Source organism: Mustela erminea, chromosome 13 (assembly GCF_009829155.1).
Source record: "Mustela erminea isolate mMusErm1 chromosome 13, mMusErm1.Pri, whole genome shotgun sequence".
In the NCBI taxonomy this organism is placed as follows: domain Eukaryota; kingdom Metazoa; phylum Chordata; class Mammalia; order Carnivora; family Mustelidae; genus Mustela; species Mustela erminea.
In genome coordinates, this window is record NC_045626.1 from 47,561,284 (window position 1) to 47,849,641 (window position 288,358).

Consider the following 288,358-nt stretch of genomic DNA (forward strand, 5'->3'; position numbering starts at 1 on the left):
GGTTTCGGCTCAGGTCACGATCTCAGCATTGTCGTTGTGGACTCTGCACTCAGCTGGGAGTCTGCTGGAGATTATCTCCCTCCTCTTCTTCTTCTCCTCTGTTCCTCTCCCCTGCATGTGCTCTCTCTCCCTCTGTCTCTCAAATAAATTAGTAAGATCTTTCAAAAAGAAAGAAGGAAAGAAGGATGATTAAGAGTGATGGACACTCATCCTAGTGGTGGTGTCGACTGGAACGACCTTTCTGGAAAGTCTGGCAGCAATGTGTATGAAGAGCTTTAAAAAGTTCATGATAGGGCACCTGGGTGGCACAGTGGGTTAAGCCTCTGCCTTCAGCTCAGGTCATGATCTTGCGGTCCTTGGATGGAGCCCCGCTTCAGGCTTTCTTCTCCATGGGGGGCCTACTTACTTCCCCCTACCTCTCTCTGCCTACTTGTCATTACTCTCTCTGTCAAATAAATAAATAAAATCTTAAAACAAAACAAAACAAACAAACAAACAAAAAAAACAAGTTTGGGGCACCTGGATGGCTCAGTCATTAAGTGTCCGCCTTTGGCTCGGGTCATGATCCCAGGGTCCTGGGATTGAGCCCCATACTGGGCTCCCTGCTCAGCAGGAAGCCAGCTTCTCCCTCTCCCACTCTCCTCTCTCATTGTGTCTCTCTCTGTCAAATAAATAAATAAAATCTTAAAGAAAAAAAAAGTTCATGATTGAGAACATGAGCTTTGGGGTCATACCAGTTAGATTAAATTTTGGCTCAAAGTCATGAGCATATAGAGCCTGTAACTGATGTACTTCAGTTACATGTCATCTGTGAAATGGGAATAATATCTACTTTATAACATTGTTATGAGGATTCAGTGCATTAACAGTGCAGTAAATGCTGGGTTTCTCCCAGGTAGCTCAGTCAGTTAAGTATCTGCCTTCAGCTCAGATCATGATCCCAGGGTCGTGGGATTGAGCCCAGCACTCCCCGCTCAGAGGGGAGTTGACTTCTCCCTCTGCCTGTCACTCCATTCATGCTGTCTTTCTCTCTAATAAATAAATGAAATCTTTATTTATTTTTTAAAGATTTTATTTATTCATTTGAGAGAGAGAGAGAGCACAAGCAGTAGGGAGGGTTAGAGGGAGAGGGAGAAGCAGACTCCCTGCGGAACAGGGAGCCTAACAACATGAGGCTCCATCCCAGGACTCCCAGATCATGACCTGAGCGAAAGGCAGATGCTTAACTGACTGAGTCACCCAGGTGCCCCTAAAATCTTTAAAAAACAAAGAGTACAGTGAATGTTTGGTAAGCACTCCCAAAATATGGTTGTTGTTTTTTGTTTTCTTATTTTTTTTAAGTAGTCTCCTCCATACCAAAGTGGGGCTTGAACTTAGGACCCTGAGATGGAGAGTTGAAAGCTCTACCAACTAAGGCAGGCAGGTGCCCCAGAAATATAATTATTGTAATAATCCTAAGAAGCTATTGAGAAACAAGGTCAAAGATGTATGCACAAAAATATTCTTTGAAGCACTATTTTAAATAAAGAACACTTGAAAAAAGTAGCCCTAAATGTGAACGTTGGAAAAACTAAGTAAATTATGGTTTATGCAAACAATGGGATATTGTGCTTCTGTTTTTGAAAAAAAGCGTCTTTACCGAACTTCCTTAATGACATGAAAAATGTTTTTTGAAACAATGCTAACCAAATAAAGCAGAACAGAAACCAGATAGATCATAGTATCTCAACTTTGTAAACATTGAATTGTTGTTTTAAATGCTAATATGTATCTAAAGGCTGCATTGTGACCAGAAGTTAAATCACTGGCTAGCAGGATTATGGTGATTTTTATTTGCTTATCTAAGTATAAATAAGCATGTGGTCATTATAGGAACTGTTTTTCAACTATCAATTTTTATTTTATTTTTGTTTTTTAAGATTTTATTTATTTATCAGAGAGAGTGAGAGAGAGGGCATAAGCAGGGGGAGCAGCAGGTAGAGGGAGAAGCAGGCTCCCTGCTGAGCAGGACTGTGTCCCAGGACCCTGGGATCAGCCAAAGACAGATGCTTACCTGACTGAACCACCCAGGAGTCCCTCAACTAACAATTTTTTTTTTTAAAGATTTTATTTATTTACTTGACAGACAGAGACAAGGCGAGAGAGGAGAGCGGAAGAGGGAGAAGCAGGCTTCCCACACAGCAGGGAGCCCAATGTGGGGCTTGTCCCAGGACCCCAGGATCATGACCTGAGCCGAAGGCAGAGGCTTAACCCACTGAGCCACCCAGGTGCCCCTCAACTAACAATTTTTAAAAATATTTTTCAGGGGCTCCTCCTGGGTGGCTCGGTGGGTTGGGGCCTCTGGCTTCAGCTCGGGTCATGATTGTGGGGTCCTGGGATTGAGTCCCGCATCGGGACTCTGCTTGACAGGGAGCCTGCTTCCCCGTCTCCCTCTGCCTGCCTCTCTGCCTACTGGTGATCTCTGTTTGTCAAATAAATTTTTAAAAATATTAAAAAAAAATTTTTCAATGCATGGAAAAAAGTTCTAGAATAAAATCTGCCCAAACAAATGGTGGAATTATTAGGGAGTTTTTTCAGTTTCTTTGGGGATATTAGGTGGCATCTAGCTTTCTCTGCCATTGTTGGGTAGGAGGTGGTTGAAGGAAATGCCTCTTGGGGAAGGGGTTGAGTATGAATGAAGGATGAGAAAGGAAAGGACCTTTTGGAAGTGACTGGCAATGAGGAAATCCACCAGAACAGCTGCATTAAAAGATTTGTACCAGTGAATAATGGGATATAAGATTGAAAAACAGCATAAAGGGCCAGATCATGAAAACCTGGAATGTAAAATAAGGAATTTGAGGAACGCCTGGCTGGCTCAGTGGGTAGAGCCTGCGACTCTTAATTTCAGGACTGTGAGATCAAGTCCGAATTGGGTATAGAGATTACTTAAAAGTAAAATCTTAAAAAGAAATAAATAAGATAAAATAAGGAATTTGAACCTATAGGTAGGAGAGAGCCATAGATTATTTTTTTTAAGATTTTCTTTATTTATTTGACTGAGAGAGAGAGAGAGATCACAAGTAGGCAGAGAGGCAGGCAGAGAGAAGGGGGGGATGCAGGCTCCCTGCTGAGCAGAGAGCCCGATGTGGGGCTTGATCGCAGGCCCTTGAGATCATGACCTGAGCCAAAGGCAGAGGCTTTAACCCACTGAGCCACCCAGGTGCTCTGCCATAGATGATTTTTAAACAAGAAGTAATGCATGTGAAGAACCAAACGAACGGAGTATTAATTTGGCGAATGTGCATTTGGGGTTGAACAGAGAGCCTAAAGGAGAAGAGAGGGTTTTTTATTCATTTTTCCATGTATATGCTTATCTGTTCAGCATGGACTGAGCTCCTGCTCTTTGCCGTGCTCTCTGCTAGGCCCTCAGAGTAAGGCAAGGTCCCTAGCCTCAAGGAGCTAACAACCTGCTGAGAAAATTGGGGAGCCAGAGCAAAGGGAACGGGGTGGGTTCGCTTTTATGTGCAAGCGCCGAAAGAATTCTTTCTACATATTAGTTTATTGAATTCTCACCACGGCCTTGCTATTCAGCCTGTCTGATGGATAAAGAAACAGGCTCAGAAAAGCTGAGCCCAGTGATGTGCCTCTGGTCACACAGCTGATCCCCAGATTGTTCCTTCTGTAATATCTTAGGGTGCAGGTCTGCGTCAGCAGGGAACTGCCAAATCCTAGAGGTCAAAGAGGCCCCACAGAGAAGGTGATATTTGACTTGGACTCTAGAGTACATGTGAGAAGGGACATTTCGTGTCATGCAGAGGCATCGGGGCAATAATGTTAGGACTCTATTACAACAGGCAATAAAACTTGGAGTTGGCAGAGAGAATGGAAAAGTAGGGTCAAGTGCAAGAGACATTAAGGAGAAACTGGCTTCCAGATTTCCAGTGGGGGGTGGGGGTGGGGGTGGGGCACAACTGTAATTCCTGAAAGAATCAAGAATACTCTAGGGAGAAGAGGACACGTGAGAGGGAGAAATGTGGGCTAAATTTTGGCCTGAGTTCTTGTCCTCCATCATCACACAGTGGCCTCGTGGAAAGGCCAAGGTCTCATGTTTCTAAATCACAACTTCATTTGTCTGTATCATATTGAAAGAGAAGTAGGCTTTGAGTTTGTCCTGGCATGGTCTTTAGTGTGGTTACAGCTGGGCTTACAGGGTGCAGGGCTGAGGACACTGGCCACTGGAGGCCCCACGCTGGCCACCGGCCACCATCGCACACTGCGTTTGCCCTTTGAGACACAATTCAAAGTCCGAACAGCCTTCTGGTCCCTATTCATGATACACCCAAGTGAACACTTGGGAAAGAAACTCTTCCGGGATCAGACCCTGTTCAGCCATTTCCACCTGAGTGCAGGTGACAGAAACCTGTCAGGGGCGCCTGGGTGGCTCAGTGGTTTAAAGCCTTTGCCTTCACCTCAGGCTGTGATCCCAGGGTCCTGGGATGGAGCCCCACATCAGGCTCTCTGCTCAGCGGGGAGCCTGCTCCCGCACCCTCACCCCCCGCCTGCCTCTCTGCCTTTGTGATCTCTGTCTGTCAAATAAATAAATAAAATCTTAAAAAAAAAAAAAAAAGAGAAACCTGTCAAAGTGTTAAAGCAGCTTATGGAGAATTTGTTAGAAAGATATAGAAAAGTCTAGAGGAACACCAACACAGGGAAGCAGCTAACACCCAGCCAGCCACACAGAGACCCATGGACAGGAATGTCCGGGGACTCGCCCTTTCTTCCCCACTAACCTTCCTTAGTGCCTTATTCGGCTCATCTCCCTCTACAGATTAGGTTCCTCTGCCTTTCTCTGTGGGCAAGAAATGTGACCTTTATAACTTTGGCCCCTCTAGGTTTCCATTTCAAATTTACAGAGAAAGACTAACTGGCTGCTGGAGGTGGATGGATGGCATTGGGGTAGGGTGGGGGTGGGGGGTGAGGGCAGCCTATTCCCAGAAGGGAAGTGTGGGGCAGATAAAATAATAGGGGCTTAAACTATTGAAGCACCTTATTAATTTCTCTAGGCTTAATTTTCTTGCTTGGAAAATATAAATACCCTACCTACCTTGGAGGTTCTTAGTGAAGATCAAGGAGGATGAAAAGACATCGGTGATACTCAGATTTCCCAGCAAGTGCTCCCACAGGCAGAAGAGAGAGTTCCTAAAGACTCCTAACCGCCTGAGGGGTCTGCTGGGGACGCCTGAAGCAGGCTGTTTCTTTGAAGTCCTCTTTTCAGCTTAAAAATGTATGAGCCATGGGAATCTGGCATATGATAACACTGACAGATCAGTAAAGAAAAGATAAATTATTTAGTGAGTGGTGTTGGGACAACTGGGTTGCTAGTGGGGAAGGAAAAAAAAAAAAGGATCCCTTAGAGTTTATACCAAATTTAATTCCCAACAGAACAAAGATTTAATTGCAAAAAAAACTGAAACCATGAAAGTTCTTAGGAAAAGCGCTAAAAACTTGGAAGCTGCGGCTTCGGTTTGTTTAGTTCGGCACCTAACTTCCACACCTGATGCGGTGCTTGGCACAGTCAGACCTCAGAACATCTTCGGAGGCAGGCATTTTCTCAATGAGAAAATAATTTTTAATCCCCTCAGGTAGGGGAGAAGCCTCTCTAAGAACAGGAAAACCCCAGAAGCTATGAAAGCAAAGGTAAAGGGGCACTTGGGTGGCTCAGTTGGTTAAGCGACTGCCTTTGGCTCAGGTCATGCTCTCAGGGTCCTGGGATCAAGTTCCACACTGGGCTTCCTGCTCAGCGGGGAGCTTGCTTCTCCTTCTGCCACTCTCCCTGCTTATGCACTCTCTCTCTCTTTCTCTGTCAAATAAATAAAGCAAAGGTAAATTCAGCTACCAAAAAACCAAAAAAAACAAAAAAATTTACAAATGACTCTATGGTGGGGGTTGGGGTGGGGGTAGGACCAAACTAAATCAAAAGACAAACACACTGAAGGGAAATATTTGTAATTCAAATCACAAAAGTTTGTTGGAGGCCACGGCGTGGTTGGAGTCGTGGATCAAACCAGGCCCTGACTTGTGTCTCCTTTAAAGTCCAGACGCCTTGATAAGGGGTTAAGGACAGGAAAGTTGAGTAACACTGAGAAAGGGTCTGTGCTGTGTGTCGTGCATGCGCCTACGTGACTTGCCACGCATTCTCCCCACAGAAGGGAACAAATGTGGTCAGGGTCCTGAATTCTTAGTTGGTCCTTGTCATTCTATACTTCCCATAATACACTCCCTGGTTGATTGTAACTTTTTGTAGCTAATGGCATTAGCCGTGATTACCTGGCATCACGAGATTTGTTTGTAGTTAATGTAAGACTTGTTATAGGAACTTGCGGTTGTCTGACTAGATACTGATGTATTACTCCTTCTATTGTGATCTGCCTTATAAATGCTTGTAAGATGTGGAATAAAATCAGCACTGTTGGACATCTTCCTCAGTGCCCCTCCTGCCCCCATCTCTCGGCTTCTCGAGTTCTTTTTCTTCATCCTCTTACCCTCACGTTCCTGGTCGATCTGTTGCACTGGCGGCGACAAAAGTTACCTTTCCTAAATATTTAAAAATATCCTAAGTATTGATAACAAAAAAGGAAAAAATCCAATAGAAAAATGGGTAAAGTGTATGAAAAAAAAAACAAAAAACCGTTCCCAGAATAAGAAATACCAATGGATTCCAAACATTAAAAAAACGGGGGAAAGGGCTACCTGGTTGGCTCACATGGTGGTGTATGGGACTCTTGATCTCAGGGTCACGAGTCCCACATTAGGCATAGAGATTATTTATTTATTTATTTATTTTAAAGATTTCATTTATTTATTTGACAGAGAAAGACACAGAGAGAAAGGGAACACAAGAAGGGGGTGTGGGAGAGGGAGAAGCAGGCTTCCGGTCAAGCAGAGAGCCCCATGTGGGACTCGATCCCAGGACTCTGGGATCGTGACCTGAGCCGAAGGCAGACGCTTAATGACTGAGCCACCCAGGCACTCCTGGCTGTGGGCATTACTTAAAAAAAAAAAAAAAAAAGATACTCAAACTTTAACGTGATTTAAGAAAAGCAAATAAGAATTCTAATGAAATACACGTCTCTAGATATCAGATTGGCCAAGGTCAGAAAGTTTGAGAACACATTATTGTCTATTGTGTATTGGCTAAGGGATGAGGAAACAAGATACTCTGATGTAGTGTAGACTGGGAAAGCTCTTCTGGGGCCAGCTGGACCCTACAGCATTCCCTACAATCCACTCTAGGAATTCTTCCTACAGACATACTAACACATGCACAGATGAAGAATATTCAGGTTCGTATTTGTTGCAGTGTTGTTTATACTTGGGAACTATTGGAAATAACCATCATAGGGTTGGTTAACAAATTCCGGCCCACCCATAAAATGAGATACTGTGCAGCTGTTAAAATAATGACATAATTCTTTATGAACATGTTCTGAAAAGTTCTCCAAGATGTAGTGTTATCTGAAAAAAAAGCTAGCTGCAGAGCAGTGTGTATTTCGTGCTAGCATATGTACTAAACAAAACAACAACCCTATACATAGATACTTACCTGTACTATGTATAGATTATTTCCGGGAGGCTTCCCAGGAACCTAGGAATACTGGTTGCCTCCTGGGAGTAAAACCAAGTGGTTGGAGAACAGAGGGCCACATTTTCATTCTAAACTCTTTTTTATATTTTTCAAATTTTGTCTTATGCCTGTATTACCTCTTCAAATAGTAAATTAAATTAAATTAAATGTGCTAAGAAGTGCTGTGAATTTTGTAATACTGATTAATCACAGACCTGTACCCCTGAAACGAAAAATACATTCTATGTTAATAAAAAATAAATAAAAAATAAATTTATGAATTAAATTAAGAAAAATGTGTTCATTTGACACTCTGCTCCACAGCATCTCCACAACTGATGTAATGTAAAAATGTCTTAAATTACTTACCTTACACTAATTAACTCTTCCTCTCGAATCTTTGAGTGAAATTAACATTCTGGAAAGATGAGGCATTTATCCTGGGACTCTGTCTCCTGGGCACACCAGCAAGTGTCCCCTTTCTGAAGAGAAGAGAACTTTGCAGAGTGTTTGGCACATCAAGTAGCTGCCCTACAAATGCGAGTTCTTGGCTCTGTGGGAACGGAACTGTTCCTGGGAGGGGAGCCTTGGAAGGAACCCCTGCTCTGCTGGCAAGAACAGACAGCTGATGAGTGTCTTATGCCATAAGCATGGTCATGGGAGATGTTATCTGGTGAAATCCAAGGTTATACAGGACCCACATTCTTCAGCCTCGCCCAGGGTCTGGCACATAGTAGATACTCAAAAAAACATGTTTTTGTAATGAATGAACATACCAAGAGTTATGGGCTTTTGCCAGAGGGAATGACAGAGGCTGTTGGCTGTTCAGAGGCACCCAGAGGGTTAGAGGGAGAAAGCAAGCATTTCAGACAGAGAGAAGAACTTACCTTTGGAATGAGAGTGGACGGGGAGGCGGCCAGCTGGAAAGGCCAGGGGTGCTGAGCGCGCACAGGGCTCCTACCTACCCTGCTGGGAGAGCAATCCAATATGGTTAGACACCTCAGAGCCAACACCTGTGATGACGGTGACCTGACAAAGTTATTTTATTGAGTTCCAGGAGCTGACAGGAAAGAAGGTTCGAGGTGTGCATTCACTTGAAACTAGATGGGGCTGTGGATAGGGAGAAGCTCAAGCATAGGAGGGAACCCCCAAACCCTGGGGGGAACTGACACTGAATGGAGGTTGGAGTCATGGTCTCAGCCTATCAGATCCAATGCTGCTGCCTTATAATTCCCCTTCATCACGGCCAAGTGGGAGCGCCATGTAATGGAAGGTTGTAATCCCTTATCCAGAATCCAAAAAGCTTTTGAAAATCCAAAATTTTTTTTTTTTAATTTTGTCAACAAAATCTGCCCTGAGCTCATCAGAAGCTACATATAGACTTTATTCATCCCACGCTGCCTATTTGTATTTTACTGTAGAAATAGTGTGTTTGGGGCACCTGGGTGACTCAGTCGTTAAGCGTCCGCCTTCGGCTCAGGTCATGATCTCAGGCTCCTGGGATCGAGCCCCGCATCATCACACCATCCATTGCATCGTGGGGCTCTCTGCTCAGGGGGGAGTCTGCTTCCCTCCTCTCCCACTCTCCTGCTTGTGTTCCCTCTCCTGCTTGCTGTGTCTCTCTCTGTCAAATAAATAAATAAAATATTTTTAAAAAATATTAGTGCATTTGATTATAAGATGCTGTTCCAGACCCAGTTGAGGGGTTATGTAATATATCATATGTGCACCATACGACTTTCCTAAAATCTGGAAAATTCTGAAATACATCTGGCCCCAAGAGTTTTGGATGAAGAGTTGTGGTCGTATAATCAACTGACACTCATAATGTTTAAAAATAAAAATGATATAATGGACTTGGGTGTAAAATAAAGAAGAAATAAGACTAGGAACTTTTAATAATACAGTGTATATTTCAATATGTAAACGCTGGGGCAGGACTGTACTGGAAAGACATAAGAAATGAGTTGGATACTTGCCCCTTAAACGTAGACTCTTCTGAATGTGGCAATTCAAATGTAACTGATAGGGAAGCAAACCATCAGAGACTCTTAACTATAGAGAACAAACTGAGGGTTGCTGGAGGGGAGGTGGGTGGGAAATGGGCCAGAAAGGTGATGAGGAGGGCATTCACTGTGATGAGCCCTGAGTGTTGTAGGTAACTGATGAATCACTGAATTCTATACCTGAAACCAATTTTTAAACCAATGTTAACCACCTAGAATTTAAATAAAAACTTGAAATAAAACAACTGTAACTGATGAAGTTGCATATATTTTATTTGCAACTCAATCACTAGGAATGGCATTGGCTTTTCCAGAATGGTGCTCAACTCTGGGTAAATTTCCAAGTATAAAAAAAATCACCGTGTCTCTCAATTTACTCAATAGTTGCATTCCTGGAAAATCTGGTGCGTGTAAAAACCATGCAAAATTACTGTGTGTTCGTTTGTAAAACATAATTAGGTTTTAGGTTCAGATAATTATAATGGGGTTCTCACAAGATATATTTTAACGAGACATTTGAAAGTAATTCAGGACACGGAACAATTCTTTGTGGTGGGCCACTGCCTTACACATGGCAGGGAGCCAATGTATGTCTCCAGCCCCACACATTAGGTATCAGCAGTGCCCCCAAACCAGACCATAAGACAACCAGGAGTGCCCTTCCCATTTCCACAAAGCCCCTGTGGTAGTGCCCCCTAGGAGGGGAACCCCACTCACCCCCGGCACCCCTGGGAGCCTCCAGGTGGAAGAAATCAGCACGGGCTGGCAGATGAACCCATGGAGTCCCAAGACAGGCTCTGGTCCAACTGGGGAATCCTGCAATAGAAGCTGGATTGAGAAATTTGGATTTGAAGGACCTTATCTTCCCACTGGACGCCTAAATTCCTCATCAGAGGTACTAGCATGGACCATGGAACTCATGTGGTGAACCTACAGGTGTTGGCCTCAGGTATCTTTCTCTCCTGCCAGCGAGGTGGCGCCTTCTGGAATGGGCTGATGGGCCACACGGTCCCTGGCAGATCGACGGGGTGGGGTGTGGGGCAGCCTGTGGGCTGTGTGCCCCCCTCTAAGACTTGTTCAAAGTCTCCATGTACCTTAGTGGTTAAGAGTTAAACACAGCAGCATTATGGACAACGGCCAAGAAGGAAAGGCAACCCGAGTGTGCACCCGTGGGTGACTGGCGACCAAATGTGTTGCAGACGTATAATGGGGTATTATTCGGCCTTAGAAAGGAAGGGAATGCTGACACCTGCTACAAGGCAGATGAGCCTTGAGGACAGTCTGCTAAGTGAAATAAGCCAGTCATAGAAGGACAAATGCTGTATAAACCCACTTCCTAGAGTAGTCAATTTCAGAGAGACAGAACTTAGAATGGTGGTTGCCAAGGGCTGCTGGAGGAGGGAAAGGGAATAGGGAGTTGTTTTCTGAATGGGAATGGAGGTTCAGTTCTGCAAGATGGAGAGAATTCTGGGGGTGGAGGGTGATGATGGCCACCCAACAGTGCAAAGATACGGTGACGATAGTAAATTGTATTACCTATGTTTTTCCTAATATGTAAATTCCTAATTTCCTACCTAAAATGTAGGTAATAAGTTAGAGGAAATGTAGATAATAACATTTAGAAAAAAATTAACAGCTAAGGCTCTGGATAGCTCAGTCATTAAACAAGCCTTCAGCTCAGGTCATGATCCCAGGGTCCTGGGATTGAGCCCCTCATCCGGCTCCCTGCTCAGTGGGAAGCCTGCTTCTCCCTCTCCCACTTCCCCTGCTTATGTTCCCTTTCTCACTGTGTCTCTCTCTGTCAAATAAATACATAAAATCTTTAAAAAAAAAAAAAAAAGGCTCTGATGAGAGATTGGGGATCAAGTTCTGGGTCTGCTCCTAACTAGAGTGTGGTGGATCTTGGCCAACCTCATCTCTCTGAACCTCAGTTTCCCCATCTGTGAAACAGGAACAGTGATTGCGTTCTCCTCCTGGGGGCCTGATGGAGCTCATTAGAGATGGTGTGGGTAAACCACAGGACGCAGCACCTGCCGGGGACATAGTCCGTACTCAGGAAGTGTGATTATTATCATGTGTGTGGGTTTTCCCTATTCACTGCTCATGGGAGCAATCTTTTCCCCCTCAAGCCACCCCCTACCCTTTGCCCCCCACTCCCCCCGCCAAACACTGAGGACATTTGGCTTCACAGCAAGGATAGAAGGACACTGACAAAGAATGACTGGGACTCAGGGGGTGTCCGTGTAACCTTCCTGAGTCTTCCTGCCTGTGGTCAGCATCCTCCCAACCCACAGCCAATGGTCCTCAAGGGCACTCAGGGCAACTTTGCTGTATTTAGAGAAAGCCCTTCATTACTGACCCCCAGAGGGACACTTCTTAAATTTAAAACCTCCGCTGTTCCCACGTAGGCTCAGAAGGAGAGTTGATCCTTGCTGTCGGCAGCAATAAAAGTGCATTTTCTTTTATTTTGGTTAAACAATAATTTGATTGGAAAATGCTTCTGGGAGTAGTCATTAATGACTGGTTGGAGGTAAAGCCAAAAGCATTTAACCCAGAAAGTGGTGAGCTATCGGGAAACGTTAGACCTAGAGGGGCTTCACTGCTGGTACCAACTCTGATGTTGGTAGGATGAATGAAAGAAAAAGAAACACATAAGCGGTTTCTTTTTATGCAATGAGAAGTTTAAAAATGGAGCGTTGTGTTGCCATAGACACCATTTCTGGCTCCGGGCGGCTCTGGGCTGTCCTCCACGCCTGCACCCAGCCTCACAGCAATTAGACACGGTTTTCAGCGGGGCAGCTGTGCCTCCGGAGTACCTATAATGAATATCTGCAGCTCCAGGCTCCTGCGGAAATCCTCAAGCCTTCACTTGTCACCGTAATTTCCTTGGGAAGTGTTTCTAATTACACATTTCTTGCTGCCTGCCTCAGGTCAAGTCTTCTTGTATACAATACACGAATTGCAGAAAACCACAGAGCAGCCAAGGGGACCTACTCCACCCCCTGGAGTGGTCCCAGTTGCTATGTGGTTGTTTTTAACTTGGTAGTTAAGCACTGCTGGGTGTAATAGGGCATCATTTGCGTGAGCGGAAGGACATGAAAGGAACAGCACGTGCCTCATTCTTTCTAACTCTGTAGAGGTTAGAACCCATTTCAGCAAGACAGCTCTGTAATCATAGAACTCCCAACTCTTGAACACACGGACTGTTTATTTTAACTATTCTCGCGGGGTCCTTGGGATGAGGGACGTAACTATTTTGTGTGGTTCCCTGGGACCTGCCACTTAGGGAACTTCGGGCAGTTTTGTTTCCTGGAGGTGAAAACATCATCACCTTTGGACTCACTTAGTTTAGGAAGCTCTCCAAGACCTAAGACAACATTTTTATCAAATACTCTTTTTTTAAAAGATATTATTCATTTATTTATTTGACACAGAGAGAGATCACAAGTAGGCAGAGAGGCAGGCAGAGAGGGAGAGAAGAAGGCTCCCTGCTGAGCAGAGAGCCCGATGCGGGGCTCGATGCGGGGCTCGATCCCAGGACCCTGAGATCATGACCTGAGCCAAAGGCAGAGGCTTTAACCCACTGAGCCACCCAGGTGCCCCTTATCAAATACTCTTAAAGGAAACCAGAGTCAAGTTAAATCTAAATCCAGATGCTACAGTTTAGATGTTAAGTTTTCTTTGAAGTCGAGCAAAATGGAGGCTCCATTAGCTCTAAAAGAAGGGGCACAAATGGTTTTCTAGAAGGAGGGTTTTCTGGGCTGGGGTCACCCCCTCTCCACAGGAGGGGTCTATGGTCACCACCCTCCCGCCCTGCCTTGTGTTATGCAAGATGAGCACTTGAGGGTCTGAGGTATTGATGGACTGATCATCTTGATGGGCCTGAGGAGCTGGGCTCCCTTGAGCCTCCAGGCAGTGTCCACTGAAGATGGCTGGTTCTGGACCCAGGGGGCAGCTGGTGGCCAACACAAGAACCTGCCCTGACCTCACTTCCTAAAGGAATTTCATAAGGAAGGAGCAGTTGCTGCAAAAAAAAATAATGGCATTTGCTCTAGGTTTCCTTCCACCCACTGGCTCTTCTGCCTCCCGTCCTCTAAATTTTAGTGCCCAGGGCTCAGTCCTGGACCTCTTCAGTCTACATTTGCTTCCTGTGGGATCTCATTGAATTACAAGGCCCTAAATCAATACCCTCTGTAGCAAACTGTATTTTCCAAAGTTGGCCACAACAAATGTTTCCATTCTACATGCTCTTCTGTAAAGTGACCTTCACGTGCCTTTGATCAAGAGGAGGGATCTATATCTACCACCCCCTCAACCTCACCTTGAATCCAGGCAGGCTGTGACTCTCTCGTAGCCCATAAAATGAAATGGAAATGATGCTGCATAACTTTCAAGGCTAAGTTAGGAAAGATGATGCAGCTTCTGCCTCGTTGGTTCTTATACTCACTTTAGAACCCCGAACTGCCATATAAGCGGTCCAACCATCCCAAGGCTTGTGTGCTATAAGGAAGCTCAAGCTACACGGAGAAGCTACTCTAAGTATTCTGGTTGACAACTTCTGCTAGGTCCCAGTAAACAGACAGCCTGAATTGTCAGATTTTTAAGTCAAGATGCTTCCATGGGATTCCAGCCCCACCTATCATGTTGCCTCCAGCCCTTGAGATTTCCAAGTTGAGATCCCAGAAATCATGGTGTAGAGATTAAGCATTCCTGTTGTGTCTGTCCTAAATTCTTAACCCATAAATTGGTGGGCAAATGGAACAGCTGTTTTAATCTAAGTTTGGGGGTCGTTTCTTACACAGCATTATCCGGAATGCCATTTATATGTTATGATTCTTACATTTGTATCTTTAGCCTCTCTAAGCCCTAGACTCACATTTCCCACTGTTTATTTCGCTCTTCTACTTGGATGTGTAACAGGCATTGAACATGCCCAGGATCAAATTATTGATTAACCTGCCTTAAAAAGCTGCTTTTCCCTCAAGTGTCCTCATCTGAATAAATGGCACCATACAATACCCACCTGCTCAGGCTAACAATCTCGGCATCTTCCCTGACTCCTCTCCTTCCCTCCCAACTCCCATCCGTCCATTAGCAAATCCCACCATCTCTGTCCTGGGTTATGGCTATTGCCTCTGATCTGTTCTCCCTGCCTCCATGCCTGATCTGTTGTCCCTTTCCCCCCAACCACATCTCCAGGAGCCACAATCATTGTCTCAAGATGTAAATGACATTATGAGTCTCAACTCCCATTCACTTGTCTGGCTGTTGACCAGGAATCTGATGGGGGAGCTGTTGGTGAGACCGGTATGGCCTTCACGTGGCCTAGACTTCCTCACAATATGGTGGCTGTGTTCAGAGAGCAAGCGTCCCTAGAGAGAGAAGGAGAGCCAGCTAGGAGTGCTTCTTAGGACATAGCCTTGGATGTCAGGCAGCCATGCTTTTGCCACATTCTACTGGTTGAAGCAAATATGGAGGCCCATCCAGGCTCCACAACAGAGAACAGAGACTCCACCTCTCAATGAAACCTGTTACTGTCCTATCCTGAGAGCATGTGGGATGAGATGTATAGTAGTGCAGCCATCTTTGGAAAATACAATCTGCCACATTGTCTGAGAAGACTGAACAACATAACAGAGAAAATGATCTACACCCCGAAAAACACCACACGCACATCGTAAATGCAAAAGGCAGTGTAGAGAAATGCTGACTCTTTTTGCTGAGCCCCTCCTGTGGCCATCGTGGGTTGATGACAAGCATATCTGACTGGTAACCTTTCTTTTATAGTACCACGGAAAGAAGTGCCTGCTTTCTCTGGGCTTTGAGGGCAGGAGGGAGAGAGGGCTCTCTCTGTCGCTTCCACCTTGAAACTTCACCTCAGAAGCCGCATTCTCTGCAGACCCTCCCTGATGCCCATGTGGGAGCATGGACAGGATTCACCCCCCTCACACGCTATTTATACTTTCCTGTACCGTAGTTATTCACGTGCTTCTTATAAATCCTGCCTCTTGAAAACCTCGAGTGTCTTGAACTGTACATTTTCGAGGGGCAGGGACTTTTTAAAAATTCATCCAGTTCCCTTCCTGCCCTGGTCTGTGCACTGTTCACACATGCTGATTATTCAGCAATGCTGGTCGAATTCAAAAAGCAGCAGTTGTGCACAGGTGTCTCTGTCATCTACATCTGATAATCCTGGAACACAGGAGGTCCTCGATTAAAACATGCTTTCAGTGAATGGATTGTATCTGACTAAACAGAGGACACGTAAGGTGGAAGTAAGCATAAAGAGCTCTTCCTGGCCTTCAGCCTCTTTGACCTTGCACAACAACAGAAGACCGATGACAAGATGTGTAGTACACAACTATGATTTATTGACAAAAGTCTATAGGACTTAGAGAAAGCTTTTTTTTTTTTTAAAGGATTTTTATTTACTTGAGAGATAGAGATAACGAGAGAGAGCACAAGTGGGGGAGAGGTGGGGAGAGGGAGAAGCAGGCTTCCCGCTGAGTGGGGGTCCTGAATGCGGGGCTTGATCCCAGGACACCAGGGATCATGAAGGCAGATGCCTAACTGACTTAGCCACCAGGCATCCCTAGGGAAAGCTTTTGAAGACTATACATGCCAAGTCAGAAAACGTAAAGAAGATTAATAGTTTCTACTGCATAAAACCTAAAAATAAAATACTTCTGTACATTAAAAAAAAAATCATAAATACAATTAATGCAAACAGCAAGCTGGGAAAAGCTTGCCAATATATTAACAAAGTGTTCCTATCCTCAGTGTTTGAAGAGGTCTTCTATAACAGCGAGAAAAAGACAAGTGCTGCAAAAAAATTAAAGAAAGGATATAGTCAAAACAGGAAGAAAAATATAAATGGTTAATGAACAGTGAAGAAAGCCCTTCACTCTCATGAGGAATCATATATATTCATAGTAAAAACACAGTGAAATCATCTTTTTTTAAAAATCAAATTGGCAAAGTATTTTTATCGAAATAATTTGCGATGTTGGCAAGACTAGAAAGACTGAAAATTGATGTTTAAAGTTGCATGTCAGGATGCCTGGGTGGCTCAGTAGTTTAAGCATCTGCCTTCTGCTCAGGTCATGATCCCAGGGTCCTAGGATCCAGTCCTGTAGGGGGCTCCTTGCTCAGCAGGGAGCCTGCTTCTGCCTCTCCCACTCCCTCTGCTTGTGCTCTCTCTCTCTCACACACACAAATAAATAAATAAATAAAATATTTAAAAAAAAAATAAAGTTACATGTCAAAAACTAAAATGGGCATGCTCTGTGACCTGGCATTTCAACATCCCCTAACTTCTACCCCAGAACGTATTGCTGAGGTTTATACAAAGATGCCTCAGAAGTATTGATTTTAATAGCAGAAAATTGGGATTAATGTCCAGCAATGCGGATTAATTTAAATTAGTCAAATAGGTCATAGCACCCCCTTAATGCAACCATTTCAAATAGCCATTTCAAATGCTCATATGAAATAATACTGAATAAAGTGGGAACATATTCATGACACATAGTTAATTAAAAAAATCAATTTATTTAGCAAATAAAGAGTTATTTTTTCCTCTTCCCATATATATTCCATAAACATAAACATCCATAAAAGCAGCCTCGAAGGATTTACCACCAAAAATTTTAGGATTCTTGGGTTTTTCTTTTTTGGATCTCTATTTTGTGTCTTTAAATCTTTATTTACTTATTTATGTTTTAAGATTTTATTTATTTAACAGACAGAGATCACAAGTAGGCAGACTGGCAAGCAGAGAGAGAGAGAGAGAGAGAGGAGGAAGCAGGCTCCCTGCTGAGCAAGGAGCCTGATGTGGGGCTAGATCCCAGGACCCTGGGATCATGACCTGAGCTGAAGGCAGAGGCTTTAACCCACTGAGCCACCCAGGTTCCCCTATTTTGTGTCTTTAAAACTTTGGGGCGCCTGGGTGGCTCAGTGGGTTAAGCCGCTGCCTTCGGCTCAGGTCATGATCTCAGGGTCCTGGGATCGAGTCCCGCATCGGGCTCTCTGCTCCACAGGGAGCCTGCTTTCTCCTCTCTCTTTCTCTGCCTGCCTCTGCCTACTTGTGATCTCTCTCTGTCAAATAAATAAATAAAATCTTAAAAAAAACAAAAAACAAAAAAACTTCTACATGAACATTATTTTCCACTGAGGGCAAAAAAATAAAAAGAGAGAGAGAGAGAAAATGCCATTATTTCTTGTAAGGGGTGTGGAAGTTGCCCCTGAAATATAGATGGGAATGCGAGTTCTAGCTGTTTCCCTTGAAAACATCTCCAGGCCCCACAGGCACACATTTACAACGGCCTGTTCTCTCCTGAGAATCGAGTGGGGGTGGGAGGAATTTGGGTGAATGTTTGTACTTGCAACTCGCCCTGCAGTAAATCTTGAAGACTATGGGAATAGGTGCTACCCTCCAGTTGATTGCAAACAGACTTCAGGTTCTCTGATGGAAATGTTCCTCGGTTTCCATCACACAGAGAGATCCGGGAGTTGGGGGCTTCAGGATGGGAAAGTCATTCCAACCCTGTTGGATCACCTCAGTTTCCTAGGCAAGTGATTTGCATTATCTGCTTTGTTTTATCCCCGCAGAAATAAGGGGTTCTGTGCACAGCACGTGGCGGTGGAGGTTAAGTGAATTAGAGCGTCCTGCCGCAGAGAACAAATGAGATGGGTGTGAGAGTCCCAGAAGAAGAGGGAAGCAAAGTTAATTTCTTCTCTCCTTTATTTAGCTCCTGGTTTTATGAGGATACACAAAGAAATCTGATGGGAATCGTCTCTAAAACTAAAAAGTAACATAAGCCGATGGTTCAGCCGGCATGAATTCCTCAGACTCTATTTCCAAATATAATTTCTATATAAAACTATCCCATGCCACTTTGGGGACCATTAAAAGCAGTGATTATTATAGGACCCCTCTCCCCCCCAAAAGGAAAAGTTTTAAAATATATGGGTGTACAGATGCTTGCATCAAATATCAAAACCTGTCAGTTCACAGCAGAGGGTACCCACCTGGCCAAAGTTATAAGCAAAAACATTTCCTTTGACCGCAAAGTATTTTTTTTTCCATTTTATTATTCCTAGTGTCAAAAACCTATGAAGTGTCTTAAAATGCACTAGTGGTTTTAGCTGACTTTTTATGAGGTTTCTTTTGGATACAGGAAGCTTGGAATGACATAAATGAACTCTGCATGAATGCTTCTGGAAAGTTTATGACTCATCTAGAGGCTCCCAGCGTGGTCCTCTCCACATCACACCTCCTGGGACCTGTGACCCATGATGATGAAGTCAAAGGAGGCTGTAATTCTCTGTCAGCCTTCTTCAGGCTTCACACTTAGAAGTGCCACAGAAAACAATAAATTCAGTGACACATCGGATGGGTGGCTTCCGTGTGTCGGCAGCCACACCTGCTAGGGACCAGGGCTGTTCCAGCCCTGGACCTGCTGCAGTTTATAGCTGGGGGTAAGCAGGAAGCCAAGGAGGGGACATTTATTTAATAGGTTTCTGGGCATTTGGGTCCTTATTTCACTCCCAGACAAGCTGATGAAGGGAATGGTTTTCAACGGCCTATCTGACCAAACCGCTTGCGTATTTCACTGAATTACCTCTAGAAACGCTAAAGGACAGTTTAATAATCATGCAAAGCCTCATAGTTCTCCTCCCTCTCTCTCTCTCTAAACCTGGGTCACATGCCCTGCCTGTCCTCCTCAGCCTCCTGAGTCTCTGTCCTTTTTCCTCCTCACACTCCCCAGATTTTCCCTAGCTCAGCCAATTCTGACCTTTCTCTCTCTCCTTTTACTCATTCTTTCCTGTGGATTTTTCCTTCTTCCCACTTCCTCTCTCTTTTCTTCCCTGTATAAATCAGATCAGCCTAGGCTGGCCCTTCTCATTTTCCTCTCGTACCCTAACCCCACAACAAAAGGCCCAGAATCTCCCAGGAAAGACAGAATTCTCCCTCTTGGATGTGAAAACAGAGTATTAGACACAGTTGACTCCCTTGACAGATGAGACCCTGGAGACAGGTTAAATAACTCCCCCACAAGGCCACACCACCCTCAAGCAGGAGAACCGATCTTCAGAATTCCTCAACCCAAAGTTTGGGCTGTTTCCCAAGAACAAGGGGAGGCCCTTGGGAAGGACTCTGGGTGGGTGAGGAACAGAATTACATCACAGTACCAACAGCCACATCCTCTCGGGGTGGTGGGAGTGCTTCAAGGCCCAGGACAGGAAACAGCCCTCTCCCAGGATGCTCCCTGTGGCGTGTGTCTCCAGAGAATGTCGCCATTCTCATTCTCAGAGGTTCGTTCTGCACAGCGCTGGGGCTGGGGTGGGGTGGGGGCTGTGACATCTGCTCTTGGAGTGTTTCCCAGCCCTGCTGAGGTTCAAAGGTCTCATCTGTTCCGGGGATTTTGGCTTCTGGTTCCTCCCGCCACTTCTCACTGATGCTTTCAGGAGGGGACTGATAACCTAAGCTTAAGACTCAGGTTGTTATACACTTGGAAGTGTCAACAGCTCTGGCAGATGGAAGTATTTCCAAGCCTCTGAGAAAAGGGTATCCCAAAATGTATTTGTAAATATGTGGTCATCTACTCTGGAAATAACTGTTATATGAAATTCAGAAACAGCCACTTTTAGATAAGAATCTATGAGACATTTCGAGAGTGTGGAGTGGGGGTTGGGGCAGAGCAGGAAGGAAGAAGACTTCAGGGTTTCTGCAGAAACAGTTTGAGGGTATGGGGGGCTTCTCCCCCTTGCTCCCTCTTGGGTAGGTCTCCACAAGTCAGAACTCCATTTTCCCATGGCCGAAGCTCCCCACGGGTTCCTACCTGACTCCCGACTCCCGCTCCCCACGCCGGGGAGCTAGCGACCAATTCAGAGACCAAGAACAGGGAGAAAAGCTGTCTTCATCTGTGGATCAAGGGTCACTTTTTTTTTTTTTTAATATTTTATTTATTTATTTGACAGACAGAGCTCACAGTAGGCGGGGGTGGGGGTGGGGGTGGAGCAGGCTACCTGCTGAGCAGAGAACCTGATGTGGGGCTTGATCCCAGGACCCTGTGATCATGACCTGAGCCAAAGGCAGAGCCTTTAACCCACTGAGCCACCCAGGTGCCCCCAAGGGTCACTTTAAATGCGTGAAACTCTGTGTGCTTGGGGCTTGAAAAAGCCTGAACTCCTAACTTATTTTTAGTACCCATCTTTGATCTGTTTTTAGCACAGTGACCAACCAACAGACAATTGACTCACAAGAGCCAGAATGGAACGTAAAAGCCGAAGGAGGCTTCTGGAAAGCAATGCTACTTAAACCGTTTTGTGCGGCTGTGAAGGCTGTCATGTGCCGACAAGCTTCCCAGGTGAAATTGGTGGCTTTGAAGCAACAAGAAGGGAGCTATAGGGTTTGTTCCCCTCCGTACTGAATCAATAAAAGTAACAAACCCTGAGATGCCTGGGTGGCTCAGTTGGTTAAGCGTCTGCCTTTGGCTCGAGTCATGATCCCAGGGTCCTGGGCTCAAGTCCTGCATCGGGCTCCTTGCTCAGTGGGGAGCCTGCTTCTCCCTCTGCATCTCCCCCGGCTTCTGCTCTCTCTCTCTCTGTCAAATAAATAAATAAAATCTTCAGGAAAAAAAGGTAATGAACCTTGTGTGATTACAATAAAAATATATGTTTGGTCTTTGTTACCAGTTCCTGACACAGAGCTCCTAAATCCCTTAGAATATCCTGGAGGCTCTTCTGTTCTAATTAGGCTTCATGTGGCTGCTGGTTAGGTCGCTTCAAGGTGGGGGCTTATCTCCAGAAAGACTAAGCCATGATTAGAGGGTTGGACCTCCACAGAAGAAGGGCTAGAGATTGTGTTCAACCACCAGTGACCAATGGCTTAATCAATCATGCCTGTCCAATGACATCTCCTTAAAACCCCTAAACAATGGGTTTGGACAGCTGCTGGGTTGGTGAATGCATCACGGTGCCAGGAGAGTGGGGTGCCATGAAAGCAGGGTGCTGAGAGAGAGCATGGAAGGAAGGTCCTCATCCCTCCCCTATACCCTGCCCTTGTGCATCTCTTCCATTGGGTTGTTCCTGAGTTGAATCCTTTAAGATAAACCAGAAACAGTAGGTAAAGTCTTTTCCTGAGTTCTGTGAACCTTTCTAGTGAATTATCAACCCTGAGGAAGGGGTTGTGAGAAGCCCAAGTTTATAGCTAGTCAGTCAGAAGTACTAACGACCAACGGGGACTTGTGGCTGGCATCTGAAGTGGGGACAGTCTCATGGGACCGAGCCTTTAGACCCGTGGGGTCTGCGCCAGTTCTGGGGAGTGTCAGAACTGAACTGAATTGTACGACATCCAGTCAGGGGCCCAGAGAGTTGGAGAATTGGTTGATGGGGAGGGAAAAAAACAAAAACAAAAACAAAACGCCTTCACTTGGTGTCAGAAGTGGTATGAGTGAAAACTTGTTACAAGTGTTCTTTTTTAAGGACCAAGAATTCCGAAACACTGAAAAAGCACCAGAGGCGAGACTGGAACAAAGGAGGGACAGTTAATAAACTTGTGGCTGTTTTCTGTTCTTTCACTCTTGGGCAAGCTGATAAGGAAGATGGCTTTAAGCAGCCTCTCTGATGAAACCATTTGTTGATTTGAGTTTGAAGGGTGTTGTTTCATTTCGTTAAGATAAATGGAAGCTAGCTGATATGCAGAGTTGGGGACCCTCCTTGAAGCGCTGTGCCTGACCCGCCAACAGCCGAAGGACTCCAGGGATCCAGGATCCAGGAGCGGCCTGCTGGCCTTTTTGGTGCCGCTGGACAAACAGCGAGGCCGGAGACAACACGCTGAAAGAATGTTCTCTCAGCCTGGCCCAGGGAGGCCACGCATCTGTCCTGGCTTGTTGACCTACTTTTTGCGGCCAACGTAGGAGCCAGGTCCGGCAGGGACAGAGACCACCAGTCAATGATATGTGTATAATGTTCAACATTCTTCACATATTTCACACTACATAAAATTAACATTACATTTACAATTTGTTTCTTAGATTCTAATTGTGTTCACTAAGCAAAGATGAGCCGATGACCTATTCTCTAAACATAGTTGAAGAATTTTAAGAGACCAAAATGGGAATTTAGACAGAAGCACCCTTGCATTCAATGAATAAGGCTCTACGTGTCTGGGGAATTGAAGAAGCCTGAACTTCATGGTTCATGTCGGTTTCTGTCTTTGATCTGTTTTTAGCTAATGATCCATCAGTAGACATTTGAATGACTACCTGAAAGAAAATCTTTATGTACAGTACGCTGTGCTGTACTGTCATTATCGCACGTCCTATTCAGACTCTGTGGGAAAGAAAAGTGCTTCTTCTTGCTTCATGGTCACAGGAAATCCCTTCATCAGTGTATGTTGATATTAGCAATTTTCAATCTATTAAAATATGGAACAGAATGAGATCGAAAGTTCAGAGTATAGAGCGGAGTACAGTCTTTTTAAAAACTCAGTTGCCGGGGCACCTGGGTGGCTCAGCGGGTTCAGCATCTGCCTTTGGCTCAGGTCCTGATCCCGGGGTCCTGGGATCAAGCCCCGAGTTGGGCTCCCTGCCCAGGGGGGAGTTTGCGTCTCCCTCTGCCTTTGCTACTCCCTATGCTTATGCTCTCTTTCTCACTGTCTCTCTCAAATAAATAAAATCTTCAAAAAAAAAAAACCAAAACCAACTCAACTGCCAATACACTAATGTGCTGTGTCCAAGCTGTGATCTTCCCAGAAACTGTCTACAAAACTCTGTCTACATAGAAACTCTCTAGTGTCCCCTCCTCCCTGAGGAGTACAAGAACAGTACGAACTACTTCAAGGTTCCAGTTGTTTTTCCCAAGGAATACATGCTGTTGTTATCAAATGTCTGCGTGTTGTGAAATTTTTACAGCTTCTCAAAAGCTGTTCATTCAGAGAAATGTGCTCCAGCAAGCAAAACAACAACAGCCACACACACACATACACACACACACTTTAAAAATTCAGAACATTCATGCCTGTGTCAACATGATTTCAGATAAGCACCAACCCAAGAACCCAAACATGCTGTTGGCAGAGCCAGTAAATAAAGAAAAACATAGTGTTCCGCTGGCACTCACCTCAGCCACCCCCAAGAGGAGTGTATTTTAATGCATTTTGATTATATTGCTAACCCCATCCTATTTGTGTACCTGGGCATTTTACTAGGAAGTATGGTTTCTAATTTTTAGAAGCAAAAATATCTTTCCTTAATTACAAGACTGCGGATGTCAGAAATGTAATGAAGGTATTAAATACTAGAATATGTAATTTAAAAAAAAATCACATTGAGGGTCACCTGGGTGGCTCAGTGGGTTAAAGCCTCTGCCTTTGGCTCAGGTCATGATCGCAGGGTCCTGGGATCAAGCCCCACATCGGGCTCTCTGCTCAGCAGGGAACCAGCTCCCCCCCCCCCCCGCCCGTCTGCCTCTCTGCCTACTTGTGATCTCTGTCTGTCAAATAAATAGATAAAATATTTTTTAAAAAATCACATTGAGAAGGACCGTGAGGATCTGTTTCCAGCCTCATGAGCCCTACACCCAACTCACGCAGGAATTATAAAGCAAGTGCTTCAGCCACAATTGGTATCACCACTCACCTAGATGTATCAGCTCTTGGTGGAGCTGATGGATCAAAGCTTTCAAGCTGATTCTGGATACCAGGCTGCCACAGTTCAGCTACCAGCATTTTAGTAAATATTATTTGAAAACTTTCCAGTCTATCATTCATGATGCATCTAAAGTGAATTGCTTTGTCAGGTCTGGTACCAGTTTTTAGAAAATAGAAAAAGTGAATACATCAAAAGGAATCTATTCCTAGAGAGAAAGAGAACGTTTTTAGACAAACTTTTCCCTTGGATTTGATTCCATGAGAGCACCCAAAAACTATGAATTTGGGGGCACCTGGGTGGATCAGTGGGTTAAGCTTCTGCCTTCAGCTCAGGTCATGATTTCAGGGTCCTGGGATCGAGCCCCACATCGGGCTCTCTGCTCAGCATGGAGCCTGCTTCCCTCTCTCTCTCTTCCTGCATCTCTGCCTACCTGTGATCTCTCTCCATCAAATAAATTAAAAAAAAAAAAAGACTATGAATTTGTTTCAGAGTGAAACACCGTGCTCATTTCCTTTCTTGGGAACTTGTCTCAGCTGTTTGTCCAAGGGTGGCCAGGGGATACCTCCTTGTATGAGGCCGAGGCAAGGGAACATTTGGCCAAGAGCTGTGAGAGGTGTGGGGCCAGAGCACACAGCAACTTGAGGGCCTGAACGCAATGAGTCAGAGGCAGGTGTGCCATGGAAGCTGAGAGTCCAGGAAAACCAAGGGCTGAGCGAGACAAGAAGGCTGCATGCCAGAGAGGAAAGTGGGTAGAGGTGAAGTCCTAAATTATGACACCATCAAAAGGATGAGGCCTCTGTTCATTTTCTTTCCTTCTCCCAAATGTGAACTTTCCATGAATACGTCCTCTCTTGTTTCCTATGGTTCTTCAAAAGCTGCCCCTCTTTTAAGATCGGGGTTACATCCCTTTTCCACGAAGGGCTTCCTGTAGACTCGGGCCACAGGTCTTCCTTTCTTGGACTTAATGCCATTAACCTCTGTGCGGCTCATTGAGGACTTCATCTCCTGGTGTCTTTGACATTTCGAGTTGTTGTTTCAACATGTCTGGAGCTCTATGAGCTCCTTGACATGAGGGTCTGATCCACAGTGTACATGGCTAGAGCAGGCATGCCTTTTTCAGAGGTCAGGCCTGTTCACCCCCTGATGGAACCACTGGCCTGTGGTTTATTCGATTTTTCCTTATAAGGACAGGATCACTTGCAGAGCCTGAGGCAAGTGTTGAGTCTTCCAGGGCAAGTGACCCAAGTGCAGCCTTGTTGGGATATGGGCGTAAGTTCCCGGTGATATGTTCTCACTACTTCTCCTCTTAACATTTTGCTTTCCAGTTCTCTTCTGACCATGTTTGTGCTACCTTTTCTAGATTAGAGGAAACTATCCCCTCTTTCTGAAAGCTGCAAATATTATATTCTTATTATACCTGAATATACTGTTGGCCATTCAATCTTTGGCTTTCTTGACCCACTTCTTAAATTTCATGTGGGCCTTTGTTATTCAACCTTTACTATTTATTCTTCCCCTTCACGGATCATGTGATTTTAAGATCAGATTAATAGAAGAGCATGTCGGTGGCCACTTTGGCACTTTGGTCTCCTCACATCAGTGCTATACAGTGGGGGGGCACTACCCGCATTGAGGGAACAGTTCTAGGCTCCTCGGATGAAAGGAGTTTTAACATTCCTAGCCTTCCACCACGGAGAACCAGCATTGCCAGGGATTTCAATAAGCAAAAATGTCCCCACAAATTTCCAAATGGCTCCTAGTCAAGTCACACTGCTTTAGATACTGCCTTCCCAACCCTCACTCCAAAAAGACACATTTTCTCCCTAAATGGGATTGTGTGTGTCTCTATCCATACACTGTTTCTTTTTTGAAAGCTTGTCATATTTTAAAGCCATTCTTCTTTTCACAGGGTTTTTTTTTTTTTTAAGCCTTGGAATGAGCCATATATAATTTTATTTTGTTTTACTTATTATTTGGGAAATGTCAAACACACACAAATACAGAGAGTAGCTGAATGAACCCCTACGGATCTATCACCTTCCTGCAGTAATTATCAGTCCATGGACATTCCCGTTTTTTTCTATACCCCCACCTACCAGGGAGACCTACTCCCTGCTGCCATTAGATAATTTTGAAGTAAATCATTCAAAAGTCATCATCATTCATTGTACATATCTTTTTGATATCTTTATGCTTTTTTTTCTTTATGAGTCGACAAAGTTAAGGTGGAATGTTCGCTTAATTCTCCAGGCCCCACCTTTCCCCTATCACCCATACATCCCTTCTGCCTCACCAAACATAAAGCCAGTCCTGTATCTACTTTCCTGGCTTCCTCTCTTCTCTGAGACAAGAATGCCAAGACAAGTCAAGAATTGGTCACACTCCCGTTTTTAGCAGCTGTTCGTCTCATTCAAGGCTTACTGTTGCCTGTTTTATCTGTGTTAGTTTGGTGATCAGTAGCAGAGGCAATTCACATCCACTTCTCTCGGGTAAAGCGAAATATAGTTTAACAGCATCCAAATACCGCTTCTATTTCTGACTCTCTTTTTATTCCCTAGAAAGTTCTCTGCCAGGCTGGGAACTCTGAGCCCAGATTCAACCAACCCTCCTGTTCCGTTGGTTAATGGTAGAGTGCTACTGTTCAACAGAATGATCTATCTGCTCTGTCATGACTGGTTCTTAAATGGTTAGGACAGTATGTCCAGCTTTCTTCCTTCTTCCCCTGTGGGATGTGTTTGCTGGCTATTTCATTGCTTACGGCTTAGAATGGATTAACCTTGCTGACTCTGGGGGCAGCTCTTTGAAAACAAATTGATAAACCTTAATCTGGAGCAATCCTAAGTGCCAAACCATTGACACCAAGGCCTCTGGCCTCTTCAGTTTATGTGGGGAGCCATGACCTTGACCTGGATGCAACTTTTCAGTCAGTCTCTCACTGAATCAAGGCTAGCCCCTTGGGGTTTTTTCCCCAGAGGTAACTCCCTTCTTGCCTCTAGATGGGTGCTAAAAGAAGTATAGGTCTGTGTTAGGAACAGTTTGAAGGATTACTACACACCTGGACTGCAAGCAGATCGAGCGGAAGGAAGGGAAGGTTAAGAGCTAGCTCATATCAATCACTCAATATGAGTGCTTCGATATTTAATTTGCAAATACACTACTGTTTAGAATAGTCTCATCAAAATACTTTCTTAAGTTCCACTCCTAAAGACATAATTTTGGGGTGCCTGAGTGGCTCAGTGGTTAAGCCTCTGCCTTCAGCTCAGGGCATGGTCTCAGGGTCCTGGGATCAAGCCCCACATAGAGCTCCGCATCGAACCCCACATCGGGCTCTCTGCTCAGCAGGGAGCCTGCTTCCCTCTCTCTCTGCCTGCCTCTCTGCCTGCTTGTGATTTCTCTCTGTAAAATAAATAAAATCTTAAAAAAAAAAAGACATAATTTTGACTCCTTTATCTTCTTTTGTGCTTTATCATTAACCCTAGGGCAGAGGGCACGGTGGTATTACTATTTTTGTTATTATTGGCATTGGCCAAACACTGGGAGGGATTTCAGTAACTTGCCTAAAATCAAACCATTCATGAGCAAGGAGTCTGGAGCCCTGGCCTGCTAGAGTGAAGAGTACTTTGCCAACCTTGTCCACTCAGTCTATCTGCTTTTGCCAAAATCAGAGTCTGTAATAATTCAGGCCAGAATGACCATTTAAATGCCATCAGCAAGTGAGCAAGTTATCATTGGGAGCCACAGCGTGGAAGTACCTGGAGGTAAAAAGGATCCTCATCCTTGCCCTCGTCCCTGAGTTACTGTGACAACTCACAGTGTAAATGTGTGTGAAAGTTCTTCGTAAGCTATTCAGTCCTACTCAGATGAAGATACTGCTGAGGATACTAATGGCACTTCACATCTGTGGAATATTTTCAGCAACCTAGTCACTGAGCTGAATTCTTTACACATCATCTCGTTTACTCCTCTTTTTAGACTATAAAGACTACTCTGGACCAGTCCCCCTCCAAATCATTGTTTACTAGAAAAATACAAAGGGAGGGGTGCCTGGGTGGCTCAGTGGGTTAAATCTCTGCCTTTGGTTCAGGTCACAGTCTCAGGGTCCTGGGATCAAGCCCCGCATCCAACTCTCTGCTCAGGAGGGAGCCTGCTTCTTCCCTCCCCCATCTCTGCCTGCCTCTGCCTATCTCTGTCTGTCAAATAAATAAATAAAATCTTAAAAAAAGAAAAAGAAAAAAGAAAAATACAGGGGTGCCTGGGTGGCTCAGTGGGTTAAAGCTTCTGCCTTTGGCTCAGGTCATGATCCCAGGGTCCTGGGATTGAGCACCACATCGGGCTCTCTGCTCAGCAGGGAGCCTGCTTCCTCCCCTTTCTCTGCCTGCCTCTCTGCCTACTTGTGACCTCTGTCAGATAAATAAAGAAAATCTTTAAAAAAAAAAAAAAAAGAAAGAAAGAAAGCTACAAAAGGAACAAGAAAATCCAATGGAGGCCCCAAATAAATCAAATCAGGTGCTTACTATAACTTTCTCTGGCATTCATAATTCATCACTCACTTAACAGGAGTTTCTAAGCATCTAAAAAATATATATATGTGTATATATATATATTAAATTTTATATTATTTATATTATATATTATATATACATAATATATATATTTTAAGGATATATATATATTTTAAATATATATATATTTTTAAGGAGATATATATATCCTTAAGTATGTCAGTAACAACCTGCAATTTTTGAACAAGAACAAGGCTTACCTTCTTCACAATCATCACTTGAATAATTATCCAGGGACGTTCCTTGGGTCCAAGAGCCTTAGCTGGTGGCCTCTTCTCACTCCTACTCTTCAAAGTAAGAGAAGGAGAAGCCTTTGAAAGCACTTAATGTGAATCAAAGCTAAGAGAGACAATCAGCCTGAGAAAAGGAAATGCCAGCTTCTTTCAAGATGTTACTTCCTTTTTATAGACTAAAAACCACTTTCCGTGTTATCTTGTCAAGACATCGGTGGCAAAGTGGTTCTTAAACGTCTAACAAAAGGGAAAATACCTTAATAAATCATAGCACAGACAGCCATACAATGGAATATTCTGAAAAGATTAAAAGGATTTTTGGGTGCCTGGGTGGCTCATTGGGTTAAAGCCTCTGCCTTCAGCTCAGGTCATGATCCCAGGGTCCTGGGATGGAGCCCCACATCGGGCTCTCTGCTCAGCAGGGAGCCTGCTTCCTCCCTCTCTCTCTCTCTGCCTGCCTCTCTGCCTACTTGTGATCGCTCTCTGTAAAAAAAATAAATAAAATCTTTAAAAAAAAATGATTTTTCACTGAGGAAAATTACAGTCTGAGGAAATCCTCAAAATAAAATGATAAACGATGCAAATCAGGGTATATAACTTTACATGGTAGGTCCACAGGCTGTTTTACACACACACACACACACACACACACACACCCCATGCATGTAACACCAGTGTTAATAGAGGTTAACTTCCCAGGTTGAAGTTATCTGTTTTCAAAAATTTTAACTAGTATACTTCCTCTTATTTTCTAAATATTCTATAATGAACATTTATTATTTTTAGAATAAAAAAGATGGATGACAAGAGTAGAGGAGTTCTATATTGTGGCTTACATGTAGACAAGAGTTTCTGAAGACTATAGTTCCCAAAAGTAAATATGTGGTTTTAATAGCCCAGTTTAATTGTGAACAGAAATATGGTCTTTCTAAGTTGCTTCCCTTTATTCTAGGTGCTTTTTAGCAGATTCCTACTTGCACTCCATGGTTCTGAGCTTCCCAGCACGTACAGAATTTCCCAGGAGTACACGCTGAATGTTTGGGCAAATGACTTTCAGATGACGGGCTCAGCCCAGCTGAAGGGATCCTACAGTGCACTGAGAGTTTCCCTCTAATTTAAAGGAGATTATTTAAATTCGCCTAAAGCTCTCAATGTGCTACTTGAAAGTTCTACTAAACATAGAACCAAACCAAGAAAAACCTCTAGGGACTAAATTTGGCAAAAATAGGAGTAAGATGCATTTTTATAAGCAGGTATTTGAATATTAAATGTCGAAAAGAAAGACATTTATTAATTGGAAATAAACTCCTGAAAACCATTTAAAATGGAAATATGGGACATGATTATAATGCAGAGGTATTCATTTCTCCCTTAGAAAAGGCTTTTTTTAAACTTAAACAGAAAAACACTTGGTGTGACAGAGCCGCATCTCTGGCGCTCAGGGCACGGATTGGGTTCCTGTTTGCTGCCAGATCCTTTCCCTGCCTCTCCCCAGCTCCTTTCCTGCCTTTCCTTCTCTGCTATTTCAGGAAACAACATTTCTCAGGTTCCTTACCCTCTGGCTGATGTAGCTTCCATCTGACCGACAGAAGCTCCTGGAAGATTGGAGTGGAGAGAAAGCGAGCAGCCATGGTGCTTTCCTCCCTCTCTCTCTACCTCGGGCGGTGTCTTTGGTTATAGCTTTTCTCCTCTGTGAGACGGGCTCCTGCCAGGTGATGCCAAATCCTGGGCTCCGTGAACCCTTTCTCCCTCTCAGCTTGAGTAGCTTCCAGCTGTTGCCACTCTGTTTGGCTTCTCTACTCTTTCATCACTTACATATTGAATTCCTTCTAATAGAGTCCCTCCGGGACGCCTGGGTGGCTCAGTGGGTTAAGCCGCTGCCTTCAGCTCAGGTCATGATCTCAGGGTCCTGGGATCGAGTCCCGCATCGGGCTCTCTGTTCAGCAGGGAGCCTGCTTCCCTCTCTCTCTCTGCCTGCCTCTCTGTCTACTTGTGATTTCTCTCTATCAAATAAATAAATAAAATTAAAAAAAAAAAAGAGTCCCTCCAAAACACTCCAGTTGGCTTCTGCTTTTCGTACTAGACTCTGGCAATACAAGTTGTTGTAATTTAGGATCATGCTGGGAAATGCACCCTGGCTCCAGGAAACATGAATGGGGGGTGGGGAGTGAGGACCTTTCAAAGACCCACTGCCCCCTCAGACATGTTGTCACAATGATGTGGGCAAAATGCAGGGCGGTATGGAGTGGGGTTCGCTTGGGCAAAGAAATTTAGAGAGAATTTTAAGCATGCGTCAAAAGAAAAACAAAAGTTGGCTATTTTACTCATCCTGGTTTGATGGCTGATAACGGGTGAATTGTTTATGTATCATGGGGAGAAGCCATTTCTTTCCTTCAGAGTGAGCTAGGGAGCATCAAACAATACCTGTTCTCTTAAGGAGAAGCATTCTGGGAACATCCACATTTAAGAAAACCAGAACAATGACTCTTAATCACAGAAAACAAACTGAGGGTTGCTGGGGGGAGGGGTGTTGGGGGGGGGGGTATGGACGTTGGGGAGGGTATATGCTCTGGTGAGTGCCGTGAAGTGTATAAACCTGGCGATTCACAGACCTGTACCCCTGGGGATAAAAATACATTATATTTTTATTAAAATTAATTAATTAAGGAGGGGAAAATAAAACGAACAAAGCCTCGTTGTAGGAGGAAGTCTCCCAGGGCTGTGCTAAGCATGATTGGGTAACAGAGTGTATTTAATTTTTTAAAAACTACCCTGGGATAATTACTAGCTGCTTTTTAAATTTTAAAATTCTCAACTCTGTATTTATTAAGCCAGGACCATAATTTGCGAAATCAAAGAATTACCAGTTGCTATAGTTTTGTCACTACTGGGAAATTCTTATGATAGAGGAAAGAATAGAACCGTTACCAACTGTGCCCTATAAAGAAAGAAGGCAAACAAGGTGCACTCAGTCTGTACTGAGCACCTAGGAGAGAAAATCTTTCTTAAATGAATGCGTGCACGCCCTGAAACCCTCAGTGAACAGGAACAAGCAATTCATTCTGTTCGGACTTAATAGTGTTTTTATTTTTATTATTTTTATTTTTTTCTAAAGATTTTATTTATTTATTTGACAGAAGGAGAGAGATCACAAGTAGGCAGAGAGGCAGGCAGAGAGAGAGGAGGAAGCAGGCTCCCCGCCGAGCAGAGAGCCCGATGTGGGGCTCGATCCCAGGACCCTGGGATCATGACCTGAGCTGAAGGCAGAGAGGCTTAACCCACTGAGCCACCCAGGTGCTCCAGGACTTAATAGTATTTTTAAAGCAACGTTCTGAAGAGTTAAGAGTCATTGTGGAGGCACGAGCAGGACGGGATTTCAGGAAGACCCACAAGATACAATGGAGAGAGCGAGCAGAGACCAGGTCGGGCAGGAGTAGGGGGTGTGGTGGGGCAAAGCTAGCTTTATGGGTCAGTTTTGACTTCCTTTTGTGAATGGAAGGGCATGGAAGGGTTTTGAGTTGAGGAATGATGCGATCGGATCTGGGCTTTGCAAGTTCCTTGCATGTAAAATTCCATACATATTTGTGAAATTAAATTTCTGAAAGATGATAATGAAACAGTGGCTAAAAATTCTCATGGAGATAATTCCTCTTCAGGTTAGGAGCATTTTCTTGCCAGGTGTGGTTAACACCTACTGTTGGTTTCCTAGCAACCATACATCCTTTCAGTGGAGAAGACAGAAGGGTCAATTGAACATCTCCATTTGGAATCACTCAAAGGACAGTGTATCTCCAAGGAGACATTTGCCTCATTTGTTCCCTCATCTTTTAGAGGATTCAAGTTGGTGAGAGGGATGGCTGAGGTGTGGGGTGGGGTGGGGTTTTGCCTCTGCAGGAGGGTTGGGGAGTTCAGGATGAGGGAAGAAGTCAGCTCTCTCCCACCACGCATGCTTGCATCAGAGTAAGGTTTTCACAGAAAGCTTAAGCACAGAGGAATTTGCCGAGAGAAGCTCAGATGATATGGGAGGTATGAAGCTATCCGATGGGCTCCAAGAGGGAGATTTGGGTGAGAAGGACAAAGTTAGAAGGAGTGAAGGATAGAGATATTACCAAGACACTGAGCATCTTTTTATTAATCCTTAGAACAGTGCTGAAGGGAATTGTTGTGATCTCGTCCAGTTGATAGATGAGCAAACAGAGACCCACAGAAGTTAAGTGGCTTGACCAAACTAGCCCAACTGGGGCTTCATCATTCCAAGGACAAGGGGCAAGAGCAAAGAACTCATCCACCCACCATGGTCACCCAGGGCGACCTTGCACTAAGTCCACTCTCTGCTGATATTCCTTGACTTCTCTTTGGCATCTGCCCCTTTCCCACTTCCTCTCAAAAACTTTGCATGGTTCCTGTCCCCTCCCTTACCCCCCTCCACCTCCTACTCCTCCAGCTCCTCCTCGAAGGCATCCTTGACAGGCATGTCTTCCTGGCCATGCCTTCCTTCCTCTAAGAGGTGGTATTCCGAGCTCCATGCCCAGCATCTTCTCTTCTCACAGTACCCGTCCTCTGTGATCATTTGTCTACTGCCCGCCTTCAACCTCCCCTCACACTGAATTGATGACCTGTCAATGTAAGTTTCTTCAAACTATTCAGCTGCCTCCAGTCCTGTGCTTCTCAGTACGCAGGTGGATATTCCACATTCATTTCAAATACCAAAGCAGAACTCGTCGTTCCTACCCTGAAGTCCCCATCTGACTCAACATTCTGTTATGAGTTCCTCATCAGGGGACAATTTGCTTCAGAAACAGGACCACTGTATCTCTAGGGTTCCTTTCAGATCTCAACAATCCAAGTCTCTAATCACAAAACCCTATGTCACAATATGAACTTAATGACAACATACCTTCTCCAAAAGGGAAAATAAATCTCTGTCTGTAATGTTCTTGACTCTGCCAAGAGAGAAGAGGAGGGGATGAGAAAGAGGAGGGAGGGAAAGGAGACCCTCGTAGAACTGGGTCAGCACCTGTCTGGAATGAAGGTGGTTGCCTAGCAACAGTGCCCTCTCCTCACCTCCCCCTAGATATCAATTTGTGATATTCCATTCTTCCCTCTTTTCTTTCAGGGTTGCTCTCAATATTTATTTCAAGCAGATTTCACCTGTATATAATTGGAAGGGAGGGGATGCATATATCATATTCTCAATGCTTACATAGCTGAATATGGAATTTGCTGATCATAGAGAAATGCACAATTCCTCAAATGACAATGCCTTCTTTTGACCATTACTTATTGAACAAATATTTATTGAATGTGTCTGCAATGTGCCCGACATTCTGCATAGTACTGAGTTGGAAAATGTGCCATGGGAAGGTTTGAAAACTGAAATGAGTCCCTTGTGTCCAAGAAGCACTAAGAATTGGTGGAGAGCTCATACATTAAAATTCTAAGGTTAAGAACAATTGTGGGTTGCTGGACATAATAACAATATATCAAAAATCCAATTGCATTACTATGTGCCGGCAATAAACATCTAAAAAATATTGTTTATGACAGCAGCAAAACCACAAATTACCTAGGAATTAAACTAACAAATAATGTGCTAGACTTGGTGTGGAGAAAAAGAAAAAAGACTTGGTGTAGAGAAAACTATAAAACTCCATGAAGAAAATATTTTAAGAAATCTAAACAAATGGAAGACAGACACCGTATTTGTGGTTGGGAAGACATAAAATTCTAAGGCAAGCAATTCTCTCTAAAGTAATTTGTTGAATCCAATAGAATTTAGATGAAAAATCCCAGTTGATATTTTGTGGATCTTCATAAGCTGATTCTTAATACAGGTAAGTAAAGGGTCAAAAACAGCCATAGTAATTTTAAATACAAAGAACATGGCAAGAGATGTTAGGATTTTTTATAATGCTCCCGAAATTATGGAAGTGTGCCACTGGTGCAGAAATGGAAAAAACAGACCAGTAAAACAGAATGGGGACCCCAAAACAGACTTATGCATGAAGGAGTTTTCATATCCAACAGAGATAGAATTACCAATTAGTGGGGCAAGGTGAAGGGTTTAGTAAATGGCACTGGGAAAACTGGCCCTCCACAGGGAAACAAAATGAATTATATCACCATCTTACATCGTAAGTAAAAATCTATTGCAGAGAGCTTAAATAATAAGGTAACACTTTAATAGCCTAAAGGAATATAGGTGAAAATATCTTTATAAGGTTGGAAGAGGGAATGACTTCTTAAGACTCAAAACCTCTGGGGTAGAATGAGAGTGGGACCTGGGAAGGCTACAGAGGGCTTCAGTTGAGGCTGTGCTGCTTTATTTCTTAGGCTAAGGGACTGGATATACAGTGTTGGCTATATATGTCTTAAGTAGGTGATAGTTTTTTTCTCTATGTACTTGGATTATACGTGGTATATGTAGATTTCAGCCCCTTAGCCAAGTCAAAGTTCCTTTTCCCCTTTTCTGTTCACTTCTCTCAGAAACGGACTCCCCGCTCCCCCCAGGCCAGTTTTGGGTCCTTGGGAAACCCCAGAAGTGGGCTGTAGGTAGATTCTTTCCCTTTAAGGAACTCTGGCCCTGGCAAGAGCTGGTATACTCATTGTCAGAAGTGTCTGTCCTAGGAGATAGACTGGATTGCCTACCAGCAGCCAGGTGCAGGAAGTCTAGAAAGAAACAAAAAAGTACTCTTCCCTGAAGGAAAACCCTTTCCCCTGGTCCTATTAGGCTTGAAAAGAATGAAGATCCAGGCCATCCAGGGAGGGATTTTAGGATGGGGGCTCCTGTCCAATACTGTGAAAGCCAGATCTATTCTTTCCCTGGCCAATGTTAGTCCTGCAGGGCACATGAAAAAAGACAGGTCAGGAAGGTAATATCTCACAGCAAAAATATGCAAGTCAAGGACCAACCAAACATATCAAGAAGATAGACAAATCAGGCATTTATATACGTAGCTGGAATAGACATTTATTTTGCCCAGAATCCTCACCCACTTCTCATTTTGAGTGATTCTCTACCTTCTCTTATAAAAGCTCAAAATACCTCACTGTCCTTTCCCAGGGCCGTGGTCCTCAAGGCAAGTCATGTGATCTAGGCTCTGCCAATGGACATACCTTTGCCTCCCTCCATTTAAGGGGCTAGTGACGTGGAAAAGCAAAGACCACGGAATTTCTCCAGCAGGCTGGGGTCTCTAGCAAGACGGAGTTCCTGGGGCAGCATTTTAGCTCCGTTGGTCACATTCCAGTGCCTGGGAGCTGCTCAGGGTGCTGGACAGCTGCATAGGTAACTTTGCAGAGATGCTGTGATAATTTGCAAGTTTGCCATGTGGCTTTTTCTGTGGCTTGCGGTGCAGCTGGGTAGCACCGAGCCCAGTGTTTCAGGTCTCGCAATGGGCCAAAGTCAATTCCTGTCTCTGGTAGTTGAGAATCCCGATGCCTATGCCCAGCAACACAGCCTTGAAATCGATGAAGGAAAAAAGGATCAGAATTACAAGAGCAAACCGACTATTACTATGGTCCAAACGGGAGATTTAAAAGTCATTCTTTCAGAAACTGTTGGATCAGGGAGACAAAACATCAACAAAGATTCAGTAGGTTTGAACAAGAAGATTTTATTTATTTACTTACTTACTTAATTACTTACTTATTTATCTGAGAGGGAGAGAAAGTGAGTGAGAGTGATCAAGAGAGAAGGAGTGGGGGGAAAGGGGAGAGAGAAGCAGACTCCCTGCTGAGCAGGAAACCCAGATGTGGGCCCCGGGCTCAATTCCAGAACTCTGGGAACATGACCCAAGCCAAAGGCAGACATTTAAACAACTGAGTCACTCAGGCACCCCTGAACAAGGTGATTTTAAAGGGTGGGGTAGGGGTGCCTGGCTGGCTCAGTCCGTGGAACATGTGGTTTTTGATCTCGGAATTATGAGTTCAAGCCCTATGTTGAGGGTAGGAATTACTTTTAAAAAAAAATCTTAAAAATAAAATAAAATAAAATAAATAAAATAAAATAAAATAAAATAAAATAAGACGTGATCTAATAGACATGGATATAAACAGAGCCTGATATCTAATAAACATAGAATTAAACCAGGCAACATACATGTAATGAGCAAATGCTAGGTACCAGGCACTGTTCCAGACATCTGGAACAGGTAGCTAAACAAAACCTCTGCTCCAGCACGGTCCTTTCTCCCTGCCCGTCAGGCCCCTGCTCCCAGGAGGCCACAGTGAGTCCCTCCTCTGTCATGCAGTCACATTCTGTCCGCTTGCTCTGCAGCTTGGCCTTATCAACGCATCTCCTGAGCAAAAACAAGCTTCTTACTGTAAGGAATTCTAATATCACCGCTAAGAGGTCAAAATTATCTTTATCTTGTTATATAGAAAATTCATCGTATAATACTTTTATCTACTGGGCATGACGAAAATATTCTGGAATGAGATAGTGGTGATGGTCACAACCTTGTGCATATACTAAAACCTATTGAACTGTGCAATTTTAGAGGGTGACCTTTATGATATGTGAATTACATCTCAATTAAAACAAAAAAAAGACTCAGCAATTGGCCCAGTACCTATCAGGCAATAACAGGGCTCAGTCAATGATAGGTGCTATCTATCGTCTAACCATCTATCATCTCTTTCTATCATTTATCCTTAAAAACAAGAAAGACCCTTGGGAGATTGTATGATTTTCTAGAATCTTCTCTCATTCACCATTATCATGAAAGTCTGTGGGGACTCTAGAGCTGACAGCATTCTGTGGTTCTCCTATTCACCATTCTGATTTTGTTTTGGATGGTATGTATCGGGAAGCAGAGGAGCCTGCTTCTTTCCCATAAAGACTCGCAGGGGTTGATGGCCACCTCCCAGACTATCCAGGCTGTTTTAGTAAGAGACAGGACAGTTTCATTTTACATTGTCAACCTCTCCTAATACACAATGCCCAAATTAGGGTTAAAATTCAGAACTCCTCCTGTAGTTAAAAGGGTTATTTGTGATTCCGATACAGAGGTAAATTTAAAAGATCTGGTATTAGACCTTTCATTAGGCGCCCTTATAGCTTTCCCCCTCCCCGTATGCTTATATACAGTGTTCATCTTCTAAAGATTAATGAAAAGAAAGTTTTAAAGAAGTTACCAAGGGGCACCTGGCTGGCTCAGTCGGTTCAGCATCCAGCTCTTGGCTTTGACTTAGGTCATGATCTCGGGGCCATAAGATCAAGCCCTGATTTGGGCTCCATGCTCAACGTGGGGTCTGCTGGAGATTCTTTCTCCCTCTCCTTTCCCTCTGCTCCTCTCCCTGTTTGCGTGCTCTCTCTCAAAAATAAGTAAAATTGCTTTTAAAAAGTTACCAAAACACTATAAAAAAAAACAAACCAGATTGATATACGAGAGACACAGTGCACTTAAAATATGCACTTAATTTTTACCTGAATGGTGATCTGAAATACAAATAAGTTAATGGTTGATGCATATTTTTAAAATTGGAAGACTTATAAAGTTACTTTCTCTCTTTGCAAAATAACCAAGAGGGGACAAAAGCTAAATTATAAGCCCATATAATTTACATCTCTCCAGGTTTGCCACTAGATGAGTAGCAATAAAATAACTTGATAATAGTGAGAGAACTCAAGAACACAAGAGGATAGTTGATATGACACTACTTATAGAAAACAAACCACCATTATAAATTTAGAAACACTTTATAAAATAGCCAACTGGTAAAGCCACTGCAAAAGTCACCTTTGACTATAGATTTCAATAGATTATATAGATTAAATAGATTTCATAAAAAGAGTGAGGCTTAAAAAAAAAAAAAAGAATAAGAAATCTCAGGGTGCCTGGGTGGTTCAATCATTGTCTGCCTTCAGCTCAGGTCATGATGCCAGGGTCCTGGGATTGAGCCCCACATCAGGCTCCCTGCTCAGTACGAAGCTTGCTTCTCCCTCTCCCACTCCTCCTGCTGTGCTCCCTCTTTCACTGTCTCTGTGTCAAATAAATAAATAAAATCTTGATGGAAAAAAAAAAAAAGTGAGGCTTTCTGTTTATCCTGAAGTTTGATACACAAGGTATTATAAAGAAGACAAATGCAGGGGATTCTTTATTTTTTTTTTAAATATAATATTGTCCAATCTACCTTCTTAAAGAAAAACAGAGAGAAATTATTTATTTCATTTGGCAACAATGCAGCCTCTCTCTTCCAAAGAACTCAAAGTATTTGTACAAATATTCACTGATAGCCTTGTGGAGATGGTGGGAAAGGGGAGGGGCGGTGAAGAAGGAGGGAGGGTGGAGAAAAGGGGAGGGTGGAGAAGTAGGGGAGGGTAGAGAAGAGAGGAGAGTGGAGCAGGGAGAGAGTGGAAAAGAGGGAAGGGCGGAGGAGGAGGAGGGGGGAGAAAGGGGGAGGGTGGAGAAGGGGGGGAGGGTGGGGAAGGGGGGGAGGGTGGGGAAGAGGGACGGTAGGGAAGGGGGAGGGCGGAGAGAGGAGATGAAGAAGAGAGAAAGAGAAGAAGGAAGTACCTGCAGGGGTAAGTGGTAAAAATGAGAAAATAATTTTCCTATTTTTCTTAATAATTCCCAGGATGTCCGTAGCTAAGTCAACTCACCACTAAGTCAGTTGCAAATTCTGTTCTCCACCTAATATCTGCTGTACAATGAGACCACTGTGCTCTATCAAACTGTTCTTGCACGGTTGCATCTGTCTCAGCAGAGAAAACGTATAAATATTTGCACAAGCCGGCCTGTTACCTCCGGGAGCCCAGGATTGTTTCAAAGTAGCTTCAATTCAGTTTACTGAGTAATTCTTGAGCATCACCTAAGTTCTGGGCTTTCTAGGGATTTGATGGTGGGTATTTTCAGGCAAGGCTTCTCAAACTGTGTTCCTAGTGCTGGCGACACGTGCAGTACCTGAGAGTTTTTAAGAAATGCAAATTCCAGCGCCTGTCCATTGCTATACCATTCCACACCCGAAGCTCTGGGATTCTGGGGCCACTTCTGCATTTGGTAAGTCTTGGGGTGATTGAAGCACGAAGGTCTAAGAACTATTACCATTGTTAGTAGGTGACTTTCTTTCTTTCTTTGTTTCTTTCTTTTTGGTAAGGATTTTATTTATTTATTTGACAGAGATCACAAGTAGGCAGAGAGGCAGGCGGTGGGGGTGGGCAAGAGGGGAAGTGGGCTTCCTGCTGAGCAGAGAGCCCAATGCCAGTCGATCCCAGATCCCAGAACCCTGAGATCATGACCTGAGGCCAAGGCAGAGGCTTAACCCACCGAGCCACCCAGGCGCCCCCGTAGTTGACTTCCCATGCAATGTCAGATGGACGCATGGATGACAAAACAAATGACAACAATACAATGAACAGCCGTTGCAGAGTTCATGACGGCACAAATCATGAGCCTATTTGTAAGAACCGAAGAAAACAAGCTCCACCTCAACCTCTCACTGCTTGCTGGCTCAAGCCCATGCCTGTGCCCCCACCCCAACCCTCCCACCCCCCCTACCCCAGCCTGGCCATTGACTTCTTTTTCTCAGTTCATTTGTTCATTGACGACTGTTCACCTCCGTTGGCCGGAAAAACAAAACAGCAACAAATAAAGACATGAACACGATCAGACAAAACCAGAAGCACTGAGAATTGGTGATGCCCTGAGGGGCATCTCTGTTTTGCTGGATTCCCTGGGGTGCTGTGTTGTTTCTGAGGCGGACAGAACCCCCCCTGGGTCCGTTCCTTGGGCCCTGGCACGCGGGGAAGACAGCCCCTCTCTTCTCCCTCCTTCTGGAAGAGGCGGGCTGAGCTTAGCTCAGCTCTTCTGGTGCAGTCGGAACTTGCCTGGGGAAACAAAACTTCCTCCACAAAACTTTCTGTTTTTGTTTTTTCAATAAAGGAAACACTTTTGTGTCTTCTAAGCTGCCGCTGGCCTCCCGCCTGGCTCCCTGCAGCCCCTTCTTCCCACGACCTGACTCAGCGTCTACAGGGGCTTGCTTTGGTATTCAAAACCCTCAGCCCGCTTTGCCTGGCAGCGGGTGAAATAGATGCGGTGAGAGCCTCTTTCAGTGAATTTCAAGGGAGTCTTGACTGCGGGAGTCCCGGAAAGTCACGCTGCCCTGGGCGCGGGAGCCACCTAACAGATGAGGACGCTTGGGTTTCGTAATGTGACTTTTGTCACAGTGGAGCACCCTTGAGAATTTCACTTCCTGTTTTAATTGTTTGGAAATGAAATCTGCTGAGATTTCATTTCCAAAGAGCAGCGCAAACCTCGTCAAGAAACTTTCTGGGCAAACTGGAAAAGCGAATGAGAGCCAAATCGTAGTCAGCGCCTTCCCACACCCGGTTAAATACAAATTTGTGTCGCCGGTGAATCCTGGCAGTTGGGTGGTGACGGTGTGCGCACTTCCCTTGGCGTTCTGAGCACCTGCGGGGGTGGAGGGTCCGGGGAGAAGCTTTGCACTGGAGGGGGTTGTAAATGAACTCTCAGACAGCCAAGGTTTTGCACAGGGGGCGGGGAGCCCGGGAAGAACAGGGAGTGACTTGTTGGAGAAGGGGGGTTGGATGCTGAGGGATGGAGGCAAGGAGGTGTGTTTGGGCAGCCGAGGGATGTCAAAGACTTAAAAGGCTGTGGGGAGGGACCCTGGCTGGCTCAGGTCTTGAACCGGGGGTCCTGGGATGGAGTCCCCCACCGGCCTCTGTGCTCAGCGGGGAGCCTGCTGTTCCCTCTCCCAACGCCTGCTGCTCCCCCCTCCCCCGCAAGTGCTCTCTCTGTTAAATGAAAGAATGAATGAATGAATGGGTGTAGGGAGTCAGGCTTCAGGGCATCGTGGCAAATTAAAGAAACATGGACTTCACTCCAGCAGCCCAAGGGAGGTGTGGAAGGTGTTTCCTCTGGAGGAGAGGCTGAGCCTGTCCCATCTGACAGAGATCACTCTGCGGGAAAGCGGGAGGCTGCTGGGGTAGCAAGGCCAGTGGCGAGGTTGCCTCTCCTTCCGGTGCTAGTCTGTCCCCCTGCCCCAGAGTTCCCTGGCAGAGCCCAGGTCGCAGCCCCTGTGGAACTGGAGGCGCAGCCAGAACCAGAACATGGCATGCCAGAAAGTTCTTTCAGGTATTAGACATTGCCTTACAATTCGTGTAGATCTTTGCCTTTTGCTTCGTAAAATTGGTGCTCTGGGAAGCTGGGCCATGTTGGTGCCCTGTGGCCTAGGGTGCGTCCTCTGCATCCTCCAGGGTCACCCGTTCTTCAAGTTGGGGACGCGTCCCACACCATGCCAGCCTCTCTGCTGCCATTGCTTTGCACAATACTGGAGCAACGGTGCCAGGCTCACTGCGTGGAGCTGCAAAGCACATTTACATAAATAATACCTTTCAGTGTCATGTAGACAATGGCTTCGCTTGTCCTGAGTGAAAGGATTTCCTGAATGGGACTTCATTAAATTAATTCTATTCATTCTCTTTGAACACTTTTCCTCCCCTCACTCTGATTCTCTGTTAATTGGCTTTACAGTTCCGTAGATAGCTAATTGGCAGGCGTGGAGGAGTGGGGTGGACGCTCTAATGGGAGGTCTGGAGCTTTAGCTCCATTGCACGGGTTTTTTTTTTTTGTTTTTTTTTTTTTTTATCCTGGGTCTGACTTTTCTGAGATGGAGAGTAATAAGTTAACATTAACTGGGCCCTCACTGGGTGCCAGACACTACCCTGGGCTACGTTATTTTGTTTCTTTACAACAGGTGGAAGCTGGAGGCTGTTAGGATTATTGCTCCTGTTTCACAGATAAGACTGGCATTTGGAGATTTCTCAAGTTTCTCGAGAGTTCCATAGCCAAGCAACGAGAAGACCATGCTATGACCTCCGGTGGTCAGAATCCAACGTGTGAGTTTCCAGTCTGTCCACTAAGGGAATGAAATGGTAACGTGGGTGCACGACTAGACCCCATAACACGTACGATCCTTGGCTATCCTGGCATTCCCGATTTTGTGAACTTTTTAATGTTTTGGTTTTTTTTTTAAATTTTTACCTAAGTAAAAATTACTTAATTTTACTTAAGTCCTCTCTAATCCCAATGTGAAGCTTGAATTCATGACCCCGAGATCAAGAGCCCCATGCTCTTCCAACTGAGCCAGCCAGGTGCCCCTGATTTTGTGAACTTTTAAAAAAAGTAGACTGGTTCTGAGAAGAATTGGGTGGGCAGAGTACTATGCTCTTCTCTAGGAGATCACCTTGAGACAAAAGGTTACCCCGTAAGACTTTTCCACTGGAATTGTGTTTTATTGTTTTTTTTTTTTTCCCTCATTTTTATTGAGTATATGGGTAGAAATTGGAGAGGTCAATGTATTTTAAATTTTTCTTAAGATTTGTTTATTTATTTGAGAAAGCAAGAGCATGAGTAGGGGAAGGGGCAAAGGGAGAGGGAGAAGCAGACTCCCTACTGGGCAGGGAGCCTTACAGGAGACTTGATCCAGGGACCCCAGGACCAAGACCCAAGCCAAAGGCAGACGCTCAACTGACTGAGCCACCCGGGCACCCTGAGATTAGTGCATTTTAAAGAAAAACTTGATTTTCTTTTTAGTTTTAAAAGAATAATGAAGACATTGCCAACGCCCCAGTCTTCTGGGGCTGCCATATCGAAACATCACAGATGGGTGAAATTTATTTTCTTACCGTTGGGGAGGCTGGAAGTCAGATGAAAGTTCCAGCAGGGTTTGGGTTCTGGTGACAGCTCTCTTCTTTATTTGCAGATGTCTGCTTTGTCCTCATGTGGCCTTTTTTCTTGGTGGGGGGAGCGGGGGGGGGGGGGGGGAGAGGAGCAGGAGAGCTCTTCTTTTTCTAAAGCCGCCAGTCCTAGTGGATTAGGACTCCATCCTCATGCCCTCATTTAACCTTAATTACCTCCCAAAGACCTTATGTCCAAGTGTTGCCACACTGTGGGGTTGGGACTTCAATATACACACATGCGGGACACAAGTTAGTCCGCAGCATGCTCTAACATTGCCTGAACATTGAGCTCCCCTTACCCTAGGGCAGGAGCCCCAGTGACTGAGTCTGATCCCACCTTGTGCACACAGAGGAGTTGGCTCTTCCTTGGTGCACATTTCATTGGCCTCCCCCTCCTCGTGTGTCTGGAGCACTTCGGGATGGTGTCTATGGGAAGTCCCCTCCACCCATCACTACCTTGCTATGTTTTGTTGTTCTGTTATTATGTTTGCCAAGCTGTCTCTCTTTCCCTAGGTTTGAAAATGCAAATAGATGTTTCTCATAAGAATTGTATCATTTCTTTTTCTGGCGCATTTTAGTGGAAATCTCTGTTATACACAATAAATGCTGTTCTGGGGAAATGCCACTTCCTTTATTATAAACATTACAGAATAATGATAACATAATTGATCACATTTCCAGAGCACTTTACAGTTTGCACTTTACAGTTGATCGATTTGGTCACTTTACAGTTGATCGATTTGATCGCTGGGGGAAAAGCAAGACAAGTATTCTTATTCCCATTTTATAGAAGAGGAAATCAAAACAAAGAATTTACCGACTTATACAGGGGAGCTGGGAAATTTTCTATCTGCTAAGTTTTCTTCCTGTGAGGTCCCATCACCCACACCACACTCTGTAAACTCATGCTCCAATTTCTCCAGGCCACCTACTGACTTATCTTGTGGCACGTGGACCCCCTTAAGACAAGAAAGCGTTCTTCCCTAGACTTCTGTTCTGCGTTGTGGGAACCTCAGTCAATTCAAGAGCGAAGTTCACGAAGATTCAGTGATGGGTTTGTTCCTGCTGTTCCTCCTTGGAATGGCTGCCCCTGGGTGTCTTCAGCTTCAGGGTCACCCTGCTGCTGAGACACAGCACTGCGGAGCTCACGGGGCTCACCCCAGGCTTGTTTTGACTGTACATGGATGTCATCTCGGAGCTGTGGCTACTGCGGTTTGGATGCAAAGCTCTGAAGATGACTGTAAACACTCTACCCCCCCGTCCCATCGGAAAAACCCAGTCCAAGGAAAACAGCAAAAGCTCATTGAAACTAAGACAACAGCACAAATATTTATGGGGGCAGAAATTGAAACACTAGCAAAAACAAAGAATGCTTTTCAGATCGGTATTAATTACATGAAAACAAACATCATGGTATCTAATGGAATTTTTTTTTTTTTTAACCATTAGATCAGGTACCTTCTAATGATTGTTACAACTAGAAGGATAAAGTCATAGAAATGGCTTACTCAATAAGGTGACTAGTTTCAGCCATTTGCCTTTGAGTGTCCGGTGTTGCCCAGATCAGAGGAAGGGCACAGGAATGGGGCTCAGGACAAATGCCATAAGTAGTTGGGAAACTCTGAGCCTGGCCCCTAACCCTGCCCAAAGTGACCTTGAGTTTCTTCAGTTGAGAAGAAGAGAGAAAAGAAGGGACTGCGGAGAGAGCTATGCGGACATGGTATCCTCCAGATGGACTGAACTCTAGGCCCTCTGGCTCCCACGAGGGGCTGGAACTGGGATGCTCAGGTTCAAATCCCAGCTTCATTATCTGCTAGCCGCCTGACCTTGACAGGTCCCTCCTCTCTCCGTACCTCCCTTACCTCGCTTGTAAACTCCCAATCTCTTTGTGTTAGGAGCATTAAACTAGTAAATATATGTAAGTCCTTCAGAGAGTGCCTAGCACGTAGTAAGTACATGACAAGTGTTAGGTGTTACTATTATTATTATTAGATGACCTTCCTTGGAGGAAATATAATGGGCACCAGAGGAAAGAAAGAATGAAGGGGATTTCTTGAAGGATTCTGGGCTTGGCTTAGGGAATAAATAGAAGAAAGAAAAGAAACTAATATTTAAAGACTTGTCTATTCCTATTGACTAGTGAAGAGATGATACAGACGAGGACTCAAAAAACATTTTCTCTAGGAATAAAAAATCCTGTGAAATACGTTTTTTGTTTTTTAAATTTCTATTTTTTTTTTTTTTTTTGGAAGAGGAGTCTGAAGATCAGAGAGGTTAAGTAACTTGCTTGAGATCGCACAGCCAGCAGTGGCTGAGCTGGGATTTGGTCCCGGGTCTCCGCAGCTCTGAAGCCCATCTCTTCTGTTATACCATAATGCTTCCCAGAAGGTGTTGGCCAGGAAGGGGAGACTAACGTGTCCTGCCAGAATAAGCCTGGGCTCCTGCTCGGTGACAGCCGCCCAGCAGCTGAGCAGGGCCAGGAGTGTGGTAATTCTGCCAAGTCCTGCCCGCCCCTTCCTCACCAGCTGTTGCCCTCCCTTCCCGCCCAGCTGCTACTGTCACCCAGACTTCCCCGCTCAGCCCTCCCGGCTAACAGGACCAATGCCCAAGCTGAATGGGCTTAATATGCGGATGTTTGGCACGCACAATTAGCAGATACATAGCTGACCATGTTTGTGTTTGACTTCCAACCAAGAAGAACACGCAGCTCGGCTCCTGTCCCGCCCCTTAGCTCCCTTAACCCCCACAGTAGTAATGCCTGCTTCAGGAAGACCCAAAGACCCAGTTGGCTTAGACATCCATGGAAAAGGCAATTCTCTTGCTCATCGGTGTGTTAGCTGTCAGGGCTCCAGAGGTGAGTAAAGCCGGCCCCCCCTCACCCCCCCACCCAGATCTCTTGCAACTGGGGAGAAGTCAAGGGGGCGGGACTAGAGGCTGGCAGAGGTGCTGCCAGATGGCAGACTGTGGGCGGGGGGGCGGTTACTCAGCCTGGGAAGACTGGGGAAAGCTTCACAGAGAAGGCATAATTGGAGCTGCAGGGGGAGTCTGAAGGGGCTCAAGGAAGGGCAAAACAGCGACAACCACAGATAGGAGGCCCAGAGTCAGGAAAGAGGACTTCCGGTGGCAGGTGGCATCAGGCGTCCGGGAAGGACCTTGGCTATGGAAGGGGGGGGTGGGGGGACTGCAGACCCTTGGGGCCTGGGACCCAGGGAGAGTTTAAGGAGAGAGCCATGTGGCTGTCTGGAGTTACATTCAGACACTATGGAAGAGCCCCATCCCCTCTGCTACAGGTGACAGAGGGAGAATGGAAGAGAAGTTATTGAGGTGACTATGAAAACTCAGCCCAAGGGGCGCCTGAGTGGCGCAGTCATTAAGTGGCTGCCTTCAGCTCAAGTCATGATCCCAGGGTCCTGGATAAAAGCCTGCCCTCTTCCAAAGAGCACCCATGAGGGAAGTCGCCTCCCAGAGCCTCCACAGGGAGGATGCTCAGAGGGAGCGGCAGACACCCCACGATCACTCTTTCCTCATCTCCTCCGTCATCGAGAGCCTGCTGCAAGTCGCTAGGGAACTAAACACAATGGAGGCAGGGGTAGAAGAGCCAGTGCCTACCCTCCAGAGATTTGCTGACTCGCTAGGAAGGAGGATAAGTAAACATGAAAGCATGTTAGGGTATGGGCCATGCTGTGGTAAAAGTGAGATGGAGAAACCATGAGGTCAGGGAAGACTTCCTGGAGGAGGTGGTATGGGACTTGAATCTTGAGGCATTTGTAGAAGTTGGTGGAAATCTAGAACTGGTGCCTTCCAGCAGAGAAGACAGAGTGTGCAGAAGTGTGGTGTGGAAGCAGGGTGGGAGCAGCAAGAGATTCAGGGCGCATAGAATAGGGAGCCTGTGGCCTTGGATTTTAAAAATGAAGTCTGAAAAAAAGAAGGGTAACTATTTGAGGTGTGGATATATTCTTTAACTTCATTGTGGTAATCCCTTCACAGTGGAGACATATATTAAACCACATTGTACACATTAAAATAATCGTGTTAGGGATGCCTGGATAGCGCAGTGGGCTGATCCTCTGCCTTTGGCTGGGTCATGATCCTGGAGACCTGGGATCAGGCCCCGCATCAGGTTCTCTGCTCAGTGGGGAGCCTGCTTCCCCCTCTCTCTCTGCCACCTCTCTGCCCACTTGAGATCTCTGCCAAATAAATAAATAAAATCTTTTTTAAAAAATCATGTTATATGACCTAAATATATATACAATTTTTGTCAATCATACCTCAGTAGAGCTGGGGGAAAAAATGAACTTTGAGCAATTTCAGAGCTAGAGGTTGTTTCACAATAATAGCAAGAGTTTCACATCAAGTAGCAGTCACCCCAATTCTAGCACAGGCGGGACCCCAGGGGATGCACAGGCGGGCCTTCCTGATATCAGGAAGTTGGTTCAACTGAGTCCTACCAGGCTGAGTTGGGACACCAGCGGTGCTGGGCCAAGAACACCTGGTTCCTTGGGTGGAGGGTTGGACACACATCTTCTGAGCCCTCCCTCTCCAGAGGGTTTCTAGTTTGCTCCCCAACTTCATGACAGCTTGTTGAGGAGTAAACCTTAACACAGTGCTCCATTCACGGTGAGGCTTCATGCAAACCGTCTTAGAGACCCAAAGGTAAGAATTACTTAGGAATATTTTACAGTTCTCTGGGGACCAGGCTGGTCTTTCCTGACCACAGCAGGCAACATTGATTCCGGGGTCAGCAGGGTCTGACCAGCAGAACATCCCCCTTACTCCCCAGCTGCTCGACACATTTCATCCCATGAGTTACAAAACATCCGCTTTTCCGTCGGCGTGTGTACCTCTTTTCCCTGGACTGGAGTTGGGGCACGCGGGACTTACCCGTGTTCTGCAGCCAGTTCCCCCAGGGAATAGGAGCCAGGTGGTGCATTTCTTTTTCTTCCTTTTGAAACCGAGCGGCTGGGCTACAGTATTTCCTGGGGTCTCGTCCACACCCAGCTCCTGGTAGATCGAGGTGCCTGCCAAGTATCTTGATCACCCTTCCAGTCTTCTAAGGGGGTAAGTAGGTTATTAATGCAAGGCGTCCAACAGAAGCATTCCTTGACCATGCATTTCACATGCCATGAACTAGTCTGTTCTCTCCTTTGCTCCATCTCTCTCTTTTTTTTTTTTTAAAGATTTTATTTATTTATTTGACAGAGAGAGAGATCACAGGTAGGCAGAGAGGCAGGCAGAGAGAGGGGGAGGCAGGCTCCCCGCTGAGCAGAGAGCCCGACGCGGGGCTCGATCCCAGGACCCCGAGATCATGACCCGAAGGCAGAGGCTTAACTCACTGAGCCACCCAGGCACCCCTGCTCCATCTCTTTTCATTTTCATTTTCTTCTTGGCTCCCCATGCCAGGTGGAGAAGCCAGAGAAAGAAGGCTTGGTCTTAAACTGGGCACAGCTGTGTGTTTAAGAAACCATGAATGATGCCATTTGGTTTTGACAGGGTTTCTTTTCTCCTTGCTAGAGGAGCCAGGGATTTTCACTTGCTCCTGTGTCTTTACCCTCCTAGACAATCCCACCAAATTACTGGAGCTTCTTACAGAGAAAGAACAACATGAGCTGGGAACTGGCTACTGTCCTATGCTTGTGTGATGAATAGATCAAAGAGAATTATGAGGAAACCATTAACTTAAGCCAGAAGAAAGCCTAGCAAGTTACAGACTACAGAAAGTATAAACTGCAAATTAATCACCCATCTTGGAAATATCATAGTTTTTCCGAGTATTATAAAGTTCCAAAAGGGAACCTGGAAATCAACAAGTCCTACTGTATCTTTTTGCAGATAAGGGAATTTAAGACTAAAAATAAGCTAACTCATCCAAGGTCACAATACTATTTGGTATCATTTTGGGGAGCTGTCAAATAAAATGACAAATTAAAAAGAAGGCCTAATTGTCCAAAGTAGAATACAGAAAACTTTTTCTTAAAGGGCCACATAGTAAATATTTTAGGTTTATGAGCCATACAGTCTCTGCCGTGGTTGCAAAAGCATCATAGACACGTAAAGGAAGGGACATGGCTATATTCCAATAAAACTTTATTTAGAAAAATAGGCAACGACTCTAGGATAGCTATAACAATTATTTTTTTATATTATGTTTAAGAAGATTTCATTTTTAAGTAATCTCTACACTCAGTGTGGGGCTCAAATTCACCAGCCCAAGATGAAATGTCACGTGCTCCTCTGACGGAGCCGGCCAGGCCCCCCACATAACAATAATTAGAAAAAAGAAAAGAAAAGAAAAAGTGTTGGCAAGCATGTTGGAAAATTGGAACCCTCAAACGTTGCTACTGGGGATGTAAAATGGTACAGCCACTGTGGAAGGCAGTTGGCAGTTCTTCAACAAGTTAAACATAGAATTACCATATGACCCAGCGATTTTACTTTTAGGGATATACGCAAAATGATTGAAACAGGCACTTGAACAAGCACCTGTACCAACATGCTTATAGCAAGACTCTTCATAATAGCTAAAAGGTAGGATGAGCCTGAGTATCCATCGATGGATAAACAAACGGATACATGCACATAATATACAAAACTACTCAGCCATAAACTGGAAGGAAGCTCTGACATAAGCTTCACGGTGTGTGAGCCTCCAAACCAGGGCGCTAAGCAAAACACGCCAGACAAAAGACTACATATTGTATGGTTTCATTTACATTAAAGATCCAGAACACATAAGCGCATAGCGACAGAACTCAGATGGCTGGCGGGGGTGGGGAGGGTGGGAGGCATGGAAGGGTGGGAGGAATGAGGGGGGTGCCAGGAGCTGGGGGAAGGAGGCAACCGGGAGAAATTGCTTCATGCGCCCAGGGTTTTGCTTTGCAATGCTGGAAATGTTTTGGAACGGGATAGAAACGGTGGTTGCGTAACACTGAATGGAGTAAATGCCTCTGAATTGTTCACTTTGAAATAGTTTCCTTGAAAACACTTTAATTTTATAAGAATTTCACCTCGGGGTGCCTGGATGGCTCAGTGGGTTAAAGCCTTTGCCTTCAGCTCAGGTCATGATCCCAGGGTCCTGGAATCGAGCCCCGCTTAGGGCTCAGCCGGGAGCCTGCTTCCCTTCCTCTCTCTCTGCCTGCCTCTCTGCCTACTTGTGATCTCTGTCAAATAAATAAATAAAATCTTTAAAAAAAAAAAAAGGATTTCTCCTCAATAAATTATTAAAAGCAAACAGGCAACACGGTGGATAGGACCCATAGATGAGCTAATACAGCAATTCCTGTTATAAAAGAGAGAATACAATGGTTCAGTGAAAGGCATATTACCATCGTCAACGATGTTTGTTGTTGTTACACTCATTTTATCCTGTCCAGGAATGGAAATAGAGCCATTTTCCAGGTGTAGTATTTTCAGAGCCAAGAATATTTGTGAGCATAAAGATGCCTCCAAACCCAACCAGGTGGGTCGTGGATAAATTTCAGACTAAATTTAAATCTGTTAAACCTTTTGGTAAAGACAAAATCCAATGTTGGAGGGCTTTTCCTATTTTTAGAACCCGCGGGACATCCATCCCAATTTTGGGAACTAAAATAAATGTTTGGGACTTTCTGTCAACTTCCTGTTTCTATGGAAGAAGAAGCTAGAAAAATCTCATGTAAAATGTGCCAGAAGCTTTTTGGAATATCAAAGAATTCCCAGGAAACAAGGGAACAAGTTCATTGTAAAAGAATCTGAAAGACACCAGATAATTTTCTGTAATAAATCCACAGGACCGCTCTTTCTCTGAGCCAACGCGAGGGATTTAATCAATCGGAGGTTCAGCGACCTCAGAGCCGTGTCTAATTTGGACCCGGAGACAAGCGATGAAACATTGTGTGCTGGGGAACGATGAGAAATTCTCCTGTGGAACAGGACACTTTGGCCCAATAGGCTTCCTGCTATTCTGAGTGAATGTTAACAGTCAGGAGATGTGAAAGAAAGAGGTTGTTTTCAAAAAGGGAAGGAGGGAGACGCAGAAGGGTGTCTGCGATGGGACTCTGCTGGGCGGGACCCGCTTTCCCACTTGACAGAGGTTTCTAGAGCGCCATTGCTGGGGGGCGGGGGGGCTGAGGGGGAGACAAACACCACTTAGGTGGCTTTTGCTCAGAGAATAGCCGTGTTTAAAGTGAAACAGGACCCATTTAGACTTTAAAAGAGTCACAACAAGTGGGGCTGCCTGGCTTCAGAAGGGCTCATTCCTGGATAGCGGTCTGGTCTTTCTCCTTCGTGGGGCTGGGCATCCCTCCTCCTCCCCGCAGACACATCAAACAGTCCTTATTCTCATCTTAGCGGGAATGAGCTTCAGGCGATGGGCATTTACATTTAGCCTCCTTTTGCCGTGAAATCACACCTGCTGTTTCCCGAGTTCTGATTTGGGGGAGCAGATTGGATGGAACAGAGTATATCTGGGCAGAAGCCCCCTGAACATTCACTTTATAGGGGCTCCCAATTCTGTCCAAGACTAAAGCTGCCCTAGGAAGTGTCACTGGCTTTGGGAGCACGGATGACGAGCTCTTGGAATGAGGGGCGGACTCCAGAATACTGGAGGACATTTGTTGTTCCTGGAAGATTTCACTCAGCTCCACCTCTTAGGCTGAAACAGCTGTTCATAGCCACGGTGGAGGAAGGGTTATAGAAGATGTTCCCCCCACCCTTTCTGCTTTGTTATATTTTCCACAAACTACTAGATTCCTTTACTAGTCGGTAAAAAAAAAAAAAAAAAATTGTAAAATTTAAAAAAACATTTTCAGCCTATAAATTCCTTTCAGGCCTGAAAAGGACAATGGGTGGGGCTCCTGGGTGGCTCAGTGGGTTAGGCGTCTGCCTTCTGCTCAGGTTATGATCCCAGAGTCCTGGGATCTGGCCCTGCATCAGGCTCCCTGCTCACTGGGGAGTCTGCTTCTCCCTCTGCCTCTCCCCTCCCCACCCTCCAGGTACCTTTTCTCACTCTCTCTCTCTCAAATAAATAAATAAATAAAATTTATAAGAAAAAGAAGAAGACAAGTGGAGGGTCACCTGGCTGGCTCAGTCAGTAGAGCATGCAATTCTTGATGTCCAAGTTATGAGTTCAAGGCCCACATTGGGGGTAAGGTTTATTTAAAATTTTTTTTATTGTTTTAATTTAAAAAAAAAAAAAAGGAAGGAAGAAAGAGACAGTCAGAATCATTGGAACTGTTCTGTTCCTATGTGTGGAGACACAGTCTTGGCAATAGCTACCCTTTTGTACCACTCCCCACATCCTCAAATTGAAAAACCACAAATAAGGGGTGCCTGGGTGGCTCGGTCAGTTAAGCGTCTGCCTTGGGCTCGGGTCATGATCCCAGGGGTCCTGTGAGCCTGCTTCTCTCTCTCCCTCCGCCCGCTGCTCTGTCTGCTTGTGCCCTTTCTCTCTCTCTATGTCAAATAAATAAATAAAATCATAAAAACAAACAAACCAACAAACCCACAAATACTATGCTATTGTTTGCAATCTTATCTCTCTTGTCTGATTGTATAAGAATAGGAGAAAGTGGGGGAATGAGTGAATGGGGACCCAGGATATTGCATCATGATGACTTTAAGGAGACATGGATAGGAAGAAAAAGGAGTATTAAAATATATATTTATAAATAAAATGTGAACATATTATATATAGCATACATATAAACATGCAAATTGCATATAATATACATATATATTATAAAATGTAAAATCATTTAAAAAGTAATTGAAATATGTATAAATAAAATACAAACATATATTTAATATTTACAAAATATTCCTTTTCCTTTCTTTTTTTTAAATTTATTTATTTGATGGGGATTAAAACCTCTGCCTTTGGCTCAGGTCATGATCCCAAGGTCCTGGGATCAAGACCCGCATCAGGCTCTCTGCTCAGCAGGGAGCCTGCTTCCTCCTCTCTCTCTCTGCCTGCCTCTCTGCCTACTTGTGATGTCTGTCAAAGAAATAAATAAATCTTTAAAAAAATATTTTATATTTTTTATATTTATTATATAAATATTCTCTTTATTTGAGAGAGAGAGAGAGAGCAAGGGGAGGAGCAAAGGAAGAGGGAGAGAACCGTGTTTTTTTTTTTTTTTAAGTTCCAGGTGTCCTTGAGTGTTACCTGCCTTTATTTTTAAAAATTTTTTTTATTTTTTATTAACATATAATATACTATTAGCTTCCGGGTACAGGTCTGTGAATCATCAGGCTTAAACACTTCACAGCACTCACCATAGCACACACCCTCCCCAATGTCCATAACCCCACCCACTCTTCCTACCACTCCCCCGCCTCCAACCCTCAGTATGTTTTGTGAGATTAAGAGTCTCTTATGGTTTGTCTCCCTCCCGATCCCATCTTGTTTCATTTTCCCTTCCCCCGAACCCCCCAACTTTGCCTCTCAACTTTCTCATATCAGGGAGATCATATGATAATTGTCTTTCTCTGATTGGCTTATTTCACTCAGCATAATATAGACGGAGAGAATCTTAAGTAGACTCTGCACTGAGCAAAGAGTATGACACGGGGCTCAATCCCACCACCCCTAGATCTAGATCATGACCCAAGTTGAAACCAAGAGTTGGACGCTCAACCAACTGAGCCACCCAGGCGCCCCTCCTTTTCCTTTCTGCCCACATCTGCATGGAGTCCATATTGATGCACCGGGTCCCCATTCATTCATCCATAGGTACATAATTGAGGCTGTCTGACTGTCTTTCAGATCATAGGATATTCTGTTTCCTAAGTTTCCTCTGATCTTCAATACATTACTTTCTACATATTCTATACATATACATGTGTATATTTTATACTTTTATTACTATCAACAATACACTGCTTAGATCGGTATCCACGCCTGGAAGAGGGTAGGAATATTTTACTGTCAAAGAAAGTTGCTGGGTCTGGCTTTACTTTTGAGAGCTGTAATGAGGGGGTCTAATTACCAAACCAGACACACTTTGCCAGCCACTTTCATCTTGGTATAGTAACAGCATACCAGTCCTCCCCAGCCTTGCTGGTTTCGATTATGTGGGGGCAGCGGGTGGGTGTTCCCCAAGCCACAGGATAATCGCTTGTCTTAGAGTGATCAGCTCAGATTGACATGAGGCTGGAAGCTGCATAAGGTCAGAATAATGACAATCTCCACCTTTTAGATATTTACATGTTGTAGTAAGACCATAATGTCAATGATTCCAGTTTTAAATCTTCTATCAAGATGCCTTTTTGGGAACAGGGGTTCCTCTCCTTTGCAGCAGTTAGAATCCTTGCCAATGCATTCCCCCTCTGTGCCCACTTTTGTCCCCTAAAAGCCATTCCAGACATGTCACCCATCTTTAGTGGAATACATTCTTGTTTCTGTTGATGAGTCCTCGAAGTAAAGCATGTATGATGAAAACAGTTCCAGTTTCTGCAGAGACTGGCTCATTTGAACTCCATGTCTCACGTCTGTTCCAATCTGGGTTTTGCATATTTGGAGTCCAGCATCTTTTTTTTTTTTTTTTAAGATATTTATTTATTTATTTGATAGACAGAGAGAGATCACAAGTAGGCAGAGAGGCAGGCAGAGAGAGAGCGGGAAGCAGGCTCCCCACTGAGCAGAGAGCCCGACGTGGGGCTCGATCCCAGGACCCTGAGATCATGACCCAAGCCGAAAGCAGAAGCTTAAACCACTGAGCCACCCAGGTGCCCCTGGAGTCCAGCATCTTGCAACAAAAACATGACTTTGATAAGCTGCCTGGGTCAACCGACAGCTGGAACAGATGATCTCTTTTGTAATCAAGACAACTGAAGACAGTCCAGCCATCTGTTTCAGCCTGGCACCCTCAGGGTAATTGTATGTTGGCGGGGTTCACTATGTTCCAGACTCTTCGCTTTGCAAGTCCAGATATTCAGTTATCCTCACACCCCTTGGAGCAAATCTGTCCCAAAGGAGACTGATTCCCAGTAATCAAACTCACAAAAGACTGATGGATAAACCTACCTCATTATGTATTTGTCAGGATTAACTGAGAGGGAATTTTAAGCTAACCTCTGGCCTGGCACAGACAGCAAGTGCCCTGTAAATGTTGGCTTCTATTTTATGCAGTGACCTGTCAACATACAGTCTTTGCAGCACAGGAAAAACACTGGCAAATATTTACTCTTAGGCTTCTTCTCCTAGATTCTAGGATCCATACAGAGCACCCCACACTTCTGTCAGGCTGCCAGTCACAATGTGATCAAATAGGTTGTTTTTTCTTTTTTTTTAAGTACACTTCATGTCCAATGTGGAGCATGATGCAGGGCTTAAACACATGAACCTGAAATCAAGACCTGAGCCTAGATCAGGAGTCGAACGCTTAACTGACTTAGCCACCCAGGCACCTTTAAAAAAGGTTTCAGTCCTAAGGACGCGACGGCCCACATGCTACAGACCCTCTGGTCTCTTTCTTGATGGGCTTGACGGGCACTCTTGGCTCCTGATTCTATTTGGCAGAGGGGCTGGCTCCTGTTTACAGCCCTGTTTGAAGTGCTTTGCTTCTGCGGATGGCTGGTCTTGTCCCTTCTATGCTGATTCTTGTGAGCTCCCGTTGGGATTAATAGTGCCTACAGGGGACCGGCTTCCCTGAATGTCTACCACCAACGACAGAGACAGGCGTACCGTCTGTGCTCAGGGAGTAATCAGTCTCAGTCTTGGCTTGTCCTGGGGGTTTGTAGGGGTGAGAAAGCTTTCCTTCTTCCCTTCTAGGCTCTTTGGCTGGTCTAATAATTAAATTGACCCGAGAGGGGCATCTGGGTGGCTCAGTGGGTTAAAGCCTCTGCCTTCGGCTCAGGTCATGAGCCCAGGGTCCAGGGATTGAGCCCTGCATCAGGCTCCTTGCTCAGTGAGGAGCCTGCTTCTCCCGCTGCCTCTGCTGCTCCCCCTGCTTGTGCTCTCTCTCTCTCTCTCTCTCTCTGTCAAGTAAATAAATAAACAAAATCTTAAAAAAAAAAAAAACCGATTTTCCCCTTGGAGGGACTGGGTTGGTGAGGTAGTTCTCGTTGCTGGACAGGAATGCGGTCTCAAACGATTATAAAATCAGTTATAAGAAAAATAAAGCAAGTAAAATATTTTCCCCAGGCAACCTTTAATACTGTAAAATTAAGTACCAAATATGTTTATGAACTATGTGGTGAATATGATCTCCTTGCTTTGTTTATCAATGGTGACAAGTGTGGGAAAATATAAGAGAGAAGGAAACATTACTTATATGAGAGATAGATAGTACTTTCACTCCCTGATGTTCATGTAGCAGTGAAGAGCCCGGTGATGCTCGGAAGATCAGTGATGCCATAGTTTTTGCCTGCTGCTGGCACCGATGATGTCAAGATTTACTCACTGATTGATTAATTAATTTTTTTCAACAAACCAATTAAACCCCAACAGTGGCAACTTATTTACAAGAATATCGTTCATCACATTAAATTAATGTTGTTCGTTGTAGTGGTGTTCATTAAAATATGGTTGATTTTTGTGGTTTTGTTTGTATTTTAATACATTTACTTTTACAATTATAGGAGGGTTATAAGCATACAAGCTTCATGCCTAGTTTATGTTTATACTTTAAAAAAATAAAAATCATTTAAGGCGATATTAAAGGTCCATGAGAATTATTTTTCTTTTAAAATAAGTCTGTAACATTTTTTTTTCCTCTTTAAAAGGGTCCATGAGTTACATAATATTTGATGACCAGCTGTCACTGAGTTTTTTGTTTTTGTTTTTAAATATTTTTCTGGGGCACCTGGCTGGCTCAGTCAGTAGAACATATGACTCTTAATCTCGGTTTGTGAGTACCAGCCCCACCTTGGGTGTAGAGTTTACTTTAAAAAATAAACACATAAAAATAAAAATATTTTCTTAGGCCTCTACAAATTTGCACTATTTTTATTGCCTCATTTTATCATAGGGCTTGTGAAGTTTTCCCACCTGTTCTTTCTGTGGTATGCTTGTCTCACCAATGAAATCCCATTTAATGGGCAGCCACCCCAAGATTCCCACTTAAGATACATTCTGTAGAGTTCTTCCTTCTTTTCTTTTCTTTCTTTCTTTTTTTTAAGATTTTATTTATTTATTTGACAGACGGAGATCACAAGTAGGCAGAGAGGCAAGCAGAGAGAGAGGGGGAAGCTGGCTCCCCGCTGAGCAGAGAGCCCTATGCGGGGCTCGATTCCAGGACCCTGAGATCCTGACCTGAGCTGAAGGCAGAGGCTTCAACCCACTGAGCCACCCAGGCGCCCCAGAGTTCTTCCTTCTTTTCTGATTGCTGCGTTCACTAAATTGCTGTACTGAGCATCGGAAAACTAGAAAGAAAACGCCCAGAAGGCCAAGCCTGCGGTAAATTTCCCCATACTTCTTTGATAGACATGGATTTCTATGACCCCTTTTTAAGCACAAGTTCCTGCCATGCTAGATCAAGAGGGGAGGGAGGGGGTGCCTGGCTGGCTCAACTCGTACAGTGCGACTCTCCATCCCAGGGTTCAAACCCCACATAGGGCATGGAACCTACTTAAAAAGCAAACAAAAAACACAGTACAAAAACTATCATCCAATGCATCACAGAAAAATTGCTTACATCATTCATGAGTGATGTTCTTTTTTTTTTTTTTTTTAAAGATTTTATTTATTTATTTGACAGAGAGAGATCACAAGTAGGCAGAGAGGCAGGCAGAGAGAGAGGAGGAAGCAGGCTCCCTGCTGAGCAGAGAGTCCGATGCGGGGCTCGATCCCAGGACCCTGAGATCATGACCTGAGCCGAAGGCAGTGGCCCAACCCACTGAGCCACCCAGGCGCCCCATGAGTGATGTTTTTATCTATGTCTTTTTTTTTTTTTTTTTTTTTTTTTAAATTTTTTATTTATTCATTTTATAGAGAGACAGTGAGAGAGAACATGAGCGAGGAGAAGGTCAGAGAGCGAAGCAGACTCCCCGTGGAGCTGGGAGCCTGATGCGGGACTCGATCCCGGGACTCCAGGATCATGACCTGAGCCGAAGGCAGCCGTCCAACCAACTGAGCCACCCAGGCGCCCTTTATCTATGTCTTTATTGTTTCATTTTTATCTTACTCATTAAAGTAAATTAAAACATCAACCAATATTCATGTCAGAAGGATATTTGTTCATCAGCTGCAACCACAGTTGGCAGTGGATACAAGAGTTCAGCGAAAGTCAAAGAAATAATTTCGTGAAATCAGCTTTATTGAGGAATCATTGACATGCAAGAGTTTGTATATTTTATTATTTGTAAATCATGTGATTCACATCTTTTATATCAGTGAAATTTCTAACCAACTTCTGTACACATATTTGCATACAGGTATTTTGTTGTTGTTAGAAAGCCGGTTGATAAGTATTTACCAGCTCACCACTGGCTAGTTTGGTCACTAACCATTGCCTCCCTGAGCAATGATACCAAGAGGCCTTTCTTTTAAAAAGGATCTGGGCCAGTGAAGAGCACAAACATATTTCCTTCCTTTTTTAAAAAAATTGTGACAAAACATACAAAACATAAAACTTACCATTTTAACCATTTCTAAGTGTACAGTTCAGTGGCAGAAAATCCATCACGTTATTGTCTCCAGTACTTTTCATCATCCCAAAGTGAAAGTGTATACCCACTAAACAATTCCCTATTTCCCGCTTCCTCAGCCCCCGGTAAGCTCTCATCTACTTTCTGCTGCTGTCAGTTTGACTATTCTAGGGACCTTAGGTGAGTAGAATCATATCATATTTGTTCTTTTGTGTCTGGCATATTTCACTTAGCACGATCTCTTCCAGGTTTATCCATGTTGTAACATATGTCTGAATTGCCTTCCTTTTTCTGGCTGAATGATAATACATTGTACATATAGACCACATTTTGTTTATTGTCTCATCAATCCACAGACATTCGGGTTGTTTCACATTTGGCTATCGTGAAAAACGCTGCTATGAATATGAGTGTACCAGTAACTGTTCTTTCCTTTCTTTTTATGAATGCTTTTAGTTTTAGAGCTCCCACAGGGCCGATGAGAGAGAGTTGGATGGATCCAAATGGGACTCCAAGATGATCTTTTCCCTTGCTTTCCCTAAATGCTTAATGGCTCTTTCTGTTTCCTCCTCTTAAGTAAGAGGATGGTTTGCTGTGGGACCAACACCCAGAGACGCCAAGTTCAGCGGCTGGTATGTGACACCATCTAATGCCTTCGCCAATGGGTGGGTTAAGTTCGGTGTGAACTCCCACCGCAGTGTGAACCATAAATGCCCCTGGCAACCACCTGAAACCGGCTGACAGAAACCCTGGAGGGGCGTGAGTGTGGTGAGCAAAATCTGTAATATTGTGAGAGGCCAGTGCTTCAGGGATGAGAGAAGCAGCCAAGGACTTAGCCCCGCTTCAGGATCAGGAAATGCCAAGACAGTGACCGACCAGTATGATGTGGATCTAAATACGCTTAAAAAAAAAATGCTGGAAATAATCCATCTTGATTTGTGCCTGGTTGCTGAAAATGCCATCAGCCTTTTCCCAGATGGAACAAATTATTTGCCATTAAAAATTCACTTAAAAATAACATAACCAATTAGTGTGCTTCAATGTCAGCTTATCATCTAAAAGGAACTGAAAATATAAAATGAAATGGGGAAAGTTTTCTTTCTTTTTTTTTTTTTGAAGGAGAAAGCAGACATCTTAGGTTTCTCTCAGCAAACGGTAGAACCATGTTCAAAAGGGCAAGGTCGACGGGACGTTAAGTTTTGTTGTGACATCAAAGGATGTGCAGACAGTGGAATCAAAGCTTGAAATGAGCACTTTCAGATATATTTTTTTAAAATCTTTCTTCAGGCTTAGAGCAGCTTACCAAATTGTGGAGTGCTGGCCTGTGCTGATACGTTAAGAGCTTTGATAAGGTAGGTTGGCGCTGAGCAGTGAAAGCCTGAGATTGCTGACTAAGGCTGGACAGTACTTCTGGGCAGCCGCCTGCCTCCGCGGCCTGCTCTCTAATCCCTCTCCTCCACTTCCGCCCTCCCCTCCACAGCCACCCCCCTCCCGTCCTGTCTAGAGGCCTTTGTCTTTCCCCACCTTTTCCACTCTTAAGCACACCTACTGGCCGTTGGACACTCTGAAGGTGGAAAGTCTACAGACGGAACCAGTAATCCTGTCTGAGTCACCCTCTCACTGTGCCCAGGGGATCCTTAAGGTCCTCACCACGAAGCAGGGGCAGAGAGATGCTCTGGATTGAAACAAGCCACTTCAGTCTGTGTCCTCACCTGAGGTGGTTCATACTGGCTGGATACCCGCTTGGTGAAAGAAATGGATATGAACCAGCAGACCTGTGGAAAAGGTGTGTGTGTGTGTGTGTGTGTGTGTGTGCACGTGTGTGCGCACGCGTTTGTGAAGCATGAGACCCAGAAGGGAGTAAAATCCGAATGATCTAGTCTACCTGCTTTATTTTTTTCTGATCCTACCTTAAAAACTGGTACTCAGCACGTAGCCATTAACAACCCTTAGCACCTCTGAAATTGCTATAAGGTAAAATTGATTCTCTTTTTTCTTTTTTCCTTTTTTTTTTTTTTTAAGATTTTATTTATTTATTTATTTATTTGACAGAAAGAGGGCACAGCAGGGGGATCAGCAGTCAGCAGGCAGAGGGAGAGGGAGAAGCAGACTCCCTGCAGAGCAGGGGGAGCCCAATGCCTGATCCCAGGACCCTGGGATCATGACCTGAGCCTGATGCTTAAGGGCTGAGCCACCACTCGGCGCCCCTACAGCTGACTTCCATTTAAATACATTTTGCAAGAGGGACTTCCTATTGACACAAGTAAGCAGATTTCCACTTCAATCTAAACCATTTTCAACAGTTAAAAAATCCTGTTAGAAAATGGGCAAAATGTTTGGAGAGACAGTTCACTGAGGAGTTTATACAGATGAAAATAAACACGTGGAAAGATGTTCAGCATCATTAGCCTTCAGAGGAATGCAAATTAAAGTCTCGATGTGATATCACTACACACCTATCAGAGTGATGAAAATAAAACATAGTGACTATTATTACAATAGGCAGTAACACTAAATGCCAACAAGGATGTGGAGAGATGGATTCCTCATACACTGCTGGAATGTAAAGTGGCACAGCCGCTTTGGAAGACAGTCTGGCAGTTTCTTCAAATACTAGATCTGCTATTACCATATGATCCAGTAATGACACTCGGGCAATTTCCCAGAGAAATGAGAATGTGTGTTCACACAGAAACCACTACATGAATGCTCACAGCCGCTTTTATTTGTAATAGCCCCAAACTGGGAAGAGCCCAGATGTCCTCCAACAGTTTAAACAAACTGTGGTGGATCCGCACCATAGAACCCCGGTCAGCAATAAAAAGAGAGGGAGTACTGAGATGTGCAACAATTTGGATAAATTACACTGAGTGAAAAAGGCAATCCCAAAGTTAGATACGATACGCTTCCATTCATCTAACATTTTTGAAATGACAAAATTTTAGAAATGGAAGACAGATGAACGGTTGGCATGGTGACTGCTGTGGATGCCCAAAGATCTGATAAAATTGTATAGAATTCTATGCACACACACAAGTGGGTTCAGATAAGACTAGAGAAATCTAAGATGGGTGGGTGGTATCAAAGGTAATATCCTGGTTGTGATAATGTGCTACAGTTTTGTAAGATGTTACCACTGGGGGCAACTGGGTGAGGGGTACAGGACATTTCTCTGTATTATTTCTCACAACTGCATGTGAATCTACAATTATCTCATTAAAAAACATGAATCAAAAGCACAACACTTTTCCTTACAGAGCATTAAGTCTGGGAAAACCCCAGGTCAGACTCTTAAGGTTTTTGTTTTGTTTTAAGATTTTATTTTGAAGTCATCTCTACATCCAACGTGGGGCTTGGATTCACAACCCTGAGATCAAGAATCTCCTGTTCTACTGACTGAGCCAGCCAGGTGCCCCAAGGGGCAATGTTAATTAATCAACTAATTAATTAATTTATTTTATTTTTAAAAGATTTTATTTTTAAGTAATTTCTACTTTCAGTGTGGGGCTCAGACTCACAACCCTGAGATCAAGAGTCGTATGCTCTACAGACTGAGCCAGCCAGGTGCCCCAAGGGGAGATATTTTAAAAATTTACTTATTAATCCCTCCAACAATAACAAAAATAATCTCATTACATTTTAATAAAATATGTTTTTTGAGGGATTTATTCATTTAGTTTAGAGAGGGAGTGTGTGTGCTCATGTGTGTAGTTTGGGGGAGGGGCAGAGGGCGAAGTCTCCAAAAGACTCCCTGCTGAGCAGGAAGCAGGACACAGGGCTCCATCCCAGGACCCTGAGATTATGAGCCGAAATAAATTCAGCTGCTTAATGGACTGAGCCACCCAGGTGCCCCAAATAGAAAATATTTATGAAAAATAACTATATATTATCTCCAAATAATAAACCTTATTTATTTAAATATTTTATTTATTTATTTGACAAAGAGAGATCACAAGTAAGCAGAGAGGCAGGCAGAAGGCAGAGAGAGGGGGAAGCAGAGGCAGAAGGCAGAGAGAGGGGGAAGCAGGCTCCCCGCTGAGCAGAGAGCCCGATGCAGAGCTCAATCTCAGGACCCTGAGACCATGAACCTGAGCTGAAGGCAGACACTTAACCCACTGAGCCACCCAGGTGTCCCTCCAAACAATAAACTTTATTTTATTTATTTATTTTTAAAGATTTTATTTATTTATTTGACAGAGATCACAAGTAGGCAGAGAGGCAGGCAGAGAGAGAGGGGGAAGCAGGCTTCCTGCTGAGCAGAGAGGCCTCTGCGGGGCTTGATCCAGGACCCGGGGATCATGACCAGAGCCAAAGGCAGAGGCTTTAACCCACTAAGCCACCCAGGTGCCCCCAAACAATAGACTTTAAAGAGATGTTTCAAATCTCTTTAATATCTGGCTCAACAGAAGATAGTTGGATTTTCGTGTTTGGTTCTGCATTCAGTTTGTTTGTAATTGTTGTTTTGGTTGAGTTACAGGAAGAAAATCAGGTGTCACACAGTTTTTTATAGCTTTTTATAGCTTTTTCAGGTAATTCTGGGTATTAGTCTTTGATTCTCTATCAAACCTATTCAGCAAGTGGTAGTTTCTTTCTTTTTTTTTTTTTTTTTAAAGATTTTATTTATTTATCAGAAAGAGAGAGGGGGAGAGAGTGAGCACAGGCAGACAGAGTGGCAGGCTAGAGGCAGAGGGAGAAGCAGGCTCCCTGCTGAGCAAGGAGCCCGATGTGGGACTCGATCCCAGGACGCTGGGATCATGACCTGAGACGAAGGCAGCTGCCCAACCAACTGAGCCACCCAGGCGTCCCCCAAGTGGTAGTTTCTTAAAGGTTAGTTGCCATGTAGAATCTGAAACCATATCAATGAAAATTGATATGGAATGAAAATCCATAGGTCTAGGGGTGCCTGGGTGGCTCAGTTGGTTAAGCATCTGCCTTTATTCTAGGGTCCTGGGATTGAGCCTGGCTTGGGCTCCCTGCTCTGTGGGGAGCCTGCTCCTCCCTCTCTCTCTGCCTTCTGCCATTCCTACTTGTGCTGTCTCACTCTCTGTCAAACAAGAAAAATCTTAAAAAAAAAAAAAAAAAAGATATTGAAATTTAGGGATACCTGGGTGGCACAGTTGGTTAAGCAATGGACTCTTGGTTTCAGCCCAGGTCATGATCTCAGTGTTGTAAGATCGAGCCTGTGTTGGGCTCCACACTCAGCATGGAGTCTGCTTGTGACTCTCTATCTCCCTTTCTCTCTACCACTCCTGTCCCTGGACCCCCACCCCCACTCTCAAATAAATAAAAAGTTGAAAAAAAATAAAAAGTTGAAATTTAATAAAATTAAGGTTTTTTTTTAACTGGTTCAGCAAAGACAGTCTTTTTCAAAAAGATTTATGTATTGAGAGAGAGAGAGAGAGAGAGAGTGTATGCATACACTACATGTGTGTGAGCCGGGGTGGGGGAGGGGCAGAGGGAGAGACTCTCAGGTAGCTTCCCACTGAGCAGAGGCCCAACATGGGGCTCAATCTCATGACCCATGAGATCATGACCTGAGCTGAAACCAAGAGTCTCACCATGCCTCCCCACTGCATGGTTCCCCTGCATGATTAGGGAGGTGCTCACGAGTTTTCTATGCCGAGTAAAGAAGGGGTGTGCCAGGCAACATTTTTGGATAATTCAGCAGCTGTGTCAGGTTAACTTGTCTGGAACAAATTGGGTACCAGGGAGTGAGCTGGGAGGACGGGTGATACTGCCAAGCAGATGCCTTGTACCCAACATGCATTCCCACCAGCTGAGTTATGGGCCGTCTGTGTGCTGCACCTGTAGATGCAGTCAGTAGACTGACTTCTCTTTCACGTCCTGGAATACTAATCCAGGTTGCTCACATTTTGGAAAATACCTCTGTGGGTGTTCTAGAATGTTCTAGAAGTACTGATGTGGTCTTTTAGTTTTCATCTGGGCCTGGGAAGACTATTCTATGTCTTCTCTAGTGTCTGCTGAACTCACTGTGAGCAAATAAGTAGTGGTCAATTAATAACTGTAAAATAAAATGTATGGAGATACTTCACCTTAAAAAATGTCAGGGGCGTCTGGGTGGCTCAGTCCGTTAAGCATCTGCCTTCAGCTTGGGTCGTGATCTCAGGGTCCTGGGATGGAGTCCCACATCAGGCTCTCTGCTCAGCGGGGAGCCTGTTTTCCCCCCTCTCTCTCTGTCTGCCTCTCTGCCTACTTGTGATCTCTCTGTCTCGGTCAAATAAATAAATAAATAAAATCTTTAAAAAATAAATGACAGTGTAGGGGTGCCTGGGTGGCTCAGTCGTTAAGCATCTGCCTTCAGCTCAGGTCACCATCCCAGGGGCGTGGGATCGAGCCTCACATTGGGCTCCCTGCTCGGAGGGAAGCCTGCTTCTCCCTCTCCTGCTTCCCCTCCTTGTGTTCCCTCTCTCACTTTCTCTCTCTCTCTCTCTCTCAAATAAATAAATAAAATCTTTTTTAAAAAATGACAGTGTAGGGCGCCTGGGTGGCTCAGCGGGTTAAGCCGCTGCCTTCGGCTCAGGTCATGATCTCAGGGTCCTGGGATCGAGTCCCATATCGGGCTCTCTGCTCGGCGGGGAGCCTGCTTCCCTCTCTCTCTCTCTCTCTGCCTGCCTCTCTCTCTGTCAAATAAATAAATAAAATCTTTAAAAAAAAAAAAAAAATTTCTAAGTCACCAAAACAAAGAGCCCACATATCCATTACATATATTTAAAAAAAAAAAAAAAAAAAATGACAGTGTATAACTCATTGGTCCTTGAGACTCCAACAGTAATGTCAGCACTTACTAGATCAGAATAAAGACAGACTCGAACACTGATGTCATGGAGAAAGAAGGGCTACCAGCTCAGTAGGATTTGACTTGCAGCTTACCACAAGCCACCCAGACGAGGGCGTCTGACCCCGCTGCACACAGACAGGCCTTTCGCAGGTGTGTCTAGCAGGGAACTCACAGGCACAGAAGTGGTAGCTGACGTACTGCGTCCCTGCTGTCCATCACGTTCTGGTGCAGTCTGTGGTGATCTAGAAAGGCCAGACTTCAACCTGTAGGACAGTGACCCTGACCCTTGGACCGGTGAGGCTTTCAGCCCTCCTTGTGGGGAAGTTCAGTCCACCCCAGGTAGGCACACTCTACTTCCAACATCCCACAGTGCCCACCATCCCCCGCCCTGGCAAATATAAATTTCCTGACAGGTAAGGGATAAGAAGTAGGCTATACTTACAACCAATTATCCACCTGCCCTAAGGGACCATCAGGATTCCTGCCATCAGGCCCTGTAATCTAGTGTCTCTGTTACCAGAAGAAGCATTTGCAGGTAACGCTCCCCACCCAGACTCTTCCGTGGGCATGGTTTGACACGTCCCTAATCGAACTCAAGCTTCCCAGTGCCTTCTCTTTTCTACCTTCAACCAAACCCTGGTGACCTTCTGCAGGCAGGAGGTAGATGACTCCCAAACTGGCGTCTCCCACCTTTGCCTCTTCCCTGAACTTCAAAGCCAGATATCCAGTTGGCTACCCCGTGCCTCTGTTTGGACGCCTGATGCGCATCTCCATGTTAACCTGTCCAAGACATGTCCCTGTCATGCCATCCCAAACCCGCCTCGTCTCCAGTTCCACCTAGCTGTGTAAATTAGGAACTTTAGAGCCACCCTTGACTCTGCATTTCCCTTCCACCTTTTAAGTCACCTAGTGACTCCTCTGGATGCTCAGCTACCCTGCTAAGCCTCATAAACCACCATGTCTCACCACGACCTACAGCATTCTAAGACCTCCCACTTCCACTTTTGCCCCCCCCCCCCCATTATTTCATCCTCTCCCTGCATCAGCTTGATAATCCTTTTAAACAGGTCCGGTCCAATCACCTCCCCTCCCCTAATGGTTCCTCATCTCACTTAGACTCAAAGTCTCGTCCTTTCTGAGCACAAAGCACTATGTTATCTTGTCATTATCTTCCTTTGTGACCATGTTTCCTACCAGATACCCTCAGATATCTGCTCTGCTCCAGATAACGAGGACTCTGCCTACTACACGGTCCTACCCTCAAGTCTTTCAGCCGCTGTTTTGGTCGGAAAACTGCGCTCTCAGATAGGGCTCAGCTCCTCACTTCATTCTGATCTCCTTCCTGAGGCCTTTCCTGACGCCTCCTATCAAGATAGTCTCTGCCGCCTGTTAGAATGTAATTCGGAGAGGGTGGGGAATTGTTTTCTTTTGTTCTCTGCTGCATCATCAGCCCCTGCGATAATGACAAGGACATTGACCCTTACTAAATATTTGTTAAATGGAGATTTCGGAGTAGAAGAGGTGATACGCTGTGATTTTCCTCACCATTTTGGTAATAAGTTCTTCAGTGTGAATTTCTGCTTTCAGATATTCTTTTCTGATCAATTAAATTAATATTTTATCTATTTTTGGAAATATTTTATTTTTAAGTAATCTCTACATCTAACATAGGGCTTGAACTTACAACTCTGAGGTCAAGAGTCGTATGTTCCACCGACTGAGCCAACCAGGTGCCCCTAATATTTTATTTATTTATTTAGGTACACTCCATGCCCAGCGCGGGACTTGAACTCACGACCCTGAGAGCAAGAGTCACACAGTCTCCAGACTGAGCCAGCCAGGCGCCTTTAATTAATTAGTATTTTTTAAACTGTTATTAAAATATTTTTCAAAAAGAATACAGGTATTTTAGGATCCTGAAGTGTTTAATTGTGTTTTTATTTTTAAAAAACACATTTAAGGGTGCCTGGAATTGAGCCCCACATTGGACTCCCTGCTCAGCCAGGTGCCCGCTTCTCCCTCTCCCTCTGCCTGCTGCGCTCCCTGCCTGTGCTGTCTCTCTCACTATCTCTCCTGTCAAATAAATAAATAATGTCTTTTAAAAAATTATTAAAAGCCTGTAATTAAAGAAGTGCCATGAAAACCTGTTATATGTGTAAAATTTTAATAAATTAGATAGCATGGAGTTAACTTGCACTAGATTAACTCAAATTTTGTGACAACTCAGAATAAAGCTTTCCCCACTATCTCTGTGAATATATTATAGGTTCTTTAAAAAATATGGAATCAATTAGAAAGTTTATACAAGACTTTAAAAAAAATCGGGCTGGTTATGTCTGCTCACAGAATACTGCCCAACTAAGATACTGCACATCACACCTGTACGACACATGCTGAAACATAGCAAGCAAGGCTGTTTTCCAACAGCTTACTTGACCCAACTGTGTGGATCAAGATAATCTTGACCCTGAGCCATCAAAATACAAAAATCACTTTTATACTATGTAAAGTTGGCATGACATTGCAGCGGTCATCTAAAACTCCAAATTTCAAATTTATCTCTTCATCTGTAGAAAAGAAAGACAACTAATCATGTACCCCCAATTTATTTATGATAAGAAGTTGCATTAGATTATTTCTAGCATTCACTTATCTTACCCTGTGATACTTTTTTTAAGACTTTATTTTAAAGATTTTATTTATTTATTTGTCAGAGAGAGAGAGAGAGAGAGAATGTATGAGCAGGGGGAGTGGTAGGCAAAGGAAGAAGCAGGCTCCCCACTGAGCAGGGAGCTGGACACAGGACTGGAGCACAGGCAGATACTTAACTGACTGAGCCATGCAGGTGTCCCCTAAAGATTTTACCTTTAAAATCTCTACACCCACCATGGGACTTATAGCCCTGAGATCAAGAGTTGTACGTTTCACCAACTGAGCCAGCCAGGTGCCCCTGTTTTGCTTCTGTTTGGATATTTTCTACTAACCTATATTCCAATTTACTGATTTTTGTCTTCTGTTGTATCTAAAGCCATGAATTGAGTTCTTAATTTCAGGTAGTATGTTTCAGCTCTAGAATTTCCTTCAGATTTTTAAAACAGATTTTAATTTTCTGGTGAAATTCTCTATTTTTAAAAAGTGATTTTCTCAAAATTTCCTCTTTTCTTAAGCATATTAATCAGTGATCTTCAAGTCTTCGTCTGCTAACTCTAGTCTCGGATTGCCTGTGAGTCTGTCTTCTCCCCCTGAGTTTTGGTTATAGGGTCCTGTCTTTTGGTTTGACTAGACTTTTAAATTTTTTTTTTTTTGGTAGGTTCCAGGCCCAATTTGGGGCTTGAACTTAGAACTCTGAGATAGAGAATTGCATGCTCTCCTGACTGAGCTAGGCAGGTACCCACCTAGAATTTTTTCTTTTGTTTGCTAGATACTGTACAGCTCCAGATATGAGGTAATCTTCCTCCAGAAGAGGACTCACACTTTTCCTCTGCCAGGCAGGGTGGGGACGGAGCCCCTGCAGGCAAACAGGGACTAAGCAGAGGGCAGGTGGGGTTGCAGTGCTGGTGAGACAAAGCCCGCCATTGTCAGCCCATTCTGAAGTCATGGTTCCAGGTCTTTCAACTAAGACTTTATTGCTGGCTTCCTTAGCACAGTGAGTCTGTTCAAAACTGTTTTTAAAATTTTTCATTGTGGTAAAATATAAATAAAACATACCATTTTAATCATTTTCCCTAGAAGAGCTTTACAGCTTTTTAGTCTCCCATCCTGCATGACTTCAACATTTGACAAACATCTTGAGGGGGAAGTTGTAATGAGGCCCAAGCTTCCGTGTCCAGTTATCAATCTACCAGCAGTTCCGCCGGGTTCTCGGCTTCGCAGTGGAAACCCTCTGACAGGCGAAGCCTGGACCGCTCAACCTCCCGTCCCACGGAAACACTGTCAGCACAGTCCAGCTCCCCTCTTCAAGGTTCTCCCCTCCCTTGAAACTTAGAATCTCTATTTGGTGTTGCTTCAGCAGATCTCTACTGCATTTAAAGAATGATTTTGATGCAAATGATTTATTTATCCTACCAGGAAACCTAAATAATTTTCTCTAAGTTAGAGGCCTCCTCTAGCTTGTCCATATCTCTGTTATTCAAGAATTATCGACTTAAGTTTTTCGGCCACCTCCTAGATCACTGGAAATCCAAACCATCCTTCTTATTCTGAGGGCAACTTTTCTGCTAAATATCTTGTCAAACTGCTACAGCCTTATAAAGTATTCCTATATTTTGTGGGTTTTTTTAAGCTATGTTTTAATGAATTATTTTTGGGGGGTTAAATATCTATGTAATTGTTGATGATTTTTTTAAGATTTTATTTATTTATTTGACAGAGAGAGAAAACACAAGCAGGGAGAGTGGGAGAAGGAGAAGCATGCTTCCCTGCCGAGCAGGGAGCAGGGCTCTGGGCTACATCCCAGGACCCTGGGGTCGTGACCTGAGCCAAAGGCAGGTCTGGGCCACCCAGGTGTCCCAAATTCTTTCATGTGCGTAAAAAAGAAGTTTATTTCAGAATTACAGATTAATTCATCCCTGTTTTTTTTTTTTTTAATTTTTACAATTATAAATATCATGTGGAGGTCTGTTCTCATTTCCAGTGGGAGACTTCATCTAATGGATTCTTATTTCGTAATGTCCCTTATAACCACGGAGTTGGTGATAGGTATCACATTCATCTTTATCAGGTGTTCATTCTAGCCTAGCTGCTCTTTGTGCTTAGAATATTATAACGGATTATTGAAATTTTTTCCCGTACACTTGACTCAATACCTGACTACCCCTGCCCCCCCAACCAAAATTATCTATATTGCTAACCTGATAATTCTACCAGAATTAATGCATTACTACTCAGTTCAAAGTATTTTTAGTCAAGGGGACACGGGAAGCTTAAAATTTTACCACTTAATTTTCCCTGTTGTTCTAAGCAAAATTTCTTAAGGTTTGTCCTATCCTAATGGAACTTTTTTTAAAATAAGATTTTATTTATTTATTTTAGAGAGCACGCACACAAGAGTACCTGTGTGAGTGGGAGGACGGTCAGAGGGAGAGACTCTTCAGCACACTCCTCTCAAAGCTCCAAGCCCGACACAGGGCTGGATCTTACAATCCCAAGATCATGACTGAGCCATGACCCGACTGTAAACCAACTGAACCACCTCAGTGCCTCTGGAACTTTTTAAGCTTATAAATCCTCAGGCTATACCTGAATCAAAGTCCCCACAGGAAGTACCTAAGAATCTCCATTTACCAAGCATCTGGGTGACTTTTATGATTCGGTTCTTGTGGTCCTTGCACCAGCATCAATTAGCCTCCCCTGGGAGCATGTAAACAAACTAGATTTTGGGCCCCTCCCTTCTCTGAGGTGGGGCTGATAGTTGGGCGTAAGAGCCTTTCAGGTGATTCTGATCTATACTAAAGTTTGAATAATATCAAACTAACCTCTAACAGTGAACTAAGTCAGTGGTTCTTAAATTTGGCTGCGCACTAGAATCACCTAAGGACCTTTTAGAAAAAATACTGATGCCTGGACTTTACCCCCAGATAGTCTGATTGAACTGGTTTGGAGTACAGTAAACATTGGACTGGAACGTCATGGGTCGTGAGGCTGATGTTCCCTGCCATCCATAATCACATCATAATTTTGTATTTAGTCAATCTTGCTGATTGGATTTATGAGCAAAGGCTTATTAAATTTGAATGCTTGAAATAAATGACTTTAAAATATTGTTTATTGGGGTTCTTTGTAAGATTTAATTTAATCTTACATTTTTAGAAAAGATTTTATTTGTCAGAGAGAGAGGAGAGAGAACGCACAAGCAGCGGGGAGAAGCAGGCTCTCCACCGAGCAAGGAGCCCAATGCTGATGCAGGGCTTGATCCCAGGACTCTGGGATCATGACCTGAGCTGGAGGCAGACACTTAACCGGCTGTGCCACCCAGGCATCTCGACTCAATCTTAATAAAGGGATGTTGGTAATGGTTTGAAAACCACAGGACTATAGACTCGAGTCCAAACTTTAGTCTTGCTTTTAGGACAGACAGAGTATACTGCCTCTCTTATTAATATCCCCTAGCTCTGCTCTCTAGTGGTGACACAAGTCTAGGAAATATGCCTCCAGCACTGAGGAAGGAGAAAGAACACCACACAGAACCCAGGCTACATTCTAGTTCTACCCCATTTGGAATCTTGCCAAGTCACTATTTCTCTTTGGGCTTCTGTTTCCTTATTATAAAGGGAGGGGATTCAATTAAATTCTCTCTAGGGCCCCTTCTGATTTGGTATGTTAACATTTACACATTCAGGTGAATTTCCCGACTTAGAGTACATTATCTTTTCCTTTCTCCTTCTCTAGGTTAATTTATCCTAAGGCACAGTTTGAATTCTAATTATCCTTACTGTTGTGTGTGTTTGTTTCATGGCACTCATTCTAAGGTTCCTCAACCTCTCAGGCATCTATCTATGTTTATATCTGGTCTCCCACGGGGTAATAACAGGATTTCACATATCTCTTTGTATGTGGTGAATATACAAGGCTTGGTATTTTTAAGACCATGAATTACTGCCTCTGCCATTTGTTTTATTCCAACAATAGCTATGTCAAAAGCTCATTTTTTCCCACCGAGCCTTCCTTACTATACCAAAGGTTCCCAATTCATATCCTATTCATCCTAGAAACTTTCTTTTATCATAGGCCTTGCTAGTCATCACCTCCTTTCCAGGCAGTAGTCTCTAAAAAACAGCTCTCTTCTGGCCTCTGCTGGTCTGATAGGAGACAACTGTTTTGTAAATTCTTTTTCTTTCTTTCTTTTTTTTTTTTTTTAAGATTTTATTTATTTATTTGACAGAGATCACAAGCAGGCAGAGGCAGTCAGAGAGAGAGGAGGAAGCAGGCTCCCTGCTTAGCAGAGAGCCCGATGTGGGGCTCGATCCCAGGACTCTGAAATCACGACCTGAGCTGAAGGCAGCGGCTTAACCCACTGAACCACCCAGGCGCCCGTTTTGTAAATTCTTTAAGCGCACTCAGGTGTGAGCACTCTGGAGTTTTGTAAGTAACCATTCTGACAGCATCAACTCAGCAAAGAGAAAGATTTTGAGATGTCTCTTAAACTGCCAGGCTTGCTGAGAACAGACAGCAGGATGGTAAAACTTGAGATGTATTTCAAATGCTCATTTCTAAAGTGGTATTTTTTAAAAATTAAATTCCACAGTTACGTTAATATGTCAAGATTAACAAAATGAGATTTTTAGGGGTAGGTTTCTTTAAAAGCTTGCTACTTTGGAGGAAATTTGTAAAATTTTCCTAATTCTGATACATCATTTAGTATTGTGCCTGGTACAGATAAATGTTTGTTAAATAAATTTGTAAATGCTATTTGGTTTATGTAAAACTATTCCTTTTTCGGCTTGTATAAAACTATTCCTAACTGAATTAAGAAATGAAGGTAATCTGAGGAAGGTTTTTCAGTTATTTCTTTTAGAGGGCCCAAGAATGTGCTCTATACATTTTTATTTAAAAAAAAATTTAAGTAAACACTACTTCCAACGTGGGGCTTGAACTCATGACCCCAAGATCAAAACTTGCATGCTCTACAGACTAAGCCAGCCAGGCGCCCTCTATGCATTTTTTAACACATGCTAGACACAGTTTATCATGTGTTACTAATACACTGAGCCTACAAAACCAGCCTTTCTAGTTGGACCTTGGGAAATTTTTCACTACATGAAAGGTGTTGGAGAATAATCTCCTTCATTTTGTGCTTTTCTCAAGACATTTTACATCTTCCGTATACATTTAGGTAGCCATGATTAACTCACTGAGACTACAGCCTCTGATAATCTTTGGTTTCACGTGCTTTCATCAGGATACTTGCTTATCAAGGGCAGGAAAGCTGTTACTTATACGTTAAGTGCTAGCCTATAAGTTTTACACGTTTCCAAAGCTTAAAATCAGAGGTCTTTGGGGCACCTGGCTGGCTTAGTCAGTAGAAAGTGCGACTCTTGATCTCGTTTGTGAGTTCAAGCCCCATGTTGGCTGTGGAGATTACTTAAAAAAAAATTTAAGAAGATTATAGGCAGGAGTGCCTGGGTGGTTTAGTCCGTCAATCCTCCGACTCTTGATTTTTGGCTCAGGTCATGATCTCAGAGAGTCTGCTTGAGATTCTCATACCAGCCTTGACCCTCCCCCTCCCATCTCTCAAATAAATACATAAATCAAAAAAAAAGCTTATAGGCAACCTGAAATTATATAAACTACGCATAAATAGGATTGACATATTTATATTGAATATCTAATATGTCTAATGCTTTATAAATAAAGCCCTCTTATGCACATTTTAAAAAACAAGATTTTAAAAATTATTTTTAAGTAACCTCTATATCCTACATAGGGCTCAAATTCACCACCCCAAGATCAAGAGTTGTATGGTTCACTGACCAAGCCAGCCAGGCGCCCCTACATTATCTTTTTAAGTTTGAGAATGTAATATGTGTCATGTAATAGTTTTGCATTTAAATGTATCCTTCTAACTCATGTTCTTAAGAAAGTGTTTTTTTTAACTTCATTTATTTTATTTATTTTAATATTTTACATGTTTGAGAAAGAGAGTGAGCACTAGAAAGCACAACCAGGGGGAGTGGCAGGCAGAGGGAAAAGCAGGCTCCTCACTGAGCAGGGAGCCCAATGCAGGGCTAGATCCCAGAACCCTGATATTAGGATCTGGATATTTAGCCAACTGAGCCACTCAGGTGCCCTTGACCATTTCTACCTTTAAATGAAGTAACAAGGGGAACCTGGGTGGTTCAGTCAGTTAAGTGTCTGCTTTTGGCTCAGGTTATGATCGCAGGGTCTTGAAATCGAGCTCAGAGGGGAGCCTGCTTCTCCCTCTCCCCACCCCACTCGTGTTCTATTTGTTCTGCACGTTAACAAATAATCTTAAAAAAAAGGTAGAGATGGTCAATAACTCAGATAAAAGGGGAGGGGGGAAAAAAGGGAAGAGGGACCTCAGTTTACCTAACCTCACAGGTTGACCTTTAGAGAAAATGAAAAATGCTAGTTACGAATGGTTGGATTACTGTCAAGCTACCAGGAGGACAATCACTTGCTTCCTGTCTGTTTAAGGTACCTATTACTCTTTTCTATATATGTTTTTTAAAAGAGAGAGAGATATTTTTCTTTGAGAAAGCATGGGAGCAAATGTAGTGGGGAGGGTCAGAGAGAGTCTTTCGAGCAGGCTCCACACTCACACAGAGCTCGTTCCCAGGACCCCTAGATCACCACATGAGCAGAAACCAAGTCGGTCACTCAACTCACTCAGCCAACAAGGCACCCCTTAGGCTTCCTTTTAAAAAGGAAAACCCATTGGAGGTATAAAGCTCTAACAGCACATCCTGTGGTGCCCTGTTCAAATCCAGGTGTCTCTCAGATTTCTGGCCACCATACTCCAGTGGATATAAACTCTGGTTCTGTAACTAGGCAGTCCTGGGCTCTAATTTCAACTCAGTTATCAGAGGTAGCCAAGAGATTAATTCTGGCCCTTGAGAAACAGGGAAAGTTATTGGGTGGGGCCTTCCGGAAAACCTCTTTTTTTAAAGGATTTTATTTATTTGACAGAGGTAGCACAAACAGGGAGAACAGCAGGCAGAGAGAGAAGCAGACTCCTCACTGAGCAAGGAGCCCAAATCAGGACTTGATCCCAGAACCCTGGGATTATGCCCTGAGTTGAAGGCAGATGTTTAACCAACTGAGCCACCCAGCTCTCCCTTTCTGGAAAACTTTTCAAGTTTATTTATTTAAGTGTAGAATTCTCTACACCCAATGTGGGGCTTGAACTCACTACCCTGAGATCAAGAGTTGCACGCTCTTCTTTTTTTTTTTTTAAAGATTTTATTTATTTATTTGACAGAGAGAGATCACAAGTAGGCAGAGAGGCAGGCAGAGAGAGAGGAGGAAGCAGACTCCCTGCTGAGCAGAGAGCCCGATGCAGGACTCGACCCCAGGACCCTGAGATCATGACCTGAGCCGAAGGCAGCGGCTTAACCCACTGAGCCACCCAGGTGCCCAAGAGTTGCACGCTCTTCTGATTGAGCCAGCCTGGTGCCAAGCCCCCGATCCCCATCCCCAAGTTTATTTAAAGTGGAAAACTTTAAAAGGGACAGAAGCAAATGACATGTATTTTTCTTTTCCCTTCCTTCTGTCTAGAACATGGACATGATGACGGAGGTGGCATAACTGCTTGATAGCGACAAGGTTGAAGGCCACATGCAAAGTATGAAAGAGCAGAAAGATGGAGGAATCTGGGTCTATGAGGGCGTCATGGGGTTGCACTGATGAGCCTTAAACTGCTGACCTCCAGACTTTTTAATGTGAGAAAAATAAAACCAGTCATTTGTTGTTTAATCTGTTTTTTGGGTCCATTTTTTTTGCAGCTTAAATGTTAAGCTGACAAATGAATTCACAAGATTATTCAAGGATTAAAAGAGAAAAATCTATGTGAAGAGTATAACACAGTTCCTGGCCTATAGCAAGTTACCACTGAATGGTTGCTATTATTTTGGAGAGGTTGGTTGACTGCCAACAGGGAACAAAAATCAAACATAGGATAAACAATTTGGGAAGTGAAGAAAAGTGCTGAATAGATGCTATGATAGGGTTGTAAAAAAATTCAGAACACATTCAGAGCCCAGCCGTGCATGCTCATAAGGGGTCTGAATTATAGTAGATACTCATTGTATGTGATTTCTTTTGCGATCCTCTCTGAGAACACAAACTGATGTCATTTATTCATATGAGAACCTTGATCAATGAAGATGAGACTAAGCAGAGATTTTTAGGACTCTGAGAAGGGCTTTATGTAAACAGATTTCAGTGAGGCATTCCATTCCATGTTTCATGTTCTCCTGCTTAAGCAGTACTGTCAAGATATGGATTAAAGAAATACTCAAAAAAGGCACCGATAAAGAAAATGCCACCGGAAATGGTGACACAGATGTGGTCTGCCATCTTGATGACTCAGATACTAGGTCCTAGAGGAACAGAAATTTGCTGAATGGAGAAATCTATTTTGTTGCCAAATTGGAAGTTAATGTCAGTCATTCCAGAGAAACAATACTACTGAACTTGAACACATGAGCAGAGAAGAACTTCACAAATTCAGCTTGAAAACTACACCAGCAAAGTATAATGAAAAAAGCCATGTGAAGACCTGGAATATTATGATCAGATCAGAGAACTATGTTAATTTGTAACATAGTTATATGTGGTTGTGATTGAGCCTCCAAAGCAATGCACTGCAGAATAGTAACACATTTCAAGTAAACAAAAGAAAGAAGCTGGAAAGTTTAAAGGACTATTAAAATTTAGCTTTTTTTTTTTTTAAGATATAAATATCTGACACTAGAATGACCCATAGAAGCACAACTGTTCAAGAGAATGAAAAACACAAAGCCACTGCTGAAAGTAAATACCAAGGGGAGGCTGAGTAAAAAGAAAAGATAGGAAAGACAATAAATCACAGACTACAACTATCATATTTTCAAAATTGTAATTAGGTATTACCAAATAAAGTAAATAAACAACTCTTAAGTTAGAGTGCAAAATGAAAGCACCTTATTGTTTTAAAGGCGCAAAAACAAGACAATACAACATAAGCATATCCACATTTTAAATAGTTGTGTGGTGGGTAAATGCCATTTAAAAACACTTTCAATAGAAAAATGATTTATAAGTCAGTTTACAGGAGATCAAAAAAAAATCAATGTTTAATACCAACTTTAACTATAAATAACTAAAAAGAAACAAACTGCCCCCTATTGGGCTTTTGCTTCAACATCTATGTCTTCTGCTCTTTGCTTTTTGGAGAAAACATTGCATTGTAAGGCTGCCGTCTTTTGGGACGAGGACAAGGATCATGATCTTCCTTAATGTAACCTTAAAAACAAATGACAAATTTAGAAGATTGTACTTGCAACATGTATTTCTTTCAGTATATACCAGTAACATCTGTCTTATTTAATGCACTCTAGTTTACATGATCCTCTGATTATTAGCTGTGCAATGTTAATGAATGACTTCACTACTTAGCATCAGTTTCCTCGTTTATACTAACAATAGCAGCAAACATTTATCAAATGTGTTGTATACATTATCTCAGCTAATGCTCACATTCCTTTGAAGTAGCTTCCACTATATCTCCTTCACAGATGAGGTGACGGAGGCCCAAGAGATCAAAGAACTTGCTCAAGTTCACAAAGCTATGTTAGTGGAAGAGGGGGGACTTTGCCCAAGATCGGTCTAACCTCCGGAACCAGAGCTCATGAGTACTTTCCTAGTCTGCCTCCTACAGGTTGCAAATGGAGACAAACCGCTAAACAAGAACTCTTCACTATTAGAATTCCGGGTGCTTATCAAAGGCTTTCTGTGGCAGATACTTCTTTAAACGACGTGCCCCTATACTCTTCATCCACCTGATTCTCCTAAGGCAACTCGAATCACGTGGTCTGCATTCTGTCATATCCCCTTAAGGTCATGGTAGGTGTAAAAACACAGGCTCTATCTAGATTGTTTAATTCTATTTGATGACCAGGCAGCATCATTATGTCAAAGAGAATGTAATTTGGCTTGTTAATGGGGAAAATGAAAATATGGGAATAGTCACAAGAGACTTCGCACCTTTTGGAAAAACTATCTTACTACTTGATATCCTCAGCTTCAAAGCTGTATACATTCTCAAATCATATTAAATGTCAGTGCCATATTTGAATGAGCTACTTCCAACAGTCCTCTAAACAAAGGTTCTTTTTACTCAGATGTGGTTTATAAATACCCGGCATTCTAAGTGAGGTTTTAAAAGCTAAAATTCAGACTAGTTGCTTTAAGAAGATGCTCTCTTTTTAACAATATAGCTTTGCTAGCAACTTTTGTAATGTTATTATTTTACTAAAAGTCATTTTGATTGTAAGAGAAATTAACTTTCTGAAATTTGAATGATAAGGATATTGAATGCACAATCATATTAAAGTGATTATACACAATCTCTGATTTCAATGGCATGACTCAGAGTTAAAGATGAGCCTTTTAACTTTAGGAATTTGTTTTTATGTCAAAGAACTAGCCCTTGAGCAGAAGGTAAGAGGAACCATGGGGGAAAAGTCTAATGGTTAGACTTGGGTATATACAGTATTTTAAAAAAAGTAATTACAAAATGTTATAATCTTTCACCTCTTTCCATACACGTCTGAGTGGAAGGAAAACCAACTTCCCAGAAATTCTCTGGTGTGTTTGGTGGAATGTAGCGGAAGCGATGTCTTGAACAGGAAGCCAATTTCTTTTCTCTTTCTTCTGCTGGAATATCTGCATAATACTAATAATAAAAACTGCTAAGTTTTTCACTTAGAAATAATAAAGGGACTGTTAGGCTTATTGATTATAAACTAGAAGCTACTAAAGAAAGCAGTTAAAGTATTCAGCACATTAAGGAAAACACTCACTGAAGATAATATTAGTAATTAATACTAACAGTAACTAGTGCTGGTCTGTGAAATGTTTGCTCCACAAATGAGAAAAGGAGCTTGGAGTTTGTATCACAATGTAAACCAATATGCTGCTTTTCTCATCAATAAGGTCTTATAATTAATAAAAAACCAAACCCAAAAAACAGCCCCCTCCCCCCGCAAAATGCCAGCTTAGCTTTACGGCACGCTGAGTAATGAGCTGATTTATATACTTGTGCAAATTCAACTATCAGACCAGTAACAAAACTATACTTTGAACAGTACTTTTTTTAGTTGTTATTTGGATATAACATGCGTGTTTTGAAGTAATTTTCTTATCCAAGTTTTTACAAATGGAAGTTTAGCTTTGAATGTTGAAGCCTTCATGATTTCCCCCTTTAAACTATTTTTTTTTCCAATTAGGATCAAAGACATATGATTTTTTGCAATTGCAACCCAAAGAATTTGAACATCATTAAAAACAAGGTTAAAATTTGTATGTAAAAAATGTACAAGTCCTTCAAGCTCTAGCCCTAAGAAAACAAAGCAGCAGTATAAAGCTTAATAGAACATATGACAGGATCACACAGTCCAGCTAATTCCACCTCATACTTGAGAAACTGAAAATCAAACTGATGATTTATTGACAGTATCTTCTATGGAAAGTGGCAGACTGGGGCGCCTGGGTGGCTCAGTGGGTTAAAGCCTCTGCCTTCGGCTCAGGTCATGATCCCAGCATCCTGGGATAGAGCCCCGCATCGGGCTCTCTGCTCTGCGGAGAGCCTGCTTCCTCCTCTTTCTTCCTGCCTGCTTCTCTGCCTACTTGTGATCTGTCTGTCAAATAAATAAATAAAATCTTAAAAAAAAAAAAAAAGTGGCAGACTAAGGGCTAAAACTTAAGTTTGAAGGAAAGGTGTTTTGAATACCTCTGAAACAACTTTTTTGGGGGTTATCTTTTTCATCTTTCTCATTGCTGTGAGTACAAGTCTTGGTTACCTTAGCCTGGACATGGGACGGGATAACCCTAATTAGAGGATCATGATTATAATCAATTCAGAGAAACACTGCCACCACATTACAACACATACAAGAGCAACAGTGGGCTGGTGTAGCTGTAACACAGTGAGCAACCGGGACAGTGGCAGAAGATAAAATCAGAGAGAAGTGGGGTGTCGTCCTTGATAAGGGTTTTGGGTTTTATTTCTGAGCGCAATGGGAAGACATGTAGGGGTTTCGGGCAAAGAAATGACATGATTTAATTTTTATTCTAAAAAGATCATTAGACAACAAAAGATCATTGTGTTAAAAAGCACACAGTGAAGACAGAAATCAAGTAGATGTCAGTCCTAGCCAAGCCACTCGGTGCTGCTGCTCTCAGGCCCTGTCCTGCCCCTTGATACCCAGGATCCTGGACTCCCAATCCTCTGGCAGGGAGACCAGGAATTGAAGCACTTAGTGCCGACAGAAGGACCTTTAATCCTAACTTCCCCACTGGGGGCAAAAAAAACCCATTAACATCTCAGAAATATCTTTCTTTAAAAAGAAAGAACATTAAAAAACAAACAAAAACATACACTGTGAGGAGACAAGTATAAAAAAGAAAAGAAAAACGAGGACAGAGGTATATGGGAATTCTCTGTACTTTCTGCTCAGTTTTGCTGTGATCTAACACGACTTTCCAAAAACAGTTGATTAAAATAAACCAACAGAAGGAAAGCACTTAGAAGCCAATTATTTCAATAGCCCAGACAAGATGAAATGGAGCTTTGGTCCAGGCGGATAGTGGTGGTGATATCAAGTGCATGGAAATGGGATAACTATGAAGACAGAACTGGTGGGATTTGCTGATAGATCCATTACTGAGATATGAAAGAAGAAAAGATAACTATAAGAACGTTGGTTTAAACAGCCAGAAGAATGGGGATAGAGGAGAATCAGGTGATGTTTGGGAATCAGCGGCAGAAACTGTTTGCTTTTGGATATGCTGAAATGTGAGATGATTATTACACTTCCACATGGGTATGACATATTCCACAGGAAGAAAACATTGGGATACATTTAAGAACTGTAAGCATTGGGGTGCCTGGGTGGCTCAGTGGGTTAGGGCCACTGCTTTCGGCTTTTATTTAGTTTTATTTATTTATTTAGTTTTGAAGATTTTATTTATTTGAGGGGAGGGGAAGCACAGAGGGAGAATGAGAGGGAGAAGCAGATTCCCCACTGAGCAGGGAGCTTGATTCAGGCTTGATGCCAGGACCCTGGGATCATGACTGGAGCTTGCAAGGCAGACACTTAATTGACCGAGCCACCCAGGCGCCCTGAGACAATGGTTTTTAGAGCCTGAATAATAATATAGGAAATGATTCCTGAGAGAAGGAAGGAATCTGTGTTTTCAAGAACTTTTTTCTAACTGGTAGTGTTAGTTCCAGATTGTAAAGAATTACAGTTTTAACTCAAAACTGGAGGCTTGACCATGGTCTTTAGTTAAGAAATCATCACATATTCAAATTTGTGTTACGAAAACTCATGATACAGATTTTGCTTGTACTGTCAAACTGCTTTCCAAAATTGCGATCTCTATACTCCCACTGTTAGTTAAGAGCCTATTTCTCACCAAATGCTTACTCACCTGCACTACAAGCTATCCATAAATAACTTTAATCTGCTGGTTATAAAATTTTCTAGCCCACAGCTGTTAAAAGGAAAATTTAAAGGAAACTAAATCACTAGAGGCAAGCGCCTAAAAGCCAACAGACAGCAAGGGAAGAAATTAAAAAACATGTTTCAAGAAAACACAGAGCCTGCCTGAGATATTTAGTGATGGTTGGTTAGTACTACTTCTACTTCAATAGTCCAAGATAACCAATGTATAAAAGGAAAATATAATTGTGTTCTAAGGATGACATAGAGCTTGCTCATTGCATTGTGTTTAGGAAAGAGTGGGGAGAAAGTTAAGAGATTATAGTTATACCAGTTATTTAGAAAAAAAAAATTATGAATATATCTCATTTCCTGAGAGTGCTGGGATAAAAAATAAATGTTAAAGTTTCCTACTAAAATATCAGAATTTTCCCCAAATAGTATATGAATAAGGAAGGGCCTCTGCTGTAATATAACACTAGGGGAAAAAAATTAAACAAATACAAATAAACACAGAAAAGAAAAATGGCACAAATGTTTTTAAGTTGGTAAAAAGACGAGGGCTTAGGTTCCAGATTCACTTAATGAAAATCTGACAGATTGAGGGCTTTCATTTCCAAGTATTTAGATCTTCCAAGTCACAGCCAGTGTGCTCTTTACTTACCCATCCTGCTATTCCTGGGTCAAATGAGGTTTCTACATAAAAATATAGTTCTATGATTTTTAAATCATGCATTTCTAATCTATAAAGCCGTATTTTAAAAAACCCACCAGATAGGATTCACATTCGTACTTACAATTTCACATTCCTTACATGTGTGTCCAAGCAATTTTCTTCTCTCTTCTTTTTTCCGAACTACCTCAATATGAGGAAAATTTTGTAAGCCAGTCTCTCTGGAAGAAAAATGAATTAAATTTAAAAATTAATCCATTTGTTACTACAAAGACCTTTGGCTTAGATTTTTAATTAATGAAGGTGAGGGCCCAGAGGAGAAATAATCCCCAAACATTCATTCATTTAATTTGAAATGTTTACTAAGTATATTAGAAAAACACATTTTTTCATGCATTCTTCCTTAAATCCTTATTAGGTGCTTACTGTATGTCAGGTATTTTTATGTATATTGTTCTCTAACTGGAAAAGATAACTATTACTTTCTATTTTGCCTCTGATTGGCTGAATATAATATACAAGATAACCTAGTTTATCTTAAATATTTAAATATTTTAAATATTTTAGGGCGCCTGGGTGGCTCAGTTGGTTAAGCAACTGTCTTCGGCTCAGGTCACGGTCCTGGAGTCCCAGGATGGAGTCCTGCATCAGGCTCCCACCTCCATGGGGAGTCTGCTTCTCCCTCTGACCTTCCTGCCTCTCATGCTCTCTCTCACTGTCTCTCTCTCAAATAAATAAATAAATAATAAAATCTTTAAAAAAAAAATTTATGTATTTACTTAGAGAGAGAGACAGAGAGAGAGAGTGAGGGGCTGTGGGGAGAGGCAGAAAGAAAACTCCAAGCAGGCTCTGAGCTGAGCATGGAGCCTGATGGGGCTCGATCTCACAGCTCTGAGATCATGACCTCAGGTGAAGCCAAGAGTCAGATGCTTTTAAAAAATAATTAATTAATTAATTAAAAAAAAAGATTTTATTTTATTTATTTTACAGAGAGACACAGTGAGAGAGAGGTAATACAAGCTGGTGGAAAGGGAGAAGGAAATGCAGGCTACCCACTGAGCAGGGAGACTGATGCAGGGCTCGATCCCCGCTCAGTCCTGGGACCATGACCTGAGCAGAGGCAGTTGCTTAACAACTGAGCCACCCAGGTGTCCCAAGAGTCAGATGCTTAACTGAGGAGTCACCCAGGTGCCCCTAAAATAACCTAATTTAGAAAGAAATACTGTACTATTAAAGCCAGGAATTGGTGTTCTATAACATAACCAAGGAAGAGAGTAACTATCTATTAACTCAGTTTTCTTTAAGAACTTGTATTTCCGGACGCCTGGGTGGCTCAGTTGGTTAAGCAGCTGCCTTCAGCTGGTCATGATCCCAGCGTCCTGGGATCGAGTCCCACATCAGGCTCCTTGCTTGGCAGGGAGCCTGCTTCTCCCTCTGCCTCTGCCTGCCATTCTGTCTGCTGTGCTTGCTCTCTCCCCATCTCTCTCTCTGATAAATAAATAAAATCTTAAAAAAAAAAAAAAAAAAAAAAAGAACTTGTATTTCTGGGCTAACCCACTCCTCCACCCCCCAAAAAGAGATTTTTCTGTGTACATTATGTGTCATTTTCTCTAAAAATTTTTGTTTTCATTTTTCTTTTTTCAAGATTTTATTTATTTATTTGACACAGAGAGAGAGGTCACAAGCAGGCAGAGAGGCAGGCAGAGAAGGGGAAGCAGGCTCCCTGATGAGCAGAGAGCCCGATGCGGGCCTCGATCCCAGGACCCTGAGATCATGGCCCGAGCTGAAGGCAGAGGCTTAACCCACTGAGCCACCCAGGCACACTCTAAAAATTTCTTTTTCTGCCTCCATGCCCCCTGGATTCTTCAAAATGTTAGGAATAATTATTTGCGTTTGTCCTTAAATGGATCAGATCCTACTGAGAACTACTGGGAATCTAGGAGGGTCAAAGGCACTGAGCTATGGGTTAATGAGGTATATATAGAGGGCTTTGGGAAGAAAAAGCAAGCAGAAGTACAGATGTTTTTAATATACTGTATCGTGCTTTAAGTTTTATTTTTTATTTTATTTTATTTTATTTTTAAGATTTTATTTATTTATTTGACAGAGAGATCACAAGTAGGCAGAGAGGCAGGCAGAGAGAGAGAGAGGAGGAAACAGACTCCCTGCTGAGCAGAGAGCCCGATGTGGGACTCGATCCCAGGACCCTGAGATCATGACCTGAGCCGAAGGCAGTGGCTTTACCCACTGAGCCACCTAGGCGCCCTCGTGCTTTAAGTTTTAAAGCTCAATATAGAAAAGTCCCAAACTTACAAAATAGGTAAATGAAGACTTGTGATGGTATACATATCTGTTTATATTAGAAACATCCCCAGAGAGCTTCAAGAGCCCGACTCACAAAAACCGATTTGTAAAACAACTTGTTGGGACAGTATCTACTCCTCTGAAGCATTCTGATCCCATGCCCCTCTAGTTGGCAAGCACTTTCTCTCAAAGGGAAGCTTTAATTGCTCTATGTCAAGTATACGAGGTTATAGATCCTGTGGGGGCTTAAGCCCAAGAACTCTCAACTTTAGAGCAATCTATAAGTTAAAAAGACAGATAAAAAATGCTTTCTTTCAAATGGTTTATGGACTCTTAAAAGCTTATATAGGGTACATTTTGGCTGTACCCTCTCCTCTGAGTATTGTTTATTCTGCTACTGTTGTTCTAATGCTGCAGGGAATCTCCTACGACTGGCATCTGTACTAGACCTTAAAGCATCACCTAAGAGATTACTAAGCTTCTTGTCGCTCATACAAAACAAAAACCAGTATTGTCTGTGGGGAAAGGAACAGTGCTAATTTTAAGATTTTTGCCATCCTCATGCCTTATACCCACCTCCTATGTCTCCAGCTATGTAGTGGTTTCAGAATAATATAAAATTACTCATATTTTTAAGAAGTTAGTGTACTTTCAATATCAAACACTTGAAATGACAGTTCTTACTCTGCAGTCTCTAAGGACTCTATCGCAAAGATACACAAAAATATAAAAAGAAAACGTACAACATTATTCACTGCAGCGTTCAGTGTTAGCATAACTGTAAATACTCCAAATACCCATTACTAAGGAATAGACTATGGTACAAACAATAAAGTACTGTGCAACTAAAAAGAGAAATGCGGAATACTACTATACGCTATTATGAGTGATTTTCTAGGATATATGCTTAAATGAAAAAAGCAAAAGCAAAACACGAAAAGTATACATAGTATTCTACCATTTGTTTAAGGGGAGAGAGAATGACCATATATTTCTGTATAGATATTGGCTTTTATTTTTTAAAATGGATTGACAACCCTATTTTTAAACAAATGGTAGGGAGCTAATATGGTAGAGGGGGCAATGAAGGAAACCAGCTATATTGGAATATACCCTGTTTTGTATCTTCTAGTACCATGTATATATTTTACATAATTTAGGAAAAGAATTAAAGATAAAAGAAACTACAAAATTCAAAGGCAAAACAAACCAAACCCAGGGACTGAGTCACAGTGACACATCTACATAAAAAGTAATTATTCCAAACAGCTTTAAAACACAATGCCTGGACTGTACATTCAGAATATACCTTTTCTTTTCGCTTTCAGAATTTTTATTTTATGAAAAGATGTAGATATCATGGTTGTTCCAATAGAATATATCTTAAGAACAAAAAACCCCAAAAGACATCTTAAACCATTTTCATAAGTCATACTATTGGTGATAGTTTATATTATTCTGAGACTGCTCTATATATTAAAAAATAAGTTAAATGAGAAATTATGTTGTAGCACTGAGAAGTGGGATTCTCATTAGGCGGAAGTAGGTAAGATGTGAGACAGAAGAGGTTATTACATAAAAAGTTCGAACTGGTGCTATCAATGTGAAAAAGTGTAGTTATCTTAAAAAACGAAACAAAAACCTTAATCCTAACTGTCCACCTAAAAGATCTAGAAACAATGACTAACTGTGGCAATGAGCAACCGTAGCAGTTAGACTAAAACACATGAATCCATTAGTTCATAATGACCTGAAAAATAAAAACTCCCTAGTCACATTTGGGATGCTAGGGTACTGTTTCTTTGGAGAATTGGTAAATAAAGGAATTAAGCATTTAGCAACAAAACAACAGCTCTTATCTATTAGAGTCTTACAGGCATCAATAAAAATTTGTCTTGGCCTGTCAGATCTCTAAAATTCTCAAAAGAAATAAGTAGAAAATAAACTTCGCTTCTTAAGTGACTCAATTTGCTAGCATCATAACTTGAAAAAAAGACATAAAATTTTTTTTGAATTGAATTGCTATGCCTAAATTCACTTCTAGAATGATTAGTATATGATTAAAAGTTATAGAATTTGCCATCTATGGGGAAGCTGGAGGCTCAGTCAGTTAAGCATATGACTTCAGCACAGGTCATGATTTCAGGGTCCTGGGATGGATGGAGCCCCATGTTGAGTTTTCCCACTCAATAGGGACGCTGCTTCTCCCTCTACCTCTGCCCCTCCTCCTGCTTGTCCTTTTTGTCTCAAATAAGTAAAATCTTAAAAAAAAAAAAAAAAAAGGAATTGCCATCTTTGAATAAAAGGCACAAAGCAGCATTATCGTTCAAAATATAAGATGCGCAGTTTTTCTTTTAAGGTTTAAAAAATCCTCACACAACAATTCTCAAGCTTGCCACCGAAAATCTGATACTATATAATGGTTACAATAAATAATACAACAAATTCCTAAAGTTCATATAAAGTCCCTACTAAAACAGAACAAGAATAAAATCATTTGTTATAAAAAAGAGAGAAAATAACTATTACCACTGTCAAAAAAAGAGTAGTGGTGATATAATTTCCTTATTTGTAAATTTGTCATTTTTATGCTTCAGTCCCTCTGTTGTTAAATCATAAGGTAATGACACAAACTTGATTTTAACCAAAGTAGCAATTTAACAGTTCAGAGGTACTCTGACAAAGATAGTTCCGTTGTACTTCCAATCACATCGCTGGTATTAATCAAGACCAACTTACCTTCCATCATCTTTAAAATATGGCTCCACAAATGCTTTCTGTTTGACTTTATCTTGTTTATCACCAGGAACTGTAAACAAAACACACATACCACGAACTGAATGCAGAACTGAGAAACAGCTTTTTTGGAACAAGAATGACCTATATCAGAACTTCCATTCTTTCCAGATTTCATACTCTAGGCTCCTGGGCAACTTGTTTAAGTTTTCTGTAACTAATTTTCTCTTTCTTTTTCATCTGCACAATGAGATGGGTGCTGATTATCTTGTGTACCTCAGAAATACTAGAGATAAAAATCTTACCTATAAAACCATTTTAGATTTAAAAACTATATATAAAAAGCATATCTACGTATGTATATATTGTATATAAAATTATTTTAGAATTCAAAAGAGTTATTCTGATGCCCATTACCATTTGGCACCAAACAACAATAAGCAGCTTTTAATATGTTTCACTTACTAGTCCTGCTGATTTTTTTAAAGTAAGCTCTATGCCCAGTGTAGGGCTCAAACTCACGACCCTGAGATCAAGAGTCACATGCTCTATGGACTCAGCCAGTCAGGCATCCCAGTCCTGCAGATGTTTATAATGTGTCTTTGAAGTAGCTTAACTAGGAAATAGAGGTTAAAAAATTTTACCAGAAAATTGGTGACAAAGTAAGAACAAAAGCTTATGGACCCAAATCCCAAGTTGTCTAGACCCAAATAGGCAACTGCTATTGTGTATTCAAATAGGCAACTGCTATTGTGTAACCCAAGGTCCTGGGATCAAGCCCCGCACTGGGCTCTCTGCTCAGTGATCTCTCTCTCTCTCGGTCAAATAAGTAAATAAAATCTTAAAAAAAAAAAAATAATCATGCATGGTACTAAGTTCTGGACAAGCAACATTCAAGAAGAGAAACCAGGTCTCCTATCCTCATGGAGTCTACACCACAGTGAGGGAAACAGACATTAAGTAAGTCGACAGCTAAGGCTTTTCTAAGGAAGGATATGAAAGGTGGTAACTGATGAATAAAAAGAAGTCAGCCACAAGAAGCAGGAGTGGAGAATGTTCTAGGTGAAGGTCCTGAAATGGGAAAAAGTTTGGTATGTTATAAGAACTAAGAGAAGGCCAGTGTGGTCAAGATTGAGTGAAGAAAGGTGTTAGGAAAGATGAGATCAGATATGTGGGCAAGCACCAGATTTTGATGGGCCCTGGAAGCTGAAAGGAGCTTGAATACAAAGCAAACCACTGAAGACTTCTGAAAAGACTACTTTACTGAGGGATAATTTATATAAGAAACACACTGATTTTAAGATACTCTGATTAATTTTGACAAATGTTTACTGCTGTGCAACTACCATCCGAATCAAGAGAGAGAATTTCCATTGCCCATCAAGATGGTTACTCCTATTCCTCTGCTTCTCAAACAGATGACTGTTCTCTGATGTCTCTCTCCTCTCTCTATGGAGCGATAATTTCTGCCACCACAGTTATGCCTGTTTTAGAACTTTGTATTAATGGAATTATATAATATATAATTTTCCATCTTTTGGATCTTTCTAGCTCAATGGACTTTTAGAGATTCATTGCTGAGTCTAGTACCCTCCTTTTTGTTGACAAGTAGTATTCCACTATATGAGTTTATCACAATTCATATTTAGTCACCTGTCGATGGACATTTGGGTTGTTTTTAGAGTTAAGTTACTACAAATAGCTATGTTATGAACATTCTTGAACACAATGCTCTGTGAACTCGTCTTTCGTTTCTTTTCTTTATATACCTAGGAGTGGAATTGCTGGGTACTACGGTGGGTGTATACATAACTTTAAAAAAACCTCAAGAATCTCAATAAAACTGTTAAAAACCTTGCTGAACTCCTTTCCACAGTACAATTTTATATCCCTAACAGCAAAATGTGAGGGTTCCAGATACTCTTCACTCTTGCTAATGTTAGATAGCGCCAATCTTTTTAACCATTTCAGTGGTGTGAAGTGGTTATCTCAGTCCCTCTTGTCCAATAATGTTGAGCATATTTACATGTGTTTACTGGCCATTCAAATACCTTCTCATTGAGGGTTTTTAAATAAGAAGATAATACAATCTAGTTTACATTTAAAATAAGTGAGTTTTGAGTCTGCAGAGAATGGACTGGAGTGGAGGAACAACTGTCATAAAAGACCAGTCAGGAGGCCTGCAGTAGAGCCGTAGAGAGAAGAGAGGTTTAGACTAGGGCAGTGGCTATAGAGATGGAGCGAAGTGATATGAAACATAGTTTGGAGATGGTACTGCCAGGGTATCAGACTGGGCATGAAAAGGTAAAGAAGAAGTCAAATATGACTTTCAAATTTCTATCTTTATTAACTGGGAGAATAGTTACTGAGGTTTAATGAGACCACGAAAGGCAGGGAAAGCCCAAATTATGGTAAGAAAATAAAGATTTCTGATTTGAATGTACTAAGTTCAAGGTTCTCATAACATGTCCAATAGGTAGCCGGATTCGAGTCCAGGGTTCAGAAGAGAGAGGACAAAGCTAGGAGTGATGAATATATAGAAACATCTTCACTTGGTATCCATAATAGCACATACTCTTGATTCCGTCCTACTTCACTGGCTCTAGCTCCTTTTCAATTTCCTTTGCTCGTTCCTCTTTCTCCAACATTTCAAAGTTGCCATACCCCAGAGGTCAAAACTTGAAATGCTTCTTTTCTCTATACTTGGGTGATCTCATTCAGTTTCACGGTCTTAAGAACCATCATGTACTTGCTGTTGACCTCCTGCCCCCTAAATTATTTCTTTATTCTGGATGTCTTGTCTAAACTCAACACATATCAATTATCTACTAATATTTCCACTTGAATGTCTACTAAGTATTAACATGTCTAGAATCACGCTTTTGATATCCTCCCTGAAATTTGTTCTTTCCTGTGAGGAAAGACTACGTAGAACTTTGTGAAACGAGGGTCAAGAACATGAAATACATGTTCTTGTTCTCAAATACATATATGAACAATAAAATCCTAAACTATATGCCTAGGTGACTGGGAAAAATGAAAAAGCCTAAAAGGTCATTTGGTAAGAAATAAAGAGAACCTGGTTTGGATATTCTAAGTTTAAGTTGTTGAAAAGACACAAAAGTAGCATTTGCATTTACATTATATTTCCTTTAAGAAATGCAGGACTGGGATTTATCAGAGAAGACAAATTAGAGATGCAGAGGTAGTTAATAGAAGCACGAGAGAAAAGTATATGTGAGGAAGAAAACAGACTTGGGATACTCTAGGAAGCAGAACTTTCCAGAGAGCAAAACAACAGTGTGGAACTGCCACAAAAGATAAGTGAGAAGAAATTTGGGGATGGTCAATGTGAGAAGTAACTTTGAAAAAAAAAAGGACAGAAATTAATTATATCTTGTAAAAAAATACCCCCCCCCCTTAACTGAAAACAATTAGCAAAAGGCTCTTCTTGGGGAGAAAAAAGTGAACTGAACAGTTGTAAACTTTCATCACAAAAGTTGGCTTGGATTAAGTTTTTGCTACGGACTAAGCCACCATGCTGTTCTGTACCTTTGGTTAGGGTCTCAATTACTTTGAGCTAATAAGGGCTGTATTTTTTTATTAAACCCAATGGGAAGTATAAGGAAAACATAATCAAGATGGACTATTCCATAGCAGAAGGTATGCTCATATATATAACCTTTGCACTAGACTTTTTTACTCACAAAAAGGAAATGAGACATTTAGCAAGTATTTTAACTTTCAATTCAGATTATTTAGTTGAGAGATTCACTTAGAGTATTCTTCTTTTCATTCCCACCCTGCACTATAAACTACTGCTTCTTTTTTTTTTAAATTTTTATTTTAATTTTAATTTTTTTATTTTATTTTATTTTATTTTTTTTAAAGATTTTATTTATTGATTTGACAGAGAGAGATCACAAGTAGGCAGAGAGGCAGGCAGAGAGAGAGAGAGGAGGAAGCAGGCTCCCCGCTGAGCAGAGAGCCCGATGTGGGACTCGATCCCGTGACGCGAGATCATGACCCGAGCCGAACGCATCGGCTCAACCCACTGAGCCACCCAGGTGCCCCTTAATTTTTATTTTTTAAATTTCATTTTTTTAAAAGATTTTATTTATTTATTTGACAGAGATCACAAGTAGGCAGAGAGGTAGGCAGAGAGAGAGAGAGAGAGAGAGAGAGAGAGAGAGGAAGAAGCAGGCTCCCGGCTAAGCAGAGAGCTTGATGTGGGGCTCGACCCAGAACCCTGAGATCATGACCTGAGCTGAAGGCAGAGGCTTTAACCCACTGAGCCACCCAGGCACCCCTAAACTACTGCTTCTAATTGAAAGAAATTTTATTATTTATTTTTTAATTAAAAAAATATTTTATTTCTTTATTTGAGAGAGTGAGAGAGAGCTGAGTGGGGGCAGAGGGAGAGGGAAAAACAGGCTCCCCACGGAGCAGAGAGCCCAGGTGGGGCTCAGTCCCAGGACCCTGGAATCCTGACCTAAGCCAAAGGCACACTTAAGTGACTGAGCCACCGAGGCACCTTGAAAAGAATTTAAAAAAAGACTGATACATAGAGTTACATTATTTTGTCTGGGAAGGTAAAGCATTCAAACAGAGAATTAGTCTGAATTTTTTGTAAAACACTTTCCTTCCAACTCTATTGCAATGATAATTACTAAACAAAGAACCCTGCCAAAACTTTTTTATGAACTTTATGCACAAGTTACAAAGAAATCTGTGTATTCGATCAAGAGTAATTTCTTAGGTTTGATGAATATTTTATGGTCATATAGTAATGTAAGGGGAAGCTTAATAAAAGGGACTAATTTTTTTTTCTCTCTGAGCTATCTTCTTAACCCACTGAGCCACCCAGGCGCCCACTGAGCTATCTTCTTGTAATTCTTTAACTGGCCTGAAATTATCTCATTATCTATAAGAAATTTATATAAGAAATACAAAATTTTAGTTATTAATATACACCTCATCAAGTCTTTGTTAACTAGCTCATTGACTTAGTGTACTGATATAAGTGTAACTGAGAAGCCATAATGAAAAAGAAAATAGCCTTACTGTTTGGTTTCTTTGTGGTAGTTGACAATCCCTCTTTTTCATCTGCCACCTGGGGGAAGCTGTCTGCCAGACAGGATTCATATTCTTCATGTGTTGTCCGATCGAACATATCTTCCAAGCTATCATTCATTTTTCTTTCTCCATCTATGTAAAAGAGCACTGGCTTAAGGCAACAAGCAAGCTTTTTGCTTTCTATGCAGACCAATGTGAAACTTGTAGTAACTGCCACACAATACACTTGCCTAGGATGTACACGAGGCAACAGTAAACCCCCAAGCATAGTTACTGTATTTACAAAGATTTTACGGTAGGGCTTTAACTGTACTTTATTCATGTGCAGAGAAAGCTACTTTTTGTTGTCATTACATACATAAAAATCTTTTCCTCCTTATTAGCTCATGTATAATTCACACTACACTAAAATGAGTTCTACCAAAAAACTGCGAGGAACAGAAAATGCATCATAATGAATGATGAAAAATACTAAGTTTAAATAAAATGTGCATAAATAACTGACATTAAAATCTATAGAATCTTGCTCATCTGCTTATTTTTCTAAAGTGGTAGCAAAAGAAGTATTTTCTTACATATATACATATATATATATAGACATATATACATATACACTATTATTATCATCAGTAACACTTGGTAGTTCAGTATTGATAGAAATTATGAATTCAATTCCTCATTTGCTATGTTAAGTGCTAAATTCATCCTCAGAGTACTAACTACATTTCCCAATATATAATCACACTTTGAAAAATGGCAGTTTATTAAAAAACAGAAATAGGTCCAGTTGACAACACACACAATAGAGCAGAAGTCTGCTGGGATTCTTCTCTATAAAGTAACTACCACCTCCCCCAGTCTATGGTGCTCTAGCACCCTTACTCTGTTTCATCTTTCTCCAGAACTCGCCATCATCTACCATACCACATATTTGATTGTTTCTCCCCTTAAATCAGAAGGTAAGTTCCATGAAGTAGGTACTTTTATTCTGTTTACTCATTATTTCCAGTTACTGAAACACTTCCCTTTATAGAACTGAAGCTCAATATTTACTCAATGATTATAAGTACTAATTTTTTTCACATTGAGGATCAAATTTGTAAATAATATACAACTTCTACATGCTAGGCAGTGTGCTGGGTATTCCCAAAATATTCTGTATATGCTGTTAGTAAATCACAATGTTAAATCATCAGTTTCTTATTCTTAAATAAAAATTTAAAAAATTTTTAAAAAATTTTAATTGTTTAGAGAGAGCGTGTGAGTAGGGAGGGAGGAGTAGGAGGGAGAGGGAGAGAGAGAGACTCTTACGGAGACTCCATGCCCAGCATGGAGCCCAATGCGGGGCTAAATCCCACCATCTTGAGATCATGATTTGATGCTTAACCAACTAAGTCACCCAGGTGCCCCACTAGTTTATGTTTTTGTTGGTGTGACGTCTGACTGAAATATCTGACAATGGAGACGATATCCTTATTAATCTACCATATCATCTGGGAAGTCTAATACACAGTAGAAATATAAAACACATTTTTAAACTGAAATACTAGGGACGCCTGGATAGCTCAGTTGGTTGAGCAGCTACCTTCGGCTGAGGTCATCATCCCCAGGGTCCTGGAATCGAGTCCCACATTGGGCTCCTTGCTCGGCAGGGAGCCTGCTTCTCCCTCTGCCTGTGCTCGCTCACTCTCTCTCTGTCTCTGACAAATAAATAAAAATCTTAATAAATAAATAAATAAATAAATAAATAAACTGAAATACTAGCAGTATTTGGGGAATTTTATTGGTATGATTCATTTTTAACCAATTCTAAGTATAAAAAAGATCTACCTCATGGGTAAAATGCACGGACTGTCTTTTTCCACGCATGGCTTTAAGAATATCTTCTCCCCCAGGTGCTGGTCTTACACTCCTCCACTGCATGGGAAGGGCTGCTTGTTTTGAATTTGGGTAGGTCTTTGTGACACTATACAGCTTCTAAGGCCAGATCATAAAAATACCATGCACTTCTGCCTTACTCTTTTTGGGATGCGGACTCTGGGCACCTAGTCTCCACATGACAAGGAAGCTCAAACTAGCCCACGTGGAAAGTCTGTATGGAGAAGCCCTGAAACTGAGTGGAGGCAGATGCCACGCCACCCTCATTCTACCCTATGCTTGTCTACCCTCTGCTGTTCCAGCTCTAGCTACCACTGGCCTACAAATGCGGAAGAGGCCCTGGGACAGAACTGTCCAGCCAAACTCTTCTGGAATTCCTGAACCACAGAAACTATGAAGGTTGAGAAAATGACTGTTGTTGTTTTAATCCTTTAAGTTATCAGAGTGATTTATTATATAGCAACAGTATTCACAGTATCTTATGTAGCCAAAACTGTCTCCACTCATTAGTTCAATTCTAACCTCATTTCCACATGATAATGCCTTCAAACATATTTGGGAAACCATCATATTTTTCAAATTAAATAGATAAACTTGAAGCCAAAGTAGTCATGCTTTAGTTTTGCTCGCTTTCTTTCTTCCTTCCTTCCTTCCTTTCTTTTTTGACAGAAATAAGGAAAATATTATCAGGAACTGGTACCAGACAAAACAATCTTAAAAGCAAATTACCTTCTTAAGAAGAAAGTTACTTAAGTATCATTCACTATAAAAGGACAACAAATCACTGTTGGTTTTTATTTTTTTTTTAATAGGCAGTCCTTTCAACGTGGGTAGCCAACTACTTGATTGTATGGTTACTCATTCCTAAAGAACAAAGAATTAAGGCAAAGGCTACTACAATTTTCCCTCACTTACTGCAGTTAGGGCAGCAAGAGAGAAAAGCGTTTCTTTAAAAGATTTATTTATTTGAGAGAAGGGGAGTCAGAGAGAAAAACAGAGAGCGTGAGCGCATGAGTGGGTGGAGGGGCAGAGGGAAGGAGAGAGGGGAAGCAGGCTCCTGGCTGAGGAGGGAAGCCCGATATGGGTCTCAGTCCCATGACCCTAAGATCATGACCTGAGCTGAAACCAAAAGTCAGATGCTTAATCGACTAAGCTACCCAGGTGCCCCGAGATAAAGTTTTTTAAAAGAAGTGGGGACATGACTGGCTCCAGCCCTGGGCAAATAGATTACAGAATATTCAGAACAAAAACAGGGAATGTACATACAGAGTATCCTTAGTTTCTAACAGACTGATCACTGGAAAATGTCCTTGCTTTTGGCATTGCATCCCCTGTTGCAGGTCCTAACTCTTCAACATAAGAGTGTTAAGTGACAGTATTCCTGGGCTACTTGATCTCATGGGATGTTGCTGACATGGTACCAACCAAAATCCTTCCACTGTTCCTGCCTCTTTTGGAAAATCAAGGCTTTAGATGAAGAATTAATAGTCTGTTACCAGAAAAGGCCAGACCTGTTTTCTGTAGAAGCAGAATATGGCAGAGTAACTCAGCATATACACTATTATTCTTGGTTTACTGCTAACTTACAAGTCTATAAGGTAGAATTTCTCCTTTTCACCTTAACAAAGTGCAAATTCCTATTTCTAAAACAGGACTCTCAAGATTCCCTTTTACAGAAAATTATCTAGCGATAATACCAGGCATCAGCAAACTGTTTCTTAAAGGGTGAGTTAGGAAATATTTTTGGCCTATGGGCCCAGTAAGATCAGTCGCTACTACTCAGCTCTGCTGTGGTACCATGCAAGCAGCCATAGGCCATAGAGAGACAAATGTGAGGCTGTGTTCCAATAAACCTTTATTTATAAAACTGGCAGCAGGCTGTGGTTTGGTGAATCCTGCAGACAATTTTAAGTTTTCCTGGAAAAAAGATTTGGCTAAAGATTTTTTTCCCTTGAAATACTGAAACTGAGCTTTATTAAGAGAAACCTATTTCTCAGAAGACGAAAAAAAACCCTGGTTTATGATGAAGTGGTCACTTTTGGTCATCAGTGCAATGGTACGACTATAAACGTCTCTCCACATTTTTATTAAATTAAAAAAAATCAAATCTTACTTGGACTTTTCTCTCCCTTCTGCTCCTGATTCTTCATTTTTAAAAGCACAGTTTCACTAACCAATGTGCAGTCCATGTCCACTGTCTCTCCTCCTGCTAATCTTGACTGACTGCCATCCTAAATATTTAAAAATTCAAAAGTTTTAACAATTATCCTGCATGGCCTTATATATTACTTATAAAAAATTCTGGTAAAATATACATAGCATGACATTTATCATTTTTACCAAATTTTAAATGTACCCTTCAGTAGCATTAAGTTATATTTATTTTTACCTTAGGAATATATATAAATTAAAGTTTTATGTCTGTAAAACATTTTAGCTTCAACATACAAGCATCCTCTCTCAAGCCCATGAAAGGAAGGACTGCTGCCAAGGAAGGGAGAGTTGTGCACCACTGAATTCCCTGGGCTTCTCCTCCCTTTCTTCTCAGTTGGCTTCATGATAATGAATGTCCGTGTACACACAAAGAACAAATTTCCTACTATAGCAAGTTAAATACTTCATTAATATCCCCCCAACTGAAAGAGAACTTCTCAAACTATATAGAACCCAAATATAATCCAAAAGGGTTATTTCCACTAGGAATTTTAATTATTATTTTTTAAGAGGTAGGGAGGAGAGAGGGGGAGAGGGAGACAGAGAATCTTAAGCGGGTTCCACGCTGAACGAGAGCCTCGATCTCACAACTCTGAGATCATGACCAGAGCCAGAATCTAGAGTTGGATATTTAACTGACTGAGCCACCCAGGTGCCCCGAATTTTAATTTTTAAAAAAACATACAGTATTTAAAAAATAGCCAACTAGGAAAAAAAATTTTTTTCTTGATGGTAACATTAATTTAATCAAATCATATAATGAATCACTTCGCTAAAATATAAAATTATCAAGGGGTGCCAGCCGTGTGGCTTATTCAATAAAGTGTGCCTTCAGCTCAGGTTATGATACCAGAGTCCTGGGATCGAGCCCTGTGTCAGGGTCCTTGCTCAGCAAGAAGTCTGCTTCTCCCTCTGCCTAACCCCCTGGTTGTACTTGCTCTTTCTCTCTCAAATAAATAAATAAAATCTTTAAAAAATATCTATCTATATATGTAAGTTATTAAAATATATAACTAGAATTTTTCATTATTTTAAAACTATAATAATATTTTCTAGAAAAGTCCTTTTTAAAAAAATTTTTAATTTTTTTTTTTAGAGAGGGAAAGAGAGAGGAGGGGCGGGGGAAAGGGAGAGAGAGAATCTTAAGTAGGCTCCATGCCCAGTGCAGAGCCCAACATGGGGCTTGATCTCATGACCCTGACATCATGATCTGAACTGAAATCAAGAGTCAGATGCTTAACTGAGTGAGCCCCCCAGGTGTCCCAGCAAAGGCCTTTAAAGTCAGAAGGTATTATTATCCTTTCAAAAATATCATGAAGTTAGAAGAATAAACATTTTTATTTCTTTTTTTCTGAATAAATAAATCAGGTTTTAAGAGGTATTTGATTATCTTAAGGTCACAGAGTGAGTTAGGGGAGGAGGGTGACTAACAACTTACTAGAATAACTACATGGAGCTTGGTTTTACTTTCTAACTTACCTTTGTATCTATTACAGTAATATCCATTTTATATTGAGAAAGGTCTGCTCCTGGATCAATGCTCCACTGGATATTTTCAAAGGATACATCTTCAATAAGGAGAAAAAAATACAATTAAAAATGGATTTTTAAACATTCTTATTACTTTAAAACATTATGGGATCCACAGAATAGGAAAAAGGATTTACAGATCATATAGCTGCTAACAGGGTTATATAACAGGGTTATATAAAGAGTTCTTATATAAAGAACTCTCACAACTCAATAATTAGACAAATACTCCAATTGAAAATGAGCAAAGAATCTGAATAGACAGTCCTTCAAAGAAGGGAACTGGCCAATAAAGCACACGCTAAGATGTTCAATAGCATCAACCATCAGGAAAAGGCAAATCAAACCACAATGAGATAACACTTCACACCCAGTAGGATGGCTAAAATCAAAAAGACAGATAATAACAAGTATTGGTGAGAATGTGGAGAAATGGGAACCTCATGTGCTGCAGGGGAGAATGTGAAATGACATTGACACTTTGGAAAACACAAAGTTCCTCAAAAGGTTAGAGAGTTAGCATACGGTCCAATAATCCTACTCCTATTTGTAACTCAAGAGAAATGAAAATATACATCTACATAAAATTGTACATCAATGTTTATAGCAAGCATGATTTACAATAGTGAAAAAACTGAAAGTAAAAGAAGTCACAAAAGATCATATATTGTATGATTCCGTTTATATGAAAAGAATAGGAAAATCAATAGAGACAGAGGACAGAGGACAGATCAGTGGTTGCCTAGGATTGGAGAAGTGGGGAGAGGAATGCAGAACGACTGCTAATGGTATTGCTCTTAGAAAAAATATTTTTACTCAAGTATAATTAACATACAGTGTTACATTAGTTTCAGATATATAATATGATTCAACATTTCTATACACTTCTCAGTGCTAATCAAGAAAGTGTACTCTTAACCCCCTTTATCTATTTCTTATTTTTATTTATTTAATTAACATGTAATGTACTATTTGTTTCAGGGGTACACGTCTGTGAATCATCAATCTTACACAATTCACAGAGCTTACTATAGCATATACCCAGTGTTTATCACCCGGCCACCCCATCTCTCCCACCTCTGTCCCCTCCAGCAACCCTTAGTTTGTTTCCTGAGGTTAAGAGTCTCTTATGGTTTGTCTCCCTCTCTGGTTTCATCTTGTTTCATTTTCCCCTCCCTTCTCCTATGATTCTCTGTCTTGTTTCTCAAATTCCTCATATCAGTTAGATTATATGATAACTGTCATTCTCTGGTTGACTTATCTCGCTTAGCCTAACCCTTTATCTTTTTCACTCATTCCCACCCCCTTACCTCCCCTTTGGCAATTATCAGTTTATTCCCTATATTAAGATTCTGTTTTGGTTTTGCCTCTTCTATTTGTTTGTTTCTTAAATTCCACATGTAAGTGAAATCATATGGTATCTGTCTTTCTCTAACTTATTTCACTTAGGATTATACCCTCTAGGTCCACCCATGTTGTTGCAAAATGGCAAGATTTTTCTTTTTTATGGCTGAGTAATATTCCACATCTCTTTTAAATCCGTTCATTTATCAATGGGCACTTGGGTTGCTTTCGTATCTTGGCTATTGTAAATAATGCTGCTATAAACATAGGGGTCCATATATCTTTTAGAATTAGTATTTTCATTTCCTTTGGGTAAATATCCAGTAGTGGAGTTATTGGATCATATGGTAATTTTATTTTTAACTTTTTGAGGAACCTCTATACTGTTTTAACAGTAGCTATGCCAATTTGCATTCCTACCAATGGTGCATGAGCTCTCCTTTTTCTCTACATCTCTGTTAACATTTGTTATTTCTTGTGTTTTTGCTTTCAGCCATTCTGACAGGTATAAAGTGATATCTCATTATAGTTTTAATTTCTATCTCCCTGATGATTAGTGATGTGGAACATCTTTTCATGTGTCTTGGCAATAGGATGCCTTCTTTGAAAAAATGTTCAGGTCCTCTGACCATTATTAAATTGAATTATTTTTGTTTTTGGTATTGAGTTGTGTAAGTTCTTCACATATGTTAGACATTAACTTAATGGGTACTGTTCTTTTTGAGGTGATAACAATGTTCTAAACTTAGACTACAGTGATGCTTGCACAACTCTGCGAGTATACAAAACAACCGACTTGTACACTGTAATGAGTGATTTTTATATCAAAAATAGTTTTAAAAAGTTAGAATTATAACACTGTTTGGGGGGTGCCTGTGTGGCACAGTGGGTCAAAGCCTCTGCCTTCGGCTCAGGTCATGATCTCAGGGTCTTGGGATTGAGCCCCACATCGGGCTCTCTGCTCAGTTGGGAGCCTGCTTTCCCCTCTCTCTTCCTGCCTCTCTGCTTGCTTGTGATCTCTCTGTCTGTCAAATAAATAAAATCTTAAAAAAAAATTGTAACACCGTTTGGAGGAGTTTTCAATGTATGTGGACATGAATGACAACTACATAAAGCACAGTCACAAAACACAAAGTGGCATAATATTAACTTTAAGTAGATTGTGGAAGGTTAAATGGAGCAATCATGAGAAAAAAAAACCCAAATCAAAAATGTAAAAAAAAAAAAAAAAAAAAAAATCAGAAATGAGAGTGAAAAAAGTGTTTTCATACAGAGACTGAAACTATTGCTAGCAGAACAACTGAAGAATGTGCTTCAGGAAAAAGGGAAATTAAACCTTGAATAAAGGAAAAATTTTGAATGAAGAATAAAAGCAAAAATACTACATAGGAAGTATAGAAATATTTCATGGCCGAAAACCAAAAAGACTCATTTTAAACACAGCAAAATTATGAAAAGATTAACATACCTATTAAGAGTAAAAAAGGTTTTCAAGTAAGAGGTTTAAAAACCCACATAAATGTGTGTGTATATGTGTGTGTGTGTGTGTGTGTGTGTATACATACATACATATGTTTACACATATACATGTAAATGCAAAGAAAAAGGACAGGCTACCTGTGGGGTAAGGAACAAGGTTTAGATGATAAATATTTTACTTTATGTATTTTAAAATTCCACATAGTTTAAAATTTGTAAAGCTTCTGTAAAGAAAATAAGAAATTACATAAAATAGGTAAGTCCACAAAATCATCTATAAAAGTAGGTTTTAAAGACCTCAGTTCATTTTTTCAAAAAGCATGAGAGCAGGAATATCATATGTAAAAGGAAACCAGGGAGAATCATCCTGTAAACACAGAAATATGTAGGAAGAAATGTTTTTCCTAAAACAATTCAATATATTCAAAGAACGTATATTATATAACACTCAAGATCATTAAAAAGGAGTAGAAATGCTATTTTCTTTTTTGGAAATACTATTTATAGAAAACATACCTTGACTGTTTTGTACAGACTTTGTTTTAGCAACTCTACATGGATTTAACTGAAGGACGGATGTAAGTTCACATGGTCCACGGACTGACCTGGCTATTTTTACTGGTTCATGAGAATCAGCTCCCTTAAACAGAAAGAATTATTAGCATCTAGATGAAATCATGAACAACCATTTTAATAAAAATACTTGAACATTTAACACAAACCTTCACATCATCGAAAAGATTCTCGGTCTCCAAACTTTCACGTGGACGTAGAGGGATTTTAAAGATGGGATTTTCTTCCTTGATTTGTAATGGTGTTTTATTATCTGGAGATGATTTACCTAAGGACTGGAGGATGCACTCCTGTAAACAGGGTTCCTCTGGGGCATCTCTGGTTAACACACAGCTCCCGCTCAAGGCTTTGCGGCTCGAGGAAGAGCCCTTCGGAATGGGCTTCAAGGCCTCATAGAGAGTCACTTGCCTAAATCTGATTTTAGAGGTCTCACTTCCCTGGCTTTTCTCTTGACGCTGAATAGCCGAAAATCGGTCAGACAGATCTAGAGGTTTATCCATCACATAGTCTCCATTCATGGAAGAATGACTATCCAGTAACAAGGGAAAGGCGTTCTCTTTATCAAAAGAGGCTGGGGGGCTGCTTACTTCATCTTCACTTTCTTCCTCAATTTTCTTCCTTTTGGATGTTCTCCCTCCCAGTGATTTCAGGGGTATCACAAGTTTGTCTTTATCAGTGATAGCATTTTTAATATGATCAAAACCATCCTGTTCATTTTTGGATTCACTTACGTTTTTATTGATAAGCATCTGCTTACTGGAAGATGACTGGTTAATGATCTTGTTCCCTTCAGACCCAAGATTATGATGTGTGAAAAGGACACTATCTTCAGATTTTGATCTAGTTTTCTCTGATTTAGAAGTAGAAGTGTTGTTGATGGGTGCTGTTTTCAGAAGGTTTTTTTTCCCAGTCTCTAAGAGAGAAGGGGATAAACTTGTATTCAAACCTAAACTACGTTTCATATTAGAAGTAGCTCCAAATACAGGAGAAGATACCCGAGTAGTTAATTCTTCTTGAGGAGGAGTCTTTGACTTAGAATCTGAAAATCTAAAAAAAATAAGAAGTGGTAAAACTTTTTTTCTACTAAAGAAATAGGGTAAGAATTTTAAGACAAGCATCTGAGAAAACTTACACTAATACAGAATTATTAATATTAAGGGTCTTAGACTCAGTACGGTATTACACTCAGATGATTAACCAACATTTTTTTGAAATAGGGTAGAGCTGTCAGCTTTTTTCATTTGGCTGACAAAAAACAGAGGAAAATGATACAGTAAATCTATCTTAATACCTTGATATCCCTATCCATAAATATTTTTCCTAAGTAATTCAGAAAACTTCACTGTATAAGAAAATTATATTTTATTAAATTCTACTGGAGACCCAAACTCTTTTTTTAGTATGAAATCTTGTCATAAGTGACTTTAAGAAACAAACTCCTCCTACAGAATTGAACATAACTTAGGAGCCAGTCTGCCTGTAGCAGAGCAGACAGCTGTGACAGCAGGAGTATTAAGGTGAAGTCTGAAGATGTGGAATGGGTAAGAGCTCTGGCTCTAGTCATTAACAGTCATGTGGTGTTAAATCAGGCATTTAATTTCTGTGGAGCTGCGTTTCTGTTGACTAAAAAACAGGAGCAATAAAACCCACTTTAATGAGTTACTTTGGTGACAAATTAAATATGATAGATGCATCTAAAACCAAAAGCACTTTTAAAAAGCAAAACAATACACAAATATAGTTATTATTAGTGGATGTTCTAAAATTCATAAATGAGATATAATGCAATCTTGAAAATTCATCAAAGCTTATAGGAGCATTTTATACAACATTTTTCTTTCGGAAATACAAACACAGAAGGGATGACTGGGTCTTGATAGAGGCAGAGGAAAAAGGCTGGAAACTTAAATAATGCTTCACAGAAGTACAGAAAGAATATAAAAAATAATATCCATCTCTCTATAGTAATGCAAAAGGCCCTCAATTCATCATAAAGTGGGGAAAAGATGTATTTTTAATTAATTATTTGTTTGAGAGAGAGAGAGAGAGAGAGAATCTCCAGCAGATCCCCTCTGAGCATGGAGCCTGACTTGGGGCTCAATCCCATGATCCTGACTGAGATCATGACATGAGTTGAAATCAAGAGTAGTACAATTAACCGATTTTGTCACCCTGGTACCTCATGGGGAAAATATTTTTTAAAATAAAAATTAATAGAGGTTCCTTGTTGGCTCAGTCAGTAAAGCACACAACTCCTGATCTCAGGGTCCTGAGTTTAAGCCCCTGTTGGGCATGGAGCCTGCTTAAAAATAAATAATAAATAAATACAACCAGAATGACAAACTATATGCTGACAGAAACAGTTTGATTACACAGAACTCACTGTAATGAGATCTCACCAACAGTCCATAAATTTTTTTAACCAAAGTGCCCCAAATTACCTTGAGCTATCTTCATTAATTCTTATAGATTCCTCAAAAGGTTGTTTCTTGTGATCTTCTAAACATTGATAGAGTTCATCACCAAGAGGGCTCATGGGACCCTGAGATTCCTTCAATAATAAAATATAAATACATAAATACAATGGAAGATTACTCATTCTTAAAGAGGAATGAAATGTTGATACATGCTGTGATGTGGATGAACCCCCAAAATGGGGTAGAAGAAGCCAGACTCAAAAGCCACATAATGTAGGATTCCATTTATATGAATTTTCCAGAATAGGCAACCCTTAAGAATAAAAAGCAGACTGGTAATTGCCAGGGGCTGTGGGTACTGAGGAATGAGGAGCGAATGTTTAACAGATACAAGTATTATTCTGGGGTGATGAGAATGCTTTGGAACCAGAGACGGGGTAGCTGCAAAATACTGTGAATAAATGTGAATAAATGAATAAATACTGTGAATAAATGTCACTGAACTGTAGATTTTAAAATGGTTAATTTTATGTCATGTGCTTTTCACCACAATAAAAAAAATAAGACATACTTTTAAGTTTAAAGAGAGAAAGCCATCAATTTATTTTACTATTTGAAGTAAGTACATTCTACTACTGGTATGTAACACTCCATCAACTCCAATTCCAAAACACATTAAGACGAGGCAAAAGGAATAAAGATAATTATTTATGTTGATAGTAAACAAATTTAAAAGAATCCTTTAGAGAGCGGTGCTTCTCAAACTTTTACATGCATTCAAGTCAACCAGGGACCTTGTGAAAACACAAGTTCTCTTGCTGTAGGTCTGGCGTGGGGTCTGAGATTGTCTGTCGCTAACAGAACTTCAAGGTAATGAAGATGCTGTTGGCCTATGGATCACACCTGGAATAGCATGTTTTTAGAGATCAGCTCCCTTAATATATTTGGTGTTTAAACTACTTATTTGTCAGATTTATGGGTAGGAGGGAATTAGAAACCATTAAGACACATTTAAAGTTCAAAGGTTAAAAACTACCCACTACCACTGGAAGAGTGGTTTAAAACTAGAAAGAGCAAAAACAAGATCCAAATGTAATGAAAAATCAATTCAATTTTTAAAAATTTAACAGTAAGACAATTTTATAAGAGCAAATATACATTTACGGACTAAAGCAAAGGAACAGTATTTTAAAGTTGTATAAAAATAAAACTTAAAATTGAAGAGTTAAGTTTTTTGTTTTTAGGGATCACTTAAGGAAAAAAAGTGAATGTGCCTGATGTAAGTAAGGAAGTACTAAAACAATGAAAAGAAATTCATTAGATCAATTTCTAACTCAATTCCTAAGAATTAGATTGCACATATAAAGACAAAAAGCTAAAGCATCCTTAGCAGTCCCAAGAACTCAGCCTGTTTTCCAAAACAAACCCCAGTTTAAAGGATACTGAAAAGTTCCAATAAATTCTGACACCAACCTTAAGGTTTAAATCTTCATTGAGACAAAACAAGGTAGGAGTAGGGAGGACAGAGGAAGCAAGGAAGGGTTGGCCAAACCCTCCAAGCCATCAGCACTCTCCCTAAATTTTTACTCAACCCACAACCTATGATATAAAGAATTCTAGACTCTAGGTTTTTCGGACGCTGGAGTAGATAATATAAATGGGCCTTTCTAACCATATCAATTTTGTTCTAGGCCTTTATCCCATGATCCTTGGATAAAATAACTTTTCTCTTGCTCAATTCTCTAAAAATCGACCTAAAAGGACACCAATTAATTCATATTATCACCAAACTAAACAATTACTTACAGATTCTTCTTGAACACTAAATCCAAGTGTTTCAGCAACAACTGTAGCTAAGTTAAAAGATGACTTATCAGTAGGACAATTGCTTGTTCCACGTGTTTCTAAGTAAGAAAAAAAAAACCTGCAATTACACAATTGTAGAAATGAGATATACTGAAAAATACAAAAAAGGAAAAAACGAAGCTCAAAGAACCACTCTATAGATAGCACTGGACAATTGTAAAATTCTGTGCAAATAAGTCCAAAATATCTATTATAATAATAATAAATTAAATTGCAGGTACCTAGCATTTACATTTGCCAAGTTTTTTTTAGCTAAGGTTTTCTATTTTTCCTAAATGAACAGAATGCAATGAGCAGATTATTTTTCTTATTGCCACTGAAAAAAACCCCAAAATTCATATATAATTGTGCTGGATTTCTTGCAGTCTGAGATACAGCATGAATATAAAACTGTATTTGTAGTATCTTTCATGAAAACATACTTTGTGGGAGAGATTTTCAGCACTGCATAATTTAAGATTTAGGCTAACACATATTTACAGAAATCGTCTGTGTTCAAGTATTTAACAAAGTTTTATGTGTACAGAGTTTCAACAAATCAACAGGTATTGATGGGACACATACTATGTTATAGGCATTGTGCCAGGCACTAGACGACAAGAAAGAAGGTTCTTGTCCTCAAGGAGTTTAAGGACTGATACAGATGAAACAGAAAGGTGAAAAGAATTGCAATAAAATGTGATAAAAATTAAAGGTACAAAACGAGGGACTTAAACATAGAGGAAGGACTCCTAAATCTGTCTTGGGTTATCAGGGAGAGTTATAACAAGTGATACCTAAGGTGATCCCTTGGTCACCTTAGCAAGAGGATCTGGAGAGGTCACCTGGGCCCAGGCACAGAGGGAAGGACTCTAAGTTAATGTGAAAGGGTTCAGAAACGTGAAATAAAACTGCATGTTTAGAGAACTAGAGGTGTTTTAATTGCTGGAAATCAAAATGCAGAAGATATAACTATAGCAGGACATAAGCCCAGAGACGCCATCGAGGAACCTCTCTCACTTTCTCTCTCTCTCTCTCTCAGGGGTGTGGAGAGGTGAAGAATGGAATCCTTCCCCTACTGGATTCAACTGGAATGAATGGGAGATAATACAGACGAGCTACAGAACACAGATCACTTTTTCAGCTTCGAAGAGAAGCTATAGCTAAGGACAGAGAAAATTAAAAGAGGGGTTATTTTTAAAAAGATGGAAGGTAACATATGCGTATATTGAAAAGAAAAAACCTGAAGAGAAGCTGGAGATATAAGAAAAGAGGACAACTGAGGGAGCAAAGTCCTGGCAACAGGAGACGAGCAGCAGACAAGAATGGGCTCCAGAGTGTAGACAAGTAAGGATCTGCCACACTCAGTGTTATGTCTCCAGCACCCTTCGCCAGACAGTCTGTCTATACACATGTATTCACACACACACACACACATACACAGTAATATGAAATGACTTGTTAGCTTTTAGAGAATAAGTTTTGTACTCACATTAAGTGAATGTGATTAACCTTGACCAACCCTTTCAACTGAGCTCTGGATTTCATCTCCTCTCACCTTTTCACGGATGTAGCAACTCTTCCCTCTTTCCTTAGAATTATTCATCTCTCTCTATTTGATCATTCCATCAACATAAAAATATGCTGCACAGGGGCGCCTGGGTGGCTCAGTTGGTTGACCAACCACCTCTTCGTTTTTGGCTCAGGTTGTATTCTTAAAGTCCTCCGATCGAGCCGGGTGTCTGGCCCCTCACTGAGTGGAGTCTGCTTGTCCCTTTCCCTCTGCTCCTTCCCCCACCCCGCAGCTTGCTTTCTCTCTCTCAAATAAATTAATTAATTAAAAAAATATGCTGCATATGCTATAATATCCCATCTTTTAACATCCTCACTTGACCCATTTTCTAGCTACTGTCCCATTCTCCTTTCCCCTTTACCATAAAACACCTTGAAGGACCAGTTTGCAAGTGTTCTCTCTGCTTACTCTCCTAGCTTCTTTTGACATGCAACAGTCTGGCTGAATACCATTACATTTTAACAATTTGTGTTACGAGTTTTAATACTCCATGATCTGCATGAGACCACATCCAATAGTCAATTTTCAGTCTTCATATTCCCTGACTTATTAATAAGCACTGTCTGCCACAGCTGGCCACCTCTTTCTCTCTCCACATGGCTTAAAGGACACTACTTTATCTTAGTTCTTTTTAAAAAGAATATGTATTTATTTATTTGAAAGAGAGAGAGAGCAGAGGGAGAGGGAGAGAAGGAGACTCCTTGCCGAGCACAGAGTCTGATGCAGAGCTTGATCCCAAGACCACAAGATCATGACCTGAGCAGAAATCAAGAGTTAGATGCTTAACCAACTGAGCCACCTAGGAGCCCCTATCTAAGTTTTATCTTACTGGCAGCTTCTTCTCTGGCTACCTACTTTGTTGGTTCCTCCTCATTTTCACAACCTCTAAATCACCATCTAGTCAGCTGTAATATTGCCTTTAAGGAGGTGAAAAATGGTTCTGAAAGCAAAGGTGTCTTTTTATGCATAAAGCACTTATACATACACTCGTAGCGTAGGTTGGTAGTACTGAATTTCCATGGAAAATTGGTTAGGGGAAAAAGTGTCTAAAAAGGCTAGGGTGGTGGTAAGAAAAATAGCTGAGAATCGCTACTTTATATAATGAAGCACCCCAGAGCTAAGTACTTTAACTTCCTCTCTTCTCTATCTACATTCACTTGCTTGGTAATCTCATCTAGTTTTCTAACTTTAATACCACCTACACGCTAACAATTCCCATTCCTCTCTCTTAGACCTTTCTAAACTCACATCCAATTACTTACCTTACTTGAATGTCTATCTAGCATCTCAGAATATTCTCAAAAAACAAACTTCTGATTTCTAGCCACCCCATCCCCACCCCCACTTTATAAACCTGATGTTCCTGGTCTCTTTCTTCTTAGTAAACAGCAGCTCTAAAGAAGAGAGTTGCCCAGACCAGTCTCCCCTCACTCACTTGGCCCCAGACACAGAGGCTTCCTTAATGTTCTTCCTAAAGAACCAAACACCACCCTGATCCCAGGGCCTTTGTGCTCTGACTTCTCTATCTGGGGTGTCCCTTCCCCCAAATCTACATAACTCCCTTGCTTCCTTACATCTCTCCTCAAGTATCACTTTCTAAAGTGAGGCTTCCTAATATATTTTTAAATATTTTATTTATTTATTTGCAAGAGAGAGAGAGTGAGAGAGAGATCTCGAGCAGGGGGGTAAAAGTAGAGGGAGAAGCAGACTCCTTACTGAGCAGGGAGCCCGATGCAAGACTCAATTCTAGGACCCTGGGGTCATGACCTGAGCCTAAAGCAGATGCTTAACTGAATGAGCCACCTAGGAGCCCCCTAATATCTCTTCTTATCCAGCTTTATTCTTTAGAACACATGCTTCTACCTAATATGTATTTATTTTCTTTTTCCCTCATCTAGATTGTACACTCTATGAGGTTTAGGGCTTTGTTTTGTTCAGTGCCTGGTATACAGTAGGCACTCAAGTATTTGTTGGATGAATGAATAAAGCACAGAAAAGCCTGTTTACTTAAAATTATTAGCTATTTGTATTAAAATGGATGGGATACTACTATGAATTAATAATAGGATAACATGACTTTCCAATATGAAAAAGACTGCTATTCAACCAATAATACAAGCAAAATCATATGGAAAATACTGTCTAATTCAGACTTTTGGCCACTCTTGCCCACCAGTAATCACAAACTTTAAACTTATAAAGTAAATCTCAGTATGTTGCTTACTAGCCACGGGGGACTGACTCTGATCACAAGTGTCAGCCACTAGAATTTCACTTTCATTAGGTTTATGTTGTGGATGAGCTGAAGACTTTGGAACTTTTCTCAGTTCTAAAGGGAGAAAAAAGATTACATATAAATAAATAATTATGATACAAAATACCAAAATATATTATAAGCCAAAACAAACTTGTCTTTAAGTGCATTAGAAGTATTATTTTACTGAAAAAAATTTTCATATTCCTATGAAGAGTTCTTTCTTTCAGTTTCACTAAGAAACAAAGAAGTTAGGAATGTGAGAGAAAAGGAATAGAATAGATAAGCTTCTTCTGACCTAACCATCCTAGAGTTCTAATATTTTAATACATCTTTTCCTTATATATTTGTTGCAAATCAGTAGGCTCATTTAAAATGAATACTGCATCATATATCTCAATAATCTTTGTTTTTAGAGTTTTTACTTATTGGAAGGAAATCCCAAAATATGCTTTATTAGAAACCATTCCAATGTTTAAGGATTTAATTTAATGAAAACCAAAAAAAGGACAAAGCAAGGGAAAGAGACTTTTATTAACTATAACTAGAAAATAATATAACACCCTATAAACTTTAAAATAAGGAAGGGTAGTAATGAGGGAAGAAAACCATGTAAACAAGTTTTAAAACAATTTGCATGGCTCAAAAACGATCTTGTATTTTATAACCAAAATTTTAGATTATCAGTAAAAAGGGATCAGAGCAAGATTAAAACAGAAAACTTAAGTTTTTTTAAAAAAGATTTTATTTATTTATTTGACAGACAGAGATCGCAAGTAGGCAGAAAGGCAGGCAAAGAGAGAGCTGGGGAAACAGGCTCCCTGCTGAGCAGAGAGCCCGACACGGGGCTCGATCCCAGGACCCTGGGATCAAGACCTGAGCTGAAGGCAGAGGCTTTAACCGACTGGAAAAATTAAGTTTTAAAATAGTTAAAGGTTATTTTCATATGATGAAGAAATAAACCCAAAGCATTATACAAGATATAAAAAAATACTTTCCTAATAAAGAAAACTGCTGTAATTTGTTTTTTTTTAGGTATTCTTACAGATGGATTTAAACATGATCTAATATGTAGAGGCTTATCTGTAGTGATTCTGTCAGATAGCAGACTAAAAGGCCAAAGAACGTTCACTTTAGAGTCAAGACCTTACATTTTACTTTATTTAGTTCCTAATTAAATGTAAGATTTGTAGCAGTTCTTTTGTTTTCCACTAGATGGTGATGCAAGCTCATATAAAATGGAAAAAAGAAATGGTGCCACTTTTCCAATATCAAAGAATAAGATCTACTTTTTATTTTAAAGGCATAGCTACTCTTAGTTTATTTGTATTACGAAATTATCTCTAGAAATATGTACAATCCTTCCTCCAAATGCTTTCTTTGTTACTATTTAGGTAGAATGAAAGTCTTTACTTCATATCAGTATTAAAAGAAATAATCATTGTATCATATCACGTGATAAATTTCAGGGCTATATGCAAAGGCAGTTTCAAAGTATTTAGCAGAGGTGGTAAGTAGGCCTGGAGTTAGAAATATGTCACTGATTAAGCCGCAAAGTAGATACTTTATAAAGCCATTTCTTGGTTACCATCAATTGCTACATATTATAACAAAAACAGCCAATTAAAGCTACTGGTAGGAGGAGCTATGGGTCAGACATGGAAAGTACAAAAATTTAGCTCCAGGGTGATCTGTATTTGAATTCTGACTCATCTACGTACTTGACAAGTGACCCAGAGTCAATTATCTAATCCCTCTGAAGAGCAAACCTTTCTTCATTACAAAATGAAGATACTGACAGCTACCTTCCAAGCTTGTCAGAAGGATTAAAATATAGTAATAACTCACTTGATTCACTCAGCATATACCTGGCACACAGTAGGTGAAAATTAACATTAAGTTCCCTTCCCTTTTTCCTTCTAATCCCACTCAGTTATAGTCATAGGAATATTTTTTTAAATAAAAAGAGAAATATACACTACATTTATAAAATGCTGGGGGTTTACATATTCAGAGAAGCAATGCACGCCTATACATAACATAGGCAGAAAAATGTTGTGACATACAGTTGCAAAGTAAGTTCCGTAACTGGCTATCTTCCTTCCCCTAGTTGGAAGAACAGAAAAATTCACTATAGCAGAACACTCTTGTATACACTATAAAACTCAAAAACCCTTACCGTTTGCACACACGGACTGCTCTAGTGTAGCAGGTGTTTGTTCTGTGTATCGGACACGGAGGTTCTCCTTTCTTCGGAGCCGATTAACGCCCGAAAACGAAAAAGCTGTTATTGGTGAATCTGGAATAACATTTTCCTCAGAGTCAAGATCAGCCGCTTGGTGCTGTTGATCATTTCTAGAGGAAAATAATGATAAATGCAAGAAAATTAATGCAACACATATTTATTAAAACATCTCTCTTTAGCATGGACTTATAAAAGAACACAGGTGTGAAGCTGTAAGAGATGTAATTACTTGCATTTAATACTCCAAATCTAAATACAAGGAATAGAGAAGTATTCAAATGTTTAGAGTGCCAACTGGGGAACACTACTGTAAGAAGTGAAGTACAAAGTGTAGTTGGGGGTACCTCGAGGTGAAATGAAAAGAACTTCAAATGGGAGAGAAAATGGGCAGAGGAGCTACACATTTGAGTGAAGGCATTCGATACTCTGCACCTGGCATTAGAGAAGGGCAAGCTAGAACTACATGAGCAAGAGCCTTGATTAAGTTTGTGCATAACTTATAAAGCAGGAGGAGAAGAGTTAATTAAGGTTTTGAAGCATGGAAATAACGTGACAATTGAGCAGCAAGACTGCAACATGGACTGGGACAGAAAGAATGGAGGCAAGGAATCAATTTGGCAGTGTCTATCATGATCCAGGCAAGAGTTTCTGTGTGTTTGAATTAGAACGCTGAAAATAGGGGCGCCTGGGTGGCTCAGTCAGTTAGGTGGCTGCCTTCGGCTCTGGTCATGATCCCAGGATCCTGGGATCAAGTCCTGCATCTGGACCTCGGCTCAGTGGGAAGCCTGCTTCTCCCTCTCCCTCTGCCTGCTGCTCCCTCTACTTGTGCTCTGTCAAAAAATTAATAAATAAAAATCTTTTTTAAAAATGTTGAAAATAGCTATGGAGAGGAAGGGGCCAATGTTAAATTATGTGGTAGTAAAATCAACATGATTTGGTAACTGACAAACACAGGGTGATGAATAATACTAACAGTGGTAATTACCAACATCTGTTGGAGGTTTATATTGCCAGGCACGAAGGAGAAGTGCTACATGCATCGGTTTAATTATCACGACTGTATGTGCTATAAATACCACTCTCATTTTATAAATGAGAAAATGAAGATATGGAAGTTAAGTCACTTATTAAAAAATTAGTAACAGAAGCAATATCTAAGTCCCGGCAGCCAGATCCCAGGTCAGTAGTGAGAAGCACTCAATGTGTTATCCTTAGTGTAGACCATGAGACTAATAACTGACTACAACAAGTAGGATTCACACTTTGAGTTTCCACCACTGCTTCTACCCCGGCCCCCTTACAATGTACTCTCAACACATCAGTCATAAAAGCCCTACTAAAGCTTCAGTCATAGAGTATCACTCCTCTGATTAAAACCTGCCATATCTCCCCATTTCACTTGAAACACAAGTCAAAGTCTTTTAGATGATCTAATTTTCCCCCTCCTCCTACTACCTCTCTGATCTTTTTTTAAAAATTATATTCTACTCCAATCAGCCTCAGTTTCTCAATATACCCACTTTAGGTTCCTTGTTCTAGCTCTCCCGTCTGCTTGGAATGTTCATCCCCAGATAACACTTAGCTATCTCATTTCCTTCAAGTCCTTGCTTTAGTTTTACTTTCCCATCAATGCCTACCTCGAACATGCTCTTTAAAATTGTAACCTCTTGGAGTGCTTGGGTGGCTCAGTTGGTTGAGTGCTGGACTCTTGGTTTTGGCTCAGGTCATGATCTCAGTGTCATGAGATTGAGCCCTGTGTTGGCTCTGCACTCAGTAGAGATTGAGATTCTCTCCCTCTCCCCACTCCCTGCTCATGCTCTCTAAAATAAAATCTTGAAAAAAATAAAAAAATATAATTGTAACCTTGTTCCCACACCTTTGGTACTCCTGTTCCTTGTTACTCTGCTCTGTTTACTTTATCCACAGTATTTATGGCTTTCAAACTTAGTATATAATTAATTTGTCTATTGTTGACCTGCCAGAATGTAAGCTCTAAGAGGATAAAGAATCTTTGGCTCACTGATGCATCAAGTATCTACAACAGTGGGCACTTGGTACATACTCAATAAATATTTGTTAAATGAATGAATATGAGAGGTTCCCAGATTCTATTAGAAAAATAAATTTGTGCTGATCCAGGCATGTATTTTTGCCCAACTCAATTCTAAGACCAATGACACCTTAAGACTAGGTTTGGACCGAATTGTGGTTATCGAGTAAATAGTTAATTAACTTGAACTCAATTGACTTGCCCATGTGAAATGATTACTGATCTTATTGGTCAATTCTTTTTTTCTTTCCTTTTTTAAATAATTATTGGTCAATTCTTCCCAGTCTGTCAGGCATTCAAGGCTTTATGTGATAAAACCAGTCTATCTATTATACTTATTATCAATTTGTAATACTATTTCTAAAAAAAGAAGCAATGAGAATTTTATAAACTATGACCAACAGAGATTTTAAAAAATTACAATATTAATTTTTCCTAATACAGATTTATATCTTAATTTCCTGGATAATATCAGTAGCCTATAATCCTATATTCTATACTGAGGAAAATCTTTAGAGCTAATATCTACTTTTTACTGTTTTATTGTGGAAAAATAGAGTAAGTTAAGGTCATATGAGAAAGCCTTATAAATTAATGGAGTGTAAAATCTATCTGACCTTGCCTTAACCAATCACGTCACAGGCTATCTGCCTATTAGTCATGAAAATTCAACCTGGAACATGAATGAGTCACAAGAAATTGATTTCCTGGCAGACAACCTATAAGTAGTGGGGGTCACAAAAGGAAAATAAAAACAAAGTCTAAAAACCCTAGATCTAATTAGAGGTGTCTAAACCAGTACAAGTAAATTAAGTACTGTTTTTTTTTTTTTTTTAAAGATTTTATTTATTTATTTGACAGAGAGAGATCACAAGTAGGCATAGAGGCAGGCAGAGAGAGAGAGAGAGGAGGAAGCAGGCTCCCCGCTGAGCAGAGAGCCCGATGTGGGACTCGATCCCAGGACCCTGAGATCATGACCTGAGCCGAAGGCAGCGGCTTAACCCACTGAGCCACGCAGGTGCCCTAAGTACTGGTTTTGTCTTCTTTTGTCATAAAAGGGAAATTTGAAAAACCAAAACAACTTCCATGTATTAACCAAGTCTCTTCTTTAAAGCATTAGTCTCACTAATTTTTGAGAAACGTAAGAAGTTCATGCTATAGCTTTAGTTATTATGCACACTGGTCTACTTTCTTTCATTTTTCTAACAGTATAAGAGTAAATTTTTTTTTTAAGATTTTATTTATTTATTTGAGAGAGAGACAGTGAGAGAGAGCATGAGCGAGGAGAAGGTCAGAGGGAGAAGCAGACTCCCCGTGGAGCTGGGAGCCTGATGCGGGACTCGATCCCGGGAATCCGGGATCATGACCTGAGCCGAAAGCAGTTGTCCAACCAACTGAGCCACCCAGGTGTCCCGAGTAAAATTTTTCTGATTGCGTGTTTTATTTGTTGGCCTTCCCTTAAATTCCTTTCAAAACAACTTAAATTGTTTTTTTTCTTAAGACCTATAAAGATTCAGGGTCTCACTCTGTAAAAAGAGTCTACAAAAAAGTTTTTTAACATTCAGCTTTTCTCCTCTAAAGAACTTAGTTAAAACATGCTTTAAATTTAACAAAGCAGTTATAGCCATCAAGTTTACTTAAACATTCTGATTTTCAAAAAAAGGAAAAGAACCTTAAAACACAAACTAGTGAGTCTACTACCCTGATCTCTTAGAACCAGTATGCACTTATAATATTCATAATTCAAGTAAGACTAATTTTAATTCTGAGGAATGTTTTATTGTATATGAAGCTCTCACAGGAAGGCATGTGACAATGATTCTCTTGATATCATCTCCTGAAGAATGACAATGAAGGAAATATGTAGTAGTATGCGCCTCAGGGTTCCATCCTCAAGCAGATTTTGCTCAACATTTTTTAAATGTTTTTGATGAAGGGCCCTAATGGAATATTCATCAAATTTTTCAAAGACATAAAGCTAAGAATAAAAGCTAACTTAATACATGGCAAGAAAAAAAAATCAACATATGAAAGACCCCCCAGAGGTTGGAATAATGGGCCAAATCTAACAAAATAAAATAGAACAGGTTAAATGTGAGATTATAAGCCTCAATGAACTGAGTCAGAAAAGAGAGAATCCAGGCTCTGCCACCTATACAGGCAGACAACCTTTGGAGGATGCTTTAGCACGAAACTACAGAAAGGTTATACAAACTCTGAAGTGAGGAAGACCTGTATTCAAATGATAGGTCTGACACTTATCAGTCACAGTGGATACTGTGTCTATAAAGTACGGTACTGTAATTTCCCACTTCCTTTTTGCAGGAAAGCTGTGAAAAGTAATATATGTAAAGATGAAATCCAATGCCCAGAGAACAGTATTTAATCAATAGTGCTCTTATTTACTTTTTTAAAGATTTTATTTATTTGACAGAGAGAGACACAGCAAGAGAGGGAACACAAGCAGGGTGAGTGGCAGAGGGAGAAACAGGCTTCCCACCGAGCAGGGAGCCTGATGTGAGGGTTGAACCCAGGACCCTGGGATCATGACCTGAGCCGAAGGCAGACTTTAACCCACTGAGCCACCCAGGCGCCCGAAAGCCATGACTCTTAAGTCCTGTATTTTTATCTAAAACAATATATCTACAAGTAGAGGATAGGAAAGACTCTGGCTTCAAGGTTCTAGTCACAGTAAGACCAATAAGAATCAACCAATAATATTTATGTGCTGTGACCACATAAATATAAGTAGAAAGATACAAAAATGGAGAGAGCAAGATTGTCCTATTAGTCAGACCATACCTAGAATATGGAGTACTTTTATTTTTTTTTCTTTTTTTAAGAAAGAGAATGCATGCGCGTGCATGGTGAGGAGGAGGAGAGGGAGGGAGAATCTCAAGCAGACTCTCCACTGAGCACAGAGCCCAACACAGACCTCGATCTCTGGACCCTGAGATCATGACCTGAGCCACAATCAAGAGTGAGACACTTGACCGACTGAGCTACCCAGGTGACCCTAGAATACTGAGTTCTTAGTTAGGATAATGACAAACCAAAATGTTAAAGAGAAAAGGTCTTTGAAGTCTTGAAGTAATGCCTCCTGAGGAACAGTGTAAGAACAGAGGATATTTACCTTAAGGAAGAGTAAGACTCAGGAGGGCCCTGACAGTTGTCTTCAAGAATGTAAAAAGTGGCTCAGTGGTTTAAAGCCTCTGCCTTCAGCTCTTGATCCCATGGTCCTGGGATCGAGCCCCCATCAGGCTCTCTGCTCGGCGGGGAGCCTGCTTCCCTTCCTCTCTCTCTGCCTGCCTCTCTGCTTACTTGTGATCTCTGTCTGTCAAATAAATAAATAAATAAAATCTTAAATAAAAAAGCAAAAAGTAGAAGAGGGGGTATCTTGTTTCAGATGCTCGCAGAAAGCAAAACCAGAATCAACAAATAACCTGTAAGTGGACTGAATTCTACACAAACTTGGAAAGAACTTCTATTAATATCTGACTAGAATTTTTTTTAAAGATTTTTATTTATTTATTTGATAGACAGAGAGAGATCACAAGTAGGCAGAGAGGCAGGCAGAGAGAGAGGGGGAAGCAGGCTCCCCGCTGAGCAGAGAGTCCGATGTGGGGCTCGATCCCAGGACCCTGAGATCATGACCTGAGCCGAAGGCAGAGGCTTAAACCACTGAGCCACCCAGGCGCCCCAATATCTGACTAGAATTAAACAGGTTTGAGAGATTAAAATTGCAGTGGAAGTGTTCAAACAATGGTTATTTGTTAAGAAAATTATATACGGAATTCAATTTGGAAAAAAGTGAAAATGAAACGAATATTACAGTCCTTGAATGTCTAAGCTGCTTTGACCTTCACTGATTCAGTATATCCATTTCCTAAAACACAGAGAGCCATGACCTCAACACTTAGCTTATTTATTGCTTTCTGTGACTGGCAGAGTTGCATATACATATATGCATACACACACACAATTTTTAAAACTTTAAGACAGCAGATTTTTTCTGAATAACTTCTTACTATAGTGTCACTAAATAACTGTCCTACCATGTAAGTTATCTGTAACATTAAAACCAGCTTAGGTCAGAATTTCTGGATTTAACAAGCAGAGGTGTAAGTCAAATGTTTTTTCTAAGTGAACGTTCAGAGGGATTTTAGGCACTAACAGCATAATGTTACAGTGGTTTAGGGAGTCAAAGAAAAAAGATACTACTTGCCATTTTTTTAAACTGCCAAGCAAAAGTATATTTGTTTTAGGAGAGCAAGCTACAAAAGAGGTTGGCTTATGAGAATAACAACTACCTTAAACTTCAGAAGAGAACTTAAAGGCACAATAGATAAGCCCCTACACTGTTCTGATTCAGACATGTCTGAAATAAAAGATGCATACTTCGTAGCTCATCCATATGGTTACTCTTTACTGTAATTTCAAACTTTAGCTTTTATTTCTTTTCTAAAATATCAGTGAGCTTTAATAGAAAAACCTGTGACTTTCAGAACACTAAAAGTAAACTAATTCTGAGTAAATTTGAATTCATATTTCACCAGTTTCAATTCACTTTATGTACCTTGGTTTTGGAAGCGTTTATGTTTCTAATCCCATATTAACCTCTACGTGTTCATTATCTTATCTTTGGTATTCATAAATACCAAGGCTGAGGTGTTCAGAATGCCATAAGCTACATGTAAATCACTTCACAAACCATTAATTAATGTAGGCCAACAATCACTTATCTGCAATCTTTGGAACCAGATGTGATGTGGAATTCAGCTTTTTTTTAACACAGTGGGTAATATGGAGCACATACAGCTTATTACAGAACCCCTCCAGGGGAGCCTGAGGTATCATCCTGTAGTGGGGCACACTGCCATTTTCACAGCAAAGCACAGGAATACTCACGTGACGTGGGATTGATAAGGACTATATAAATAGCATCCTGTGAGTTGGGGTGAGGTTAGGTTGTGAATACCATTAAAAAAAAAAAACAAACTTTTGGGTTTTAGAATCTTTTGGGTTTTAGAGATTATGGATGTATGTTCTAGCTTACATCAATGTGTGGTAGGAATAAAACTGGAAAGTGTTGACATTTTCATACATGCATGTTTGATAATCTCAGTCCGATCCCACAGCCTTCTTTCTTCACCTGTCATTCCCCTTCAAAACTCCCTTCACTAATATTTAGTGGACTGATAAAATGGGAGGATTATGAAAATCCTATTGGATATCCACTACTTAAAAGTATATACTGATAAATATGTTTTATTCCACATATAAGATATGTTTATACATAAGACAGTAACTATTCTAAAGCCATAATAATGTGTCATACCCACATAGTTTACCAAAGATTTTGTAGATTTCTGCTCAAATGCAATAGAATCTTTAAGACCCCTATAAAACCACAGAGACTATTCTGAATTCTAATTCTTAAAAATATTTCATAAGTTTTATATAAATGGGAACTAAGAACTGGCCATATCTCAGCTCTGTGACAGACCATATCCAGAAAAACAGATTCTTTTTCTGAGATACTATCGAATATTGGAGAAAACAGAGGGGTTTAAGTCAAAAGATAGGGGTGGGAGTGATAGACTTATTTACCCTACTAGCTGTGAGACAATGGGAAGTTATTTGACTTCTGTGAACTTTGGTTTCCTTGTCTACAGAAGCAGAGATAATAAAAACTTGTAGAATCATAGTGGGGATTAGAAATAATAAACATAATGCACAAAGAAGAGTAAAGTACGCAGAATACAAGTTATTATTTTTATTCAGTGTGAGAAATGGGAGGAGAGGATCAGAAAAAGTAAGAAGTTCTCCACGTCTGCAAAGTGTGTTAGAGGAAAAAGTTATTCAGATTGCTTTTATGAAGCTTTTGGGTCAGGGCTGAAAACTCATATATTTATTTAAAATGTAAGTATTGGGGCACCTGGGTGGCTCAGTCGTTAAACGCATGCCTTCAGCTCAGGTCATGATCCCAGGATCCTGGTATTGAGCCCTGCACTGGGCTCCCTGCTTGGCAGGAAGCCTGCTTCTCCCTCTCCCACTCCCTCATCTTGTGTTCCCTCTCTGTCAAATAAATAAATAAAATCTTAAAAATAAATAATAAATAAAATATAAGTATTTCGGGGCATCTGGGTGACTCAGTTGAGTGTATGACTCTTGGTTTTGGCTCAGGTCGTGGTCTCAGAGTTGTGAGATTGGGCCCCACTTTGAGCTCCCTGAAAACTGCCCCTCACCCTGGCTCATGCTCTCTCTCTCTCTTTCTCTCAAATAAATAAACAAATCTTTAAAAAAATAAAATACAAATATTTCAAATAAATAATTATAAAAATTAAAATGTTTTACATTAATTTTTTTTTCTTTATGTACACATTAACCTAATAGATACATATACACTCTTCATGTGTACTACCAAAAGAGTGATTTTCTTTATGGTATTGCAGAAAATTGTACCATTTTTAAAAATGAAAATTCCAACTCTTAATATCTTCAGTTTGTATAGCTAAGTATAATAAAGAAAGAAAATTTAAGGGAAAATATTCAATTTTCTGTTGCAATTAAGTAGGAGATACTTACTCAATTTTCTGTTGCAGCTGTTCAGAAAGCTTTTTGTTTTCTTCCTGGAGAGTATTCTTTTCATTCACTTAAATATAATATGAAAAACAAGCACATGTATGTTAGGTTTTTTCAATAATTATCAATAATTATGGAGAATTAGGATTTCTAATTCTAAGCCATAATGTTAGTCAGAGTTAATGCTACTGTGCAAGATTAATTTGTTACTTAGTAGTGATCACTACATCGCATATTGTGCCAGTTCTATGTAACTGATTAACTGATAATTTTGTTTTATGCTTGTGGGCAAAAAAGAAAAAGTACTTCATGTCCTGGGGAGTACGGTTTAATTATTCCTACTGAAGTCAAGAGAGCATTCCCTCTGTTACTCAGTCCTACTAATTCCAAATGCCATTTTAGTAAAAGACCTTTATCTTAAAATAAATCTGATATTAAAAGTAAAATAACACCAAAGAGCAGTATAATTTTTATAACATTAGCACATTTAAGTCAAATTCTCTTCCTTAATTATACCCTGTTCCATAATTACAGCATCAGTAATTTAAATATATCCACTGAAATAGTATTTGTTTGAATCTACCTTGATTAAATTTTCCTGTCTGTGTTTATTTAACTTAGCAGAAACTCAATTTTGGGCCAAATTTCTACTTCAGTCAGCACAAAAATAGATACTTTATATATACATATAATATACTTTATATATATATATAGTATACTTTTGTATGTCACGAGCTACACATGTACTTTCCTAGGAGGAATATCCAAGAGCTCACAGTAAATATGACTAATCTCTAGAAATAAAGTTAATCATATTCTAAACATTTGTTAATAATTTAGTGGTTTATAAATATAAACATAATTTCCTTCATTGAGTAAATAAAACTTTTTTGGCTATCTATAATTATGTGAGGCTACTAAACTACCTTCTATGGAGGATCTTAAAAAAATTAAGATATGGACAGTGTCTAGAGAAAAGTATAGCCTAATGAGGGACCAGATATTACTTAAACGTATTCTATACTGTTGAAAGCAAGAAGGACGTTATAGAGGTACAGAACTAAAGGAAATTTCAAGGAGAAACAGGTTACTTTGGGTTCTTGAGAAGATGAGAAAAGGATTCATCAAAGACAGGACAACTGAACCAGAGTTTTCTGGTTTTTTGTTTTGTTTCGTTTTTTTAAGATTGATTTATTTGAAAGAGAGAGATCTTGAGTGGGGGGAGGGGCAGAGGGAGAGAATCTCAAGTTGATTTCCTGCTGAGCATGGAGCCTGACATGGGGCTCCATCTTACGACCCTGAGATCATGATCTAAGCTGAAACCAAGAACGGGACTCTTAAATGACTGCGCCACAAAGGCACCCATGGACAGAGTTCTATGCAGAAAATTAATGAAGCAAAGTTAGAAAAAAAGATTGGGTATAACAACAAATGGTAGGAAGTCTTCAAAATCAGGTTAAGTAATCTGAACTTCATTTTGAAAGATTACCAGGTTTTATTTTTCATAGCTGAATGATGGGAAGATTGGTTTGTTAGTATGTACAGCCTATACCAAGGTGAGAAAAAAAAGCACTGACAAGTCAGGTGATCCTTAAAATATGAAATGAGTATTTGGACTAATGTGGAAGGTACAGAAATAGGAATTGAGCACAGGCAGAAGAGCTATTACAGATGCAGAATCAGTAATTATTTGGCAATTCATCCTCTCTAAGGTGAGAGAAATCAAAGATGACCTTAAATTTCTTATAAAGATGGTTTTACCTGACTCTCCCTCTCCAAATGCCAATGAAATGATAAAGCAACTCTAACAATAAGTCAACTGCAATACTGACAAGTCAAAATGGTTGCCACCAGCAGATCAGAACTAAAAAAAATTCACTAACGTTTTAAAAATAGATAGACTCAGACTGATGGTAAAATCTAACCAAAGAAAAGGCCTTTTAAAAAGTGAGCCTTTTCCTCAGAACATCACATTAATTCCAGTATAGGCAGAATTCCAGAAGTTGCTGAATGAGCAAACATTTGCCCTTAAGCTAAAGTCATGAGAATAGATTTCCAGAAGTATTAACATTGGAGAGTCCATTAATAAATACTGAGACAAGGAGATCAGGGCAGTAACTTACAGTAATCACTACAGAAGGCACTCCCAGAAGTGCCTAGAAGACAAACTATCCATATACCCTACAGAAAATCTCTCCGATCAAGTTCCCTTTTCTCCTACACTCTGCCATTGAAGTAGGGCTCCTGTAAACCAGAACCTGCACTTACTGTTAGCAAAGTAGGCATTCTTCCTTGAGCTAAAGAAGTTAAGTCTACATTTAACAAAAGTATTAATTTAGAGACATTTATAATTATAAACAATTAAGGGTCAAAAAAACACATAAAAAACTTTAAAAAACAGTATTTTTTAAAAAAAGAACTAAAAACTGGGACTCCTGGGTGGCTCAGTCAGTTGAGTGTCTGACTCTTGTTCAGCCCATGATCTCAGGATCATGGGATTGAGCCCTGTGTGGGGCTCCACACTCAGCACAGAGTCTGCTTAAGATATTCTCTCTCCCTTTCCCTCTACTTCTTCCCTCCCCCAGCTCTCTCTTTCCCTCTTTGTAAAATAAATAAATCTTTAAAAAAGAAAAGGAATTAAAAACCAGTGGAGGGGCACCCACTGAGTGGCTCAGTGGGTTAAGCCACTGCCTTTGGCTCAGGTCATGATCCCAGGGTCCTGGGATCGAGTCCCGCATCAGGCTCTCTGCTCAGCAGGGAGCCTGCTTCCCTCTCTCTCTCTGCCTGCCTCTCCATCTACTTGTGACCTCTCTCTCTCTCTCTCTCTCTCTCTCTCTCTGTGTTAAATAAATAAATAAATCTTTAAAAAAAATTAAAATTAAAAAATTTAAAAAATAAAAACCAGTGGAAAAAAAATTAGCCTCTGGATAAGTAGTTTTAATATAGGAAACAAAAGATATCTGATGACATCTTTAGATTTCAAAGGCTGATAGATTCATTAAAAACAAGCAACAGGGGGCGCCTGGGTGGCTCAGTGGGTTAAGCCGCTGCCTTCGGCTCAGGTCATGATCCCAGAATCCTGGGATCGAGCCCCGCATCGGGCTCTCTGCTCAGCAGGGAGCCTGCTTCCTCCCCTCTCTCTGCCTGCTTGTCATCTCTCTCTGTCAAATAAATAAATAAGAAATCTTTAAAAAAAAACAAGCAACAGGTGGCCCTGAAACAAAGGTCATAATCATTAAAAGCATAATAAGTGGGATGAAAACAGACTAAATGTGAATGAAGACAGAATATCTACCTAAGGGACTCCCAAAATTCAGCATAAGAGGATAAAGTTACAAAGTGTAAAGAAAAATTAGACAGAATGGGAGGACCTGGCATCTTAGTAATATGTGTTCCAGAAGAAGAAACAGAGAGAATGGAAAGGGATACTTAAAAAAAGCAGAAAAAAAAACCTTCTTGGGCTAAGTAAACACTTGAGATTAATGGATGAATTAGATATTCTTTTTTTTTGTTTTTAAGATTTTATTTATTTATTTGACAGAGAGAGATCACAAGTAGCAGAGAGTCAGGCCGAGGGGTGGGGTGGGGTAGGGAAGCAGGCTCCCTGCCAAGCAGAGAACCTTACTGGGGCTGGATCCCAGAACCCTGGGATCATGACCTGAGCTGAAGGCCAAGGCTTTAATCCACTGAGCCACCCAGGTGCCCCTGAATTAGATATTCTTACAGTGATCTTGCTATAAAACAACTAGAACCTACAGAAAAACGTAATTTTTACTAACTGCTGAACTCACAGGAAGAGAAATGCAAGGGACTTCCACACCACCACCACAATCATCAACAAAAACAAAATAAAACTCTGAGCTATCTCACAGCCCTGGTGGACGGACTGAACCTGAGATATCCAGTTTAAGCCCAAACTCCTGGAATGGATCCAAAGTAAACCTTATCCTTACCACTAGAGTCAGCAGAAGATAACTCCGATATGGATTCCCAAGTATTTCAGAATATAGAAATATCTTATGTAGTAATGAAATGGTTAAAGATTTAAAAGATGGAATGTCCAAAATGAACACACTAGAAGTTATTACAAAAAAGTGGGTAGGCAGACAAGGTTGAAATAATCTGAGCATCAATAATAATGATCATAACTGAGTGACACACATTCAATATATAAAATCCTATGGGTTTATTATACTCAAAAAAGAGAAAGCCTCACTTTAATCAAAAACAAAATGAAACATCACACACACACATAACCTATTTGTCACCACTGCAGATAACTATTACAGAAGACCCTACTCTGAAAATTAGCAATTAAAGGGAGAAAATTAAGATGTACCATGCCTTTCTAGTAGGAACTATATTCCAAGGTAGCCAACAGTCCCAATTTATAAGGGTAAAATCCTATTTTCCGAAGAACACAGCTAATAAATGTAGAAATAACAGACATGAAAATTTAGCATTTTATAATCTCTAAAGAATCAATTCAGGAAAGGCTCACCAGTAGATGTGAAAACCATTATGGAAAGACAGAAAGAATTATAATTTTTGCAAGATTTCTTAGTATCACACATCCATCCCCCCCCTCAGATTACTTGGTGGAGAAAACGTGACTCTATTCTAATAAAGAAACATGGCTATCACCTTAACCCAGTGATCAATCTTAGAATCCCTAAGAGTGGAATAACCTGAAAATATCTGTCTCCTGATACAATGCAATATGAAGTAGCCAGCTTTAGTTATGAAGTACTGTTGTCAAAAAAATGTTTAATCTAGACCTATCAAGCCTTCACATCCAGTATTTATTCAATAGAAAATAAAGGAACAAGATAAAATGTTAAAAAAAAAAATGCAGAAGGTGGCAAAATTTTAGGAAAATGACCCTACTTCAAGAAGCCAATGTTATGAGGGTGCTTGGGTGGCTCAGTTGGTTAAGTGTCTGCCTTCGACTTCCTTGGGTCCTGGGATTGAGCCCTATGTTGGGCTCCCTTCTCAGTGGGGTGTCTGTTTTCCCCTTTTCTTCTGTCCCCCCCGCCCCCGCTCATGTTGTCTCTTTCACTTGTGCTCTCTCTCTCTCAAATAAATAAAAAATCTTAAAAAAAAAAAAAAAGCCAATGTCCTGAAAGAAAAAAAAATAGGAAAGGGAACTATTCTATGTTTTAAAATGATAAATGCATTGTGTATGAGGGTTCTTTACTATTCTCCCTTCCTTTCTGCATTTTTAAAATCATTTCATTAAAAAAAAATAAAGAAGGGGGTGCCTGGCAGGCTCAGTCAATAGAGCATGCGACTCTTGATCTTGGGATCATGAGTTCAAGTCCCATGTTGGGCATACAGCTTATTTAAAAAAAAAAAAAAGAAGAAGAAAAAGATGACTAGGCAGACTTGAAAAAGAACCAAATAGAATTTTAAGGAATGAAAAATTTGGTTACTAAAATAAAATAACTCAGCACAAGAAAACTACTGAAATACTTAGTATATTGAACAAGACAGTTGAAGGGCGCCTGGATGGCTCAGTGGGTTAAGCATCTGCCTTCAGTTCAGGTTATGATCTCAGGGTCCTGGGATCAAGCCCCCCATCGGGCTCTCTGCTCAGCGGGGAGCCTGCTTCCCCCGCCTCTCTCTGCCTGCCTCTCTGCCTACTTGTGATCTTTCTCTCTGTCAAAGAAATAAAATCTTAAAAAAAAAAAAAAAAAAAGACAGTTGAAATCACTCAGAACACTGCAAAGAGAAACAAGAGGATGAAAACAGGAAAGGGACATCAAGTGGTATGAAGGAGAGAATGATGAGGTCTCATCCAGAATCTAAAAACAGAGAATGGAGAAAACACAGTATTTGAAAAGCCAGTAGCTGACAGTTTTCCAGATACGATTAAAGATGTGGTTTCATAGATTTTGTAATATATACTAAACAGAATTAAAAAAAAAAAACTTGGTTAATTGGTTAACTGAATTAAAATTATAAAGCACCAAAACAAGAAAAAAGATCTTAGCAGCAGTCAGAGAAAAATGATTGTTACCCTGAAATAGCCTTACAAAAGTAAAAGTAAAATAAAAACATCTGTGGATAAAAACTAAGTTTAGAACCAACAAATACCTTTTTCTTTTAAAAGCAAAAAAAAAAAGATTTTATTTATTTATTTGAGAGAGAGAGAGAGAGAGAGAGAGAGCAAGAGAGGGGAGAAGGTCAGAGGAAGAAGCAAACTCCCTGCAGAGTCGGGAGCTGGATGAGGGACTCGATCCCAGGACTCCGGGATCACGACATAAGCTGAAGGCAGTGGCTTAATCAACTGAGCCATCTGGGCACCCCCCCTAACAAATGCCTTCTGAAGGATGTATCTCAGAAAGGATAATAATCCTAGAAGGAAACTGAGGTGCAAAAGTAGTAATAAGCAAAGAAACCCATAAAATATATAGGCAAATCTTTTAAAAAACTGTCTTAATAAAGTCATTTTTAAAGAAGCTTCTAACTTAGAATGCTAAGAAAAAGGAAATGAAATGCTAGGCATAAATAGTATGTAAGCAGAGTTCAGGTGTTTTAAGGTCTGTGTATTATTCGAAGGTGGTCAAGATATTAACTTTATATTTAGGAACACATGGTAAAATTTCAGCTGGCTCAGCTGGAAGAGCATGTGACTCTTGATCTTGTAGTTGTGAGTCTGAGCTCTGTGTTGGCCTAGAGCCTACTTAAAAAAATTTGTTTTCAAGGATGATCAAAAAGATATAAAGAATTAAAAAACAAAAAGTAAAGTATCGGATACAAATAAGACAGACATCCTCAAAATTCAAAACTGGGAAAGTAAAAACATAAAAGAAAGAAAAGGGAGGAAGAAAACCAAATAGCAATGAACAGAAACATGAAAAAAATCATATATATGAAGGCCCTGGTGTTTTTTATTATTATGATAACTTGGGACTTGACCTTGGTAATTTTTCTTTGGTAAAATTATTTTCTTAAACTTTACCATAATTATACAGGTAGTCTTACTAATGGTGCAATTCTGAGACTACTGTGCTTATGAGATTTAAAAAATGAGTAGTTGGGGGTATTTTCATTCTGTCATCCCTGTGTCTTTGAGAACCAGGCTTCTCAGTATGGGAAGAGATGGAGATGGTATTAGAGAAAAGGTTAACAACAGATCTACAGTCTTGAATTTGCATTTTAAAAGTGAATTCATGAGGTATTTTGTCTATCTGAAAATTAGGCAAAGGATATTCAAGCTATTCTCCAAGAAGAAATGTAAACTGAATATCATGTAAAAAAATAACTTAACCTGAACAGTTAGAAGGAGAATGCTAACTTAAAATTAAGGTAACATTCTTTACCCATAAGATAGGGTATTATTAATTCCTATGTTTTTGCTCGAAGCTAAAGAAGATGCAGGGAAATGCATGTTTTCAAACCCCTCCCCCCACCAAAAATCAAGCTGTCCATCAACAGCAGAATCGCCAAATGACATCTATGCTATAGAATATAATGCAGCCATGAAAAAGAACAATGTCTTTAGTCCTTTGAAGAGTTTGGCTATTTTTCAGATAGCCAGATTTGTTGGTAATTTGATTATTAGGTATGCAGACACTATCAGAGATTATTGCTATACTAACAATAATATAATTGTAGATCTCAACTATGTTAAACAGAGATGTAATGGTTTCCTACTTACTGATAGTATTCTTATATTCCTAAATAAACATATGTACCCATTCACACATACACACCACAGAAGCTACAGACTTAAATTAACATGTAAAGACTTCTAAATCATAGCCTAAAATGAATTAAAACATGTCAGAACAAGAAGTACAGTATGGTCTCATTAAAATTTAAGAGAAGAGAAGAGGGGGACATCTGATTGGCTCAGTCAGTGGAGCATGTGACTCTTTGATCTCAGGGCTGTGAGTTCAAGCCCCCCTGTTAGGTATAGAAATTACTTAAAAATAAAAACCTTAAAAAAGGGAGAGAGAGAGAGAGAGAAGAGAGAGAAGGAAGGGATAAAACAAAGGAGAGACAGACAGAAAAATAAACCTGGACCCGGAAAGATACATGATCAGATTGTTAATAGTAATTATCCCCAGGAACAAAAAAAAATTATGTTCTTTCTCTTTTGAAACAATGAGGTTACATATACTCATTTATTCTTGTTTGAGTAACCAGAGGATAGCAATATAATAGAAAAAAATAGAAGACGGACTTAGTTTGGAAAAGAAGATAAATTAATTAAATCTTAGATGTGTTGGTTGTGAGTTGTTTATAGAGAATCAAGGTAAAGGTCACTAAGAGAGTATATGAAGTGTTAATAGAGAATAAGGTTAAGAGAGGTATTAGAAGAAAAGGTTAAGAGAAGGCTAAGAATGTAAGGAAGCCCTACATTAAATGTGTAAGGAGACTCAATAGAAAATGATATATTTGTAATAGTATGTCATGAAAACCAAAGAAAGTATATACTTTCATAGAATACTAAATTCTATTTTTTGTATTTAAGTTTACTAAATACTAGTTAAATTACACGAAATAAAAATAACACTAAAGAAGGAAGTACAGACATAATGGAAGGAAATTTCCTTCTTGCTTTATAGCTAGTGGGACTTGAGGCCAATGTGGATAGTATTGAGCCCACCTTTTTGTACCCTATTTCTTACTAAAATAAATATGAAGTTAAATCTACAGAAGGAGAATAAAGGACATTTGAACTTTTGCCCACATGAGGAAAAAATGTATGTGAACAATCCATTTGATTACAACCAATTTAATAGTAGGTTTTAACAACAGCACATTATATTTCAAATAATTAATGAAGAAAAGGAAACTCACTAAGTTCTGTGATAAGTTTAAGATTCTGCTGCCGGATATTTTCAAACTCTTGCTGTTTTTTCCGCATGTGCTCTTCAGTTACTGCACAGCGATCACATAATCCTGCTCTTAACCTAGGAAACAAAAAGAAAATATTTTTAGAATAGAACTTAAATGTTCTTACCAGAAATTAAGTTTATGAGATCATGGTTGTGTTAATTAGTGGAAATTCCTTCACTATGGATATGTTCACCAAATCATTATGATGTACACTTTATTTTACAATTTTATTTGTCCATTATACCTCTGTAAAGCTGAAATTCAATTTTTTCTGAACTACTAAAAGATACTTCATTATATTTGAAAGCCAAGATTTTTATGCTTTTTGAAGCTCTAAAGAACCGACTTGGTAAATACAGAGAAAATTAACTAGTTTAATGATGTATTATACCGTTAGCAAACACATAATGAATGTTCAACTTTTTTAGCTGAATGAATACTAGGTCCAAGAATACTAAGTAAACAAAACAAAACAAAACAAAAACCCAAAAACAACCTTTATATTTTGTTCCTTTCATCATTAAAAAAGCCCCAATGTTGGGGCATCTGAGTGGCTCAGTGCGTTAAGCTTCTGCCTTTAGCCCAGGTCATGATCTCAGGATCCTGGGATCAAGCCCCAATTCAGGCTCTCTGCTTGGTGTGGAGCCTGCTTCCCCTCTCTCTCTGCCTGCCTCTCTGCCTACTTGTGATCTCTCTCCCTCTGTCAAATGAGCAAATAAACTCTTTAAAAAAAAAAAACCCGAATGTTAGAAAAATTCACAGATGTACTATTATGCAAAAAAAGTTTTAAAAATAGTTTTCACTGATTATTTGTGAGTGCTGAAGGGAAGAGGGCAATACATATATTGCACATAGGGGCTGGGGAGTGGTAAAGAGAAAGGTGTACCTCAAAATGTTGATAACAGTTATGTTATAGGTACCCGTATTATAGGAGATTTTTTTCTTAGCGTTTTTCTCTTTTTCAAAATTTCTCTAATTTTATTATTTGTTAATCAGGAAAAAATATAGTTAAAAAGAAGACATATACCCCACAGCAGGAATTTGGGAAATACATAATCTGAAGTAATAACTTTAACTTGATAACCTGTCAGTAAGATACTAAGCATTTAAGTGTCTATGGAAGTCATAGCATGGTAGTGTAAGCCATGAATTTTATAAGTTAAGGAGGTAAAAAATTAAAACTGTACAACTAAAACAAACAAAAAGAACCTAGGGAATTTTACAAGAAAGTAAAACTCATATCAACAATGTTGATATGGATGAAAAAATAAAAATTAGAGATCACAGATAGGATGCAATAATAAAATCAGAATGCCTAGAATGAAGAAATAAAGAATTGGACATCACAGTTTAATTAGAGTATGCTCCAAAGACAGGAATTAGGACAGTCAAGATCTTTGGAACCATTTTATATGACAAACATCTAAGTAAAGATGACAGAGTTAACATTTCCATCAACTTTTGCTCCTTCCCAAGATCCTACAAAACTATAGCAAAGATACATGTATATTTTTAAAAACACAAACCCACCAGGACAGGCCTAATGGGAGAGAAAACAAACAAAAACCTTAAAGCTAGGCAGTGGGTGGACAAAATTGAAACTCCCTGAGAATGCTGAATCCTAAGCCAATGATGGGAAAAGTCTAGAATTGTGTTGTCCAATATGGTAGTAACAGCTACAAATGGCTATTCCAATTTAAATAAATTAAAATTGAAATCGAACTCAGTTATGCTCAAGTACTCAAAAGCCACATGTCTAGATGTTACCATATTACGCAGTGTAGATATAAAATATTTCCATTATCACAGAAAACTGTCAGACAGCACTGACTTAGAACCAACCTGATATATAAAGCAGAATTTGCAGAAGTTTAAAAAATTGGTTCTCAGCGTGAGTGATTTACAGTATTTCAAGAAATCATCATACCAACGTATTTTCTCTTATATTCTGAACACTCAAGTGATCACCCCTTCCATTCCCAGCAGAATACTCCAAGTTGAGTCTCTAGAGGGTCTAAACAGACACTGGTTTGGGAGATAGGAGGTACAGATAAGGGTAGGAGTAAAATAATGAAATGAATGTCTATGCATGCCAAATTCTCGGGCCCTAGCCTAGGCCCTCATCATCTATTTGGCTTCCAGAACTTTGGTAGCCAACCTTCATTCCAAGAAGCAGAATAAAGGAGCCTCCTCTAGGAAATCAGATCTAAAGATACTGACATTAGAGAATTATCAGTGAAACACACAAGGCAGATCAACCTGCAGGGAAGGTCATAGCCCACAATTCCACTCAGAGCTTCCAACTTTCATCCACCTCTCTTAAATATGAATAGATAATGAAGATCAACAGACAGCTGAGATAAAGTAAGAGACTAAAACATGGGGCGCCTGGGTGGCTCAGTGGGTTAAGCCTCTGCCTTTGGCTCAGGTCATGAGTTCAGGGTCCTGGGATCCAGTCCCGCTTTGGGATCTCTGTTTGGCAGGGAGCCTACTTCCTCCTCTTTCTCTCTCTGCCTGCCTCTTTGCCTATTTGTGATTTCTCTCTGTCAAATAAATAAAATCTTAAAAAAAAGAGAGAGACTAAAGACACTAAAAAAAAAAAAAAAAGAGGCAGTACTTGGGTGGCTCAGTTGGTTATGAGTCTGACTCTTGATGTAGGCTCAGGTTGTTGTCTCAGGATCGTGAGATCAACTCCTGCACTAAGTGCCACATCCTGCTCTGGCTCGGCAGGGAGTCTGCTGGAGATTCCCTCTCTCTCCCTTCCCCCAGCTTGCACTTGTGTGTGCTTTCTCTCTCTCCCCTAAATAAATAAATCTTTAAAAATTAAAGCTACATAGAGAGAAGAAAAAAAAATACCACCGTTGTCAAACTGTAAAGAACTGAAGTTCAGTTCTCTCAGGAGAACTGAAGAAGAGACCAAACTGACATGAAAACAGGACTGCAGTAAAAGGAAATATCCTGGGAACAAAAACAAAAAATCCTAGAAGTTAAAAATATAGCAGCAGGAAAAAATCCAAACTCCACAGAAGGTGAGAAAATAAAGTTGAGATAATCTCCCCCCAAAACAAAGAGAAAATAGAAAAGATAAGAAAACCAGAGCATTGGGGCACCGGGGTGGCACAGTGGGTTAAGCCTCTGCCTTTGGCTCAGGTCATGATCTAAAGGTCCTGGGACTGAGCTCTCTCTTCCGCAGGAAGCCTGCTTCCCGCCCCCCCACTTTCTGCCTGCTGCTCTGCCTACTTGTGATTTCTCTCTCTGTCAAATAAATAAATAAATTAAATATTTAAAAAAGAAAAAAAAAAAAAAAAGAAAAGAAAACCAGAGCATTATCCTAGAATGTTTACCATGTCAATAATAAGAGTTCCCAAAAAAGTGAGTCTTGGGGTGGGGGCAGGGGTGGGCAGAAAATGAGGAATAAAAAAGATATGAGACATATAGAAAGCAAGATGGCATAAATCCAACTGTATCAATAATCCATTATTGATGGAGTGAGATAGGAAATCAATAATTACATTATTAATTGATAAAACACTCCAATCAAAAGGCAGAAACTGTCAGAACAAAAAAATGAATCAACTTTATGCTATCTACAGTAGACATGCTTTTTAAAAAAAAAGATTTATTCATTATTTTAGAGAGAAATGGCATGTGCATCCTGAATTGGGGGTGAGGGGGCTGTGCAGAGGAAGACTGAAAGAGAAAGACTCTAGTAAACTCCCCTATGAGAGCAGAGCCCCATGTGGGCCTTGTTCTCATCGCTGTGAGATCATGACCTGATCCCAAATCAAGAGTTGGTTAATGACTGAGCCACCCAGGTGTCCCTACAATAGACATACTTTAGATTCCAAGATACAAATACACTCAAGGCAAAAGGATGGAAAAAATATATTCCATGCAAACAAAACCAAAAGAAAGCTGGAGCATCTACCTTAACTAATATCAGACAAAACAGACTGTAAGATAGAATGTGTTACTAACACAGTGAATTTTATAATAAAAGGGTTAATTCATTACAAAAATAGAACAATGATAAATATAGGCATCTAACACTAGAGCCCCAAAATATACATAGAGCAAAACCCAAGAATTTGAAGGAAAAAAGGAAAAAACAAATTCAACAATAATAGTTGGAGATTTCCACTCTCAGTAATGGATAGATCAAGTGAGATAGGAAATCAACATAGATCTAGCAGACCTGAAAAAAACCAACAACACCTTGACCTGACATCTACAGAACATGCCACCTACAACCGCTGAATGCACATTTAGAACATTTGCCAGGACCATTTCCTAGGTCACAAAACAAGTCTCAATAAGTTTAAAAGCACTGAAATCATACAAAGCATGCTCTTCTATCACAATGGAATTAAATTAGAAATCACCAACAGAAGAAAATTGGGAAAATCCACAAATCTGTGAATCCTAAACAATGTACTCCTAAATAAACGAGTTAAAGAAGAATCACAAGGTAAAGTATAAAAATAGGCCACAGCATACATGCACATATAAAGAAATGGTCAATAAACAATAAAAAGTTCTTGAAGACTAAATATGTGATTATCAAAATAATCTTAATAGTAGGGTTGGAAAATAAAATAGAAAAGAAATATTCTAGAACATGGGGAAAAAAAATAAGTGACAGAAATCAGAGAAAAGATTATAAAGAATCGGTTTATGGCTGAGAACTGCTCCAGGAGGAGAAAACTCAAAAATGGAGAGGGGAAATAACAGAAAAAAATTGCCATACCCTAAGAGATACCAGCCTTCAGGTTAACAGGCTGAGTGCCCAACACATTGAAGGAAACATACATACCCTTCCCTCACATAATTTTAGAATGATAAGAAGGTCTTAAATTCCAGGAGATAAAAAAAATTTATTATCTATAAAGGAATAACATTAGAATGGTATCAGTTTTATCAACACTGGGTGCTAAGAGACAATGAGAAAATGTCTTCAGTCTGGAGGAAATCTATTTTGAACCTAGAATTTTATATCTATTCAAAATATCCTCTAAATCAATAGAAAACAACATTTTTAGACAAGCAAGGACTCTGAAAATTTACTTCCTCTGTACTTTTCTGCAGTTATTTGAGGGTGAGCTATAAGAAAATGAGCATAAAAAACTAATAAAAGGAAAAACAGGCCCACATTTTATCAACCTTTTCACTGGTATATATTCAAGGTCTAAATAGGATCTGGCACAAAGCTGGTACCCCATAATTATCTGCTAACTTGAAGAAAATAATGGACTTAATGTAGGGATCCAGTGAAGAGAAATCCCAGAATGGCAGTTGTAGAATAACCTAGAAAGTAAATGCTCCAAACTAGTACAGAAAGTTTTTTAACCCAAGAAGTATGCCTTCAAGAAAAGGAACAAAAAGGATTACAATCAATGAATAGAATAACTAACACACTACATAATATTAATGACCTAGTAAGGAAGACATGTTTCTTATCTCAACATGAAAAAAAGTAGTTACAACTTCTAGGACAAGCACAGCCAAGCTCATACAAATATGTCCTTGTCATAGCACATTATGGGCTGATTTGAGGTTAATTTGAGCAGCTGATTTGAAACAGAGTAAAAAAGTAACTATGTGGCTTGGACATTAGAAACAGTCTCCTTGAGTGGCACAGAGGTCATGACATCGGATCTATAGAGAAGAAAATGTTATCCTGGCTCAGCAGAGAGTATTTACAGAGTCAATAAATAAACACTATTTACTATTTTTTGGCTTCTATAATTAAATTATAACCTAAATACAAAAGATTGAGATCTGGTAAGAGAAAACAATGTAACCATTGTCAAGACTGTCAATATTATTTACATGGAAAGATTCAGGTTAACACAGGGTGGGAAGTAGAAGAGAAGAATGACACAGGGAAAGGCTGAAATATCAATACCTTCCTCCAAATATAGTGGTAAGTTCAGGGAGACTGTTCAGACATTTTCCTAAAATATATTCCTCGTAAAGACATACTTTTACATAAATATATGTATTAAGGTTCAAAGGTAACATAGAAGAACTAAAATAGTAACTATTCAAAAATATGCGAGAGATAAAAAGAATTCTCATTGTCATAGTAAGAAGTAAGCAGATATTGTCTCAAATTGATAAATCAAGTACTAAAGTAAAAATACATCATTGATGGGGTGCATGAGTGATTCAGTCATTTAAGGGTCTCAGTTTGGCTCAGATCAAGATCCTGGGGTCCTGGGATGGAGCCCTGCAACAGGTTCCCTGCTCAGTGGGGAGTCTGCTTGGCCTTCTCCCTCTGCCCTTCCTCCATTCATGTGCTCCTTCTCTCTCTCAAATAAATAAAATCTTAAAAAAAAAATAAATAAAAAGCAAATACATCATTTAAAACTTTGGAAAACTAAGAACTGTGACTGACAGGGGTGGGAAAGACAGGTACAAAAAACCTTTTTTTATGGTAACTATGTATCTTTATAAAGTACATGCATTACTTGAATAAAAATTCAAAAGGGGGAACATAAAATAAGCTAGATAGCATATTCATTTCATTATAGCATTTAAATTTAACAGTATTATATTCTCGAATTTGTATGACATCTTTTTGTGTATTAAGGTACTAAAAAGTATATACACTTTCTTGTCTTTCTGCTATAATACTTGTGTCTTCAGATTCTCAAGCATTTCTACAGCTAACGGTAAAGTCTATTTATGCCTTTAAAATTCCAAAGAAAATAAGTCTCTGTAAACCATTCCAAAACCAAAACACTATTAAACTGTTATAAGAGGCAACTCAATTTTAACTATTTGCTTAAAGTACCTGACATTTCGTATTTACATTTCTCTTTTAAACATTGCTGTAATTAATAGCTTAGGGTCCTTGTAATAAACAATGAAATAGCTGACCTGACTGTGGTAAATAATTTATACACAGAATTACTAAGCCATAAGGGCCAAAGAGAACATGACATTGAAAAGTCATTGAAGGGGTGGCTGACTGGCTCAGTCAGTAGAGCATGTGACCCTTGATCTCAGTGTAGTGAGTTCAAGCCCCATGCTGGGTGTAAAGCTTACTTAAAAAATAAATAAAAAGTAAAATAAAAAACAGAAAAAGAAAAAAATCACTGAAAAACACTGAAAGAGGTAAATGGCATTGAACAATTCTCATGAATTATTTAAATGTCATTCTACTAATCAGTTTGTCAGTAAGAATTGAACACTACTGTTTCTAAGAAATCAAATCTAATACATTAAAATGTTATGACGTATCATCAAAAAGAATTCCTTGGAATCCCTAGTTTTCAAGTTCAAAAATGCCACTGATATAGATAGCTAAAAAATGAAACAATATTCCCTAGCTTCTTTATTACTTCTAGTTTTCTCCAATTAACTGCCATTCTTGATAACAATATCTGTGGAAAAGCGTCAACTCTTGATTGCTTCCAGATCCTAGTTTAAATTTAAATCAATGTGAGAAAATATGCTAGCTCCTATTTCCATCAGCAAGGTTCCACCACTTTCCTCTTGCCTATTTTCCACTGATGCTATCAGAGAAAGAAACAGCCTCAATTTCACAGGAGAATGAATGCAATTTCAGTCGCTGTATATAGGTAACAGGGAAAGAAGAGTAATTCTACTTGTAAGATCAGAAAGCAGCAACTATCGTGAGTTATATTTCAGTTTGTTCATAGGGATGAAGAAGAACCTTTCATTTTGCAATTGGAAAACTTAGCAGATTAACAAGTATGCTCAATTGTTTGCTATACCCCAACAAGAATTCCTCAAATTTATTCATTTTCAAAATGAATAAATTTTCAAAACGTATACAAAGAGTACTGTACGTGCTAAAATACAACAGTGCCCTGTCTTTTCTATTAAAGAGTTTATAGTGTATTAGAAAAAGAGAGGCAATAAAAAAGTAATTATGGCAAAGAATCATGACAGTGGAAATAGGGGGTACTATGAAAGCACTCAGCAGAACTAAATCCACTCTAGAAAGTCAGAAAAGGTCTCCTAAAGAACATATTTAAATTTAAACCTATGAGTAAGACAAAAAGAGGACATTTAGTCTAGTATTTGAAAAATAGTTGCACAACACTAAGTCCTCTGATTATGAGTACAAATTTTCCCTTTCAATGACAGATGAAATACAAGTTTCCTATGACTGCCAAAAATGCTTTTAAAAATACTGAAATCTATTAGACAATCATGGCTTAACTGCTTTGTTCAGATTTTTTTTTAATGCATTTTATCTACTCCACACAGTAACTATTTCTTAGATTTAGTGAAATACTTTGTTTTCTCTAAGGAAAGTCTATTATAACAGCAGTAGTAGAACATAAAGCAGCCATATAAAATTATAACTTTTTATTATCTAATTTACCTTTACTGAGTAATTCCTCTCATTTAAACATCTCACAGTCACCAATTAGGAGGGATACCAGAAGTTTCTAAAAATCACTATATGTACTTTTAATTGTATTAATCTTATTTAATCATCCAGGTAGCCCTGAGAAGGTATGGCTAGTGTCATGTCATATATTCTTGGCTTTTCTTCCACTCTGATAATTTTTGTTTCACAATTTCTTTTCGTTGGCCGGGCCTTATTCTTCATTAAAGCTTAATTAGTATGTCCAAGGATTCCGCACTAACACCTCTTCCAATTTTCTTCCAATACCCTTTAAGATGTCCTTAGATCTCTTATCCAGTCTCTAGGTTTTTAAATCCCATTTATATGCAGAGGATGACATTCAAATTCTTTTCTCCAGCCTGAATTTCTCTAGTTAGTTTCAAACTCACATATATAACCATCTACTTGAAATCTACATGTGGATATAATAGTTGCTGTCAATATCTGCTCATATCCGTTTGTAATTTCCCTACTTAAACCCTCCAACTGCTTCCCATTGCAATTCAAATCCAAACTTTTTGCCCATGATCCTACATAATCTAGTTACTCCCACCTTTCAATCTTATCTCCTATCATTAACCCTCCTATTAATTAAGAACCACAGTGGACTTTCTATTTTTTTTTTTTTAAGACTTTATTTATTTGACAGAGGGGGCACCTGGGTGGCTCAGTGGGTTAAAGACTTTATTTATTTGACAGAGAGAGACACAGTAAGAGAGGGAACACAAGCAGGGGGAGTGGGAGAGAGAAGCAGGCTTCCTGCTGAGTGGGGAGCCTGATGCCACGCAGGGCTTGATCCCAGGACCCAGGGATCATGACCTGAGCTGAAGGCAGCTGCTTAACGAATGAGCCACCCAGACATCCCTGGACTTCCTATTCTTCAAATGTTTCAAAACTTTTTTCTCCCTAAAACTTCTGCATTTGTGTGTTCTCTTTTTATCTCTTCAAGTTTAGTTCTTCAAGTGACTAGCTCTTACCGGAATCATTCAGGTCTCAGTTCAAATGGCACCTCCTCTGAAAGGCCATCCTTGACACCCATCCCTTCACTTCCAAATCAATGTCTATGACACTTACTTATACCATTCCATTTTATTTCTTCATAGCAGTTACAGTCTGAAATCACCTTATTTGTATGACTCACTCCAAACCTCTGTAAATTAAATATCAGCTCCATGACATACCATGGACAGTATTATCCCTAGCACCTAAGAGCAACACCTAGATCATAGTAAAGACTCAAATATTTATGAATCTGAATCAAGGGCACAGTATAAGCTTGAAATTCAAATTCACAGCTATGACTCCGAAGCCTATGCAGCTTTATTCCACAACAGGCTGCCTACTGCAGTAAATGTGCACCCTCTGGGACAGCAGTTGTGGAAGACAAATATACAACTGTAGTCTGCCCAGGTGTGGAGTAGATTATCCCACCACTAAAGGTACAGAGGCAAACTCAAACCACCAGCCCTTCTGTAACATATACAAAATAATAACAAAAGAAAATTATTAACTGTTATTTGTTATAGGTAGTTCAAGGTCTTAGATATCACTTACAGTTCAGATGGAGGAATATAGCAAATCCTGGAAGTCTTTTCTAAATCTAGGGTGTTAATCTCATAGGAGTAAAAAGTAATGTATGTATCTGGAAGTAAAGTAAGTGATAGGCATTATTGTAGAAATACTCAGAAAGAAGAATCCCTAGACTGCTTGCAAATAGAGAAATATGAAGGGGGAAAAGGGAAATATGAAGATAAATAGAATTGTGAAGCAGTTTCCACCTACTTAGATGTAAAAATGGAATTAAGCCATCAAATGAATCAGAACATTAATTCTAAGTACTTAGAGCTATTCTTAAGCTTGTCCTATATCAAACACCAGATAAAGAAATATTACTTAAAGGGTAAATTGATGAGATTGCTGTAATTAATAAAAAACAAACTTGTAAGTATATATCCTTAATTTCTTACAGTATTTATTCAAAGTTGACATCAGGTTTGAAAAGGGCACTTTTAGTCCCAGAACTGTTTATAAGTCAAAACCAATGTTCTATGCAGGGGGAATCACCTCCTACTCGAGAACACCTAAGAACCAGACTCACCGATCTTCTAAAACTTTAATGGTTTCATGGAGGACTTTCTGTTGCTCTCTCAGCTGTTGATTTTTGGTGAAGAATTCCTCTAGTCTCTGTGCGTCTCTGAAAGTCAAGAAATAAGTTTATAGAAAAGTTGTAATAGGATAATTATCATAACAGGAGAATTCTACTATAAGAACCCCAAATTATGGTCCTACCCATAACATGTATTTCTTATACTAAAATAAATAACTTCAAAGGTAAAGTTTAAATATCTTGTTAATCACAGTTCAAATTATACTAGAATTTATTCTGCAGTGTTTTTATGTATTGTGAAGGTATTATTCTAAGTACCGGGCATTCATTATACAATGCTGGAACACGGAGGAAGGAGTGGATTCTAATGCCATCATTGACTCTATGTTGTAAAAAATGCTATTAAAGTATACACTGTTTATTATTTTGTCTACATTTGTTAATGTAAGTAACAGGTATCTCCACTCATCTCTATTCCAATTATGGGAGATACATACTTTCTTATTAATGTTTGTATTGCCTAAACTTATTTGGCATTAATTTTTAGCCAGACCTAGCAGTGGAGTGGAAGTACATGAACCGTATATCCGTATATCCTAACACCTAGTTTTGAATCTCAGCTCTCAGTTGTCAGCTGTGTGACCCAGTGCAAGTTATCGAAACTATTTGTGCCTCAAAAAATGAAGATACATTACCATTTATCTAATAAAGTATTTGCAAGGACTAAACACTAATGTATGCATAGCATGCAGAATAGTACAAGCACTCAGTAAATTCTAATTACGTGCTTATCATTGTGATTTCATAGTCAAGAAAAAACAAAGACATCTAAAATGTTCTCTAGTAGATTACCTGTTTATTTTCAAAGGTAATGTCATATTCTACCTCTCCATCATATTTTTAAAAAAGATCACATTATTATATAAAGTATGCATATAATTTAATTCTAAGAAAACCCATTAGAAATTTGACTGGGATTTTCTCTATGGTCTTAAAGATGAAAAAGATAATACTGTGATTGAAACATCTTCCCCAGTCCCCTCAAGGGTCTAGAATATCAGATGACAACTAGTCCACTACAAATAGTAGATGTCAAAATGACTGTATCAAAATGGCTAGAATGTAATATAACTGGCAGCAAAACAGAGTCAAACAACTAAGTAAAAATGTCAGATACCCAATAGAGAGGATACTTTGTACATTCTGGTTGAATAATTCACATTAAATGAAAAAGGAAAAATCAATACATCAAAGAGAAAGAGTAACAGTCTACTGCATATAGTTCTGGTAGTATATGTAGACATCTGAAATTTTGGATATAATATAGTGATAGCTGAAACTCATTAATTTGGCTGTTTCTCACTCAATTAACAAAAGATTTTTGGGGCACCTGGGTGGCTCAGTGGGTTAAGTGCCTTTGGCTAAGGTCATGATCTCAGGGTTCTGGAATTGAGCCCCACATTGGACTTCCTGCTCAGCGAGGAGCCTGTTTCCCCCTCTCTCTCTGCCTTTCTGCCTACTTGTGATCTCTCTCTCTCTGTGAAATAAATAAATAAAATCTTTTAAAAAAATTGTCTATTAGTACTTCTAGAAAATGTATTTAATTCAGAGGTAGTACCAAGATTTCATTGATCCTACTTTGCAAACAAATATAACCAAACTAAGAACTAAGAACTTATCTAAATTTGGGGGGAAAATTGAACACTTTTTCGAAGTTAACAGACTGTTAGCTGCCAGCACCCATTTGAATTTATTTTTAATCTAAATAACCTGTATCATAAAAATATAACAATAAAATATTACATTCCAGATCATACATTGAAGAATTACACTCTCTTTTTCTCTAAAGGAATGAAAAGTAAATAGCAAAATGTTTTTTCTTAAATTATGAACAAAAGAGAAAACTTTGTAATAGTAATGTGATATTTGATTTTTCCTACATATACATATTCTTTTCCAGTCTATTTAGAATGATTCAGAATATAACAGCATTTGTTTTAAAACCAAATAGACTTATGGCCTAAGTTTAAATTAAAACTAATCTCAATTAAAAAAATATTCGGGGTGCCTGGGTGACTCAGTCCTTAAGCGCCTGCCTTCAGCTCAGGTCATGATCCTAGGATCCTGGGATCGAGCCCCACACTGGACTCCCTGCTCAGCGGGAAGCCTGCTTCTCCCTCTCCCACTCCCCCTGCTTGTATTCCCCCTCTCACTGTCTCTCTCTCCCTCTCTGCCAAATAAATTTTAAAAATCTTAAAAAAAAAATTCATGTCCTGGGGGAGGGGGTGGCTGGGTTATGGACATTGGGGAGGGTATGTGCTATGGTGAGTGCAGTGCTGTGAAGTGTGTAAACCTGGCAATTCATAGACCTGTACTCCTGGGGCTAATAATATATTATATATTAATAAAAAATTAAAAAATTAAAAAAAAATTGTCAACTCAGTGGTAAACATAATGGGGTTACATGAATAACTTAACAAATTCCTTAAGAAAGCAAACTGGTGAATTCTAAATGGTACAAAAACCAGTCATGCACTTTCAAAAAAATTAAGAGTGAAATATATTGTAAGATAGGTCTACCTTGGACCTCAACCAAAGGAAGCTGGTTACTACTATACAAATAACCAACCTCAGGTGCCTGGGTGGCTTAGTCAGTTAAACATCTGTCTTGGGCTCAGGTCATGATCCCAGGGTCCTGGGATGGAGCCCTGAATCAGGCTCCTTGCTCAGTGGAGAGTCTGCTTCTCCCTCTCCCTCTGCCTCTCCCCCTGCTCATTCTCTCTCTCTCAAATAAGTAAATAAACAAAATCTTCAAAAAAAATCACAAGTGTTATAGATGATCTTTGAGAAAGTAAAATTTGGCAGTCATTTACAAACTTAATGTTTCTCATGTAGCTGATTGGTAATATAGGTTACCAATTGGTAACCTATATTATAGGTTGGTTATAGGTATAGCAAAGTACATTCTGTGTAAAATGTCTGTAATAAAAAAGTATATTTGTGATAAGCAAATCTAGACTGTTTCTAATTATGCGTCATGACTCAACTTCAGGGAAATATTCTGATTCAAGCTAAGAGGAAATATTACCTTGTAGTTATAAATCTATCATTTAAAATAGTAATATTTTAGAAAATAGAATCACTAGACCTACATGAAGAATCCATTTTAATAAAACTAAATTCCTTTAAAAACATGTAGTGAATGAAGTTTGAAATGTGCAGTCAAATAGCAAACACAGTAATTTCTGGGTTTCAGTATTGCTTCTTCTTTTTTTTTTTAAGATTTTGTTTATTTATTTGACAGAGAGAGAGAGCACAAGCAGGGGGAGCACCAGAGGGAAAGGGAGTGGCAGGCTCCCCACTGAGCAGGCAGCCTGACACAGGGCTCCATGCCTGACTCAATCCCAGGACCCTGGGATCATGACCTGAGCTGGAGGCAGATGCTTAACTGACTGAGCCACCCAGGTGCCCCTCAGTACTGCTTCTTAAAAGTGACCAACACTGTGATTAAAGGATGTCATTCTAATCAATGGTTGTTAATCCAGCATAAAGAAGATCATTAATCAACAAGGAACCAAGGCACAATATAAAGAACTCATTGTCTAACTACTGATCAACTCTGAAACATTATGTGTTTGGTAGTAGAAAAGCAGAAGTGGGGCACCTGGGTGGCTCAGTCAGGTAAGCATCTCACTCATTTTCGGCTTAGGTCTTGATCTCAAGGTGGTGAGATGGAGCTCAGAGATGAGCTCCACTCTGAGGTGGAAACTGCTTAAGACGCTCTCTCTCCCTTTGCCCCACTCTCTGCTCCTGTACTGCCTGCACTCTCTCTCTCTCAAAAAAAAAAAGAGCCAGAGGGAATTAAGTTTGGTATGGTACTTATCTTGTGATTAGCAATGTTTGTAGCAACCAACACTAGTTGGGCTATAAATAAAAATGGAGATGAAAACAACAGAATAAGTACACTCAAATCATTAAAAATATTTTCATCAGGGGCGCCTGGGTGGCTCAGTGGGTTAAAGCCTCTGCCTTCGGCTCAGGTCATGATCCCAGGGTCCTGGGATTGAGCCCCACATCAGGCTCTATGCTCTGCGGGCAGCCTGCTTCCCCCTCGCTCTGCCTGCCTTTCTGCCTCTTGTGATCTCTGTCAAATAAATAAATAAGATCTTAAAAAATTTTTTTTCATCATTGAAAAGAAGTGTATTAGGGTGCCTGGGTGGCTCAGTGGGTTAAAGCCTCTGCCTTCGGCTCAGGTCATGATCCCAGAGTCCTGGGATTGAGCCCCGCTTCCGGCTCTCTGCTCGGCAGCGAGCCTGCTTCCCTTCCTCTCTCTGTGGGCCTCTCTGTCTACTTGTAATTTCTGTCTGTCAAATAAATAAATAAAATCTTAAAAAAAGAAAAGAAAAGAAGTGTATTTATTCCTAAGTAAAACAATAATGTTTCACCTTTTTTATTTCAAGTGAATTAAAAAAGAGAAATTTTACTTATTAACCAAGAGAACGATCCTGTTTTCCTCAATCAACTGACACAGTTCCAATGTATTTATTTTTGACATAACTCTTACCATGGGAAGAACTTACATATAGAGTTTTCTTCTGCAACTATGCAGATAATTCTGAGATACATAAACTATCAATACTAATTAAAATACACTAAAAAGCTACAGTTTTTGAAATCCGTATTGCCCATAGAAACAAAAGGTAATTTGTGCCATAAAAGCAAATCATGCCTCAAGAGCTGCACAGGCAGCTAATCTAACTAGTGACGTTTTTGATCACCTATCCAACAGCCATTTCGTTCTCATTCCTTGCTAAAGAATACTGAATTTCTTGAATATCCGACAGTTGCTTGAAGAGAAGTTGGTTTCTCTAGACTCAGGGGATGAATGTTAATTTTTTTCAATTTTTTTAATGTTTCATCTTAAAATAATTTCAGACTTACTATAAACAAGTTATAAACATAGAATAGAGTATCTGTATATCACTCGACTTCTCAAAATTTCACATCTTGCATAGCCATAATACAACTAAGAAAATCAAGAAATTAACATTGATACAATACTATTAACTAATCTACAGACTTCACTCAAATTTTTCCAATTGTCCCTCTAATGTCATTTTTCTGTTCCAGGATCTAACCCAGGACCCCACATTGCATTTAATGTAATTCTCCTTACATCTGTGATAATCTGTCCATCTTTCTTTGTCTTTCACAATCCTGACATCTTGAAAAGTAAAGGTCAGTTATTTTGTCCTTCAACTTGGGTTTTTCCATATTTCCCCATGATAAAACATGGGCTATGCATTTTTGGTAAGAGTACAACAGGAGTAATGTTGTGCTCTTCTTAGTGCATCAAATCAGGAGGTAAATAAGACTGACATATCTGATTTCTAGTTAACTTTGATAGTTTAACTGAGATGAATTCTGCCTGGTTTCTCTGCTATAATATTATAATTTTTCCCTTTGTAATTAATAAGTATCTCATGGGGAGATACTTGGAGAACTTTGCAAAATTCTAACTAATAAGATACACACCCTAAGTTTACTATTCAGGAAAGGCTTAATTTCCTCTATAAGTTAAGAAACATCTCTCAGTTGTGGGAACTAAACATAAGAAACAGAGAAAGGGATAATTCTGTGGTTAAGATATTTAAAATGACAACCGTAAGGCAGGAATATGTATACTCTCAATAATACAAAGCATTTAAAAATATTGCTAATTAAATAGCATCATAAAATCACTCTTCAAAAAATCCTGTTTTAAAAATTTATGATTTTATATTTCTGAATCTAAGTTATTTCCCATACATGATTTTCTAGGTGTGAAAGGAAACTTCCCAAATTTTCATTCTCAGATTATAATGGAGAAAAACAACTGGGTGTGTTTTGATGGGTGGCTGTTAACTCCAGCTTTTGGTTAGAGCCTTGGAAGCTCTAGGAATATGAAGTAACTGAGGCCCATTGGTATGTATATACCACAGAGCAAATTCAATATTAGTCACAATGATAATAATTTTTGTTATGGGCAATAATATTCTATGATGCCATCTGTTTCAGATTACTGAATGTGGAAGCCCTAGGGAGCCATGACTAAAATCTGCTTCTGACTTAGAAATTCAGATCTGATTCTAGGCTTAATAACCAAAACAATTCAGGGGAACCTCTGGTAATTTCAAACTGATTAAATAAAAGGGTCTCACTTGTTCCCATTTCTTAGATCAGTTCAGAAATCCCAGAATTATTCTGCTCCCCTCTTGTAGTATCTTAAATTCTAGGTGTTAAGCACAGTTGAGAAAAGAATGCTACTGACAGATCAAAATGAATGTATAGACCAGGTCTCATCTTAATAAATACCTTACGGAAAAAATTTATATATATATATATATATATATATACACACACACACACACACACACACACACACACACACCCATTTATATGTGTGCACATATAAAAATTATATTAAAATATAAATGAAGCAAATATTAACTAAGGATATACTCCAAATTAAGTTAGTCTTTTTACTGAATTTTTTTACTGAAAAATTCATTGTCAACTATCCAAGATCCATGATGTAAAGCTAATTTCTTATAATGGGGCACCTGGGTGGCTCAGTGGGTTGAGCCTCTGCCTTCAGCTCAGGTCATGATCCCAGGATCCTGGGATCGAGCTCCGCATTGGGCTCTCTGCTCAGTGGGGAGCCTGCTTTCCCCTCTCTCTCTCTGCCTGCCTCTCTGCCTACTTGTGATCTCTGTCAAATAAATAAATAAAATCTTAAAAAAAAAAAAAAGCTAATTTCTTATGAATAAGACATTAAGACCAAATAGGACATTAGTATCAATTACTTTAAACATAGGATATCATTGTTATACACTAATACTTACAAAATTCGTTCCTTTTTGAGCTTGGTTACTTTTACTTGCAAACCTAAAAAGAAAAAAAAAACACAGTATTTTACTTATACATTTACCATCTCTAAAGCAGTTGATCTGAGTTTATGAGTCTAATGCTACACTATTAAGTCACTAGACTCTGGGCTCTGAATAATGAGCCAGGTCCCATTAGTTTGGAGAGTGTATTTCCCTTGCTTTTACCCTGAGGTCACAAAAGTATATCAGCAACATTACTGCTTTTAGTCTGTGACAGCTAGTAGAATAAAATTTTCTCCACCTAAAGTGAGTTACTTCCTTTATAATAGTAGGGGCAAGCATATAATTAGAGGTTCACTATAAATGGAGATCCATGTTCTGACATAGCCTGTGCATTTGCTAACAGTAACTGTGCTTATGTAGGCTCAAGTCTTCTGGGATTAAAATAGATTATGGCAGGAAGTCTTGGACGAAGAGCAAAACTGCTAATGCTAAAGTATTTAACAAAGGACACGCAAGATAGCTGTTATATGTATTTTTAATTCTAATTGAGTCTGACACAGAACATAAGAGAAGACCACTGCCTTTGGGACTCATGTAGTTCTAATGAAGAAAGGCTGAAGGGCACTTAAACTGCAAGGAAGGATATGGGCAAAATAGGGTAAACATTTTTAATTTTTAGAAACAATAATTAACAAAAGGAGAAAAACAGTCATTAAACAAATATGAAAATCTATTCAGCATCACTAGCAACTAAACAGAAATTCAAAATAAAACAATTACTTGGCAATATTATGAAGATCGTAATACCCAGTATGTTGATTTAAAAAAGTGTTGTAGGGGCACGTGGGTGGCTCAGTGGGTTAAGACCTCTGCCTTCGGCTCGGGTCATGATCCCAGGGTCCTGGGATCAAGCCGCACGTTGGGCTGTCTGCTCAGCAGGGAGCCTTGCTTTCCTCTCTCTCTCTGCCTGCCTCTCTGCCTGCTTGTGATCTCTGTCTACCAAATAAATAAATAAAATCTTTTATTAAAAAAAAAGTGTTGTAAAACTATATTCCTATACTTTGCTGGAAATATTACAAATTGATACAATTCTTATGGAAAGCAATTTAGAAATATGTAATAGGACTCTTTCATCGAGATCTTCTTTCTTGGATTCAAACCATAGGGAAACTCATAGTCACAAAGAATACTGAGCAATTTATAGCAATACACACTGCTTAAAATAGGCATATATTTAAGTAAATATAACACTTGTTTTTTAAATTAATACAGTTACTAAGATCATTAAGTAAAAAGAATGTTGATTTAGCAACACTAAACTATATGGTTTTCTATTTTCTCTATGACCTCTATTTTCTGCAATATGATTATCACAAGGGAGGAAAAAGTTTCTGTATTACTTTTTCTGATTCCTGTATCAATCTTTTTACTGTTCTACAATTTTTGCAATTGTGGATATTTTATTTACTTTTAAAAATACTGCTTAGTGAGTTTTTAAGTTCTATATCTACTCAAGAATTTCTTTTATTTGGGGTAAAGTTAGTCCCCAATAAATAGGTATTAATTGACTGATTTTTGAAAAATCAAAGGTTTAGTGTTTGCCTTTGGTAGTTTATGGGTTCTAATAAGCCACACATTTCAAAAAGCTTTCCATGTAATATATATAGTAACATTAATAAATTTGTCATTTTTAAGAACAGGACTTTTCATTATTGGTTTAATTTAGGACAAGCTTTTGAACAACATAATTTAGACAAATAAGAGTTTTCAAAAACTTACACATTTCTCCCACCAATCCCCCTCCATGTTGCTGACTAGGGATGAGGCTAAAAGTCATATAAATACTGAAGGGAAAGTCACCTCTTCCTATTACACCAAATAGTAATGATATGCTGCTAGGAAATCTAGATATTATAGAAAAATGAAGGCCCTGGACAATTTTTTTGTGTTAGACTTTGGCCCTATTTCTCAAGTTTCACCTCTAGGAAATGTCCAACTGATATGATACAATTTTACCCCTATTTTCACAGCCTAAAATTTGACTAAACAAGTATTATAAACAGTAAAAAAAAAGTTATAATCAAATATTCACAGCAGCTTTATTTATAATAGCCAAAAACTAGAAACAACCCAAATACCCTTTATCAAGTGAACTGTTAAAAAGAAAAAACCTGATGCATACTCATAGCACATGCTATGATTATGCTATAATCATGCTATTGATTATTCATCAATAAAAAGGAAAGAAATAATGATACATGCAACAACTTGGATGGTTTCCAAGGAAATTACACTTGCTGAAAAAAAGCCAATCTCAAAGAGTATGCCCAGGGTGATTCTACCTACATAACATTCCTCAAAGGAAAAAGTTATAAAGAACAGATTATGGGTAGCCATAAATTGGAGGGGTTGGGGTGGAAGAAATGGGGTCAGGAACTTAAGAAACTGTTGTGAGGATCTTTGGTGGTAGTCACAGGAATCTACGTGAAGTGCATAGAAAACACCGTTGTAGACATATACAAATAAGTACATATAAAATTAGAGGAATCTGAATAAGGCTGATAAATTGTGCCAATGTCCATTTCTTGGTTGTGCTATGGTACTCCAGCTATAAAATATGCTACCATTGTGGGAAACTGGGTAAAGAGTATAGGACAGTTCTTTGTATTATTTCCTATGACTTCATATGAACCTACAATAAGTTCAAAATAAAAAGCTAAAAAAATTTATGGAAAAAGATCTTCCCTAAGAATTGTAAAACTGTTAAAATACAAAACATAATAAAGGGAAATATTTCTTTTAATTTCAAGAATTAAAACTGGTATGATCTTTTTTTTTTTTAAGATTTTATTTATTTATTTGACAGAGAGAGATCACAAGTAGGCAGAGAGGCAGGCAGAGAGAGAGAGAGGAGGAAGCAGGCTCCCTGCTGAGCAGAGAGCCCGATGCGGGACTCGATCCCAGGACCCTGAGATCATGACCTGAGCCGAAGGCAGCGGCTTAACCCACTGAGCCACCCAGGCGCCCCTTTTAAAAAAAAGATCTTTTTTTAAAGAAAGATTTAAAAAAAAAATCTTTTTCATCTGTCAAATTCAGGGAATGACAAACTCATGAGAACGTAAAGGTACTTAGTAAGGCATCAAGTCATTCCTGAAGAATTAAGAAAAGAACTTATGACCTGACTAAAATCAGCAGTTTTTCATTCTCTTTCCTTCCCAAAGTATGTGAAAATTTACTTATTGATAGATTTTCTTATTTTTAATTTTAGCCGGCTTCTAAAATTCAGAGCAGCCAAACATGAAATGGATTCTTGCCATGACCATTTTAAGGAAAAGGAACAACGAAATAGAAAATCCATATAAACATCAAAAGAAAATTCTTGGGAAATATGGAAAGAGTACTCTTTTATCTTGTTAGCATTCAACACCTGTGAGGCATTTGTTCTGTCACGCAGATCAGCCCTGAAACAGGTTTATGTGTGCATGTGTATGTGTGTGTGTTTAAATTTTAGCATTTGCTATTCATCAAGTCAATTAGGCATCTACAATTAGAACCCCTATAAAGTGTGCTTTAATCCTGCTCCACACCCATCGGAAGGAATGAGGCTATACAACAATGCAGTTCCTGTATGAACAGGTAGTCTGTTCAGTAAAGTATTTGGGATTGTAACAGTGGCAACCTGAGATACCTACTGAGGAAACAGCATTCACAAGACTAAGCACTGAACTACAAATTAACCCTACACTGGTGAACACATGAATATTGGAGGAAATGAAACAATTAAGAGCCTATATGTGTAGTTCTAACACATGAAACAAATTTAAGTAAGAATTTAGAAATGAGGCAAGAATTAATTTTAAACAAACAAATCAGTTTTTTTTTACTTATTTTAGTTCTCTATGCAGAACAACCCATATATAGTATACATACTATCACTTTAAAACAGGTTACTATGGTTTTGAATAAGCCTAATAACACCTTTCTTGACAAATAGTGGCTTTATGTGCATAGCTCAAGTAATTTAATTTCTACCAAAATACATAATCACAAGTATTTCTGCAAGGACCTAATAAGTTATTTCAATACCAAAGTGAAAACTTTTGACTTTATAAGATGCTTAGTTTGCTCTTAAGGTTTAATTATCTCAAGGATAACTGGGTGGCTCAGGCAGTTAAGCATCTGCCTTCAGCTCAGGTTAAGATCCTGGGGTCCTTAGGGCGCCTGGGTGGCTCAGTCATTAAATGTCTGCCTTCTGCTCAGGTCATGATCCCAACGTCCTGAGATCGAGCCCCATATTGGCTCCCTGCACAGTGGGGAGCCTGTTTCTCCCTTTCCAGCTCCCTTGTGCTTGTGTTCCTATCTCTCTCTGTCATAAATAAATTTTTTTAAAAATCTGAAGGGGCACCTGGGTGGCTCAGTGGGTTAAGCCTCTGCCTTCGGTTCAGGTCATGATCTCAGGGTCCTGGGAATGAGTCCTGCATTGGGATCTCTGTTCAGCAGGGAACCTGCTTCCCCCTTTCTCTCTGCCTACGTGTGATCTCTCTCTCTGTCAAATAAATAAATAAAATCTTAAAAAAATTTTTAAATCTCGGAAGAAAAAAAGATCCCGGAGTCCTGGGATCCAGCCCTGCATTGGGGGGGGGGGGTGTCCTTGTTCTGTAGGGAGCCTGCTTCTCCCTCTGTCTGCTGCTCCCCTGCTTAAACACTCTCTCTCTCTCTCTCTGCCAAATAAATAAGTAAATAATCAATTTTTAAAATAAAGATTTAATTATCTCAAAATGGATAAATTACTTTTTGTGCACTCCACTGAACATATACATGTTAACACAAATGGAAAAATAATAGATGTGAGAGCTGCTGATAGACAATAATGTTATGGACCAAAATTGCACGCAATTCCTTTCACTGTAAATTTATATGTCTTAGTATGAATGTTATCTTAGGAATTTTTGATGAGACATCTGAGAAATAAATGAAATAGTCCAAAACTTAATCAAGAAGTATTTATCCTGTTGTATTAGAACCTCTATAGTTTCCTATTTCTTCTTCTTCTTCTTTTTTTTTTTTTTTTAGTTTATTACCTTATTTTAGTAATCTCTACACACAACATGGGGCTTAAACTCATGAGATCAAGAAGTTGCACGCTCTTCTGACTGAGCCAGTCAGGTGCCCTATATTTTCCAATTTCTTCAAAGGTTTTCTAATTTTGTCCTGAAAAATGCCTACTTTTTAAAGAAACTGATCATCACACTTATCAAAACATTATTAGATGAGATGCTGACGGTAGAACATGGCATGAATAAGAGACCATTTACATTCTGAGGTCTAGCAGCATCTGTCACAAAAGGAACATAAGACACTAGAGTAAACAGTCATGAAAGGATACAATTATCCTAAAGATAAAAGATATAAAAACTCAGTCACAAATGTCTCCAGAATTTTCCAACAAAAAGGTCTCATTTATATTGAGGTGAACACACACACACACACACACACACACACACACACAAGGTCTCATTTGAATATTGCTATTCAATAGAAGTTGAAAGACTTTATTCATGCCGTTTTAAAAGAAATGCATGCAGCTTAATATATTCTTGTGATCAGTGTACAAATTGTCTTGTATATGGCATGTTTTAGCTATCATTTTATCATGTTTTGGTCAAATGAAGCAAAACAAAAATCTCAAGATACAGTGGGGGTATTCAGATGCATGTAAGTTTCTATGGGTGGGTAGACTTCTTTGGATATCTAAGTAAAAATTATGTATTTCAAGTACCACCATTCAGAACATTTCTTTTCTCTCTTTCTCTTTTTTTAAACTGACACAAAGGTTTAAAAGTAATGAGTCAATTTGATTTCTATATATACTTCAAAACCAGCAAAGTCCAGACAAGTCCATGTTTGATGTCTTTCAAATAGCCTCTTATACTGGTTTCTCCAAGTGGATCTCCCACTTAAAAAAAAAAATTTAGTAGCCTTCAGGCATGTCTTTGATGTTATCACACAGTTGGAAGATCTAATTTTATATGGAACTATGTGAAATAAATTGACAAAGAACTGTGGTTTAAAAAGTCTGCTTTCAGCAAATTTGCCTCGTCTGAATCCAAACATTTTAAAATAACATATTAATTTTTTAGCAGTGCTCGTTCATTTACACCTTTAAGAATCCATAGATGAATTTGAAATGGAAAAAGTACCCTGATCAATCCAGTATTACAACGTACAGAAATTATCTTCTTTCATCAGTTCACATATATATCTAATACCTACCATTCATAAAGCACATGGATGTTAGCTAAGTATACTAAAAACTGCTATATTTCTCTTAACATTTTCAGTGAGTGTGATGAGTATTAGAGCATAGCTATGAGTACACAATTTTAAAGAATTATCCACCATGTATTATTTGTGAGTTTTACATGTTCTACAATCTGATGAATATGGCATGCTGTTTCTGATTAAAGTGTCTTATTTATTTGACTCTTCCTCATCATTAAATAAGGGTCTCCTGAAGATCTTGAAATACTGAGGAACATGAAGAAGAAATCTGCCAAATATTTTATCCCTGGTTAAATCAAAAGCCTAAAAATAAAACTAGCCCAATTTTAAATGTGGATATGTAAATGGGCATATATAAAAACTCTAAAGTTCTGCACAACAAAAAGCAAGTAAAGTTTAAATAATGAAATAACAAAAATAAGCCAGATATAAAACACTATGTACACTGATCACAACAATTCAATAAGCTGCACACATTTCTTTTAAAGCTAGGAACAAATGAACAAAAAGCCACAGATGCTGTTCTTGTAGAATGGTGATTTATTTTTCCTTTCCCAACTTTCTACGGTATTACCTAAAAAGAGAAATTTTAAAGTGTGAAGGTAGTAAAGTATTTCAGGGTTATAAAACAGATATAAAATATTTTCATATATTATGGGATTTAAAATACTGATGTTCAAGAAAATATTCCATTGACCAAGCTATAAACTATGGAATTCATTCAGATACCATTTATTAATTTTTTACCATGTGCCAAGCACTTTTACCTACAGGAATGTAAAGATGAGTAAGATAGGGACTCTGCCTAATAAAAACTTAATGATCTTCTTCAAACCAGTTATAAAACAACAGAATGTAATTATTTGAAGGATAAAGAACTTAACCTTATGCTTGAAGATTGCAGAATGCTAACTCTCTATCAAAAATACCAACTCTCTGTCCCTACCTAGCAACTCAAACATGTCTGGTCCTATTTAAAGTATTTTAAAATATTATATTAGCTTCACTTCCGGGTCACAAAGAATAAGTCCCAGTTTTAAAAGTAGTGCCTATAGCAGATTACATTGTTGCTATTAGTGTTACCAATATCTGGCTTATTTTTGCTATCCTTTCATTATATAATGACATTGTATAAATATTTTCCTAAAAAAATAAATGGAGGCACTAGGTGGCTCAGTGGGTTAAAGCCTCTGCCTTTGGCTCAGGTTATGATCCCAGGGTCCTGGGATGGAGCCCTACATAGGTCTCTCTGCTCAGCAGTGAGCCTGTTTCCCCCACTCCTCTCTCTCTTCCTACTTCTGATGTCTGTCTGTCAAATAAATAAAATAAAATAAAATAAAATAAAATAAAATAATGAATACAAAGCTCCCCACACCCACTGTGTCTTCTTGACTGTTGTATCCTCAGCAACTGCTATCATTCCTCGCATATAATCCAATTACTACTCACTGAATGAATGGCAGACTGTATTAAAACTCAGAATTATTCTGTGTTTTTGTAAGCTAACAACAATTATTCTGAGTGTTTTTTTTTTAAAGATTTTATTTATTTATTTGATGGAGAGAGATCAAAAGTAGGCAGAGAGGCAGGCAGAGAGAGAGAGAGGGAAGCAGGCTCCCCGCTGAGCAGAGAGTCCGATGTGGGACTCGATCCCAAGACCCTGAGATTATGACCTGAGCCGAAGGCAGCGGCTTAACCCACTGAGCCACCCAGGTGCCCCTTCTGAGTGTTTTTGTAAGCTAACAACTAGAGGAAAGGGAACTAAAAGGAAATGAGGAGCATCTGCCTGGGTCAGTTGGAAAGAAACTAAAAGGAAATGAGGGGCACCTGCGGGTCAGTTGGCAGAGCATGTGAAACTTGATGTTATTAGGCTCGTTAGGTCGAGCCCCAGGTTGGGTGTAGAGATTACTTTAAAATAAATAAATAAATAAATAAATAAATAACCCAAACAAACAAACTTTAAAAAAAGAAAATGAAGAAAACAATTCCATTTATAACAGCATCAAAAAGAACAAAATACTCAGAAATAGATATAACTAAGAGGATGAAAGATTTATACACAGAATACTACAAAATATTAAAGTAATTAGAAGACATAAATAAATTGAAAAACACAGCATGTTCATAGACTGGAAAACATAATACTGTTAAGATGTCAAAAAGACTTCTTAAAAAGATCTACAGATTCAGTTTAATCCCTATCAAAATCCCAATGAGGATTTTTGCGGAAATAGAAAAACCCATCCCAAATCCATATGGAATCTCAAGGAACTCCAAATAGCCGAAACAATCTTGAAAAAGAACAAAACTGGAGATCACATACTTCCTGATTTCAAAACTTACTAAAAGTTCCAGTATTCAGAACAGTGCAGTACTGACATAAAGACAGATGTAGAGGCCAATAGAATAAAACAGAGAGTCCAAATGGTTTTTGACAATGGTGCTAAGACCATTTAAGGGGAAACTGTCTTTCCAACAAATGGTCTTGGGAATACTGGATATCCACATATAGAAGAATGAAGTTTCACCTTTACATCGTATACAAAATATAACTGAAAATGGATGAAAGATTTAAACATAAGCGGTAAAACTATACAATGCTTAGAAGAAAACAGGGTAAAGGCTAAATAATACGGGATCCAATGTCTTGGACAAGACAACAAAAGTACACGCAACAAAAGAAAAAAATAGATAAATTGGACTATATCAGAATTTAAAAGTTCTGTGCATCAAAGGACACACATATAAACAGAGTGAAAAAGCAACCCACAGAATGGGAGAAAATAGTTGCAAATTATGTATCTGATAAGGGTTAATATCCAGGGGCACCAGGGTGCGTCAGTTGGTTAAGTGTCCCAACTCCTATTTTGGCTCAGGTCATGACCTCAAGGTCCTGAGACTGAGCCCTGCATCTTGTTCTGCACTCAGTGGGGAGGGTACTTGAGATTTTCTCTCTTCCTTTCCCTCTGTCCCTCCCCTGGCACATTCTCTTTCTCTCAAATAAATACATCTTGAAAAAAAAAAAAAAAGATTAATATCCAAACTATATAAAGAACTTCTACAACTCAATAACAAAAACCAAAACTGATTAAAACATAGGGAAGGACTTGAATAGACGGATCTCTCCAATGTTACACCAATGGCCAATAAGCACATGAAAAAAATGTTGAACATCACTAATCATTCGGTAAACGCAAATCAAAACCACAGTATCACGTTACATCCACTAGGATAGCTACTTCTATCCAAAAGAGAGAGAGATAAACAGAAAATAAGTTTTGGTGAGAATGTGGAGAAATTGTAATCCTCATGCATTACTAGTGGTAATGTAAAATGCTGGTATGGAAAAGAGTATGGTAATTAATTTACTTTTATTTTTAAAAAGATTTTATTTATTTTTTTGAGAGAGACAGAGATCTCGGGCAGGGGGTGAGGGCAGAGGGAGAAGCAGACTCCCCACTGAGCAGGAAGCCCAACTTGGGAATCCATCCCAGGACCCTGGGATCATGACCTGAGCCGAAGGCAGATGCTTAACCGACAGAGCCACTCAGGCGTCCGAGTATGGTAATGTAAAATTAAATATATAATTACCACTTCTAGGTAGATACCCCAAAGAGTTGAAAGCAGGGTTTTGAAGAGACTACTTGTACACCCATGTTCAGAGCAACATTAGTCACAGCCAGAAAGATGGAATTATTTATTCATAGCCAAAAGATGGAAACAACTCCAATGTCCAATAATGGATTGATAAGCAAAATGTGGTATATATAATGGAATATTATTTAGTCTTAAAAAAGAAAAAAATTCTGATGCTACAATATGGATGAATCTTGAAGACATTATGCTAAGTGAAATGAGCCAGTCACAAAAAGACAAATATTGTATGATTCCACTTTTATGAGGTACTTAGAGTAGTCAAAATCAGAGATAGAAACTGGAATTGTGGTTGCCAGCGCTGGAGGCAGGTAAATGGGGAGTTATTGTTTAATAGTTATAAAATTTCAATTTTACAAGATGAAGAGCTCTGGAAATGGATGTGGTGATGGTTGCATAACATTATGAATGTATTTAATACCAATGAACTGTATACCTGAAAATGGTTAAGATGAAAAATTACGTATATTTCTTAATAATTTCTTTAAGTATCCCCATTCTCTCCCTTGCCAAAAAGAGATAGAAGATAAGAATTTTCTAAGATCTCTTAAGCATTTACGTTTCTTTTATGTTTACTTTGGCTATTCTTTTTGTTTCCAGAAATTAGCAGTTTAAAAAATCATAAAGAGGAAAATAAATGGAATCTGTATGTGAAACCTCTATTACAACTGTTTTATAGTATCTTATTGTTACTAGCTGGGATGGTCCACAGCAGGCATTGATAATATAATGGTGCTGCTTCAGAAGGATAGCATTCTAATATCTAACACATGATCGCTAACACATATATTGCTTACTGTGTGCTGGAAACCTTCCCAAATGCTTTACATGTATGAAACTATTTAATGCAGTATGAAGCAGCTATTAATAGTATCTTTATTTTATAGATAAGGAATCTGATGCACTATAAAGTTAAATAACTTGCACAAGTTCACCACCTTTGAGTGGTGAGATGGCTTTCAAATGGCATCTCAGAGGGCAGCCCTCATCCAGAACTCACAGACTGAATAAGTACTTCACATGACCTCTTTCTGAACATGGCACTACTCCCAAGCAAGAGAAGGAGACACTTAAGATGAAAATTTAGACCAAATCCTAAAGACAACGCATGATAACAATCTCTTCTGCATAGTAATGTTTTACATAATCTGAGCCTATCTCCCTTTCTAGCATCAACTCCTATCCACCTGCCCAATAAAATCCCACCTCCTGCCTCATTCTATCTGTGAGCTATACCAACCTGTCTACAGTTCCTTGATTAAAATCAGGCTGTGAGGCGCCTGGGTGGCTCAGCTGGTTAAGCAACTGCTCAGGTCATGATCGTGGAATTCTAGGACAAGTCCCGCATGGGGCTCCCTGCTCTGCGGGGAGTCTGCTCCTTCCCCTGACCCTCCCCCTTCTTATGGTCTCTCTCTCATTCTCTCTCACTCTCAAATAAACAAATAAAATCTTAAAAAAAAAAAAAAAAGATAAAATCAGGCTGTTAACTACCAAACTTTTCCACATGCTGTTCTCTTTCCTTAAAACATTCCCTCCTCTCCTCCTACCATCTTCTTTGTCTGGCTAATCAGAATTAAGTTGTAAAGTCCGGTCTGACAATAAATCTCACATGCACCCCCATTCTTCCTGTATGTTCCCAGATAACATGGCACACTACAAAATTTCTTAGAACTATAACTTTAGGGGCGCCTGGGTGGCTCAGTGGGTTAAAGCCTCTGCCTTTAGCTCAGGTCATGATCCCAGGGTACTGGGATTGAACCCCACATCGGGCTCTCTGCTCCACAGGGAGTCTGCTTCCTCCTCTCGGCCTGCCTCTCTGCCTACTTGTGATCTCTGCCTGTCAAATAAATAAATAAAATCTTAAAAAAAAAACCCAAAAAGAACAATAACTATATATGACTCATTCATATTCACAAATTGTGGCCTATGGTAAGTGCATCCCTTGAATAAGTGTCTCCCGAGTACACTGGAGCATGGAAGAATACTTCTAGGGTTCTGTTTCAGAACCCATTAATTCATGATGAGTCCATTATGATGAGGTTCTGCCAGAAACAACACTTACCACAGGAAAGTTCCAATACAGACCCACATACTATAGATTTAGGTGGATTGTGTTTTAATGGCACCCCAGTGTAATGTGAAAGCTGTAAAGCACTGTAGTATTAAACCTATAGTTGCAGCAAGAAACAAATGTAAAACTAAGCATTTCCCCTACATGGGGAAAATGTTTTATGTTAAAGTCACAGAACTAGAAAGATACTAATATCAAACCTTGAGTTTACCTTTTATAGAAAATTCTTTTACATGGAGTACATTTTAACACAATCACAAATATTTATATACCTATTCCAACCATAATAGCTGAATCCTCCGTATACTCATTGCACTTCATATAAACGCTTTTGCTCTTATGTCATTATACTATAATTACCTGTTTACATGATTCTACCTCTATTAGACTGCAGGCTCTTTGAAGGCAAACTACCATTAACTTTTATATCTCAGTGCCTGGTAGCAAAGATTCCCAAAGCTTTGAAGAATAACTTAAGTAGTATTTCAAAGTCTATAAAGAATCTTGGGAATAATCTTACAGAAAAAAATTAAGTTTAAAGGTTACATAACTTGGCTGAGATCATAGAGCAAACAGATAAATGAATTTAGAATTCAAATCCAGATCTTCAATCAACAATCTCTATGCCCTTTCCACAACACCACACATATTACCATAAGTAAATAACTATATATTGTGCAGGTACTACATCCTATAGTAGTTGTCTATGGTTATAAAGCAACAATTTAGCCATAACTGATCACAAAAAATTACAATAATAAAGGTCCTTTAAAAATGAGATCTCTGAACTGTCACAGTTAGTTATCACTATTATTCTCAATAGAATACTGCTATAAGTATTTTTAAAAAAAGATTTTACCTTGTACTTCTTTATCATGATACTCTTTTAGTTTTGTCCAAAGTTCCTTAAAGTCATTAGATATATCTACAGAACTAGGGCTTCCACAACTGCTTCCAGAGATGTTCATCTTGCTTAATATGCACCACACTTCTATATGCCTAATGTTTTCTGACCTTTTTCTGTTACATTATATAGGTATGAAGTTGTCTTTGACAGTTGAAATACCTGAAACGACAGATTGCAACATAAATGAATTTTGCATTTATATGTATGTAATTTGAAGTCAGCCAGCTCTTCTCAAGTTTTCCTTATTTACCTACAACCAACCACTTTGAGAATTTGGGGGATGGGAAGTGAAGATGATTATGGTGACAACCCTGATTTCAGGTATTTGGTCCTTAGTTAAGCTAAATTTTCAGGCAAATTTTCTCTTATTCTTCCTAGAAAGAACTTACTTGCGATGATTCTGCTATTGAGAAGTTTGTAGTCATTCACGCTCAGTATTCATTGATTCACCATTCTAAAATAATTTATTCCTTTGTTGAACTTTTGATATGGAGTGCAACAAAAACTGGAAAACATTCTGAAATACTCTTGACTTAAACTTAAATATTCATAGAAGCACAAATCTTATAAAAGAGCAAGAAAGGTGATTGTGATTAATATACTTGAAGATTTGAATACCTTTCTCATAACAAAGGAAATAAGTGAGCAAGACATAGGCACAGCAAAGATCTATGAATACAGAAATGTCTAGTAACAAGGCAAAAAAGTGTAAGGCCATTTTGTGCCCCTCTGAGAGTAGAGGTGAAACGACTATTACTTGTGTAGCCCCCAAAGGAAGCAACAGGATACTAAGAAGTTCAAGTGGATTCATAAATATTTTAATATGCGTCTTTAAGGTGAAACCATTAACTAGCTACTACTTAAAAGTCAAATGATTAACAAGTCTACTATATCTCACATATGGCTCTTTAGCCAATGCCTTACCATTTAATGTACCCAAATTGATGTAAGTGTCTCTTAAAACCATTTCTCAAGGTCTCTGATAATGAGGCTAAAATAAGCAATGACTTTTTTTTTTTTTTTTTTTTTAAAAGCAGGCTCCATGCTTAATGTGGGGCTTGAACTCACAACTCTGAAATCAAGAGTCCTATGCTCAACTGACTATGCCACCCAGGTGTCCCAGCAATGACATTTCTAAAGGAGCAAGATTATGACTGAAGTCACTTTGAAAAGCTCTAGAGAAATACTGTAAAAATACACTTGTATTAAGCTTTTTAAAAATTGTGATTTAGGTTTTTTTTGAGACAATCAGTGAAAACTGAACATGTACTAGATTTTAGATAATGTTAGAGAATTATTTTTAATTGTCTTGGGTATTAAAATGTGCTCATATTAAAAAAAGTCCTTAGCTCTTAAAGAGATACATACTGATATGTTTACAGGTAAATTCACCTGTTCTGTATTTGCTTTCAAGTATTCCAGGTAAAACAAACAAAAAATGTTGGGTAAAGAGATGAAACAAGAAGGGCTGCTTTGACAATTACTGGAAGAGGGTAATGGATGAGTCTGTGACAGAGTTCGTATTTCTAGTCTCTCTCTTGTGTACATTTATTATTTCCATAATAAGGTTTTTAAAAGAGGGGTTGGGTGCATGAATTAATACAGCTTTATTCCAAAGAGGCCGGACTTCTACTCTTTCTTAACCCTAAAAGATAACAGACCTATTGTCAACAAAAGTTACCATTTGTTGTTTACTATATAACAGCTACCGTGCTGTTTTATAGCCATTTTTAAAAACTTCATCTGGAGAACTCTATAGAACAGTTACTGTTATTAATTTCCTTTTAGAAAAACAGGTTTAAGAGATTAAATGACTCGCCCAAGTTCATACAATTAGGTCCCACGCTATGGAAGGCAAAGGTAAGGAGGTGAGGGGAGGGGCGCCAAGGATGCTAATTAACCACAAAATACTTTAGCCCAAGAAAAATACTTATTTCTATGAAGTAATAGTTTAAAACAAAGTTTTAATTACTTTAATGAATAATTTAAAATTGCATTGTATGAAACTGCTTAAAATCAACCGCGTAAAACAAGCATTTTAAAATCTATCTTCAGGGGCACCTGGGTGGCTCAGTCGTTAAGCGCCTGCCTTCAACTCAGGTCATGATCCCAGAGTCCTGGAATCGAGCCCCATGTCGGGCTCCCTGCCCTTGGAGGAGTCTCCTTCTCCCTCATCCACTCCCCCGGCTTGAGTTCCCTCTCTCGCTGGGTCTCTGTCCAATAAGTAAACAAAATCTTAAGAAAAAAAAATTTCCCCACAAAAAAACAATTTATCAACACAACACTAAACCTGCAAATTCTGGCTCTCAAAATCCTCTCCAACCTAAAGTGCACGCCCAGCACTTTGGTCAGAATCTCTCTTTTGGCCTGAACCGTTATCGATGCAGGATGAGGTGCCTTAATTTCGCAGAAACGTGCACTTGTGTCTCCAGGTGCATCCCGGGCTCAAAGGTCTGTCATAATTTAATACATTTCTGTGCATCCTGCAGCGGGGCAGACCACTGCAGGGAACGTGCTCCGTAAAATACTTCTTTCCTGTCGCATCCACCACACATATTCTCACACAGGTAGGGCAAGAGCCGCGCCTGGAGTCACACAGGTGCCTGAGATAACCGAATAGGGGCTTGGGCTGGTCCTCTTACAAGCCAAGCAGAGGTCGAGAGGATCCTGTCCCAGGACCCGTAGACACCACCCACTCCCGCGCGCCTCAGTCTCCCAAAGGTTCCAAAAGCCTGAGGCGCTACGGGAGCGGAAAGCGCGCACGGCGCCCCCGGCGCATGCGCGGGGCGGACTCGGCCCCGGTAGGTGAGTCCTCAGCGGACGCGGGAGACGGAAGAAGCCCAGGGAGCGCAAGCTCGCCTCCCTCCGACTCACCTCCATCCGAGTTTAGCCGGGCCCCAGTGTGCTCCCTGAGGGCTTACCACAACTTGAGGGCCAAACGCCTGTGTTCGGCCGGCAGCTCGAGACCGGAAGTAGCCGCTACGAACCCCGCTCAGGATTGGGGAAAGGAAGTTCCTCTTTACTCACGGCTTCCAAGATTGCCTCAGAGATTCTCGAAAACCTCAGCACGGAAGCAGGCACGGCTTCGGGGCTGTGAAGAGGCAGCGGCTTGCTTTTCTTCCCCTCACTAGTCAGCCAAACCCCCTCCGGGAAAGCCGGCCCCTCAGGGCTGCCCGCGCTTTCTGGGGGTGGGGGAGGGCCCGAGGGCCACCGGCCGGGTTGGGAGGTGCCCAGACCCGCCCCCCACTTAGAGCGCGCTCGACGTCACGCGGGAGTTCCCGCCACGTCATGCCCCTCCTCCCGCGGCGAAGAGAGGCGGTTCCCCGGCGCTCCTGTAGCCGAGGAGCGTGGTGGCTGGTGTGTCCCCAATCCGAGGGCTGTGACCGGAGAGTGGAGCGCCAGCCTCTGCGCGATCGGGAGCGGCTCCAGCAGCTTGCGGCCGCCGCAGGATTTTTGTTGAGACGCCCTGGAGAAAGCGCAAGCTTTTTCTGTTTGGGGAACCTCAAGCCTTTGGCATGTCTGACTTTAGCACCTTTCAGGAAAGCTCGTGTGAGCGGCCAGTTCCGCATGGAAAGTTAAAGCTAACTGATGGGGGAATGGATACGGATCAAGCTAACGTAGCTTCTGCCTGGTAGCTATTACCTGCAGTTTAGTGCTGTGACCCGACAGCACCGGGAGGTGAGGCCGTGTAGCCAAACGATGTGTATTTTGCTGAGGTTAAATGGAAGGTTCCTGAAGACCCTGAAATGAGACGGAATCAGAATGACCAGCGTTTTTTTTTGTTGGAACAACAACCTGTTAGGTAATTTAATGTTTTAAAAAATAAATCCTTCCCGTGGCTGTTTGTAACCTTCACAACGCTAGTATGTTTTGGTTTCTAAAAGAAGCATTTTAGCATTAGCTATTCTGCAAATGAAGTTAAAAATAAGCAGAATAAGCTAGAATCACAGAATCTTTTAAACCAGCTGAGTACTTTATTGTAATTCTTGTAAAATCTGGGAGGAAGACAGGAGAGCACTCTGAACTTCTAAAAGTTAAGTGGTATTTAGGAAATCATAAGTGCAAACTGTGAAGATAATTTCTCCACTCCGTCCCAGTGTTAAGGGATGATTATCAGAGCTTACTCCTTGGAACTGCATCCAACAGGATGTTTCTGTACCATTCTAACAGTGTTATAGGAACATTGGTTTCTTTAGGGGAGAGGGTTGCTGAATCTTCATTACACTATTACAGTAACTGTCATTGGCTTCCAAATTTTATGACTTCATTCATTATACTTTTAAAGAAAATGGGTGACAAATTGATTGTTATTTCTATTATAATCCAGGCATAATTGCTTGTATGAATGTTTAAAATGGAAACAAAGTTTTGTTATAAATGGAAAGAACTTGTAATTAGTTTGTCATTTAACAGTATATTGAAATAGCAGTGTACTTGTCCAAAGAAACACTAAGAACAAAAAACCTAACCTGTTCCTCTGGCCTCTGCTTAAAGCTCCACTGTCCAATGCATTTATGCAAGTCAGAGGAAATGAGTCAGAATCCAAAGAATGAGCCTTGACACCTTTTTCCCCTTTAATTCTTACCCTATCCAATCTATCACCAAGTCCTTTCAGTTTTACTTACCAGATAGATTCCAAATTAATCCCCTTCTTTCCTTCACCACCACCATATTCCGAAATACCACTTTCTCTTACCTACTCTTGTAGTCTATCCACCCAACCAAAAAAACCCACCTAAACCTTTCTCATCACTGGTGTTCAGAAAATATTTGAGTATTCTCAAATCATGCATATATTTAAAATTTAAATTGTATACATTAAAAAAAAAAATAAGGGCGCCTGGTTGGCTCAGTTGGTACAGTAAGCAATTCTTGATCTTGAGGTTGTGAGTTCAAGCTCCACGTTGGGCATAGAGCTTACTTAAGAAGAAGAAGAAGAAGAAGAAGAAGAAGAAGAAGAAGAAGAAGAAAATGTGTACATGTATTGTTGAAAAATGGTGTGTAGTCTAATGGTTAAGTCAGGCTCTGGAGACCGACTTCCTGGTTTTGAATCCTGCTCTAATACTTCCTTACCAAATGACCTTAGACTGATTTCTTAACCTCTGTCTCTTTTTCTTACCTGTAAAATGAGGATAATAGTACCAAACTCATAAGGTTATGAAGAGGAAATGAGTTAGTGCATGTAAACTGCTTAGTACAGTGTTTAGATACACAGTAGGGGCTCAGAAAAAAGCTAGCCCTTATTAGGACTTCTGAGCTAACGCATGACCTACAAAGACAATTTTTTTAAAGGTGGAGAAAAAATGGAAATTAATATTTTTTCTCCTCCCACCTTAAATTTTACCAACTTTGAGCCTTTAGACTATAGCTACTGTGATCTTTCTGAAAAATAAATCTGATAACGGCTGCTTATACCCTTCAGTGGCTTATTGTTACTCTTAAGATAGTCCCTTTGAACTGCCTTTACTGTGTCTCCAGGCCTCACTGACTTTAGTGTCCACTAGGTCTTTGCATGCCTTTGCTTCTGTTTGGAGTTATGAACCAAACCTACCCCTGCCCTTTGCCTAGCTACTTATTATCTTTATATCTTGTTTTAATAGTCTTTTCTATTAAATCCTCTTATAGCACTATGTACCTTCCAATCTTGTACTTACTGGTTTTAATTATTTAATTAATTCTCTCTCCTCACACACTAACTTTTTTGAGGTCAAAACCATGTCTTGGGCGCCTGGGTGGCTCAGTGGGTTAAGCCGCTGCCTTCGGCTCAGGTCATGATCTCAGGGTCCTGGGATCGAGTCTCACGTCGGGCTCTCTGCTCAGCAGGGAGCCTGCTTCCCTCTCTCTCTCTCTGCCTGCCTCTCCATCTACTTGTGATTTCTCTCTGTCAAATAAATAAATAAAATCTTTAAAAAAAAAAAAACATGTCTTGTTTACTTTTTTTGTTTGTCTTGTTGTTCACCGTTTTACTGTCACAAACTAACTCATTGCCTCCCATAAAGTGAGTACTATGTGGATAAATGAATAAATTGAACATCTGTAATGGGATTTTTTATGTAAGTGGAGAAAAATCTTTGAATCCATTCAAAATTCATAGATTCTCCGTGTGAGAGTTTATGATGGTCATTTTGGTGTAGAAATGGTGGGTGCCTGGGTGGCTCAGTGGTTTAGGCCTCTGCCTTCTTCGGCTTGGGTCATGATCTTAGGGTCCTGGGATCGAGCCCCATGTCGGGCTTTCTGCTCAGTGTAGAGCCTGCTTCCCCCCCCCCCCACCGTCAAATAAATAAATAAATAAATCTTTAAAAAAAAAAAGGCAAATCTTCCATTTAAAAAAAAATATATAAAGAAATGGTGGGCATACTCATAGATATTCTCTCCCAATGGAAGCTATAAGACCCACATGGTAGATTAAATTATGAGGTCCTAAAGATACGTGAGAAAACTTCATGGCTTTGAACAGTGTTCCCAAACTTTTCCAATACTTGGAAAATGAATATTTGTATTACATATTATAATAAAAAGATAAGGCTTCTTCCATCCAGAGACAGCAAAAGTTGGACTCCACCTCCTCACCCCTCACCGTACCCCATCAGCAATGCCCCCTTGAGGGCTGGAATTTTAAATGTCCTAGCATACCTATAACTCAATAGAATTCCCTGGTTAGGGTGCTTGGCTTAAAAATTGTGTGGTGAAATAATTAAAATGGTGAATTTTATATTACATACATTTGTACATTTAGCCACAGTAAGAAAAATTGTGTGGTTGCTGTAATAACTCTAGGATTCTTAGAACTGTAGAATTTTGGAATTTTAAAATCATCTAACTCACATCATTTTAAAACAAACTTTTTGTTGATTGTACAATCTGCTTAACTCTACAGTTGGGTAGCTGAGGGTTGCAGAGGGAAAATCACATAGCAGGTTAGACTGATATCACTAAAATTACGTGGTTTCAAATCTCATGTAGGGCATCAATTAATTCTTAAAATAGGGGAGGCTGAGTGGCTCAGTTGTGAAGTGTCAGCCTTTGGCTCAGGTCATGATACCAGAATCCTGGGATGGAGCCTCACAGTCGGGCTCCTTGCTCAGTGGGAAGCTTGCTTCTCCCTCTCCGACTCCTCCTGCTTGTGTTCCCTCACTTGCTGTGTCTCTCTCTGTCAAATAAATACATAAAATCTTTAACAAAACAAAACAAAAAGCCCTAAAGTCAGGGACACCTAGGTGGCTCAGGTCATGATCTCAGGGTCCTGGGATGGAGCTGTGTGGGGCTTCCTGCTCAGTGGGGAGTATGCTTCTCCATCGCCTCTCCCTTTGCTTGCACTCTCTCACTCTCTCTCTCTCTCTCAAATAAAATCTTAAAAAAAAACCCCAAAAAACAAAAAACCGAAGTCAGAACAAGATGTTGCCCTGCTAAAAACATCCCAGGGTCTTCCCATCACCTTAGAATAAAATCAAACCCGTTTCCATGGAGTCAGGACAAGTAAATCCCCATTTTATATTGTTATCTCCTGAATAATAGTTTTGAATTAGTGCTTTCCTTTCCATTCCCTTATGCCCTTGTTTCAGCCCTGATACTTCTTTCTTCTTTTTTTTTTTTAACTTTATTTGTTTATTTAACAGAGAGAGAGAGAGAGAGAAATCACAAGTAGGCAGAGCAGCAGACAGAGAGGTGGGGGGAGGCAGGCTCCCTGCCAAGTAGAAAGCCCAATGCAGGGCTCTATCCCAGGACCCCGAGATCATGACCTGAGCCAAAGGCAGAGGTTTAACCCGCTGAGCCACCCAAGCATCCCAGCCCTAATATTTCTTACATAGACTATAGCCTCCTTGCTTCCAGGCTTCCTTGCCTTAACGAGGTCTCCACACAGCTGCCAGAAATCTAAACCATTATTTCTGATCCTGGCATTTCCTTGCTTAAAACACTTAGTGGCTCTCCATTGCCCAAATATGATCAATATAAAAAATTATTAATGATACAGCACAACTCATTTTGGATTAGCTGCATTTCTTTTTCTTTCTTTCTTTTTTTTTTTAAAGAGTTTATTTATTTATTTGACAGACAGAGATCACAAGTAGGCAGATAGGCAGGCAGAGAGAGAGAAGGGGAGGCAGGCTCCCCTCTGAGCAGAGAACCCAATGCGGGGCTCCATCCCAGGACCCTGGGACCATGACCCGAGCTGAAGGCAGAGGCTTAACCCACTGAGCCACCCAGGCGCCCCGCCCAGGCAAAAAATTTTAAAAGTGATTAAACCCATTATGATTATTTACATAATACCATCCTGTAATATGAGCACACAATACTAGTAAACTGGGGTGGGCTGTCTACAGTTAGAACTACTTCAAGAACAAGACAAAAGACTGAGAGATAAGAAGGAAAAGAAGTTTTGAGACAAAAGAAAATTATGTTAACTGTCAGCATTTGTGTCAACTTGAACACTTGATTTAGTTTTTTAAGTTATTTACAATAAATACTAAATGTTGTTTGGGGGTAAGAGTATATATCAGTTGTTGATCTTGCCCCAAGTGCCAAATGTTTTGTTTATGATTTGAATTGATGGTGGCAAGATTCCAGTTGGGTTGAGCAGTTTTATAATTGTTTTAAGAAATGTATTTAACATTCTACAAAGGATGTCAGTATTACAGTTTTTATTTTGGCAGTCTTAAATGGTCATTAAGGTACTTACAATGAACATTAAAGATTATACATTGCTTTCCAATTAGAAAAATTAGCCTCATGTATTCTGGCCAACTTCCAACTTAGATATCAGAAGCTTTGTTTTGATTTTTACTATGCCTCCATATACCTTCTTCATTTCTCTTTATAAACAAAAGAATTTTTTTGTTTGTGTTTTTAAATGTCATTCACTTAGCTACTTCATTTCACATCAGTCATGGGCAGAGTTTTATTACATATATAATTTGTCTAATTTAGGAACAATCTCTTTATACTTAATAAAGATTTCTATACACTACATGATACGCTCTATGCTTGGTTAGGTGCCTAGGTTTAAACTGATGGCAGGCTGATCAAGAATGCTAATGATCTGTTACGGCAAATGACTTTTGTGAATGGAAAGGGACTTCTTCCAGGTCAACGATTTTATAATATAATGGCTCCTTGGTAATATTTCATACCTATGCGTATAGGTCTATGAAGCCCAGGAATTTTGTTAGCCCTTATGTCTTATCTCCTAACACTGACTTATAAGAACTTCAGCGCTTAATTGCTGTGGAGGTGATAAAAGAATTTAAGAGCGAGCACTAAGACTATAGAATAGAAAAGTGGATTTTATTTTGAGAATCTTGTAAAAAACTAATATTTTCCTTTTTATCCAGTAAATCTAGTTTACATATGCCACCATGATGGAAGCTGTGGGAACAATATTTATATACAGTAATGTAAATGCGAAGTATTATGAAGGATTAACTCTAGGGATAAATCTCTAACAGTTGGACTCAATTAAAGCATTCCTTAGTAGGTTCACAAGAGCAAACACATTTAATATTCATTGCTTTGTCCACTTTTTAAAAAAATGATTTGCATCTTATATGCTGTTTTTTCCATCAATTTATTCAATCCTGACAAATAGTTGTGATCTTTAATGTACTCATGCCTCACACATTACAGGTATGTTTTCAAACACACTGGCAGACTTTGTTTCTCAATTTTTCTCTATTCTAACTATGTTGGAGAAAAATAGACTTTGTTTAAAATATCAGCTTTTTGCTTTTCCTAATCCATATGTCAGTTCTAGGTTTAAGGAAGCTTTGATAGTTACCTTTCCAAAATGTTTTGCATTCAAAATTTAGTTCTTAGTGAAGACCTTCAGTTTTGACCAAGACTTTATAAATTTTACTTAAGTTATAGTCAGAAGTATTAGAAATTAAATTATGTTTAATTTACCTCACACCCTTAATGACTATTTTTGTGGATTATTTGGGATACTAAGACAAACCTAATATATATTTTTAAAGATTTTATTTATTTATTTATTTGACAGAGAGATACAGTGAGAGAGGGAACACAAGCAAGGGGAGTGGGAGAAGGAAAAGCAGGCTTCGATGCTGGGATCATGACCCAAACCAAAGGCAGATGCTTAACGACTGAGCCACCCAGGTGCCCTTTTAATATGCTTCTTTAAAGTGACTTGGGGGGCCTGGGTGGCTCAGTGGGTTAAGCCTCTGCCTTCCGCTCAGGTTGTGATCCCAGGGTCCTGGGATTCAGTCCTGCATCAGGCTCTCTGCTCAGCAGGGAGCCTGCTTCCCCATCTCTTTCTGCCAGCCTCTCAGCCTACTTGTGATCTCTCTCACTCTCTGTCAAGTAAATAAATGAAATCTTAAAAATAAATAAATAAATAAATAAATAAAGTGGCCATACCCCTGGCTTACTAGCAGTAGGTCTCGTTAATATCTATTGTTCTGGTTTAATTATTAATAGAGCTCCTGTTTACTCTAAAAATGTCCTGGTTTGGGTGATAAATCATATGGTCAGAAGCTTTAAGGTATTTGAAATATAAACTAATAAAAAAGGGAAGATTTATATGACTCTTTGTAGTCAAGAGTATTTCCTTCACAACTATGTACAGATCAATCTAAATTGTTTTTAAAGAATATTTTGGTATAGATAATATAAGCCATAAAAGGATTATACTTTTTGACTTAATCGCTACTACTCTGAAATTCCCTATGAGTTGAGAAGTGGTTTAATACTGATAGAAAAATGGATTCGAAACAATTAGCTATAGTAAGATACAAAGTACTTTTCCTATGTATCTTCTCTTTGAACCTAAAAATAACTGTGTCATAAAGGTAGAAGAGTTACAGTTTTCATCTTTTCACAGAGGTTGAGAAATTAGGTGGTTTGACTAACACTGTATGTACAAACTAGTAGGTAAGTTGACCCAAGACGCCAAACCCAGTTTTCTGGCCATTAATCCTATATCTTTGCTCGTTTCAATACACCATATTATTTTTGAATAATAAAATCTACATAAAGCTTATTCTGTGCTTTTCTATTTTTTTAACTTAAAAACTATTTTTGAGAAAATAAATAAAGTTTCTGAATTTTGATCAATAATTATACCTATTTATAAAGATTTATTTATTTATTTGACAAAGAGAGAGAGATGACAAGTAGGCAGAGAGGCAGGCAGAGAGGGAAGGGGAAGCAGGTGCCCTGCTGAGCAGAGAGCTCCATGTGGGGTTTGATCCCAGGACCCTGAGATCATGACCTGAGTTGAAGGCAGAGGCTTAACCCACTAAGCCACCCAGGTGCCCCTCAAAAAAATTTATTACCTACAGGCTCATTTTTAGTCTTGGTACATCTTTCTATTTATTTCAGAAACTTATATGAGGTCACTAAAATGACTTTAAAATTTGATAGTAATTTGTCTCATAATTTAGAAAAGGAAAATAAATTGGGCCATCTCATTCAGGGTTGAAGTGAGGCACCTATTATATGGATGAATTTCAGTTCATTTTGTAGACTTTCTGCATTAACAATTATACTTAGTAGAAATTATGGCATATGCATTCTTTTATGTGTCTTATAATGGTGGACATTTGAGAGATGAATATAATTGACCTTTTCTTTTTAAGATTTTATTTATTCACTTGACAGAGAGATCATAAGTAGGCAGAGAGGCAGGCAAAGAGAGGGAGAAGCAGGCTTCCCGCTGAGCAGAGAGCCTGAAGCGGGCTCAATCCCAGGACCCTGAGATCATGACCTGAGCTGAAAGCAGAGGCTTAACCCACTGAGCCACCCGGGTGCTCCATAAATTGGCTTAATGGAGTTAGCAAAAGTGTTTGTGGTAGCTCTTCCAGCCCGAAGTTTTAGCTTCGTCCATGTTGGAAGTTTAAAATTAAATTGATGGAGGGGTCTTGAATTATGTTGATATCTCAGAAGGGACCAGAGCAGGGAATGCCCCCCAAAACTGTGTTCTACATTGATGATGGCATATAGACATATTCCTGGCCTATAGTTTTGTGCAAGTCCTGAGCTGGAGACAGGACCCAGAATTTAAGATTTAAACTCTAGCCCTATCTCTGTTAATCTGTATGTTTCCTAGACAAATCTTATTTCCCCAACCAAAAAATGAGAATACTTATACTTACTGTGTCCAAAGGGATTATTGTAAAAGAATATATGTGAAATTTCTATTTTTTTAAAGATTTTATTTATTTATTTGACACAGAGAGCACAAGCAGGGGAAAGCGCAAAGGGAAAAGCATGAGCAGGGAGCCGGATGTGGGGCTCGATCCCAGGACCCTGAGATCATGACCTGAGCCAAAGGCAGATGCTTAACTGACTGAGCCACCCAGACACCCCTATATGTGAAATTTCTTAAGGACGATGTCATAGAAGTTTGAAGCAACTTGCCTATTGGGAGCAGAGTGGTAGATGGCTTTCCAGGCAGAAGGCATGTGCAAAGGTTCTGCTAAGGGGAATCATTGTGAGTTCTGGAAACTGCAAGTATATAATGTATTTGTAGTGGTTGACAGTGAGAAATCAACAGCTCCACCTAATTTGTTGAATGAATTTTAATTCTTAAATTAAATTCTACTGATTCTACTTAATTCTACTAAAATTAATTCTACTGAACAAGTAATTTAATTTCTCTGTGCCTCAGTTTATCAGTAATAAGAAGGTAATACGTACCTTGGGTAATTTACATACAAGATTGTTGATGGGTTTGAATAATTATAGATGTATCTAAATAGTGTAAGAAATTGTGGTTAATAGATTTAAGAAGTACAGCTGATCAGAGAGATCTCTTCAATTGCTGAAGTTATGTAATCATAGTGAAATTATTGAATTGTTACGGAAATTGAGACATTTATAATTATAGAAGGGATTAAATTACAATGTAAATGCTTTTAGATATCTTATTTGATTCATGTAATTAGGTTTAAATAAGTCAGGTAGAATTATTATATTGGTGTTATTTCTGTTATATACCAAGGGACTTTAAAAATCATCTAGCCCAACTGCAAAACAGTATAGAAAGGGGAAACTAATTTCTTCATGTACTTTAGAAATTTGTGGTTGCTGGGGGGAGGGGGTTTGGGAGAAGGGGGTGGGATTATGGACATTGGGGAGGGTATGTGCTTTGGTGAGTGCTGTGAAGTGTGTAAACCTGGTGATTCACAGACCTGTACCCCTGGGAATAGAGTATTATGCCTCCATCAGAAAGGATGAATACCCAACTTTTGTAGCAACATGGACAGGACTGGAAGAGATTATGCTGAGTGAAATAAGTCAAGCAGAGAGAGTCAATTATCATATGGTTTCACTTATTTGTGGAGCATAATAAATAGCATGGAGAACATGGGGACTTAGAGTGGAGAAGGGAGTTGGGGGAAATTGGAAGGGGAGGTGAATCATGAGAGACTATGGACTCTGAAAAACAATCTGAGGGTTTTGAAGGGACGGGGGGTGGGAGGTTGGGGTACCAGGTGGTGGGTATTATAGAGGGCACGGATTGCATGGAGCACGGGGTGTGGTGCAAAAATAATGAATACTGTTATGCTGGAAATAAAAAAAATAATAATAAAATGAAAAAAATTAAAAAATAAATAAATAAATAAATAACTTAAAAAAAAAAAAAAAAAAGAAAGAAATTTGTGGTTGTAAGAAATTATTTACCTAACAGATTTATGATCTACTCTGCTTCAGTTGCAAGAAAGGGGGTGTTGGCATCAAGTTGATTGTGATCTGAGCTAATTTAGTAAAGATCTGTGTATATTTGATAACTCCTTCTGAAAATAGTATCTCTTCTTAATGGCCTTTGTTCAACAGTATGTGTCCTCTCCTTTTTTTTTTTTTTTTAAGATTTTATTTATTTATTTGTCAGAGAGACAAAGAGAGTGAGCACAGGCAGACAGAGTGGCAGAGGGAGAAGTAGGCTCCCCACGGAGCAAGGAGCCTGATGTGGGACTTGATCCCAGGACGCTGGGATCATGACCTGAGCCGAAGGCAGCCACTTAACCAACTGAGCCACCCAGGCGTCCCTCCTCTCCTTTTTTTATTCTATGCCCTTTTCAGTCCAGTTTTTCTATTTCACCCTTATGAATTCATTAGCTTACTTAACCACTGTCTAAAAGAGGGTTGTTTTTAAAAACTCAGATATTTGATTTTAACATAATTCAAGTTAAATGAAAGATACACTTTTAATTAGATTTATTTTTTACTTATTCCTATTTCTTCCTCATTTTCTCTAAACTAAGTTTTTATTATGCAACAAATACGATATTTACTTAAGTAAAGCACATAACTGGTTATTTCAGTTTTGTTTTTAACCTACTTGACTAGAGCCTTTCTCTAATGTATTCTTTAGACCCATGCTCCAAGATCACATAAAGGTTATAATGAATTAGTTCTTGTAACCAGACCCTCTTGGACATAGTCCAACACAAACTTCTACTATTCAAAATTCTGTATTTCGCTATAATGAGAAGTGTTTCTTGAGGGCCCAGTGTAGTCAATCTATTTTTACTATAATTTTAGCAATGTAGACTAATGTAGATCAATACTGGACATAAAACTATTTACAGAGTACATACTAATTGTTCATTTGGTGTGGTCTGGCCCTTTAAAAATTGGCAGCCAAATTCAGGAAATGAAATGTAGTTTATTAGAAAATGCCTTTCTCACAAAAGATCAAGTTTCAGTGCATCTCAGGTTTTGTGGGAATGGATCAAATACATCAGACAAAAATAGGCTAAAGTTCCTCACTTGCCTCTTTGAAATTGCTTTACACATTTCTCAGAAAATCCATTTTAGTTTCTTAGTGTATTAGTTAAAATTATATTGGTTAATTAAGGAAAAAGCAGTTTGATCCTGTTTGTCCTATAATAGTGAGGTACTGGACAACTCTTGGACCCTGCTTGCTTTAACCATTCCAATGGCAACCAGATTCATGAAGGTGAAACCCGACAGCCCTTCACCTGGGGCTTCTCTGAGGCCTTTAGAAACAGAAGCACTCCCTGAAAATGTGAGGAAATTAGCAATCTATGAGGCAACTCTTAACTACCTCTCTCTCATCTTCTGGCAGGCAGGCCTGAGGCAGCTTCATGGCTCCTAAGGGTCCTGGGAGAATCTTTTCTTGCCACTTTTAGAACTTTACTGGACATTAGAATAATCTGGAAAATATGTAAATATGTAGATTCATAGGATCTACCCACCAGAGATTCTAATGGGATATGTCTAGAATGAAGTTTAGAAATCTGTATTTTTAATAATCATCCTCCAAGTGAGTCAGGTGGTCTACAGACTGCACTTTGAGAAGCATTGATAAGTTATTACAGTGATAATACCACTGAGGATAATCTGTGACTATGCAATAAATGAAAGCCAATTTACTCCACAGGGACTGAATTAGTATCAGGATACCATTAATCACATGTTCTAATAAACGGAGCTAATAAACCACAGACTGAGAAGTCAGATTAAAAAGATAACCCAATTTTAATTTCAGAGTCACTGTGTTCTTCTTCTGTAGAAATTTGATTTGGTATTACTAACTTGGCTTTAATATTAGTATAAACATGTGGCTTCTTATGGTACCAATGAACGCTGAGATGTGTTTTTGCTAGATGTGTTTAATTTATACTTATTGATGGAACTAGAACAACATGCCATTAATCTCAAAGATGTAAACACTCACATCTTAACAAGCAAAGCTGTGTAAAAAGAGACTGATATTATCATGCTGGATTGAACTGAACAGTTTTCTTGCTGAATGGCCTGTAGCCAGGTCCTGGTGGCTAGTTCGATATTATAGTTAAAAAATAGTATACTTATTCCTGAGCAACGTATGTTTGTTTTAAATTTTGTTCAACAATTGCTGGGAAGGTGACTAGAACAGAATTTAACAGTTCACTAAAATGCTTTGTAGATGGTATTTACCACTCAGTAATTATTGTATTATTGAAAATTGGTTACAATATTTATATTTTTATAGAGATGTGACTGATTTTACCATCTACTTTCAGTTAGGAGACCTTGCCCTTCAAATTTAGACCTGTATATATTAAATGTAGATTTTTTTTATAGACATCTACATCACAGAGTTCTATAATATTGTTCCATGTCAGTATATGTTGTACTGTAAGCTACATAAAGTTACTGATACTGTATTTCTTAATGTTTCAAGATTCATTTAGAAATTCTTTAGATTTAAAATGTTTTCATGTTGGAGGGAAGTGTTTATCATTCCTAATCCAAGTTACTGTGCTTGTGATAGGCAATAGGGAATAGACTTCAGATAGAACTTTGAAACTAAAAATTTGCTGTGCAAGTTATATTTTCACTTTGTCAGTAATATATAACTTCTAAGGCAATAGTTTTCTGATTGATTTTAAGTCTGTATGTCTTTAAGAATGAGCTATAACATTTTCTATTTCCTAGTTAGTCTTTGATCCATAGGAAGTTTGGTTGGTAGTGCCTGTTTATCCAAATCAACTATTTTATGCAGAAATTTAAAATAATTATCTTTTTTTTAAAGCAAGCTCTATGTCCAATGTGGGGCTTGAACTCACAACCCCAAGATTAAGAGTTGAGTTCTCTACTGACTGAGTCAACCAGGCGCCCCATAAAGAAATATTTCAAAAATATATTTTAAATTTATGTTACTCCCTGTCTTCTTTTCAATTGTTTATGGTAATACCCATTCAAAAAGCATGAAAATAAATAGGCAAATTGAATACTAATTTAATGAGTAGTCAAATAAAACTAAATTGTTTATGTATCTAATAAAATAGTTTTAATAAGAATGTTACATAATTAGTGGGCTACATTGTTGAAGTGGTATTTTTTCTTTAGGTATACCATCTATATACAAGCTTTTTACTTTAAGAGAAAAACAATTTGGGGCTTCTGGCTGGCATAGTCACTAAGTGTCTGACTCTTGGTTTTGTCTCTCAGAGGAGTCATGAGATCCAGCCCCTCTGTTTGGCTCTGTGCTCAGCAGGGAGTCCGCTTGGCATTCTTTCCTTCTGCCTCTTCCCACTGCTCATGCCTGTGCATGTGTACCTTCTTTCTTTCAAATAAATAAATAAATCTTTAAAAAAAAATCTCTCAGGAAATTAAAGTTGATTGCAAGAGCTCACTAAGATCAGTTTGTGTTGTAAGTGAATCTTTTTTTTTGTTCTAACATCAATTCATAATCTTTTTCCTGCTTTTTATTTACACCCTGGGAGATGTGTCATCAACCCAACTTTGTTTATTTATTTTTAAGTGTTTTTGTTTTTTGTTTTTTTAGTAATCTCTACACTCAGCATGGGGCTTGAACTCATGACCCCAAGATCAAGAGTTACATGCTCTTCCAGCTGAGCCAATCAGGTACCCCCTTGACCCAACTTTAGTTAGGCAAGTTCTTAGAAGGTTTTGTCACACTATTCTGAACTCCTTTTTTTTTTTTTTTTAAGATTTTATTTATTTATTTGACAGATTACAAGTAAGCAGAGAGGCAGGCAGAGAGAGGGGGAAGCAGGCTCCCTGCTGAGCAGAGAGCCTGATGTGGGGCACCATCCTAGGACCCTGAGATCATGACCTGAGCTGAAGGCAGAGGCTTTAACCCACTGAGCCACCCAGGTGCCCCCTGAACTTCTTTGTGACCCACGATATAACATTTCATAATATCTCATGTGTGAACTTTGCTCATTGATTTCATCTCTTAATCAATTTATCCCTTATTTAGTATTACTTTTAGGAAATGTTAAATCCTAGTCCATCCTACTTCTTATACCAAACACATTTTGGACTCAATCCCTCTATCATTATTTATTATCAAGAGAATAAAATATAAGTTAATACTACAATAAATTTAATTTGGAAGAGAATCTTTTGGAGGAACAAACATATTCTAGAGCCCTGAAGAAATAACTCAATTAGCACTAGAAAGAACACAAGCCTTAGAGCATATAGAAATCTTTGGCCAACTAATCTGATGTCATATAAAATAATAGATACGAATAGAAATGAACTGTCTTTGAAAAACCTAGATGTGAGGCACAATTAAGGTATAATTTGTACTATCCATGTTATAGTTCCTTCCTTTGGTATAGATGATTAAAATTTGAAATTTTAGGGGTTCTTTGCTGGTTCAGTCAATAGATCATATAACTCTTGATCTCAGGGTTGTGAGTTCAAACCCTACATTAGGTGAGGAGCCCACTTAAAAAAAAAGAAAAAAAAAGGGAAATTCTCCTTTACCTAAGGAACCTATCTGCATAATAAGACAACCTTTATTTTTCCAAACCCCTCCTTTCACCTTCTTGGGAATGGTCTTCCTCATCTTTGTATCATCAGACCCTACCCCTCTCCTTGCTCATATAAGTTTTATGTTGCCTCATTGTCTTTGGAATTTCATGTCCATGTGGATTCCCCAAACAACAGTTTGATTTTCCCATGTTAATCTGTCTCATGTCAGTTTGATTCTGAGTCTGGCTAGAAGCACCATAGTGCGGGAGAAGGCTTTCCTCCTTGATACCTCTGAGTTTGCTAATTTAGTTGTTATTTCTCTTAAAAAATATGTATTTCAAGCTAAGTTTTGACTTCTCTCACTTAAGCCATTTGCTGAAATTTATTATATGTTCTTTTAAAGAGGTGGGAAGGATATTGACATTTGTTGCACCTACCATGTTCTAGTGGCTATGCTAGGAGTTTTAGGCACAGTATCTCATTTAATCCTCCCAACAACTGAGAGAATGGTATTAGCTTCCTTAACTTACAGACGGAGGAAAGAGAATTCAGAGTTAATTCCCAAGGGTAAGTTAGTTTGTAACAGCCAGTATTCATATTCATCTTAGTTTAACTCAAAAGCTCATATGTTTTCCAGTGTACTTCCTTTTCTCTTGATTTTAAAAATGAGAAACAAATGAAGTGATTATTTTTTAGAGTCCACTTGGGCTGAACTGAATTTACCAAAGTTAAGAAGCATCCTTCAGGTAGGAGTTTACCTGTGAAAAAATAAGGGGATTAGGAGAATTAACTTTAGTTCTAGGAATCAGAAGTGGAATTTTTGAGCCTTTGGTTCTCAAAGTTTCTGTGGCCCCATTTTTTTTGGAATTTCTTAAGTTAAAAACATTTAAAACATTTTTTGAGAACTTCTGTGCAAAGCACTGTATTAAGAGTCTTACCCCTTAAGAAACATGTTCTATTACCTCTAAAGGGTTTTGCATTTGCACAATTCTTATTGAAACTTTCCTGCCAATTCTAACAAAATTTTATTTTATTTTTTGGATTTTATGTATTTATTTGAGAGGGAGTGAGAGCCAGAGAGATCACAGAGGGAGAGGGACAGGAAGAAGCAAACTTGCCGCTGAGCGGAGAGCCCAGTGTGGGTCTCAGTCCCAGGACCCTGAGAACATGACCTGAGCTGAAGGCAGACGCTTACCGACTGAGCCCCTCTAACCAAATTTTAGAAGTACTAGCTTCTTAGGCAAATCCTAAACTATATCCTAAGCATATGTACTAAGAAAATAAGCATTTTTATTGTTTATGAGTCAGCAGAGACTCATAACATACCATAATTTTACCTTTTTACAATTCTTTTAGAAAATGTAGATTAGATTTAATGTAATATTCAGATGACTCAGTGTAGGATAGTGAAAAATATTGGTTTGGGCTTGTATTCTGGAAACTGGGGTGTTCTGGTCCCAGCTCCACCTTTAGAGTGAAGAGTAGGGATTTAACTACGTTTGGGGTTTTTTATTCAACTGAAAAATGAGGACTTGGATGCATTATTTACTTATTTATTTTCAAGTAAGCTCCTGGCCCAGTGAGGAGCCAGTGTAGGGCTTGCATTCATGGCCCTAAGATCAAGACCTGAGCTGAGATCAAGCGTCAGGTGCTTAACTGACTAAGCCACCTAGGTGCTTCTGCATGAATTATTCTTTAAGAGTTCTTTAAGCTTAAAAATTTCATGATTCTAAGTGCTTTTTGTAGGAAACATATGAAGAATTCAGGAAGGAAAGAGGTTGCAGTTGTTAAGAAAGCTAGCATTGTTGACAAAAAGAGTCATTGTGCGAAACTGAGTGGCTAGGAATAAGGACAAAGGAATGTGTCCAGTGACTTCTTTTAAGGAATAAAGAGATTTTTAGATGAGTAGAAAACTTTTTGACCCAGACCCACAGATAATGTAGGGCTATATAAAATATACACACATACATTTACAGCTTCCTAATTTGATTTATAAATCCATATGTCCTTAATCTTAACAAAACATCACAATGCATCAGTATTTTAAAGGGGTCAATTTACAGGAAATACACAAAGGTTATATTTAATAGGACTTTCATATATTTGAAACTGAAAATTCTATTTTATGAAAGTTGTAGAATCCCTCTCCAGAGTGCACTTAGGCTTGAAATTTTACCCATATATTTTATATGAAATATATATCTAGTTTCTAAATAGCTTTCCTCAAAACCATAAACATAAAAGATGCTCACTAAATAAATTGGAATCCTCACTTAAATTTATCTTTAAACAGTAAACTCTGTATTTTAAACACACTATGGTTTAAAATTTTTAAAATTAATACATATAACATACTTACCAGAAACACAAAGTGTACTGTAATGACACATATCTCTACCTTGCCCAAAAACTAATTGAAAAGAGAAGCATTCAACCGACAGAAAATTTTGATCCAGATTCCTCCCTAAAATAGTCAGAATACAGTTTATGCTGAATAAAATTGCTTTGTTTGCTGAATCAGCATATACCTTATGCAGATTCAACATTACCTAGCTTTTTAGAAGTTTGGCTGAATTTTCAGAAGTTTTGTGCAGAATTGCCTTTGAGTGGGACTGAAAAGCATCCAAACCTTCCCTGCAAAAAAATGATATCTCATCTGAACATTATTTCTCACTTAAAAAAAAATCCTTTAATAACATCCTAAAGAAACTCTTAGAGCCTTTGAGTTTGAACATCATGACAAAGTGAGGACCCTAGGGACAATGAAAAAGATGCATCAGTCTTGCTCAGTTTAAAACAAAGTCATGTTAAAATGACCTACAAATAGCTCTTGACAGGAAAGTATTTAGTATGATTCTGTTTTAAAAGTTATTTTAATTCCCAGATAAATTCATATGTCAGCTGCTATGTTAATTGATGCCCGGAAGATATGTGCATTTAATTCAATCCAATATTAATAACGAAGAGGGGAGTTTGGTAACCAAAATAAATAAAAAGGGATTGGTAACTTTGATTTTAAATGACACAAACTTCTTAAAAATAAATTAATTGCATCAGTGGAAGAGAGGGGTAAAATAATTATTTTAAAATATAATATAAAGGGAAGATCCAAATATTCTTTAACTTAAAAAGTTTTTCGGACCTCATAGGCATGACAAAACCTGTCTTCATTCCTTTCTATTCAGCTCAGAGAGTACTTTTGAGCTCCAATAGTTAATCAGTTACCAGATTCCACAATCTTTGTTTTTCACACTCCCCAATTCTTTCTGTGAATTGTTCCTGTAATGTACTTAGGATCACCAGGCAGGCCAACACTATTTAATATGCCTTAAAAAGGCAATTATTATCATATTCACAATTAGATTTACTATATAAAATTGTTACCATATAGCAACAGCCTATAAAACATAATAGTATATTATCAAAGAAGTAGATGGCTTAAGATGAATCATTAATAGGTGAATATATTTAGCAAAATTATTCAACCCAGCTTTCTTCATGACTATAGATAGCCATGCCCAACTTACAGAAAAGTGTAGCAGAAGTCTAGTGTATTTTATATCAAATAATCTTTATCTAAACAAATCAATGAACTTATGTGTATCATGAAACAATATCTAACCAACTTTACAGAAAAGGTATAATCCAGGTATTATCATATTAAAAATAGATATCTGTTTAAACATTTCTTAATTTAACCTTCAAAAAGTGCATAGAAAATTGAGGAATATAAAAAACATGTTAACTTACCTTTCAATTTATTTAGAAACTCTGCTCTGGGTCAAAAGCATAAGGTGTTTCACTTCTGACTTCTGAAGCTACGAACTTTAACTGTAAATCAGAGGAAGCCACCTCTCTAGAAGCCACTCTATAGAGTTTGCTAGACACTACTGCTATGTGAAAGAGTCCTGCTGCATCTAAGCTATATACAGTGTGCAATGGATAACCTAATATGCCTTTCATTTAACTGGCTGGGCAGGTTTCTACCGTCTGTGGAACATGGAATCAAACCAGAATATGTTGGCATAACAGGCCAGTCAGACCGGTTCTTCTGTAGACCCAGAACCTGTCCAACCAGTCTGCATCAAAGGCTAGCCCAACAAGCTGCAGCGGCTCAGCTCTGCTAAGCTTGTATGGGTGAGTTATCCCCACCTCCCATCAACTCCCGACAAACTACTCAGAATGTTGTAGCCTCCAGCAAAATAATTCAGAGTTCTAGTGGGAGGGATAGATCTATGTCAGGCATAGCAAAAGTCCATTGTTATAAACCTCTCATTGTAGATACTTGAGTATCTATCAGCCTCAGAGGTAGGTAATCCTTTTTAAAATGTACTCCAGGGCTTTCTGCAGATTAAAGCCTCTAGAAAGAGATTATCTACAATGAAGAAGAATCCATAACGCCTGACCTCTTCCACTAGTCCGCTTGGCTCTGCTTGGTCTAGTTTAGCCTTGAGAGGGAGGTTCATATTCCCCACAAGGGTAGTGGCCCTGAGAACTAGAAGGAAGAATTTCTAGAGGGAGGAAAACAAGGTATAGGTTGATCAGATGTTTGCCTGTGTATGTTATCTTCCTTGTACTCAAATGATCTTCGTATCATTCCAGTCTAAAGCTGGAAAAACTCCTATTTCTACAGGCTAGGACACCTTGGATATTCAACAATTGAACACAAATCATTGATACTTACTATGTGCCAGGAACTGTGCCAGGTACAGGGTTAAAATGTATAAAAGAGAAGTTTAGTAAGAGAGGGGAGCAAGGTCCAAGTTCCCAGTTAAGTATGCCTAGTAATCTTTTGGAAGGAAGAAATAAACAACAGATGATCATATTTTGACAGAAACTGGTTGTGTTAAGAGGGATCAAGTGAGATTTGTTCTTCTCATAATATTTGCTTATTTAGAAACAGCCTTTCCTATCTACTGATGCAGTGGTTCTCAAACTTTCCTACTTATGTATCACCTGAAGTGCTGATTATGAACAGATCACTGGGCCTTACTTACCTCCAGAGATTCTGATTCCGTAGGTCTGAATGTACCTCAACACTCTGGTGATCTGCTGCCGCTGTGGCAGGGACCATGGGCCCAGACTCTCTGCTCAGTCTCTCTTCTATATTAAAAGTTGCTATATTTACTTTTATATCACCAGTGTCTAGAACACTGACACTTAGAAAGCATTTAGTAAATGCTTATTAAGTAAATATCTACTCAGGCCCAGCACTTGCTAGATCCTAAGGAATCACAACTGGTAGCTATTATGTGAATGAAACTGCATTAAGTACTATAATTATAATAATTGAGGTAGGAGCACAGAAAAGGGAGCAAGTATGATTGAGTATGGGAAAGACTTCACAAAGGAGATTGGTTTAGAGACTTTCTTTTTTAACCATGACCAAAGATTACTATCTGCAGGATAACAAAAGGTTGAGGGAACAATAAAAAGAATGTTTTTGATTTGATACAGTAATAAAAGCTTTGAAAGTCCCAGAGGACACCATGACCTCAAAACTTGTAATAAGGTTATTTTCAGCAAGTTTTTCCACAAATGATTAAAGAATAAATATGTAGGGTTCGTGGGACAGATTGTCTGTTTCAACTATTCACCTCTGACATTATAGCACAAATGCAGACATAAACCATAGTCAAAGAATGGGCGTGGCTATATTGCAATAAAACTTTATAAAAACAGGTGATAGGATGGATTTGATGAGTAGGCTATAGTTTGCTGACCCATGCTCTAGAGTGAAGTGTGTATAAATTAACAAGATTGCTTAATTGGCTAGAAAAATGGACTTTGGGAGTCAGAAAGACTTGGTTGGTTTCCATCCAGTTTTGTTCCCTTAAATTAGTTTTGTCACGTGAATTAAACATCTGTTTTACTTATAAAATGTGAATGAAAATAATAGTACCTATCCTCTAGAGTTACTGAAAGCTTCAACTACTGTAATTCATGTGAGGTATTATCCCAAATCAGTAAAGGCCCCATAAAATGTCAGCTAAAAGTAAAACTTGTTAAATATGGTAGTTAAACATGTGAATGTTTATTTCTATTATTTTTAAAAAAGGTTTTATTTATTTATTTGGCAGAGAGAGAGAGAGACCACAAGTAATCAGACAAGCAGGCAGAGGGGGAGGGGGAAGCAGGCTCCCTCCTGAGCAGACAGCCCAATACGGGGCTAGATCCCAGGACCCCAAGATCATGACCTGAGCTGAAGGCAGACGTGTAACCCACTGAGCCACCCAGGCTCTCCTCTATTTTTTTTTTTTTTAAGATTTTATTTATTTGACAGAGGGAGAGCGTGCGTGCACACAAGCAGGGGGAGCAGCAGGCAGAGGGAAGGGGAGAACCAGGCTCCCTGCTAAGCAGGGAACCTGATATGGGACTAGATCCCAGGTTCCTAGGATCATGACCAGAGCCTCAGGCAGATGCTTAACTGACTGAGCCACCCAAATGCCCTATTTCCATTATTTTTTGAAAGTCCTACTCAAATGGCAGTAAAGAACCAAATAGCACGAGCTCTTAAGGATCAAAAGAATGAGTAACGTAGCAGACAAGAGATGTCCATAAATTTTGGAAGAAGGAATGAGGATGAGTGGTGATTGATTTAGCGGAACAGAGAAAGAGGAATGTATTTGTAATAATAAAAGCAACTTTATTTCTGCTGCAGAATTCTAAGTAATGTTGGAGATTAAAGGCACAAGATATAGCTCTAAATAGTCTTGGGCAATTGGTGGGGGGGTGGGGGGCTTGAAATGGAAGGATTGGTTAAAAATCTGCTTAAGGAGCAGTTTGTTCCCTAGGTCCCTTTCCTAATCCAGATGCCTGGAAACCACCTGTTCTTCAACTTTAAGAGAAGATCAGTGGGACTTATTGATTTATCACAAAAGAGATTGTCCCAAGTTGGTTCTGGTCTTGAGGATATTAAGCAGAGGGGAGAGTAATGATAAAGTACCAAACTGAAAGCAATGTGATTGTGTTCATTTCCTATGGCTACTATAACAAATTACCACAAATTAAGTGGTTTAAACAGGCACAAATTTATTATCTTATAGTTCTGGAGGTTGGAAGTCCAAAATGGGTCTCAGTGGGCTGAAGTCAGGGTGTCAGTCTCCGTTTTGAAAGCTAGGAGAGAATTTGTTTTCTTGCTTTTTCCAGCTTCTAGAGGCTGTTTGCATTTCTTGGCTCATGGCCCCCTTCCATCTTTAAAGCCAGCAATGGTCAGTCACTCATGCTACATCTTTCTGATATTGACTCTTTGGCTTTGGCCTTCCACCTTTAAATCCAACTGTGTTATCTACCCAAATGGGTGATCTTCCCATTTTAAGATCAACTGATTATCAACTTTAATCTCATCCGCAAATTTAATTCTGCCACATAACATAAAATATTTACAAGTTCCTGAGATAAGGATGTGGACATCTTTGAGAGACCATTATTCTGCCTACGGCAGAGATTAAGTCAAGGTCTCTGTATTGAGTAGTGAGATGCACAGGTCCAGTCTTCTGGTAGGCTTCTGAATGCTAGGAACCAGGTTTGCACTTCTCACTCAGGAAGCAGAAAACTGGAGAGTTTATCACAAGAAACTCTCAAAACTCTCATTACCATAACATAGTAGTTATTAACCAGGGACGATTTTGCCCCCAGAGGATATTTGGCAATGTCTAGAGAACTTTTCTGTTGTAAACAACTGGGGGAAGTGGGGAAGAGGTGTGCTACTGGCATCTAGTGAGTAGGGGCCATGGATGCTACTAAATATCTTAATAATGCACTGAATTACATCCTTCCTTGTCCTTACCCCCCAAAATAATGATCTGATCCAAAATGTCAGTAGTGTCAACAATGAAAAACCCTACCCTAATGTTAAGACAAATAGTCAACATCAACCTGATATAAATTAATAAATCCTACCTAGGCACACAGAGTTGCAAATCAGCATTTTTGCTCCTCATTTTAAGATACAGAGAGCATGTAGCATGAAAGAGATAAAAAGAATCCAATAGATAAAATGAATTTACAGAAAACAGTCAATGTTGGGAGCAGAATGATAATTTTTAAGATATTAAGATATTAATATCTTCAAAGAAATAAGATACTGATGACTTAAAACAAGGACAGAAGGCTATCCAGAAGTGGAACTTTGGGAGAATAAAAAAGGAGATATTGGAGGGCGCCTGGGTGGCTCAGTGGGTTAAACCGCTGCCTTCGGCTCAGGTCATGATCTCAGGGTCCTGGGATCGAGTCCCGCATCGGGCTCTCTGCTCAGCAGGGAGCCTGCTTCCCTCTCTCTCTCTCTCTGCCTGCCTCTCTCTCCGTCTACTTATGATCTCTCTCTGTCAAATAAATAAATAAAATCTTAAAAAAAAAAGAAGATATTGGAAAGTAAAACTCTGATAGTAGAAATAAAGTCTATTAGGCATTAGAAGATGAAGTTGAGGAAATGTACTAGAAATGAAAATTAAGAAGCTATTGAGGGATGTGCTACAAATAAGAGAAAATTAAGAAAGATGAGATCACGGAATCCAGAAACATGAAAATGGAGATATCAGTCCCTTGAAGACTCTGTGATTTTTAATTCAAATTTGAAGTGCTATGACTAATGGAAAGAAGGGAAGATTAGGAGGGGAGGAGAGAGTGAGGGAGAGGATAGGAGGGAAGGAGATGTGAATATGACTAATTTGGGTATAACATTTAAATTGAAAACATTTTTTAAAAATGGATGTGTTCACTTGCTTCAGCATTAACCAAGGGTTAATGTTCAAAGATCATAAAATGAGGAAGGTAATCAAACTGTACAAGTACAAACTTGCACCTGCAGAAAAAGTTTGCACAAACATTTATATCTGGCAGTATTCATAAGGAAGGGTTTGCAACATACTATCCAATAGCTAGTAAAATTTGATCACTGTAAAATTAAAAGCATGTTTCACCCGTATAAGGCCACATGAAGAAACCTGATTTTGAGCTTGTCTCAGTTACTCTTATGTAAACATAAATTAGTTACTTACCATCCTGAACCTGGATTACTTCATTTACTAGCTGAGGGAGTTTAATTGTATATATTCTTTAAAAAAAAAAAACCCAAAACATTTTATTTATTTATTTATTTGAGAGAGGGAGAGAGAGAATGCGAGAGTGAAGGGAGGAGTTGAGGGAGAGAGAGAGAATCTCAAGCAAACTCTACACTGAGCATGAAACTGACTTGAGGCTTGATTTCACAAACCTGAGATCATGACCTGAGCCAAAATCAAGAATCAGGCTGACTGAGCCACTCAGGGCCCCCTTTTTAAGTAGGCACAGGGCTTGAACTCACAACTCTGAGATCTAAGACCTGAGCTGAGATTGAGTCACGCTTAACTGACTGAACCACCCAAGTGCCCTGGATATATTCTAAATATCTATTCAGTTCCATACTTTTATTCTAAAGTTCTTTTGAAAAAATGAACAATTCAAAAAGCGGAGCAAAAGCGAAATAGGCCAATCAAGGAGACATTTTACAGAAAAGCAATTTAAAAATACAAGCTAATTTTAGGTTGTGTTCTTCAAAGGTTGACACTGAGATATGGATTCAGGTCCAAGTGATTAATTAGAGATGTGTGATAATATGAAATCAGTAAGGTAGTCAGGGAGGCAAGACAAGAAAGGAGAATACAAAAAGCCAGGCTATGATTTCAACATCAGCCTAGTCCCAGGGAGCTCCAGAGCATAAATTACAAAGAAAGAGTTTATCTCACCTGAAAGCACAGGAACTAGATTTTCACACCCTGAACAAGTTACCAGCTTCTGGGTACTCCAGGGATTTATAAACTTCTGGGTACTTTCACCTCTCTACGAGAAGTAGCTCTTGTAACCCAAGAATATTCCTTTGAAGAAGGTTGCAGGTGCTATAACATTAAGAGTGAAGCGTTAAGACTTCTGCTTCTACCTAAGATGGAAGTTATATAAATAATACCCTACCACCTGAAAAACAACAAGGACAAAATGTGTAAAACAAAGGTTTTCAAGACAGTGTATATCAATCAACAAAAAATACTTAATGGATAGAAAAAGATATCCCATGTTACAGAAGATACAAAGGGTCATTTCAAAATAAAGGGGTTAATTCATCAAGGAAACCTAATCTACATATTAATGCATCTAATCATATAAATAAAAAGTACATGAAACAAAAGCTGATAGTACTGAAAGGAAAAGAGAACAAATGCATAATTATATTTAGTAATTGTATCTGGGAATTTCAACACCCATTTCTCAGTAATTGATAGAATAAGTAAGAAAGGAAATCAGATTTAACACTATGAAACCACTTGATATAATTGATATTTATTTGTTTATTTATTTAATATAATTGATATTTATAGATCACTCAGCCTAAATAAATTGAATACGCATTTCTTAGTGTGTGTAATGGAACATTTACTAAGTTAGATCATATTCTAGGTACTTTAAAAAGTCTTACATTTAAACGGATTAGAACTATACAAAGTATACAAAGTATACTTTCTGACCACAGTGGAACTAAAATAGAAGTCAGTAAAAGGGGCGCCTGGGTGGCTCAGTGGGTTAAGCCGCTGCCTTCGGCTCAGGTCATGATCTCAGGGTCCTGGGATCGAGTCCCGCATCGGGTTCTCTGCTCCGCGGGGAGCCTGCTTCTTCCTCTCTCTCTCTCTCTGCCTGCCTCTCTGCCTACTTGTGATCTCTCTGTGTCTAATGAATAAATAAAATCTTAAAAAAAAAAAAAAAAAGAAGTCAGTAAAAGAATGATGTGTGGAGGGCGCCTGGGTGGCTCAGTGGGTTGAGCCGCTGCCTTCGGCTCGGGTCATGATCTCGGGGTGCTGGGATCGAGTCCCGCGTCGGGCTCTCTGTCAGCGGGGAGCCTGCTTCCCTTCCTCTCTCTCTGCCTGCCTCTCTGCCTACTTGTGATCTCTCTCTGTCAAATAAATAAATAAAATCTTAAAAAAAAAAAAAAGAATGATGTGTGGAAAATCCCCAAATATTTGTAAACTAAATAACATACTCCTAGATAACTAATGGGTCAATGATGAAATAAAATAGGAAATTAAGAAGCACTTAGAAATAAATGAAAGTAAAATACAAAATATTAAAACTTGTGAGGTAAATATATATTTAAATTCAGAGTGCTCAAAGGTAATGGTGGTAGGTAAATCACCTTTAAATCTAGTAAGGCTATAAGACAAAAGTATTAAAAATAACTATAATTATAGGGTTCCTGGGTGGCTCAGGGAATTAAGCTTCTGCCTTCAGCTAGGGTCATGATCTCAGGGTTCTGGGATCGAACCCCATATCAGACTCTCTGCTCAGTGGGGAGCCTGCTTCCCGCCCCCCCCCCCCCCGTCTGCCTCTCTGCCTACTTGTGATCTCTCTCTCTCAAATAAATAAATAAATAACATCTTTAAAAATATAACTGTAATTATAGTAGTCTGTTAATGGATACATAAGGTAAAAAGATGTAAATTGTGACATCAAAAACAATATTGGTGGGAGAGAGAATAAAAATATAGAGCATTAGTATGTGTTCGAAGTTAAGTTAGTTGCTATCAAATTAATACAGACTGTTGTAACTATAAAATGTTTCATGTGAGTCTTGTGGCAATCACAGAGCAGAAGACCTATAGTAGTTACATACACAAAAGATAAAGGAATCTAAGCATAGCACCACAGAAAATCACCAAACCACAAAGGAAGGGAGCAAGAGAAGAAAGGAACAAAGGAATTATAAGACAAGCAGGAGCAATTAACAGAATGGCAATAGGGAATCCACTTTTATCAATAATTATTTTAAATGTAGATAGACTAAATTCATCAATGAGAAGACACAGAGTGGCTAAATGGAAAAATGAACAAATGAACACGACCCAACTAAGTGCCCACAAGAGACTTACATCAATATTAAGGGCATACATAGACTGAAAGTGAAGGGATGGAACAAGATATTTCATGTAAGTGGAACCAAAAGCAAGCAGGGATTGCTATGCTTATATGACAAAATAGATTTCAGTCAGAAACTTATCAGACAAAGGAGGTCGTTATGTAAAAATAAAAGGATCAATTCATCAAAAAGACATAATAATTATAAATATTTATACACCCAACATTGGAGCACCTAAATATATAAAGGAAATATTAACAGATCTGAAAGGAGAAATAGGCAGCAGTACAATAATAGTAGGGGATTTATACATAGATGGGCAACTAATTTATGACAAAGGAACCAAGAAAATACAATGGGGATAAGACAGTTTCTTCAATAAATGCTGTTGGGGAGACATGCAAAAGAATGAAAATAGATCCTTATCTTATACCACACACATAAATCAACTCAAAATAGATTACAGGCTTGACTATAAACCTGAAACCATGAAACTCCTAGAAAAAAACATAAGCAGTAAGTAACTTAACAGTAGTCTTGGAAAATAATTTTTTAGATTTGACATCAGATGCAAAGCTAATAGAAGCAAAACATTAATAAGTGGAATGCACCAAACTAACAAGCTGTATATTGTTCTGTGTATTTGAAACTTGTAAAGTGTTAGAGAGTTGGGGTGCCTGGGTGGCTCAGTTGGTTAAGCATTACCTTTGGCTTAAGTCATGATCCCAGGGTCCTGGGATCCAGTCCCACATAGAGCTCCCCTAGGGAGGCTGCTTCTCCTTTTCCCTCTGTCTGCTGCTCCCCTTGCTTGTGCACTCTCTCTCTGTCAAATAAATAAATGAAATCTTAAAAAAAAAAAAAGTCTTAGAGAGTGTATCTTAAAAGTTTTCATCACGAGAAAATTGTAACTATGTACTATGATGGATGTTAACTAGACTTATTGTGATGATTATTTTGCAATATATTCATATATCAAATCATCATGTTGTCACCTGAAACTCATAAAATGTTATATGTCAATAATATGTATGTGTGTATTTATTTTTATATTTATATATTTGTATGTTATCTATAGCAATATAATATTAATATATTATAATATATATTTTATTATATTAAGTTTGGGGGTTTAAATTTGGGATATATATTATATTTATATATAATATATAAATATGTATATAATACATATAATATAATGTATATAAAATATACATATTTTAGCCTTCTTATATATATATTTAAGATTTACTTAAGTATTTAGAGAATATGAATTGGGGGAGGGACAGAGGGAGAAGGAGAAAGAGAGAAGTGGACTCCCCACTGAATATGGAGACCAAGGCAAGGCTCGATCTCATAACCCTGAGATCATGACCTGAGCTAAAATCAGGAGTCAGATACTCAACTGACTGAGCAACCCAGGTGCCCCAATTATATTTCAGTTAAAAACCAAAGTGAAGTCAGAGCCTATGTCTCCCTTGTTTTGCATTGTACATCCAATACCTAGCATAGGATCTGCCTTACATAGAGTGAGCATTGAATAAATACATGTTGCATGAATGTGAACCAAGCTGTATTTGACTTGGTGATCCGGAAAAATTTCTTTTTTTCTCTAAGTGTTAATATCCCTCTCTGTAAAATGAGGGCTATGGGCTAGACACTCTCTAAAGTTCTTTATGGATTTGTCATTTTATGGTTTACTTTCCTTAAACTTTAGTCCCACTCTCAGTAACATTTCTCATTGATGAAAAAAATAGTAGGGGACTTAACTTTCTTGCTTTCAACGGCTGATAGGCTATCTGGACAGAAGATCAATAAGGAGCACTGGGCTAAAACCTCATATTTGATTAGTTGGACCTAATAGACATACATAGAACATTCAATCCATATTTGACTAGATGGACCTAGCAGACATACACAGGACATTCCATGCAACAGCAGAATACACATTCTCAAGTGTACATAGAACATTCTCCAAGAAGCCTTACCAAATATAAGAGGACCAAATATCTTTTCTGACTATGCTGGTATGAAACTAGTTATCAGTAACAAGAGGAAAAGTAAAAAATTTGCAAATGTGTGGAAATTTAATAACACACTCCTGAATAATCAGTGAGTCAAAGAAGCGATTAAAAGGGAAATTAATAAATCATGAAACAAATGAAAATGGAAACACAGCATATCAAAATTATGGGGTACAGCAAAAGCAGTTCTAAGGGGGAAGTTTACAATGATAAATGCCTACATTAAGAAAAAAGAAAGATTTTTTTTTTTAAAGGAAGCTTCATGCCCAATGTAGAGCTTGAACTCATGATCCAGAAATCAATAATCAAGATAGTCTACTGACTACTGCACCAGCCAGGTGCCCCAAGGCAAAAAGAAAGATCTTAAATAAGCAATGTAACTTTACATCTCAAGAAAAAGAACAAACTGCGTCCAGAACTAATAGAAGGAAGGAAATAATTGGAACAGAAATAAATGAAAGAGAAACAAAAAGTGGTAAATATCAAAGAAATTATGAGATTTTTTTGAAAGATAAAAAAATTGACAAACCTTTAGTTAAACTAAGAAAAAAAAGAACAGACTCAAAATCAGAAATGAAAGATGAGATATTAAAACTGATAACAATTACTAAGGATCATAAGAAACTAATGTGAACAATTATAATCTATCAAAACAAATAACCTACAAGAAATAGGTAAGTACTCAGAAGCATACAACCTATCAATATTGAAGCACAAAGAAGAGAAAATCTGAATAGATGAATCACTAGTGAGGAAATTGAATCAGTAATCAAAAAACCTCTCAACAAAGAAAAGCTCATGATGAAATGATTTCACTAGTGAATTCAACCAGACATTGAAAGAAAATTAATAGCAATCCTTCTTCAACTCTTTTAAGACTGAAGAGGAGGAAATACTTCCAAACTTCTTTTATGAAACCAGAATTACCCTGATACCAAAGCAAAAAAAGACACTACAAGAAAAGATTATAGGCCAATATCTTTGATGAACATAGATGCAAAAATTCTCAATGAAATATTAGCAAACCAAATTCAATAATACATACAACTTGATCAAGTGGGATTTATTCCTAGGATGCAAGGATGGTTCAACATATACAAATCAATAAATGTGATACACCATATTAGCAAAATGAAGGATAAAAATTATATGATCAGCTAAATAGATGCAAAAAAGCATTTGATAAAATTCAGCATCGTTTTATGATAAAGAATTTCATCAATAAGACAAACCCACAGCTAACAGTACTCTATAGTGAAGAGCTAAAAGTTTGTTTTATAAGATCAGGAGCAAAACAAAGATGCCCATTCTTACTACTTTTATTTAACATAGTACTAGAAGTCCTAGCCAGAGCAATTAGGCAAGAAAAAAGACATTAAAGGCAGCAAAATAAAAAGGCAAGAAATAAAATTGTCTCAGTTTGCAGATGACATGATATTACATATAGAAACCCCAAAAACTCCACCAAAAAACTGTTAGAACTAACAAATGAATTCAGTAAAGTTTCAGAATACAAAATCAATATAAAAAAATCAGTGGTGTTTCTATACACTAATAGCTAACTAACAGGAAGTGAAATTAAGAAAATGGTCCCATCAAAAATAATATAATACTCAGGAATAATTTACTGAAGGAGGTCAACTATGAAACATTGATGAAAAAAAATTGGAAAGATGTACTGTGCTTGTACATTGGAATATTATTAAAATGTTCACACTAGTCAAAGCAATCTACAGATTTGATGTAATCCCTACCAAAATTCCAAAAACATTTTTCACAAAAATAGAACAGACAATTGTAAAAATTTGTATGAAACTACAAAAGACCCTGAATAACCAATGCAATTATGAGAAAGAACAAAGCTGGAGGCATCAACACTTGCTGATTTCAAACTATATTAGAAAGTACAGTAATCAAAACAATATGGTATTGATATAGATCAATGGAAGAGAATACAGAGCCCAGAAATAAATCCACACATATATGATCAATTATGACATAGGAGCCAAGAACATACAATGAGGAATGCATAGTTTTTTCAATAAATAGTGTTGGGAAAACTGGACAGCCCCATGCAAAAGAGTGAAGCTAGACTGCTGTCTTATACATAAACAAAAATTAACTTAAAATGGATTGAAGAATTTAAGGGCTTAAACTGTAAAACTCCTGGAAGAAAAAAACAGGAGGAAAGCTCATCGATACTGATCTTGGCAATGATATATTTTTTTTTTTTTTGGATTTGAAACCAAAAGCAAAGGAAACAAAAGCAAAAATAAATAAGTGGGACTATACCAAACTAAAAAGTTTCTGCACAGCAAAGGAAACCATCAACAAAATGTAAAGACAACCTACTGAATGGAAGAATATATTTGCAAACTACATATCTGCTAGGTGATTAGTACCCAAAATACACAAGGAGCTCATACAACTTGTAGCAAAGACTCATAAAACATAAATATATATGGGCAAAGGGCTTGAAGAGACATAGATAAATAAATACATGCTACAGAGAAATCTTTCATGAAAGGTACCAAGGTGGATCAAGTCCCACATCTGGTTCCTTGCTCAGTGGGGAGCCTGCTTCTCCCTCACCCTCTGCTGCCTTTCCCCCTGCTTGTGCTCTGTATCTCTCCATCTTTCTCGACAAACAAGTAAATAAAATAAAATTTTAAAAAGATAATATAATTTTTACCTTTGTTACTTTTGCTTCTTAGTGTTTAGGAGGAGAAAAATCCTCCCTGTAGCAGCTCAGTTTAAGCAAGCAGATTAGCTGATGAGAATTGGGTTTCAATTCTAAATCCCCAGGAAGGAGAACCAGATTGACAGATGTTAGATTATATATCCATCCCTGATCACTCAGTTTGGGCCAAGGTCAGTTATTCAGCACATAGCAGGCTGATGGAGCCCATCCTTGTTGACCAGAGGCAGTTTCCAGTGAAGTGAGAACAGGAGCTGGTCAGTTACCTTAAACAATATTTACCATTATAAAATTGGCGTAAAAACTATTTAGAATTAAATAGAAAAGAGAAATATGGTATATTTTCCAACTTAATTCCTAAAACTAAATATAGTAGTAGAATAAACCCTTGAGAATTTATGACTTAGAAAATTTTATGATTGAAAAGACTTGAAAGAAAAAGAACTTGAAATGGGTATTTTATTTCTATATTTAATGTTGGAGTAATTGGTGTGCTTAAACATCCAATATGAAGTCATAGAACTACAAAGCAAAATGAATTTATGGTTAAATATTGCATCTTGCTTTGTCTGAAATTACCTAAGTACTATATAGGTGCTAATGAATTCTCCAACTTGAGGAGACATGTAATGAAAATTGCATCATTCTTTGGTTCTGAGTGCTGCTGTAAGCAGTGATTTCTTTTTTCCACCCATACTTTTTTCCTTTAAATTGCTACCTTGTGCCAAATTAAGAGATATGAACTTGCAAATAGCTTCACTTTATGTTCTGCAATAATAACTAGACTCACCAAGGAAAGGTAACCTCAGCCACCTTTATGAAATTTCATATTTCATATTTCTTTTTATCACTTTATACCTGTCTCACTACAATTTGTTCTTTTCTGTGACACATGTTAGAAGGAAATGTCCTATGTCTGAGGGTGTCATGACCACTGTGTTTAATGCCGGAGAAGTTGTGATTAGCTGGAAACATGCCTGGAGGTCATATTTTCTAAGTAACAACATGTCTTTACTTCTGGTTGGAGGGCAGTGGCAAGCTTCTCTTTTTGTCCTTTCAATTCTTTTCTCCTGGCATTATAGTATAGCAATCAGGAGTCTGGGTTTCAGAATGAGAAAGGCCTGAATTCAAAACCCTGTTCAGCCATTTATTAGTTGTATATTCTTAGCTAAATTACTAGGCTTCTGAGCTTAGTTTCTTTATCTGTAAAGAGGGATAATAAGATTATTACAAGGATTAAATGGGATAATATTTGCAATGTGCTTAGAAAGAGCTTGGCACATAGTAAAAAAAGTAGTAAGTATGGTTAAACATAATACTATTATCTTCAGTGCTAGTTCTGGGGAAACAAAGATGGGTCCTTGTCTTGAAGGAACTCATAGACCAACAGAGTAGGGGACTCAGAAAGTATCATTGTAAATGTATCTTTATGTTGGAGAGGCACTTCCAACTTGATAGTTCTTGATATGTCCATTAAGATCTACATTATTATTATTTAATAATCTATAAATAAAATTTATTCTTAACTTTAGATTTTTAAAAATGATTGTATTTATGTATTTGACCCAGAGAGAGAGAGAGAGAGAACACAAGAGAGGGAACACAAGCACAGGGAGTAGGAGAGGGAGAAGCAGGCTTCCCGCAGAGCAGGGAGCCTGATGTGGGGCTTGGTCCCAGGACCCTGGGATCATGACCTGAGCCAAAGGCAGGAACTTAACAACTGAGCCACCCAGGTGCCCCTTAACTTTAAATTTTAAGAGCATTATACTTAGAGCAAGTTATTGTAAATGACTCACTAGAACTGTAGGTGTTGGCATTCTTTCCCTTGATCATAGTTCCGTTCCAGTCACACAGGCTTTCAGGCTCTTTCTTGGGTACAAGGGAGAGATAAAGATTAAAAAGAAGAAAAAAAAAAAAGAAAAAAGAAGAAGAAGAAGAAGCCTAGTCAATCTAGAAGATTGCCTGTAGTACCAGATTTGGAGGTGGAGATGAGGGACTAAAATGTGAGATGCAAACCCAGGCAATCTATCTAGAATTGAGGCAAAGAGAAACAGGGTTAAGTCATTCAGTTGATACCCAGAGCCAGATGTTTTCCAGGCACCTGTATCTGGGGAAGAGGGAACAGAGACACTAGGAATTCCAGAAGTCTGGGTAGAAGTTCAAGCCAGCAGCCTGACCCTCACACAAACAGCTGAAGCTGGGGATTAGGTGAGAGAGGTAGAAAGAACAGCGCTACCACTGCTTTTGCCCAGTGGTGTCCAAGGCTTTCTGACTGTTGATCTTTATTTATTTATTAATTATATACAGGTAGTAGCATATTAGTGCATAATAAAGTTCTTTGTTAATAACAATTGCAACTTGAATTTTTGTTAATGATAAATTTGCAACTTTGTTAATAATAGTTACCTTTTTTGTAGTAAAAAAACTATTAAACTTTGTGCAATTACTTTAAATAATTTAAGAAGTAAAAAAAGAAATAATTTAGAATTATTTTTGGCCAGCTTCTCAGCAGATTTGATTATACTGTTACTGTTTTTAATGAAGATAGGCTGAGGAAGAAGAGATTGGGTTGCTTTTTGATGTTTTGGTGTTGCACTTGCTTTGTCAGTGTTATATTCAACTTGACTTTGTATTTTAAAGTCATCATGTGAAGGTTAGGTTAGTAATTCATAATACACTTAATTGAGCTCACAAAGACAGAAACAAATTTCTATATACTGAAATCTAGTGAAAATTAGGGTTCCGTTTTTTTCTCTTTTGATTTTTAAAGCTCCTTTCCCCTCATATGACCATGCATCACACAGGGAACTTCTTTTTATTTTTTTTTTTAAGATTTTTATTTATTTATTTGACATACAGAGATCACAAGTAAACAGAGAGGCAAGCAGAGAGAGAGGAGGAGGAAGCAGGCTCCCCACTGAGCAGAGGCCCTGATGCGGGGCTCAATCCCAGGACCCTGAGATCATGGCCTGAGCCGAAGGCAGAGGCTCAACACACTGAGCTACCCAGGTATTCCATTTTGGCAGTTTCTTTAAAAACTAAACATATATTTAACATTTAATCTAGCAGTGATGCCTGGCATTTATCCCAGATAAATGAAAATTTATGTTCACAAAAGAAACACTTGATATAAATATTCATGGTATCTTTATTTATAATAGCTCCAAACTGTAAACAACCAAAATGTCCTACAATAGATAATTAGCTATGGAAATGGTGGCGTATTGATACCAGGGAATACTACTTAGCAATAAAAAGGAACCAACTTTTGATAAATGCAATATTTTGGTTGAATTTCAAGGGCATTATGCTGAGTGAAAAACATCAATCTTAGAAGGCTACATACTATATAATTTCATTTATATAGCATTCGTGGAATGACCAAATTATAGATATGGAGACCAATTAGTGGTTGCCAGAGTTTGGGGGTGATGAGGGAGGGTGTGGCTATAAAGGGGTAGCATAAGAGAGTTCTTTGCAGTGATAGTTCTGCATCTTAGTTGTGGTGATGGTTCCGTGAGTATAGAAATGTGACCAAATGGACGGAAAATAAAAATGTCAGTATCTTGGTTTTGAGATTTCTTGATTTTGAGTAACTATAGTTTCTAAGATGTAACTGTTGGGTGAAACTGAAGTGAAAGGTATGTCAGACATCTCTGTACTTTGTGTCAATCTATAATTATCTCAAAATACAAAGTTAAAAGAATGGAAGAGACTAAATTTAGGTTAGATCCTCATTAGCCTTTGTCTTCATTCTTTTCCTGACCCTAAAAAGGCCATATAGGGGTGTCAAGGGGCACATATGAGAAATATTTTATGATTTCTCTTGTAAATTTTTTATTTGATTTCAGTATTATGTAAAATTGTATTATGTAAAATTTCCAAATATCTAGAAATAATTTGATTTCTAGATATCTTGTTATAATTAATTTCAAATTTAATTTCATTATGTAAGATTTATGGAAACCAAGAGTCAGATGGGATGGTTAACTGCGCAGGCAATACTCCTGTTTTTATTTAAAAAAAAAAAATTTTTTTTTTTTTTTACATCAAGTTGGGGAATCTGGACTTTCATTATATATCTCTTCCTGGATAGTTCTCTGCAAGCATTCTGCAGTGAGTGAAGGGAAGTCAAGCAAATTATAGTGTTCTTTACATTATTTTTCTCATAGTTTTAGCAATTCCTTACACTTGCTAAGATTTGTTACACTGAGCCAAGTTTTGTTATTTCATTTGTTCATTCAGCAAATATTTTATTGAGCAGCTACGATGAGCCAGGCACCCTTCTTCTTCTTCTTTTTTTTTTTTAAATAAGGTATAATTGACATGTAATGCTATATTAGTTTCAGGTACAAAATAAGGATTTACTGTTTGTACGTACTGCAAAATGATCACTGCAATATGTCTACTTACCATGCATAATCATACATAAATCATATGTAAAATTTCTTTTCTGGCAATGAGGGCTTTTAAGATTTACTCTCTTAGCCACTTTAAAGTGTGCAATATGGTATTATTACCTATAGTCACATGCTGTACATTACCTCCCTATAACTTATTTATTTTATTCCTGGAAGTATGTGCCACTTGACCCCCTTCACTCATTTCATTTACCACCACCCCCAGTCCCACCTCTGGCAACTACCAATCTGCTTTCTTATATCTATTATCTAAGTTGTTTTGTTTTGTTTGGATTGGTTTTTGTTTTTGAATTCCACATATAAGTGAGATCATATGGTTTTGTCTTTCTGTGTCTGACTTATTTCATTTAGTGTAATGCCCTCAAGATCCATCAATGTTTTACAAATGTCAAGACTTCATTCTTTTTATGAGCTGAATAATATTCCATTATACAATTTCTTTATCCTTTCGTCCACTGATGGACACTTAGATTGTTTCCATATATTGGCTATTGTAAATAATGGTGCAGTGAACATGGAGATGAATATACCTTTTTGAGTTAAAGTTTTAATTTTCTTTTTTATTAATTATTTTAATTAATATATAATGTATTATTTGCCCCAGGGGTACAGTATTTTTTTTTAAGATTTTATTTATTTATTTGAGAGAGAGCAAGAACACTAGTGAGCATGAGCAGGGGAAGAGGTGGAGAGGGAGAAGCAGACTTCTCATTGAGTAGGGACCCTGAGGTTGTGATCTGAGCTGAAGGGAGATGCCTAGCTGACTGAGCCACCCAGCTGCCCCTAAAGTTTTCATTTTCTTCAGATAAATACTCAGAAATGGAATTGCTGGATCATATGGTAGCTCTATTTTTAGTTTTTTGAGGAACATCCATATTGTTTTCCAGAGTGGCTGCACCAGTTTACCCTCCCACCAACAGTGCACAAGTGTTTCCTTTTTTTCCCCCACATCCTTACCAACACTTGTTATTTCTTGTCTTTTTGATAATAGCTCTTCTAACAGGTGTGAGATGATGTCTCATTGTGCTTTTGATGTGTATTTCTCTGCTGATTAGTGATGTTGAGCATCTTTTCATGTACCCATTGGACATTTTTATCGCTTCTTTGGGGAAATGTTATTCATATCCTTTGCCTATTTTTACATTTTTTTTGCTATTATGTTATATGAGTTTTTATGTATTTTGAATATTAATCTCTTACCAGATATATGATTTGCAGATGTTTTCTCCCATTCAGTAAATTGCCTTTTCACTTTGCTGATGGTTTCCTTTGTGTGCAGAAGCTTTTTAGTTTGAAATAGTCCCACTTGTTTCTTTTTGCTTTTGGCCTTTGTCTTTGGTGTCAAATCCCAAAAGTCATTGCCAAGATTAATGTCAAGGAGCTTACTGACTATGTTTCCTTTTAGGAGTTTTATAGTCTCGCATCTTACATTTAAGTCTTTAGTTAATTTTGAGTTAATTTTTGTTTATAGTGTAAGATAGTGGTCCAGTTCATTCTTTGGCATGTGGCTGTCCAGTTTTCCCACCACCACTTATTGAAGACACTGTCCTTTCCCCATTGTATATTCTTGAAACACTTGTTATAAATTAATGAACTGTATATGCAGCAGTTTATTTCTGGGTTCTCTATTCTGTTCCATTGGTCTATATATCTGTCTTTATGCCAATATCATACTGTTTTGATTACTATACTGTGATATAGTTTGAAATCAGGAAGCATGATGCTTCCAGCTTTTTTCTTCTTTCTCAAGATTGCATTGGCTGTTCAGTCTTTTGTGGTTTCATACAAATTTTAGGATTGTTTGTTATATTTTTGTGAAAAATGTCCTTGGAATTTTGATAGGGATTGCGTTGAATGTGTAGATTGCCTTGGATAATATGGACATTTTAACAATTTTAATTCTTCCAATCCACGAGCACAGAATATCTTTGTATTTGTTTGTGTCTTCTTCAATTTCATTTCATTAATGTCTTACAGTTTTCGTTATATAGTTCTTTACCTCAGATGAATTGATTCCTAGATTTTCTTTGGATACAAAGCTTGGTTGTTGATTTGAGATTTTCTTGTTTTTTTAATATAAGAATTTAGAGCTATAAATTTACCACCTGCATCTCTCTTTCCTGCAGCCCATAAGATCTGGTATGTTGTATTTTCATTTGTGATTTATTTTTTGATTTATTGGTTAGTTTCCACAGTTTTGTGAATTTTCCAGTTTTCCTTCTGTTACTGCTTTCTAATTTCATACTGTTGTGACTAGAGAAGATACTTTATGACCTCTGTCTTTTAAAATCTTTTGAAACTTGGGGCACCTCAGTGGCTCAGTAGGTTAACACCTGCTTTCATCTTAGGTCATCCCAGGGTCTTGGGATCAAGCCCTGCATTAGGCTCCCTGCTCAGCAGACAGCCTGCTTCTCTCTCTCTGCCCTTCCCCCCACTCATGCACACACGCTCTCTCTCTCTCTCTCCCTCTCAAATAAATAAATAAAATCTTTTAAAAAATCTATTGAGACTTAATTTGAAGCCTATCACATAATCTCTTCTGGAAAATGTGCATGTGAAATTGAGAAGAATATGTATTCTGTTATTGGTTAGAATTTTCTGTATAGGTCTGTTAGATCTATTCAGTCTATCATTGTTCTTTAAATCTTCTGGTTTTTTTTTTTTTTTTATCTTTGGTCTGGCTTTCTATCCATTATTGAGAGTGGGGTATTGAAGTTTGTAACTATTCTGTAGAACTCTTTTTTCCTTTAATTTTGTTGGTTTTTGTTTTATATATTTTGATGGTCTGTCATTAGGAACACGAATGTTTATAATTATTCAATCTTCTTGCTGTATTAAAACTTTCATTAATATATAGTGTCCTTTTGAGGTCTTTTTAAAACTTTTTTTGATTTAAAGTTAATTTTGTCTGATATTAGTATAGATATCTCTGCTCTCTTTTGGTTACTACTTGCATGAAATCTTTTTCCATCCCTTCCCTTCCAGTATGTTTGTGTCTTTGGATAGCATATACTTGAAATGTGTGGTTTATCCTAATGCCAATCTCTGTTTTTGATTGGAGAGTTTACTCCATTCACATTTAAAATAATTTTTGATAACAAGGGGCTTTCATTTGTGATTTTGCTATGTGTTTTCTATCTTATAGCTTTATTGTCCCTCATTTCCTATATTACTATCTTCTGTTTTTAGTTTAAATTCTTTTCTCATTTGCTCTTGTATATATTCTATAGCTTCTTTATTTGTGGTTACTGTGGGGATTACATTTAACATCCTTAAGTGTAACACTGTATTTTGAATTTAAAGTAGGTTAACTTCAATAATATACAATTTCTCTGTTACAGGTCTGTCCCCACCCCTTTCAATTGTTGACATACAGAATGATGTCATTATACATTATGTACCCTAAAATGTAAACTATTAATTATTTTAAATGTATTAATCTCTTAAATTGAAGAAAATAAGACTTGGAGTTGTAAACCAAAGTTACAATAATACTAACATTTAGGCTAATAATTATTTTTTCCTTTATATGTATTAGTCTTTTAAATTATGTAGAATATTAAAAGTGCAGGGGTTTCTGGGTAGCTCAGTCACCAAAGCATCAGACTCTTGGTTTTTGCTCAGGTCATGATCTCAAGATTGTGAGATTGATCCCTGCGTGGAACCTAGTGTGGAGCTCCACGTCAGGCTCCCTGCTTAGTGCAGAGTTGGCTGCAGATTCTCTCTTCCTCTTCCTCTGTCCATTCCCCTAATGAAGTCTTTAATTTTAAAAAAGTTTCAAAAAAAGAAAATAAAAAGTGCAGTTACAAATCATCATTACAACAATACTAGCTTTTATATTTGCCTAGGTACTTACCTTTATTGAAATCTTAATTTTTCCATGTGGTTTCAAGTTACTGTCTAGTACCATTTTATTTCACCCTGCAGGACTCCCTTAAGCATTTCTTGCAGGGCAGGACTAGTGGTTTAATGACCCCCTCAGTTTTTGTTTATCTGGGGATATCTTAAATTTCTCCCTCTCTTTTGAAGGGCAATTTTGCCAAATACAAGATTTTTGGTTGACAGTTTTTTTTCCTTTTTCCTTTTTTTTCTTCTTTCTTTTAATACTTTTTTCTTTTAAAACTCCCTGCTCAGCCAGAAGCCTGCTTCTCCCTCTGCCTTGTTACTCCCCCTGCTTGTGCACTCTCTCTCTCTCTCTCTCTCTCTGTCAAGTAAATAAAATCTTTTTTGAAAATTAAAAAAAAAAAGAAACTTTTTTTTTTTTTTTTTTTGGACCCATCCCTTCCTGTCTCCTGGCCTCTAAAGTTTCTGATGAGAAAACTGCAAAACTGCTAGTTATCTTTTTGATGATTCACTTCTCTCTTGCTGCTTTCATGATTCTCTTTGTTTTTATCCTTTGAAAGTGACTATAATGTGTCTCAGTGTGCACCTCTTTGAGTTCATCTTACTTGAAGCTTGTTGAGCTTGTTGGATGTTTATATTCATGTTTTTGATTATGTTTTCCCTGCCCCTTTCTCTCTCTTCTCCTTCTGGGACTTCCAAAATGTGTATATTGGTCTGTTTGATTTGTACCTGAGGTCCTTTGGACTCTGATTACTTTTCTTTAGTTTTACTTTTCTTTTTTTCTTTTCTGTTCAGATAATAATTTCCATTTTCCTGTCTTCAAGTTCCCTGATTCCTTTGCCTGATCAAATCTGCCTTTGAATCCCCCTAGTGAATTTTTCATTTCAATTATTGTACTTTTAAGCTCTAGAATTTCTTCTTGGTTTCTTTTTAGGTTTTCTGTGTATTGCTATTTTGATTTTTTCCCATATGTCTTTTTCTTGACTTGTCCTCATCGTCCTTTAGTTTTGTGAGCATCTTTAAAACAGTTGTTTTAAAATCTTTGGTACATCTGCCATGAAGTTTTTTCAAGGACAGCTTCTGTTGATTAATTTTTTTACTTTGAATGGGTCATACTTTCTGCTTTCTTTGTATACTTTGTGATTTTCTTTGTTCACTACTGGATATTTGAATCTAATAATGTGGCAACTCTGGAAATCACATTTCCCCCTTCCCCTGGGTTTGCTATTGTTTTTGAATGTCCTAATCTTTCATGTCTGACTCCAGAGGATAAAGAAGGAAGAATGAAGGGGAGAGGCAGTTGTTTAGGCTCCTTGAAAGTTACTACAGGCAAAAGGGAAAGGGCTTGCTACAACAACGTCTTCCCACCTCTTTGCACCTCTGTGCCCAGAGCTAGTAATCAGTGATCAGAGTATAGATCCTAATATTTGGAGGACAGGGTCATTTTTGCTCACTCTGGCTCCCACAAGCTATGTGCAAGCTGCTCCAAGAACATGTGCACAGGGCCTGCCCTATGACTGGGCTGTGAGATAGGTAGCTACTATTATGCTAGCTGAGATTGGCCAATGTTAACTGTAAATCTTTCCCTGGAAGTTGTAAGCCTTTAACAGACTGCAAAATTCCAAAATAGTTACACCAGACAGATTCTGCCTGTGTAATTATTATCTGGGTTGGGAAGACAGATTCCTGGTGCTTCCTATTCCACCATATTTTCAGAAACCTCTGTTACATCATTTTCTATATTATCACTCTTACCATGCTTCTGTGCTCTAACATTTTATATATGTATGTATTTTTATGTAAATTTTGTTAACATATAGGCAATATTGGTTTCTGGAGTAGAATTCACTGATTCATCACTCACAAACAACAACTGGTGCTCATCACAACAAAAAAAACCCTCTTTAATACCCACCATCCATCTGACCCATCCCCTGCCGACCCTCTTCCATCAACCCTTAGTTTTTTCTCTATCTTTAAGAGTCACTTATGACTTGTTTCCCCCCTCCTTTTTTCTCTTGTGCTCTAATATTTAAAATATCTTTTGTTAAAAGCATATAGCTGAATTTAAGAAAGTGCCAGTTTTGGAGTCTCTGTTTTGTGTTTCGTGAGGTATCCCACTTAGTGATTATTGGCGTATTTAGAATTATTTTTATCATCTTATTTTGAACTTCATTTGCTCCATTTTTCCTCTGATTTTTTTTCCTTTCTCACCTTCCTTCAATTAATTTGCTCAATTTTGTTTATTCTCTCCCCTTCCACTGTTTTAATAGCTGTTTATTCTATAATTTCAGTGGTTTTCTTAAAGTGTATGTATTTCTTAACAAATCTAAAACAAATCAGTATACTCTCGGTAAACAACACAGGAACCTAAAATTACTTTAATTCCAGTTATCCCTCTCCAATGTTAGAGAGAGAAAAGATAGATTGCTTATAAATTAATGACAGTCTGATGGAAAATTTCTCATCAGCATCAACAGAAAACAGCTGTGAAATAATATCTTCTGAGACCTGAGGTAAACTGTTTACTTGAAGGTTGTAACCACCTGAAATATCATTTAAGAACAAAACTCACAGATCCTTTTTGAAAGAACACTAAGTGTATGTACTTTGATCAGAAGAAAACCAATTGCAGAACAAAGAGTGGGATGTAAGAACCGATGTTGATCAAAGAGACGGGTAAATGTATTGGTAAATTTTTGTAAGCACTTACTGTAAGATCTAATACTCAGAATAATCCTTAGTTGGCTCCCCCTTTTTACAGATGGAGAAAAGAAGGGTGGAGAAGTTAAGTATCAAACTTGTGTGAAGTCACACAGTTAAAGAAGACTAGTTCTGGGAGAATGCCCTCTTGCTCAGAAATGCCATGAGACTCAAAAAGCAATACTAGCAATCTCTGTTCATTCTTTAAGTTCACTTGTGACTCAGAGAATTTTTGGATCCATGAGTTCTAGAATGTATAAGAAAAATTCACTCAGGTGTTATCCTTTGAATTAGGGAGAACATGGAGCAAGAAGACCCACCAAAGATAAATTGTGACAGTTTATCTTACTTGAAATCCCAGTTGTACAGAATGATTTTTCAGTCATCTTGCCAGATTACATAAACTTTGAGAAATATTAAATAACTGATGGCGATATGACCATGTTAAGAAACAAAGGTGGAGGGGACCCTGGTTGGCTCAGTTGGAAGAGTGTGTTACTCTTGATCTTAGGGTCATGAGTTCAATCCTCACATTGGGTATAGAGATTACTTAAATAAATAAACTTAAAAAAAAGAAAAAGAAACTAAAGTGGAAAGAAGCTGAATTGAATCAATAAAATTACTCTTTGTAAATAGCAAAACATAGAGTTCCTCTGTATTCTAAACAATAAAACACATGTGTGTTGTATTTTATTAAAAATCACCTGATTTGTTCTCAAACCAGGCTTACAAGTTACAATGTAATCTTTTGAAATTATAGGTAATTACAAGCAGGCACATTAAACCTCAGTTAATCACAGTTGTTTCAAAAGTATGTCCTCTCTCTTAACAAAGCAGTAACCCAGCCAAAGCTTGGATAAACTGGCATTTCCCTAGATCACATGTTTCATTCCTAAACACAATGCTCCTTGTGTTTCTTTCAGGTGTCCATACTTTCTCTGAAAAATAGATCTCCCCTTCTAAAGCTTGAGTATTATCTGCTCTTTGTTTGAAAATAAATGCATTGTTCATGTGGGGACTAGTCGTGCAGGTGTTTTACCTCTCTTTTCCCAGTAAGGCTGATTCTTAAGCCTTTCTTGAAATCTGTGCAGTTTAGTTAAACCTCTGACATTCACTTCTCATTGCCATTTCCCTTTATAGCCATAATATAAGCCCCAAATACAACCAGATCATCTTTCATTCCATTATGTTTACATTTTAAAATTTATCTCAGAAGTTTGCCAACACTACATCTCTCTCAGTTCTCGAAGGCTAACCCCAGGGCAAGGCCAGATTTCTGATCATTTCAGGTTGCTTTCATTTTCCTTAAACTTCCAACTGCCGCCTTATGGTACAGATTTGCTCCTGTCACTGGAAAGAACTATCTGAAAGCTTTGCATGAAATTAAACTCCCTGAGGTGTAACCAAACTGAATGAATAAAGCCACAGAAGCGTGTATTGAAACAACTCTTTTCCTGAGTAGGGCATGTGAAACACTGACATTCTTAACACAGTGAGGATTGGTATTGAATGTCAGGTAACTGGTTCTGTCTTCTGAAGTATAGGATTTCAATCACTCCTTTTATTTTCAAACAATCACTTTTATGTTATTCCCTAGAGAATAAGGATGGTATGAATCTCAGATCACTGGATAAACTATAGCTGAAAAGGGAAAACGAGGGGTGGGGGACAGAATTACTTAAAAACTTCATCTATTCAGTGTAAAAGACAGTAATTGATTACTTATCAAAGGGTAACTTAGAGTTTTAAGCAATTTCTTATTGTCATTCACGTCTCTGGATTTTTTGCATAATCCCCATTCTCTGTCATTCTCTGTAACTCAAGTGTACTTTAATAAAACATAGTGCATATTTTAAAATTTCATTATTCTTATTGCTTTCATGGCTGAGAGTTTAAAAATTTCACGTTCCATTGTAAATGTTGGAAAGTTTATATGAAAATAGTGAATAATTATTCATTTTCATAGTGAGTAAGAAGTAAAGAATCTGTCTGCTTTACTGTTTCTAATTGGAATATTTTGCTTAACACAATGTGCTCAATAATGTGTTGATTAAGGAGAATGTAATACACGTATAGTGGATATTATCACTTCTTTGCCCAATTAATCAAATGTGACTAATCTGAATTTAATTGTGAAACACATTATCCTGTTCTGAGTATCTGCAGCATTCTTGTATAATGTGGCAAGTCCGTTTTAAAAATGAGTACACATTTCTTCAGTTATTTTAAAAAGTGGTTTTATAGAAATCAGCAATCAACCTCAAAATCAATTTTGCTTTATGTTTTTGGACTTGATCATGCTATAGAAGATGTTAGACCAAAGTTTGGTATTCGTATTTCATGTGGCAATTCTCTGAAACATGGTGGTGTAGAGTTCATATGGACTATACAATGGAAGTCAGCATTATATAAAGATAATAAGATTTTACTTATAAGGAGGTGCCATGCTTCTGGCCTTTAAGAAAGTGTTAATCAAGACTTTTCAGTATTTTGAGATTTTGATATCAATGGCTGAAGTGAATTGGCAAAACATAATCTTTTTTTTTTTTTTTTAAAGATTTTATTTATTTATTTGACAGAGATCACAAGTAGGCAAGGAGGCAGAAGAGGGGGAGAAGCAGGCTCCCTGCTGAGCAGAGGGCCCGATGGGGGCTCGATCCCAGGACCCTGAGATCATGACCTGAGCTGAAGGCAGAGGCTTTAACCCACTGAGCCACCCAGGAACTCCTATCTTTGAGTTTTGAATGATATTTTATTATTATGGACACTTTCAAGTGTATGCAATAGTAGAGGAAAAATTAATCTGAACCTTATGTGACCATAGTCCAGCTCTTAATAATTTTTAGTATTTTGCCTTTCATTTATTTCCCTTATTCTTTTAAAACAAATTTTAATGTAAATACCAGATATAATATCATTTAGCCTATAAATTATTCAGTAAGTATCTCCAATCTCCAACAGATGACCTACAGTGATAACCACAATGCCATGATCATACCTTAAAAAATGAACGATAGTTCCCATATATGATACCTGATCTATGGTCAAATTGTCTCAGTTCTGTGAAAAATGTCTTTTAAGTTGCTTTGTTTGAATCAGTATCTGTGACAGACAGAATAACACCATTCTCCCCTCATTAAATGTCCATATTCTAATCCCTGGAACCTATGAATTAATTACCTTATATGGCAACAACAATTTTGCTGTTATCACTAATGTAAGGATCCTGAGATGGGAATGTTATCCTAGATTATCTGGGTACACTCAATGTAATAACAAGGGTCCTTATATGAAAGAGATAAGAAAGTCAGAGTTAGAGAAGAAGATGATGGCAAAGGCAGATGTTGGAGTGGTTCCATTGTTGGAAGGGGGCCATCAGCCAAGAAATAGCCTCCAGAAATGTGAAAAGGCAAGAAACTGATTATCCCCAATAACTTCCAGAAGAAATGTAGACCCAATACCTTGATTTTAGCCGTGTCTGACCCATTTTTGCATTTGTAAGATTTGTGTTATTTTAAACCACTAAGTTTGTGGTAATTTGTTACAGAGGCAATAGAAAAATACATGATCCAGTGTATATATTGCATGAGTTTTTTTTTTTTTTAAGATTTTATTTATTTAACAGACAGAGATCACCAGTAGGCAGAGAGGTAGACAGAGAGAGAGAGAGGAGGAAGCAGGCTTCCTGCCGAAGCAGAGAGCCCGATGCGGGGCTTGATCCCAGGACCCTGAGATCATGAGCTCAGCCAAAGGCAGAGGCTTAACCCACTGAGCCACCCAGGTGCCCTGCATGAGGTTGTTATATTTATAAGTTTCTTTTCATTTGTGATAATTCTACCCTTTTTCTTTTCTAATTTGTTGAAGAAATTGGGTTATTCATCCATAGAATCTTTGCATTCTGGACTTGGGCTCATTTTTACCTCATGTTGTCATTTAACTTGTTATTTTATACCCTGTGTTTTCTAAAAATGGGTTTTAAGTTATAAAACCTTGTTTATAATCAACTTTGATTTGGGGGTAGGGATAGGATATTTTGTAGATGATGCCTTGTGCTTCCTATTATGAGGGGATAACTAACAGTTGTCTCATTGTTAGTACTGCTAGCCTGATCCACCCACTAGAAAGTTTCCACTAACCTCTTATCTAGGGATTTACTACTGATTGATGATTGTTGCTTATATCTGTAATTTATGAGGAGTTACAAAATGGTAATGAATTATTAGCTGAATTTCTATAAGAAATTCAACCCTCGTCAACTATTTGGTTACTCTGGACTATATTTTATATATGAAAGCAGGATAAATTCTTGATTCTTTTTCTTCATTCATTTATTTTTCAGAACATTAAATTTGTGTGACTTAGCAAACCTCTAAGGTAATGATGGTTTTAAAAATTAATTTAATTATGAATTCATGGATTTATATATATTTGTTGAGTTTTGTTTTGTTTTTGTATTTGTTGTGTTTTAATCAGTTGACAACAAATTATTTTTTATGCTCAAATTGTTCTTCTTTGGCCAGTAAAAACTCTTCAAGGTAACTCTTGTTCCTTTTGATGTTGTAAACAAGGTACTTTTGTTCTCTTGCCATTTTCACTTTGTCCCCACCCCTGCCCCTGGAATATTGTTTATATTTATTTTTAGTTTAGCTTTTCATTAATTCAAATTGGAAGTAAAAGGAAGTGTGTGTATATTTTAGTATTCCTTCCTTTTACACAAAAGTTAGCATACTATATACAATGATCTGCTCCTTATTTTTTTCAGTTAATAATATCTTCCTGAGATCCCTACATATAAGCATATAGAGAGATGCCTCATTCCTTTTCACAGGTGCATAGTATTCCACATTTGGATGGACCACAGTTTAGCCAATCAGTTCCATATTGATTAATATTTATGATGTTTATATTCTTTGGTAAAGAACAGGAGAATCATTCCTCCATATACTTGCTGTGATGTTTTAGAATCATTCCTCCTTGGGACCTGGCTGCTTCTTTATTCGGTGGGTTGTGGGTCTGAGAACTGGCTCAGGATTTGGAACCAAGCAAGGGATTGCAGCTTTTTACTGGTAGATGTAGTTACCTTTGGCCTCTTGTTTCATCCATCTTTGATTTCTTTTCATCATTTAGATTGAGCAATGCTTTTGTTGGCTGCTTATTTAACTAGCTTTATTAAATGTATCTGTGGATACATTTACTCTGTGCTCTATTAAATGTATCTTTTTGTGGTTCAGGCCTCACCACCAACCGCTCCCCACCAACTTCCACAATGAATTTGTTGTTCCTTATGATAATTGTGTCCATCTTGCCTCTAGCAGCTTAGCTTTATCACCTAGCCTCTGTAAATTGGAAGCCTGTCGTCCCATTGCCATTGATAAAGCCTAGTCTATAACAATCTCTTTTATTCTCAGCTTTGACTATAGAGGACAGCCAGCACTGAGCTTGTCAATCACTCTGGTGCTCATTCTTCATCACTTTGGAAAACAAGTTGTCCTCTAGGCTCTCACATGGAACATACTTAGCTCTGAGTTTTTTTATTTTTACAGTATTTCTATTCTGGCCTATTTCTGAGTCTTTTGATCACTTTTTACAACATTTCCTAAGACAAATCTGGCATTTCCACTTCACTTAGTGTCGGCCCTTGATTTTTCTGCCTCCAAGTTTTATCCTGCCAGTATCATAGCACTGTCTTCTGGGGTTCTAGCCAACCTGCTAAATCCTTTGTTCCAGGAGAGTGCTCCCATATTGAGAAACTGACCTTTGTCTAACCTGATAGTTCACTTCCACTGATCTTTTCCCTCAGAATCCAGTCTTACGTGTACTTTCCCAACTCCTGCTGGTACACACTGGCTAGATCCTCCAAAGCTGTTAGCATGTGGTCCTTTTCCTCCCTTGGCAGGCCTAGCACTTCTTCTTTTGGGTTATATCAAGGCTGACCCTCAGTATTGGTGATGGTCATGAGAAGAAGAGGGGTTTGATCTTGGAAGGGAAGGCATATTTTGTCTCCAAGCAAGCATGGTGGGATGGAAGGCTAGTTTTTAACCGAGAGGAATAGGGTATTTATCTAGGCCAAGAGGCTTCAGGGAGGTGATCAGAGGTTCCAAGGTTTTTGAGTGAATTAACTCAGATATCTTCAGATCTCAACAGGGCTCTGACCATAACATCTTTCTCCACCAGGGACTTTGACATGTCAGACTTCGCAGAAGTCTGACAAGGCACTGGGCCTTTCTCTGGAATTCTGCAGCTCATAATTAAATCCTGAGCCTGATCCTCAAATTCTTCTGTCCTCTGCATTCAGGGGATAAGAGTCTCTTTGTTTGCTACTCAGGAGGATTTCTGAGTTTCGAGTTTTACATTTCTCTTTAAATTAATAACAATCCTTAGCTTTTGATTGTCTTTTCCAGTTCATCAATGGCACTCAAAATGATTTGATTCAGTTGTCCTTATAATTAGTATTTCCACAGAAGCCTGAAGTATTACAGCTGTGAGTAAATTCCCTTTTACTGTTGTCCCATTCTAGTTTACCACATGCAATTTTAACAATTGCACTGCGACAGCATGCTAGGTACTATCTGTGCTCTATCTACCAGCAATGATGTGGTCCTCAGCTCTAAAATCCCATTTGTGAGTCTGCTTCCTTAGACCATTCTGGTACCAACCAGTTGGTTCCCTGTGAAACAGATTCTGAGCAGAGATTTACATGCAAGAAGTTATTGGTGAGTGCTTTTGAGATCACAACCTTTGTAGGTGTTAAGTAAATATCAGTAATGCTGGGCCTTGGGAAGAGTTGAATCATGATGGAGTTGCACCAAGAGCCTCAGCCAATCCCTTGGGGACCTCTAGGGCTAGAGGAGTCTTAAAAATTGTTTTTTCTTGAAGCAAGGAAGCAGGGTGCTTATATCCTTATACTCCTGAATAGAATAGTCACTAGATGTGGATTGGATTGGGAGGAGGCTCTCTTCAGCAAAAGATAATTTTTAGAGAGGATCTCAGCTGAGAACTATCTGCAGCCACAATCACAAGAATGGGATCAACCATAGCCTATGTCCTAAAGAAGGCATTGGGGTAATCCACCACAGCATCCACAATAGTGTTTTTGCAAGTATATTTTTGTAATAAAGTCCTAAAAATGTAATTGCTTGGTTAATGGGAAAATATAGATGTCATTTTGCTAGGTATTGCCAGATTCTTCTCCATAGAGAATTATTTTGCATCCCTACCAGCAATATATAAGAATGCCCATTTCTTTCTGCCTTGCTGATAGGAGTGTGTCTTCAAACTTTTGGATTGTCTATGTGATAAGTGAGAAATGGTATTTCAGTGTAGTTTTAATTGCAAATTTGTTTAATAGCAAAAACCTAGAAATGACTGACCATCCATCAACAGGGAACTGATTGATTAGAATACCATAACTACCTTCCTTGTGGTAAAATACAGTCTATGAAGTAGGTCTGTATGTATACTACTATAGCAAAATCTTTAAGATATGTTAAATCAAAAACAATTTGTAGATCAATATGTAGCATATAACCTCATTTGTGTACAAAGGATAAATATATTTACATATTTGAATTGTGCATATGTATATCTCCTATTGGTTCTATTATATTAATATATATAATGTATATTTAATAATTATATGATATATATATATCACCTATTGGTTCTATTATATAAATATAAAGTTATCTTTATATATATAAAGTTGCATTTATATCCTTTGATTATATATAAAATTTGATATCAAGAATTCACCCAGATGATTATGAAGGCCGAGCAGTCCCACAATCTGCTGTCTGTAAGGTAGAGAGTCAGGAAAGCTGGTGGTGTAATTCAGCCTGAATTTGAAGACCTGGGCAGCAGGGGAGCTAGGTGTAAATCCCAGTCAAAGAGCAACAGAAGACTGATATTCCAGCTCAAATTCTCTGGCAGAAAGGGGGATTTTTCCCTTCCTTTGCCTTTCTGTTCTATTTAGGCCCTCAATGGGTTGAATGATGCCTGCACACACTGGGGAGGGCAGTCAGCTTTACTCAGTCTTCTGTTTCAGATGTTACTCCTATCCAGAAATAACTTCACAGACATACGCATAATGGTTTTTTAAAGAAGATTTTATTTATTTATTTGAGAGAGAGAGTGAGTAGGGACAGGAACAGAGGGAGAGGGACCAGCAGACTTCACACTGAGTGCAGAGCCCAATGCTGGGCTTTATCCCACGACCCTGAGATTATGACATGAGCCAAAATCTAGAGTTGGACCCTTAACCTACTGAACCACCCAGGCACCCCCACACCCATAATGTTTAATCGGATCATCTGGGCATCCTGTAACCTGGTCAAGTGGATACATAAAATTATCTATCATAAAGGATTAGGGTACTTTTACTTTTCAGTTTATGTCTTCTGCTGCTGTTTGAAATGTTTATGGCAATTGGTATTCATTTTATTTTACTTCTTAAGAATGATATTGCTATTCAGCCAATGACCATTCTCCTCTAGATGTTTGCTCTCATTTCATGCCTAATCTACTTATTCAACCCTCTTAGGAAAAGATAACAACCAGAGTTAGCCCTCTTGACCCCAGGCACTATGATTTAGACTCTTTTTTTTTTTTTAAATATTTTTAAAAGATTTTATTTATTTATTTGACAGACAGAGATCACAAGTAGGCAGAGAGGCAGGCAGAGAGAGAGAGAGGAGGAAGCAGGCTCCCCGCGGAGCAGAGATCCGGATGCGGGACTCGATCCCAGGACCCCGAGATCATGACCTGAGCTGAAGGCAGAGGCTTAACCCTCTGAGCCACCCAGGCGCCCCTATGATTTAGACTCTTGACCAGACTCACAACATCTACTTAGCCTCAGTTCATCCTCCTCTGGAGCTCCAGGATTCTAGGGATCGTGGTGACCCAAACAATGGCTAGGGTTGTGCTTTCTGTACAGTTAGTAAAAGCTATTGTTTCCTGAGGAATACAAAAAAGTTGTGGGCAGAATGGCTTACAATTATCCTTTTTTGGACTGACTTAACTTCTGTTATTTGGTCAAATAATCCAACTTAGTGTGCAGTTTAGTGGATATAGGGGTATCCATTCTTTTCCCATTTCATATAGCATCATTTTCTCAGCAGATAATCTCACTTTTGAAGGACACATTATGAAGCCCAATTTCATAGATGAGCACTATGGCCACTAAAAATGCTGATGAACCTGCTGACATTTTGAGTGGAATAATTTTTTGATTTGATTTTTAAACTAGTATTTGGAATTAAAATGTTTACAAAGTTGCCTGTAGGAGGCCTGGATGTCTCAGTCGGTTAAGTGTCTGCTTTTGGATTGGGGCATGATCACGGGGTCCTGGGATAGAGTCCTGCAGCTCCCTGCTTACTGGGGAGTCTGCTTCTCCCTCTGCCTGCTGTTCCCCCTGCTTGTGTGCTCTCTGGCTCTCTGTCTCTGTCTCTCTCTCTCTCTGACAAATAAACAAGTAAAATCTTTAAACAAGTTGCCTGTAATAAGCAAATAAATGGAGAATATGCAGGTTAACAACTCCCATTTCCTCCCCCCCCACCAGTGATGCAGCAAACTAGGATTCTGATTTTAATAACTGATTTCGACCTAATCTGATGTCTCATCAGTTTTTTCCCCTAGGTAAAGCAGAAAAAGTGCCCATCATACAAATATTAAATTAATAATAATCTTTTAAAATCCCCCAATACTGTGTTTATTGACTAGATAACTAAAAGATAACATTAAGCTCCTGATGGGATAAATTAGATAGCTATAGCTTGACATGTTTTTCGTTTTAAATTTTATTTATTTATTTGAGAGAGAGAGAGGGAGAGAGTGAGCATGAGCAGGGGGAGGGGCAGAGAGAGAAGCAGACTGCACTGCTGAGCCAGGAGCCCAACGCAGGGCTGGATCCTAGGACCCTGAGATCATGACCTGAACTGAAGGCAGATGCTTAATTTACTGAGCCACCTCGGGGCCCCAATGTTTCTTGAGAGCTTTTCATTTTTTATATAAATTAGGTGTCCTGAGATCTCTGTTGGAAATGGATACAAGTTTCTCACTGTTAAACACAGATTAAGCCATTGTCCACGTAGGTCATTCATTAATCTGATATGCTTTATTTTGTTTACATAATACGGGGTAAAATTTTAGCTCTTAGTTTTACATTCTGTTTATTCTTTGCTAGGAAGAAACATTGTTTTCAGCATAATGTTGTTTGTTGGTCTTTAATGGAAACACATTAAGGACCAGTAATAGTCAATTCTGTATATAACTATAACGAGGCTATCCAATTCAGCCATATATTTCAGTTACAACAAGCCTTTTTTTTTTCTAAGATTTTATTTTTTTAAGTAATCTGCACCCCCAACATCGGACTCGAACTCACAACCCTGAGATCAAGAGTCACATGCTCGAAAAAATAATGAATACTGTTTTTCTGAAAATAAATAAATTAATTTAAAAAAAAGTCACATGCTCTATTGACCTAGCCAGCCAGGTGCCCATCCCATTTTTTTAAAAATTATTTTTTAAAGATTTTATTTATCTATTTGTCAGAGAGAGAGAGCGAGAGAGCGTGTGAGCACAAAGGAGAGCACAAGCAGGGGGAAGGGCAGAGGGAGAAGCAGGCTCCCCACCCAGCAAGGAGCTGGATGTGGAACTCGATTCCGGGATCATGGAATCATGACATGAGCTGAAGGCAGCCGCTTAACCGACTGAGCCACCCGGGCATCCCCCATTTTTTTAAAAAAAAGATTTTATTTTTTAAAGTAATCTCTACACCCAACAGGCAGTTAGTACAAGTTTTGATTGATTGTCCCACTCACCAGAACTTAGTATTTTCTTATAGACAGGATATTGATAAGCATCTGTTATAGTTTTAGTATTGAGGCTGTCTATTTTCTAGATTTTCCTTCCCAGAGAGCATTCTAGGCTCTTGAACACTGGTATAAGAACAAATTAAGGCTCTTTATTATTCTGTCTGTCAATACCCTCCTTGTAGGCACCAAATCTGGCCAGTGAGAGGCAGTTTAGATTAGACATTGCCTGAAGTTGGGGGCTGTTAAGGGGTTGTTTGGGAGGAACTTTGAAAATAGGACAATCTTATTTTTACTTGCAGCAAGGCAACAAAATAAATCTTTTAGCATTCACACAGGGAAAAAACAAAAAAAAAAAACAAAAGAACTAATATCAGACACAGCTGTTTTCATGATAACAAACAAACCTGTTGCTTTCAGACCAGCTTCCATTGTTCCCGTACTGGATGTTTTCCAATTGTACACTCTGCCTTTCCTCTCTACCGTGCTTTGGGCTCTAAGAGTTTGACCTGTTTAGATGAAATCAGTGGTTTTCCAAGTGTGGCCTGGGGAACTTATTAGAAATGCAGATTCTCAGACCCTACCCAGACCTACTGAATCAGAACCCTTTGGGATGGGTCCAGCAATCTATTTTAACAAGTCAGCCTGCAGGTGCTTCTGATGTCTGCTAAGGTTTAAGAACCACTAGACTGCATGTTAAGCTCACATACCTTGTGGCCTCTGGTTGAACTTTAAACTCTTTCCAGTTATCCTATTTGATCTTTGAGGGTTCCCGGATCATGACTGGTAACAGTTCCTAATGCCATTTTGTTTTTGTGATGTCCATGTAAATGACTTACTTTACATTCATGAATATCCACTCTTCCTTTACTTACTTCATAAGGCTGTTAGGATGGCTAACAAATGAATGTGCTTTTCACAGTGCCTGGCTCACAGACCTTCAATATATGGTAGTTGTTTTTTATAGAGGACCATAAACTGAATGCCCCCCTACCCCTAAAATTAATTTTTTGAAACCTAATCCCCAATATGAGGGTATTTGGAGGTGGACATTTGGGAGGTAATTACGTCATGATGGTGAAGTTCCCACCATGGGATTAATGCCCTTTAAAAAGAGACCCCAGAGAGCTTTCTTTCTCTTTCTGCCATGTGAGGACACAGTAAGAAGATGATCATTCATGAATGAGGAAGCAGCCTTCTCACCTGATGCATCAAATTTGCTGACACTTCAGTCTTGGACTTCTAGCCTTCAGAACTGTGAGAAATAATTTTTTTTTTTTTTTGCTTATAAGCAACCCAGTCTATGATATTTTGTTATAGCAGCCCAAATCAACTAAGACAACAGATGTTACAGAGTCTTTACTGTATGCAGTGATGAGATACCAAAATGTTAATGTCTTAGCACTATTGCTTTCTCTTCCTGTTTCACCAGTATTAAAGTTTATTTCTATACTGATTAACTGATTTCAGATGGAGGAATTATCAGAATCATAGAAGGGTTCAACAGTTTGGGATTCACTTATTATTTAAATATTAAAACCCATTTTAAATGGTCTGACCCAAAATATCATTAAACTCAATAAATAATGATTATTATCTAATTTATAAAATGTAGAATTTTTTTAAAATGTAGAAAGTTTTACTTATTTTTTTAAAATTTATTTATTTATTTATTTGACAGAGAGAGTGAGAGAGCACAAACAGGGGGAGCAGCAGAGGGAGAGGGAGAAGCAGGCTCCTCGCTGAGCAGGAAGCCTGATGCAGGGATTGATCCCAGGACCCAGAGATCATGACCCAAGCAGAAGGCAGATGCTCAACCAACTGAGCCACCAAGATGCCCCTGTTTTACTTATTATTTTTCCTGCCCTATTCCCTTTCCTCTTCCTCTTCCTTCCTTCCTTCCTTTTTTCTTTCTCTCTCTCTTTTTCTTTCTTTCTCTCCATTCCTTCTTTCCTTCCTTCCTTCCTTCCTTCCTTCCAAGTAGGCTCTATACCAAGCAGGAACTCAATGTGGGGCTTGAACTCATCACCCTGAGATCAATCATCAATCACCCGAATAGGTAAAAAATTTAGCAGAAGGATGTGAATGGGTCTTAACACTGACATTTGTCTCAGGGTGTGTGTGACTTTTATAGTCACAGGGGGTCCTGCACTCAGATGGGCTTCTGTTTGGTTTACTGAAACCTGTTTGTGAAAATTTTTTTAATAATGATTTTTTGAAAGATTTTTTTTTTTTAAATTTGTCAGAGAGAGAGAGAGAGCACAAGTAGGGGGAGCAGCAGGCAGAGGGAGAAGCAGGCCCCCTGCTGAGCAAGGAACCTGATAAAGGACTTGATCCCAGGACCCTGGCATCAGGACTTGAGCCAAAGGGAGATGCTTAACTGACTGAGCCTTACCGTTGTGAAATTTTTAAGAATTTTTGAACAAAATATTTTACATTTTGTGTTGGATTCAGTAAATTATGAAGCTGGTTCTTACTCTGCCATATTCATATTTGTTCAAGATGACTTAGTAAATATGAGCACTCTAAGAAAGTAGTGCTGATTCTTACTATTATTATACCTATTAGTAACTGCTTTATTCATATTGGTTTCTAGGTACAAGGTGCTAAACCCAGCTCTTACAGTATTAGACAAGTATGCTTCTCTCAAGGACTGAACAATAGTACACCAGTATTACCATTTCTAATCAAATGTGACAGATAAGGAAACAAATGAGATCCAGCACACAAAGTCATCATGGTTATGACAAAAAGACTGAGAGGCAGATGTCAGGCTCTAACAGTAATTTCTGTTTTATTTCATCCAGCAACCAAACTGGCTCAAAGCTAGAGACACAAATGAAAAATGTTTTTCTTCAGAATTTTTTTTTCTCGAGAACAAAATAAGAAATAGGAGATGTTCTTTGTGGCTCAGCAACAGGTAAATACCATCTAAACAATACCAGAAAGTCAGAGACTCTCTTCCCTGAATAACCTAAAATTGTTTCTGGAAGTAGAAATATCATGGGTTTCAGAAGAAACTTTCTATGGGTTTGAGATTTGGCTATGAAATTAGAAGTGATTTCTGGTTAAAAATTTGTTTCCTGAAGGAATAAATATCTAATGCATGACATAAGGATGACTCAGAATGTCACTATTTCCATTTTTGGCATCCAACACACCAATCTTAGAAAAGGCTACATGTCCCAATTAACAGTCTTTTCCCAACTTAGTGAAGAGAGTCTATTTAATTATGGGTCTGCACTGCAGTCTTTATCACCATCTTTACTCTGCCCAGTCCTAGTGGGACATGGCATAATATACAATTGGGTGCATTCACATAATTTTCACCATTGTATGTTCATAATAGACAGAACCTTGCCATGGCAAGTCAAGCAATCTCACTACCCAAAGCAGCTGTAGGCTAAAGGAATGTCCGGGCTTGCAGGGACAGATATATAAGAGGCTTACAATGTGTGGGTAGAGTTGTGAGCCCTCTCATGCTGGTGCTTGGTTACATCATCTGCTTTCTTACACTTAGGACTTTTCTCCTTGTATTCCTTGACTGGACTCCACTAGAGGAAACTTAAAACATTCAAACTTAGTATCTACTTTCTCACTGGGTGAACCACCTAACAAGGGTTTTGAAGAAAAAAAAATTAGAGTAAGTGAATGATAAACCATTCGTTCCTCATAAGTCACTAAAGAGGATCCTTTTCGTAGTACCCTTTGAAAGCACAGAGACTATGATTAAATGGGCTTAGGGCATTACCTGAATAGAAGATTTTCTGTCATTTACTAGACTTTTAAAGGTCTTGTTGTAGGCAGCTACCAATATGCATTAGCAGAAATCCATACCTAATTTATATAATTTATTAGTATTCAAATTCCATATTGTTCTGGCAAAAGGGCCTTTGAGTAACTAAATACTCCACATATGATTTCTTTGCCAAATGAAAGAGTTAAGATGAAATACACTTAACAGTTTGAACCCAGTTTCTCTCACTGTATGTTGGATTCTACAGTGTAAAAGTTTCTATCACTAAAAAAGTTGGGGTGCATCCCAGCACCCTGAAGTATACAGCTCAATGATTTGAACATTCAGCTCTTCAAAATATGAGTAAGTCTATAATGGTACAAATTATGTATCATTAATTATTATTATTAACATTACCACTTATAATAAATAATTGTTTATTAACTAGATATTGAACAACCCTAGGTTTTTTACTTAGTGGTTTAATTCTATGAGTTCTATGAGAAATGTTGTGTAAGACACAAATGTGATTTTCAGAATGAGAAATACCAAATTTCATGGAAAGAGTATGCTAATTATGTACTACTTAAGATTAGTGCCTACTTCTGGGGTGCCTGGGTGGCGCAGTGGGTTAAAGCTCTGCCTTCAGCTCAGGTTATGATCCCAGGGTCCTGGGATTGAGCCCTGCATCGGGCTCTCTGCTTAGCGGGGAGCCTGCTTCCCATCCTCTCTCTCTGCCTGCCTCTCTACCTACTTGTGATCTCTCTCTCTGTCAAACAAATAAATAAAATCTTAAAAAAAATAAAAAAAAGATTAGTGCCTACTTCTCTTAAGTGTACTTCTGCCTCTGGACAAGATTGAGAGGAGAGTATATTTACTGTCCTGGCTGACACAAAACAACAACAACAACAACAATAACAAAATATATAAATAGACAGTTTTCAGACATCAGATATCCAGATATCCAGTCACAGTGATCCCTTAGAGAAAGGCAACAAATGAGGAAAGCCCTAAGAAGGGAGGAAGGTCATGTGAAGATGGAGGCAGAGAGTGGAGTGATGCATCAAGAAGTCAAGAAATGTGAAGGATTGCTGCAAACCACCAAAAGCAAGAAGAGAGGCATTTGACAGTTTCTCCCTCAGAGTTTCCAAAGGGAACTAATCATGCCAATACCTTCATTTTGGACTTCTGACCTTCTGAACTATGACAGAATACATTTTTGTTGCTTTAAGCCCCAGTTTTTGGTAATTTGTTATGTCAGTCCTAGGAAACTAATACACACAGTTAGAAAACAGACTGGAAAAAAATCAACAGTCCATCAGTGAGTTGTGGCAAATTTCAAGCAGTCTAATATATGTGTACCTGGAATCCCCAAAGAAGAGGAATAAGAGGGAGGAATAATAATAATAAACTATTTGAAGAAGTAATAGCTGAAAATGATAAACCTAGAGATTCAAGAAGCTCAATAAACTTTAAGCACAAGAATTATGACAAATGCTTACCATAATAAAAATGATAAAGAGAAAATGCTGAAACACAGCGATAAGGAGAAAATATCAAAGCAAAGATAAAAATAATATAAACATCCAGTAAAAAAAAAAAAAAAAGGCACAGTATGGGCCTGGGTGGCTATCTGTTGAGTGTCTGACTCTTGATTTTGGCTCAAATCATGATCTCAGAGTGGTGAGTTCCAGCCCGGCAATGGGCTCCATGCTGGGTGTGGAGCCTACTTGAGATTCTCTCTTTCCTTCTTCCTCTGCCCTTTCCCCACCCACCCCCGGCATATACATTCTCTTGCTCTCTCACTTAAGAAAAAAAAAAAAGACACATTATGCCCAGAAGAATAAGGTATTCTTTATTAACAAGTAGACTTTAGTGATAAGTAAATCCTAAGATAATCATTTACACACACACACACACACACACACACACACTAGAACAAAGGATTGTAACTAAATATCAGGTACGTAAAGTGGAATCATAAAAATCAATTCAATTATCAATTATCAATATAAAAGGAAGAAAAGGAGGAAAAGGGTACTGAGAGTAGATGGGGCAAATATAAATAAAATAACAAATAGTTGTTAACAAATAGTTAAACACAACCAAATTAAATGTAAATGATCTAAAAGAAGCTTACTTTAGATGTAAAGACATAAAAAAGATTAAAAATGAAAGATTGGAAAAAGTTATAGCATACTAACACTAATCAAAAGCAAGATATAGTGGCTATAATGGTATCAAACAAAGTAGATGTCAGAGAGAAGAATATTACAAAGGATAAAGAGAACCATTTTATAATGATAAAGGGGACTATTGTCAAGGATACATAACAATCCTAAATATTTAAAAACTTAACAACACACTTAAAAGCATACAAAGCAAAAACCGATAGAACTGACAAGTCCACAATGTTAGCCAGAAATTTCAATACTCTCTCCATATTGATGGAAAAAGAAAAATACCATAACAATATAGAAAACCTGAAAATTGAAGCAGAGGGAATATTTTCCAATTTATTCTATGAGGACAGCTCTATTCAGATACAAAAATCACACAGACATTATAAGAAAGCTACAAACCAATATTCCTCAAAGACATGGATCCAAAAATTCTTAAAATTTTAGCAAATTGAATCCAACAATATATTAAAAAGTTAATAAAATATGCCCAAGTATTCCAGGAGTGCAGTGTTGCTTTAAAATTTGAAGATTGGGTTGTCTGGGTGGCTCAGTTGGTTAAGCATCTGACTCTTGATTTTGGTTCAGGTCATGATTTCAGGGTCATGAGATAAAGCCCCACATCAGCCTCCATGCTGGGTGTGAAGCCTGCTTAAGATTCTCTCTATCTCTTTCCTTCTGCCCCTCCTTCCCACTTGATCTCTCTCTAAAAATAAAATAAAATAAAATAAAATAAAATTTCAAAGTTAATGGATATATACTATCCATTTTCCTTTTGTACTCAGATATAGCACATGCCAATTTCCTAGGTTGCTTCCTCTGGAATTACCATGTCTTCCTAAAAGTCTGACTAAACCTGAAAAAATTGTTCATCATAGGGTGGAATGGAAGTCTTTTTTAAAGACACTCAGGTTTTAGTCAGGCAAATCTTCTGGCTTTGCTTTTTTTCTTTTTTTTTTTTTTTTTTTTTTTTTTTTTAAACAGGCATAGCAGGATTTAAGTGAACTAGTGAAATTTAACATATTACTGTTTAAGAATTTCTGCTGTGATACTCTTCTACTGCTTTGTAAAAATTATCACCAACTTATTGGGTTAAAATGGCATATATTTATTATCTCACACTTTCTGTGGTCAGGAGTCTGGGAATGGATTAGCTGGGTCCTCTGCTTAGGATCTCACCAAGCTGTAATTAAAGTGTTGTCTGGGCTGCATCCTCATCTGCAGGCTTGTCTGGGGAAGAATCTGTTTTCAAGCTCACTCAAGTTGTTGGCTGGATTATTTTCTTTGTGACTGCAGGACTGAGGGCCCTGCCTTCTTGCAGACTGTCAGTTGGAAGTCACCCTTAACTCCTACCAAATGTCTGCAGGTCCTTGCGGCTTCTTGCCATGTGAGCTTTCCCAACATAATGATTAATTCATAAAGCCAGTATATAGAATCTCTAGAATAATTCTGCTAGTAAGACAGAGTGGTACATAGCACAATGTAATCACAGGAGTAACAGAACATCCCATGATATTCATTATAGTCTATTGGTTAGAAAGCCACACACAAGGGCAGGGTATTAGACAAAGTATGAACCCTAGGAGAGAGGATCATGGGCAGTCTATTCACAGTCTGCCTGCATGTATGTTTAGAGGACTTCAAGCAACAACAGACTCTTTAAAACAAAACTGAAGCAATAATAAAGTAATAATAATTATAAATAAAATGAGAGATATAGGAATTTAGATTGAATGATAAATTTGTTGGGTTCAGTTTTTTTCAGAGATCATTAAAAAAAAAACTGTAAGTTTGATAAGTGATGTACATTAATTGATTGACTATTCAGACTTCTATAATGTTCCTGCAAAATTCTCATCTTTCAAATTTGGCTGCAAGTTCTCAAAAGCAGATTGATGCCATTTTCTACTTCTGTGGTATTCACAGTATCTTTTAGTATGTTAATGAGAACATGTAGGAATTAAGTAATTTCATTTGAATGTTTACAGACACATAATGAATGCGTTCATTACACATTTAAAAACAAATGCTAAAAAAAAAAAAAATCCCACCAAAAGTATTTGGCCTTATTTATTGGTCAATAAAATATTAATTGGTTGAGTACAGCTCAGTTGGAATTTAGGAAAATAATGTGATTTGCTAGATTTAAAATTCATTTTTAAAAAACATTTTTATTGGAAAAACGGAAACATATACAAAGTAATAGGATTAGGATTTATGTTTAAATTTTTTTTAAGTTTTAGAAAATTTGCTTAATTTATGAATTAGCAAAAATTCAACATTACTGCTATAAAAATGTCACTATCATTTATTTGCATTCTTGTATGTTTTTTAAAAAGGGAAGTTGTTACCAGAAATTGCAATTGAGTCCATGACTCATTCCATCTATGCTAAAACCTACTGTGAATTGTCTTTTAACTTATTAATTTTTTTATGGTAAATTTCAAACATGTAGAAGTGGAAGAAAATAGTACAATAAACCTTCAAATGCCCATAATTGAGCTTCAGTGATTATCAAAACTATGGACAGTCTTGTCATGTATACCCTCAGCAACTTCTCTCTACCTTGTATCATGTTGAAGCCAATGCTAGGTCCTGTATAATGTCACTAACAAATGTTACAGTATAAATATCTCTAAAATATACTTATTACACTTAAAAATTGATAGAAATTACCTACTGCCAAATATCCAATTGGTGTTCAGTTTCTCCAATTATTCATTTTTAAAAAACAATTGCTTTGTTTGAGTTAGATTTCAACATGGTCCACACATTGTTCTTAGTTGGTATATGTCTTAAATCTATAGATCCCTTTTCCTTTTTTATTTGTTATGTTTTGCTTTAGATCCTTTGATATAATTTCTGTCTTGAAGGTGATTAGAAACCTTGGGAAGTTACTTAGTCTACTCCCTCACTTTTACATCAAGCAAGATCACACCTAAATTATCTTAGAGAGATGCTATCTGAGAAATTTCCATTTTGATGAAATCAGCTTTCTTGGGGGTGTCTTCTGAATTGAGATATTTGAAGCTATGGAGATATTTTGCAGAAGGGGGCTGTCTAAATGGATTTAATGTGCACAATAGATCGGACTGCTGGAAAGACTTCTAACTTTTTACTTCAACTCAATTAACTAGGATTCACTTTTGTCATTAACCTGGGAAGAGGTTTTCTTGTTATATATGGGAGGTTATTATGAAAGTATAAAGAATGCTTTGCAATGGAAGTGTTTGTCCAGGGATGATGTGTCCCTACTATGGGCCTCTGAAATTGTTACCTTAGACAGCAGTTCAGTTAGACAGGGTTTATATGCTGCTTTATATTATCAAAAAGTAATTGGCATTTTCCTTAGAATTCTGGCCAAATTCCAACTCTGGTAAATACATTCTACTTCCCAAAATTTCGCCTGCAGTTTCAAATAGATTCTTTATCCATAATTACCTGTCCCATCCTGTTTTGTGGTATTGAAGTTCACCTATTAAGCAGCTGCTGCTTTTGGCACCAGAAGCTTGTACCTTTGGGATTAGAGGAAGGGATCCTGGCAAATTTGGCAGACAAGTATGTGTATATGTGAGTTTGGATGACTTTAAGGGCCTAGAACCTACACTTATCCTCTAATATGAAAAAAACTGGAAACTTTCAGAGACAAAGGGAAAGAGGGAGAGAGAAATATACAGCCATTCTAGAACTATGGGGCCTTTCATTTGCTCAGTAAACTTTCATTAAGAAGTTTATATGTCTGAGGCATTGTTCTAGGTTTTGTGGGGGATACACAGATGAAGTAGATTATAGTTCTTGCCTTAAAGAAGTACACAGTCTAGAAGAGTGGATGTTCTCGTAATATTCATCAGAGCTAATTACTCTTTTTTAAAAAGTCTTCCTTATAATGGATAAAAACTTGAGCAAGTTCCCTACTTCCTTAATCCCAGGTTTTCTTATCTGTAAAATGGAGATAAATCTCCACCTCAGAGTGTTTTGTGAAAATTTTATGATGTAAAGCACTTAAACTATTGTCTGTACATACTAAGTGCTCAATGAATATTAGTTATTGTGGATTTCTAAACATGCCCCTGGGGTCAGCTGTCAGGGAAATGTTAATGCTACTGAAGACTGTATTGAATTGTTCCTATAGATTCAGGTATCTCGACTCTTAGTTACGGAACCACGGATGGACAGTTTACTCATCCCATAAACACCAAGATTATAGGAGAATTCCACATTTGGGTGCCTAGAAGGCTCTAAGTCTTTCATTTACTAGTTCTCTGGTAAAGATCCTAAAGGGTGGGAGAAGGAATTGGGATATTTCTGCTCTCACCCCATTACCCACCTGAAAATCCTGAATGGTGGTAGGGACCATGATTTGGAAATTCAGACCTTTAAAGCTGTTACAACAGAAGAAAATAAAAACTTTACTGTTTGACATTGGCACATATTCCAAAGTCCCTCCCTATTTAACAAGCTTTTAGCTTTCATATGAGACATAAGACACTTAAGGGAAAAAGTATTGCCACAAGGCTAATGATGACAACAGCTGCCAGCACACCTTCCATCAAAAGCAAGTGAAGACTTGAAACAAATCTGAGCTCCGGTTTGTTTTAGAAGCATCCCTATGACATGCCTGTGCCGGCAGAGGCTCAGAATGCATTCCTTAACACTAGGACTCTAAGATGTGCTGGATGCCAGAAGCCCAGTGGTAATGAGAGAGCCGCTGTGAAGCTTCATTCAGATGGTGTTCTTTCATTGTGGGCATGCTGGCTCTCATAGTTTGGTGCAGGGAGCCACAAGAAAGGAAGCACCAATTCCTTTCCTTCATCAGGGGTTGTAGTCCAACTAATCACATTCATTTGTTCCTTTATCCTTCAGCCATTTACTGAATGCCCACTATAGTCAAAGGCCCTGTGTTGGTGGCTAAAGCAAGGAAAATAATATATTTAGGGCTGAGAGTAAATTATAGTCTTCATATTCTATTCTTCATGTATTTTGAAGAAAATCTATCAAAATACTTTAAACTGAATCAAGGGGTGCCTGGGTGGCTGAGTTGGTTAAGGGTCAGACTCTTGATCTCAGCTCAGGTCTTGATCTCAGTGTCATGAGTTTGAGCCCTGGGTTGGGCTCCATGCCGGGCCTGGCGCCGACTTAGAAAATAAAAATAAAAATAGAATAAACTGAATCAAATCAACTAGTATACATAATATGACTACAGGGTAATGAACTTGATTCTTTTAAAATGAGAATTTATTATATGTAGAGCACCATTCTGGGTACTGAGGAAATCCTAAAAATAAAATGGTTGAACTCTAATAACTAGGTTGGTGTAGAAGCAGATGTCTTCATTAGCTTTACAAAGAGGCATCTGTGTAGTGTGTGTGTGTGTGTGTGTGTGTGTGTGTGTGTTGTGTGTAATACTCTGCTTATAAACAGACAGACCCTTTATACGTCTTAGCTTCCTACCTATGGATCAAGTTGCTAGCTCATTCTAAAAACCCTAAATTAACAAGTTGTGATCTCAGCCTTCCCAGTTATTTGTGGGCCTTCCATGTCCATTCTTGCTGAGATCATGTTCTTACCTTCAATTTGAGTAACTGGTGGATACCCATCCTACCCTTTTTAGCATTTTAGAAAAGATTATATTTCTGTACATATCTATGGGACAAACAATGCATATTTGTTGTCTTCATTTAAAGCTTTGTTTTTTACATGTGAAATGAGAGGGGTCCTTAGGAAAGCTTTGTACAAATTCATTTTAGATCTGTGCTGTCCGTCAAAGTTTGACTGAATAAGGAGGAATGCTTTACATGATCAAAATGTGCTGTATTTCTAACTTCTAAAAGTCTGTGAATATAAGTTTTATTAAGCTGTTATCAAATTAATATAAGATAGAATCTTAAATTTCGTTCTCCTTATTCCCTGAAAATCCAGTTATATTCATTTGTAGCAACTCTTCTTTTCCTACCATATATCCTTAAGGCAGTAGGTAATTTTCATTCAACTACTCCTCCCCACTTTCAGATAATTCCACTGTGACTTGAGATATATGAAATTTATTCCTTTCAGCTGTTTCTGTGTGGTTTGTCTTCTTTAATGTCTAGGCTTAATAATCCATATTCTTTTTTATCCTTGACAATTCCATTTGCCTGATGTTATGCTTAGCCCTATAACATATATTAACAAAGATATTATTTCTGCTTACTAAGAATTAGCATTCTATTTGGGTGTACAAGACATATGCCTTTTGGGAGAAGTGGCTCCTGCCTATATTTCTTTCATAAAAATTTTATTTTAAGAAAGACCATAATGATCTTAAAAAACGTAAGTAACATTGTAAAACTAGGCACATAAATAGAAAAATCTCTTTAAATGATTCATCATTATGGATTGGTTCAAAATATTAATGGCATAGATGTTCTTTAAAAATAGTTCTTTATTTGTGTCAGCGGCCATTCAGTTGGCTAGTCTTTGATATATTGGGACTCTTTATCCTGTCATTTGTTGCTTAAATAGCATAATCAAATGATCCAGCCAGTCAGGGATTCAAATTGCTGTCAAGCAATGCAGTACTCTTGTTTCTTTTTCTAAATACAAATTTTGTCTTCATATAGTTAAATGTTGTATAGTCTGTCAGCCTAATAAGGTAGAAAACAGCAGAGGAAGTAGAAAGCACATGGCTAAATGTTTTTGGAAATTATTGGTGAGAATGCTTCTGATTTCTGAAAATAAGCATACCTCTGGTAAGTCAATGGATAACATGTGGTTGAACTAGGTTACTTATAGTTAGGCAAATGGAAAAAAACCCAAACAGCAGCTTAATGGAAGCAGTACTGCAATTTTAATCCTTTGAAGGTGCAGGCACAATCTTTGCAAATGCCTGCCAGGTTTCTGGTTGTAGGTAAGATGGAGCAAGCAATTCTACCTTACCTCTCCCTTTAAATTCATCTATAAAACCTTGACAGAATGCATTTAAGGACTCTGAAAGGTAACTAGTAGTAGGCAGATGGTAGAAGAAAAGAATTCAAAACACCACCAACTAGGATGAGATCACCATTTCTTATCCTCTGGTAACCTCCAGCCTGAACATAAGGTAACCCCAAATCAAGAAGCAAGCATCGAGAGGGACAGAATGAGTTCCAGGAGAAAACCTCTAGTAGTAGCTTAAGGAATAGAAAAACGACCAGTTGATTAAAAAAAAAAAAAAAAAAAGGGAGGGGGGAAGTAGCGAGAGGGGCTGAGAAAGTGGTGACACCGCCAGGGTGCAGAGAGAGTCCCTGAAAAAGTGAGGGGGGTTTCCTGTTCCTCCTTTTCCTCTTTTGAATCTCTTTTCTTTCCATTCTTGTGTGCTCCAGCCCTTAGGCAATCATGCTATAGTAGTGGCAGTGGCAGCAAGAAGAGCAGCAGGGGGGCGTTCAGCAACTAAGACTGAGGGAGAGGAACAATTCTCTCTTACTGGAGAAGTAGTCCCAAAAGAGTGAGGTGAATATTGATTTTTTTCCCCTCTTTTTCTGTTATTTGCTACTTGACCCCACTGAAGGATCAACCTCAGGAAGTGTGGAGAGAAGTCCAGCTTCCTGACCAGATAATTGAAAAGGGAGCCCCAGGATACCCAGACATACCAGGGACATAATAGAGAAAGTGGAATCTGAGAAGAAAACCTGTAAAGTTGTCTATGAACTCTTGGGCTCATTCTAGAGCTGTGTATGCATGGATCTGATCCTAAACAGCATACTAAAGACTGAGAACTGAACTACAGGATAAGCCACAGCCCAAGTCTCAGAATGATCATTGGGTGGCACACACATGGAATGGAACTGAACACTAGGTTTCTCAACTTGCATGAAAATTGACAGAGGCTAGTCAATCTGAGCAATCTGAGAATTGACAGATGCTAATGTGTCATAGCTGCTGGAATTACCCAGCAAAATATGTTCAAAGAGGTAAGAGCATATATTTCTTTTTAAAAAATAAATATTTTATTGTGTTAAGAACATAACACGAGATGTACAGACTTAAGAATGTTATAAAGTGGGGGCGCCTGGGTGGCTCAGTGGGTTAAACCTCTGCTTTCAGCTCAGGTCATGATCTCAGAGTCCTGGGACCGAGCCCTGCATTGGGCTCTCTGCTCAGCAGGGAGCCTGCTTCCCCCTCTCTTTCTGCCTGCCTCTCTGCTTACTTGTGATCTCTCCTTCTGTCAATAAATAAAGAAAATCTTAAAAAAAAAAAGAGAATGTTATAAAGTATACAACTAATACATTATTGTTGTTTTTACAACAGTGTTGTTACAACAGATCTCTAGAACTTATTTACTGATACATTATGCCTGTTGATTAGTAACCCCCATTTCCCTTGTGCCCAGCCCCTAGAAACTGGCATTCCATTATTTGAGTCTATGAATTTGACTATGAGTTTCTATGAATTAAATTAAGTAGAATTATGTAGTATTTGTATTTCTGTGACTGGCTTATTTCACTTGGCATAATGTCCTGAAGGTTCATCCATGTTGTCAAACCTACAGATTCAAAGAGTTCAGTGAATCCTAACCAGGACAAACCCAAATAAATCTATGCCTAGACATATCACAATTAAACTGCTAAAAACTAAAGACAAAATATTTTGAAAGAAGCAAGATAAAAAAATGTATTATTCAAATAACTACAGTTATTCATTAAAAATTATACAGGCAAGCGGTGCCTGGGTAGTTCAGTCAGTTAAGCACCTGCCTTTGGCTCAGGTCATGATCCTGGGGTCCTGGGATTGAGCCCTGTATTGGGCTCCATGCAATGGGGGCAGCCATTGGGCAGCCTGCTTCTCCCTCTCAGTGGGCAGCCTGCTTCTCCCTCTCCTTTTGCCCCTCCTCGTTCCCCTGCTTGTGCTCTCTCTCACTTTCTTTCTCTCAAATAAGTTTAAAAAAATTATACAGACTAGAAGAAAATGGGACATTTTTAAAATGCTGAAGGAAAAGAATTTTCAACCAGAATTTTTCATCCAATGAAAATATCCTTCAGGAATGAAGGTGAAGTAAAAACATTCTCAGATAAAGAGAAACTAATAGAAGGTATCACCAATAGACCTGTCTTAAAAGAATTATTAATTGAAATTCTTAACACAGAAAGGAGGCGATACCAGAGGGAAGTTTGGAGCATCTGGAATGAAGGAAGAGCAATATAAATGGCAAATATTAGGTTAAATGTAATGGACAATTTTTTCCTTTTCAGTTAGTCAAGGTATTATTGATAGTCAAAAGAAAAGCTGTGGGTCACCTGGGTGGCTCAGTGGGTTAAAGCCTCTGCCTTCAGCTCAGGTCATGATCCTAGGGTCCTGGGATCAAGCCCTGAATGGGGCTCTCTGCTCAGCAGGGAGCCTGCTTCCCCCTCTCTCTGCCTGCTTCTCTGCCTACTTGTGATCTGTCTGTCAAATAAATAAATAAAATCTTAAAAAAAGAAAAAGAAACAAGTAACAGTATATGATGGGGTTTTCAATGTATGTAGATAAAACACACAGACAATTACAACATGAGGTTGGGAGGGTTAAGTGATCTATATTGTGGAAAAATTTCTACACTGCATTTGAAGTGGCAAAATACTGGTTCTAATTAGAATGAGAAACCTTTAATGTGTACGCTGTAATACCTTCAACGACCAACACACAAACTATACAAAGAGAAAAAGTAAAACAATGAAACAAAACAAAACAAATGCACATTGGCTAAATTAAAAGAGAATACATAAAAGTACTCAAATAACCCAAAAGAAGGAGGGAAAGGCTAGAGAGGAAGGAAAAAACATAGCAAAGAAAGAGTAAGCTAATAAAACGATAGGCCTAAATTCAAATACATCAATAATTGTATTAAATGTGAATGGTCTAAATGGCATTAAAAGTATAGATTGCTCTAGGCAGTATAGACATTTTAACAATGTTTATTTTTCCAATCCAAGAGCATGGAATGGTCTTCCATCTTTTTGTGTCTTCTTCAATTTCTTTCATGAGTGTTCTGTAGTTCCTCGAGTACAGATCCTTTACCTCTTTGGTTAGGGAACTTCCCTATGACCCTGCAATTGCACTACTGGGTATTTACCCCAAAGATACAGATGTAGTGAAAAGAAGGGCCATCTGTACCCCAATGTTTATAGCAGCAATGGCCACGGTCGCCAAACTGTGGAAAGAACCAAGATGCCCTTCAATGGACGAATGGATAAAGGAAGATGTGGTCCATATACATTATGGAGTATTATGCCTCCGTCAGAAAGGACGAATACCCAACTTTTGTCACAACATGGACGGGACTGGAAGAGATTATGCTGAGTGAAATAAGTCAAGCAGAGAGAGTCAATTATCATATGGTTTCACTTATTTGTGGAGCATAACAAATAGTATCGAGGACATGGAGAGATAGAGAGGAGAAGGGAGTTGGGGGAAATTGGAAGGGGAGGTGAACACGAGAGACTATGGACTCTGAAAAACAATGTGAGGGTTTTGAAGGGGCGGGGGGTGGGAGGTCGGGGTACCAGGTGGTGGGTATTATAGAGGGCAAGGATTGCATGGAGCGCTGGGTGTGGTGCAAAAATAATGAATACTGTTACGCTGAAAATAAATTTAAAAAAATGTGAATGGTCTAAACACACCAATTAAAAGATAATCAGAATGGTTAAAAAGACCTTACCCAACTATCTGCTATCTACAAGAAACTTACTTCAGGTATAATGATACAGAAAAGGTAAATGTAAAAGAAAGAAAAAAGCATATCATGCAAACACTCATCAAAAGAAAGCTGGAATAATTATAGTAATATGAGATGAAGTAGACTTCAGAGCTAACAAAATCACCAGGGATAGACATTGCATAATAATAGAAGAGTCAGTCCACTAAGAAGACATAAAAACTTTAAATGTGTATGTACCTAATAACAGACTTTCAAGATACTTAAAGCAAAAAATGGACAAAATTGAAAGAAGTAGATAAATTTACAATTGTATTTGAGACTTAAATGCTTTTCTCTCAGTAATAAAACTAATAGGCAGAAAATCATCAAAGCTATAGAAGAACTGAACAGCTGTATGAACTAACATTTCTAGACTATGTTAATCCAATAACAGTAGAATATATATTCTTTTCAAATGAATAAGGAACATTCACCAAATAGACCATATCCAGGTTCATAAGACATAAGATCTTCATAAATATAAAATAATTGAAGTCATACAAAATAGTTCTCTGACCGCAGTAGAAATAACAAAGGTAAATCACAGAATCCTTGGAAATTTAATGATTTCTAAATAATCCTTGGGGGGGGTGCTGGCTCAGTCCATAAAGTATGTGACTCTTGATCTTGGGTTCATGAGTTCAAGCCTCATTTTTGGTGGAAAAATGTCCTTGTGTCAAAGAAAGTCTCAAGGCCAATTAGAAAATTGGGTGGAACACTTGGTTAAGGATTTGACTCTTGATCTCAGCTCGGTCTTGATTTCAGGGTCATGAGTTTGAGCTCTGCTTTGGGCTCCACATCGAGTGTGGAGCCAACTTAAAAAAAAAAAAAAAAAAAAGATGGGACGCCTGGGTGGCTCAGTGGGTTAAAGCCTCTGCCTTCAGCTCAGGTCGTGATCCCAGGGTCCTGGGATTGAGCCCCACATTGGGCTCTCTGCTCAGCAGGGAGCCTGCTTCCTCCTCTCTCTCTGCTGCCTCTCTGCCTACTTGCGATCTCTGTCAAATAAATAAATAAAATCTTAAAAAAAAAAAGAAAATATTTTGAAAACTAAATGTAATTGAAAGTATAACATATATGTGAGCATTCATGATCTCAAGGTCCTGGGATTGAGCCCCATGTGGGACTCCCTGCCCAGTGGGGAGCATGCTTCTCCCTTTCCCTCTGTCTACTGCCCGCCCCCTCCCCCTTTTGTGCTCTCTCTCTCTCTGTCAAATAAATAAATAAAATCTTAAAAAAAAAAAAAGAAGTCCTCAAGTTACAGATGAAGATTGAAGCCTAGAAAGATGAGATCTTGCTTGAGTTGAATCATGTGAAATTGCTGTTTTAATAAGTCAGAATGGTCCAAGATCGGCCATTTCTTCTGTTGCAACCTAAAAACAATCATAGTGTACATTCTACACCAGGATACAGAATTCTCTTTGAGTATGATAAAAAGAAGGGAATTAATATGTAGAGTGATAATGAAACATCAAATGAGTTAACCTTCAAATTTTAGGAGAGAAATCATGTCGGCTGCTGTGGCCTTACCAATTAGTTACATGTAGTCAGGGACACATTTAGGTCATAGGATATAAGGTAATGTTTTGTACTGATGGCAGGTTGAGAATTTTATAGAGAAATCATTGCCAGATTTTTTATTTAAGTTCCTGCACTATATAAATTTCCTGGCTTAGTGTTTTGAAATGAGATTTAAAAACCTTTGGCCAAGTGTAACTGGTATCACTATATCTCAAAGGGCCCAAATTTCTCAAAGGATTCCTATTCTCTGAACACTCTAGATCCTACCTAAAATCATAAAGAAATGTAACTGAAAGTAAGAATTATTTTGTGTACTCTGTTCTGCCTTCATAGGAAGCCAGGTTTGCCGTGGAACTGCATTTCATTTTCAGAATGAGCTTTCAACAGGAAACATTCTGCTCATGCATGCTTGATAGGAGAGGAATGTGCCCTGAGATAATGATATTTTTACCTAAGAGTTTTGGCACAGGGATTTCTTTGGGAAATCTCTTTATGGTGTTTATCCCCTTGACACGTGTGGTCTACTTGGCAGTTTTCATCATAAACACATACAGTTCAGCCCAAGCCCAAGTGGACCTTTCTCTCCTTGTTTTCTCTTGTTTCTAGAACATTTCTGATGGGAAATTTCATGTTAGTCTTGGGGCCAGAGGTGTCATCAAGTTCTTAGAGTATTCAGAAGTTTTTAATCTTAGGATTTGGGCCCTTTTAAGATCCATAGGTGAAAAAGGAACACAGATGCAATTTCCTAGACAATCAGAGTAAATGTGTTTTTGTTTGTTTTACTTTTAGATTAGGTAATTATGTTGGCTCTTAACTTGACCTCAAATGTTCAGGTAATTATTTCTGCTTTCTGTTTTTCTTTATGTCTACTGAAGAGAATCAGCAGTGAGAAATGGTTTAAAAATATTGGTCACATGTTTCTGATTTTTTTTTTTTGTTTGTTTATTTTGAGAGAGAGAGAGAGAGAGAGAGAGCATGAGAGGGGAGGTCAGAGAGAGAAGCAGACTCCCCAGGGAGCTGGGAGCCTGATGTGGGACTCGACCCCAAGGTTCTGGGACCATGACCTGAGCTGAAGGCAGTTGCTTAACCAACTGAGTCACCCAGGAGCCCTCTGATTTTCTTTTTTTTTTAATGAACATAGATTTTTTGGACAGCCTATCTGATCAATTTTTTTTTTTTTAGATTTTATTTATTTATTTGACAGGCAGAGATCACAGGTAGGCAGAGAGGCAAGCAGAGAGAGAGGAGGAAGCAGGCTCCCTGCTGAGCAGAGAGTCCGATGCGGGGCTCGATCCCAGGACCATGGGATCATGACCTGAGCCGAAGGCAGAGGCTTTAACCCACTGAGCCACCCAGGCGTCCCTATCTGATCAATTTTATAGTCAGTTAAACAAATGTTTTATGGCTGTCTGCAAGTATAGCATATGTTGATATCCATAAATTCCACGAGCTGGAATTGTCTGTTTTATTCACTGTTAGATCCTTACTTAGTACTCTGCCTGGCACATAGTAAAGGGCTCAACAAATACTTGTTGAATAATTGAATGGAACTAGAAATTTTAACGTTGAGCTCTGAAAGAGGTAGTTATCTAAACTTACAAAAATTAACCCAATGACATAATCAAATATGGAGGACTAAGAGAATATAAAAATTGATATTCTGACATGAAATAGTTTAGAGGACAGTGCCTGTGGAAGATTTTAACCCCAATTCTTATCCTTCAAATCTGGGTATCCTTGAGCCTCAGCATCTGAAGGAAATGTTAGAGATCATCAGATCTAATTACTTATTTGAGAATAGTCATCCAGCCTTTAGTTGAACACAATCTATAATAAAGTGACTCAGTACTCACTAGTTAAGACAGAATGCACTTTTTTTTTTTTTAAAGATTTTTTATTTATTCATTAGACACAGAGAGATCACAAGTAGGCAGAGAGGCAGGCAGAGAGAGAGAGAGAGGAGGAAGCAGGCTCCCCGCGGAGCAGAGAACCCGATGAGGGACTCGATCCCAGGACCCTGAGATCATGACCTGAGCCGAAGGCAGCGGCTTAACCCACTGAGCCACCCAGGCGCCCAGAATGCACTTTTTCTTAATGGCGAAATTCTGATGCTAGAAACTTTTGTCCTATTGAGCTAGAATTTCCATGCACTGGCACTGGTTCACTTTCTGGACCACTTGTAAAATACCTGGTGGCAGGCCCACCATAACCAAATTAAGGGTATATCCTTACGTCAGCACTAGTTTAGATTTATTTTGAGGCAAGGCCCAAAACACAATTTGCCTCCCCAATTCTTGCCTTGTGGTGTGACTGGATTAACATGCCGAGCACCACCTGGTATTCTTACTGCATACATTGTGGGAGTATAAATTGTTAACACTTCATTGGAGAGAAGTTTGACTCTACATATGAAATTGTACCATTTCATCCAGAAATTCTGTTTTTAGGAATTTACTATAATAAAATATTTTCAAAGTTGTACAATAATAGATGAACAAAGATACCTATAGGTGGGCCAGGTGCTCATTATAAAAATTTTTTTTAAAGATTTTATTTATTTATTTGATAGAGCAAGGGAGAAAGAAAGAGAGACAGAACTCTATCCCAGGACCCCAAGATCATGACCTGAGCTGAAGGTAGATACTTTACTAAGCCACCCATGTGTCCCTAAAAATTTTAAAACAATTTAAATTTTCATCAATTGGAGATAGATAAATAAACTGGAAATAATTCAATGGAAAAGAATTATGAAAAAGAATGAGATAGAGGTATGTATATTCAACTGAAAGATGTTCATTATATATTATTAAATGCAGAAACAAATACCATAAAAGCATGCATGAAATGCTTTTATTTTGTAAAATAATAGTAATAATAATAATAATACATCTAAATATATCAAAAATTTGAAAAATTATATGCCCAGCTGGTAGCACTAATCCACAAAGAACAGCATTATGATGGACTCTTAAATTTTTACTTGATATATTTCTGGGGTCTTTGAATATGTAAATGAACAGTTATTGCCACTGTAATCAGGGGAAAAAAAAAAAAGCAGACATTTGAAAATGTCACCTGGAAGAATTTTAGACTATTGGGATTGGAATAGGCTTTAGATTGCGTAAGAAAGGTCTTTAGAATTAATCTAACCTAACACCCTCACTTTACAAATAAGAAAACTGAATCCTACAAATGTGAAATGAGTTACCCAAACCCACCAAAGCAGTTAGTTAGTAGCAAATCCATTTTTGAAACACAGGTCTGGGGGCACCTGGATGCCTCAGTGGGTTAAAGCCTCTGCCTTCAGCTCAGATCATTATCCCAGGGTCCTGGGGTCGAGCCCCACATTGGGCTCTCTGCTCAGGGGGGAGCCTCTTCTCCCCCTCTCTCTCTCTCTGCCTGCCTCTCTGCCTACTTGTGATCTCCGTGTGTCAAATAAATAAATAAAATCTTAAAAAAAATTTAAAACACAGGTCTGGAACTCTTGGAATTATACTGCAGTGTCTTTTAATTTTTTTTATTATTTTTTAAAGATTTATTTATTTATTTACTTCACAGAGGGAGAAAGAGAGCTAGAGAGAGAACACAAGCAGGGGGAGTGGCAGGCAGAGGGAGGGGAAGAAGCCAGCTCCCTGAGGAGCAGGGAATCCCATGCAGGGCTGGATTCCGAGACTCCCGGATCATGACCTGAGCCTAGGACCCTCGGATCATGACCTGAGCCAAAGGCAGATACTTTACCAACTGAGCCACTCAGGCATCCCTACCACGATGTCTTTTAAAAAGCACTACAGATTTTGAGAAAAATAAAATATAAAAGTATTAACTTATAAATGTCTCCATATGTCTTCTTTTTTTTTTTTTGAAGTAACTCCTCATTAGAATGAGTAACAACTTCATAAATTGTGATAGGTTTCTTTCTTTTTTTTTTATACAGACCTGCATGTTATTTAAGAGATGATTAACACCAATGTTCTAATGCTCAGAAGAGAAAATTAAAGCCTAGTGATTTATGGAAGATTCCATAGTGCATTAGCAGTACCGCTGGAACTTGAACCATAGTCTTAGGATTCTGTCAATGACTTCTTCATTTTGCCACATTGCTGCCTGCAAGTTTGATATACATTTATTAAATATCCATCACAGTGCTGGATACTGCTGCCAGAGATGTTGGGCATAGCCACACCCCTGAAAAATAAAATAAAATGTGCCAAAAAAATGTTCATTCAAGAGACTTAAGTATAGGGGCGCCTGGGTGGCTCAGTGGGTTAAGCCTCTGCCTTCGGCTTAGGTCATGATCCCAGGGTCCTGGGATCGAGCCCCACGTCTGGCTTCCTGCTCAGCGGGGAGCCTGCTTTCTCCTCTCTCTCTCTGCCTGCCTTTCTGCCTACTTGTGATCTCTGCCTGTCAAATAAATAAATAAAATCTTTAAAAAAAAAAAAGAGACAAGTATAGATAAGAACAATTATGTTGAGAAAACCTAATAAACTAAGCCTCAAGGTATGATCAAATTCTTTGTCCTAAAATTAAAAGTGGTGCATATGAGAACGTTTTACCTTAATCCTAATTAAGGAGTTCAAGCCATTTTATATAAATATATAAAGCATCACAACCTTCTCAAAGGGAAGGTTTATTTATATCCCTTAGGAAATGGAAGTACAGACACCTTAGTCACAAAGAATGAGAATAACTCTAGGATCCCTATGTTCTGGGTGAGTCTCAGAAAACCACACCTTACATGCATCCAAATCAACTTTGGACCACTCCTAGAATCCTGGACATATCTGGAAAGTGAATAGATCGTTGCACTTTATTTTAGGTTAAGTCAACCACAAACCTGGGAGAACCTGACTCATCTGAGCGGGGTCCACCAAACTATGGCTTCTAATCTAGGTTTACTCCACCAGAACTGGCAAACCATTTATTATTCTGTGGGTGAGGTTGTATGAATCAACAGCCCAGTCAATAGCAGTTGAATGGAAACCACAAAATTAAAGGTGTTTTTGGCACCAAAACCCAAAGTAAAAGTGCTGATCCAGGAATGACAATCTCTAAACATTTTCAGACAAGTTAGGAACACAAGTAAGACCAGCTCTGGGCAGATCCCATTTGTGGGACTGGCAGCAACGGCACAGTGCATGTTTACCTAGGCACTGAGGCCACATTTGCCCCTTTGTGCTCCGGTTATGTTCTATGCAAATTTTAAGATACAAAGCATTTTGTTCCAGGTTTATTTTCTTAGTCATCTTCAGACTCTGCTTTTGCTAAACAGGTTACCTTCACTGCAATAAAAATAAATAAGTCTCTGTGCCCTCGTAAAGTTTTAAAACATTCTGATTGCTTGTGGAAATGCAGATCTTTTCTCCTACAGTCCTTCAGGTTTACCAAGTGCGTTAGTTCAGGTTCTCCAAGAAATAGATCTATGGGGGAGTGAGCAGGAGAAGGTGGGGAAAGTTCTTCAGGTTGTGTAGAAGAGAGGGAAGGACAGAGGACTGAGTAGGAAGTGTCTCAGAGGGCGGTTCAGTGCCAGGAAACGTTTGGCCAGATTGATGGGGAATCCTGAGATCACATTCACCAAGGAGTCCTGTGTATTGCCAGAATGAGCCTGCCTCAGTGCCTCTGCTGTGCTGCCATTGGCTGGGAGTTGGCCACGGGAAGTGTGGCCTCAGGGCAAATGGAGTGGTGGATCCAGAGGGACCGGATCTGAGTCTGTCAGTCAATTATGCTCTCACAACAAAAGGTTTGAGAAGAACATTTTCATGACTGACACAGGGCAACCCAGCTGCTAATGATTTTCGTTCTTCACAGGTCAGCCGTATTTGCGTATTGCCGTTGAAAACAGCTGAAATGAAAAAGGCTAAGTAGGTACTTCTGAGATATTTTAACATCACTGACATGATCACTTTTCATTTTTTATTTTGTAGAAGGAAAACTAAATAAATGTATCTGAACAGTTTACATCATGAAAGTAGAATAACAAACCTAACTCAGGTTAGATAACGTGGACCCCACACCTCCACATTCTCTCTGGTGCCCTAGTGGCTTTTTGGACCCCATGTATGTGGGTGTCATTTTGCTGTGGTATAATGAAAGTTTCAGCTCGTTCAGATGATCACACTACCAATATCACTGTGGAATTTTGGACCTACTGAGAGAACGATCAGAAATAAAGTCCTGCTCCTGTTGTGTATTGCAGTGTGACTGCTTCAGACAGAATCTTTCGAGACTCCTGCTTCATGCAAGTAGTTTTATCTTCTAAGTAGCTATTTGCCCTGTTTTTCCTCTTGCCCATGTTTTCTTTCTGTCTTTATCCACCTCACTGTATTATTAGAGTCCAGATACCATACCAAAAAAGTTCGGTAATTATCGGTGAGATTGATAATAATAGTGTTACTTGCAATTTGTTGATTCAGGATGTTTCTCCAACTCATGTTAGGTATCTTCAGCATGTGTCTTGCTAGGTAATTTCTTACATAGCTAGAGTGTGTGCTTTCCCCCTGTTATCTTGATAAACCATAATTTTTTTAAATTTCTTTCCAAGTTTGTTCTTTCTCTGGGTAACTTTTGTTTTTCCTTTGGCATTTTGGGAACAGTGGCATATATTGGGCAGAAAAACTAAGACTGGTGAAACATACCTTTGCATATGTCCTCTATACTTTTGGGACTCCTTTGTTCTTAACGTATTATCAGGAGAAATTCCCCAGATGCCTGTATGGCAAAGCTAAGCCAGATAACTTGGTACCTACCCATCTATCTCCAAAGACACCTTCGATTTATAATGGAGATAAGGCAGAGACAGGAGAGATTACTTCAGTGAACCCTGTTCAGGGCTGTAGGAGTTCCCTGAGTCTAAATGAATAAAAGCTATGTGATCTTAGGGTCAAAACAGAAACTATGTGCTTGAGTTAGCAGTTGGGATATGCAGGTAAGCTGATAAATACTATTAATTTTGCGTTCTCAAACTGTACTAGATAGGGCTATAGACCATATGTGGTTTTTGAAGCTTATTTAACTTTTGTGACACAACGAAGACTATCTTGCCCTTTTTGTGATTTGACAGCATATTGTAAAACATTTTTTATGTACCTTCTTCTGTACTCCTTTTTCCTCATTACTTAATCCAAATGGTGTAAGCAAGGAGGCACACTGAAGAAACCAAGGGAAAAGAGATTGAGAAGATTGGCTTAAAGAATTAACCATCTTAGCTTTCTTGGAGGGTTCTGGCTTTCAGATGGCTTCATTTCATGCCTCTCTCTTCTCTAATTCCTTTCTTTTCCCTCCCACCAACCCCCAACCCCCTGCCTCACACCCTACCCCCAAAGAAATAGAACTTAATCTAACAAAAAAATGACAATGCCATAAATAGCAAATAAATTCCATGTGGAAGTTTCATGTTTTTGAAGTGGGAAAGGGAATTATAACATCTTTTGTGTTACAGGGGAGAAGTGCAAGTAGGGATAACAGGGAAAGAGGTCGATGACGGTTGGGAGTTAATAAAAGAGTAAGAACCGTCATGCTGTTGGGGAAGAAGTTTTGATTTAGGAGCTATATTACCTTTATATTCAAAGGGTTATTTTCATCTCTGTTGCTTCTGATGGACCTGTTTATCATTTTTCTTCTCTTCCTTTCCACCTATTTAGCTATCAAAGCAGCTTTGTTAAAGGAGTATTTCATTTTCCTAAAGGAGGCCTCCTAGAACAAGATGAATCATTACCTCCTGAATATCAGCATTTGAAATTAGTTTTTCTTTATAAATGCCATTATCCAGAGAAAGGAAAGCTAGTCAACAGAATGTCCTAAACAAGACGTGGGAAGAAAAGACAGAAATCGTCTTTGAAGAAGTTGATGCTTTCTCTTTAAAACTTGTTCATCACTTGGCTTTTCTGATTTTCCTGCCTCATCCGCGACTATCTCTGTTTACTATACTGCTTCCTACTGTTTTTTCTAAACTATTATGCTGAAATGATCCAGAATTCTCTCTCTTTCTGACTAAAGTGAGTTCCCTGTAGGCAGCACTTAGTTGGATCATTTTCTCTTTACTTTTAATACATTCTGGCAGTATCTGTCTTTTATTGGCAAATTTAGCCTATTTATATTTAAAGTGATTACTGATAAGGAAGAACTACTTCTGCCATTTTTCTGTGTCATATATATATATATATTTTTTTAATATATATATATTTGTTTGTTTCTCAGTTCCTCTAATACTGCCTTCATTTGTGTTTGATCTTTTCTTTCTACTGTATCATGTGATTCTCCTCTTATTTCCTCTTCTGTATAGACTTATAGTTATTTTCTTAGTGGTTACCATGAGAATTATAATTAACAATCTTACATTTATAACACAAAAGTTTGAATTGATACCAACTTAGTTTCAATACCATAAAAAACTGCTCCTGGGCACCTGGGTGGCTCAGTTGGTTAAGCATCTAACCTCAGCTCAGGTCATGATCCCAGGGTCCTGGGGTCAAGTCCCGAGTTAGGCTCCCTGCTCCACGGGAAGTCTGTTTCTCCTCTGCCCCCCCCCCCCACCTCCGCAACTCATGCTCCCTCTCTTGATCTCTTGCTCTTTCAAAAATTAATAAATAAAATCTTAAACAAACAAATTGTGCTCCAGTACAGCTTTGCTTCCTTTATATTATTGTCACAAATTTTATCTTTATCCATTGTGAACCTATTAACATGGAATTATAATCATTTTTCATGACTCTGGCCTTTTAAATAAACTTGACTTTTTATTTAATTTTGGCATATCCTATAGGAAAAAAAGAGGAGTTACAAACCAAAAATAAAATAATACTGCCACTTGCATTTACCTATGAATGTAGTTAACTTTACTAGAGTTCTTTATTTCTTTATATGGCTTTAGTTACTGAAGGAGTCCCTTTTGTATTTCTTGTAGGGCCAACCTACTAATATTGTTGCTATTATTATATAACAATTATATAATTATATAACAATATATTATTGTTATATATAACAATGTTATATATAACAATATATATAACAATAATAATTATATAACAATATATTATTGTTGCTATTATTGATGAGCTTTTCCAGCTTTTTGTTTATCTGAAAGTGTCTTAATTTCATCTTTACTTTAAAAAGTTTTAAATAGTTTATTCATTATTGAACTTCACAAGAATGAAATCATAGAGTATATACTGTTTGTGAAAGGTCCCCCAATAATGGGTCCATGATTAAAGGAGCAAGACTGATACAAAGCAAAGGTCAAGCAAAGCTTTTTTTCATGCCAAGCATCGAGAATCAAACTGACTGGTCAGGGCCGTCTCTTACCAAGAGGCGACCCCTCCCTGCCTCACAGACTAACTTTTATAGAGCAAAGGCCATGTGGTTGGGTCTGGCCACACACAGGTGTCCAATGAGATTGTAACACACAGAGAAAGCTGCACAGTCATGCTAGGTCACACACGGGTGGCCAATTGAATTACAATTTACTCTATAGTAGCTATTTGAACTAGCCTATCACCTTGGTCAGAATTGGTGCCCAAAAGTCACCCAAAAGGTGGGGCCCACACTCCTTGGTAGCTAGGGAGACAGTATGCATGCTCTACTGGTCTCCACCTGACCCAACTCATCCCTGCATTTGGGCCATTATCTCCACCTGACCTGACCTGCCCTTGTATTTGGGCTTTGTTACCTGGGACTGGTTTCTGGGGCTTGCTTTTAAGTAAGTTCCCCTGGGAGGGGGGGCAGGGTCAGTTTAAGTTTTATTGCATAAACAAAATCACTGTTCAACCGGATGGAATCGCTCTGGTTAAATAGGCCCTTACATTTGTGTCTGGCTTCTTTTGCTTAGTGTTTTTTTTTGTTTTTGTTTTTGTTTTTAAAGAAATCTCTGTGTCCAACGTGGGGCTTGAACGCATGACCCCAAGATCAAGAGATGCATGCTCTACAGACTGAGCCAGCCAGGTGCCCCTCTCCTTCAATTTTGAAAGATAGTTTTACCAAATGTATAATTCTTTATTGGCAGGTTTCCCCCACCCCTTTTAGCTCTTTAAATAAGTCATCTCAATACCTTCTAGATTCTGTGGCTTCTAACAAGAAATTAGCTATTAATTTTTTTAAGGATCCCTTAGATATGACAAATTACTTCTCTCTTGCTGCTGTCAAGATTCTTTCTGTATCTTTGGCTTTTAACAATTTTATTATACCATGTCAATGTGGATCTTATCCTATATGTGAAGTTTATCACTTGGACTTTGATGAGTTTCTTGAATGTCAAGGTTCATATCTTTCCTCAAATCTGGGAAGTTGTCTCAGCCGTTATTTCTTCAAATATTCTTTCTGCTCCTTTCTTGCTCTCCTTTCCTTCTGGAACTCACATTATGTATATGTTGGCATGCTTGATGGTGTCTCTGAAGCCGTAGGTTGCTCTGTGTTAGTATTTGTTTTCTACTTGTTCCATATGGTTTTTGCTCCTTCCCCCCTGACCTTCTTTTGAATTAATTGCATATTTAAATTTTTTTGTTTTATTTTGCTGTATTCATTGTTTTATTTTTTAGTGGTTGTTTAGTGTTTCTATCATGCATTTTTAAGTTATGATAGTCTACCATCAAGTTGTATTGTACTACCTCCATCATTCACTTGTAAGGGCCCTTGTAATTACATTGAGTCCACCCACATAATCCAGAATAATCACTCCATCTAAAGATCCTTAACTTAATCACATCTGTAAAGTCCCTTCTGTAATGTAGGATAACATATTCACAGGTTCTATGGATTAGGATGTGGATCTCTTTGGGATACTCAGCCTACCACCCTGTTGTGTAAAGTATTGATATAAATCTTCTTCTTCATTCTCTCCAGTTAAAGCACTCATTAAGTAACTACATGCAATGATTATCTTAAACAGAAAGTTTCTACGTGGAAACTTTTTCTTTTTTAGAAGAAAAAGCATAGTAGAGAAGAATGATCCCTGAACTTGAGCTCTTGTTCCAGATCTGTTTAGCAATAGCTGTTTGTTTTTTAAAATAACCTACCTCTCTAAATCTCTGTTTTCTTGTAAGGAAAAAATAACTAGGGAAGTCTCTCAGATCCTTCTGTTTCTATAATTTGATAAATCTTATATGTCCTGTAATTTGATTAAAGCAGATATAAGGGGCACCTGGGTGGCTCAGTGGGTTAAGCCTCTGCCTTCAGCATGGTCTCAGGGTCCTGGAACTGAGCCCTGCATCGGGCTCTCTGCTAGGCAGGGAGCCTGCTTCCTCCCCTCTCTCTGCCTGCCTCTCTGCCTACTTGTGATCTCTCTCTCTCTCTCTCTGTCAAATAAATAAATAAAATCTTTTTTTTTTTTAAGCATATATGAAATGTGTTCATTGTAGAGTAGATTCAAGGCATATAGGTTTTAAAGGAGGTTCAGTTCTTTAGATAAAAGAGACCTACATTCTGCTTTTGCTACCAGAAAAGAACTGTAAAACTCTAACTGCACATGAGGTAACATAACCTAAACAAAGCTTCTGGGGAAGGCCCAGGAGTCAAAGAGCAAGATGAGAAAAAAGACAAAGGGCTGGCATAATTTCAGTGCTCAGGAGGGAAACCTTCTAGCAGTGTTCCAAGAGAATCCAGTTAAGGTGTGGGTAAAAGCCCCATCATCAAACACTTGCAAAGCCTTTCCCTGAGGTCATACAGTGGAAAAACATACAGAAAATGACTCAGAGCTTTAGCTGTGTGTGGGAGCCACTGAAATAAACTGTCAAAGAGGAAAGGTGGATTGCAACAGCTTCTACCAATGGTACTGTGGCAGTATACAAATGAGGTATAGAGTGGAGGTAGAGGTCTTAGTCAAAAATATTGTCAGTGATCAAGGAAGTGCCTGCAGGTTACTAATCAGCATGTGGGACTGCTTGCCTAAAGCAGGATGGCAGGGAAGATAGCTCTTCTGGGACTGCATCAGCTATCCAGGGGCCACAGTGAGAAACAGATTTCATTGTGGCAAGAGAGCCAGAAAAGTCTTCATTCTTGATCTGACCCATCACCTGAGAATTTTCAGCATGTCTGCTAGTGGGTAACAGTTTCATGTTTGACAAAGCAGGGAGCATGCCAGCCATGCTTCATGTTGAGTTTAATGAAGGGGTCTTTTTTTTTTTTTTTTTTTTTCCCCAGAGCCCTGTCAGAGACCACAAGGGAACACAGACAGAGTAGAACAAATCAGTGGATCATTAGAGAGGGGACTGATTGCTTGACTGGAATAATTTGAATAGAACTGCTGAGGACAAATGTCCATGTGGAAGGAGAGAAAATTCTTTCATTCTCATGCTAAAGAGAGAGGGAGTTATAGACAAAGATTTTTGATGTTTAATCGTACTATAAGATTACAGAAAATTCTCCTTAAGAGCTTTTTGGTGAGTATGCCGTGTATTATGTTAAATGCCTGGAACATGTCACTAAATTAAATTTCTTTTGGGTGGTTTTAATCTTTAGTATGTGAGCATTAGATTAGCGGGTTGTATGGACTATTAATTCTATGAGGAATTTGAAGAAAAAATTAGTAAAATCACTTGTAAGCCTGGATTGTTCTAGCAATTTGATCAAAATGGTATATTTGGTCTGTCTGAACAGAATATTTGTAATGCCTTTTGATATGAGAAAGAGGGAAATAATGCCAGTGGCATAAAATAAATGCTGGACCCCCAAGCAAAGAATAGGCCTCCTTGTGGCTTGCTTATTGGCAGAATAAATGACTTCTTTTGGTTGACTCTACTTCATGGTTGGTTGCTTCTAAATTCCATTCTCAGACCAAAATAGAGTAGAAAACGATTAGAGGCTTCGCCAGTTATGAGTATCATTATAAGGCAGAACCTGTTTTCTTTTCAAGAATTAGAAAATTCTCGTGGGATTCAGAGAATCTAGGGGTATAAAGGAGAGAGGGTCACAGAAAAATCTTTCTGGCTTTCTCATAGCAATAGTAATAGTAGCAACATCAACCTTCTGGCTTGGCAGTGGCAGTGGCAGTGGACTGGTTTGCAGTAATAGTTGCAACAAGACTGAATTTACAGGGTAGTAGTGACAGCAATGTTAGGGATGATGGTAGTTCCCCATAACTGAATTACTGGAGGCACTTGTTCCCCATAACTGAATTACTAGAGGCAGTTGTGCAACCCATAGTGTTTAGTGTTCTTTGGCATTAGTTGTGACTGCTTCATGGGTTAAGTTTGGTAACATAATTTTGGCCTTCATTTCTTGCTATGTAGCTCCAAGTTTGATTTTCCAGACCTATTTATTTTGTAAGCTGTCTAATGTCCTTTTAATAGATATTTTCACTTTAGTTCTGCTAGACTTTGGTTTGCTGCTTGCAACTCAGAACCTGATGGGTACTTGTGGGAAACTTGTGAAAATATAGATTCCATGGTCTAGACAAAAACAATCAGAATATCTGGCATAGGGGCACAGGAATCTAATTTTTTAAAAATCCTGAATCAATCAGTACTTTTTTTTTCTACAGAAAGTGACAGAACTGAATTCAAACCAGTTTTTTCAAAAATGGTATATATTTATTCCTGTAATTTAGGAGTCTATGGAGTAGATATTTAGGCAATACTGAATTCAGAGTTAAAACAATGCCTTCAGGTTTTGGTTTCTTTATCTCCTGTTCTGTTCCCTGTGGTGTTTTCTTCAGTCTAACATCCCATATAGTCGCAAGGTGGTGGTAGCAGAGACTTCAGGCTTTATAGCCTCTCACTTTATGTTCTAGTAGACAAAACACTTGTCTTTGTCCTGGAAGCCATGGCTCTGATGGAGATCCATGTCTGAAACCATCATTGTGGCTAAGGGAATGGGAAGTTACAGTTAACTGGCTGAGTTTAATTGGCCAAGTTTCCTTAGCTCCACCTCTGGAGCCAAGATTATCTCAGGAGCAAATTTTCTCTTTTCCCTTGGCTGGTAGTAACAGCTTTTTGCTAGCCATGGGATATCCTCATGCTTGCAGTTGAGTTGTATACTCATTCAGTCATTTATTCATGATAAGATTGAATTTATGAGGTGTTATATTAGGCAAAGGGGATTTAAAGTTGACTATGATGTGATCCTTCTTTTCAAAGAGCATAGATTCTAATGAGGGAGACACATAAGTTAAATAGTATTTAAATCCTTTTGATTTAGTGAATATCTATTGAATGCTTGGTATTATTTTAGTGCTAGGGATACGGCAGTAAAATAGAATAAAATAGAGCTTACATTGTGATGGAATAAGACAAGGTAAAACAAGAAACAAAGTACAGGAGATAGTGACAATTACAATTGATAATAGTCAGAAAAGCCCACTTTGAGAGGGTGGAGAAGATGTGAAGAAGTGAGGGAGTGAGCATGTGTATATCCTCAGGAAGAACATACTAGAAGGGGAAACATCAGGTGTAAAGGGCCTGAGGCAGGACCATCTTGGCCAGTGTAGTTGGAATGGAGTACTGGGGAGAGTTGTTGGAGGTGACTTTAGGGAGATAGTGCAGGGACTAGATTATGTAGGGTCTTATAAATTACTGTAATATCTCTGATATGGGAATAATTTGGAGGTCTGGAAATAATTTCTGAGCAGAGATGTAATATACTTCTTTTTTTCCTTTTTAAATCACTTAGGTTGTTGTATGAAGGGAAATGAGATGGAAGCTGGGAGACCAGTGGGGGGCTGTTACATAATCCAAGTGAGACAGAATGAGCTGACCAGGATGATGAGTAGGAAGTGGTTAGATCGTTGAATTGAAGGCAGGTCTTACAAGATTTGCTTGTGGATTGAATGTAAGGTGGGAGAGGAAGAGGACTCAAGGATGACTCCAAGGTTTTCTCCTTGAGCAACTGGAGGATGAAATTGCTGTTTACTGAAAATGGAACATTGCTGAAGGAGTTTGGTAAGATGCCTATTAGACATTCAAGTGCATGTGTTAAGTTGTCAGTTGGATATTCTAGTCTAGAGTTCAGTATAGATGTTTGGGATGGGATTCTTATTTTGGCACTGCTATCCCTACAGGTGTAACTTAATGTGTGAAATTGATAACATCACCTAGAAAGTGAGTCAATGGAACACAGAAAAGAGCACTCCAGGCTTTTGAGATCAGGCTGATGAGGAAAAGCAACAAAGGGGATGAATTGTAGCTGCCAGTAGACAGGAGAACAAAGTGCTGACTAGAAGTCAAGAGAAGAGAGTCTTCCAAGAAAGAAGGAATGGTCCATTTTTTAAAAAAGAATTTATTTATTTATCTGTCAGAGAGAGAGAGAGAGGAAGAGAGCACAAACGGGTGAGCAGCAGGCAGAGGGTAGAAGCAGGCTCTCCACTGAGCAAGGATCCTGATGTGGGACTTGATCCCAGGACCCTGGGATTATGATCTGAGCCAAAGACAGATGCTTTACCAACTGGGCCACCCAGGCATCCCAGGAATGATTGATTTTTATCAAATGCTACAACCATTCTAGGTTAGTAAGATGAGGACTGAGGGTTCACCGCTATTCATGGCTATGTTGAGAACATTTGTGACTTTGTTAAGAGTTATTTTGCTAGAATATTCAAGGTGAAAAAACCAATTTAAATGTGTTCCAGAGATAAGGAAGAGTGGAAGGGGTGACAGTGGGTATCAACAATTTTATGATGATTTGTTATACAGGAGAGCGGAGAGATGGGGAGGTAGTTGGAGGGGGTGTAGGATCAAGTGAGGGCAGTATGATAAGTGAGTATAGGTGTGGTGTAGTTAGGCTGCTTTGGAAGTACATAGGAAGTTTGCCGCAGATGTTAGGATAGTGTTTGCAAGGAAGGTCCAGGACTTAGTACTAACAGAAGATGAAGAGAAGATTTTTTCAAATGAGGGATATGTTTGAAAGTACCTAAGTGTAACACAACGTGATGTTTGGCAAATTACTTGTGATTGGAAATGACTGAAAGAAAAGGTCATGAGGCAAATTGGTAGGATATTAGGCTAAAGGTTAGTCAGCAAGACATCTTGAAGTGAATTTATTTTTTGAGTAAAAGCAAACTTGTGAATTATTTTAAGTAGGAAAGTGAGGTGATGAGATTTATATTTTCCAAAGAGACGCCTAGGAGCAGTGCAGAAGATGGATTGAAGTGGGGATAGATAGACAGGACATTGTTGCAGGAACCCAGGTGAAAAGTGATAAAAGACTAAATTCAGGCAAATGGCAGTGAAATTAAAAGGAACAGATATGCAAGATGTGAAGAAATTAGGATCCACAAGAGTCTGACTGTTTGGAGGTCAAGGAGTGGAGTATGCAAAGAAGAAATATAGCAGGACTTTCAGAATGATTGGACATTGGCAGAGCTAACAACTATAGAATACTATTCTAGTTTGGTATGTTGAGTTTAAAAGATATGTGGGAGACTTTAAGTTGACAAATGTAGTAGACATTATGAATTTGGAGTTCCAAAAAGAGACTTGGGCTGGAAATACATATTTGGGAACCATGAGACGTAAGTGTTGACTAAGTCATGCATTTGAATGAGGTCACTCAGAGAGAGAGTGCAGAGCAAAATTTCTTAATCTGAAGTTTGCTTAGTGTAGCTGGAGGAAAACATCCAATTGTGCTAATGGGTCTCACTTTAAAACTATGACTGTATGTTTTAAGTGATCCTTCCAACGCATGCAGCAATCTTATTCTCAAACCTCTAACAACCTTTCTTTTCTCTTCACACTCAGCTGATGATTTTGCATCTAATTGACTGCGAAAATAGGAACACTCGTAAGAAAGTACTTCACCTTCTCACCACCAAATCTACTGGTTACTATGCATCTGTACACACATAGCTTTTATTCCTGTTGCAACATGAAAACTGTTCCAGCTTCTAACTCTCGTTGTGTACTGGGTCTTGGCCCCTCTTCGACTCAAAGACTTTGCTTTTGCAATCATCCCCTTTCTCTTTTGCATCATCTATTTTCTCCTCTTTACTCATGATTCCCATCCAAATGCTGTAATACATCCCCATGGAGAAAAGATCTCTCGTGAACCTCACATCCCTATCCCTCACCATTTCTCTGTTTTTTTTTTTTTTTTATAGGAATTCTCTTGAAAGAGATGTCTATAATCACTCTCTCACCTCCCAGTATTTCTGGAATGCATTCCAGTCAGGCTCTTGTTCTCTGATTCCACTAAAACCAATGTTATGGTTGGTAAAGATATCTTTCTTGCCAAGTTCAATAGATAATTCTTAATCTTCATCTTACTCAACCTCTCAGCAGTATGCAACACAGTTGATTACTCCCTCTCACTTGAAACACTTTTTTGTTGTATCCTTCCAGAACCGATTATTTTCTTAGGTTTCTTCTTACCTTACCAGCTGCTTCCTTCTCAGTCTCCTTCACTGGGTCTTTCTATTCTTACTGAAATTGAAAGGGTGAGCTGAGTCCTCAGCTTTCCCTTCTCTATTGCTCTTTTCTTGAGGTGATCTCATCCAAAGTCATGGCTTTAAATAACATCTGGTCAAATATCTGTCTCAGAGAGGTCTTTCTTCTCTATGACTCTCTGCCCTGCTTTGTTTTTCTTCATAGCAATTATCACTATTTGAAATCACACATATAATTAAACATATTTACTTATTGTCTGTCTTCCCTATGAGAACAGGGTTCTTGGCTGTTTTGTTCTCTATTATGTGTTCAACAACTAGAACAGTGCCTGGCACATAATAGGCTCTGAAAAAATGTCTAATAAATGTATGTTCTGAAGAGATTTCTATAGCTTTTTTCCACCCCAAAGGGAAGAATTAGTTTCTAGAGTGAAAATTAGTTCTAGAGTTTCTATAGGAACCAAAGAAAAACAGCTGGAGAATATAACTATTTTAAGAGACAAGGAAGAAATAGAATTCTGAAAAGGAGACCAAGAGTTAATAGAGAGAAAGAATTGGGGAAGACGATGAACCAACATAAGCAAAATTTTAAGCTAAAGAGTTAAGATAAAGGCAAAAGAGAATGTAGGTTGGATAAGGAAAGGACAAGTGTAATTTCATGAAGCAAATGAGAAACTTCTGTAATTTTGGAGCTGTGGAAAGAGGAACAAATAAAAGTATGAAATCCCAATATGATTGTGAGATTTTGCTCAGAGGGAGAGGTGGTGCTGGAGGTAAGAGGTAGTGCTTGGGGGAGAAATAGGGTACTGTTCTAACAAATACCTAAACATGTGGCAGTGGCTTTGGGAGGGGTACTAAATAGAGACTGGAAGAGTTTTGAGGTGTGTGTGAGAAATACAGATGTTAAGGAAAATGGTGGTGAGAGCTCAGAAAAAAAGGAGTAGAGCTAGAGAGAAAGCTTCCACCTTCCCAGAGAATCCATAAATAATAACATGTGTAATGTTGATAGATATAAGGACATTAAGGGTCATTTCCGGTGAAGTGTCAGGTAGAAATGAATAACATGTTATTGGAAATGAGAGGAAAGGCAATCCTTGCTGTAAATTGTCAAAGAACTTGGCTGAATTGTGTTCATGTTCCAGTGTTGCATGGAAGGTAACACTGAAGAGGTGCAACTTGTTTTATCGTAGCTGGCTGCTTTCCCCTTCCTCTAGATTCAGTTCAGGTTTTGCTCTGAATCAAAATGGTCTGGAAACTGGCCCTTGCTAGGTAATTAATTGTCAAGATAGTTTATTTTCTTATTTCTGGAGGGAAGGAGCATCTTCTGGGACAAAGGGGATTACTGCTTGAGTGAAAGGCTACTTGGCCAGGAAATGACTCTGCTCTCTGCCTGACCCAGAAAGGAGAATGTGGTGTATGTTGCGTTCCTGCCTCAAAGGGAGGTTTTTAAGCATCGAAATGTGGAAATGGGCAAGTAATTCAAGGGCCTCAGGGTAAGGTAAAGGTGCCAAGGCTACCCAGAGGTGGGAGTTTATAGGAGGCGGAAAGACATCCTGAGGACAAGTTTATACAAGAATGCTCAAGGAGGGACATAAAAGGAGGTGAGGCAAGAAGCCTCAAGATTAACTTGGCATTTTGCAAATCTTTTTGAGAAAATCCCCAACTAAGGACTGTCAGAAAGCCTTCCTGTGCTGTCCTCAGATGCTTGCACTTGCCCCAAACCTGCTTCCTTGCTGGATGTGCAACACAAACCAGTCTTTAGATACTCAGCCTTGGCAACATTTGAAGTAAGTAATTTCTCCCTTAGCATTTCCCCCCAGGTAGGAGGGAGGACACTCATGAGCATGTGTGGGCATGGTTAATACAAAGGTGTGACCCTTGCAGGTAATATTTTAAGGAGAAAAGCAGAGTGATTTCCTTCCTGCACACATTCTCCCATTCCACCCGCCCCCCCCCCCCCCCCCGCCCCAGCATGAAGAATTTTGGAAGTTCTGTCAAATAACCAGATGAAATGTTCTCTATTTTACTTGCCTATTGAGATATATAAAGCTTCTAAAGAAAATGATGCCTTTCAGAGAGAGGTGGGTTAGTAAATGTGCTGGGCTATTGTTCTTTATTTGTTAAACATCCCCCTGGGGCAATTAAGGAGCCTATTTAATACTTCTTTTCAAAAATTTTATTTATTTATTTATTTATTAAAAAAAATAACATAATGTATTGTTTGTTTCAGAGGTACACGTCTGTGAATCATCAGTCTTACACAATTCACAGCACTCACCATAGCACATACCCTCCTCAGTGTCCATCACCCAGCCACAACAGTTCTTTTGTTAAAAAAAAAAAAAAGCACTGGTATCTAAAATCTGTGAGAGATTATGCATTTGCTAAAGGATGAGTATTATTTAGCCTTTATGAAGTACCTGCAAAATTCTTAACAAAGATAGGTACACTGTCTAAGCTCCAAAGATGAGGCTAGAAATATTAACAATATTGCTACAAATGTAGTTCTTACCAATGTGCCAAAATTTTGTCCATAAGGCTTGTTACCATTTGAAGGTATTTACCACTAATGTACCTGCCATCCCTCAGTCTGATGAAGAGCAGCTGTAGTTTGTTAATGCTTTTAATGACATAAGTTATTTAGATAGTGTCTTACAATGCAATTATACGGCAATTAAACCTAGTCTAAGAAATCATGCCTACCTAGCAAAGTAAATTTTGTTTGGACAGTTGTGTGGTATCAAGAAAAATAGTGTGCTTACAGATTTTTTCTTGCCAGCGAATTGACAGGTTCTAATTGAACTACTGTTGGATACCACACAGGATAATAGAGACAATATGAATTCCAAGAAACTGATAAAACTGTGTTACATATGCAAGAAATATACTGCTTATAAACATGATTTTTGTAGGAAACATAGTAGTCAACAAAATAAAATGCTATTCTTACCCAGTATAGTCGACCCTTAAACAATATGGGTTTGAACTACATGGGTCCCCTTACTTGGGGAGTTTTTTCAATAAATATATTGGAAAACTTTTTGAAGATTTGCAATAACTTGAAAAAACTTTCAGATGAAATAGCCTAGAAATACCATAAAAATTAAGAAAAAGTTAGGTGTTGTTGTAAGAATGATGTATTTAGTACATATACCATACAATATGTGTTACATGAACATTCATATCATTTGCAAGGCTTCCTGTCAATAGTAAGCTGATAGTAATTAAGTTTTTGGGGAGTCAATTATGACATATGGATTTTTTAAAGTAGGCTCCATACCCCAAATGTGCCTTGAACTCGGTAGGGTTGCATGCTCTGCTGACTGAATCAGTCAGGCCACCCCCATACATGGATTTTTTATTACATGGGAGGAGGGATTGGTTCTTCTAATCTAATTCAAGGGTCAACTGTTGTCTGCTTTTCTTAATTCGTGGTTGTTAAAATGTGGTCTCTGGACCAAGAGCATCAGCTTCACCAAGAACCTTATTATTAATGCAGATTCTCAAGGCCCTACACAGACCTACTGTACAGAAACTCTAGGGCTGATCTGATTTTAAGCAGTCCTCTAGATGATCCTGATACATGCTACAGTTTGGAAACCACTATCTTGAACCCAAATCAGTACTGGGGCCCACAGTATTTTTTTTTAAATTCTGTAATTACCTAGGAGTCTTTATAATGGGAGATCTTGAGACATCAAATGTGACTGGTCAGATTTTTTTATTGCCAAAATGTTTTCTATGGATATATAGGCATTAACTCCTCTAACAAGTATTTTCTGAATGCTCACAATTTAGGCATAGACAAGAAGTAGTAAACAAGACCGAAAAGAACCCTGCTTCACAAGATACCATTCTGGGCTGAATATTACAGATGTTAATTTATCACATGGGCTCCAGTTGCCTTTAGACTATAAATAGAAGTTTTATTATAGTCATCTATCCTGGTAAGTGAAGAATTGCTCAATCTTCATTGAGCAAAGTGAAAATTGTCCGACTCAGGGACTGAGTTTTTTCTGTGCTTGACCTGATGCTGTAATAATATTGCATTTGCATTAAACTAACACACCCAGTTGAAAACTGAACGGTTTAGTCAATCAGTTGTTTGATTAAACAGCCCCAGATAACTGGGTTTTACTCTACTAAATTGTCTAAACTGATCAGTAGTGTTGGAATTATGTTAACTTAGCATGAATCTTCACTAATAAGGAAGATTATGTCTGGAGATTTTAGGTAGGAAAACTGCTGGTTGATGAAAAGGGACATTTGGAACATACATGATCCAGGTTGGTTATTACCTGATTTTCCTCATTTTTCCTCAGTGTTCTGGTTTATTTTTTAATATGTACAACCTACCTGTATGAAAAGAGATCAACCACATCAATAATAAGAGAGGATATAAGGAAAATTTAGGACTAATACCCAGTCCTATAAATTATAAAATTTATTTGGTTGCTAGGAAAAAAAATGACAATTCTAGTTTTCATCAATATAGTGGTTTTGTTACAGGAAAAATATGAAATAAAGCACCTCTTAATTCCCTCTACATTTTTTGAATTTACTAATAAAAATGGTAGGGGAATAGCAACCTTTAATAAAGAAGCTGTAGAATTTGAATTTGTTTATTCACACAAGGGAACGAAATCATTACATTTCTGTCACTTTGAGTGTCTTTTTTTTTTTTTTAAGATTTTATTTCTTTATTTGACACATTGAGAGAGAGAGAGAGCAAGAGAGAGCACAAGCAAAGGGAACAGCAGGCCTAGGCAGAAGGAGATGCAGACTCACCAGTAGGCAGGGGAGCCTGATGCAGGGCTCCATCCCAGGATCCTGGGATCATGACCTGAGCCAAAGGCAGAAGCTTAATCCGACTGAGCCACCCAGGCGCCCCTGTCACTTTGAGAATTTTTAAAAGTAATTATTAAACACCACTTGGTATATGAGGTTTCTGTAAACATTTTGTATGTTAAGCAGTCATTGTCCCTGATCCTAAAGATACCTCCTTTCTCAGATACTAATGAGAATGAATGATGGTCTTTTAGAGGAAACTGCTAGGCTTACTCTCTCCTATGCGCAGGGAAATCAGAAATGTTTGTCTTGAGTTTGACCTGGGGCAAGAAAAAAATGGGTATGGTTCTTAACTGAGGGTCCCAAATCCAAATTCTTTGAAGGCGCTGGATTAGTAGCATACATATATGGACAGGTCAGGTGTATGAGACGAGAGGAGGTGATAAGGATATAACTGGACAGAGCAAGTTTTTTTTTTTTTTTCTCTTTTTTCTCTTGGACAGAGCATGTCTTGTGCAAAAGTGATTCAACTAAAGTTGCTTCGGTTGTACTTTATGCACAGAGATATATTCTTGACTCATTTATCGAAATTAGCAGATTAAAGTCACTGAAGGAGGTTAAAGTTCAGGTACCTGGCTCCAGTCTTTGATCTTTTTTTTTTTTTTTTTAAAGATTGTATTTATTTACTTGACGCAGAGAGAGAGAGAGAGAGTGTGAGCGCGAGGGCACCTGAGAGAGTGCACGTGCGCAAGCAGGAGGAGGGGCAGGCAGAGGGAAAGGGAGAAGCAGGCTCCCTGCTAAGCGGAGAGCCTGATGTGAGGCTCAGCTGGGATCATGACCTGAGCCCAAGGCAGATGCCTAACTGACTGAGCCACTCAGGGACTCCCAGCCTGGTAACAGGATACTGGTTTCTCCAGATTTGATTTGATACCATAAGACTGTATAAAATTAACCTCTATGAAATTGTTATTTTTGTAGGTAAAAGAAATTGTCAAGTGATGCCTATCCCATATGATTAATCTAATATTTTCCATCGAGAACTAACAAAAAACAAGACACATACTCTAAAGAAGAGGTATTTTTAGTTTATATGACTGCTTTTCTCTCTGTAAAGCCAAATTCTCCTCCTGATGTCTCGATTCAGTCATTCAAAGTATGTTCAGTCTTTCAAAAAGTATTTTATTTTATTTATTTATTTTTTAAATTTATTTGACAGAGAGGGATCACAAGTAGGTAGAGAGGCAGGCAGAGAGGGAGAGGAGGAAACAGGCTCACTGCCTAGCAGAGAGCCCGATGTGGGACTCAATCCCAGGACCCTGAGATCATGATCTAAGCTGAAGGCAGAGCTTAACCCACTGAGGTACCCCCCCAAAAGTATTTTTTTAAAGAAATTGGAAATATAATTGTGAGCAAGATATAATCCACACTCATTCTCATGGTTCTCATGTTTTAGAGAAATGAACAGGCAAAATTCTGTTACATACAGTAAAATGTGTTAAGGGAAGCTCAGGATGGTGTGAAGGTACTTAGGCAGGGGACATGTAACTTGAAACTGAGAATTCAGGAAGGTTTCCTGAAAGGCATGGATCTGAGAGTAGAAGTGTAATTAGGATTTAGCAAGGTCAAGGGGAGGTACAAGAGTGATGGACATACATGGAATAATTTATGCAAAGCTGAAAGAGGATCTGACTATTTTTAGTAACTATAAATAGTCTAGCTTGACTGCAGTATGTAATGTGAGGTGCACAATATAAGTTTGGAGAGGTAGGAAGAAACCATAATCAAGGAGGATCATTTATGCCAGGTTAAGGTTTTTGGAGGTTATGCCATAGGCAATGGATAGTTACTGAAAGTTTTTTAAAAGGAACAGGATATAGTATGATGAGATTTGAAATTTTAATGCCACCCTTTTAGTTTTTTATTCTTCAAATTTTTATTTAAATTCTAGTTAGTTAACACACAATGCCACGTTTGTTTCAGGAATAGAATACAGTGATTCATCACTTACATACAATACCCCCTGCTTATCACAAGTGATAATCCCTATCACCCATCTAGCTCCCCCACCCGCCTCCCTCCATCAACCCTCAGTTAATTCTCTATCATTAAAAGTCTTTTATGGTTTGTTTCCTTCTCTCCTTTTTCTTCCTTCTCTCCTTTTTCTTCCTCCTCTCCCATATGTTTATCTGTTTTGTTTCTTCCATCCACATATGAGTGAAATCATAAGTCTTTCTCTGACTGACTTATTTCACTTAGCATAACACACTCTAGCTCCATCCACATTGTTGAGAATGGCAAGATTTCATTCTTTTGGATGGCTGAATAATATTCTTTTGTGTATATATATGATGTCTTCTTTATCCATTCATTAGTAGATGGGCATCTGGGCTCTTTCCATAGCTTGGCTGTTGATAATACTGCTATAAACATTGGGGTGCATGTACCCCTTCAATTCTGTATTTTTGTATCCTTTGGGGTAAACCTAGTAGTGCAATTGCTGGATAGTAGGATAGTTCTATTTTTAACTTTTTGAGGAACCGCCATACTGTTTTCCAGAGTGGCTGTACCAGTTTGCATTCCTTCCAACAGCACAAGAGGTTTTCCTTTTCTCCACATCCTCACCAAAATCTATTGTTTCCTGTGTTGTTAATTTTAGCCATTCTGACAGGTGTGAGGTGGTATCTCATTGTGGTTCTGATTTGTATTTTCATGATGACGAGTGATGTTGAGCATCTTTTCATGTGTCTGTTAGCTATCTGGATGTCTTTTTTGGAAAAGTGTCTATTCATATCTTCTGCCCATTTCTTAATTGGATTTTGGGGGGGTTGTTGAGTTTGATAACTTTTTTATAGATTTTAGATATAACCCTTTATCAGATATGTAATTTGCAAATATCTTCTCCATTTCAATAGGTTGCCTTTAGTTTTGTTGATTGTTTCCCTCACTGTGCAAAAGCTTTTTATCTTGACGATGTCCCAATAGTTCATTTTTGCTTTTATTTTCCTTGCCTCTGTCCATAAGTAACACCACTTCAGAAAGAAATTTAGAGACTACTGTAACAACAGTGGAAATGTGAAATAGGAACTTGAAATAGTCAATGGTGATGGTGGTAGAGAGTAGCTTAGAGAATTTTTTTAAGAAGTAAAATTGTAGGCCTGGTGATTAGTTATGAAAGAAGGAAGACACAGCATTAAAGATGATTCCCAAGTATCTGACTTGTACAAATGGTAGACAACATTTAGAGAAGCTGCCACTGGAAGACGAGGATCAGGTTTGAGTGGAATATTATGAATTCAATTTTGGATTTGATGAGTTTGAGTTGGTTGTGGAAAATCCAAACTGAGATTTTAATAAATGATTGAATACACAAGAAAGACATTTGGCAATAGAGCTATAAATTAAGAGGCTTATCGATGTAATAGAAGCCAAGAGAGTGGATAGACTCACATACTGAGAGTATGTGGAATGAGAAAAGGTCTGAACATGATCCCCATAGAACAGAAAATTTAAGAGACAGTCAAAGGAAGAGCATGCCACAAAAGATATTGAGAAGAAGTAATCAGAGAGGTAGAAGGAAAACCGGAAGGGTGTGTCAGAACAGAAACCAGTGGAAGGATGTTGAGAAGAAGGAATGGTCAGCCACCACAAATGCAAGAGTACAGATGAGACTGAAGTTCATTGCATTTAGCAGTAAGGAATTTGTTGCTGACTGGCTGAGAGCAATTTTTGCTGGAAAGGCAGGGTCAGAAACAATTTGAAGTGGTTAAGTAGTGAGTCAAAGTAGAGCAAATGGAAATAGTGAGTCTAGACAGATCCTTAAGAAGTTTGGCTTGGTATGAGAAAAAGGAATGTGACCCTGAAGGAGGTTATTTATTTATTTTTAAAAGATGGCCTACTCTTGTTGGGAGAGAGTTAGTGGAAAGAGAAGAGTTTGAAGATAGTGACAGTGGACAAGTGAAAGGCTAAGGTTCCTAAGAAGGCTAGAGGAAGTGTGGTCTAGATCACAGAGCAAGGGCAGTCAGTCTTAGACTAAGGCTAACTTAGTCCGAGTCAGCCTTAGAGGGGGGAGGAGGGACACTTTTCCATTGCAGCTGGAGGGGAGAATTCTGATGTTTTGAGTTCTATAATGGAAAGCTGAGGAATTTATCATCTAATGATTTTATTCACTTATGAAATGGGATAAGTGACTATTTACAGTGAATGAGAAATTGTCTTGAGGTTGGAAGTTGAGGAAAGTAGAGGTATAGATTTTCTGATACTGCAGTCAGAAGGGAAAAATAAAATAATGAAAAAAAAACCCCCACTGCCAATTAAATTGTAAGATGCCCAACAATTTTAGAGATGTTAAAATACATAAAACAGGGCTCTTAAAAACCAATCAAGTAAGTTTTAGATTAGATGCAGAGAATTTATACACATTAATACAAACAGAAGATCTGAATAGAATTTCTGATATTGACTTGAAAATTAACAACGTGGCAGCTATATGAACATAACATAGCAAATAAATCAATAAATGATAATAAGCAAAACATATAGGAAAACAGACTGAGGAAGCACCTAGCCAGAAAACATATCAGTAAAAGGAATGGAAAAAATTTCTCCATGAGTGTTTTGTACATAAAAGGATTTAATAAAAACATGGCAGGCATATAATAAGTTTTCACGTAGTGTAATGAAATGAAAAGGAAGGGCACAGAGCAAAAACAAAACAAAACCAACCAACCAACCAACCAACCAACAAACAAAAAGACCCAGAGGACCAACACCATATACAACTAACTTATCCAGTAGAGTAATGAGCAAAGTTGACATGGCTTAAAACTGAGCTATTGAAGTGGAGGAAACACTTGACTGAATAAAAGCAAACAATACTTTAAAATAATTAGATAGAAGATAATGTAGAGGAGACAAAACTGCTATGGTAGAAAGATAATTCGAGTCTCTAAAGTAGGAACAACAAATAGCACAGAAAATCTATACATAAATCAGTAGAAATATATTATATATAGTAAGATTCAATGTCAGAAGATAATGGTGGGAGGGAAACCCAAGAATGTAATACCCAGTCATGTTTCCATTCATGTATATAAAGGTAACAAGAAATTATTCCTACACACTCAAGAACTCAGTGAATACAGCATATCCTCATTGGGAGGAAAAAAGAGACTATCTACTGAAATACTGACAACCAATTAATAAATTAAAAATATAGAACTTAGGAATGGAAAGAATGTGGTACAAGAACAAGCAATGATTATCAGGTCTATTTAGATCAGTTTAAGGTTTAGCAACCATAAGAATTATGACTGTAGAAGCAAATATAATTGTTACAGAACCTGAAAGTATGAATGTAATAACTAACCAAAATAAAACTGTAGGAGGAAGTGAAAGCTTGCTAGTTTTTCTTACCTTACTTAAGAAGAAGTCGATTGATGTTGTCCATATTAAACATGTAGTTAATCATTACTTAATGATTTAAACTGTTTGTATTTTATAATTTTTTCATAACATTTGAGAAAAATAATCCTTTAAGAAATAATATATTTTGTAGTGATAAAAACCGCTAAAGTTCAGTAATTATTTTAGTACACTTCATTTTCTTCTTTTAAAATCAATGATAGATTTAATGCTCTTATTGAAAATGTAGCATGTTTAATGTAATTCTATTTTAATACATTTTAACTGATCTGCTTATATAGTTAGCATTTATCTAATGTACATGCCTATGTGTATAGATGTAGAAATATCTAGGATGATTCTCATATTTGGAATTACGGTCACTTAATGAAAAAAGTGGTTATTTTTGGATGGCAAGATTTGGGGATGATTATTTTACTTTCTTCCTTACACTTTTTGTATTATATAAATTAATTAGCATTGATTTAAAATGTCTCATTTTAAAAAATGAAGAATTTATAGAAAAGCACAATCAAGAAAAGTCACTTATAATTCTACCACCCAGAAATTTTTAGTTATTATTTTGTTACATATCCTTTCAGACTTTTTTTTTAAGATACATACATGGTCATACATGCCACATTATCTTTTATTTATTTATTTATTTATTTGACAGAGAGAGATCACAAGTAGGCAGAGAGGCAGGCAGAGAGAGAGGAAGGGAAGCAGGCTCCCCTTGAGCAGAGAGCCCAATGCGGGACTCAATCCCAGGACCCTGAGATCATGACCTGAGCCGAAGGCAGCGGCTTAACCCACTGAGCCACCCAGGCGCCCCGCATACACATTATCTTTAAACAACTTGAGATCATAGTGTTCACACTATTTTTTAATGTGCTTATTTATTATATGTGGACATCTTTTAATATCAGTAAATGTATCCACACCATTATGTAAAATTTCATTGTGCATCTATTACATAATTTATTTTACCAGTCTCCTAAGGAGATATTTAGAATGTTCAATAATTTTCTTTATTTTAAAAACAATCCTAGATGAATAGCTGCGCTCATATATTTGCATATATATATGCTGCACCCATATATATAAATATTTGAACTCACTATAAATAATTTAATTATTTATTAAGATAAGCTCCTAAAAGTAGAATTTCTGGGCTTAAATCTGTAGGTTTTGGGGAGGAGGGGGGGAAGCAAATTGTGTGTGTATGCATGTGTGTATGTTTGCATGCTTGTGCATGTGTGTGTGTGCAACCAGACATCAAGAATTGTGCTGCAGACTTTTCCACTAGGAAGAGTGAAATGTTCATCTCCTGAGGTCTGAGAATATGTCTTTAAATGCCAGCTGCAAGTGTGAGTTGTCTTTGATTTTCGTATTTTATCTTAAAAATTCATGCTGATTTTGGCACTCTATTAAAAAAATCCAGTGTAATGTGTTATGCCTCTAGATCTTTGAGTGAATTTTACATTCCAGGAAAGTGTGTGAAGAATATCCTGCTGCTCATGTAATCCTCATGACACTCACTGCCCTATTTTTTGTTTGAAAAGCACAGAAAAGGGGTGCCTGGGTGGCTCAGTGGGTTAAAGCCTCTGCCTTCAGCTCGGGTCATGGTCTCAGGGTTCTCGGAAAGCACAGAAAAGGGGTGCCTGGGTGGCTCAGTGGGTTAAAGCCTCTGCCTTCAGCTCGGGTCATGGTCTCAGGGTTCTCGGATTGGGCCCCGCAAGGGGCTCTCTGCTCAGCGGGGAGCCTGCTTCCCCCTCCTTCTCTTTCTGCCTCTCTGCGTACTTGTGATCTCTGTCTGTCAAATAAATAAATAAAATCTTAAAAAAAAAAAAGAAAGAAAAGCACAGAAAAGGGATAGGTCAACAAAAGCTAATTGTTAATCAGGGAACAACCCTCAACCAAGCATCGTGTTATGTTAGTATGGGGAATTACAAAGAAGTTGAGAACATAGTCCCTGCCTTTGAATTGCCTCCAGTTTATCTGCTTCCCTAAAAACAAGCCCATCAAAGTATTTATGCCTAACCTGGTAACTGCCTGGGCTGAGGTCTTATGATGCATTTGCTTGACAGGGTGGAAAGTCCCTTCCTGTGTTCCTTTCTTTGCACACTTCCAGGGACTTGATAATGTGTTTGTTTTGGACTTGGCATCCTCATTAGCATCTGTGGTCTTTTAGAATCTTGGGAAGGGGATCAGGTACCTTGCTGGTGAAAGGAAAGTATAATAAAAATAAGTTTTTAGGCTTTTGCATTTGGGATAAGTATAGTACAGGAAGTAAAAATAAACTAGATCCTAAACTTACCAGGACTTCCAGTTCAGGAGACTTGATACACACGAGGAAAATGTCAGTAGGAAGTTCTCTTACCAGGGACATGAAAGTCACATTCAGAGCCAATTCAGTCATTGCTGTTTAACTTCTGGGTTTCCTTACGGTGACTCTGATGTCTCGTAGAGTCCCCAAAACAAGGTAGGTAAGTGTTTGCTGAGTTAAATAGATGTATGCTCCAATAATGCTTGTACATAGCATTCTGCACTTACGTTAAGGGCTAACGTAGAAAGTGTTTGTAAACCTTAAACAAAACCAGAGACTTTTTTCATCTTCTGACTTGTGTGTCCCTGAAGCATGGTCCCCAGTTTTTAATCATTGCACTCCTTGGGTCTGGCTGTAGAGGGTTTCAGACAAGGAAGGGTGCCCTGTGTCTGTCATTTTCTGTCCTGACCCCCTGCTGACACATGACCCTTGCCAAGCTCCCTTGCTTCATGTGCTGCTTTCAAAGCTTCTGGCTTTGGACTCAGTGTTCTCCCAGGACAATTCCAATGTTTCTTCTGACCTATGCACACCTTAATTCCTAAGGAAGGAAGCACCTGTCCCCTTGCTCTGACGTAAAGCCCGTAAGATCATCACCACCATGCTCTTTCATGGTCACACCGAGGTGGAGGACTAGATATCCTGATTCTGAGTATCTCTGTTCAGGTTGTCATCCAGGACTGAGCTGAAGAGCTGGTAATGCAAAGTCACACTGATGTACAATAAATTATGTTGCTTTTTTTTTTTTTTAAAGATTTTATTTATTTATCAGAAGGAGAGAGGGGGAGAGAGCGAGCACAGGCAGACAGAATGGCAGGCAGAGGCAGAGGGAGAAGCAGGCTCCCTGCTGAGCAAGGAGCCCGATGTGGGACTCGATCCCAGGACGCTGGGATCATGACCTGAGCCAAAGGCAGCTGCTCAACCAACTGAGCCACCGAGGCGTCCCAAATTATGTTGCTTTTGACGTGTTTACTTATTTAAGTGAACATAATTGGATTAATCATAGTCCTTGGTTCATCAAATACTATTGTCATTGTTTCATCATTGACTCATATTTATTTTATTTTAAAAAATTATCACTAATGTATAGTTGTTATAAATGTTATATTAGTTTCACGTGTACAACATAGTAATTTGACAATTCTGTACATTTCTTATTTATTTATTGAATGAATTTTTTAAAAAAAAGATTTTATTTATTTATTTGACAGATAGCTAGAGAGGGAACACAAGCAGGGGGAGTGGGAGAGGGGAAGCAGGTTCCCCGCTGAGCAGGGGGCCCAACACAGGGTTGGATCCCAGGACCATGGGACCATGGCCTGAGCCAAAGGCAGACACTTAACAACTGAGCCAGCTAGGCCCCCCTGGTGTGATATTTCAAGGATGCTTCCTGACACTGCCTCAGTGTCCATGAAGGAGAAAGAGACTACAAGCTGTCATATGTGTTTAGTTGTACAAGCCAGTGCGTTATTTAAGGGTAAGAAATTTTAACATTCACAAATTAGAACTGGTTTTCTCCCTTAATCCAATTCAAAGGAAGTGTGATTCACATGAATCTTCGTTTGTGTTTTCTACTGGCACTGGATTACATGCTGGTTGAGAGTTTATATAAAGTCGGGAAACAGTTAACTCAGACCAGACTTCCTTTCTTCTTTGAGTTAAGTTTCTGACTATATGAGACAGATTGTTAAAGGAGTCCTTTAGTTTAGTGGTTTAATTGTGTTGATCTGGACCAGCAGAGGAATTTTTTTCCCCCTTGAAGCTGGCTGTAGTTTCATGTTCTTGCCTGAACATGTCTGGATCTGGAAGAAAAATTCTGCCTTGTTGTACAAAGCACTTCTCTGTATTGTCACTCCTCCTGGACTGGTGACTTTCTAGTTTAGAAGGTTTCACTCAGGCTACAGCTTTTCTTGAAGATAAATATAACACGACATCTTCTGCAGAGTTAAGCTGAATTCTGTCCTTGGTAAAGCAGGTAACTAGAAATAATTTGGGAAGGAAAAGGCCTATGATCATTCTTAACTTAAAGCAATATTTTCCCATTATACGTTCAAAAAGAATAGGTAATAATAATAATAATAATAGTTCGGGGGAAGGGGGTGGGGAAAAATAATAATAGATTTACTCCTTTGGATTTACATGTACGAAAACATCTATTCCAAGTGAGGTTAGTTAGTTAGCCTTTTATCTATCTGGAAAAAAGTGTCCCAGCTCAGATAAGGCTAAGGCCATTGGCACCCCCTAGTGTTACCATGTAGGCATAGAAACACAGAGTCAAGCTCCAGGACAAAACATCCAAAAAAGTCTTTTAGATTTTTGGCGAAGTTATAGTTAAGGCCATCTAGGAAAAATTCCTTTTTGCTTCATCCTTTTAGCTTTAACATTTTTTTATAAAGTTGAAAATGGAGAACTTAAGATGTCAGAGAAAAGAATAAATGAGTACTGAGAATATGTAGAAGGATGTGTAGGGAGATTGGGGAAGGGAATTAATATTTACTGAATACCTACCATTTACCAGGCTGCATGCTCTGCTTACGTTTTCTTGAAGGAGAGAGTGGAGTTGGGATTTTTTCTCTCTCACTAACTCCTCTTTTGTGCAAGTTGATGGAGCAGCACTAAGGAAAATTAAGAAAACAATCTCATTTGCAATTGTACCAAAAATAATAAAACACTTAGGAATCAACTTTTTTTCTTAAATATTTTATTTATTTATTTGGGAGAGGGAGAGAGAGCAGGCAGAAGGGCAGAGAAAGAGGGAGAGAGATATGCAGACTCCCCGATGAGCATGGAGCCCTGTGACTTGGGGCTTGACACAGGTCCCCTGAGATCAAAACTTGAGCTGAAGTCAGATGCTTAACCCACTGAGTCACCCAGGTGTCCCCACCTAGGAATAAACTTAACCAAGGAGGTCAAAGACCTGTACTCCGAAAACTAAAATACCGATGAGAGAACATGAAGGTGACACAAACAAACGGAAAGATATTCCTTGCTTGTGGAATGGAAGCACAAATATGGTTAAAAGGTCCATACTACCCAACTCAATCTACACATTTAATGCAATCCCTATCAAAATACCAACAGCATTTTTTCACAGAACTAGAACAATCTTAAAATTTGTATGGAACGACAAAGACCCTGAATTGCCAAAATAAGCTTGAAAAAGAAAAGGCTAGAGGTATCAGAATTCCAGATGTGGAGTTAGACTACAAAGCTGTAGCAATCAAAACAGTATGTTGCTGGCCCCAAAATAGATACATAGATCAACAGAAGAGAATAGAAAGCCCAGAAACAAACCCATGATTTTATGGTCAATTAATCTTTAACAAAAGAGGCAAGAATAGGTAATGGAAAAAAGGGCAGTCTCTTCAACAGACGTTAGGAAAACTAGATAGCTACATGCAAAAGAATGAAACTGGACCACGTTTTTGCACCATACATGAAAATAAATTCAAAATGGACTAAAGACCCAAATGTGAGACCTAAAACCATAAATATCCTAGAAGAAAGCACAAGCAGTAATTTCTCTAACATCAATCAGAGCAACATTTTTCCTAGATATGCCTCCTGAGGCAAGGGAAATAAAAGCAAAAATAAACTATTGGGACTGCATTGAAATTAAAAGCTTCTGCACAGCAAAGGAAACAATCAACAAATCAAAAGGATGGCCTACTGAATGGGAGAAAATATTCGTAAATGATATATCTGATAAAGGGTTAGTGTCCAAAATTATATAAAGAACTTATATAACTCAACACCAAAAAAAAAAAAAAAAAATCCAATTAGAAATGAGCAGAAGGGGCACCTGGGTGGCTCAGTGGGTTAAGCCTCTGCCTTAGGCTTGGGTCATGGTTCCAGGGTCCTGGGATCAAGCCCCGCCTCCAGCTCTCTGCTCGGCGGGAAGCCTGCCTCCCCCCTCCTCTCTCTCTCTCTGCCTGCCTCTCTACCTACTCATGATCTCTGTCAAATAAATAAATAAATAAATAAATAAATAAATAAATAAATCTTTAAAAAAAAAAATGAGCAGAAGATATGAGCAGACATTTCTCCAAAGAAGACCTATAGATGAAAAGATGCTCAACATCACTCATCATCAGAGATATGCAAATTAAAACCACAATGAGGTATCACCTCTACACCTCTCAGAATGACTAAAATAAAAACACAGGAAAAAACAAGGTTGGCAAGGACATGGAAAAAAAGGAACCCTAGTGTACTGTTGGTGGTGCAAACTGGCACAACCACTGTGGAGAACAATATGGAGGTTCCTGGAAAAATTAAAAATGGATCCAGTAATTGTGCTACTGAGTATTTACCCAAAGGAGACAAATACACTAATTTGAAAGGATGTATGCAGTGCTATGTTCACCATAGCATTATTTACAATAACCAAGTTATGGAAGCAACCCAACTATCCATCAGTAGATGAATGGATAAAGAAGTGGTGTATACATGTAATGGAATATCACTCAGCCCAAGAAAAGAATGACATCTTGCCACTTGTGACAACATGGATGGAGCTACAGGGTGTAATGCTGAGTCAAATAAGTCAGTCAGAGGAGAAAAATACCGTATGATTTCACTTGTACGTAGAATTTAAGAAACAAATCAAACCAAGGAAAAAAGCGTGTGTGAGAGAGAGAGCCAAAGCAAGAAACAGACTCTTAACCACAGAGAACAAACTGATGGTTGCCAGAGGGGAGGTAGGTGGGCGGTGGGGGAAATAAGTGAAGAAGATTAAGAGTACACTTATCATAAGCACTGAGTAATACATAGAATTGTTGAATCACTGTACTGGACACCTGGAACTAATGTAATTCTATGTTAACGGGGCGCCTGGGTGGCTCAGTGGGTTAAACCTCTGCCTTTGGCTCAGGTCATGATCCCAGGGTCCTGGGATCCAGCCCCACATCGGGCTCTCTGCTCAGCAGGGAGCCTGCTTCCTCCTCTCTCTCTCTCTCTGCCTGCCTCTCTGCCTACTTGTGATCTCTCTCTCCCTCTCTCTGTCAAATAAATAAAAATCTTTTAAAAAAATTCTGTGTTAACTAAACTAGAACTCAAATAAAAAACAATAAAAAAAGAACGTTTTATAGTGAATGGTCTCGGAAAATAGAGATAGTGTCTCCCTTCAGAGCAGGGGTTTGTTTTTCTCCATTGGTAATAAAGATAATGTCTCTCCAGAACAAAGGCTGGACAAGTTTGCTTACAGCTCTAAGGTTTGGGTTTCCTAAGTCTGGGGTTGCTCAGCTGTGATACAAACCTACAGTGTGCTCAGCACCCACCTGGGCATCTCCCCTCTCCCTCTGTCGGATCTGGGGGCAAGGGAAATGGTGGCCAGTATGAAACTCATGCTGCTTGCCATGTCTTGAGTAATAAAGTCTTTTCTCTGATCCAGAATTGTGTATCTTCTAGTAGCACCAGTGAAATTGTGGCAGGCTTACTAAAAAGTGTCAGATGCTGGGACACCTGGGTGGCTCAGTGGGTTAAGCTTCTGCCTTCGGCTCAGGTCATGATCCCCGGGGTCCTGGAATTGAGCCCTGAGTCAGGCTCTCTGCTCAGCAGGGGGCCTGCTTCTCTCTCTCTCTGCCTGCCTCTCTGCCTACTTGTGATCTCTGTCTATCAAATAAATAAATAAAATCTTAAAAAAAAAAAAAGGGGTCAGATGCTTTGCAGTCTTTTACAGTGACCACTCCAAGTTATGCCCAGTCTAGACATCTGGTTCCTACGATCATGTAGTGCCTGACCTCCCCGTTGTTCAGAAAGAGGGTGTTCCAATTTACCGTGCCCTTGCTCTGACTGCAGTTTTGTCCCATTTCAAGAAAATCAGATATTAAGAATACTCCAGGGGCGCCTGGGTGGCTCAGTGGGTTAAGCCTCTGCCTTCAGCTCAGGTCATGAGATCGAGCCCCGCATTGGGCTCTCTGCTTAGCGGGGAGCCTGCTTCCCTTCCCCTCTCTCTGCCTTCCTCTCTCTCTGCCTGCCTCTCGGCCTACTTGTGATCTCTCTCTGTCAAAAAAATAAAAAATAAAAATTTTTTAAAAAAAGGAATACTCCAAATATTAAAAACTAAAACCATGGATGATTAGCTACATAATATGTAACATGTGTATTACACTTCAAAATGCATATGTGTAATTCTATAACATTGGAATTTCAGGTACTGACTTTTAAAATAGGTTTAATACAATTTTGGTCAACTCTTTATAGCATGATAAATTTCTAGGACTCACTAGAAGTATTTATTATATTTAGCATAAAAAAGAAAGCCGGAAGTTGAAGGCATTTCTACTGAGCCAGGTTTTTCCAAAATATAGTTCTTCTTGTTCCGGAAAACCTGGAAGTCACTCTCAAACTTTAGAATTACAGTGTAGGAGTAGGTTAGTTGTGAGTGTGTGTGTGTGTGTGTGGGGGGGAGCACGCACACGTGCATGCATGTATGTGCGTTTGTTAAAAATTACCTAGTTTCATCCCCAGAAATTCTAATTCACCAAAACTAGCCTGGGATCCAGGACTCTACATTTTCAAAATGTAATCTTGGAGTGGGTTCTGACGCTGCTGTCTTGAGATCCATACTCTGAGAATTGTCTTGAAACATAAAAGACTTCTCAAGTAAATGAATGACTTAAGATATGCAAATGGTTTGTACAACCGGGGTCTCTGATGATAAATTATTTTTCATTAGGTTGCTGGTGACCTTGGTTGTAAGAATAAACGAGTGCTACCCAGGTGTAGGGATACCTGTGATTTCCAGTGTACAGGACAGTAAACAGCCGAAGCAGCTATGCCTGTATAATACTCCCTCAAGAAATACTGAGTGCTGGCTGTGTGCAGCAATAGGCCTGGTGTTTGGGATGGTTTCGTTTTCACATCCACTGCCCTCCCCTTCTTTGCTGTTTGCAATTCTTGTAGCTGGATTTTTATGAACAGGGTTTGAAATCCCAGAGGATATGGATTTGAAAACACCTCAGTGGGTGCTCACCAAAATCCTTAAGTTTGGTCAAAAACTGTTACCATTCTCATTTCACAGATGTGAAAGTTTTTGGACAAAGAGGTTAAATGTCTTGCCAAGAGTCATGCACATAGGGAATGATTGAGCTAATGCTTGAATCTTGATTTTCTGACTCCCAACCTCCCACTCTCTGTTGTATACAACACCGCCTCCCATATGAGTTGATCCCACTGCCTTTGGGAGATAATTTTATTTTGATGAAATGTGATTTACACGGACATTTTCAGAACAAAGAATCTCCTATTGTCTAAGCATGGTACACCTGTGCAGCAAAGGAAAACACTAATATCCTTATGATGTCATAAAAAAATACCCCAAAGGAAAAGACAGCGTTCTGTTTTCAAAATGAAGTGGTATCTGCAATAACCAGAACCAGGCCTAACTACAGAACAACATGCTCTGTCCCCTAAAACATGCATACTGAATTATCTGACCAGTCTTAAAAATGCCCCATGAGAAGGGGGAATGGAAAAGACAAGGCAGATCAGGCTCAGAATATGGACACACTGCCACATTAATTATGAAGGGGACTTGGGAACCACACCTTTGGTTTTTTGTTCCTAAGTACCATGCCAACCATTGCTCTGGGTTTCCTGCCTTTCCCAGAGATTTCTCTAGATTTTGTATTTTGCAGGGCACCCAGACCCTGTCTGGCTTTCAGTAAATGTTCGGTAACAACAATAACACAGAAGTGACTGTTTATTCAGATGGAAATTAACATGGATGAGATAACATTCTGGATTTCTGTTTCCCACCCCTAGGATTGTAGGTTTAAGCAACATGAGAGAGAATGGATTTAATACACATTTCTATTACTGATTGAGATTGGCAACACTTACCTTGGGCTAGGTTCTTTATTATTTTCAAAATGCTGTCACATATATTAGCCTCTTAATTAACCAAATAGCTATGAAGTGAGGACATATTTTTATTTCATTTTACAAATGGAGCTCAAGGAGATTAATCGATTTGTCTAACATTGCAGTGATTGAGCTTGTCTGAATTTGAACCTAGCTCTTGATTCTTTTTTTTGTTTTTTTTTGGATTTATTTATTTATTTTGACAGACAGAGATCACAAGTAGGCAGAGAGGCAGGAAGAGAGAGAGAGGAGGAAGCAGGCTCCCTGCTGAGCAGAGAGCCCGACTCGGGGCTTGATCCCAGGACCCTGAGATCATGACCTGAGCCAAAGGCAGAGGCTTAACCCACTGAGCCACCCAGGCGCCCCTTGATTCATTTTTTATTTTTTATTCATGTGACCATGTCAACTGAGATTCTCTAGACTAAAAGTGGACATCACTTTAGAACCCTGGTACTCTGCAGCATAGTGCTGGGTCAGAATTCCCTGGGTCTGATTCCCAGTTCGGCCCGCTACCTGCCTTGGTCAGGTCATTTAGACAATCCAAGCATCAATTTCTGTATTAGTCAGGACTTCTGGTTAGTAGTGACAGAAACTCAGCTTGAACTAGCTTGGATCCTGGGAAGAATTTATTATTGCTATCTGCAAAGGTGTAGCAGAGCACAGTGGGAACGGAGGTCCTTTTGCAATTGGGGTTGCCTTCCCTAGTTCTCATAGGCCCCAGTTTGAGTCCCTCTCACTGAAGTTCTGCCTATCTGTGCTATAAGCCAACAGTTATGTGCTGACATGTGTGCAACTTTGCTATGAGAGGAAGGAGCCCTTTAACCCAGTTACAATTCAGAAAAACCTAGATAAGAGGCTCTGGTCAGGTCACTCTGACACTGTGGACAAGAGTGTAAGATATTGTGATGGTCCAGCTTGGGTCACTGGTCCCGGAGGGCTCAGCGCACATACATTGGCTCTACCTGAACCATGGTGGGGAGTTGAGGAGGGAGCACGTTCCTAAAAGAAGAGAGAGGCTATTACTAGATGAGGAAGAAAGGGGTTTCTAGAGAGAAAATTCATAGATGTACACAATGGACTTTTTATATGGGTTTTATAATACTGACTTTTGAAGATTTATTGCTGAGAATTATTATATATTTGACAGATACCAAATCTGTATCTTCAGTTCGCAATATTTCAATCAAGTTCCAGATTTCTATAGCCAATTGGCTACTGGACAGTTAGATATTCCACCAACGTCTGAAATCCAGTAGACAAGTCAAAGCATTATCTTTTCCCCAAACATGTTCCTTCTTATGTCCGTTAATGTATCTTCATTCACCCAGCTGCCCAAACCTAAAACAATGGGAGTCACCTTCAACTTCTCCATTTCCAACTCACCTCATTCAAATAGTTCCTAAGAACTGCTAATTCTACTTCTCTCTCTCAGATGTTTCTGATTCTCTCTTTTCCCATCTTTGTTCTGGCAGTTATCTCACTCTGGATTACTGATTATTCCCTCTTGAATTTCGCTTCTCTCCAATCCATTCCTCTCACCTCTGTCAGAGGAATTTTTCTCAAATGTGAATTTCTTCCCAATTAGAACTCTTCAGCATCTTCCCTTTCCCTTCCCCTTTCTCCTCTTCTTCCCTCCCCTCCTCTCCCTCCCCTCCCCTCTCCTCTTCTTTCCTTTCTTTTCTTCTTTAAAAAAAAAAAAGATTTTATTTACTTATTTGAGAGAGAGAGAGAGAGAGGGAGAGAGCATGAGCAGGGGGAGGGGCAGAAGGAGAAGCAGACTCCCTACTGAGCAGGGAACCTGACGTGGGGCTCAATCCCAGGATTCTGAGATCATGACCTGAGCTGAAGTTTGATGCTTAACGAACTGAGCCACCCAGGGGTCCATACTTTTTTCTTTTTTTTTCTTTTTTAGGATTTTATTTTTAAGTAATCTCTGCACCCGACATAGGACTGGAATTTACAACCCTGAGATCAAGAGTCACATGTCCTTCTGATTGAGCCAACAAGGTTCCCCCCTTCCTCTCTTTTTTTTGTCAAGGATTGATGTAAAAAATCCTTGATGGAGCACCAAGACTCTTTCATGGTTTGCTCTTTGGTTTGCCCCTTGAGCCTCATCTTCCACTCCCTTCCGGAAACAATTTCGTATTCTGATCTTGTTGAACTATCTCGAAAACATCATTCTTCTTCTCTCCAGACCTTAAAGTGTGCCTACGAGTAGTCAGTTCTTCATGAATAGATGTTGAATTAACTAAGCAACTAATTAACTAATCAGTGATAGTTTTTGGACCAGGACAGGTGCTCACTTTTTAGAAGTTACTATTTGTTATTTTATAAACTGTTAACTCTATTTAAAAAAAAGATTTTATTTATTTGTCAGAGAGAGAGAGTGAGCACAGGCAGACAGAATGGCAGGCAGAGGCAGAGGGAGAAGCAGGTTCCCTGCTGAGCAAGGAGCCCAATGTGGGACTCGATCCCAGGACACCGGGATCATGATCTGAGCTGAAGGCAGCCGCTTAACCCACTGAGTCACCCAGGCGTCCCCTGTTAACTCTATTTTTACATTGATCTTTGTCCATCAAAGGCCAGAATCTTTTTGTGTTGACATACTTATTCTTAAAGGTAAAGGTTGAATTGCCATGATCTATGGCTAGTGGTCATAATATGCCTGGGGATAGGTTTTCAGGGGGGATACCTCCATGGCGTGCCTCAATGCTGTCATGATGTCTTCTCTGTCTCTAGAAACAGTGCATATGTCACCTATCAGGGACATGTAGGACAGATACATTTGTTAGGCAAATTAGCGAATTTAGTTCTGGGGTTGGAGGAAGAGGGTATGACTTTTTGATTGGAGAAAAAAAGGTCAGACGTATGCTCGCATGATTTTATTAGTAGAGGGCAAGAAAGAATGACCAGGGAAGATGAACCGAGGGAGGCCAAGTGATGTGATGTGTTGCATCAAGAAGGCCAGACCAGGAAGGTCCAGGGCTCAGCACCAAGAGGAGGGCTTGGGGCACCTGCTAAATTGTTGAAGGACAAGTCAAGGGAGAGCAGAACATCACAATGGCAATGAAAGAGCACCGGATTAGGAGACTTGTGTTCTAAGCCTGAATCTACCTTGAACTCCTTTGTTCCTTTGTTCCTTTGACTCCTTTGAACTCCTTTGTTCCTTTGGCTAGGTCACATGTTTCTCTAAATTCATTCTCTAAATTCGTCAGACATAACTAAGTTTACATTTTATGCTGGTTTTTCTTACACTGTTGCTATTAGGAAACACAAATGTATTAAGCTCTGAGATAAATATATTTTGTCATTAAAAAGTTGATCGTGAAGAAATTTGATCATTTGATCATTTGTCATGTCTAATTTCCAGTCTTTGTAAAAAAACGTGCAGTGAGCTTTACATTTTTATTATCTTGTAAAAGACTTTCTGAAATAATTTTGTACATTAGAAATTTCATTTTTATGATCCAACTGTAGGTTTTTTGGGATCAAGCCTAAACTGCTTTTAAAAGGCAATTTTTAGAAGTCTTTTGAAAAGATAATATCAAAAATTAGGACTCATTGCGTATTATTTTCAACATGGTCATGTTTTTAAATCAAGAAAGTAAAGTGAGTGTGATGAATTGAACAACTTTTTTATTTCTTTTAAAATGAAAAAGTTACAGGAACCTATTTCTGTAAGATAGACTTCATTTTCCACATTTAAATCTATTTTGTATTTCTGATTGGCAAAGTACTGCGTTAAATTCCCCACAAGATGTGATGACAGCAAGTTCTTGGACAAATGCTTATCTCTAATTAATAGTATTTTCATCCACACTAACTATGTGGTTGTATGACATAGCTTTGCAAATTGTATCATACCCTGGTAAAACTGAACTGATTTAACACAGTGATTTCCCTAAAGAATTTGGGGATAGTCCCAAAGATAGAATCCAGAAAGTTAGCTGAAGTTATTTGGGAAAATGGTTTTTACGGTCAATCCAGGAACATGTCATCAGATTTCTTACACAGATTTGTTCCTGGGAGCTGGAAACTGATCCCTTTCTGTGATTAACCTTTGGCTCTAAAAGTTCTTGCAATTCCGTGTCTGTTCATGAACCAAAGGAAGGGGTGAAGTGTCGGGAGTCTCTGCAGTCATTCCGATCACCTCTGCTCCTCTAGGACCAAAACAGACATAACTAAGTTTACATTTTATGCTGGTTTGTTTTCCCTTCTTAAGTTTCTGTTTCCCTGAAACAGGTCATTTTATGTCCTCTGGAACCAAAGATGAATTCCCACTCGCTTGCATGACTGTTGGCAGACATCAGGGGACCCCATCCAGGGAGCTCTGTAGCTGGCTACCCAGTGCAGAGGCCCATGGCCATCCCCTGGCCGTCCCAGCTTTGCAGCTGCAGCCACACCTGCGCTCCTGCGACCCGGGGAGAGCAGTTCTGCATCAGAACCCATGTCTGGAGAGGATCTCACTAAAAAACTCCCATCTTGTACGTCATCGTTCACTGGTTCCCTCAGCTGATTAGAGCCCAAGGAAAAGCATACTAAGACTCGGGGGTTCTTCCCCACCGCAGACCTGTGGGCTTGCACTCTCAGCCCAAGTCACTGCTTTCTCAAAACAATCTGCTCAACCAGCAGTAAGGGAAAAACACTCTCCTGTTATGACCCCACTTTTACCCCATCCTCCAGACCCCAAAGTCCTAGACATTAAAATAAAGTGGGATTTAAATTATTTAAAAACAAACAAACAAACAAAAACTGGTCAGAAAAGGGAACACTCTTTAATGTTAGGCAACAATTTTAAATTATTTCACTAAATTAAAGTAATTAAAAAAAAAAAAAAGCCAAGCCATGCAGAGGTGTTTGTTTGTTGCCTAGTGGGTGGTAAGCTGAGCCCTAATTTTATTTTCATTTTCGAGATCTGTTTGAGAGGCTTAATGTAGGACATTAGGTGATTATGAATGGAAAGTAGTTGTGCAACCACATAGGTCTGATTTATTTTAAAAGAATGATGAAGAAGAAACTCTCAGTACTTTACAGTTGTACTGTATACTTGCACATTTCTTAGTATCTGTTTGTCAAGCAGTCTTTTCTACTTTTGAATCTTTCTTTGCACATAATAGTTTATATGTAGGTGTCCTCTAGAACCTCAAATATAAACTACACTAACAGTACATTCTGTTCAGAAATATTAGTTTTAGAGAAACATTCGTATGCTTCTAATCATGGGTTTATTTCATTGTTAGATCTTTCTTATTACTAGACACCCCTTTTAAAACACGAAAAGCCGCCCGATAAAGTCGTCCTCTTTTATGAGTGAATTAACAAAGGAAGGCTTCCCAAGAAGACTAAAACCATCCTCCACCAAATTCTATGATATGGCTAAGGACTGGATTGCTTTGGCTCTGTCAGGGCACTTACGCTCCCCTGGAGGGATCTACTGAAATTTAGTAAATGCCTCCTTGAGCTGAACGACACATTCCTCCGGCAGCCAGTGGGTGGGGTGGGAGTACTCCTATTCGGTTCGCTCAGCTTGGACAGTGCCAGGAATCCTAAGAGCTCTGCTTTCCAAGGCAGACAAATAGCTCGGCTTTGCAGACCTCAGAGGATCAGGAGAAAGTCCCCCCAAACCCAGAGGAAAAACAGGACATTTAAGGAGGCCAGAACTCCTTCTCTCCTCTTTATCTTTTTATCTCATCCCTGAATCATAAATCTTTTCTCCATCTTGGATTATCTCAATACCAACACGTGGTAAAAATTTTGGCCAAAGCGCCCATTAAACGAACATCCCAGGGGGAAACCACAGTCTCGCATCTCCCTCTGGTGGACAATTATAGTAATCCACATCCAGCTCTGCTAAATTAAGGGACAGATTTCAGAAACTAATGTACAAAGGATCTATGGTATATATAGTAAAACTATTTTAAGATAACACCACCATGGCTAGTATCCAAAATCTATAAAGAGCTTAGCAAACTCAACACCCAAAGAACAAATAATCCAATCAAGAAATGGGCAGAGGACACGAACAGATATTTCTGCAAAGTGGACATCCAGATGGCCAACAAACACATGAAAAAATGCTCCAAATCTCTTGGCATCAGAGAAATACAAATCAAAACCAACAATGAGATACCACCTCACACCAATCAAAATGGCTAAAATTAACAAGTCAAGAAATGACAGATGCTGGCGAGGATGTGGAGAAAGGGGAACCCTCCCACACACTGTTGGTGGGAATGCAAGCTGGTGCAACCACTCTGGAAAACGGTGTGGAGGTTCCTCAAAAAACTGAAAATAGAGCTACCATATGACCCAGCGATTGCACTACTGGGTATATATCCTAGAGATATAAACATGGTGCTCCGAAGGAGCACGTGCACCCTAATGTTTATGGCAGCAATGTCCGTAATAGCCAAACTATGGAAAGAACCTAGATGTTCATCAACAGATGAATGCATAAAGAAGATGTGGTATATATATACAATGGAATATTATGCAGCCATCAAAAGAAATGAAATCTTGCCATTTGCGACGACATGGATGGAACTAGAGGGTATTATGCTTAGTGAAATAAGTCAGTCGGAGAAAGACAACTATCATATGATATGTTATGATATCCCTGATATGAGGAAGTGGAGATGCATTGTGGGGGGTTTAGGGGTTTGGAAAAGAAAAAATGAAAGAAGATGGGATTGAGAGGGAGACAAACCATAAAAGACTCAATCTCAAAAAACAGACTGAGGGTTGCTGGGGGGAGGGGGGACGGGAGAGGGTGGTAGGGATATGGACATTGGGGAGGGTGTGTGCTATGATGAGTGCTGTGAAACGTGTAAACCTGGCGATTCACAGACCTGTACCCCTGGGGATAAAAATACATTATATGTTTATTAAAAAATTTAAAAATTAAATGAAAAAATAAGATAACACCATCATGCAGCACTCTTTTCTATACAATAATTAAAATTCTTAAATTACCTGCTCACCTCTATAAGTTTTTTTATTTATGACTTTTTTATTTATTGATTTTTTATAAAATTCTGTTTTATTTCCAAGAATTTACCCTCACCTTGAAAGTTAATAGCTCCTTGTAACTAAAAACCTAGTCTTCCACCACCCGCCCCCCAACAGTAGATGAAAGAAGAAAACAGTTTGTCCTTCTCTATTTCTGTTTGAACAGAGATGACCCAAGCATGGAAGATTTAAATTTTGTCATTTGTAGTAAAGTGCTGGGACTTGACCACCCCCTAACCCTTAGCCTTAATGCAGATACTGCTTGACTCCGGCTTTAGTGTGAATCCCGGTAGCTCTCCTCAGGGCAACGCCCAGGGAATGCAGACTCCTGTGGCTTCCTCTGGGGCCCTATTCCCTGGGCAGCTCCAAGCCCTTTGGAGACTTTCCTGGGTTCAGACACCGAGTCAGTGGCCCTCTTTATAGCACCTTTCAAAAGTGGACCCTGAAGAACTGTCTTTGCCTGCTTCAGATCTGACTGTTCCTCACTTCTTCTCTCATTAGTTTGTTTTGGACGTTGCTGTTTGAGCAGCACCTCTTACTTCTCTCCCGGTGCGAATTCTTTCCACTGTTGGATTCACAGGGTGATGTCAATTTGCCCCTACATATTTTGCTCTTTTGACATTTGTGAGGTTAACTGTAGTTCCATTACTTTTGTTGTTGATGTTCTAATGTTCTTTCTCTTAAACAGACTGTCTCTATGATCTACTTATAACTAGTAATGATCCCACCTGTAGTATACTTAGGTGGGAAAATGTCCTGTCTGATACTTTTCTCATATCGAAGCTCTCCAACTGGAATCTGATGTCATTTTCTCATTTAATTTTTAATTTTCATTTCATTAATTTTTAAATGAACATATGGCCGAATTGACTTTTCTGGGAGGAGTGTATAGCTCCAGGAGTTTTAACACTTATAAATTCATGCAACAACCATCAAAATCAAGATATGGACCAGTTCTATCACCGAAAATACTCCTTTTGCTACCCCTTTATTGTCGTATCTTTCCGCACCCCTCACTCCCCAGTAACCCCTGATCTGTTCTCAGTGCCTACAGTTCTGCCTTTTAATGACATCATATACATGGAAGCATACAGTATATAAATTTTTGAGACTCGCTTCTTTCCTTGAGCATAATGTCTTTGATAGTCATTCCTGTCATTTTATGTTTGGAAAGTAATTAGGTTTAAATGAGGTCAAGAGGGTAGAGTCTTCATGACAGGGATTAGAGCCCCTATAAGAGGCTAAAGAGATACTAGAACTCTCTCTCTCTTTCAGTCCTTCACCAAGAACTGAATCTGTTAGTGCCTTGAACTTGGGACTTCCAGCCTCCAGAACTGTAAGAAATAAATGTCTGCTGCTTAAACCACCCAGTTTATGGTATTTTGTTGTAGTGGCCTAAACTAAGAGTATCTGTAGTTAGTTCCTTTCTGATGGAGTCGTGTTCTATTGGATGGATGTACCACATTATAAAAAATTCATTTACCCCTTGAAGTACATTTGAGTTATTTTGAGATTTGGAGATTATAAATAGAGCCGCTGTTAAAGAAAAATTGTGTACAGGTTCTGGGGTGAACATTATTTTTATTTCTCTAGGATGAGTAAGTATGAGTGTCATGGATGGGTCATATAATGAGTGTATGTTTAATTTGATAACATGAAAATGAAAACTGTCTGCTTTCCAGAGTGGCTGGTACTATTTTGAATTCCCACCAGTAACATATGCCAGTTCTAGTTGTTCGGTCTGTACTTGGTATTGTCATGATTTTTCATTTTAGTGATCCTCATGTGTGTGTAGTGATAGCTTATTATGGTTTTAATTTGCATTTCCCTAATGGCTAGTGATGTCGAGCATCTTTCTATGAGTTTATTTACCATTGCATATCCTCGGGTGAAGTGTCATTTGCCCTTTTTTTTTTAATTTTTTAAAGATTTTATTTATTTATTTGCGAGAGGGAGATACAGATAGTGGGAGAGAGCAGGAGCTGGGAGGAGAGGGAGAAGCAGGCTCCTTGCTGAGCAGGGAGCCAGACGTGGGGCTCGAACCCAGGACCCTGGGATCATGACCTGAGCCAAAGGCAGACGCTCAACCGACTCAGCCACCCAGGTGCCCCGCCCATTTAAAAAATTGTTTCTTTTTTACTGTTCAACTTTTAAACTTATTATTTCAAATTTTAATTGTTTCTATTTAAGTTCCATGCTTACTTATAATCTTGTTGTTACTGTTAAATTTTGAGAGTTCTTTATATATTCTGGATACAAGTCTTTTAATGGACACGTGATTTGCAAATATTTTCTCTTGGTCTAGAGCTTGTCCTTTCATTCTTTTCACAGAGTGTTTCACAGAGGAAAGTTTTTCCCCCTATTCTTTTCTTGTTTAAATTGTGTACCTGGTGCACCTGGTTGAGAGTCAGACTCTTGGTTTTGGCTCAGTCATGATCTCAGGGTCTTGGGATCCTGCCCCACATGGGGCTCCATGCTCAGTGTGGAGTCTGCTTGGAACTCTCTCTCCATCTCCCTCTGTCCCCACTTAAATAAATAAATAAATAAAAATAAGTCTTATAAAGGCTTATTGTGTATATATATATAAATGCACACACAATTTAAACCATTTTAAAATGCACAATTTATTCCATTCTAGTATTGTGGAAACATCACCACATTAGCTACCACTCATTTGCAAAACTTTTTCTTTTTTTTTTTTTTTTTTTTTTTTTTTTTTTAGATTTTATTTATTTATTTGAGAGAGAAACAGTGAGAGAGAGCATGAGCGAGGAGAAGGTCAGAGAGCGAAGCAGACTCCCCATGGAGCTGGGAGCCCGATGCGGGACTCGATCCCGGGACCCCGGGATCATGACCTGAGCCGAAGGCAGTCCTCCAACCAACTGAGCCACCCAGGCGTCCCTGCAAAACTTTTTCTTCACCCCAAACTGAAACTCTGTACCCATTAAACTATTCCCCATTCCCTCCTGCTCCGGACTCCTGGTAACTTTTATTCTACTCCCATCTCTCTGATTTTGTCTATTCTGGGTACCTCAGATAAGGGGAGCCCTACAGTGTTTGTGACTGGCTTACTTCACAAAGTATAAGGTTTTTGAGGTTTACTCATGTTATGGCAGATATCAGAAATTCATTCTTCTTTGAGGCTGAATAATATTCCACTGCTTGTATATAGAATATGTTGTTTATCCATTCATTTGATCACGACTTGGGCTGTTTTCACCTTTTGGCAATTGTGAAAAATGCTGCAGTGTTTGCAATGACATTGTATATAAGTATTCATTGGAGTTCCTGCTTTTAGTTCTTTTGGCATACTTAGAAGTGGGATTGCTGAGTCATGGGTAAGTCTATGTTTAGCTTTTTGTGGGACCTCAAAGGAAAGGTTTTTCATTCTGATGAAATTCAATTTCTTAATTTTTAAAGTGAGTTGTGTGTTCAGTGTCATTTTAAAGAGCTTTTTGCCTAACCTGAGGTCTTGAAGGTATTTTCCTATGTCTTATTATAAATGTTTTATAAAGTTTTCTGTTTTACATTTACATCTATGATCCATTTAAAAAAATTTTATTAACATATAATGTATTATTTGCTTCAGGGGTACAGGTCTGTGATTCATCAGGCTTACACAATTCACAGCGCTCACCACAGCACACACCCTCCCCCATGTCCATCCCCGGCCACCCCACCCCTCCCACTTATGATCCATATTTTGATTTAGTTTTTGTATAGAGTGTAGGATTTAGGCTGAAGTTCATTTTTTTGAATAATGGATGTCCAAGTGTTCCTCCACCATTTGTTGAAAAGAGTATTCTTTCTCCTTTGAATTCCCATATCTTATTTCAAAAATCAATTGACATTATTTGTGTGAATCTTAATTCTGTTCCATTCACGGATGGCTGTATTCCTTCTTTGATAACACACTGTCTTGATGACCATGTTTATTAGTAATTTTAACATCAGGAGTGTGAATTTTGGCTATTGTGGTTCCTTTGCCCTTCTCTATAAATTATGCAACTTATTTGTATATACCAACAGAATGTTCTGCTGGGATTTTGGTTGGAATTGTGTTAAACCATACATCAAATTGGGAAGAACTGACACTTTAAGTATATTGAGTTTTCTAATTTGCAAACGTGCTATGTGTCTCCATTTATTTAGGTCTTATTTCATTAGCCTTTTATAGTTTTTAGCCAGAGTCTGCACATTCTTGTTAGATTTATACCTGAGCATTTAATCTGTGGGGAGGTATTCTAATGATATTGTTTTTTAAATTTTGGTCTTTAATTATTTGTTCCTAGGATTTAGAAATACGATTTCGTTCCTATGTGTGTTTATCTTGTATTTTGCAAACTGGATAATGGACGCCATGAGGAGCAGCTAAATTAAGACCTCTTGCTAATACGCTAGTCAGAAAGACTACCAGTAAGTAAGGGGCACTGGTTCCTGGAGACTGTGGGTTGGACCAATGGGTGAGGGAAGAAGAGGAGAAGTGTCTGGGAACTGTGTAGTGGGACGAACTTGCAGGACCTCACACATGTGCCCGTAAGAGAGCCTGCACCAAGAGAAATCCATGGCAACCAGAGGTGCATTGAGAAAACCTTTATTGTGTCCATTTAAATAAAGGGATGCTTGTCTCTTTCCTTCATCCTCCTCCCAGTAAAGGAGCTAGAGCCTTTAAATCAGATATGAGGTTGCATGTTTGCATGAGCTTGTTCTAAGGTTTGAAAGCCAAAAATAGAAAGTTATCATCACTTAAAAGAGATTCAATATAACATTGAGGTAAAGGTTTCATACTTTGCAAAAACTGGCAACACTGACATAGATCTACTCATGCTTCAGCTTCGATGTCGCTTCTCAGGAACGGTCACACTCTAGACTGGATAGGTGTTACTCTGATAAGCTTCTGTAGTCCCTCATTTACCCCTAAGCTATCATATATCACAAAGGACTTAACTCCTGATTTGTTATTTATTTATTTTTTAAGCTGAAACGGAGTTGACACACAATGTTACATTAGTTTCAGGTGTACGGCATCGCGATGGGACAACTGTATACTTTATGCTGTGCTCACAAGTGTGGCTGCCATCTGTTCCCTACAACACTAGTACAATACCGTGAAGGTGAACTACACCCTCTCTGCTGTCCTTTGATCTGTAACTGGAACCCTGTACCCTCCACTCGCTTTCACCCATTTTGCCCAACTCCCAAGCCCCCTGCCCTCTGGCAACTTCCAGCTTGTTCTCTGTATTTATGAGTCTGTTTCTGCTTTTTTTCATTTATTTGTTCTTTTCTTTTGTTTTGTTTTTAGATTCCATATATAAGTGAAATCACATATACAAGTGAAATACATATATAAGTGAAATCACATGATATTTGTCTTTCTCTGTCTGACATATTTCAATTGGCATAATGCCCTTCAGGTCTATTCATGTTGGAGATGGCAAGATCTCATTCGTTTCTATGGCTGAATAATATTAACTCCTGTTTACTCTGTATTTCATGAGGCTGCAAGTATGTTGAGGGCAGGGAATGTGTTTTGTTTGCCAGCGTGTACACAGTGTCAGCATGCTGGCTGTCACCTACTAGACATTTTTAATATTTGTGTTAATCATACAGAGAAACTTCATCAATGCTATAAACTGTTTGACGATCTCTAAAATTCTACATTTTTTTCCAAAGGAAAAACGTTTCTAATTAAAAGAAGTATATAGAGAGAGTTTTTTTCTTTTTTTAAAGTAGTCTCCATGCCCAGTGTGGAGCCCAGCGCAGGGCTTATGCCCAGTGTGGAGCTCAGCGCAGATCAAGACCTGAGCTGAGGTCATGAGTCAGATGCTCAGCCAGCTGAGCCACCCAGGCACCCCAGAAATAGTTTTTCCAATGTATGAAAATCTTTTTGTCAGGGCTGACCAAAGATGAAATGGACTGCCTGGAGAGGTAATGAGTTCCCTGTCACTTGAGGATTTTCATGTCTAAACTAAATGGCTGCTTGATTTGGGAATTTTTAGGGATTCATATTAACTGTAGGACTAGGTTACCTTTTTTTTTTTTTTAAGAGTTTATTTATTTATTTGACAGAGAGAGAGAGATCATAAGTAAGCAGAGAGGCAGGCAGAGAGTGAGAGGGAAGCAGGCTCCCCGCTGAGCAGAGGGCCCGATGTGAGGCTCGATGTGGGTCTGGATCCCGTAATCTAAGCCAAAAGCAGAGGCTTTAACCCACTGAACCACCCAGGTGCCCCAGGACTAGACTACTTTTAAAATCCTTTTCTATCTTGAGCTTCTACTTGGTGTTTGTTGTGCTTTGAAATGGATTGTTATCTATTATTTATTCAACCAAGTGCAACATTCCATTCTTGAATTGTCTGAGGCTCTCCAACGCTCTGTAAGGTTCATCGTACATATTACCAAAAAACAGAGGGTAAGAAGCCAGAAACACCCAATCAAATAAATGTTTTAAAGTAACTGGTCCATTGGTGATAAATCAGATAATGTATTTTATGGATTTCAGTATAATTATTTCTCATGAGTAATTATTGCAATGGAGAGGTGAGACTGAGCTAATCTGACAAAGAAAATGAAGAATCAAAGTTTTAGAGATTAAAGGTAGGGAAACTAGTTAGAGAAATTGTAATGTGATATGAGTCACCTGAGATCTTGTTAAAATGCAGAATCTGGGGGCGCCTGGGTGCCTCAGTGGGTTAAAGCCTCTGCCTTCGGCTCAGGTCATGATCCCAGGATCCTGGGATCGAGCCCCACGTCGGGCTCTCTGCTCCGCAGGGAGACTGCTTCCTCCCCTCTCTCTCTCTGCCTGCCTCTCTGCCTACTTGTGATTTCTCTCTCTCTGTCAAATAAATAAAATCTTTAAAAAAAATGCAGAATCTGTTTCAGCGGGTTTGACCTGGGGCCCAAGATTTTCATTTCTAATAAGCTCTAACATGGTGTCAATGCTGCTAGTTTACTGACTTCACGTTAAGTAGAAAAGTCATAAAATAGTCTCCCCACCTTTGCTATTCACATGAATTCATGGGGAGCAAATGTGGATTCTAGGTTCTTGTCCCAGAACTACTAAGTCAGAATCTCCAGGGGAGGGGCCTAGGAATGTGCATTTTTCATGAGTGCACATTCATACTTACATTAGACAATTTGAGAATCTGTGTCCCAAGACCAATCAGGCATACCACCTTTAGTACCTCAGCCTCTGCTGGGGAGGAGGGAATTAGAGGTGCTTGTCTTGAAGGGCAGATGGGAGCTGAAGGGATAGGAGAGGGAAGCAGCAGAACTATCTCCACTATGGCTGCACTTTATTTTTCAAGATTTTATTTATTTATTTGACAGAGAGAGATACAGAGAGAGAGGGAACACAAACAGGGGGAGTGGGAGATGGAGAAGCAGGCTCCCCACTGAGCAGGGAGCCCAATGTGGGGCTCAAACCCAGAACCCTGGGATCATGACCTGAGCTGAAGGCAGAGGCTCAATGACTGAGCCATGAAGGCATCGCCCCCCCTACTTTTTTTTTTCCTAAAGATTTTATTTATCTAAAGCTGCACTTTAGAACTGTCTTAGGAGAGGTTTTGCAAATGCTCAGAATCTTGGGGTTGGGACTCAGGTCTGAAGCTCACTAGGTGACCCCTGCGTACAGCCAGGGTTGAGATCATGGCTGTAAGAGGGAGGTGGCTGAGCCGAGGCAGGAACTGAGTGTTCAGGAAGGGTTTGTTGAATAGAATGGGGAAGTAGATTATTTATTTAGATTATAGGTAAATTTCTTGCTACATCTGCTTTCTTTAATACTGGCTTTCTATAGATGTGGTTTGAAAATAATTTGTATTATTAAAAAGTAATTTCAGGTAAATTTTCCTTTCTTTTCTTTTTCTTTTTCCCTTGTGATTGAGGGAACATTTACCCTGCCCACCCCATCATACACCCCAGTGTATCATTATGAACAGACACTGATAGGACAAGCATGAAATAAAGAAAACACTTCAGGAAACCACAGAGAGGTCTGGCTGGCAGGGAGCAGCCTTGGCCTGCTGAGTCCTCACAGCTTGCTAACCAGTTGGCTTTCTGGAGCCATCAAACTAAGGCAGTGCCTGGAGCTTCTAGTAAGGTGCAGATTCGGACAGAGGCAAGTGTCTAAAGACTTTTAATTCACTTCCCTACACCAACTTACCACAAAACAGAGGACCTGTTTTCCGTATCATCACATCTTTCTGGTATGCTAAACTTCATCCAAATTCAAGGAGCACACCCTGGTGAGATTTACACTTCTTCTTCTTCTTTTTTTTTTTTTTTTTTTTTTTTTTAGTAATTTACTGCTTCCTTCTCCTGCAAGTCTAGTAAACCAAACAACAATGGACTGGGGGGAGAGAAGCAATTGTTCCCATCTTTAAAATAAGAAACAACATGCTTTGGCATAAAGCAGCGCTAACTCGGTTCTGTAAACATCAGCAGTCCCGCACAGACAGCTGCTGATGGCGCCCCCCACCCGGGGAAATGTGCACACAGTGCAGACATACACACTGGGCCCAGGCAGCAACAATGGAGAATAGGACCTGAGGTCTTTTCCCAGGTTTTATCTTTGGCAGGCATCAATGTCGAATGTAGTAAGTCAGCTACTAACTTCTCCCAGAAAGAGTCTGGCTTCCTCTGTTTGTATGGAATTTCCTCCAAGTGTGTGGCTGGAGAGACCCAAGTTCCCAAAGAACAAGAGTGTGGGACGGCATTAATGTCACCTGTCTTTCCTTGTCTGCTCTGTTCTTGGGGAATAACCCACTTCAAGCAACACAAAGC

At 39.0% G+C, this 288,358-nt stretch overlaps 1 protein-coding gene and 3 long non-coding RNA genes across 11 annotated transcripts; 3 read left to right on the top strand and 1 right to left on the bottom strand.

Annotated features, from left to right (window-relative positions):
• Positions 1–36,053: 36,053 nt before the first annotated feature.
• RBBP8 (RB binding protein 8, endonuclease) lies at positions 36,054–182,323 on the bottom strand. 6 transcript variants are annotated; one of them, XM_032310037.1, is made up of 20 exons: positions 182,142–182,323; positions 163,839–163,937; positions 160,149–160,355; positions 147,295–147,337; positions 140,402–140,497; positions 129,879–129,991; positions 121,071–121,137; positions 112,367–112,542; positions 110,158–110,262; positions 106,322–106,419; positions 104,540–104,649; positions 102,248–103,145; positions 102,042–102,165; positions 98,652–98,740; positions 97,072–97,189; positions 93,069–93,212; positions 88,008–88,077; positions 83,089–83,185; positions 48,647–48,815; positions 36,060–36,521 (listed from the first exon to the last, which is right to left on the bottom strand). In XM_032310037.1, the coding sequence occupies exons 3-20, from the start codon at positions 160,255–160,257 to the stop codon at positions 36,301–36,303; spliced, it is 2,847 nt and encodes a 948-aa protein (XP_032165928.1). In that variant the 5' UTR covers positions 160,258–160,355; positions 163,839–163,937; positions 182,142–182,323; the 3' UTR covers positions 36,060–36,300. The 6 variants fall into 6 exon arrangements, with proteins under 6 accessions (XP_032165931.1, XP_032165928.1, XP_032165929.1 ...); XM_032310038.1 differs by lacking the exons at positions 163,839–163,937; positions 182,142–182,323 and adding an exon at positions 163,224–163,309; XM_032310036.1 differs by lacking the exons at positions 163,839–163,937; positions 182,142–182,323 and adding an exon at positions 163,071–163,173.
• On the top strand, positions 39,551–45,143 carry LOC116571739. 3 transcript variants are annotated; one of them, XR_004277969.1, is made up of 5 exons: positions 39,551–39,589; positions 39,948–40,064; positions 40,947–41,099; positions 42,781–42,922; positions 44,070–45,143. It is a non-coding gene; the product is annotated as an uncharacterized LOC116571739 (long non-coding RNA). The 3 variants fall into 3 exon arrangements; XR_004277971.1 differs by having other exon boundaries at positions 42,824–42,922; XR_004277970.1 differs by lacking the exon at positions 40,947–41,099.
• On the top strand, positions 88,488–101,741 carry LOC116571740. The gene is made up of 3 exons (XR_004277972.1): positions 88,488–88,591; positions 90,928–90,932; positions 101,731–101,741. It is a non-coding gene; the product is annotated as an uncharacterized LOC116571740 (long non-coding RNA).
• Positions 182,324–194,270: 11,947 nt separating the features above from the next.
• On the top strand, positions 194,271–204,897 carry LOC116572302. Its single transcript, XR_004278203.1, has 3 exons — positions 194,271–194,391; positions 195,246–195,248; positions 204,886–204,897. It is a non-coding gene; the product is annotated as an uncharacterized LOC116572302 (long non-coding RNA).
• Positions 204,898–288,358: the final 83,461 nt, after the last annotated feature.

Excerpts from the sequence above, each read along its gene's own strand:
- RBBP8 (XM_032310037.1), bottom strand. The coding sequence starts at position 160,257 with ATGAACATCTCTGGAAGCAGTTGTGGAAGCCCTAGTTCTGTAGATATA. Across the intron at positions 97,190-98,651 it reads TTACTGTAATAGATACAAAG|GATGGCAGTCAGTCAAGATT; the intron begins GTAAGTTAGAAA and ends TTAAATATTTAG. Across the intron at positions 83,186-88,007 it reads TATTTTAAAGATGATGGAAG|AGAGACTGGCTTACAAAATT; the intron begins GTAAGTTGGTCT and ends TTTTTCTTCCAG.